Source organism: Nycticebus coucang, chromosome 15 (genome assembly GCF_027406575.1).
Source record: "Nycticebus coucang isolate mNycCou1 chromosome 15, mNycCou1.pri, whole genome shotgun sequence".
In the NCBI taxonomy this organism is placed as follows: domain Eukaryota; kingdom Metazoa; phylum Chordata; class Mammalia; order Primates; family Lorisidae; genus Nycticebus; species Nycticebus coucang.
Window position 1 is genome coordinate 2,130,596 of NC_069794.1, and position 288,358 is coordinate 2,418,953.

The 288,358-nt window shown below is 48.3% G+C and overlaps 2 protein-coding genes across 12 annotated transcripts; both read right to left on the minus strand.

Annotated features, from left to right (window-relative positions):
- Positions 1-65,317: 65,317 nt before the first annotated feature.
- On the minus strand, positions 65,318-78,515 carry TEX29 (testis expressed 29). The gene is made up of 6 exons (XM_053564114.1): positions 78,350-78,515; positions 77,409-77,473; positions 76,891-77,050; positions 67,755-67,824; positions 66,608-66,762; positions 65,318-65,451 (listed from the first exon to the last, which is right to left on the minus strand). The coding sequence occupies exons 1-6, from the start codon at positions 78,513-78,515 to the stop codon at positions 65,411-65,413; spliced, it is 657 nt and encodes a 218-aa protein (XP_053420089.1). The 3' UTR covers positions 65,318-65,410.
- Positions 78,516-88,445: 9,930 nt separating this feature from the next.
- On the minus strand, positions 88,446-239,993 carry ARHGEF7 (Rho guanine nucleotide exchange factor 7). Of its 11 annotated transcripts, XM_053563071.1 has the most exons (23): positions 202,071-202,101; positions 201,800-201,886; positions 173,045-173,153; positions 168,356-168,440; positions 164,848-164,978; positions 159,521-159,722; positions 148,685-148,773; positions 140,491-140,585; positions 140,181-140,276; positions 125,651-125,773; positions 120,450-120,588; positions 119,564-119,623; positions 118,731-118,877; positions 116,264-116,350; positions 113,240-113,318; positions 112,924-113,063; positions 110,595-110,819; positions 107,072-107,165; positions 103,815-103,904; positions 100,167-100,343; positions 92,681-92,780; positions 92,333-92,387; positions 88,448-91,129 (listed from the first exon to the last, which is right to left on the minus strand). In XM_053563071.1, exons 6-23 carry the CDS (start codon positions 159,717-159,719, stop codon positions 91,007-91,009), a joined length of 2,118 nt encoding a protein of 705 aa, XP_053419046.1. In that variant the 5' UTR covers positions 159,720-159,722; positions 164,848-164,978; positions 168,356-168,440; positions 173,045-173,153; positions 201,800-201,886; positions 202,071-202,101; the 3' UTR covers positions 88,448-91,006. The 11 variants fall into 11 exon arrangements, with proteins under 11 accessions (XP_053419043.1, XP_053419038.1, XP_053419047.1 ...); XM_053563063.1 differs by lacking the exons at positions 173,045-173,153; positions 202,071-202,101 and adding an exon at positions 238,277-239,991 and having other exon boundaries at positions 88,447-91,129; XM_053563072.1 differs by lacking the exon at positions 164,848-164,978 and having other exon boundaries at positions 88,447-91,129.
- Positions 239,994-288,358: the final 48,365 nt, after the last annotated feature.

Consider the following 288,358-nt stretch of genomic DNA (forward strand, 5'->3'; position numbering starts at 1 on the left):
ACCACAACCCAGAGATGGAATGACTCTGGCCCTCAGTCAAGGACACGCCACAGGGCCTAGGGCAGGGAGCTGCGGCAGCACCTTCCTGACCACGAGGCCTGCAGCTGAGACGGGCTCATGGCATGGGCACAGCCAACGTGAGTTCCGTGAAAAGACGGGAGGGAAGAGGGAGGAGGGAGGACACCTGTTCAGGCCTTCAGAACAGTCACCGGGGACAATGATGCCACCTCAAGCAGGAACAGGGTGGAGAGCGCCAGGTGCCGAGTCAGACAGCACTGTCCATGGCCCTGTCCCCAGAACTAACTCAGAGCTGGTCTCAAGTCTCACACGGTTAGAATTTCTCACGGGCTGTGTGAAGTCCAGCTTCTTCTTTTTTTTTTTTTTTTTTTGGAGTTTTTGGCCAGGGCTGGGTTTGAACCCGCCACCTCCGGCATATGAGGCTGGTACCCTACTTCTTTGAGCCACAGGCGCTGCCCTGAAGTCCAGCTTCTGAGGTAGACAGTAGACACTCAGGCACAGACACTCGTCAGATGGCTTCTCACAGCGTCTGGGGCCAGAAACAAGGCAGACAACAGAGCTGATGCCACCCACCCTCCCCCATCCTCTCTGTGGAGGGGCTTCTGTCCTTCCCCAGCCCTGGCTGTGGGCAGAGGCCCCGAGGAGAGGCAGGAGCCCTGGAGCCCAGAGTGCCGAGCTGGGCAAGTCCCTCTTGGGCTGCAGGGAGCCACCTGGGTGTGACACATGCCACGTCCCTTCTCTGGGCCTTTGTGACCCTGTCAGCCAGATGGAATTATGAATCCTGCTTGAAGGTTAAGAGACTTCAAGACCTCAAGACCCCAACACTGAGCCTCCAGGCGTGGAGGTGCCTCTGTCCACCCCTGCCCCGAGTGCCCACCCTCTCAACTCTCCTTCCTCTGGGCCCTGGCTCTTCCCCTCCTGCCATGTGGATGACACAGTCAGACCATCACCCTCTATTCACCCACTCCTGCTACCAGGAACCAGCCCTTCCCCTGCTGGGGCGGGGGGAGAGGGGCGCCAACCATGTTTGGGGTCTCTAGAGAAACAGGACAGGATGTGAGAGCAGACACAGAGAGGACAGGGAGGGGTTATCTCCAGGATCACCTCCTGTGGCTGTGCAGGCCACAGGTCCACCGTCCCCTGGGCAGCCAGACACCAGGGGAGAGCAGGCAAGGGACAGGAAGGCCGACTGCTGGCAGAAGTCTGCCCTGCTCCAGGGAGGTCAGTGTCCTGCTCTCTGGGCCTTCAGCTGGTTGTGAGGCACCACTTGGGTGTCTCTACTTGACTCAGAGCCTACTGCACCAAAAGCTGAGCTTACCTACAAAGTTCCAGCTAGGTGAGAAACTGGAAACTGACATGTGGCCAGATGTCCAGGAGCCACGAGACACTGGACTACCCAGCATGCCCGCTTCCTCCTTAGGCCAGAGTCCCACACGCCCCGGCACCCAGCCTCACAGGAACTCCTTCCCTTCCTTCCCTCTGATCTCTGCACAAGCTGCTCCCTTTTCCGGACATGGTCCTTCTTCTGCTGAGTGTGGCCAGTGTCCATTCTCCAGGCCTCCCTCAACGTCACCTGTGTGGGGAGCTGCCCACCTTCCCTCATCCCAGGACCACTGCTGGTACCTGCTGTAGCTCTCAGGGGTTAGCTCTGCCCATGGTGCCGTGCGGTGCCGTGACCACCATCTGGGATCCTCCCTCTTCCCTGCTCGGGTTCCACACTGCAGAAAGGACCACAGCTTCACGCATCACTGCTGTGTTCCCCCGCTGAACACAGAGGAGGACAGTAAAAGTTTATTAGACTATCAATCGCTTTGAGCTAGGGAGAGGGAGGTTTCTGGAACTTGGGGTCTCTGCACTGTCACTCACAGCTCAGCACAGGGGGGTTTAGGAAGCGAAGTGGAAGGGCCACCATGGCAGCGGCTCCACTCCACATCCTCTGGCCCCAGCAAGCTGGGCTGGCTGCATTTCCTTCACTTCTCTACCAAGAGACTGAAGCCAGACCACAGCCTCCTCAGTACGCTTCCTCCAGGAGTTTATCCCGATCTCAGTCGCCCAGAGGAGGGTCCTCACCCCAGCACTGTTGATACCTCAGACCAGATCACTCTGGGTTGGGGAACTTCCTTCTATGCTGAAGAACATCAGCAGAATCCTTGGGTCTCCCTCATTGATGTCAGTGGCACCAAAACTATCTCTAGATATTACTAAGTGTCCCCTGGAGGTGGGGCAGAATTGCCCCTAATTGAAAATCTCTGCTTTAGATTTTACTACTCTGGTGATGAGAAAGGATAAGGAAGAGAAATGGCCAAGGAAAGAGCACGTCCCCAGTGCAGGAAGAAACTGGAGCAAACTAAGATAAAAATTCTGGCTGTGCTCATTACAATTTTTACCTTCTGCCTCCTTTCTCCCAAGAATGTTCTCCCATTCTTAGACTGGTTCTCCCATTCTCTAGATATTGCTAGATAACATTCTTCGAGATGTTATTTGTAACATCACATCAAAGGAAGATAGAGGGGGATAAAGATGTGTAGATTACGAAAGGAGATGTAAGCTCTGAAAACATTTACAAGAAATTTTGGAGAACCTAATGGGAGAAGAAAGGGCTTTTGAAGATTTGCTATCACCCCACAGCCCAGCAGAGTGTCAGTGATGTACTTAGAAATCATGGGTCACTTTTTAATTGATTTTTCTTTGGTGAGACACTATCTTTTGACCTTAAAGCAGAGGTTCACAACCTGTGGGCCATGGCATTAGGAAGGCTGAGAACCACTGCCTTAAAGGCTCTGAGACTAGACAACTTGAATCATGTTTTAATAGGATTACAAACTCATAATAATCTCAGTCTCAAACCACAGATTACATCATCAAAGGCTAAGAATGTGATTAGTTAGGGAAGTGGGTCGCCTGATATGGTGGAATCAAGAAATAACATTCTTTAATCCAAAAAATGTAGATTTACAGGAGGAGGTTTAGAAAAACTTAAAAGGTAAAAATAACCACAGGTATGTATATGCTAAATAACCACAGAAGATAAAATAAGCAAAGAACTAAAAGAAAGTAACAGTAAGAAAGCATAGAAGGGAAAAACTCATAAAAACAACCCCGGAACTAGGAAGCGCTCCATCCCGTTCCACCCTTCTGGACTGGGGTCTCCTCAGCAAACCCCACAGGGTACAACCCTGCTTTCTAGACCCCTCTTCTGTCCCCTTGCAATTCTTCTTACAACCGAAATAAGGAGTGTCCATGTTAGGAAATGAAAATTAGATGATTATCTTCAGTTATTAATATAATTATATATTTAGATCAACAAAATCAACAGTTAACTGCAACCACCACGGCAAAACTATTTTAACTCAGGAGGAATTAATGAAGTACCCAGACGTGAGCTAAACACATCCAGACTGTGAGCTAGCCTAAGGCCAGTTGGCTCCTGGTATTCCCTTCCGTCAGCTCTTTTCGATCCCCCAATAGCTGTATGATGTTGTGATCACAAGACTACTAACTCCCACCATTTATCAAGTACTTGCTATGTTGCAGACCCCAAATGATAGGATCTGTGTCACTTAGGTCATCTTACTAACAGCCCACAAAGCATTCTCTTCAGTGGAGAGGAGAGACTGGAGTTGAGGAGGGCCAAACGCTCCACCCAAGCTGCATTTACGGTGAACAGACGTCAGCCTGTGTTTCTCTGGGTGGAAGCCTGTGCCCTTTACCACCGTAACCACATGGCCTGTCACAGGGATCCACGTGTAAACGCTGGGTGAGTGGTGAGGAGGGCTGCAGTGTCTCACCCTGGCAGCAGTAATTATTGGCAGCAGGTGTGTCTGTGGCAAGGGCGGCCCCTTAGAAGACCGTGCCCTCCATGCAGGACATCTGAGTCCCCTCCATCCACGGCAGACCTGCAAATGTGGTTCAGGGATCCGTGGAGCCAGGCCGCCAAGGGCAGTGTCATCTCTCCCAAAATAGACTTCCCAGCACCTGGGCCGCACTTTCAGAGGACTAAAACTCACAGGCCACTTCGGTGATCTCCAGCTCAATTCGCTGGCTGACGATGATTAGTGATATTTACTTGAAATATTTTTCTAGTCATTTTATTTTAGTCCTCATCCAGCTGACATTCTATTTTTCACGCTTTTTTTTTAGTTTCTTTCACATTTTATATTGTGTTCCCTGAGCTCTTATGTTGGATCTCATTTTTATACTCAATTTAGCAGCTAGAGATGTGCAGCCTGCTCCCACCAGCACCGCTGCCCGTCCTTGCCCTGGGTTTGGATGGAGACCAGGCTCAGTGTCCACCATCATGGCCAGCCATGGGCACGTCAGCCAGGGGCTATCAGCCGCCAGGGCTGAGGCCTCTGTGGGTGTGAGGCCTGGGCCCACGTGGAGCTCAGGGGCTCAGGGGCAGGGGAAGGTGTGGGGCTGGGAGGTGGTTGGTAGTGGTTGGTGGGCAGTGGTTGGTGCCCAGGCCTTCCCTTCTCTAAGGTAATGAAGTGAAGGGATGAGTAGGTGGAATGGGAGGGAAACGTCTAAATCTCCTCCAGTGATTTACCTCTGTAGACACTGCATTTTCATAGTTTCTTTTAAAATGAGCTACTAATAAATTCATGGCTAAGAAAGTTATATCTACCTCCACCTACCAAAAAAAGATAAATTTATATTCTTATAAAAAGGGGGGTTGAGCATGAAAAGATGCTCAACTTTGCTAATCGTGTGGAAAGGCAGAGTGAAAACCGTGAGGTGCCATCTCGCACTGTGGGGACAACCACTGTGTGTTAAAAGGCTGTGTGAGCTCCTCTCTCAGGGTCCTTTGTCATGTCCCCTCCCCCCCATGTCCACAGCTGTCCCCACACCCAGTGGATTGACTCCACCCTGGGGTGCTTTCTCTCAAGGTGCCCAGTCCATCAGACTAGTGAGACTGGACAGCATGGGGGGAGGGCGTGTGGACCCGTCTGCCCACGGACACGGCAGGAGGACCATCGAGAGCTTCAGAGAATCCACCACCCACCGCACCACACGCAGTTCACCCCAGAAAATGTCTCTCCTGACGTCAGCCTGAACTAGGACATGCGTCCCACCCCTACCTCCCCCAGTGACAGATTGATAAACGTCCACATTTCAGAAACACAGACTATGTAATCCTTAAACTCAGGCAAGGAGCTGGGAACCCGCGAAGGGCTCCTCCCTTTGGGAAGCAGGTTGAATGTTGTAAGAGAGACACAGTCGGGCGGCACCTGTGGCTCAGTGAGCCGGGCGCCGGCCCCATATACGGAGGGTGGCGAGTTCAAACCCGGCCCCAGCCAAACTGCAACAAAAAAATAGCCAGGCGTTGTGGCGGGTGCCTATAGTCCCAGCTACTCTGGAGGCTGAGGCAGGAGAATCGCCTAGGCCCGGGACTTGGAGGTTGCTGTGAGCTGTGTGATGCCACGGCACTCTACCGATGGCGATAAAGTAAAACTCTGTCTCTACAAAAAAAAATTAAAAAAAAGAGAGAGAGACACAGTCTCTGTGTGGAGAACTCTTCTGGAGAACAACTTATCCTGTGCAGGTAAACATGGAGAAACAAAGAACCTGTTTGGAGCTGGCGGATTCTGGGCTCACTGTGCCCCGTGAGAGCAGTGGGGGCAGGATCACCAGTGTGACTTCTAGCCAGGCCAAATGGGCCCTGCGCGCTTTCTCCCGAGAGCGACGGGGCTAGGCTCACACGCATGCATTCCTGACCGCAGCTCACGGGTCCTCAGCCCTGAGCCCACTGCTCAGCTCAGAGCAGGGGACCACGGAGGAGAATTCGCCTCTGCCCGGCCCCTGCGGGAGGCCTGGGTCTCCAGGGCTGAGAATGAACAAGGCGTATACAGGCCCTCCACAGGCCTCCCACCTGCCGTCTGGGTGGTGAGCACTGGAGGTACCTGGGAGTGCAAGTGAGCTTCATCCTTTGGAAATAGCGCATCAGGTTTATTAAAATCATTGGTTCATTGGCTAAAACACTGAGTCTCCCAAACATCTCCCTTACAGGTGCCTCAGACCGTCACAGTGCAGGACTAGGACTCTGCCCCCACCTCTCGCGGGCATCAGATGTCGCCCTCATGACTCGAGAAGGAGCTACAATTGTTACCATTTTAAAGACAGTGAAAGTAGCCAAGCCCCAGAGCTGGCCAGTGTCTGGCCACAAGGCACAGCCTACAGCAGGTGATTCCAAGACCATCCTTAGCTGTTTAGCCTCCTGCCCACCTGGATGGCAGCCACCTAATGTCCTTGCAAGGCCAGGCACAGGGCCACCTTGTCTCGTGACCCGCAGGCCCACGTTGACCTCTAGAGAGTGGCCTGACCCACTCACCCCCAGCCCCCAGTAGAAAGTCAGGGTGGGGACTCCAGCTTGCCCGAGAGACAGTGACATTGCTGAGATCTAGACACTGTTGTGCCCTCAGAAACATCAACCCTCAAAGGGCGAGAAGCAGAAAAGAGCAGTGTGCGGTCAAAGTCCCAAGAGCAGACTGAGACCAGCAGACCCACCAGTGACGCTACAAGGAATCAGGTCTCAGGCTGAGACACGTCAGCCCCACCTGCAGGGCTGGCACAGGCCACACCTGCAGCTCTGATTCAGCCATGGATCAGTTATCTACGGCACTGCCAAAAGCCACCCCAAAGCCCAGACTCTCAACCTGTCTCAGCTCCTGAGGCCTCACTGGCGGCCGGCTCAGGGGTCTTAGAGGCTGCGGGGAACTGCCCACCAGGTCAGGGCTGGGCAGGGCCAGGGCACCTACTCCTGACTCACAAAGCAGCTGTTGGCAGAGGCCTCCTGTGCAACTCAGGAGATGCTGATGGCATACCCCAGACTGAGAACCCGCAGCAAACTTCACCAGGTGCACGTCACCCACACGATGAACTTTGACTACTGTAACTGTTAAGTTACCAAGTCTGGGGATGAATCTGCCTGGCTTTAGCCATACCTTCCCCAGCTGTGTGGCAAAGTGCCTGCAGCACCCAGGGCCTTCCTGCCCACACAGGCCCCTCTGGCTGACTCTCTACTCCTCTGGCCAGAAAGCCTGAAACCCTAACAAGTGAGGCTTCACCTGGGCAGAGCCTGTCACAGATGCCCTGCTGGGATGCTGAGTCAGAGCCCTTTGGGAGAGACTGGAAGGAGAGGAGAGGTGCCCAGAGAAAGAGGCATGTCCTGGGGCAGGAGGGATGGGGAGGGCCTAATAGAAGTGCCCCCAAGCTGGGCACTGCAAACATAGGATGCCCATGGATCCTGGGGCCAGGTGGGGGAGAGGGGACAGGGCAGATACAGGACCAGGACAGCTGCAGATCCTGGGGTCAGGTCGTGGAGTGGGGATGAGGCGGACACAGGACCAGGACAGCTGCAGATCCTGGGGTCAAGTGGTGGAGTGGGGACAGGGAGGAGCCTCCTGCATGGACAGCCCTGCCTGGCTGTCCTCCTCCACAGAGCCCTCCTGCTCCCAGGCTGTCCTGAGCCTGCCACTGTCCACTCACACTCCCCTGGGGACTTGAGACAAGTGTGCTGCACCCACCACAGAACAATCACCAAGGAACACAGCTCAGAAGTCTGTGCAGTTCAACACCGTAGCCCCTAGTCACTCATGGAAATTTTAATGAAAATTAAATTTACATTAATTAAAAACAAAAAAAACTGTGTTTCTCCATCACAGAAGCCAGCGGCTATTGCACTGGGCGGCTTATGGGAAGAAAATTTCTGTCTTGATGGGAACTTCTACCAGGCAGCTCCATTATAGATCAGAGGATGCCCTGACATGAGATGAGACTCTGCCGCAGGGGCGGCAGGAGCCCAGCCGAGCCAGGCGACTCCCTCTGTCCTAGCACAGCAGGCCACGCACACGCTTCTCCCTCTCCCCCTCCCAGAGTCTCCCCCTTGGAATGTAATTAGACTTTCATGTGCAAGTTTATTTCTGGATGGTCAGAAAAATGCCAGGGCATCACAGAACCTTGTGAGGGTCACCACAGGCCAGACACACTCACAGACAGTTGATTCCTGTTACCAGTAGCAGTCATAGCCCGTAAGGTCTCCACCGGGGACGTATCTGTGGGCAGGGTGAGGTTGCCGTGAGCCTCTGCTCACATCGTTTTCAGCCAACCTGTGTGTGACCTGGTTGAGTGTGTGTTTCTGCCAGAAGATGCCTTAGCTTACACACACCACCGTGGGGCTCACTCCTGCAGCTCCGTAGCACCAGCCTGAGCCAAGTTCACCTGACACAGCTGCTTGGACACACTTCCACACTACATTTGGCAGCAAAGTCACCAAAAAAAGTGATGATGAAAGGACATTTGCCCATACCATGAGAGCTGAAGCGAGAAGGCAGAACGTGGCCTCATTCAGCCTCAGCCGGGAACATGTAGAAAAAACCATGTGACGAAAAAAATTGTGTCTGGCAGCTCAAATTTTCTCCACATCTTCAAAAGCTCTGCAAGTACTGATTTGGGGATTACAAATAAATTCTAGCAAGCAGGCAAATCTGCAAATACAGAATCCACAAATAAAGAGGACGAACCATTTACAGTCCCCAAACACAGTACCTAAAGGGAGCTGAGTCCACCCCTGGTCTGCTTGAATCCAAAGTCTAATCCAGCAAGCCTGCCTGTTCTGGGGAGAGCATTCACATTTCAAAGAACTCTGAGTCCTCCAAGCAAACTATGGAATATGCAAAACAGATGTTGTTATTCAGATTTTTAAAATGAGGATCCCAAATCCATGGCACAAAGTGGCTGAGCTAAGGAAACAACTCAGATGTCATTGGCCCCCAGTTCTGCCTTTGCAGACACAGGGTCACTACCCTGCCAACCACCTGCCCCAGAGCCTGCCGTGACGGCCTCGCCCAAGACGGGCCTTGTTTTCCTCCCATGTTTCCTGCCTACGTCTCGGGGAGTAAGCAGGAATCACAACTCTCAGTGAAGAGGTCCATGTAGGAATGGCCTAGGACATGGCCAAAGTCATGGAAAAATCTCAGAATCGAAGAGCAGGAGGGATGTGCTAGAACCCAGCCCAGCTGCAGGGCCAGGGTCTGAAACCCCCTTCACATCCGTCCATTCTCCAGTGGGCGGGCAGTGTGTGCCGGAGGGAGGGAGCCCCTCACAGCGACATGGTCGTGTGGTGGAGCCGCAGCCCCGCTAACACGGACCAGAAGCTATCACTTCCACTAGCTGTCATCATTCACTCATTCTTGCTACCAAGATGTCCCGTTGCATTTACTCCTTGTGAAATGATTAAGAGGAAACAGGAGGCAAAGCGAACTGCCGTGGGCGGCCCTCTGGAGTCGGGACAGGGACCGGCCCCTCCCAGGCCTGCGCCAAGCCTCCCCGGTCTCTTCTCTGCTGTGGCAAGTCTGGAACAAGATGTTAATAGCATATTTGTTTAATCAAACTTTACTGTAAGAAACATTTCTGCAGGGACATTCAGCCTACTTCTCTTCTGTTCCCCTGGCTTAAGAATTGCACGGTTAGACCATCCACAGAAAATCGAAGATCATCTTCAATGCCTGGATTATAAATCTCTCTTGCTAACATGGACAAAAAGCTATTTACACGGGACTAAAGAGATACGTTCACTCACTGAAAAAACCTTGTGACTACAGAGGCCTTGACAGACGACGTTCCCTCCAAAGGCTGGTCCCTCAGCCAAAGTGCAAGGCGTTGTCTCTGGAACACCCACTCAAGGCTTTTGCACCCCCTCCCTTACAGCCATCTCCTCCGTCTGGAATTCCTACCTTTGTGTGTCCTGACCACCCACGGCTTTTCCCTGAGACAGGAGCAGACACGCATGCAGACGAGAGCATCTGCTGGGTGTAGGTACCGCTGACCCAGTGGCTTCTGCAGAGCCACCTGCCTCAGACACCCCGCATCTCTTAAGTACTAGTTTCTGCACTACAAGGGACATTCTCAGATGCTCCCAGTCTGTCATCCCTATAACATCTTCAGATCCTGCTACTAATGGTGACTGCTGATGGTTTCATTCAGTAAAAGACCATTATCACACACCCGGTAAACGGGAAAGCTTCATGAGATGACCGTGCTGGGCTTGGCGGGTCCATGGTGACCGCATCATGCTGCTTCTACCTTCTGTCTCTGTCACTCTGGGTGAGTCTTGGTTTCTCGTCTGTATAACAAGGAAATCAACCTGCTTCCAGGGCATGTGTAAAGGCTCCATTAAGTAGCAAATCTGTGGGAGAAGGGCCAAGCTGCCATCCAGGCACGCACTCCAGCATTCACCAAGCCCTGGAGGCACCTGCCAACCCTGGGCCTGGGTTGCAGAGCCAGGTGAGTAGCACAGAGGCCAAGGCTGGGAGAGGGGATGAGCCTGGCCCCACACTGCAGACCGCAGCTGAGAGAGGACTGGCCAGGGCCAGCAATGTCCAGGGGCTCTGCACCAGGCAGGAAAAGCTACGGTGTCCTGAAGGCCAGCTCAGCTGCCCACAGCCCTGACCCCTGAGCATTGTGCTCCTGCCCTTTGTGGTCAGGGCCGGTTCCCTGTGGGGCTTATATGCCCTGACCTGGGACGAAGCCTGAACGCCCCGAGAGTAGAGATAGCCAAACACAGAGGTCAAGAAGGGTACATGGGGTGCCGTGCCTGGATCTGAAGGGTAGAGGCCCAGGCGGACAGGGGGGCCACGCCAACGTACCTGGCACATTCCTGGTCCAGGTGAGGGACAAGGCAATCTTACCCACACTGGCTCAGGTCCAGCAGACCCTAGAAGGTCCTCACCACCTGCAGCTCACACGTAATCCCACAGGTACCTTCCATGCTGATCCCCACGGAACTAGCTCTGTGGGCAGAATCGCAGCCCCTCCCGCCCCTACACCCCAGCTGTAAGGCCAAGGGTGCTGGGATACCAGGAAGGTGGCTCCATCTGAAGGGCATGTGACAAAGTTTAATTCATTTGACAATGGGGCTCAGATATGTGCAGGGCTGAGAGGTCAGACGCACATGGATGGTCCAGGGCAGGGCCACCTGCAGCACCCAGAGGCCCTGAGTATCTGGGATGCGGCACAGGGAAGCCCCAGCTCAGCAGCCCCTCCGTGGTCCCAGCTGCTGTTGTCCTATGTGCTGCAGGACACATGAGCACACACTGTAGTGACACTATAGAGACAGGGGTGAGCAGCCACAGTGCCACCCACACACCCCTGAGGTCTCGAAATAAAAATGAGAACAGGGTTGGTGAAGTGCATGTTCAGAGTCTTGAGATTCAGGGCACGGCATGGGGTTGGCCACCCTGGGTCACTCAGGCAGGGCTGGGAGCTAGTGGGGGCTGTCCCCTGCCAGCTGCTCCCCTAGGCCTCTTCCTCCTGGGGTGGCAACACGTTTTACCACTTGCATCCACTCACCATGACCTACGTTCCCCTCACACAAAGTGGCTCTTTGTGCAAAGACACGACACTGTCACTCAGGGAGACGTGTGAACATCTTGGCAGGACAGAGCCATGTGCTGCTGCATCAAAGGAACAGTGTGAGGTGACGTCGCCGTCTCAGCAAAGGCATGGGGGACATTTTCCCTGGCTCAGCTGTGAGGCCACCAGTCACACAGGCCAGGTGTCCTCTGCCACGCCAGGGACAGGCCAGTTCCCCTGAGCTCTCACACACCAGCAATTCAAACGCTCTTGGCCAAAGGACGGTCCAATCCTTACCTACTCCCGGATCTTGAAGAACCTGGGGCTTCTCTTATATTTCTCATGGGAAGTATAAGGTCCAAATTCCCTGTAGACTGAGTAAAGTACACGCAGAGAGGAAAAAGTCTAGAAAAACCACCCCAGAGAGGACGAGTACTTGTCTTTGGGTGTTTTTATTATTTTTCTCCTTGTATAGCTTTAAATTTACTATAATGAGCTTATGTTACTTTTATAAAGAAAAATAAACTTTAGGAATTAAATGATGACAGGGTAGGTTTTGTTTGGGCACAAACAGCTCCGATGGCAATTTCACAGCACCCTAAAACAAGAGGTAGCATCTCACTTGAAAAAGGCACAGCCCCATGAGCTCGCGTTGCCTTCATTTCGGTCCCTCAGGTTCCAAGCTACGTGGCCTCCCTGCACCACGCTGTTAATCCTATTTAACAAATTTGACCACACAGGCAAATCCACTGCGCTACAGAAACAAAGGAACTGATCATGTGCTTGAGAAGGTGGCAGGAGCCTCCCTGACACCTCAGCCCCAGGGGCCTTGGAGACCCAGTATAGGTTCTCTGGCTGCAGGACCTCTGGGGCCACAGCATGTCCCTAGGCTCCCTGCCCTCCCGACAGGCCCCTGTACCCCACACAGTCCTGGGAACAGAAAGCGGGTATCGGTGCGGCCTTTTCTCTCTGGTGGAGCTTACATCAGAGACTTTTTAGAAAGCCCCAAATCTATTCTATTTTAATTCATTTTAGTTCGTCATTGTCAATGTCATTTTGAAGGACCTTTTCTCTTAAGGCTGGACAGTCCAGCTGGTCCCTCTCTCTGCTCTCACATCCATCCATCCCTCTGGGCCTAAGAAGCCATCTCTGGTCTTCTGTGTCACCTGGTTCTCTTGATTCTGGTTGATTTGGGCCAAGGGGAGACACTGTAGGAAAGGGGAGCATTCGCGAACCCAGAGTGTTCAGTGCACCGGCCCATGGAACCAAGTGTGGGTCAGCAGCGGCTGATTTCCCTGCCAGGTGGCAGCTGGGGGTGTGGAGGCTGCCGTGTGCCATCCCAGCATGCCCCCCCACATGCTGTGGCCCACGCCCTGCCGGCTCCTCATGGAGCTTCTGTTCCTCAAACCCTCTCACGAACATGCTGTGTGCTTCCTGCCAGGACCCCATCTGAGAAGAGTGAGTGACAGGTTAGCAGGCAGCCCTGAGCGCCTTACGGGAACACACATGCTGGGAGTGTGCACAGAGCCTCCGCCACACCAGGAGCTCACCAAGGTCTCCAGACCATGGCCTGGACTGCGCCTTCTCCCTGGCTCCTGGCCAGCCTGAGGGCCCCTCTGAGATAGTTCCTTCTAGGACAGGTCACCCTTAAAGTTTTTTAAGAACCCAAAGGTAAAAATAAAGAAGGTCTTACACTGACAACCAAGTAGGCGAGGTGAGTTCCAGGACGCTCGGCCTTCTGCGTCCATCCTGCCATCCTCCCTGGTGTCCAAAAGGCCTGTGTCTCCCTAGCAAAGACAAACCCCTAGGGTCAGGCAAGCTCTCTAGGCCACCTCAGAGTCTCACCCCAACTGAACAGGAGGACGAGGAGGCGCCATCTCCTCCCAGCACTCATCACAAAGCTCCTGTTTGTCATATTTTGCAGAAACTGTTGTTTCGAGCAGAGTATTCTTGGGGCTCCTCTGCCACAGAGCTCCAAGCTCACTGGAGGGATGGACCCAGATCTCGGGTGGTCCAGGACAGTGGGCGCAGGCTAGGCCACTAATCGGAGTTGGACAAGCCTGGTGGAGCACGAACGCTATGCGGGTGGTCAGAAAGGAGAACCCCGGGAGCCAGGAGGGGTACCTACAAGTTCGCATCTTATGTGGGCAGGTAGCAGGGCTTGGACACCCAGGACGGCAGGCCTTTCCCAGAGGCCCAGACACATGTGATGCTGAGAAAACACTCCATTTTCTATTTGTTGCTAGATTCTGATTACAGTTGACCTTGCTCCAAGGAGAAGATGAAAGATTCCAAGTAAATTGCTTTCTTTCTATAAAGCCTGTTTGTGCCCAGGATAAGACAAAATGTTGTGTCCCTTTCAAAACAGAGCAATTTGTGTCTCCCTGAACAACAAATGTCTGGGTGATGGTGACAATTATGCAACTCATTGCTTCAAGATTCTGTTTGTTCTAAATCTTGGTTTTGGAGTTGATCATCCTAAATCTGAACATGAACTCCATGGTCTCTCTTTACTAAGCATTTCGGAGAATGGATCCTGGGAGATGGAGTTTCTGACAATAAAGAATTCTGATGTTCTTTCCTTCTCAGAAATTCAACAAATTCTTTAAATTCTTTCATTGTTGAAGAAATGACCAGATTGATTAGCATTGTTCATCAAACCCAAACTACTACAACAGTGAGAGACATCCCGATTTGAAAGACATTAAAATGCCCAGAAATGTGAGTTAGCGCCGATGAGAGGCAGCAGGGACAGCAGCTGACATGCGCTCACCAGCATTCTGGGGAGGACCCGGGGCATCAGCCCCTAGAGTTAGGTCTTATCACCTCTCCAACTTCACTGATGAGTGAAGCGAGGGTTGGAAAGACCGGAGCCTACTCTCAGCACAGCTGGGGACACGTCCAGGCAGCTGAACTCCAGGGTCTCACGCTCACATTTTTCACCAATCATTTGTTCCTGCCCCCAGCCAAAGGGAAGTCCAGGCAGCGTGATGCTTATATTCTGGCATCCAGCTAAGGTTCAACACTGTGCAGTTGTTTGCAAAATGAAACAAACACCATTTTAAATACTGACAGTCTTTAATAAGAGCAGTGCTTTCCATGGGATGAGGAATTAAGCCATAATATCAAGACCACACCACCCAGTACAAATGCAGTCCACAGGGTCTATAACCTTCTCTATTTCCTAGAGAATTACAGAGTCTGAGAGACCAAGGGTCTTTCTGACCTTAAGCCAGAAAAAAGGGACATGCCCTGAACCCCATACCTCGGAGCTTCCTGCTCTGACCCTACCCCAGATGTTCCCTCCCCAGGGGACAATGACCAAGGACATGCCCATTCAGACCGGACCTCCCCAATGTAACCCCATGGGCACCAAGACCTCAGAACTCCCCACACAGATGGGCATGAGTCCTTCCTGGGCCTGCACAGACACTTCCCAGACGTGTCTTCTCAAAGAAGAGACGAGAAGCGGGTGTGTGTGGGACGGGAGCACAGTCGACTCAGGGGTAGGGGTGAGGTGCCACGTGGGGTGTGGACGTGGCTGAGACCTGGGGGCAGGGGCAGGGTGCCGTGTGGGGTGTGGACGCGGCCGAGACCTGGGGGCAGGGGCGGGGTGCCGTGTGGGGTGTGGACGTGGCCGAGACCTGGGGGCAGGAGCTGGGTACCATGTGGGGTGTGCATGCGGCCGAGACTCGGGGGCAGGAGCGGGGAGCTGGCCTTGGCTCTGCCGTAGGTTGGCCTGAGCCCACCAGGCTTCCATGGGGAAGTGTTCAGAGGTGAGGACTCTATTTCAAACAGACCTTCAGGTCATCGGGAGGGTACCTGAGTCCACATGGACAGACCTGCATGCACAGCTCGACTCACAGATGAGATGCTCAGACAGGACAGCAGGGTCTCCACGCACACTCTCACAGCAGGCCCCACAGACCCCAGGAGGAGAGAACAACAAGACATGTTTTGGGTTTGGCTGCTGGGGTGTTGGGCGAGTGCTCCTATGGACAGCAGTGCCAGGAAAGCAGGAACGTGAGACTCTAACAGGACCAAGACCAGCACGAATACTTCATTTCCAGCTCAAGGACACAGCCCCGAGAAGCAGCTGGTGTCAGGAAACGGGGATGGTCTCAAATAACAGACACAATCCCAAAGGAGAGAGACTCCTGGACTATGCACAAGGTGACAATAAAACAACGCAGGTGAAGAGATGTGCCTGCTGCCGGACGCCAGCCTGCTGACACTGGACAGTCCCCCTGGGAGGTTTTCCTTACTTCATTCTTTTCCCCTTAAGTAAATGTTTCAAAATCTTTGCTACAAACCTAAAAACAGCAACAAAAATTTTTGTAGCAGAGCTCAACTACAATTCTTTAAGTAAAACCAATCAGATGGATGATTCATGTTATAAAACGCACCTCTTCAATGTGCTTTCCTCAAAACTAAAGGTGGCTGAGGAAATAATGGAAGTGAATCCAAATAATCCAAACGCCAGCCATTGTCTCCAGAAATAAGTGCAATCGTAAGTCTTTAAACCTCAATTATAAAGTATATCAACAATACAATATAAGAAGTAAATACATTCTCCATGCTGAAAATGCACCTTCTACTACAAGTTTTCCCCCAGAGGCCATGAACGTGAAGGTCATAACTGTATCCTAAAACATTATTTTAACTTTCTGAGAAGAAAATAAGTGATATTTTTAAGAATTTATCCAATACCTTCCAGGGAACAATAGAGTCATTTTTTTCATTCTCAAGAATAAAACATCCCACATCCCAAATGGTATATGGAGTTCTTAATAACACACAAAAGGCAAAACTAAAAAAGGGTAAAATATGTAGTTGCATATTTTCAGGTTCGTCTCTCCATAAACTGTATTTTCCAGAAACTGATAGAGGATGATTCAGCTGTAAGGTCTGTGCAACATGCTCAGGGGACCCAGTGTGAGGGTCTCACCGTCAGTGCATAAGAAGCGCCTCCTGCAAATTAGCTCTTAACTCAACAGCACAGGAGAGAGGAGGTCTCTAAGTGGTGACAGACTTTGGACCAGAGCTTCGAACTCCAGAGATGCAATTTTCAGAGAGCAGTAAAGCATTTAACCCAAACCCCCCAAAGCTTCAGAAAGAAGGTAGTCAGGCAGAATTAAGATAGAACAAAATAGAACAGAAACACTGACACTATTTTTGACAGAAAATTGCCTGCAGACTGCCCTTTAACAGTGTTGACATTAGCTGTAGCATTGAAACACAGCTGCCCACCCGGCACCCAATTTCAGTGTCTAACTTTTTTCTTACTATCGAAAGGCATTTCTCTGAATCTACATTCTGCTTCCTTAACAAATAAAAAATGCGCAAACGTATCCATTTCTTATTCACATGCTTCCTTATTTGTGGAAAGCCTAGCCCAGCCTCAGCAAATATAAACCATTTGATAAGGACTGAAATGCTTAGGTGAAGTACAAGGGGAAGATTTAGACTCCTGTGGGGGCCGAGAAAATCAGCTCCCCTGTGCTGGGACGCTAGTGACCAGGGGAGAGGTCACCCTGGCAGCATCCTTCTCTGTGGGTTCTCTGCAGTCAACTCTACAGTTTGGAAAAGCAGAGGAAGGTGGCCCTGGCCCTTCACCCGCATCAGGAACCATCCACACCCAGTCAGGTCCACCCCTGCATCCCTGCACCAGTGAGGAGGCAGGTGAGTACATTTCTCTGGGCGCCTCCACATGGCAGCTCTCATCACAGAACTCCACACACTGCCACTGGTCACTGTCAATCCCAACAGTGGGACAGGCTGTGGACAGCCCACCCCTGTGGCCTCCAGACTGAAGGTGAGAGACTTGCCCTCGGGTGCAGACATCCTCAGGCCAAGGGCACAAGGTGAGGTCAGGATGCACAGGCTGGGGAGGACTCAGGAATAGGGCAGGCCCCCAACCAGAGCTCACGGCGATGTCCCAGGTCAGCAGTGTGTCCCCAGCCCGCTGCCTAGGAGGCCCCTCCCCACTCACATCTCTGGGCCCTTTATTTCCAGTCATGACCCTCAGGTCAGCTTGTCCGGGAGGTAGACCTTCAGAGGGGCTCACGGGAGGGTGTGAGGCTCTGTCAGTAGGAGGAGGGTCTGTCCCTCTGGCCAGGCCAAGCCTTCAGCCAGAGCAAGGGCAGGAGGATGAGCACTAACCTCCATGGTCAGCACAGCAGGAGTAGGACACATCCCGTCCCATCTGATTAAACCTCCGTGGATAGCCCTGCTGGGCCCTCTTGCTCACTGGAAGGACATTTGATCTCAATTCACAGCCTACTCTGATCCACCACACACTAATTGCTGTCATCTCAGGGTCTGGGGCTGTGCAGTGACCAGCCGAGCATGGTCAGCCACTGCCTGCTGTGAGCCTGTGCCCCAGACACTCCCACTGCTGAGAGAGGGATCCCTCTAGGAATAGAAGGGAACCCCCTTGGCCACCCAAAACAGGGGGTGAGAAGTATGACCCAATGTCACCTCTTTTAAATAACTGGAGAGAAAGTTAGGTGTAACCAGAACCCAACAGACCACAGTCATCCTTTCCGAGCACCTGCCCACTGCATGGGCTTCCCCACAGCAGAGCGGATCACCCAGAACACCCGAGAGAAACCTGCTGCCTCCCTCCCTTCCCCGCACCCCCACAGCAAGGCTTCACTCAGCCCCGCACCCCCACAGGGTAAGAAAAGCAAAGCTACGGCACATTAAAACAAGCATTACTAAAAGGAGAACTTTTCGTCAAGTTGAAGGAAAGTCAATAGTCAAGATGAAGAAAATTATAATTTCCAGGTTGAAAGCATGCTCTGCCCCCTGACTGGGACTTCCACACTGAATGAAATCTGTTTCCTCCCCAGTAAAAATACTCTGTCATCTCTGATCGTTCCCTTCACATGAAGTTAGAGGGTAATTCTTGGATGATTAACCATCTTTCTCTCCCATTGATTCAACTCTGACATAAGAATAAAGCCGTCACAACATCTCTCTGTCGGTGGGAAAAAGTAAGGAGGAACTTATGGGGGTTTGTGACAAAGTATACAATGAAAGCCAAAGGAATCCTAGTTTCTCCCCCAAAACGAGCGTGAAATTGATTTTTAAAATCAGAATTTATGAAGGCACTCGTGATATTGAAAAGTATGGAATTGTAACTGCAACAGAGTAAAATATGTGTATACAGTTAGAATCCTGACTTTGAAAGACTGTGGTGAAGTAATGTTTGTTAGAGGTGAAAACACACAGAGCCTTGATCTGGAAGGCATAAAACACACACTGGCATAAACTAATTGGATAATGACGCATTTTAACACAACTGTCAGCTTCCACTGTGCCTTTAAAAGTTCCTTTTGTTAAGCATGTAATTTCATTGTTAAAAGACCAACATGACACAGAAACACCTGAGAGCCAGCATGAGCCCAGCACATCCTGCACGGTTGTGAGCAGATAAACAACCCTGCTACCCCCACCTTCTGTCTCTCTTTCCCATCTCCATGGGGCAGGCTCACCATTTCCTGATTTAGCTCTCTCAGAAACCATCAAAGTTCAGTGGCTCAACACTGCACGTCACGGATCCATTTCAGTTTCTCCATTCTTCGGCGCTGAACAGAGAATGGAGTTTGCAACATGCTTAGGCTGAGCCAGAAAAGTACCTTTATTCCACAGGAGCCACACAAAAGGGCATAACTCCAATGTGGCCAGTGACAGAGCTGCTGTCCCCCAGATGGCTGGAGTCCAGGAGAATGACTCGATTCTCTCGGACAGCAACAACATCGGCCCACGCCACCCCTGCCCAGCTCAGCATTCAACAGGGAGTTTTCTTTTCTTTCTTTTTCTTTTTGTCTATTGAACTATATTTAGAGCCACGAAAATGGAAGTTAAAACAGCAACCAAAAATTATTCCCAAAAGAACAGCTAGAGTCTTCCATCAGAAAGCATCTTCACTTCCAATGTTTCAGTCTCAAAAGACGTGTTAGGAATTACTCTCAGAGCACTGCGTTACGCAGCGACAGAGAACAGACTCAAGGAAATGTCCCCTTTTCTCCAACTGGCCCTAGCCCTGGCTCTAGGAGACCAGATAATCCACCCCACAGCACATAGGGAGAGACAGCATCATGCTTGTAACCCACAGAATGTAACTTTTCACCAACTTGAGACAAAGAACAAAGTCCCATTGGGCCAAGCAGCGGCCAGAGAGGTGTCTGCAGGTGGCACCTCCACTCCCCCTTTCCAATAGCGCCTTCCTGCTGCGCCGTGAACTCCCACTCAGCTCGGCAACACAGAGCTCAGCAACAGAACCCACCGCTCCTCCTCCAGGTCACAGCATGCCTAGCACCGGCAGGTGCCGGCATCTCCAAAGACCCTAATACATCCCTCTAGACACAACCACTGGGCGCCCTCAAAAGTCACCCAGGCTTGATACACAGCGGCCATCAAAGTGACCTATAGTCAGGTAGCCAGGAGGTTTCCCCCCCACACACCAAGACTGGTTCTCTCCGTGACCACCTCCTCCCACCCAAAGACTTAGAGAAAATTCACAGGCAAGTGTCCCCTGACACTTCACCCATCCAGGCTGAGCCTGCGATGCCCCCCTGCACCCCAGGGCTGCCAGCTCACCTCCCTGTGCTCCTCCAGCCACCGCCGGGGACCAGCCCAGGGCTTGCGGGCTCCTGGGCCGAGCCCGCTCCGTGAACACCACCACCGCCGCTGCTGCCTTCGCTGTGATGAGCACAGCTTGAGACTGTCCATGATTAGCCAAATATTGCAGGGCCGCACCAAGCCGACCTCGAAAACCAGCACAACATAAAGCAAAGTGCCATTTCAGAGAGATGCCGGAGGGCAGAGCTGCTGGAGCCGCGTTTCTTCTCCAAGATCATCCCGGCTCCTTCTGCTATTTTTACTGTACCATAATGCACTAGGTCTGGCTTTTCCCCTATTGAAAGAACATGAATATATTATTATCCACACAAAAGAGCAGGTTATTGTTTATGAATTACCAGCCTTCCCAGCAACAAAGGCTATTTTCATAAGAAAACTCAATTTCATTTTAGCTCCAATTTGATTACCAGCTGAAGAAAAGCAGCCCTGCTCCTAACCCTCAAAGGATTTTTATTCATACCATTGAATGGGCTTTATTGCTTCCTTTTCAAAACTGACGTAGAAAGCTTTTAGAGTAAAACATTGACAAAAAATTATTGCACTGCTATTTTGTGCAATAACAGAGCTGAAGAGGGGCAATGATTTCTCAGCCATCCTTCACTGCGCTTCAGAGCCGCACAGGCTAGAATTAATGACAGACCTGGGAGAGGCGGCGAGTGCGGGGCTCACAATGCACGTCAAACCCAAATGATCACTATACACTGAAAGGCCCCAAAAAAGCCCACAGCTGATTGATTCACGGCTTTCACAAGAAAGACAGGCTTGAAGAGTTTATTGCACCACAATTTACTCAGAATTATCATAAAAATGAATGTGGAGGCTGAATGTCACCCCGCACACTCCAAAAACACACACCCGGGGGACAAAGTTCAGGCGGGAATCGCTGCCAGTGGCCAGGGCTGTAGGGGTGGCCACTGAGGGGTCCTCCACTCGGCCGCTGAGATGTGTGGCGGCCCCGACCTGGGCTCTGTGGAGAATCCTCCCCCAGCCCTAGGGTATTTTTTCAGCTTCAGAATTTTAAAGTGGGAAAAATCCACAGGAGCCAATAATGGCTGTGTGGCCCAGACACTGGACCCACCAGAGCCACACTGGATCTGTGCTGGGGTGGCCCCAGTGGGTGGGAAGGGGGCAGGGTGGGCCTTGGCTTGCTTGTTTTCACCCCCTAGGGAAGAGCGAGAAGTTTGCAAGACCCAAGTGCTTATGAGCATCTGGCCCAAAGTGCTCAGATGACACAGTCATTAAAATGACTTTCTCCACCTTGACACACTTCTCTTTTCCTCAAAATCTGAGTGATAATGGCTAAGCCAGCGGAGATGCCAAAGAGACCCACGCTTGAATTATGTAAATAGAGTCTCTGGTTTAATAAACTGGGTATTTCTGGGCCCCCAGTCCCCACCAGCAGCCCGTTCACGTGCTAGTCCCCCTGGTAAGAATGGCACCTCTGCCAGCAGACCTTCCCCTAGGCAAGGGCCCCCTCCACACCTGCCCTCCTAGCTCATTTACTACACAGCTGTGGTCTGTAAGTGAGGAACTTGTGATGTCAATGTCTTATTGGGTAAGAAATATTTATATTTAAAAACAAACAAATCAGAGAAAAGGTAAATAAAAAATACCCCAGTTGGCCATTACATTTTTTAAGGAGTTGGTCGAATCGAATGGGATGAATGTTTTCAGCTATCAGAGCAATCTGTCACCTCTATCTTCAAGCGTGTTCTTGTGCGTGAGGTGACACGGGTATTTGGGGTGGGGGAACAGGATCTGTGCCAGGGGACATCCCCACATACCAGGATTTCCTGGCCCCCACCCCACCCAGAGCCTTGGACTCAGCCCGACAACCAGCTTCCTCTGTCACCAGGGTTTCTGATGGGTCCTCGGGGCTGTCACATGTGCCTCAGAGGATTTTATAGCCATTGCTATGCACTGAACACCTCAGAGCACCTGTCCGTCACAGAAAACAAGACATTTCCAGCTATAATAAATCGTCAATGCTCCAGCCACACCCACCGGCTTCACATCTCAACAACATCAGGGCTGAGATCGTTAAGAAGCAGACTGCCCCCAAGCACCCATGTGCTTGCAGACATCTCAGAGCTGGCACTGGGCTGACAGGAAAAGCCAGTAACCGGTGCAGGTGCACTTTCATAGGGTTTCTTGGAATTCTGCACATGCAGCTTGCTCAATTAATAACGGACAGCCGATTCTGCAGCAAGATGTTCATGGCAGTTACCATGAACGCTGCTCCTGGGGAAAATACACTGGGGTAGGAGATACTTTTCAATGAATACGTAAGTTTGTTCAATGTGCGTTTGTATTTAATGATACTTAAAATGCACTGATTCGTTATGTTGAACCCAGAGAGGCCGCCCAGGGGCTCACGCCTAGGCAGGGCTTGGCCCAGCGGCCCTGCGTCCTGAAGCACTAGACAGCACTCCAGCGATGTGCTGTGGGCCATGTGAAGCAGTGAAATCACCAACAAAAAGCACAAAAATTCCCAAATCCCTTCATTTGTTATTGGACTCACAGCTCCTGCCCAATAAAAATATTAGAATTTCAATACTAGACACTTTCCGTCTGTGCTTTGATGTCGTTCTGACCCCTTCTCCTTCTCTCCTTTTTCCCTCCTCCAATTATCAATGACACTGGACGGGTTGACTCAAAATGAAATAAAGACCCCAAGGGTCGGATCATACGTTGACCGAGGCCAAATACTGAAAAGCAACACAGAGGAGGAGACTGTGGTGCAAATGTGGCATGAGTTTGTTTACGTAAAAGAAAAAGAGCACGACCATTAAACCCGTGGGACCCTCCTTACATTTTCAAATACTTTAGGGCATCTTTCAGCCCCACTGAGCTGATATTCTTCCCCCTCCCGCCATCACTGTACATGCACATCAACTCCCCTGCCGCTGAAGACTTGTTCTCACACACAGAATTTGGAAGCAAAGAAACAGAAGCATTGCTTTACAAGGAAAGAACTTACCCCGTGAGCGGCTTCCTCAATCACTTAAAACCAGTAACAGTGTAATTTAGTTCCAGAAAGTCAGGTCTGACCTCCCAGGGTTTCAGAAGTCCTGCTGGTCTCTCTCCTGTGCTCCAGCGCAGCAAGTGAAGACGAGTCCCTGGAAATCAAGCTTTGCCACATATCATAGCCAAGGAGGCTGGAAAAGTGAGATGACCATGTTATTGCAATGGATGGAAACCCATACTGCACCCCAGGGGCCAGGCTTGCTGACCAGCCATGACACATGTGACCCCCATTATTAGGACACCGCAGAACAAATACCCATCAACTCGGGGTCTCTGAGCCAGCTTGGAGGGACGTTTTCTATGAATCTGACAGTATATAGGAGACACACAGGGCCCACTAGCTAAAAGTTACACTCGAGCAAATCACGGTTGGCCTCTCCCCCGTCGTCCAGCTCATCTGTTGTGCCGCGCGTTTTAAGTGATAATCTGGACATTTTCAATCTGTGCTTTGTGTTCTCACCCCTTCTTCTCTCTTTTTTCTCTCCTCCAATTATCAAAAGATGCAGCATCTGGCCCTCACGTTGAGGTGGTTACCGTCAGCTCATAAGCTCGTCACAGTAAATACACATTCAAAAAGTCAAGTCCCAGCTCGGCACCAGTAGCACTATGGTTAAGGAACCAGCCACATACACCAAGGCTGGCAGGTTCGAACCTGGCCCAGGCCAGCTGAACAACAATGACAACTGCAATAAAAAACAAAAAGAAAGAAAGAAAAAAATCCGGGCACTGTGGTGGTCACCTATAGTCCCAGCTACTTGGGAGGCTGAGGCAAGAGAATCACTGAAGCCCAAGAGTTGGAGGTTGAGCTGTGAGCTGTGACCCCATAGCACTGTACCGAGGGCAACATAGTGAGACTCTGTCTCAAAAAAAATCAAGTCCCAACTAGTGTGGCCCCTTTAGCCTCTATATTCTCATATGGCAGTAAAAGAATGAGGCAGGTTCAACCAGGAGTGCAAGTTACCTCGTGTGGGAAATTTATATGTGACATTCTTCTGGATTTTAATAAGAATTTCTGAAACTGGCCCAGTGACATTGCTCTGATGAGAGGCATTTTAAGCTTCAACAGGCTTCTCAGGTGGTCAGAGGTCAGGCATGGCCACCCTGTGCCCTTCCCACAGAGTCCAGGCCACTGTACCCCTACTCAGCCAGCCCAGCTACCAAATGTGTGGAGGACACCCCAAAGTCTGCGGGTGCCTTCCGCACATGGCTTTTAACACCAAGAACGCACGTAGCTGAGGAGGGGAGCATGGTGTCAACAAGCTCGGGGCACCACACACCCACCCAACACCCTCCGGCCTCAGCCCCCTGCCCCCACTGAGTGTCCACAGCTCACCCTGATTCTTGCTCTGGCTACATGGAGTCAGCATAGACCCCACAGGCTAAAGGCTCATCCCACAAAGCTGCCCCCACTATGGATGCCAGCCCCCACTCAGGGCCCCAGGATCACCAGCACATCTGTCAGCTGCACCCACATCTGGCAGAGCAACTCCTGGGACTCCATAGAGCTCTGTGTTTGCACCTGCAGAACGCAAGGATGGCAGCCAGGTGCAGGGAGCTGCATAGAAAGCCCAGGCCAAGGGAGAGATGCCCACTGGTGTGGGACAGTCGGAACAGGCCGCTGGTGTGGGGTGCGGATACCACCAGCCCCAGCTGATAGAGCTGGAGCTCTAGCTCTTCCTGCTCCCTGGAGGCCATGGGTACGGCTGCCAGTCCTCCCCTGTCACTGGTCCAGGGCAGAGGGACATGAGTCACCTCACTAGGCCAACACAAAGTCAAAGGGGCCCATAATGAATAACAAAAGACACACTTATCCTTCAGGAACTTCCAAGGAGGGCAAAGACCCTGCACACTCCCCTTATACCACACCCAGGCAGCATGTCAGCCTGCACCCCGCCATGACCCCACATGGGCAGGAGAACGGTCTCTGTCCCAGCCCCTGGTAAGGCTGCCCACCCTGGAGGTTTGTGAGGTGAGGCTGACAACACCAAGAAGCAGCGTAAATCGGGGGTGGGGGGCATGTCCAGCCAGCCTGACGCTGGGCCCTTGGTGGGCACAGGGATGCAGGCCAGTGAGTGCTGCTCCTGCCAGCTGTGCGAGAGCTGCCATCATTGCCCCATCTCACAGAGGGGGCGTGGGCTTAGATGGAGGTCTGTGGCTCAAGGCAGTGGGAGCAGCCCACACCCTGAGTCCCGGAGGCCCTCTCTGGCCCTGTGGCCCCACAGCAAGGCCGGTCCTGACGGGAGGCACATCTCCACGCTCCCTTCCCATCAGCTCTCTGTTGGTCTCCTGCTGCTGGGTCTTTCCACCATGGGCTGCAAAGATCTTCCGCAGAGGCAGGAGGCCAGGCATGGGAGGGCAGCGCACACACCCGGGTCCATCAGCAGCAGGCATTCGGCACCATCTCTGGACTCTAGTGCTTTGCACGAGACTGTCCCTCCAAGCAGCCAAGACACTGTGGAGTCCAGGTGAACTGCCCATCTCTTTCCCAACTGGTCTCCAGGTCATCTCGGGCCCTGCTAGGTGCAGGACTCAGCCCACCCCAGGCTGCTGGGCTTCCCGGACCCTCAAGCCCCTCACACCAGGGCAGTGGCCTGGAGAAGCCGCACAGTCTCATGCCACTCAATCCACCACTGACCACCCATTTCTAATGTGTCTCAGGCTACCTAATGCAGCACCAGGACAGGAGAGCCTGCAGGAGCCACCTCCTGGTTAGGTCTCTGGAATATTCTTGGTTAGAGTGCGGGAGACGTCCCACACAGCCCTGGGGAGCAGATTGTGCTTCACCAGAATGCTGGCACGTCCACTCCGCTGAGGCACAGGTAACAGGAAACCGCCAGACAGGACGTTCTAGGGGCCCACGGTCACCTGCCACTCACCTGGCACGCAGCACTGCCCTGGGGATGGGGGCTGGATCCCCCAGTGGGACCCTCCTCTCAGGAGGCCACAACTGTGGTTTAGGGAGGTGTAAGTGGCCCCTGGGCTTGCAGAGAACCCTGGGACAGATGTGCAGTCTCCAGGGGACATAGACAGAGAAAGTGACACAATGAAGGTCAGCCCAGGACAAGGGCAACTAGGACAGACGTGCTATCTCTGGGGGACACAAACAGAGAAGGTGACATGATGGGGGTCAGCCGAGGACAAGGTCAACACCAGCAAATGCAGCAGAAACCCAGCCTTTGACAGTGTCCCTGAGCCACACAGGGGCCCCACAGTGTCTCTGGGCTGGGGCCACGTAAGTGTCCTTCCCGAGTCAGTGTCCATTCTAACTGTGCCAAGCAGAGCCCTGCTGACCCTCCTGGGCCTCTACAACTGAGGACACTGAGTGGGGCTCCCAGGGCAGCAAGCCCTCCCCGTCCTTCCCTGGGTGCAGCCCGTCAAGCCTCACTTGGATTGAGGGCCTTACCGGCCTAGCCACTGTCTGACCTGGCCACAGTCCTCACAGCCAACAAGACCCCAGAGAGATGCCCTTGAGGGCTGCCAGGGGGGCTTCCGGGGGTTAGTCCCTGCCAGGTGGACACCCAGGGAAGGGGCAGCTGCTGAGATAGGCTGTGGCATCGGAGGCTGAGGTGGTGGCGTCTAGAGGGCCAACCTCAGGCAGGACGTCAAGAGGAGCCCCCAGCTCCGTGGGAAAGGGACACAGACGTGCGGCCTGTGCTCTGAGGGACAGTCATTGGCTCCAGCTGTTGAGGGGGCCCCTCTCCAGCTCTTCGCAGAGTGTCGTCAGGGACAGGATTCGGGGAGCTGGCAGAACTAGTCTCTAGGTCTTCAGCCGAGACAGGCACCCGCCACAGTGACGGGTCCTGCGTGGCAGGTGGGGGGTGGGATCCCAGGACATCAGCCGAGACAGGCACCCGCCACAGTGACGGGTACTGCGTGGCAGGTAGGGGGTGGGATCCCAGGGATGTTGTTTAGCGCTTTCCCTCCCTGAGGGGAGCAGTGCAGCCCCCTTGGCCTCCTCCCTCCTCAGAAGTGCTGCTGTGTCCCCACCCCCCATGCACCAGGTCCTGGTGTCACATCTGAGTGTCCACATCCCCTTACATCTGAACACACGTCACCCTGAAAACAGTCAATCTGTATGTCAGGAACCGATCAGGCATTTGCTTTTACTAAGAAAAATATATGGATAAAAAGTTCTGAATAAGATACCTGAAGATAACAAAACAAAGAAACAGAAGAGGTGAAGAACTGGGGAGAGGGAGCAAAGGAGAATAGAGCCAGAGAGAGGAAACCTCTGGGCAGGGGGGCAAGGAGACATGAGGGCTGGGGGCCAGCGCAGCGCCGCCACCTCCTGACGTGGCCGCAAGTGTCTGTCCCGCTGAGCCCAGAGAACACAGTGCTCCAAATGAAAATGTCTTTTCTCTTCCAGAAATCCGAATGCCCGGGCTAACCATACGAAAAGCCACAAGCTTGTGGTGCAGGGACAGTGGGCACCTGGCTCATCACACACTCAGACACACACACACACACACACGTGCACACAGCTTGGGGAAAAAGTTCCCAAGGGAATTGCTTCTGTGTATCTAGATCAAAGCAAGGAAATTCTGTTGGAGCTTTCTAAGTGGGGAGGGAAGACTCCAGTGAGAGTTAAGTGACAGAAGCACCAAGCACTTCACAGTGTAAGGAAGGGGAAGCTTTCAGAGGGATGGACGTACTACAGAAGAAAAAGAGGGGAGGGGAGGGAGGCCTGGCACCTGACCTCCAACAAACTGTCCCCACCTTACAAATGAGGAACACGGAGCTCATATGTGCATGACCTGACGCAGGGCTGCCAGCCAGGTCCTCCACCCTTCCTGCCCCACCAAATGTGAAGGGCTCCTCTAGGGCTGGGAGCCGTGTCCTTCACCTCCCAGGCTGGGCACACTGGGAAGGTGGAGCTGCTCACCATCAGCCCAGGAAGCGGGTACAGCCTGGGCTCATCAGGACCCCAGTCACTGCCTTCCCAGCCCCAGTGGGTGCTCAGTGCACGCCATCTGTTCAGTGAGTGAGGATGTCCTGAGAAGGGCACGGGACAGAGGGTGGGGGAGGAGGGAGCCGAGGGTGCCACCTGCCACCTCTCTAAGCATATAGTCTCCCTAGCCCACAGTCACTAATGCAGGTGTGACAACTGAAACAATAACAGCCAGATAGCACGACAATGACCAGTCCTCATGCCAGATGGGGCCTGGGAAAGCCTCAGCAGGCCAGGGATTAGCACTCCAGCGGGCCACCACCTGGTCCTAGGTGCCACAAGAGCAGAGGAGCGAGGCGGGGGACTTGTGGAGGGACCAATTCATGAACCAGTGCAGCACCACTGGAAATGCTAATGGCTGCTCCAGCCAGATGTCTTCATACTGGGCAAATCAGGTAAACACAGAAGCCAGCACTGACGTGTTTGCCGCACAACAAATCACCCCGAAACTTAGCAGCTGCAACAACAGTTACTGATTTAGCTCATGATCCTGAGAGTCAGTGACCTGGGCAAGGCTCAGCTGAGCAGCTGCATCTGGGCTCTGCCTCAGAGTGGCAGTTTATTGGCCAGCAGCTAGGCAGTGATGCTGAACCCTGGCTGGCTCTTGCTGGGGGACAGAGGTAGCCAGGCCACATGTGGTTCAGCCTCCAGCAGGACAGCTGGCCCCCAGGGAGTGGGGAGGAAGACGCCGGAACAGTAATAGCCCTGCCACATACTGTGACCCTCGGCACAAGCCTGGCCCAGGTGCCAGGGGCAGAGAAACAGACATAGCCTAGGTGGTGGGACACCCCAGAGGGGATGAAAAGAACCACAGCCGTCTCTGCACCTTCCTCACAGTGCTGTGAACACAGAGCACCCCAGCAGCCAGAAAAAGAGCAGTGGCCCCGGCTCACTTGGGGTTTCTACTTAAATTTTCAATTTAAAATGTTGAAAGGGCCAGGTGTTGTGGCTCATGCCCGTAATCCTAACACTCTGGGAAGCTGTGGCAGGTGGATGTCTTAAGCTCAGGAGTTGGAGACCAGCTTGAGCAAGAACAAGACCCCGTCTCTACTAAAAATAGAAAAAACAGCGAGCATAGTGACAGGCACCTGGGAGGCTGAGGCAGGAGGATCCCTTAAGCTCAGGAGTCTGAGGTTACTGTAAGCTATGATGACCCAGCATTCCACCCAGGGTGACAGAGTGAGACTTAGTGTCAAAAAAAGAAAAAAAAGTTGGAAAAAGTTGGGAAGAGGCAGCTACTCTGGAAACGTTTGCCTAGAGACCAAGAATAAAAACTGAGACAGGCAGAGTAGGTTTTGGTTTGGGATATTTATCTTTTCCTTTCTTTATTTATAAAATCAGCTGAATCCAGGTGTAAGTTTCCTTTTTCTATTTACAAATAAGGCTTTATTTTTTTAATTTATTATTAAATCATAGCTGTGTACATTAATGCAATCATGGGGCACCATACACTGGTTTTATAGACCATTTGACATATTTTCAGCACACTGGTTAACATAGCCTTCCTGGCATTTTCTTAGTTATTGTGTTAAGACATTTATATTCTACATTTAATAAGTTTCACATGTACCCTTGTACGGTGGTACCTTGTAAGATGTAACTGGTGTGATCCCACCAATCACCCTCCCTCTACCCATCCTTCCCCCTGCTTCCCCATATTCTTGGGCTATAACTGGGTTATAGCTTTCATATGAAAGCTATAAATTAGTTTCATAGTAGGGCTGAGTACATTGGGTACTTTTCTTCCATTCTTGGGACACTTTACTAAGAAGAATATGTTCCAGCTCCATCCATGTAAACATATGAGAGGTGAAGTCCCCATCTTTGTTTAAGGCTGCATAATAGTCCATGGTGTACATATACCACAATTAATCCATTCGTGGATTGATGGGCACTTGGGCTTTAAAAGGCCATATCCTGGACTTGTATTTGCTTGGTAGAGCCACTGACCACAGATGTACGAAGGTCTGACAATTAAGTTCACGAACTTGCCACTGCACACGTATGCCCGCAGCCCTATTCAATCAGGTTCCATAGCCATGGTGCCTCAGCATCTCACAGCTGTGCTCTCGTCGACACGTGGCGGTGTCCCACTGAGTGCTGTCAGCTGTGCTCTCGTCGACACGTGGCGGTGTCCCACTGAGTGCTGTTCAATACTGCAATGTATTTTTGTGTGCCACTGTGAGACTGTTGGAACTTGAATTAGAGCAATGGAAAGTCATAAATTTCTTATTAAACTTGACAACAGTGGAAGTGAAATCATGTTAGTCTAAGTTTATGGGGATAATGCCATGAAGAAAACAGCAGTGGGCAGACAGATTCAATGTCTTTCTGAGGGGAGAGAAAATGTCACTGATGAACAGAGGTCAGGTGGCCAATAAAAAGCAGAACTGACAAAAAAATTGCAAAAATTCCTTGAATTGTGCATCAAAATTGTGAGCTGCCTGTGAGAGGCAGACCAAGTGAACACTGATAGAGAAACAGAAAAATCTTAACTGCAAATCTTGGCTGACAACTCATGGCTCTTGCATCACATCGATGCACCAGCTCACACAGCACTATCTGTGAGGGAGGTTTTAGTCAGTAAAAAAATAACTGTTTGGAACACCCTCCCTACTCATCTGATCTGCCTCTAGTGACTTTTTCCTTTACTCAAAGATAAAGAAAATATTGAAAGGAAGACATTTTGATGATAGTCAGGACATCAAGGGTAATAGAACAATATCTCTGATGGCCATTCCAGAAAAATAGTTCCAAAATTGCTTCAAAGGGTGTACTAGGTGCTGGTCCAAACCACAGCTTCCCAGGGGAAGACTTCAAAGGTGACTATAGTGAAATTCAGCAACGAGATGTGTAGCAAGTTTTCTAGGATGAGTGCTCAAACTTAATTGTCAGGCCTTGTATGTTTATTTAGGGGTCACATTTGATGGGTATTTGGGTGAGGCTTTTTTTTTTTTTTTTTTAAGAAAAAAGACCAGGATACATAAAAGATAAGAAATGGTATATGGCAAAGGCTGGGGAGGCCTGGAGTGCGCTTGGCATCTGACTTGTGTTCAACAAATGCACTGAGTTCATCATACCAACCTTATGAAACTCTCAAAGCTATTTTTTCCTTAGATAAAGCAAAATTCTTCTGTTGATTTTGTATATACTTAATCTGAATTAATCCTATTTTAATATACATTTGCTGTGATGAAAGATTCGTCATTTCATGGAGGAAAATGTGAAGGGCAGCCAGGCTCCACCGGCCTGCTGGGGAGCGAGACTCTTCTCAGCATAGTCATGAGCCCAGCTGAAGACACGGAGCCTCCAATTTTCAGAACAGGATGCCCAAAACTTGGGACACCCCAAAAGTCCCAGAAAACTCACTGTAGGTGTCATGAGCACCTGGGGGCCTCCTCTCCCCCACTCTCCCTCTTTCCTAGTTGGCTCCAGATTAGAGTCCAAAACAATAGCAAGTCACTTATGCAAATGTCCCCAAGCGATGTTCTCTTTTCAGTTTTGTTCCCTGAGGTAACAATCTGGATAACCCTGTCTGGGCTGGCTGTGTCCAGCAGGGTGTGGTACCAGGGATTGGAGGCCCCCTTGTCCAGCATAACCCCGTCTCCTGCCTTCCCAGTGAGCCTCCCACACCAAGGCTGGGATTCAGCAGATCCAAACCACAGAGTTACTGACGTCACTTTCTCTCTCTGGGGCCTCCCCCCTTGACTGTGAAGGGAGGACAGGCAACTCGCTGCCCGCCCACTGCCCTGGGATCTCCAACAGGCCCACCTTGTTGCTGAGTGTCAGATGCAATAGAGCCCTTCGGCTCTCCAAAGGGTAATCTTGGACTCTAAAGCCAAAAGGAGTCAGGGAAATGGTCTTATCCTGCGCCCCCTCCCATTGGGTGGATAAACTGAGTCTCAGGAGGTGAAATGGCTTTACAAAGCAGTCAGCTCTTCAGACAAAGGGTGGACGAGGCTGGCCAAGCTGTCCTCTGCACTGGCCCCTCCCACACTTGCCACAGGGTGGAGTGGGGGTCTCAGTATTTGATGTTTCTGTCCCCAGGTGTGTCTCTGACACAGGAGCGAGCATCTGTGGGTGTGTGGAGGACCTGCCAACCCCCAACTTACAGTATGGAGATGCTGCTGGAAGGTAACCAGGCGTGGGGCCTGAAGTTTACATGTTTGGGGAGTCCTCCTTCTACAAATGACAACTACACCATCAGGCATGGGCCTTGGTGGGGGCTGAAGTTTCTACATCACCAGTTCCCTGGGAGACCCTCCTTGGTGGGTACCTAGAGCAGGATCCTGCAGGCGCCACACAGAGCCCGGGCAGCCACAGCCAAGCCCACGTCCACAGAACCCCGGATGGGTCCCCCGCCTGGAGGACGGGGAGCGGGACAGACCTGAAACACTCCATGCCTATGTCAGATCCCAGACTAAATGTGCACATGGTATAGACGCCACCTGCTGAGGGCAACACGGCCACCTCTGCTGGATGACCAGAGACAGCCTCGCTCTGGACGTCCCTCCTTCCAGGGAACTACTCCAGCTCAGACAGCATTTGCCCCAGGACGTTGCCCTGCCGAGCCCCACAAGCCCCTCCAGCCGCTCTTCACCAGACACCCCACAGTCCCCACGGTCCCCAGTGCAGTTTCCTCACCACAGGGAGGAATTGTGCAAACCTGCTCAACTTCAGGCATGGTCTGGGGTCTCCGCTGACTGCAGCCTCAACCCACTCACTCAGCTTGAAGAGAAGAGGAAAGGAAGGGGGAGTGATTCTCTGGAGATTGGGATGGGGACTCCCATAGCATCACCCCCAGGTGCCTGTGGTGTCCCCTCAGGCTCTGTGCTGCAGGCTCCACCACCCCTCCACCTTCAGGCTCTGTGCTGCAGGCTCCACCACCCCTCCCCCCTCAGACTCTGTGCTGCAGGCTCCACCACCCCTCCCCCCTCAGGCTCTGCGCTGCAGGCTCCACCACCCCTCCCCCCTCAGGCTCTGTGCTGCAGGCTCCACCACCCCTCCACCTTCAGGCTCTGTGCTGCAGGCTCCACCACCCCTCCCCCCTCAGGCTCTGCGCTGCAGGCTCCACCACCCCTCCCCCCTCAGGCTCTGCAATGCAGGCTTCACCACCCCCTCCCCCTCAGGCTCTACACTGCAGGCTTCATTACCCCCTCCCCCCCTCAGGTTCTACACTGCAGGCTTCATCACCCCCTCCCACCCTCAGGCTCTGCACTGCAGGCTTCACCACCCCTCCCCCTCAGGCTCTACACTGCAGGCTTCACCACCCCCTCCCCCTCAGGCTCTACACTGCAGGCTTCATCACCCCCTCCCCCCCCAGGCTCTGCACTGCAGGCTTCACCACCCCTCCCCCTCAGGCTCTGCACTGCAGGCTTCACCACCCCTCTCCCCCTCAGGCTCTGCACTGCAGGCTTCATCACCCCCTCCCCACCTCAGGCTCTGCAATGCAGGTTTCACCACCCCTCTCCCCCTCAGGCTCTGCACTGCAGGCTTCATCACCCCCTCCCCCCTCAGGCTCTGCACTGCAGGCTTCACCACCCCTCTCCCCCTCAGGCTCTGCACTGCAGGCTTCACCACCCCTCTCCCCCTCAGGCTCTGCACTGCAGGCTTCATCACCCCTCTCCCCCTCAGGCTCTACACTGCAGGCTTCACCACCCCTCTCCCCTCAGGCTCTGCACTGCAGGCTTCAACACCCCTCTCCCCCTCAGGCTCTGCACTGCAGGCTTCACCACCCCCTCCCACCCATGGAGCCTGGGAGGTGCTCCTGACCCAGGGCTTTGGGGGACCCTCAGGCCACCTTCCCCACCTTCTCCCTGGTCAGCCCCCTCTGGGCAGGGTCCACTCAGACCGTCCTCCTGGCTCTGTGCTGTCTCCACACTGCCCAGTTTCCATTTGTGGCCCCCTTCAGCCATGCCCACTCTCTCACCCACCCAGCACCCAGAACCCTAGCACTGGTGTGAGACTGGAACCCTCCACCACCCAGGCAGATGGAGCTGCCCGCAGCCAGGGGTGTCCAGAATGGGGACACAGAGGGAGGACTGAGAGACAGCTGAACTCCGTGACAGCACATTTCAAAACCTCCCTGCTCCCTGACACTTCCTGGGAGACGAGAGGCGGCTCCTGTCCTGGCTGTGCTGAACAGGTTCCTGAGGCGCTGGCCCTCGGGGGACCTGTTGTAAATGCTCCCTGTCCCTCCCAGCTAGAGTGAGGACTTGCACTTTCAAGATGACCAGGTGCCCCTGCTGTGGCCAGCTCTGGCCTGTTTCCCTCCCTCCCTGTCCCCCACAATCTAACTGTGCATTCTTTAGGTTCACCCTGCCCTGCTCCCCACAAGGGCCTGCTGTGGACAGATCTGTCCACCCAGGTTACAGAAACCCGTTTCTAATTTTGAGCCTTACAGAGGACCTAGAGCCCGACGATGGCCTCTGAACAAGATGATTTGCAGCTTGGGGGCGAATCCTCGGGTAACTCATCCCCAGGTGTTAGTTGTGGAGAGTAAGCCTGAGCCCATGGCAATCCCTAAGCACATAAAGCACTCAAGCACATAGTCATTATCCAAATCTCCCCCCACCAGTCTGTTAGTCTCAATAAATAGCTACTGCAGAGCTTGCTCAGGGCTACCTTGCACTCAAGGTTAGCCCGCCTCTTGCAAGTTTGTACTTCAATTCGTGTCATGTCTGGTTCCTTCCTGCGGCGACTACAAGCAGGGCCATAGGGTGTAGTCGGCAGGATACGGCAGGACACCAGGATACGACCGAAGCGGGAAAAGGACACTCGGAAGTAAGTGAAGCCTTCGGTAGATGGCAGGAGGAAGTCCCAAAGGGAAACTGGGCTCAGAGTAAGCGGGACCTTTCGTCCTATCTAGAATTAAAGGAACCTCGCTTGGAATAACTGAGGCCTTTGGTAAATAATAAGCAAAGATATTAGAGAAAACAATGGGTAACTTCTTGTTTGGGGAGTCACGAGAATTAGAAACTGAGGAAGAAGGTGATGTTCAAGCAGAATTTGAAAGTGAGGAGGATAGTGAGGTTCCGTGGGAATCTGAACCTGAGGAGAACTGGGAACCAGGCCCAGTTCCTGGCCCTTCCTCAGGGGAGGAAGTATGTGACACAGACATGAATAAGCAAGAAAATACCCCAATGACCATTATGGCCGCTCAGATCAAACGGTTGGAAAACCGGGTGAATAGTCTCACAGTCAGAAATGCCAACCTAGAGCACCCAACATTGCCCTCAGCGTCTCCCTATGTAAATGAACAACCTGTGACTTCTGTTATGAAGGCTGTGTTAGAAGACCGGTGACTTTAACTGAGAGGATACTCTGGGGCTTTTTCTGGTCACAGTTACTGATAGTCCTCCTGATCCACAGTACCCTCAAGGGGCCCAACGCTTTGATCACCATATGATCACCTTTACGGTTCAGAAAGATTTGAAGCAAGCTGTAACACAGCACGGCACGCAGTCCCCATGGTCTAGAGCCCTGTTGCAGGGACTTGCACAAGAGCAGCGACTTACTCCTTATGACTGAGACACGACAGCCAGAACTGTTCTCGAATATGGACAGTATTTACAGTTTAAAACCTGGTGGAAGGAAGAGGCGAGGCTGACCTGATGGGTCACCAAAACCAGCAGACAGGAGTCCCTATAACATCAGAACAGCTCACTGGGTCTGGTCAGTGGCTGGGGGTTCGGAGACAACTCCAGCATGATGATACAGCTATTGTGCAGACAGGGCTGTGCTGTCTTAGGGCCTGGGAAAAGTTTCAGCCCCTGTAGATATCTCTAAATCTTTCATTAAGATAATGCAACTGGGGAATGAACCTTATACCAACTTTCTAGCCCGATTAAAAATTGCAGTCAATAAGGCCATTCCCCAGCCAGAGCTCAGAGACATGCTTTTCCAAAATTCAGCATTTAAGAATGGTAACTCTGAGTGTCAAAAGGCCTGTGACCTCTGAGAGCACAAAATGCTCCCTTAGAGGAACACATATGAGCATGTGCTGATATAAAAAACCTGAGATGTCACAATGGAAACCTGGTTATGTGCTGCATTGGAGTTGTGGCTTTCTTTCTTTTTTTTTTTGCAGTTTTTGACTGGGGCTGGGTTTGAACCCGCCACCTCTGGTATATGGGGCCGGCACCTCCACCCCTTGAAGCCACAGGTGCCACCTGGGGTCAAGGTTTTGATCATATCATTACAGAACATCAAAAGAAGCAGTTGTTACCAGCCTGCTGGATTAAGCCTTGACACGAGGCGCTTTAAAGAATCTGTTTTCACTGACTTTTCTGTTGATACACACAGGACCCTAATCTCTGGGGCCTGGGTAATTTCATAATGAAGAATGCTAAATCAACCTCCTCTGTGGGACCTCTAACTGCTTCCCCCCCTATCACCGTCCATCATCAGCAGGAAGCAGTTAAGAGCAGTCAGCATCCTATTTCCGTAAGTGGCAGTGAGAGCTTCTATTCAGGGAAGAAAGATTGATACAGGGTTCCATTATTTGGGGCTGAATAACAAACCCCAGGTAAGCTCAGGATGCATCCTCTGGGCCTTAATGAGGTCATGCACAACAAAGACCTCGAACAGCAGGCTTCGGGGTTACAGTTGTACTGGTATCCACTAAGGTGAGAGAATTTCACTTGTTGGGTTTGTATCTGTTTCAGTTGGGCACCTGATTTTTACTTAAAGTCATACTGCTCTTTACAAAGGGTCTGAGTTCAGTACGGCCCTTTCCCCACCTAACATTCGATGCTCGTTGTTATCCACTTATTCGAGACGGATGCTGTGGACCTATAACTTTAGGGGTGGTTAATACTTCTCATGGAAGCATCATTGACCCTATGGTTAGCCCGAGGCGTAGTTGGGTGGTGATTAATATGAAGGGGGCATGTTTTCCCCTATGCCTAGTTTGGCTAAAATAATTCTTTTTTAAACCCGGGTTAGTTCCATTGGTGTGATTTTGTTAAACTTACATGCCCTTTTGTTCTTTTGCTTAGCAGGAAGGAAAGCTCCTCAGCGAGAAGAACGGCTGAAATAATCAACAAATTCTCTCCCTTGCCTACCCAGAAATGTCTTTGAATACACAAGGTGGGGGAAATGCAGAGGATGCCCAGAGCCCAACGGCCTCTGAATGAGATGATTTGCAGCTTGGGGGCGGACCCTCGGGAAACTCATCTGCAGGTGTTAGTTGTGGAGAGTAAGCCTGAGCCATGGCAATCCCTAAGCACACAAGTACGCGAGGTCATTACCCAAATCTTCCCCCACCAGCCTGTTACAGTCTCAATAGAAGTCTGCTTTGGAGGTTGCTCATGGCTACCCTGAATTTAAGGTTAGCCCACCTCTTGCAAGTTTGTACTTCAATCCGTGTCACGCCTGGTGCCTTCCTGCAATGACCGCGACCAGGGCCATAGGGGTCATGACAGAGCCTGCCGCAGAGGTGAGCTGAATGCATCTCACTCCTTTACGTCCCCAGGTTCCCACCTGTGAGAAAAACATCATCCCTGCCAAACTCCTGTCCTCCCAGCAGTGGGTCCAGGATGGAGCCTGTTTGCCTAGGAGTGTATCTCGTCCCAGCCGTCTAAAAGCCACCACAGGGAACATGGTGACATTTATCAATATAGCTCATGGTGGACTGAAAAGATCTGCTTGTGAACTGTCCTTTGAGTCAGAGCCTGGGTTTTGTTTGACATCCGGTTTGGTTTCATTAACTACAAATGTGGGGTTTAGTCTTTTGTTTTTAACTTAGGGAATAAAAAAGGGAACCATAATTCTGAATCCCAGCCACTTAGAAGACTGGAAGTTTGAGGGCGTGTGTCTAGAGCACTAGTTTTTATAAGGACACAAGTGAATTAAGCAGAAGAGCTCAGCACCATTTTGTGGCACAGTCCCTGCTATCCCATCTCCTGGGGTTCTACAAACTCCTAGGGTTCCCAGGGACACAGGTTGCAAACCTCCTATCTATCCAGCCCGTGCCTGGGGCTGGTCATCTCCTTATGCGTCTGGGCCCCCACCGCTCACCAGTCACCTGCATTAGAAGAGCTGCCGTTCTGGGTCCCACAGCCCTCATCCATGGAATGAGGTCATCAGATTACACCATCTCTGAGATCCTGTATCTTGTCTTTGCAAGTGACTAAGACCTTATCAAATGTCTCAAGCAAAAAAGAAAAAGGAGGAAAGAGATGAAATGTGCAGGGTGGAAGGTATTGACTCATCTACCTAAAAAACAGTAGTTCCAAGGAAACACACAGAGCCCCACATCCCCACAAAGTCTAAAGCCTCCCCCACCCCGGGCACTGTTCCCTGAGCCACCGCAGCTGCAGGACGGGGCCTCTCGGCAAAGGGCTCCTTCTCCAAAGGTCTAGAGAGACTCCCAGAGCTGCTGTCTCCAGCTAGCTGAGATCATTCCCACCACCAAGGCCCAGGGACCAGTCTAGCCGATTAGCCAAGCCTGAATGCCACTCTCAGCCCTGGAGGTGGGACAGGACTGGTCTCAACAGCACAAGTAAAAGATGGTGACTTCTCTAATGCAAAGTGGCTGGGGCAAATGGGCGTAGGAGAGCATTTAACCAGGTGGCTCAAAACAAAGGAGGGAAGGCATTCCCTCACAGCCCTGGAGCCAGAAGCCCAAAACCAAAGTGGGGGGGAGGGCCCTCAGCTGGAGTCCTCCTCTGCCTCTTCCAGCTGCTGGCAACTCCAGGACCCTACCGTGCTTCTCTGCCTGTAGCACAGAGCTCACTCTCTGCTCCATCCTTGAGGGCCCACTCCCTGTGGTTCTTTCTCTGAGTCTTTCTTCTTACCCGGATGCCAGTCATCTTGAATTCGGGCTGGCCTACTCCAACGTGACCTTATCCTAACTGGTGACACCTGGTAAGGGCCCTAACCAGGGAAGGTCACATACTGTGGTGTTATCAGGACATCACAAACTTTTTTAGGGGACACAATTTAATGTGTTGGGGATGGGTCTGATGTCCTGAATATTCCCTGCCTCCACCCCCCCGCCCCTGAGGGGTTCCTCCTCCCTCGTGTACAGTGGGAGGGGGTCAGCTGCCAGGGACAGGCCCCACCCAGGGGTCAGCCTGAGTCAGCAAGAGGCCTTGAAGCTGCAACAACCACCCCAGCAGGGTCTCGGCTTCTGAGCTGCAAGTGGAGGCCACAATAACCCTGAAAGCCCTTTGACGTCCTGAGCCTGGGGGCCTCTGGGACCACTGTCCCTTCCTCCAGTGGTCAAGACCAACCAAGTCTTCACCAAACTCCACCGTCCTCTCCCAGCTTTGGGGAGCAAAGGGCCCTTCCCTCCAAGCAGGGAAGTGAGACAGCAAACAGGAGCTAAGGGAAAGCACCAGAGGGGCACCTGCCCCAGGCCCTGGGGGGAGGCCTGAGCAGTGTGTGACCCTGGGCCAGATCCGGAAGGTCTTTCTGCCCCACTGCAGACCCGCCAGAGTCCACAGTTCTCCCTAGGCTCCCTGGTGGCGCTGCACAGTCTGTGGGTGGGGACAAACGCGCACTGGCCGGTGGTAATCACGACAGCCCCACACAGAGCTGGTTCTCCGCTCCACACCCTCTGATCCCTGCCTCTGCAACCCCCTCCCCAGCCCCGGAAGCCACCACCCTATGACTCCTCAGTTGCTCCTTTCCAGAGCACGTGCCTGTGGACTCACAGGACTGCAGACACTCACCATGGCTCCTCAGTAATGATGTATACAGAAGGGCCTTCAGCGTCTAAGTAGGAGTCCAAGCTTTGTTTTTTTTAAATTTTTTTTTATTGTTAAATCATAGCTGTGTACATTTGTGCAATCAAGGGGCACAATGTGCTGGTTTCATATACAATCTGAAATATTCTCATCGAACTGTTCAACATAGCCTTCATGGTATTTTCTTAGTTTTTGTATGTAGACATTTGTATTCTGCCTTTAGTAAGTTTCACCTGTACCCATTCTAAGATGCACCGTAGGTGTGGCCCCATCCATTACCCCCCCTCCACCCTAACCTCTCCCCTCCCTTCCCCTTCCTTGGCCCTTTCCTCATAGTCTTGTACTATAGTTGGGTTATAACCTTCATATGAAAGCTATAAATTAGCTTCATAGTAGGGCTGAGTACATTGGATACCTTTTCTTCCATTCTTGACATACTTTGCTAAGAAGAATATGTTCCAGCTCCATCCATGTAAACAAGAAAGAGGTAAAGTCTCTATCTTTCTTTAAGGCTGCATAATATTCCATGGTATACATGTACCACAATTTGCTAGTCCATTTGTGGGTCATGGGCACTTGGGCTTCTTCCATGACTTAGCAATTATGAATTGGGCTGCAATAAACATTCTGGTACAGATGTCTTTGTTATGTTGTGATTTTTGGTCTTCTGGGTATATACCTAGTAAGGTAATTATAGGATCAAATGGCAGGTCTGTTTTTAGATCTCTATGTATTCTCCAGACATCCTTCCAGAGGGAACGTATTAGTGTGCATTCCCACCAGCAGTGTAGAAGTGTGCCCTTTTCTCCACATCCACGCCAATATCTCTGGTTTTGGGATTTTGTTATGTGAGCTACTCTTACTGGGGTTAGGTGATATCTCAAAGTAGTTTTGATTTGCATTTTCTGATGATTAAGAATGATGAGTTTTTCATGTGTCTGTAGATCGTGCATCTGTCTTCTTTAAAGAAGTTTCTCTTTAAGTCCCTTGCCCACCGTGAGATGGGATCACTTGTTCTTTTCTTGCTTATACATTTGAGTTCTCTGTGGATTCAGGTTATTAAACCTTTATTGGAGGTATAACCTGCAAATATTTTCTCCCATTCTGAGGGCTGTCTGCTTGCTTTACTTACTATGTTCTTGGCTGTGCAGAAGCTTTTTAGTTTGATCAGGTCCCAGTAGTGTATTTCTGATGCTGCTTCAATTGCCTGGGGAGTCCTCCTCATAAAATATTCACCCAGGCCGATTCCTTTAAGAGTTTTCCCTGCACTTTCTTCAAGTATTTTTATAGTTTCATGTCTTAAGTTTAAATTTTTTCCAGTGAGAGTCTACCTTAGTTAATGGTGAAAGGTGTGTTTCCGTCTTTTACAGGTTGCCAGCCAGTTCACCCAGCACCATTTGTTAAATAGGGAATCTTTTGCCTACTGAATGTTTTTAATTGGCTTGTCAAAGATCAAATAATGTAGCTGGATTCATCTCTTGGTTCTCTATACTGTTCCAGACATCTATTTTTCTGTTTTTGTGCCAGTATGATTCTGTTTTGATCACTATTGATTTATAGTACAGTCTGAGGTCTGGTAGCATGATTCCTCCTGCTTTGTTTTTAATTCTGAGTAATGTTTTGGCTATTGGAGGTTTTTTCTGATTCCATATAAAATGAAGTATTATTTTTTTCAAGATCTTTAAAATATGACAATGGGGCTTTAATAGGAATTGCATTAAAATTATATATTGCTTTGGGTAGTATAGACATTTTAACGATGTTGATTCTTCCCAGCCATGAGCATGGTATGTTTTTCCATTTAACATCTTCAGCTATTTCTTTTCTTAAAGTTTCATAGTTCTCTTTATAGAAATCTTTCACGTCCTTTGTTAGATAAACTCCCAAATATTTCATCTTCTACTGTGAAAGGAATAGAGTCCTTGACTGTTTTTTTGGCTTAACTATTGTTGGCATATATAAAGGCTACAGATTCATGGGTGTTGATTTTGTAGCTTGAGACATTGATGTATTCCTTGATCACTTCTAAAAGTTTTGTAGTAGAATCCCAAGTGTTTTCCAGATATACAATCATGTCATCTGAGAAGAGTGAAAGTTTGATCTCTTCTGACCCTATGTGGATACACTTGATCACCTTTTCTTCCCTAATTGCAATGGCTAAAACTTCCATTACAATGTTAAAGAGCAGTGGAGACAATGGGCAACCTTGCCTGGTTCCTGATCTAAGTGGAAATGATTTCAACTTAACTCCATTCAATATGATGTTTGCTGTAGATGGCCTCTATCAGTTTAAGAAATGTCCCTTCTATATCAATTTTCTTAAGTGTTCTGATCACGAAGGGATGCTGGATATTATCAAAAGCTTTTTCTGCATCAATTGAATCATATGGTCTTTATTTTTTAGTTTGTTTATGTGCTGAATTACATTTATAGATTTACGTATATTGAACCAGCCTTGAGACCCTGGGATAAATCCCACTTGGTCATGGTGTATAATTTTTTTGATGTGTTGTTGGATTCTGTTAGGATCTTATTGAGTATTTTAGCATCAATATTCATTAGTGATATTGGTCTATAATTTTCTTTTCCGTTGGGTCTTTCCCTGGTTTGGGGATCAAGGTGATGTTTGCTTTGTAGAATGTGTTGGGTAATATTACTTCTTTTTCTATATTTTGGAAGAAATTTAGTAATATAGGTACTAGTTCTTCTTTAAAGGTTTGGTAGAATTCTGACATAAAGCCGTCTGGTCCTGGGCTTTTCTTTTTAGGGAGATTTTTTATAGTTGATGCTATTTCAGAACTTGATGTAGGCGTGTTCAACATTTCCACTTCGTTCTGGCTTAGTCTTGGTAGGTGGTGTACTTCCAAGTATTGGTCGATTTCTTTCAAATTTTCATATTTCTGAGAGTAAAGTTTCTTGTAATATTCATTAAGGATTTTTTGAATTTCTGAGGGGTATTTTGTCATTTCATCTTTACCATTTCTGACTGATGAAATTAGAGGTTTTACTCTTTTTTTCCTGGTTAGGATGGCCAAAGGTTTATCTATTTTATTGACCTTTTCAAAAAACCAACTTTTGGATTTATTGATCTGTTGTATAATTCTTTTGTTTTCAATTTAATTTAATTCTGCTCTGATTTTGGTTATTTCTTTTCTTCTGCTGGGTTTGGGGTTGGAATGTTCTTCCTTCTCCAGTTGCTTGAGATGTCCCATTAAGTTATTAACTTCCTCTCTTTTTGTTTTCTTGAGAAAAGCTTGCCGTGCTATAAATTTCCCTCTTAGAACTGCCTTTGCAGTATCCCAGAGGTTCTGATAATTCGTGTCTTCATCGTTTTGTTCCAAAACTTTGGTGATTTCATTCTTAATCTTGTCTATAAACCATCTATCCTTCAGCATAAGGTTATTTAGCTTCCATGTTCTTGTATGGGTATGCAGATTCCTGTTGTTATCGAGTTCAACTTTTATTCCATGATGGTCTGAGAAGATGCAAGGAAAAATTTCTATTTTTTTAAATTGGCTGAGGTTAGATTTGTGGCACAGGATGTGCTCGATTTTGGAGTATGTTCCGTGGGCTGATGAGAAGAATGTGAATTCAGTTTTGTTGGGATGAAATGTTCTGTAGATGTCTGTTAAGTCCAGATGTTGAATAGTTAAGTTTAAATCTAAGATTTCTTTGCTTAGCTTCTTTTTGGAGGATCTATCCAGCACTGCTAAAGGGGTGTTAAAATCTCCAACTACTATGGAACTGGAGGAAATCAAGTTGCTCGTGTCTGTTAGAGTTTCTCTTATAAATTGAGGTGTGCTCTGGTTGGGTGCATAAATATTAATAATTGAAATCTCATCATATTTAGTATTACTTTTAACAAATATGAAGTGTCCATCCTTATCCTTTCTTATTTTGGTTGGTTTAAAGTCTATTGCATCCGTGAATTGCATCCGTGAATAGGATTGCAACACCTGCTTTTTTCTGCTTTCCATTTGCCTGGAGTATAGATGGCCATCCCTTAACCTTGAGTCTATAATTGTCTCTTAATGTAAGATGAGATTCTTTTATGCAGCAGATATCTGGCTTGAGTTCTTATATCTAGTGAGCCAACCTGTGCCTCTTTAGAGGACAATTTAAACCATTCACATTGAGAATATTGATAAGCCTTTCGAGAGTCTGGTGGACATTTTTAATCCTTTTGCGACTGTGGAAGTTGGAATTTGATCAAAATTTTCTGGGTGGGTTTACTTTTGTGGTGGAGGAGTATGCTGGTCTTTATGGAGGATAGGTCTGAGAATATCCTGGAGGGCTGGTTTAGTTGTGACAAATTTCTTCAACATGTGAATGTCACTAAAGTATTTAATTTCTCCATCATAAATGAAACTTAGTTTAGCTGGGTACAGGATCCTGGGTTGAAAGTTATTTTGTTTTAGGAGATGAAAAGTCGATGACCATCCTCTTCTAGCTCAAAAGGTTTCAGCAGAGAGATCTGCAGTTATTCTAATATTCTTCCCCTTGTAGGTGATGGTTTTCTTTCGTCTGGTTGCTTTCAGAATTTTCTCCTTCATATTAACTTTAGTGAAATTGATTATGTGTCTGAGAGATGTCTTATTTGGGTTAAGTCATTCTGGAGTTCTGAAACTGTCTGCTATCTGAATTTCAGAATCTCTTGGCATGTCTGGAAAGTTCTCCTTCATAATCTCATGGAGAAGACACTCTGTGCCTTGTGAAGCCACTTCATCACTTTCCGGGATCCCTATAAGACGAATATTGGTTTTCTTCAAATTATTCCAGAGCTCTCTAAGAGAGTGATCTGTTTTTGTCCTCCATTTCTCTTCCTCTCTGAGAGTTTGGGAGCATTCAAAAGCTTTGTCTTCAATGTCAGAAATCCTTTCTTCTGCTTGCTCCACTCTGTTACTGAGGGATTCTACTGTGTTTCTCAGATCTTTCAGGTCTGCAACTTCTTGTCTCAGTGTGTCAAAATCTTTGGTCATTTGGTCTTTGAATTTGTTGAATTCTTGAGACATCTTTTGGGTTACTGCTTGGAATTCTAATTCAATCTTATTTGCTATCCAGATTCTGAATTCTATTTCTGACATCTCAGCTATTTGTGCATGAGATCTTGTGCTGTGTCTGCCCCATTTGATCCTTGGGGGAGTTGATCTACTCTGAGTATTCATATTGCCAGAGTATTTCCTTTGATTTCGTCTCATGATTGTTTTTCACCATTGCCTCTGGCCGTCCTCAGAGTTGGGGTGGTGTCTCTCCAAGATTAGACCCAGGGGGATCGCTCTATTGTTGCTGGAGTGACCTGTGTAGCTCTTTGTAGGGAGTGACCCTGTGTAGCTCTTCTGGGGCTGCCCCAGAAGAGGGAGTTCTGGTTTTGGGAGCAACTCCAGAGTGTGACACCCCCAAATCCAGCAACAGGGCGGGGGGTGGTGCACACGGTTCTGGGAGTGCCTGGCACCCAGTGACTTTGGCACAGAGGGCCCAAGGCTCCAGCAGTCTCTGGCCAGTGCAAGGGCTCCGCCCAGAGGCAGGGAGGACTCTGGAGGGCACACAGCTACCAGAGTTCCTGGCCAGACAAGCGGGTGGTGTAGAGGCAGGGAGGGTACAGGAGGGAGGATGTGGGGTTGCGCAGCTTCCGGAGTTCCTGGTCAGGGCATGGGGAGGCCTGGCAGGTGGGGTAGCGGGTCCCAGTGCAGATCTTACCGGGGTCCAGGTGGGCACAGGTCTTACGGAGGTCCTGAAGGATGCAGCTCTTCCAGAGGTGGGAGGGTGCTGATCATGAGTCCTGGCGCAGCTCTTCCAGAGGTTCAAGAGGGTGCCAATCACAGTCCCCGTGCAGCTCTTCCGGAGGTGGGAGGGTGCTGATCACGGGTCCCCGCTTCACATATTTTTAGTGCTGAATAATACTGCACTGTCTGGCCAGACCCCACGCTTCCCATCCACTTTGTGAAGGTCGTCTTGGTGGCTCTGAGGGCTCAACAGCTCTGAATCCGCTGCCACAAACATCCACGTGCAAGGCTTTGGGTGGACACAAGTTTCAGTCTTTCTGGATAAACACCAACCAAGAGTGACTCATGTGGATCATGTGGTGAGGGTGAGTTTAGTGTGGGTGTTTTTATTTTTGTTTTCTTTTATTTGAAGTGGCATCATTCCTTAGATTTTTTGTTGTGACTCACAGGGGAGAGAGTCAAACCCGGGGAACCCCAGACCCTTCCCAATCACCCAAAGCTCACCTTGGTCTCCCACCACCCCTGCCTGTGTGTTTCCACCATGCCACATTCCCATTCCTCTCCCACTCCTCCCACTCTTCTTTCAGCACCAGGCTGGGTACACCAGGCCCATGTTCCTATGTGGGGGAAAGTCCTGAAATATCACTACGGAATGTGCTGGAAACATGGTATCTCTACCCCACCTGAACCGGGCTCTGCATGACATGGTCTCAGGGGACTCGCATCAAATCAGAGCAGGACTTCCTGCATGGGGCTGGGCACTGTCACCCTGGAGGGTCTCCAGGTAAGGAGGCGTTGCACCCGTCCAGTCATACCTGGGCTGTTCCCTAACTGATAATGCAATTATCAGGAGTCATATTGCTGCACACACAGCATTTTCAACCATTTATCACAATGTTGATCTTTACTTTAAATATAAATCAGGCAATCATTTATGTCTTTTATGTTCTTTGTATTTATTCAAGAATATTTAACTGTAGACAAAAGGTGACTTATTCATTATTCATCCCGAACAAGGCAAGTGTGGCAATTTGAAAAGGCTGACATTTGAGCTTTTTGCCAACACTAGCAAAATTATATCCTTCCCATTGTAAATCAATGAAGTAGAATCATTGTGCACAAAGGAATTAAATTGCCTTGTCACTTTAATAAGGCCACCTTATATACAACCTTCAACCAACACCATTGTGCAGAGAAATGGTGGCTCCTCACCCTCAGCCACCCAGATCTCAGTCGGCTTTTCCAATTAAATGAACATCCTCTGAGTCCTTTGCGCCTCTCCTCCCCTTCCTGAGAGACGGTGCCAGGGTGTCACGGCGTAACATGCTATCAGTGGCCTGCACACACCAGAGCAGATGAGCATCCCCAGCTATGGCTTTGCCTTTGGCATTTTTTAAACTTGTTTATCAGGCCTTCCCCTCCGGGTCCCTTCCCTCATCAGCCCATGGCACCACCTCCTTCATCCCACTGCCTGAGTGCGTTGAGTGCACACACACGCACGCACACACTTACACACAGCTCCAGGGATAATTGTTCTGCTCCAAATAGTTTTTGTGTTTAGGAAGGTCCAAAATTCTAGACAGGCAGGATTTTTTTTTGTAATGACAAAGACAAGCTTCCATGTTTAAATGTCTTAGGTCAACAGTCAAAGGTAAAGAAGGTAAGTTGGAAAATGAGGCAGAAGCATAAAATGCGGAGCCGGCCAGCAGCACAGAGGACCCTCCTGTGGGCTTAGCAGGGAGCAGCCCCCTCTGTCTGCTCCCTCCACACTAACGGGGTCACAGCAGAAGAGGAAGGGCACCACCTGCAAGGATGACCAGAGAGGAGAAGGTGCTGGAAGCCGACAAGAGTCATGTCTGTACCTGTGGAAGATGAGGGTCAGATGGACACCGGGATTTGGGCTACTGACCAAAAAACAGGGGGCAGTAAAGTGAGTGCCCTAGGGGCAGGAGCGGCGGGAAGCCGGCTAAGCCACCCCAGGGCCACAGCGAGGCTCAGGATGATGCCTGTGTCTCTCCAGGTAGGAACATGAGGGACACAGGGGACATGGAGTCCTCCTCCTCCTGATAAGACCAAATGTGGACCCACCTCCTGAGCCCCCCAGCCAGGAAATGGCTGCTTCTCCACTCTAGGAGAAGACAGGAATATAGTCCCTAAAGATGTCATATCCATAGTCCTGCCAGGAAGGGAACAGTAGCAGCTGAGTAGGGGGCAGGTGTCACCTGTAGGAACACAGAGGCCTGCGTCCTCCCTGCCAGCCTTCAGCAGGCCCGCCACCTTTGACGAGGAGGAGAGGTGTCACCTGCAGAGACATAGGCCTGTGTCCTCCCCGCAAGCCCTCAGCAGGCCTGCCACCCTTGACGAGGAAGAGAGGTGTCATGTGCCGAAGAGGAAAGGGCAGTGGAGTCCAGGGGTCTCCCAGAAAAACAGTGAATCCCCCTCATCACCTACCAACCAACATTCCTCATCTGTGAAAACAGCATCCAGATACAAACTCAGTCTCAGAAACCTTAGGCATTTGATGAAATTCCCCAACACAAAATACAGGGAAGAAAGGCAGAAAAAATAGGAATTAAGTCAGAGGAGACAGATTGATGATAAAGACAGCACAGAAATCTTTCTTTACATGTATATTAACAACACCAAAGAGATGTGATATTGATTTTATGAAACAAGAAAAGGATTGGACAATACACAGATCATTCAGAAAACAAAAAGAAAACGTGAAAAAAGTATTTTTTACTTTAATGGAGAAAAAGTCATCCAGATGTTGGGGGGAAAAACAAAGGCTGAGATGAAAAGAGAGAAAACATTAAGAATTAATCCAGGAACATTGTCTATTTCCAATGGACAGTCATAGAAAACAAAAAGAGCTGGGAACAGGGCATGAGGCAGCCACCCCTTCTGCCATGGCCTCCCAGGCCAGGCCTAGAGCAAGGCCCAGTGTGGAGCAGAGAAGATGACGTTTCCCTCAACCCCTAACCCTAACACAGTTACCCACAGCCTGGACCAGCCCCCCAGCTACCCACAGCCTTGATCAGCCCCCCAGTAACCCACAGCCCAGATCAGCCCCCGGCTACCCATAGCCCAGATAAGCCCACCAGTTACCCACAGCCTGGATCAGGACCCCTTTCTGGACCAGCCCTCCAGTTACCAACAGCCCGAATTAGACCCCCCGTTACCCACAACATGGATCAGCACCCCCAGTTACCCATGACCCAGTTCAGCGCCCCCCCCCCACAGTTACCTATGGCCAAGATTGGTCCCCCCATTTACCCACAGCCTGGATCAGGACCCCCACCCAGATCAGCCCTTCTTTCTCTGCAGAGCCCACCCCCTTCTCAGCTTCCAGCCCAGGTAAGCAGAGAAGGGAGGCCAAGTGGGGATGCAGAAAAGCATCCACAGGCAGCCCCTCACACTGGGAGAAGGTGGTGGTCACAGAAAGGGCTGCTGGAGACCAAAGCCAGGCAGTGCTGAGTAGCCACCGCAGAGACGGTGGGGGCAGTGAGGGTCCTAACACCACCCTCTGGCAAAAGGAGCCAAAGCTTCTTGGAGAAATGGTGAGTCCAAGCAGAACAGAGAAAATACAAAACATATCTGGGGCATCTTTCAGTGCCAATAGGTAAAGCAGTGCCAAAGAGAAGGCCAGCAAGAAAGGCTCTGTGGGAAGGATGCAGGGAGCAGCCGACAGCACCTGGGAAGGCCAGAGCCCCCAGCAACGCAGCGCACAGCGGTCAGTCACGCCACATCCCTGGAATAGGGCAGACACACCCAAGTCTCACTGACAAGTAAGTAGCTAAACAGCCCCTGAAACAGAGCAAGGCTTGGTGTGGAGCAGAGAAGATGATGCCTCCTGCAACCCCTAGCCCTAACATGGTTATGCACAGCCTGGATCTGACTGACAAGTAAGTAGCTAAATAGCTAGATGTGGTAGAAGAGACAAATCTTCCCTGGAAAATTAGCCCATCAATACACACAGAAAGAGGGAAATAGAAGGTCACTGTCAGTGGCCACAAGGCTCGGTGTGACCACTGAAGTCAGTGGGCACAACTCTAAGGAAAGCAGAGCCTCACTGGCCTCAAGATATCCCCCGGGTTTTAATATGCACCCCACAGACTCTCAGACACTTCCCTCAATTTCCCTCCTTTTGAGTGTGGGCTGGACGACAGACTCACCTGTAACGGACGAGCCTGGAAAGGGGAGATGCAACTTCTCCAGGGAGGGACCAGCAAAGCCACCTCAGCTTAGTGATGAAGGTCACTATTAGCAGGGGCGAGTCCGTGTGCCATCATGTGCCCTGCTGTGACTCAGAGGAAGGCACAGCCACTCTGGTGCAGCCTTTCTCAAGATGCACACAGCGCTACAGCTCAGCGACAAGAGATTTGACACAAAGCTGAACTCAGGGCACTCTTCACCGCGCCTGACCGTAGTTCTTCAAAAGTGCCCAGGCCACGAAAGGCCAGGGAAACCAAGAAACTGTCTCAGACAGGGGGACTGAGGGTTTGTGATGACCAAATGCATGTCGATTCTCATAGTGAATCCTGGAGCAGAAACACGGTCTCAGGGGGAAAACTGGGGTGTACTAATAAAGTCCACGGGTTAGTGGGGAGTATTGCACCAGTTAATTTACTAGTTTTGATGAATGTGCCATAGTTACGATGTTAACCATTAGAAGCTGAGTGAAAGCACATTTGAGAATGTTCTGTGCTCTCTTTATATCTCTCCCACAAATCTAAATTATTGTTAAATCAAGTCATGTAAAGGAAGCAGCAGGAACATGTACAGAAATGTAGGCCACAGTCTCAGGAGGCTGAAGCCTCACTCGTAGGAGGGGAAGAAGCAAGCGGCCGCGTAAACACAGGCCCCCCGCGGAAAGGGGGTCACCTGCCAACGCACCGAGTGCTCTGGAACCGGACCGGCCCCGCACGGCTGCCCTCGCAGCATCACTTCAAAATGAACAGAAAACAGGAGGCACTTGATCTGGTGAAGATTCTCCACCCCAGAGAAAGCATGAAGCAGAGAACTGTAACACATACAGCCCAAATGTCCTTCAACAGACATCTGCAGATTAAAAACAAAACTTATGTCAAAACGCAAGTGCTCAAAACAAAAAAATGTGCTTTAAAAAAAAGCACTAACATATGTGAAATGATAATTTGCTGAATTTAGGGAAAACTAAAGAAAAAGAAATAAAGACTAAACTACCAGAGTCTCAAAAGAAAGTGCAACTGATACGTATGAGGACGCAGCGAGAGGCAGAGAACGGACATTAAAAAGGTTTCTAAAGGACCAAGGGGAAGATGACATCGTTAAAATGTCAATTCTCCCACAGACCAAAATACAAACTTCACAAAATTGAAATAAAATTCACAGCAACTTTTTATTCTGAATCTGGACAAGGTGATCCTAAAGTTCAAATGAAAAAGCAAAGATAATTCATAATCGCCAAGACATGGAAACAGCCCAAGAATGGATTTACAAATTGTGGTATGTGTACACCATGGAATACTATGCAGCCATAAAAAGGTGGAGAGATCACATCTTTCATGTTTACCTGGATGGAGCTGGAACATATTCTTCTTGGCAAAGTATCTCAAGAATGAGGAAAAAAGTATCCAATGTGCTCAATACTACTATGAAATCAATATAGAATCACCTACATTCACACAAATGGAAAAATATAACTATAGTCCAGAAAGTAGAAGGGAAGAGAAGAAAGTGGGGAGAGCAGGGGGGATATGGGAGGAGGGAGGGTGTTCGGGGGGACCTCACCTAATGTGCATGATGCAATGGTACGTTTCAAAACTATTAAGAAAAAAGCATTAGCCGGGCATTGTGGCAAGCACCTGTAGTCCCAGCTACTTGGGAGGCTGAGGCAGGAGAATCGCCTAAGTCCAAGAGTTGGAGGTTGCTGTGAGCTGTGTGAGGCCACGGCACTCTACCGAGGGCCATAAAGTGAGACTCTGTCTCTACAAAAAAAAAATAAATAAATAAAAAAAAGAAAAAAGTATAATCGTGATGGATGTGTTAATCAGTTTAATGTAAACATGCCCACTGTATATCAAATCAGTACACTGAGCCCCATAAATGCATCAGTGTACGTAGTTATGATTAAATAAACAAAGATGCAGTAACAGCTAGGAAACCTCTACAAGAGCAGTGGAGGGGTTAGCCCTCCCAGGTATTAGGAAACTAAAAGGCCTCAGTAGGTGAAACCACGGTACTGACAAATGGGTAGACCAATCACCACAGCAGAGTTAAAAGTCGCAAGTGTGGCACACATGGGGACACAGTGTGTGACAGAGGTGACGTCACCAATCACTCAGACAACGCAGACTCTTTACCAATAAAGGATGTGACAATAACCACTTGAAAAAGTTAGAAGTTGATCCATACCTCACACCATGGACCAGAATAAATACCAAAGGCATCAGTGGTCTAAATGGAAAACTTTTTAGAAGAAGAAAGCCTTTTAAATGTAACTTATAATTCATACGCAATGAGCAATGATTAATTTGACTATAAATATTTTTATCTTCTGAAAAACACCACAAAGTCCAATAACAAGACAACTGGTAAGGAAGCATGTGGGACATTCCTCAGAGATGAAGGGCCAACCTCACTATCACAGAAGATCCTCTTCAAACTAGAGGGACAAAGATTTGACCTTTAATACATGAAAAGATGTTCAACTTCACACTGTTATGTCCAGGGTTTGGGGTACCCAATGACCACTCGAGAGAGCCAACGCCATTTTAGGCACCTTGCCTCCATTTGGAGACCAGGAATTTGGAAGGTCCCCCCTCCATTTCTGGTAAAACCCCTTCGTACCCCACTCCCAGAAATAAACCACTCCAACTATCAGCCAGATGGCAGGTAAACTGCTTCCAACTGATGGTCAGGTGGTAGGGCCCAATCAGCTTTAAGCACCTCCATAGATACTAGAGACAACCAATCCGGCAGCTGCATCCTGCCTCCCTCCTCCTCCTCTACCCTATAAAAACCCTGTGAGCTGTGAGCACAGGGCCCTCGGTCCCAGCTGCATCCAGGGTGCTGACAGCCCAGGCTTGAGCTTGAATAAAGGCTGTCGTATTGTTGCCTCGGATGCTGGCTCCCTCGAGCAGTCATTGGGTACCCTGAACTCTGGGCATAACAACACGTACATACAGCTAGAACAACGCTGGGACACCGTACCTCACATGCCAGGTGGGCAGAAGCTCAGAGGCTGGTCCACACACTCTGCTGGCAAGACTGCCGAGGGAGCGGGACTTGTACACCATCAGGGTGGGAACACAAAACGGTTCTGTGTCTGTGGAAGGGGATTTGGCAGCAGCTAAGAAAGTGATGCATTTACCCTTTGCTCAGAAACCCCACTTCTAGAAACTAGTCCTGAAAAATACATCTTCACACACATAGGTCTGAGATTATTGACGTGGCATTACTGGGGACTGCAATATACAATGACCCAAGTAGTTATCCACAGGTCACTGGTGCAGCCACATAAGGTGGCACCAGGCAGGAATAAAAATGAATATTGTATAAATTGATACGGAGTGATTTCCAGGATAGCTCTTAAGAAAGCAAACTATAAAAGAGCATGTATGTTATATATACCTCTTGTGTATACAAGAAGCTTCAGTGAGAAAATACAGTGTATTATGTAAAAACATTACACATACACACATCCCAGATACATCTATACACATACACACACTCACACACAGAGGACACACCAAAACCAAAAAAGTATTATTTTCGTAGGGGTTGGATGAGAAACAGATGAAAGTAACGTGGCTGGGAATAAGAATCCTCAGAGTACACTCTTCTCATATTGTTTTGTCTTTTGAGCATATAGAAGCTTAACCTGTTCAAAAAAAAAGTCAAAGATATCGATAAAGGGTATATCTAATATTGAAAGCCAATAGAAATATACAGATTCAACGTACATCAAATTGATAACCACACAGAAATGAGAAATAATGCAAGTAAACTTTCAACCCGATTCTCCAACTACACACGTTTTGTGTGACATATTCTAAGGGAAAATATTATTGCTAAACATTTTGAATTTTTCTTAACAATTTATTGGTGGTGGAGGTGTCAGTATGGTGATTCTGAGATTGCATGTCATAGCATAAAGCAAACTATATTAAATTTTTGGAAACTAAGGCTCTCATCACAAAAGAAAGCAAATGCCGATGTGGAATGAGAGACAGCCTGTGTGTCTGTCCTGGACGGAAAGTCAGTGAGAACATGAACTTCTGGCTCTGTTAACTGGAAGATCCAAGGGCATCGACACTGTAGGAACAATGAACACACAAGGACCCAGGTCTTTGTTTCTAGCAGACTTCCCGCTGGACATGGCCACGGCCCCTTAGGAATCAGCTGGGTCCAGGTCAAGGTGGCAGGAGAGGCCCCAGGGAGCATGGGCCTGGGTTCCCGTCAGGAGGCCCCTGGGGACCAAGGGGATGCATCAAAAGAAACAGGAGGCTCCTCCTGACCGAACGTGAAGCAATTCAGTCATCAAAGAGAAGGATGAGAGTAATAGGTTACAACACATTGAACTAAAAGGATCATTGAGTCTCTAGTGAATTGCCTCAAAAAAAAAAAAAAAAAAAAAAGAGAGATGAAAGAGGAAAAATTATTCATTACAGAAAAAAAGCCAGTTAATAAATGTGGGATAAAGAATAGAAGAGCTGGGCAGTGCCTGTGGCTCAAAGGAGTAGGGCGCTGGACCCGTAGGCCAGAGGTGGCAAGTTCAAAACCCAGTCCTGGTCAAAAACTGAAAAAAAAAAAAAAAAAAAAAAAAATAGAAGAGCTGCACCTGCAACCATAATTGCGATGAACAAGTCCCTGGGTAAAAGTTCCTAGAGAGCAGGACATTCACACTGCTTGCATTTGTCACCCACCTATTTCTTACTCATTCCTAAGGCAGAAGGTGTTTTGCACCTGAGAAATCTGGAGGCATCTTAACCAAATGATCAAATTCAACAGACTGTCACTTGTTCCTAACACAATGAGACAGGAAGGACAGGAGGGATGTGATGTCGCCTCTGCAGCAGTCCTGCCAAATGTGTTGTGGGTCTGAGCTGGGGACACGGACAGAACCCGTGTCATGAACACCAGACGAGGCAACTGCCTGGACGCCATCACGTAGATGTCTCGAAAGAGAAGGAAAAGACAGTGGGCTCTATTCTAGATTAAAGAGGGCAGAGAGAGGCTGTAAACAAGTGTCCTGTGTGGTCCTTAGTTGTTCCTAGATTGCGAAAAAACATACCAGACACTTGGGAGACAATGAGGCAAGTCAGAACATGAACAGTCATACAGTTAGTCAAGGATGGACTGGAGGAGGTTTTGAATGTCTTTGTTCCCGAAAGACATGCCAAAGTTCTTGAAATGGCTCAAGCATCATGTGTGTGAGAGAGTCAGAGACACACACAGAGACGGGGCAGAGACAGAGGCAGAGAGGGGTAGAGACGGGGCAGAGACACAGAGACAGGGGCAGAAACAGAGACAGGGATGGGGCAGAGACAGGAACAGAGAGATACAGGGGCAGAGACAGGGAGACAGAGACAGAGATAGGGACGGGCAGGGACAGAGAGACGCAGAGCCAGGGATGGGGCAGAGACAGGAACAGAGAGATACAGGGGCAGAGACAGGGAGACAGAGACAGAGATAGGGACGGGCAGGGACAGAGAGACGCAGAGCCAGGGGCAGAGAGAGACAGAGATAGGGACGGGCAGGGACAGAGAGACGCAGAGCTAGGGGCAGGGGCAGGGGCAGGGGCGGCACACACAGAACTGAACTCATGAGCCAGGAAGGTGGCCACAGGTGCCAGGCTCATTAGATGGATGGGGTAAGTTGTGACCTTACGTGACAGGTCAGCACATAACAGAGGAAACTGGTAAATCAAGAACCCTGGAGCCGGGGGCATGGGTTCAAACCCCGTCTCCGCCTCTTCAGTGTATGCTGAAGAGCGAGCTTCCGGAGGAGCTCCAGACAGCCACTCAAGGAGACTGCTGGAAACAAAGGGACACAAAGTCCCACCAACACATCTGGGGGACAGGGGTAGAAGGGACCCTTCTCCATAGGAGCTGGTGGGAGCATCTTGTCACCCACTCCCAGGCGTGAATTCCTGCAGGCTCATTTTGAAGGAGCTGCCACCAACGCCATCGGGACCCAGACTGGCACTGGCCTCCTGCGCTGGACAGCAGGGGGATGAGTAGTGGCAGTTTCTGAGGCACAAAACCCCACAGACGAGGACATGTCACTGCCTGACGCCCAGAAATAGCCACTCTGTCTCCACCCTTCAGAACCAACCTCGGGGTGACGTGAGCAGGTGCCCCACCCAGGCCCCAGCAGCGCCCATGGCCTCGCCCCTGAGGATGGAGCCACGGTCGCCTGCTCTACAGACACACACGTGCTGTCACACTGGACTCTTCCTACTCCCAGCATCTCACTGTTTAGTCCTGTTTTGAACATTTCCCAAAATCATGGGAGTAAAACTGCAGCCAGGGACGAGCAGGGCGTGGTGGTGACGTTCCTCCCGTGCTCACACTGCACTGTGCTGGGAATGTCTTAACACTGAGTGACCTTTTCTGAAGGGTATTTTAAGGAGACAGCAATTTTCTGTAATGCAGTTACCATAGTGACCGGCCCTCTAAAAAGGCCGGGGAGAGAGGATCTGCATCTGTAATCAGCAGCCGCCGCGGCGACAAGTGGCTTGATAAGGCAGCATTTGGGGGTTAACGTGAAGCAGGAGAGAAAAGCGGGTTTCAGAAAATCAACCCCAAAATGGACAGCTGCTCTGTGGAGCTGCAGTGACAAGGCCTTCTGCTCAGGGGGGAACCCCGGGTAGTCTCCTGCTCACCGCAGTCCTGCTGAGTAGCGGAGGGGCCGGAGACCAAGGCAGCTGCGATAGAGGTGGCCCGACCCCAGCCTTGCCCTGGAGGGCTAGGGAGATCACGTGGGCCACCCTCCTGCTGTCCACTCAGCGGCCAGCCATGTCTCAAGGAACGAGGGAGACACTGCAGACCCCAGGCTGGGGCAGGGAATTCACAGTGGGAGCAAGGACGTCCTCAAAGAATGACAACAAGTCAGGGAGACACAGGCACCAGCCCATGGGGCTGCATCTGGGCAAACTCAGAGAATTTAAGCATCAGCGTAAATGACCCCAGACCCAAGGTGCCCGTCTGCACCTTCCCCTCTATTCTGTACCACAAGGCCTGAGTATGCAATGTGAACCCTCAGCTGGCACAGCCAGCCTCCCCACGGCCACCTGTTGAGCCTGACGGTACACACCTGATCAGGAGAAACAACCCAGCAGAAGCCCAGCAGGCCAGAGCAGGGTCAGGCCCCTTGCTCAGGGAATCACTGGGGCACAACCCCTGGGCCATGGGCTGGGAAAACCATCTACGGAGTGTCAGGGGTTCCTTGTGGAGGTCGTCATCGCTGGGGGCCAGAGAGGACCCTTTAGAAACTAGAGCATGGGTCAGTGAACTCTTCTAGTAAAGGATAAACAGTAATGGACTTTAGACTCTGCTGGCCGGACAATCTCTGTGCCAGCCACTCAGCTGAGGCTAGAGTGTGAGCCATGGACCCTGCATCAGCAACCGATGTGGCCATGCCCCATGCAACTTCCTGTATATTAATGGCAATGGCTGGTTCTGGCTTGCACAGTCTGAAGCATGGGGCTGAGCCCAGTGTGGAGCTGCTCACGCACTAAACCGGAGAGGCAAGGAAGGTGATAGTGGGGGGAGAGTCTGGACGGCAGACAGTTGCCAGCAGACTCTAGAGGGGGAGCTTGGGCAGCCAAGGGAGCTGGCGTCAGGTGGTCACCATCTTCACAAAGAACAAGAGAGGTCGTTCCCAGGACTGCCACCCTCGACCTTTGTGGATGGAAACACAGGTCAGTCCACTGCTTGACGCAGAATACCGGGGAACCCAGGCCACCCCTGCAACTTCTGTTCCCCTGAGCAGGTACCCAGGGAGCATGCCTTGCCCTGTGGGAAGGGCACCTAGCTAGTCAGAGCCTCAAGGCAAATGGCTCTTCCCAGCAATCCGTGGGGACTCGGGGCATGGTACCGAGACCACCAGAAATAACTGATACGTGGCCAGGCTGAGGGCAGCTTTCCAGGATGGGCGCGCGGAGCCAGCTCTCTGCTCCCGCCTGCCTGCTCTGGCTCCTTTGCACACAGTCGCCCTGTAAAGCGTTCCACCCGCGTTTGCTCTGCTTAGTCTACTTAGTCTCACTCCACAGGATGCACAAGTGCAGCTCCTGGGGGGTGGGGAGAGGAGACTGTAGGTTTCATCTCAGTCCAACTGAGTCCCAGCTGTGTCACTCTGGGGATGTGATGCAACCTCCATGAATGTCATAAGTGCGAGCATGATACTACTTCAGGGCCTTATTTTATGAATGGAATTAAATCAGATCACAAAGGTCTAATTGGAGGCCATACAGTAGGACACACTTGGCCACAAACGTGTCACCAGTGGAATCTGTGGTTACAGGTGCAGAGGAAGATTGAACCAAGCCACGTGGACATGTCTGGCATCAGGATAGTCTATTTTCAGCTTAAACCCAGACAGGACGCTGTTACCCAGGTGTTGTTACTGACCTTGCCAGAGCCAGTAACCTCAGTTTCTCCACAATCTCCCCCCAGGCTGCCTCCTCTCTGTGGGACATACCTGTGCGGCCACGGCTCCCTTGTCCCTCCTCTTGCCCTGGTTACACAGGCTACGGCCATGGTCCTTTCATTAGGATTTCCCACCCCGCCCCATCACCCCCAATTGGCAACCACAACCCAGGTTAAACCAGCCCCCCTACTCCCATCCTGCCCATGCCTGCAATCAACCCAACCCCCTCCCCCCAATCTAGCCACACCTGTAGCCACACAGCATTTTAAATCCATGGCTACATCCCTCCCAGCCTTCCTGACCCCAGCAGGCACACACCCCCACCCTGCTCCCAGGGACACTTACAGTGGAGATTCTGAGTCTGCCTGGTGCAGGTGTGGGACCCTGCTCCATCATCCAGCTCCTAAGTGACACCAATGTTGCTGGCTCTAGGGCCACCAGTGGCACACAAGCCTGGATGGAGACCGAAAACTGGTGCCTGCCCCTCACACCTTGCTCACCACTCCCTTGGTTTTCTATTGCTGCCACAAACATGGCAGCATAATCCAGCACAAAGCTGATCTCTGTCAGTTCCGGAGCACAGAGGCCAACCCAGGTCTCTTGGAACAAGATTAAGGTGCCAGGGGCTGCATTTCTTCTGGATACAAGAGGGGACCCTTCACTCCGAGTTCCAGTATCAGGAGAATTCACCACTCACAGCCTCTTTCTCCAACTTCTCCAAAGCCATGTCACGATTTCTGCCTTTCTTCTGGGGTCACATCACTACAGCCACAGCCAGGAGAGTTCTCCACTTTCAGGGACCCGTGTGATTAGGTTGGTTCCACCTGGAGGCCCAGGAAGCTCTCCACTCTGAAGGGCCCAAACTTTCATCACATCTGCAAAGTCACTGACCTACCCACAGCCTCTGTGAGGCCATCCCTCTGCCGACCACAGCCCCTTCCCAACCTCTCCCACTCCCAGCTAGCAATGGCCTCCAGCACGCTCTCCACACCCCTGTACACCTGGCAAGCCCCGTGCTTCATGGGAGGCTCCCTAGTACCTGCACGTGGGGTAGGTGCTGCTGGAAAACAGGAAACACCTGCCCTCGGCAGCCAGGCCAGGGAGAAGGCTATGCTCTCCTCCTGCCCTCCTGGCAGTGTGGTCTCACCCACTCCCTCCTCTAACAACCTACAGAGCACCCAGCCACCACTCCCGCCCAGCCAGGGCCTGGCCTTGGTGTCTCTGTGACCGTAAAGATGTAACTTATGCTTTGTCCCCTCCCAGCCACCTTCAGGTTTCCGGTGGCTTTTCTCCTGAGCACCTATATTCAACTTCTAAATCACTCTATGCCAGTCAAACAGTGAGTATCGTTCTTAAAAATCCATCTGTTCAAAGCCTAGAAACAAGCAAAAAAAAAAAAAACCTCCTAAAATCATCATGGGAGGGAAGGGAGAGTTTTGAGCCAAAGACAAGGCTGTTTTTCTCCTTTGTGAAGAAGTGGTGGCCCCACCTTGAGAAGGGGACCTGGGCAGTGCCGAGCACCATGACACATCAGCGTCTGCAGGCAGACACAGAGCAGGATGCTCAGAACTGTACCAGGACAGAGTCCAGATTAAGATGTACCAGCAAGTTCATTACCTAAAGATAAACCAGTTTTTCTTTGCTTCACCAAAAGATCAGATTACAGTATATGCAGCCTTAGTTTCAGAAGAAAATGTGTTTATTCTCAGACGAGGGTGGGAGGACAATGAGAATCACCTTGAGCTGGCAGGTCCTGTGCAGCCTGGCGGGCAGGACGTCACTCCCTGCAGGAAGCGTGTCTGGCAGCTTCCCTATGGGGAGAACCAGATAAGTCACAGGCGTGGTCCTGCCGTGTGCATCACGGGCGAGAGGCCCCTGGCCACAGCTTAGTTTCTAGGAACGAAACAGCCCTGGCACCCCAAGATCAGAACATTGGCCTCCCTCCACCCCCTTCAGCATGACTTTGGCTAACTACTTATTTCTTCTGTGCAACCCGGAGATGATTCTACCCAGGCCTGTCCCCCTCGCAGCATGATGAGGGGAGGAGAGGAGGGAGTCGGTGCTCCCAGGTATGAGCACTGGAGCAGGTAACGACTCTCGCGCCCAGTTGGCAGGTGACAGACCAGGCAGTGAAATCACGGCAGTTGGTGGGGGGCGGGTGGGGAATGGACTTTTGGGCCTGAGGGGGAAAGTGCCAGAGAGACGGCCTCATTCAGATACCAGCCACCAGCTTGAGGGTCCCTGGGTCATGTTACCCTAGAGTGACTCCCGGAACACACACTTACAATTACAGTTGCACTGTAACAAAAGGACGCAAATCAATAGCTGAGGAAGAGACGCCCATAGAGGCCTGGCAGGGTCTGTGCGTGAAGCCCCTGAGTCCTCAGATGCGCAGAGAGGCCTGGCAGGGTCTGTGCGTGAAATCCACCGAGTCCTCAGACGCGCAGAGAGGCCTGGCAGGGTCTGTGCGTGAAGCTCCCCAAGTCCTCATCAGGATAGTGCCCGAAGTCCAGGACATCTCCTAAGCCTCTGTGCCCACAGTTTTTGCTGGGGCTTCACTGCACAGCCAGGGTTGGTAGAATCATGCCCAAAATATCCATTATAAAATTGTACAAAGCAGTGGCCAATGCGCAGAGAGTATTTTGTGAATATTTTGTAAATAAAGGGACATTTAGCGAGTTTCCCATTTTATTGATGGTAACTTCATGGGCGACTTTTGGCACACCCTGTATTAACTGTGGTCATGTGGGATTGCAGGAACGTGAAAGATTTATTTTTATCTTGTGCTTTTCTGGATTTTTCATGATTTGTAAGGTGGATTTTTCTTGGAAGGAGATAAACGTTTAAGAAACCACAGTCCCATAAACTGAGTATATCCTACCCCGTTCTGAAGTTGGTGCTTCTCACCAGCAGCAGTGAGATTTTGAATCGTCTTTTCTACAAAGAAGGGCAAAAATAAGGACAGGAATGTGTCCCTCTAAGAAAAGATCCAGACAAGCCCAGGGAGCACCTAGTGAGGTCCCCGGTCGCCTGTGCTATCCCTCCCCCACGACTGGGCAAAAGTGGAGGTAGGTGCCCTGGGCTCCTGGGCCCTTCCCCATGTGTCTCTAGGCAGCACTGTCCAATTCATCAGCCACACCATGTGTGGCCCCAGAGTACTTTAAAGTGGCCAGTCAGAACTGAGATGTCCCTGAGTGTGAGCTGCACACCGGGATTCAGCGGGAGAGTGCGAAGAGCCCCTCAGGCCTGTTCCTGTGCCGACTGTGTGGACAACTTTGCACTGTGCCAAGTTAGATAGGACATAACACTAAGCTCAGTCTCATCTGTTCTACATCCTCTCCATGGCTACAGACCACATCAGATCGCAGCCCCTGCACAGAGTGTGAGGGGCTGTGGGCGGCCCTGGCCTCTGCCCTTCAGCCCCCACGTAAGCCTGAGACCCACCAGAGTGGGGGACTGGGCACCTCAGGCGCTGGCCTGGAGTGGTCCCAGCCCCAGACAGCTCTGACCAGCAAGGCCTCAGGTCAGGGCCCAGTGGCATAGACAGAGGCTCCTGAGTCCCAGAGGAGGCTCCCTGTGCCTGGTCAAGAAACGAGGAAGGCCACATGGTCACAGTGGCCCCACAGTCCACTCCTCACACACACAGCCACACACAGAGGACATGCAGCACACAGAACACACACGAGTGCACACCATGCACCCAGCACATACATCATGCAAATAACACACATACAAGCATGGAACACACACACACCGTACCACATACACAACACACATGCCACCAACACGCTCCACACAATATGTACAACATGCACAGCACACAGCACACACGTGCACATGGAACACGTGCACATGGAACACACGTGCACATGGAACACACGGAACATGCAGAACACATGGTGCACACAGAACACACGTGCCCACAAAACACACAGAACACACAGCACACAGAATACACAGTGCACAGAACACATGTGCACACAGAACACACAGCACAAAACACACAGAACACACATGCACACAGAATACACATGCACATAGAATACAAAGCACACAGAACACAGCACACAGCACACAGAACACACATGCACACAGAATACACATGCACATAGAATACAAAGCACACAGAACACAGCACACAGCACACAGCACACAGCCACTAGGGCTTTCCTGGACCCACGTGTAGATCCTCTGGTTTGCTAAGCAGCACAGTCTGAGTTCACAAGCAGGTGGAAGAGAAGAGGCCACAGGACAAGGGCATCTTCCCACAGGAGGAGGACAAGAGGGTCTTTTTCTACAGGAACAGGAGGACAAGAGGGTCTTCCCACGGGAGGAGGAGGAGAAGAGGGTCTTTCTACAGGAACAGGAGGACAAGAGGGTCTTCCCACAGGAGGAGGAGGACAAGAGGGTCTTCCCACGGGAGGAGGAGGACAAGAGGGTCTTCCCACGGGAGGAGGAGGACAAGAGGGTCTTCCCATGGGAGGAGGAGGACAAGAGGGTCTTCCCACGGGAAGAGGAGGACAAGAGGGTCTTCCCACGGGAGGAGGAGGACAAGAGGATCTTCCCATGGGAGGAGGAGGACAAGAGGGTCTTCCCACGGGAGGACAAGAGGGTCTTCCCACGGGAGGAGGAGGACAAGAGGGTCTTCCCACGGGAGGAGGAGGACAAGAGGGTCTTCCCACAGGAGGACAAGAGGGTCTTCCCACGGGAGGAAGACAAGAGGGTCTTCCCACGGGAGGAGGAGGACAAGAGGGTCTTCCCACAGGAGGACAAGAGGGTCTTCCCACGGGAGGAGGAGGACAAGAGGGTCTCTCTAAGGGAGGAGGAGGATGAGAGCGTCTTCACACGGGAGGACAACTTTTCTCTGTTCAGTACGATAGTAAATGTGGGTTTGTCATATATACCATTTATTTTGTTACATTCCTTCAATACCTAATTTGTTACAAGTTTTTTATCATGAAGGGATATGGAATTTTATCGAGTGCTTCTTCTGAATCCATTGGAATGATCATATGGCTTTTGCTCTTAATTCTGTTCAGGTGATGTATTGCATTTATTGATTTGCATATGTTGAACCCTCCTTGCATCCTGAAATGACCGCCACTTGGTGAGGTGTGTTAGTCCATTTGCATTGCTATAAAGAACACACCTGAGGCTGGACAGTTTATAAAGAAAGTTTATTTTATTCACAGCTCTGCATGCCCTGGAAGAAGCTTGACACCAGCATCTGCTCCTGGCGAGGGCTTCAGGGAGTTTCCAAAAAAGGGGAAGGGGGCGGGGAGCAGGTGTGTCACACAGTGAGAGCAGGGGCGGGAGAGGAGGTGGTGCAAAGCTCTGGTGAAGTCGGCATCACCAGAGCCCACTGGTCTTCAAAACCCGCTCCTTATGAGAACATGCTCGTCATCAGAAACCGCTGTCGTCAGAACCCGCTGTCATCAGAACCCTCTTGTCATTAGAATTTGCTCCTTATCAGAACCCACTCATCATCACAGGGCAGCCACAAAGGTATTGATGAGGGTTCTGCCCCCATGACCCCAACACTCCCCTCCAACCCCCACACTCAACACTGGGAATCAAATTTAACATGAGATTTGGAGGGACCCCATATCCAGGCCATATCATATGGTGAATGGTTTTTTAATGTGTTTCTGAATTTGGCCAGTATTTCATTGAGGAATTTTGCATCTCTGTTCATCAGAGATACTGGCCTACAGTTTTTTGTTGTATCTGTGTCTGGTTTTGTATCATAGCAATGCTGACCTCAGAGAATGAGTGGGAAGTATTCTGTCCTCTTGTATTTTTTTGTAAAAGTTTGAGGAAAAACTTGATGTTAGTTCTCCTTCCAATGTTTGGTAACATCAGCAGTGAAGTTTAGGTCCTGGGTTGCTTTTGAAGAGAGACTTTTTATCTTTATTAATTGCTTTAATCTTGTCACTCACTATTGGTCTGTTCAGACTGTGCATTTTTTCATGATGCAATTTTGACGTTGTTTGTATTCAGGAATTTAACCATTTCTGCAAGATTTGGGCAGGGAGTTGTACATAATAGTCTCTTAGGACGCATTTCTGTGGTGTCAATGGTAGGGTGTCCTTTTTTTCATCTCTCATTTTATTTGAGTCTTTTATCTCCTGTTAGCTTAGTGAAAGGCTTGCCGATATTATTTATCTTTTAAAAAAAGAAACTATTTTGTTAATCTTCTTTAGTTTTTTAATCTCCATTTTCTGTTCTGATCTTTGCCATTTATTGCCTTCAACTAATTTTGGACTTAGTTCCTCTTGTTTTTATATACTGTGAAGTGTAACGTTAGGTTATTTGGCATCTTTCAATTCTTGCGATGTCTATTTCTATAAACTTCCCTCCCAGAACTGCTTTTGCTGTCTCTCACGTGTTTTTGTAAACTGTGTTTCCATATTCACTAGTCTCAAGGAACTTTTTAATTTTTCTCTTTCATTTCTTCATTGCCTTATTAGATGTTCAAAAGCTGTTGAATTTTCATGGGTTTACACAGTTTCCAGTGTTCCTTCTGTTACTGATTTCTAATTTTATTCCATTGTGATCAGAAAAAAGCACTCCGTATGATTTTTATTTTTCCAATATGTTAGAACCAGACTCCTGATGCAGACCAACGTAAAGGCCCAGTTGACCAGGGTGTGTGAGATGCTCATGAGAAGGAGGGTCAGCAGCAAGACACACCCCATAACCAGACCCCCACCCCCCAGGGAGCCTAGAGCAGCACAGACCTGGAATCTGCCGGCCAGAACATAGATGAGGACCTTCTAAGGACCCTGCATACCGACTTCTACCACAGGACCCTTAGCAGGCGGCGTCTGGTCCATCTGAATTGTCCGTTACTGCTCTTTAAAGCCAGCAGCACGTGGCTGCGCCTACCCCAGCTGACCGTTTCCAAGGTTAAAAAAAGAAGAGTCTCCAAGGTCGGGGCTGCCAGAGCTAGTCTGTGCACTGTGGCGACTTTGCACATTCCACCCTGGAGAGGGGACTTCAGGGCCACTGCACCTGCCTGACCCCCCTGGTCGTCATCATTGTCAAAGCCCAATGCTGGCAACATCTAGAATTATCCATGAGTGTGCACCTTGGAGGGTGCAGTCTGCATGCTGAGAGGAGCCTCTGCGAAGGCCTGAGCATGTGACCCTGAGCCCTAAGCTCGGTTCACCTTCTCCTGTCCCAAAGGCCTTCTCTCCCCGGGGATAAATGTACAGCAAAGAATACAATGACCCCAAACAAGAGGCAATTTTCAAAATACCTTTATTTTTCTCATCAGCAGTCACTGTGGTTGGTGACTGAGCAGTGCTCACTGGCCCTGCGTCCCGTCTGGGCCTTTCTGCCATCCTCACCTCTTCTTCTTCATCTCAATCCTCGTTTTCATCCTCTTCTGCTATTGTCACTGTGGCTAGATTTTTAAAAAAGAAAAAGGGTTTTGTTTTCAAATGGAATAATTAGCAGCAATCCCAAGGAGACCTCAGCAGGGCCCCTGGACACATCCACACGCCTAGCGGGGAAGCATTTACTTGTAACCAGCTGGCGGTGGCGGGCGGCTGGACTGCTCTGGGGCTCCTGGGGGACAGTATCTTTTAAGAGTAAATGAGAGTCGGGTGGCGCCTGTGGCTGAATGGGTGGGGTGCCAGCCCCATGTACCGAGGGTGGGTTCGAAACCGGCCCCGACCAAACTGCAACAAAAAATAGCCGGGCATTATGGGCAGATGCCTATAGTCCCAGCTACTTGGGAGGCTGAGGCAAGAGAATTGCCTAAGCCCAGGGGTTAGAGGTTGCTGTGAGCTGTGATGCCGTGGCACTCTACCAAGGGCAACAAACTGAGACTCTTGTCTTGAAAAAAAAAAAAAAAGTAAAAGAGTGTCATCATCTTGCTACACAAAAAGTGTCCTTGATGAAGGGGCACACGTCACACGAGGGCATCTCACACACAGACGTGCCATGGTGAGGCCAGGTGCTCCGAGCCCAGTCTGGTGCCAGTCCCTGCCTGTCTCCACTGCCCAGTACAGCGAAACCATTCATTCCCTCACTAACGTCTCTGAAGACAAGCCTCATCATTTGAGAGGCTTCTTCCTCTAACCTGGCAAGGTGTTGATCTAGGAAAACCAACAAGCAACTTCCAGAGGCCCCTGATGGGTCAGTCAACACATGAGCAATGGGCTTCCTGCAACCCAGAGGCAGATGCCGAGCTGCTGTCCACCCCTGCAACCACAGCCACTGGCTATCAGGTCTGGGTGCACAGACAGCAGCCGTGGCCTTGCAGGAAGCCCCTGATTGCTGGACCCACTACCTGCCCTCTGCCGACATGCTGTCCTATCTGCCAGAAGGGCGGGATGATGGGAGGGCAGGAGGGGAGGATGAGAGCTTAGAGCAGGGCACCCACCTGAGAGCAGAGCTACCTGGCACAGCTGCTCTTTTAAATTAGAACTTTGCCCAAACCGAAGCAACAGTTATAACTTTCACGGAGGGGTCCACGGAGCTGCGAGGGCTTTCCACGGGTCAAGTCTGGGAGGAGACGTGTGGTGCCCGCCCAGCCCATCCTGGGGACATCTCACCGTCTTCCTGGGCCTCGCTGCTCTTCTTCGTGGAGTCCGGAGTGCCTGTCTTCATCTCCGAGTGAGGGCTGGACGGGGCCATGTCTTTCTCACTGGTCTTGCCAGAGGGCGCAGCCTCCGTAGACTCCTTTTCTTTCCTGCTCTCTCGAACCACTCTGAGGGGAAGAGGGTTCTCGTCACGACAGAGAAACAATAGGCAGAAGGTTCTCCCAGCCGCCTGCCTGACATTCTCTGGGAAGGGATCTCATGATCATGCACGTGATTGCGTGCCCTCGTGGTTCACAACTCAGTGTCTTACGCATGTTCCAAACAGGCCCCTGGGCAGCTGGGCCCCCAGAGCCAGCACCTGGGAGGGGAGGATGCGCACACGGGACACCACGCAGAACCACACAAGGAGGAAAATGGCTTTGCTTGTTGGACAAAGTGACAATAATCTCAGAGGCTATGCACATGTCACAAGGAGAGGGCTTTTGTGCGAAGATGCTTGGCCCTGCCCTGTGGGCAGCCACCAACTGCCATGGCCCGGGGTCTGCATTTCCTCACCTTTAAATGAGAAGGAGAAGAGCCCTGATTCTGCACACGTGACCCAGGCCAGAGACTTTGGGGCTGCGGAGACTATGGGGGGGGCCAAGTTGGATCTCTGCTGCCCCCTACAGATGTAGGACCCCTCAGTTCCCAAGACGGAATCCCATCACTGACCTAAGAGCACTCAGAACAGTGATTTTCAACCATTGAGCCATGAGAGGATCTTAGTTGTGCCACGAAAATTTTTGAAGATCATTAATCAAATTATTTTCAAAAGAAGTTCAGAGCACAGTAAGTATATTCTTTTTTTGCTCTTTTTTTGATCAACAAAATTTAAGTGTGCCATGGAAGTTTAACTATAGGTTCAAGTGAGCCATGAGATAAAAAGTCTGAAGAACACTGTCTTAGAAGGTCAGGGACTCATTTGGCATCGCTGTGGTTCCACCAACAAGAGATGACCCCTGGGGTCCCTCTGCCAGGCGAGCTCCCGGCGCCCAGGTACAGACTGCTGTTCCAGATTGGTCCGGCAGCACCAGCCCAGAGGAAGCCAAGAGAGTGGGTGTCCCCCTCCGGCCCGCTCTGGGAGCCTGCGTGTCCACAGGAAAGGACAGACGTGACCCACCTGTAGATGATGGTGATGATAAAGGCCCCAGCGATGATCACGATCAAGGCAGAGAACACTTGCACATAAACTGAAAAGCAAGTTAATTTGATATCATTTGGACCCAATTTCATTGGGAAAAGGAAAAGAGAAAGCTAACTGTCCCCAGAGCAGACCAGCGGCCTCACCTGTCCTCCCCCAGACACTCAGGTTTCAGCATCTGCATGAGAAGCAGCTCAGGACAGTGTCTCGAGGACTCCAGTGACCACTCTGCCCTCTGAAGAGCACGGTAGACACAGTGGCACCCTTGCCCCTCCTGTGGCACACCCTGCCCTATTCCCAGGAAACAGTCACTCGACACCCAAATCAATTCGTCCCCCACACTGAACATAAGGAAAATGCCGTGAGGATGACAGACAGATGCCCCTGGGCTTCACTGAGCTTCTCTGACTTAATAAGGTGCCTCCGCCTTCCCTGAGCTGCTTGTATCTCCCTAAACCCAGCCCACAAAGTGACCAGAGCCTTTCAAAATGACATGGGGGTGGCCACTACACCCCACATTTCCCTGTGCAGAAGCCGTGTGAGCGCACAGTCTTAGCTTCTCTGCACACCCCGGGACAGGAGAGCTGGGAGGAGGAACTGGGGATGGCTGCTCAGCCTATCCCTGGGGCTCCCCGGGGACCGTGGCCTGTCTGTGCAGAGACGTGTGGCGCCTGCCTCTGGGCACAGAGGGCGAGCCAGGCCCGGCCTGACATTGCTTCCTCCATCTGCTGCTGGGGCTCAGCGGATCTCAGGGCTAACTCCCTGGACCACTCCCTGATATTTCCACACAGGCATTGCTCCCAGGCAAGTCCTGTGGTCAAATAACTTACCCCAGTTCCATCCTTCCACATTCTGCCATCAAGTTGATGGGAGGATTTTTAAAAAATTAATGGTAAAGTAAAGGTCTTCACAGAGGCCTCGTAGGTAGTCTGTGCACGTGACTCCTGTGGTGTTGCTGAGGTCACTGCTTTTCTCCCCTCTAACTGCGCTTTACCCTCAGAGAAAGATGCTGGCTGCCTTGCACGTGCACCACCAGCTCCCATTCCCTCGCGCTGCCTCTCCGCCTGCTTCCGGGAGCCTCTGACAGCAGCGACGCTATTAGGAGCCACCTCCCTGCACAGTGCATCCATTTGCGAGGCAGCCGCAGAGACGGTCCTGTCCCACAGACTGCAGGCCACAAGTGGAAACCAGCTGTCAGCAGGGCCCTGCTCTCTGCAGGCTCCCGGGAAGCTTCCCTGCTTCCTGACAGCCCAGGGCTTAGTCTGTGGCTGCATCGTGCCAATCTCCAGTGTCACACGGCTCCCTGTGTTCCCCACCTTTGAATCTCCTTCCCTTTTATAAGGACACCAATCATAGCAGACAAAGGGTTCACGCTACTCCAACGAGGCCTCACAGTAACTAATTACATCCACAAAGGCCATTTTTCCCCTAAGGTCACGCTGGTATTGGTGATGTGCACTCTGGCAAAGCCTTTGGGCAGGCACAGTCCCACCCACCACCAAGGGTCAAGAGCAGGTTTCATGGGTCTTGCACCCCCCAGACTCATCTGCATGGTCTCCAGGAAGGGATAAGGCTCCCCAGACCCTGTATGTGGGACTGAAGTCATAAGACAGAAGGGGTTAAAGCCAACCAGCTCATGACAGCGCCCCAAGTCCTTGATTCCTCCCACATGAAGTGACCTCAGTGAATAAGGTGAAGTATACAGTGGGCACTCAGTGGCTGAGTTCATCGCATGACAGGCTCCTGCCCACAGCAAGGAACAAACCAGGAAGCCCAGGGAAGGGTCTGCCGTCCGTCTGGTCATGACCTCACATGGTTACTTTCTAATGGACACTTCCTCACTGAGGAGGGAAGGTGATGGGAGCCTGCCTGTCTCTCCCCAGGGCCACCATCCCAGCTTCCAGGGTGGTGTCAGTGACAGGGAGGACCTCTGCCAAGGAAGGAGCCTGAGTGAAAAGACATCAGCTGCTACCCTGCCCTCTCGTGGACCACTGCTCTGGGACACACTCCTCACAGTGAGAAGAGGCTTCCTAGCGCCTTGGAAGCCACACCTTCAGGTGACAGCAGCCTCCTGGGACTTCCAAGCCCAAAGCACCTGCTAAGCCTCGCACTTAGCTGCACTGACCTGTGGGTAGTTTCTCACACATTGATGAAAACTGAAGACAAGGCTGGCCCAGAGAGTGCAGCTCAAATGACAGGAACAAAGAGTCAAGTGAACAGTAATGAACAAATAAGGTGAGAGAGAGACCTTTTAAGGGACAGGGAGGGACCCTGAGGTCACTGCTTACTATGATTTTGTGTCTTAGTTCATCGAATAAATTTAAAACTATGCGTGAATGAATCCTGCGGAGACCCATCTAATATTTAGTTGGTGCTATAGTGTCCCAGTGGGTGGAGCTTGCGCCACTTTGCAGGTGCTTGTAATTTTTGTCCTCCGTGTCAAGCCTAAAGAGAGAGACTGAACCCGTCTGTCTCTCTGGCAGTGTCTGTGCAGTGACACTATCTGTGAGAAACCACAACAGATCATAAGCCACACGCTGTGGCTGATTGTCCAGAAATAGCAACAACTGAAGAAAGGATTGTTTGCTTGAAGGAAAATTTGGGGGAAGTCTCCCCACATGTCATTAAACAAAAGTTTTGAAATCATCTCAGCAAGTCCCATGAAGAAAGTGAAGTCAAATACTTAGAAGAAATGACATGTTAAATAACGTACCCTAAATCAAGACTGAAGAATGAAGGCAAGTCTTTCTCTTTGAATTCCCAGTTCTTTCTGAAAGATCTAATGCTAATTCCCCAAGTTCATACTCTTAATAATACAGATTATGCCATAACACAATGTGCACTTCAAACCAGCCCATTTAAGAAGTTGGTGAAAGGTTTTCATAACATGGAATTATGTGCACAAAGAACTCGTAATACTCTGTCACTGAATACTACAACTTGCACAGCACAAAGGTTCATTTGTCGTTTTGAAAGAGAAAGATGTCAAAAAAATGAAACACAATTCGAGGGCACAGTGAGAACCCAAATGCAGGGCTCACTGCCCAGACTCTTCCCACAGATGGCCCAGCCTCTCAAGCTGGAAAGAAGTCAGAAGTCAAGAAAAAGCGTAGCCGCAGTGCCATTTATTAGAACTGGAGGGATGGAAAGAAGGTTAAAGTTGCTGCCATGCAAATACAGCACCCACACTTGCAAAGCAGCCCTGTTCAGGAACCTTCTGGAGAGCCCACGTGCCTTCCTAAGTCCCTCACACGCGTAAGGAAGGTGAAGAGGCTCATTGCTCACGTGAGTGACAGACGTATAGTAATAGTCATACCAACACTGACAAAATGGCCATCACCTGCATAAAACTCCAGTGAAAAGATGCCAGGACATGGGCACATTGAAAAAGTAGCAGAGCAGCTTGGGTCTGAGCTGCCCTCCGGGCAGAGATCCTCCTACAATGACCCACTTTCCCACACTGGGTCTCTGTCTCTTTGGGACATAAGGAAACTAGGATCACTAAATACCAAAGACCATGCTAGCCCTGGGGCAAGGCCTGGGGCTCGAACATCTTCTACATCTGTGTATGGAGAAAATTAAAAGAACAAACTTAAATATCTTTTGGATGCTTATTTCTCTTGCTCTTAGGAGCCCCAGATGATAAACTTCTCAGGAAAACTAAGCTGCATAAGTGCTTAGGAGCCTGGAGTTCTTCAGGGGCACAATCCCAGGATGGGGAGGGACAGGTAAAAGCAACAAATTATGGCTAAATCACAACCCAGTGCCATGACCTCAGCTTCAGGAGTATCCGTCACCAGCCCTGGAAAAGTAGCTGTAGACTGAAGCAATACGACAAAACATTCAACACCAGAGGGCCTGGCACTCAAAAATGTCTCTAAGTAATGCCCTAGGGAAAGGCCATGGGCTTACACCAAGGCAGGAGGAGAAGGGACTCCTTCAGCAAAGGTACCTGTCCTGTCCTGTCCCGTCCTGTTTAACTCTCACTATCCAATCGTGTACAACTGGACTAGAGGTTCAGTAAAGCCCAGAGTTAACTTTCAGAAAGATCAGCAGGGTCAGGACCTCCCCACCCCCATTCCCTCCTCCATAAAAGCTATAACAACTCTGTCAACAGTTATCAGATAAAGCTTTTCAGAAGTCTGGAAATTAACCAAAAGCTTACAGAAAGTCATTTTTTCAAGATGAACAGCTGAATCTCAGTAGGAACAGCAAGTTTGGACATTTTAACCATCCCGGACCACACCTGTCCTGCCTACCTTCTGGCTTCATGGTAACCTTAGAAATCAACGGCCCGTAATCCTGGTGAACAGCCTGGCAACCACCTGTGGGGCAGAACAGGGCTGGAGCTCCTTCCAAGCCCCACTGCCTGAGAGTTGTCCTTATTCGTCTGGTGCTTCCCTGGAACACTGTCTTTATTTGACCTGAGATCATTTAGCAAGAACTCCCTTCTCAACCTTCCTAATGCAGCGGCCCTTTAATACAGTTCCTGTGGGTTGCAACTCACAGGTTGAGAACCACTGAATTAGAGGTAATTATTTAAAATCGTGGCTGTCTAAAGTGGTTGAATAAGCAATTGGGGAAAAATAAAAAGGCTAACCAAAAAGCTTAAAAGAAGAATCTTGTGCGATGTCTGTAGGGAGCTTTGAAAAGCTGGGACATATTTCTGGCAATCTAAAGAGCCACAGACATGCCCAGAGGCCTGGGCATGCCTAGTAAAGTCCAAGCCCTCACCTCTGGATGACCTTGAGGCTGTGCATCAGCAGGAAGTGAAGATGAAAGCGGAGCTGGAAACCATCTGGCTGAGAGCCGAAGTGTGCCCTCACAGACATACAAAGCGCCCCCCGCCCCGAAGTCTAAGAGGCTTATGTTTTCAGATATCTAAGAAAATTTTTGTCCAGTCATTGGTTAACCAGTAAGTTAACCAAAGAGTATTCAGTGTTCATACACCACAAAAACATGCAGACTTTACAGATTTAGCTCAGAAAAGTCATCAATCACAATAGCAAACAGCAACAATATAGCCTAGGGAGGTGAAAGGATTAATTTTGAAGTTGTCGTGTTATATTACTTAAAATGTCTAGTATTCAACAAAAATATGAGACATAAAACAGAGAAATGACAAAGTATGGCCATAAACATGAAACTGCTGTCAACAGAACTATTCCTAAAGAAGATCAGACACTAAACTCACTAGACAAAGACATTAAATCAACTATTTTAAACTACGTTCAAAAAACTAAAGGAAATTATGTCTAAAGAAATAAAGCATGAGAATAATATTTCATCAATTATAGAATATCAACAAAAAATACAAATTACTTAACAAAAAAACAAATAGAAATTCTGGAGTTAAAAGTACAATAACATGCATTTAAAAATACATGAAATAAAGTACAATAATAATGCATTTTTAAAATTTGCAGTAGAGACGGGTGGGACACCATGAAGTTTACCAAATACACATGATAGGAGTTCCAGAGGGAGAGGGGAAAGATGAAGGGGCAGGAACATGTGAACAAATGCTACCCAAACGTCCCGCATTGATTAACATTAATCCATGTATCCAAGAGCACAGTGAACTCTGAGAAGGACAAAAAGAAATCCATTCCTAGAGACACGATGAACTGTCAAAAGACAAAAGAGAACCTTGAAAGCAGTATGTCAGAACCCATACACTATGTACAAAGGAGCCCTGGGATCGTCAGCAGTTTCCCATCACAAACCACGGAGGCCAGGAGGCGACGGCAGAAAGCCTTTAAAGTGCTGACAGAAAGACTGTCAACCAACAATTTTATGTCCAACAATTCTATCTTTCAACAGTGAAAAATAAATTTAGACAGTTCAGACTTTAAAAAGTCAGAATATGCTTCACTGCAAATCTTCCTCACAAGAAACACCACAGAGAGTCTTTCGAGATGAATTTAAAGGACAGTAGACAGTGGTGAGTCAAACCCATATGAAGTAACAAGAGCACTGTTAAGGTGCTTGATAGATGCAGAAAAAGAATTTGATAAATCCTAACACCCATTCATGGTAAACCTAGCCAACTAGGAAGAGAAGGAAATGTCCTCAACATGATAAGTGGCATCTGGTAAAACCCATGGTTAACATCATACCGTGATGAAACACTGGAAGGTTCCCCCTAAAACCAGTAACAAGGATGCCTACCCTTAACAACTGCCAGTCCCTGGAGGTCCTAGCCAGAGAAAGTAGGCAAGAAAATGAGATGAAAGCCTTTCAGATTATAAAGGAAGAAGTAAGCTGTTTCTATTTGTAGATGACCTTATATGTAGAAAATCCTTAGGAATCAACTTAAGAAAGTAATAGAACTAACAAGTGAGTTAATAAGATTGCCAGATACAAGATCAGTATATGAAAATCAATTGAATTCTATCATGCTAGGGATGAACAATTGGTAATTGAAATTAAAAAAATAATTCTGCTTATAATAATAAAAAGAGTAAAATATTTAGGAATAAATTTGATAAAATAAGGTCAAGATTGGTACATTGAAAACTACCAAATATTACTGAAAGAAATCAAAGACTTTTCCATTAAGCAAATGGAAAGACATCCTTTATTCATGGAACAGAAGACTCAATACTCTTGAGATGGCAGATTATCTTCAGATCCAACACAATACCTGTCAAAATACCAGGTGGCTTTTTCTTTTTGCAGAAATTGACAAGCTGGTACTAAAATTGATGTGGAAATGTAAGGGACCCACAATAGCCAAAAACAATCCTGAAAAACAACAAAAGTAAAGGACTCACATTTCCTGATTTCAAAATGTACTGCAAAGCTATAGTAATCAAAACTATGGGGTACTGACTGGCTAAGTGCAGACATACAGATCAATGGAACAGGATGGAGGGTCTAGAAATAAATTGTCCCTTTTATGGACAATTGATTTTCAATCAGGCTGCTGATTCAATGGGGGGAGAGATAGTCCTTTCAAGAAATGCTGCTGGGAAAACTAAATATGCACCTGCAAAAGAATGAATACCGTCCCTGTACCACACACAAAATGGATCACAGCCATAGATATCAGAGGTATAACTATAAAACTCGTAGCAGATGTCACCGGTCCAACTCTCCGTGACCTTGGATTAGGCAATGACGTCTTAGATATGACACCAAAGCACCAGCAAAGGGAAAACAGATACAATGACATCATTAAAATAAAGATGGTTGTGCTTCCACCAACACTACCAAGAAAGCACAGAGACAACGAAGAGGGGAAGAGAAAGCATTTTCAAATCGTTGTGTGATAAGGGTCTAATATCCAGAATGTAGAAAGAGCTCTTACAACCCCGTAGCAAAGAGACAGTGAACCAGTTAACCCAACTGAAAACTGGACAAAGGATTTGAATAAACTTTTCCCCAGAGAAATATATAACTAGCCAATAAGCTGATGCAAAGATGCTCCCCGTCATTCATTAGGACAATACAAATCATCACCAGAAAGAGATACAACTTCACACCCTTATCACGCTGTACCCAAAATGACAGCAACAAGTGTTGATGATGATACAGAGAAATTAGAATTCTCATTCATTGTTGGAGGGACCATAAAATGGTGCAACCATCTTGGAAAATAGTTTAAAAATCAAATATAGACTCAATACGTGACCCAGAAATCTCCCACCTAGGTAGATAGCCAAGAGAAATGAAAACATGTTTCACATAAAAACTTATACCTTATTCATAGTAGCCAAATAGTGGAAACAACTCAAGTGTCTATCAACTGAGCAATGGAAAGACAACACATGGCGTAATCATATAATGGAATATTAGTCAACCATAAAAAGTAAATGAAGTATTAATACCTGCTATGACATGGATGAACCTTTAAAACTACAACAGTGAAAGAAGCCTATTGTGTGGTCTGTTTATACAAACTGTCCAGCCCCTGTCTCTCTGGGTGGGTGGGGATGATGGGACTGCCTGCAAAGGGGTATGAGATTTGATGGGGTGGGGGCTAAAAATGTTCTAGGATTAAAGAGTGGTGATGGTTGTACAATTTTGTGAGTAGACAAAAAGCCAGTTCATTTTATGGTATGAGAATTTTATCTCAAGAAAAATAACAACCAAAAAAATAAGATAACTTCCAATGGCTTCCCCTGCAGGCAGGGGAGGGTGCTGGATCCTAGGAATACTGGGGTCTCCTGAAGCAGAGTCTGGTCCCAAGTCTTCTAAAACCAAGATCTGAGCAGACATCATCATCAGAAAGTCTTTCTGACTATTGACAGTGCGCATCGTGACTTCTTACTGCCTCTTTTTGAAAAGCCAAAATGTATCTTCTTTTGGTTAGGTGACAAATCTTCACCATTAAACAAGACAGATTCCTCCCCTGGCGCAAGAAGGGAGGTCCAGCACTTTCCATCCTCAGGGGCCTCACTTTGCTCCTGCTGGGGGTGAGGGGGTGACATCGCACATAGCTCCTTTCCAAGTTGCTGTCTGCCCAGATGGTGCTAAGGCCCATTCGCCCTCATTTCCAAAAGGGCCATAAACAGGGCAAGGAAATGCATTGTTCTTTAAGTGGACTTTTAGGAAGGTTTGGAAATAGTAATTCAGAAAATTCCAGAAGTTCAGAAGGCAAGGTAATCACCTGTGAGGACCCATCCAGGAGTCCAAATTCAAACATCCCTTCACAAGTGCACCTGGTTCTCCTTACTCCCACCCACTTCTCTCTGAGCTCTTTCTGCAGCTCAGAGTGGTTCTTTCAAAAGTCCCCAGAGCTGGGGAGGCAGCAAACCCCCCCACACACTGCCTACCTGCACCTTCTCCTTCCCCGCTGCCTCCAGCCATACAGGCCTGGTTCGTGCTGATGCAGCCTAGGGAGGGTCCCCAGCCAGGCTGAGAGGCTCAGTTGTCCTCACGGAGTCCTGGCCAGCAGCTGTTTCTGCAGCCCTGGCTCCCCAATCCAGCCTCTGCACACACCTTACCCCCAGAGACCAGGTCATTCCTGTCCCCTCTAATATCAAAGAGCCATAGCAGGTGTTTCCAGCAAGCCTGGACCCCAGAAGGAGAAGAGGCAGGGGTGGTGAATGGTGGACAGTGCAGTCCCAGCCATCATGGCCGCACCACGAGCAGCATTGCCGGTACTTACTGGGAACTGCCTTCTCATAGCAGACGCCTTTGTAAAAGCAGCAGCCAAGCTCCTTGCATCGGTCCCTGGAGACGTTGTAGTCACAGATGTCATACAGAGGAATATCACACACTGCAAAAGCACAGACAGGCGGAGAATTGTCACCACCAAACACAGGGCTCTGTGGTCACGCGAAGGAGGGCTGGGGCCTCTGTGCTGCCTGTGGGGGTTTTGCTACTTTTAAAATTCTGTATCTTACAAATGTCTCTTTGAAACTGAGATCTAGAATGAATTAACTTTCTGAACAAAATAAAGTCACGTTAATTACACAGAACAATACAGGGTCCTCTAGCCACGAGGACATCACACATCTCACATGCAGCCCCAGAGGTAGAATCACCAGCACAGACTGTACACTAGCTCAGAAATTAAAAGTTGAATCCAAGGGACACAAATTTAATGCCAGTTTCAACCCTTCAAGAAATAAAAAAGGCCCCCTCCCGGCAAAGGACAAGGCCTAAAAGGCTCCCTCAACCCACCTCGGGGGCCCAGCGTGGGGCCACAGTGAGCAAGCTACGCCAGGTGAGGAGAGGCCCCCGCACCCCTGGAGGGGAGGGGGGCCACTGGGAGGTACAGCCAGCAGAAACCTCTCCTGAGGCAACTGCCAAGCTGTTGGAGTCTCTAACCCAGGCGTCCTCAAACTTTTTAAACAGGGGGCCAATTCATTGTCCCTCAGACCGTTGGAGGGCTGGACTATAGTTTAAAAAATAAAAACTATGAACAAATTCCTATGCACACTGCACATATCTTATTTTGAAGTAAAAAAAACAAAACAGGAACAAATACAATCATACTAACTCGTGTGGCCCGCAGGCCGCAGTTTGAGGACCCCTGCTCTATCCTGTCACTAAGGGATGGCAGGGAGGTGACACTCAAGGGATCCCTTTTGCTCTCTTTAGGTTAATTTTGCCTTTCAGACTAAGGGTCTCCAGCAGTCCCCGATGTCCCCAGAAGCCCCACTCTAAGTTGCAAACCACCAAGGCTGGGGTGGGGCAGGACACACCCATTCACCTGCACCACTGCCCTCTCCTCAGGAGTGTGGCTCTACTTGCCCTCCTGTACTAGTGGGGGTGGGGGGAACCTCAGAAAGACCCTGCAGTGGGGGCAGGCCCTCACCTAGGCACAGCTGGGTTCCCGAGGCCCCGGGATGGAGAGATCTGTGCTCCTGGGCCTGGCTCTGCACAGAGGCCCTGTGTGCTGGATGCAAAGTGTCCAGGCAAGGGGCCCACCTCAGGGGTCTCATGGAAGCTACAGTGGCCCCCTCCTGAAGGCAGCTCCGGGTGGGCACCAGCACCACACTCTGGAGAAGTCAGAGTTCAGCCAGCACCCCAAGTCTGGGGTAGTGATACTAATGGTGGCCGTCACAGCTGCAAACACTTGCAAGCCCCTGGCTGCCTCTGGAGGAGACTCTTCCACCCACCCGGCAGATGCAGGCAGGATCCAGGATCACAGGCCTCAGGTGTGGCAGAACTGGGGTCTAGTAAGGCCCAGGCGCAGCCTCCGCATATGCTCCCAGAGGGGCAGTCAGGGCCACTGCCCCCATGCAGCCTTGTCTCGCTCCCTGCCCGCCTCAGCTCCATTCCCATCACGGTGTCAGGACCTCGCTAGACATTTGCACACTCTTCCCCACTGTAATGGTTTTAATATGGAATTCCAAACAGTAACGGGTTCCCCATCCTGTTTAAAAACTCCGGTGCCCCCACGCCGACCTCCAGTGCTTAATCCCGCCAGTGCCCACTCCAATCCAGCCCCTCCAGCGTCTCGGAGCAAAATCCACTCCCCAGGAGTGTTGCAGACATGTGTCCGTCCTCACACCCATCCGGCTCCTCAAGAAAGGCCTGAGGTCGGGGTGAGCAGGGTCCCCAGCCTGCTGCAGGCAGGGCGCAGCAGGTCACTTCGCGATGGGGGCCAGGATGTGGGCCCACCCCGCCGAGGAGGGAGGGAAGTGAAGGATGCAGCCCTGCCCACGTGCCCAGAATGCAGCCCGGACATCTGGCTCCAGCAAGGTGTCCTCAGAGGGTCCTTTGGTCCACCGCACCAAGCTAGGTCAGAGCAGGGCGGGGAGGAAGAAGAGCGGGCGGGGCGGAAGACGAGCTCCGCCCAGCCACACAGAAGCGGGGCTGGCAGTGCCTGCTGCAGTCCGGGGGCCACTGTGCTCTCCGGCTCTGGAGAAGGGGGGGCTGGGACTAAATGCAGAACTGAACTCGTGCGTTGGGCACACACACCTCCAGCACTGACAGCTCCCTGGCTCCAGAGGGCCAGCGCATGGCGGGCCTTGCAGCGAGCTGTCACTGCATACCTGCAGTGTGTCTTGGCACCTCTGTCCCAGGGAGCACGAAGAAGACGCCATTCTCTCTACAGCCAGAGACCCCTTTCCTTGATACTTTGCGCTTTAAACTATATCAAGTTGTCTGAGACAAAAGCCCCCAGTTCTCCTGGAGTTTGAGAAACCAAACAAGGAGAAGTGAGGAGGCCGCGGGTTTGCAAGGTGGCCCAGGCCACGCCATTTGGGGTCCTAGGGCACTTCCATCCTTGAACTAGGGCGCGGAGAGCTCAGGCTGGAGGGCGCAGACCGTGGAGCCACAAGGTCGTGGAGCCACAAGGTCTCGTAGCACAGAGAACATGGAGGGTCAGTCCCCCGCCAGGCCCTTCCCCGCCTGCGGCAAGAGCAGGGACAGCTGGATCTTGAGTCCTGACTTTTTCCACTCCCAGAAGAACACGCAGGTGCACACTGCACTTTACAGCTTACAGGTGCAGCTGCAGGAACTATTTTATTTCATTTTCATGGCAACTTTTGTGAGGGGATTGACGTTAATTTTAGACCAACGGACAATAGACAGATGATACACAAATGCTGACAAAGGGAGAGCCACTGACCAAAGCTGGATGCCCCAGTGAAGGCCCGGGGAAGAGGGGTGTCCATATAAGCAAGCCACCTGCCATCGTCCTTCACCCATAAAGTGCTCATCTGCCACCTTAACCCGCAGAGCCTGCCATTGCGGCCAGGGCTGAGTGGAGGGCAGCTCTGAGCTACAGGAACAGGCCCTTGCAGGCTGGCTGTGCCCTGACATTCCCTGGCTGCCTCTGTCTTCTCCACCCAGATGCCAGGGCCCTACAGCAATACCTAAGCTGGCTCAAAAACGGGGCAAAACCAGCCTTGTCATTTCAGTTTCCCAACAAGCCTAAATCAACAAAACCAACAAAATACTCAAGGAGACAGCTGCATGGCAGTCTACAAAGGAGTAAAGACAGCCCTGTCCTCTTCACACTCCAAGCGTGGGGCATACAGCAGTGCCCCCAGAGGCAACACGGCCATGCCCTGGCACCCCGGAACGGCTCCACCTGGCCCCACGTGCCTAAGGGAGGGCCCCAGCCTCCAACAGCCCCAGGCAGCCCGGGCAATCGAGGGCCCCCAGCAGCCCCTGTCCTGGGGCAGAGACCAGGAGGGCTGCCCAGGAGAGCTAGAGGGGGACCTTCGCTCCCTGCCTCCGCCCCAGCCACCAGGGGACCAGAGACAAGAGGAGCTGCCTTGCAACCTCTGCTTCTCCCTCGGGTCCCCAGGTGCCTATCTTGTTCCTTCTGGGGCTAAAATCAGACACCCCTTTGGGGTCTTCCTCCTACCCTAGAAGGCGCCTGCCCCCAGGGTGACAGCACTAGTGGCACCAGAGCCTCAGAGGCCTCCACAGGCAGCTGGGCCCTGGGGAGGAGGCAGCTGCGCAGTAACTCTGGACATCTGGGCCAGCCTGGAAACACTCCCCTCATCTGCCTTCTAAGCAAAAGCAACAAAAAAAGAAAACCTTTTCTCTTCCTCACGTCTTCTTGTAGTTGGTTTATTACCAAAGTAGTGTGGGTACAAGCTCAGGTGAGCAGCATAGAAGCAGCAGCCCAGCACCTGGGAGCGCTCACTTCCGGAACGTCCCTTGGCCTGATTTCAGAGTCAACACAACCACATTGTCCATGCACTCTGACGATCCCAGGGGTGCGTCTGACACCCAGACAGAAATGGGACAGGGAGCTTCACTGGTGAGGGTGCTTTTCTGTAATGAAAGAGGGACTCTCCAGTACAAGTCGTGGGGTAACCAAGGGGTGTGTTGGCTCCTCAGAGAGAAAATGCCTTTGACCCCTAAACATAGCAGTAGTTAAATATAGTTCTTAATTGTTAACTTAGAAAACTTCAGGTTCAGGTGGTTTTTTGAAATGAAATTTAAGAAAAACAGTGTTTCCCCAGGTTATTTATAAACACAAAGGTCTTTGGCCTTCCTCCAGCCAGAGGATCTGGCACCTTGAGCTAACAGCCAACACCACCCCAAGTGGTCTTTGCTACCTCACCTGCGAATTTCTTCAGGAGGTGTGGTGGGGACTTTTTGATTTCTGGTTCATATTTCATGGTGGCAGCTAACGGGTGGTCGAAGTGGTCAAGCAAGCCTAGAAAACAGAAGCCTTCAGCCCAGCAGGACCCCATGGACGTCCACCAGGGATGGTGGGCCCTGCAGGGAGCTACTCCTGCCCACAAGGAGGGCCTCTTGGGAACTTACCTGCCCGCCATGTCCCTGGACCCTCAGCCTCCCACCCTCTTGGTTCTGCTCCAAGGGGAGAATGACTTTTCTATAAAACACACTACTAGTCACCTTCTCCTGTCCACAGTCAGGCCAGTGGAGTGTGGGGCTGGAGCCGCTGGCCCCAGCACTGTGACCTCACATAGCCTTGTGAGGTCACTCAGAGCGACATAAGTGTCCACTTCTTCTGGCTGCACAGTGGACAGAGGACAGGGGCACTCAGATTAACTAGCATGGGGCAGCAGTTCCAAGGACAAGCCTGCACTTGGGACACCGCGAGCTCAGCCTCACCTTCCCCATGGGACACTCATCCCTGCAGCCCACCAATCACAGCTGGATGATGGGTGTGAGTACTGCCCCTGCCTTCCTGCCATGGCTCATCCTTGGGATGTAGTTTGTGTTGAGCTTTAGTGGACACCACAGTGAACAAAACAGATAAAGCCCCTAACCGCCCAACAGAAAGACCGGCTTGTCAGATCAGACACATGCTATGGAGAAAAATAAGGCAGAGTGTTGGGTAGAGAGCATTCAGGCCGGGGGCGAGCTCCCTGTTGTCACTGGGGAAGGGACAGCCTCTGAGGCTGAAGGGGTAGTGTGTGCAAAGGCCCTGGGATGAGGCTGGTTCTACAATGGAATGACCAAGGCCAGTGTGTCCAGAGTGAAGCAGACCTGGCAGGTAGCAAGAAAACGGGCCCCCATCCTACAGCCGCTAGGAGCTTGGCTCTCCCAGCCACCATGAGCCAGGGGGAGGCCTCCAAGCTCTGCCCAGAAAGTCCCCAGCTGGGAGACCCCAGGCAGGGCGCCCACAGCCCCACGTCTGGACTTCTGACCCAGGGAAACAGAGAGCTAATGAGGGGACGCTGTCTTGAGCATAAAGTCTGTGTAATTTGTCACAGCAGCAGAAAATTAGCTCTCATGAGAGCCGAATGTGTTCCCTGGATCATACCAACCTCTGTTCTAATGCGTCCGTACCAACTTGCCCACTAGGAGGCAGTGTATGGGAAACTGACCTTCAGCAGACTTAGTATTAATAACTTTAATTTTGTTGGTATATTTTAGCAGCATAATTTTAGGACTTTAATTTGCATTTTCTTAATTATAAGTGAGATTGAAGACCTTTTACATTTATTGGCTATTTTTAATATTCTTTTCTGTGAGCTGTCCTCTACATCCCTTACCTTTTTTTTTTTTAACATTATCTTTTTCTTTTCTTTTATTTTTTTGTAGAGACAGAGTGTCACTGTACTGCCCTCGGGTAGAGTGCCATGGCGTCACACGGCTCACAGCAACCTCTAACTCTTGGGCTTACGCGATTCTCTTGCCTCAGCCTCCTGAGCAGCTGGGACTACAGGCGCCCACCACAACGCCCAGCTATTGTTTTGTTGCAGTTTGGCCGGGGCTGGGTTTGAACCCGCCACCCTCGGTATATGGGGCCGGCGCCCTACTCACTGAGCCACAGGCGCCGCCCAACATTATCTTTTTCATATGATGTTGAATGTCTTGTGTGATGGGTCTTTGCAAAGTTCATGGAAAATATATGTTAGGAAAAAACTATGCATGGATTCCAAAGTGTTTTTGCACCAAAAAAAAAAAAAAAAAACCCTCCAGGCTCCAGCTGGAGGCACTAAAGGAGGGTAAGACATCAGTTTAGAAAGAGCCACTGTCAGGATAACATGAATCCTGCTAAAATTAAAACAAGAACAAAGATCAACTTATGGGGAAGTGTGGGCAGGAGAATGATGAGATCGATGGTGCTTTACGAAAAGCTTATGGGGCCAAAGCCCCAGAGAAATCAGTCAAGGCGAGGGCCAGTTTTAAGAAGGGAGGTTGACAGTGAAGCCCGTAACAGCATCATCCACGTCAATTGCAAAGAAAAAACTCACCTGTTCACGCCGTGATTGTACAGAACTGACAACAACACAAGCAATAGCCCAGACATCTCAGCTGGTTCACACAATTCTGGCAGAAAAATTAAAGGGGAGCTAACTTTCCACTCAGGTGACAACAGCAGCACTTTCAGTGGAATTGTGGACCCGTGGGATGGAGTCCTGCCATATCTCTTCAAAACTCTGTAACAGGAGGCAGTGTGGCTTTCCCAGTACGCTCCTGAGACAACGCAGTTGCAGCAACGGCCACCAAGAGGTGGGTGTGTCCAGTCAGAGCAAAAGTGGACTGGTCAGGAGCAAAGGTCCTGGCAACAGTACATTGGGACACTCGAGGCACTCTGCTGTCTGAAGGGCCAAAGAACAGTAACACCTGCTTAGTAGGAGAGTGTTCTGAGAAAGTCAGCCAGTGCTTTAGAGAAAAATGCCCGGGAAAGCTTCCCTACAGAGACCCTCTCCTCCGGACAGCACTCCTGCCCACACCTGCCATCAGCTGGGGGTGATAGGAAATCTTCACCATCCACCTTCCTGTCCTCTCTGTAAAGGCCACCAGCAAGCACTGGAGAACAGAGGGTGATGTTTGTAGAGTGATAGGCTTGTTTGGGGATGTTCTCAAATTTTTGTTCCTAGTTTGCTATTGGTTTCCTCCCCAGAAATGGGTGAATGTCACTGAATGTATCTAATGATAGGATCATCGGTCCTGTGTTTGGTATTATGATAATATCAAGATCATGTTGGTTTTTTAAAATGAATTTGCAAAGTGCTTTTTCTATTTTCTAGCCTCTGGAGTAAATTGTCTCTAAGCTTGCTACAGTTCACTGCCTCGAAGGATGTAGGTGTCCGTGTGTAAATCTTTGAATTACAGGATTAATTTCTCTAAACTTTATATGAGATTTTCTATATTGTTTTTGCTTGTGTCAGTTTTTGAACCGCTTTTTCTAGAAACTGAAACATTTCACTTCCATTTGCAAATTTATTTGCAAAGTGGTATTTTATAATATCCTTGTGTTATCTTTTTTAAGGTTTAAAAAAAATGTGTCATTACTGTCCCTGTCATTTTAACAAGGGTTACACGTGACTTATTTTCTTTGCCTTTTTTGCCAGGAGTTTGCCAATTTTAGTAGTCTCTCCAAAAAACAAATTTTATTCATCCCCCCAATTGCCTCTCGCCTCTCCTCCGGCTCCCTGCTCCTAGTGAACTCACCTGCCATCTGATACTATAGTCATCCTTTTCTGGAACTCCCATTGATATATATTTTGTTCTCCACAGTATGTATGAGACGTACCTGCCACTGCATCAAAGTCGCTCCTGCCAGGGCCGGTGACGTTCCCCCACACAGGCACGGGTCTGCCCTGTGAGCTACGCTTCAGTATCAGTGGTCTGGGTCCAGCTTCTGGCCTTTGTGAATAATGCTGCTATGAGCAACTGAGTGCGTCATGTGGACGTGATTGTCTCCTGTGTGACTGTCAAGAGGAGGAAGGCAGCGGGGTCTGTAAGGAGCGGCCTCTTGGCAGTGCTGTTCTGCACGTGGGTCAGTTGGGGAGCACCCGCCCCTCAGCAACACTGAGGGTTCTGACCTGGAGGATACATCTATGTTCAGGACTTTAGCTGGGTGATTTTTTTATAGTTTGCAGTGTGTCAGCCTTGAATCTCTCATTAAATTCTTTCTAGTTCTGTTCTTTTTTTTTTTTGTAGAGACAGAGTCTCACTGTACCGCCCTCGGGTAGAGTGCCGTGGCGTCACACGGCTCACAGCAACCTCTAACTCTTGGGCTTACGCGATTCTCCTGCCTCAGCCTCCCGAGCAGCTGGGACTACAGGCTCCCGCCACAACGCCTGGCTATTTTTTGGTTGCGGTTTGGCTGGGGCTGGGTCCGAACCCGCCACCCTCGGCATATGGGGCCCGCGCCCTACTCACTGAGCCACAGGCGCCACCCTCTTTCTAGTTCTTAGTACTCTGCTGGTATTCGTAACAAAATATCCACTTGCTTTTGGTGGGACAGTAAATGCTATTTTTAAACTTCGATTTCCGATCGCTGGTTGCTAATAGACTCCAATGGCTTCTGTGTGTTAGCATTGCATATTAGTTGCCTTCTGCTGCTGTTAGAGCACGAAATGATTACTTCAGCTCTGGAGGCCAGAGACGGAAGTCATAGTGTATGCACAGGGTGCTCCTCCCAGAGAGCGTGGAGCAAAACGTCCCCGTCTCCGCTGCTCCCAGGGCCTTGGCGTCCCCCCGCCACACCTCTCTCCCTTCCTCCCACCTCCCTCCCATAGTGATGATACGGGCCCACCAGGGCGACTGAGAGGATCTCCCCACTCAAGACAAGGTGAGTCAAGGTGACACCCGCAGGTCCTGGGGATCAGGGCATGGGCACCTTGGGGGCCACTATTCTGTCTATAACACCTGGATCCTTTGTCCTCACTTAAGATTCTAATAGCTTTTTTGAAGATAGGTTAGAATTTTCTGTGTAGACAATCACGTCTGAGGAAACAGCTTCACCCTCCCAAGACACACATCCTTCCTTCTAGCTTTCCCTTTCTCAGAGCAGCCAGACCTCGTGTCCGGAGTGTGAGGGGACGTCACCCTGCCACGTGCCCCATCTCCACCAGACTTCGTGTCCGGAGTGTGAGGGGACGTCACCCTGCCACGTGTCCGGAGTGTGAGGGGACGTCACCCTGCCACGTGCCCCATCTTCACCAGACCTCGTGTCCGGAGTGTGAGGGGACGTCACCCTGCCGTGTGCCCCATCTCGGCTTTCTGTGCTCTGCTGACATTCACAACTGGCCCCGCAAACACAGCGGTGCCCTTCTAGCCTCCCCCATCCGGGTGCCACTGTCCAGCTGCCCTCCTGACTCTTCCCTGCCACATTCCCTTGTCACACACCATCCCTGAGGGATGTCACTACTTCATGGTGAGAACCAGGATGTCATCTTGTTCCAAAAAGAATTTCCTTGTATTTGACACTGGAAACACTAATCCCCGGAATCCTTTTTATATATATTCTTTCAAGGGTTAAGATCAGCTGTGATGCCCTCTGAGTGTCTCCTGGTGTTCCAACCCACAGGCGGGGGATCAGCAGACTCTGATTGATGTGCCCTATTCCCCCAAGACTGTCCCAGTGTCTGCAAGGGAAAAGCAGCCTTGCTCTTGAGCTCACCTCCCTGGGTCTCATTCTCCCATTTTGTCAGCCCCCCCACCCCATCTCTGAGGCCTACATGCCAGCTGCAGCCCGCATGATCCCACACTCAACACTCAACATCTTGAACAGGACGATTCTGTCATGGCGGCTGACCCGTGTACTGCAGGTGCTGAGATGCACATCTGGACACCAGGAGCCCCAGCCAGGCCCCTCAGTTGTGAAGATACTCACCATGACATAATCCTCCCTACCCTGGGTGCACAGCAGGCAGAGATCTCAAATGCCTTTGAGTCAACTGTGATTAGGCACGGGTGATGACCCTTCAGCAGGGAACAAGCTGCATCCCCTGTCACGCTCCTCAAACGTAAGGGGGGAGTGGATTTCAGCTGACCCAGCCCTGCACACCAGCACCTGGTACACAGCCATCTGTTGGGAGCCTTCAGGAAACCCCTCTGGCTTGACTGGTTTTACTGAGGCATTAACTTAAATACAGTACAATATAATGTACAGTTCAGGGAGTTTACAGAGTTGTATACACTTGTGAAACTGCCACTACTGCAAGACCTGTCCAGGCCAGGCCTGCGACAGGGCGGGGCACAGGCCAGAGGGTGAGCCTTGCTGGCGGGAGCACCCCCACCCCCCGAGTCCTCCACAAGCCCGAGTCCCATGAGCAGAGCACAGGAACAACAACTGTGAAGATAAAAATGAAAATGGACAGAACCAGATGCCAACACAGAGCTCCTAGCGTGGCCAACCTGTCTCACGAGTCCCCTGCAGTGCTGGGTCTCTGCTGACACCTGCAAGGCCTGGGCGCAGTAGGTGCCACCTGTGGCTATACCACCTTGCAGGACTCCAGAGTCGAGTGCAGACACCGTCAGCACTCCTGATGAGAGGGGGTGCTGAATCCGCCTTAACCAGACAGTGGAGGTCACACCCTATGGTACAGGTGGGACAAGCAAGGGAGGTGAAGAGCCCACAGGTGAACATGGGGGCACGGCCAAGAGCACCAGGGGCAAAGGCAGGGACATAGACACTGCTTCTGAGGACGGTGACAGCCCAGGGGGTGCTGCGGGTGGTGAAGACAGTGCCTCTGAGCTGCCTGTGGGGAGGCAAGAAAGGAAGCTAAGCCGGCCCCTGAGGGACCAGGAGTGGGAGAGGATGCTCAATCCCTCCAGGCATAGGTCACCAAGGCACTCCCCACCGTTTTCCTCAGTTGGGAAACAGCCCAGTGTGGAGTGCTGATGTCGGCATCACTCAGCATCCTGTCACAGGAGCTTGACACTTGCCAGAGAAAAACAGCAGCAACCCAGGAAGGGGTCTAGCTGAGAGACTGAGGGCCCAGGGAGACAGGGTAGGGCCTGAGGCAGGTGTGCTGGTAAAGGAAGTGGAGGTGGCTCTGGCCACCGCTTTTATCTTTTTTGCAACGTCCCAAATCTGCTTGGAGTGGAAGTGGTGTCCCCTTGAGAGATTACAGGCAGGGAGAGCTGGGGTTTCCTACTCCTACAAACAGCTCCTCTAAATCCAAGCTCTTGAGACGGTGGTGACCCACGAAGGTAACTTTCTAACTAGCGGCTTGGTCCTTCACCTGAATACCACCTCCCAGAGGTCTTTACTGGATGAAGTCTTAACCAGCAGACACTCAGCAAGGCCCAGCCACCCACCCAGCCTCGAGGAAATAAAGGGTATGACTAGTCAGACAAGCACACAAGGAACTTCGCTTATGAAAATGACTTGAAGGGACCCCACAGGTGTCCTCACAAATGCCTTCAGTATTCACCCTGCAAAATGGTTCAGTGACCCTGGTCTCCACACTGAGACGCAGGAAGGCCACGTCAGCTGGGACATGTTACTTCCCCTGCTTCCCTCATCTTTCCATTTTCTCTTCCAATCCTATTCATCTTCAAATACTCTCAAACTGAAGACTGGAAAGGCAAATGTATTTTGCGGTATCAAAAATTCACACCAGAATTGGAAAATACAAAAAAGCCAAAACAAAGTGTAACACTAACACACATCCAGCAAACACATCAAGGAAGGTGAAGTGACACATTTTGTGGCATAAGAAAAATAATCAGTTTAATAATTACAACAACGTAGCATCAACATTGTGGCAGTCAGTGCACGCCCACACAGGACAGCCTGGGCTGTTTAAACCAGGAGTTTCTCCATGGTTGTCAAGGGGCACCCTGGCTGTCCCAGATGCCCAGTGCATGTGGACAAGCACAGATGTCGCTGGGCACGATGACACGGCCTCAGATGCTACATCGTAACAGCGCTTACAACCAAAAGTGCTCCATGTCTGCAGGAGAAAAAATGGCTTTGTCTCCTCATCCACAAAGGTGAGAGCAGCCCATGGGTAAACAGTGCCCCTGAACCCCTAAACCAGACTCCCTCCCCCGGGGAGGTCACAGGTGAAATGATAGTTACACACACAGGGCAGCTCTCAGACGCGTCTCTGCTCCCTAAAGCGCCGAGGAAGATGCCGGACCCAGAGCAGAAAGAGGCAGTGAGTGCATGAACGCCAAGACCTGACGGCTGCCCCGTGCTGGGGAAGAGACATTAGAACACGGAGGTTCTTAGGAAATACTTCGAGCTGATCATTAAGGCAGGTCTGTAAGAGATCTGTCCGGGGGGCACAGACAGTGACGCTGATGGCTACAAGAGGACAGGCTCCAGTTAACTCCTGGCAGGCCAGAGTAGTGACCCATCCTGAGCAGTGAAGCGACCGAGGAGAGTAGTTCCTGAGTTGAGATCTGGCCAAGACAGCAAACTCCAGCGCACTTGAGCTTCACTGTTTCCTCTGTAGTGTCTTCTGCATCTCCAAAAAATGACTTGTAAAAAAAAAGAGCTCACCAAAAACAAGTAAGACTAAACACATGTAATTGGCAATTCTCCTTAAAGGTCCAAACCGTGGCCAGGTTCTGAAGCCCCAGACAGACCCTGCACCTGCACCAGTAAACTGGCGGGGTGTGCTTGGGCACAGACTGGGGTCAGCAAGGGCATGGAAGAGCCTTAAACAGCCAGACAACAAACCACTTCCAAAGCTGCGATTCAAAGGCATCAGAATACAAAGGGTATGGGTGCAGTTACGGGTAATCTGACCAACAGGTGGAGAACCAGAATCACATCTGATGCCAAACAAGTTGTTCTGAGACTCATGTGATTGCACAGTGCTGCAATTTTGGTTTTAAAAGATGCAACACTTATTCTATGAAAAAGTTTATCTCACTTTAAAAATCATCCTCTTCAGAGGAAGGGAAACAAAGCCAAGTTGTGTGGTCACCATTATTTATTGCAGAAGAAAGAAAACTTGGCCCCATGGGCCAGGCTTCCTATTCAGGGCTGCTCAGAACTTGCAGAACCTGCCTAGGCCCAAAAAGACGAGCAAAGCTGAGGCCCCAGTGGGCTTGCTTCCTCCGACTCGTCTGCATTTGGACACAGAGCGGGAAACGTCCCCATGTCTGAGCTTCCACAACTCAGCTGACCTGAACATGTGTATTGCTTGACCCTTGCTCAGCTGCTGCTGTGCCCGGAGGTAAAGCAGACCTCAGGCAGACTGGCCTGACAGTGAAACCCGACCTCCAGGATCAGTGTACAGCATCACCTATCTGGTGCCACCAGATGCAGCGAGATATAATAAATAATACATTTTATTTACAGGTTCTGGTTAAGATTTCTCTTTTTGGGAGGACAGCATTTTGTCATGTTATAAAACTGGTCTGTATAGAAGAGTCTAGGCAATATCCCCAGAAGCAGTGAACACCCCCTGACGGTCCCAGTCCTCAGACACAGGGAGAGGGGGCAGGCACCGGCAGGTGGACAAGGGGCCACGTCAGGGACACTTTGAGTTCAGGCTGGGTTTCAGCCAGCCAGTGCGCTGCCCCAGGAGCCATGGGTCTGGGACGTAATACTGCTCTACATGATTTTCAAACGGGCTGGAAGCATCTTTGCAGACATAAATAAGGCTAAATTATTTAGACACACTGAGGTGGGAAGTACTTTTATAGCCCAGTAGAGTGCGTTGTGATGCAGAGTAAACCAGGCGTCCACAGGAGCTCCCCCACCTCGGCTCTGACGGGTGTGTGAAGAGGGCTTCTCATCGCCCCGCTGGAAGGGCTGCTGGTGGGAAGGAGATTCCAGCGTGGGCAGAAGCCCAGACACAGCCACTCTGGGCACGCATCCACGAGGAATATTTACAAGACACGTGTATATAACACTATTTATCTATTCAATTCAAAGTCCGGATACCAGAAGTTTTAGCCCAGCACTGCACTTATTGCAAAATGAGGTAAGTGAGACGGGCGGAGCCCAGGGCCTCAGCGCCTCCTCCCGCCTGGGTGCTTCAGGGGGGCTTTATCGTTCTCTTCACAGGATTAGCTCGGGGAGCAAGGTGACTGTCCATCCAGCCTGCCCTGCAGTCCTGAACATGGCTGACTTGGGTCAGGAGGCCCCGGCTCCGTCTTGGAGCTGGTCTTCACCAGAACAAAGGGCATTCCTACAGGTTAGTCTCATCCCAAGCAGGATCGTTCATGTTCTTCAGAACTTTCCTCACCAGCTTTTCTAGGTCTTTGCGGGCTCTCTGTTCTTCCTCTAGAGATTTCTTCATCTTTTTGTTATCCTATAAATTAAGCAGACCACAGCACATTCACTATAGCCGGCACACAGCAGGTTTTCCTTTCTCCAACACATCCCCCAGGAGACCCTGGGTTCAGTGAATGAGACGCTGAGTATAACTGTGTGCTGTGGGGTCAGGATGGTCAGCAGGAGACCCCCGGCCTCACTGAATGAGACCCTGGGAGTAACTGTCTGTGTGCTGAGGGATCAGGGCGGTCAGCAGGAGACCCCCGCCCTCAGTGAATGAGATGCTGCATGTAACTGTCTGTGCACTGGGGACTTGGGGGGTCACCCCAGTGGACTCTGTGGCACGCTTTCCCACATAGCTCCTGGGAGCCAGGGTAAATCAGGTGGGAAACAGTAGTAATGGCTCATGTTCATTTCAGTTTATAAATGAGAGATTCTGTAACATGCCATAGAACATGGCTGAAAAAAGCAAAGGAACCAGCTTCTACCCAACACTTCCTTTCAGGTCCACAATTACCCTACGGCATCACAGGGAGCAGCAAGGTACCAGTCACTGAATGAACCCAGTGCTTCTTGGGCTGTAAGAAGGCACATGAGTCCTACTGCTGGGGTGCACGGGGAGTGTGGACAGGGGAGCCCATCAGATAAAGATGAGAAAGACCTGGAGGCCACTCTGGACACTGGTCAGAGGAGCTGAGATGTGCCAACACCACACGGCAGCCTCAGCTCTCTGTCCAATCCCTCCACGTCCTAGGCCACACTGCCCAGGCTGCTCCCCAGCCTAGAGCCCCCAACCTTCCCTCACCTTGCGAGGGAGGACACCACAGCGGTTCACACACATAAATTATAGGCCAACAGACAAAACCCATGGGGTCAGTCAGCCACATCTAACTGACCGACTGGCCCAGCTTCTGAAGCAGCACAAGACCATGCCAGCAGAGACTCGTCTCAAGAGGCAGCTAAGAGGACTTTGAACCACACAGAATTTTAGATGCTTTAAATTATTGCTCCAACAGAATCCAAGGTGGTTTCCGACACTGAAGACAATTTAGTCGAAAGAAAGAGTTTAAACAAGTCACTTTAGAAACCGACTTCCTCGTCTATCACACTTACAAATTTGCTAGAATTTGTAAAAACAAGAGATCTCCTTTTAGTATTTCTCTTGTTTACGGGCAATTTTATTTTTAATGTTTTCTTTTCCCCCATTTATAAAAAGATCAAAAAACGAACTAGGACGCACCTGTCTTAACTCTTGGACTTCATCCTTGAGCGCGTACACAGTGTCGACGAGGCTCCTGCAAGAGGACACAACAGACCCGTGAAGGTCGGGGGCCAGGGAGGGGCGGCCGGGACAGGGCGAGGCGGGTGCCTGGGGCTGGTCAGGCCCCCGCCGCTGCCACAGCTACTTCCGCAGCTTTAAAACAACCAACTTCTCTGTGTGGTGGCTAAACTCTTAGTCCAAGTTAACCTATGACGAAACTTTTAAAATGCAATTTCTGAAGCTATAGCCCAGCCCCTAGGGAACTCTTCCAACTGCACTGCCCACCGTGGGGTTGGACCCCTGCTCTAAACACTGAAGACATCTTACTTTTCTTCTATCACTGTCTGGCCGTTACTTTTAGTTTCTTCAACTATAATCTTCTCTTCTTCTGGAAGCAAAACTTGTGGAGCAGATTCTTTGCGTGAACCTAAGATCATTTAAAACAACGAAACAAAAACAAACACCTCAGGTGAATGTCAGGGCAGAATGAAGAAACAGAACTTGACTATATAACATTACTTATAAATATCAATTCTAGTGACTATGTATTAAACATTTCTCATCAAGATAAGCTAGAGAAGGGCTTTGGCCAGTTTTCTCTGCTGAGCCCCGGCCTCCCATGCCCAAGGCCTCACAGAGGAAAAGAAACACAGGCCTTCTGGTAAACTTCAGCTTCTAAATCTGGATTATGAATCTTTTAAACCCAAAAATATTTAACAGGTGGTATTTTAAAGGTTCTGACCATATTCCTTGGGATAGACAGCTAAAGTTTGAGCCACTGTATTATTCTGAGAATTTCAGAGAGACATAGGAGAGAGACCAAATACGCTGTTTATTAATCAAAGAACCAGCGATGGAACATGTGGCTCTGGGCAATACTGAAAATGAAAGAGCGTGGCATTTAGGGAAAGTGAAATTTATTATTTGGTTCTTTTATAAAACCTTTATTCTGTAGTCCCTGGAATACAAATATGTTTCTAAATGAAAGTAACCTCTTCACACAATGTCAGAGGAACGTGTGTGCCGTTTAGCCGACACCTGAATAAAAACCTGCGGGGACAGTCCCTTAACATGGGGCACGGTCTATACTTCAGAAATTAGTCAGGAAATCCAAACGCTCATTTTAAAAGAGAATCAGATCACGTTCTTAGATAAAGACAATACCATTTTTTAATTTTGAAAATTCAAAAAATTTTCAGATGCAAATTGAAGATATTACCACCACAACACACAAACATTTGCAGGTGGCACCGTGTCAAGCATTTCCCCACAGAAAACGTCCGCTCAGTGTCTGCGATGTGCTCGTGAATTACACAGGTGGTGGTCTGACTTGCTCAAGTCTTGTTTTTTTCTCGCTTATCTTTGATTTGTCTTCCTAAAAGTTTGTCATATCGTAGAAGGGTCCTTGCTGGGTACCCTCATTATAGTGGGAAAATTTGTATCATACAAATGTTTAAAAGGCAGGATTTGAAAGTGTAGCTTCCCCAGCATTTTCCCACATGCCCATACTCCTCCAAATGAGCAAGGTTGACAACAACCATTAAAGCGTGATGACAAGACTACTCTAAAGCCCTCCTGACACCACTCCCCCAGCAGCACATGTCCATGGGCCACATGCTGCCCTCTGTGCACCTGCAAGGCCTGTGCCAACATGTCCCAGACTGTGACAGGGAAATTCAGGATGTGGACCCCTTGTCACCTCGAGTATGAGACGGCGAGACTGAGCTCAGGGTGAGCAGTCAGGTACAGGGCCACATCACGCAGCACAAGACCCAAGGGAGATGTGTTTTACACCAACAAAGGAAAAGAGCCTTAGGGGCAATGAGAAGAATTTCAGCTTGTTGATCAGACGTAGTTACTCAGAATTTTGTTACATGCTGTAATGTGCTGGCATATCCGAGTATGTTTATAAACGGGTTTGTCAGATACTATCTAAAAGCTACCCCTCCTGCTGATGCTGGGCAGCAGACCAGTCACTGGGGGGTGGGGGTGTGCACACGCCTTCACAGGGCTACATCCCACCCACCCTCACTGACCTACACCTCAGGAGTCATTTTTTCAGACTTAACCGTCAGACAGGACTGCCAGATACGGTTTCAGAAAGAAACATATTTCTGAAAACAGTAAGCTGCAGTATCAGTCTGCCCAGAAATCTCTGGCAAGTTGCAAGAGGCAAGGGCTGAGATGGCCCCTTGAGACCCTGTGGGCTGAGGGTCGGCTACTAGGCAGTGCTGCTGGGATATGGCGGCCACACAGCAAGGTGAAGGACTCCCCTGTGCTTCTGCTACCCACATAAAAGGGGTGCATGTTTTTAGAAGAAAAACATTCAAGTACTACTTGCCCAGAAGATACAAAAGGATTTGTAAAGATTCAGATACTATTAATACCACAGGTACTAGAAACACACGGCTTTACTTAATCCCCGTTAAGAGAAGTAAACTGGCAACTCCGAAGTGTCCCCTGTTCCTAACCACCCCGTCAGCTGGCTGCGAGCCTGCGAAGTTGATGCCCGTGTCTGAGTGGAATCGGGAGAAGGCACTATCACATGGTCTCTTCAAATGGATTAGCCAATGAAACTAGTTTTTAGGTAACTATTTCTTTTAAATTATTTTTGCCTTTTCTTCTACCTTCCTAGACATTGTATGTTTACAGCACCAAGGTATTCAAATGACATAAAGGAGAGTCACGGACGGTGCTAACTCCTGTGCTGTTGTGGGGACACTCTGCAGTGGCATCAGTTAGCCACTGAGTCTCAGCCTCGTTACATATAAAACAATAAAACCGCTTCTCCGGAGCTGTTCTGAGGATTAATTTGAATATGACGCATTATAAACATCTTTTAACAGATGAACTCATAAAGAAAAAAGCCATTCCATTACATAACAATCAATTTGAGGAATTTAGGCCCCTAAGACAAGGCAGGAAGCTGCATATGGGTGACAATGGCCTTATTTTTGTAAACAAAGCACTGGAGGATGTAATGACTTAGTATAGAAATCTAAGTCTGAGAATTTTTATTATGGACAGGATGTACCACCTGCTCGATTCCTGCAATGCACTAAAGTGAAAAATGCCCTTTACAGATCTGATGGTGAGTTAAGAGGCTTATAATAGAAAATTATTCATTAGTCTGCCTAGAAATTCATGTAATGCTAATCATCTGTCTCGTTTCAATACAAATTTTTCTAAAATGACTGAAAGATTTTATAGCCTTTCAAAAAAAATAAGCATTTTCTAGCCAGGTTTATATATAAGTTGACTATTTAAGAACAAAGTTTTACAAAGTAAACAGATTTAACAAGTTATCTCAGAGATTATTAACTATCTTTGGAGGCATCATAGCACGTTTTTCCCAAATTACTTAAATTAAAAAACAATTTAACAATAGAACAAATCACCAGAATGTTCTATCATTTTACATAAAACCCTACTAACAGAGGCTCAGACTCAGATGGACACATTCGTAATGTGTCTAGTACAGTCAAGATCTGTGTTTCCCAAACTTCTGTGTTTCTGGAGCTGAGAGGGGCTCCAGAGCACACCATTTCAGGAACCTCTTAGAGATTCACTGAAATGAATCTGACAGCACAATAGAGGTTTCAGTGTAAAAATACTGTACTTTAGCACTTCTGAAACTCAGATTTTTTAATATACTTAATATTGTAAATTAAAACCTGAAAATAAGTTTCCTAGGTAACTGTTTGAGAAGTTCTACACAAGCCTATAAACTGCCTATTTTTAGAAGCACCCACTCAACATTGCTGGTTGGCTGTTAATTGTTTCCCACGTGGAGGCAGGAATAAGAAAAACATCAGTATAGCAAAATAATTATTTATATTTAACACCAACCCAAATCTAGTACTTCTCAAATTCAAGACTTGAGAATGTGCCCGCAGACACCCAGTACCTTTCCCACCAAGGCCTGCTGAGGACCACGGCAATGACAGTCCCACACTGCCCACCAGGGTCACTGTGCTGTGTGTTGGGCAACACCAGCAGGCACTGGGGTCCCATGGCAACACTCAGGAGCAGGATCCAGAAGCCTGGAGATGTGTTTGTATTAACATGAACACATGTAAAATTCTAGATAGATCTGAGTACCCTGCCTCCCCTTCCCTAAATATTCACAGATCCCTGGAGAACTGTGGACCTTAGTTTAAGAAACACAGATCTGATCTGATATTTCTATTTTATAGACCAGCCGACGTGCCCAGAGGGCTCAGTGCCCCGCCTAGTTATCCTGGGCAGTTGTTCCTTAATCTGACACAAACCAACTGGATGTTTCAGGACTCATGCAGCCTGGCCATCAAATCGAGGCACCAGTACGGTGGGTGGGTGCAACGCATGTGTGGGGCTGTCTGCAACAGAAGCCGAAGACCAGTCTAAGCTTGTCAAAAGAGAACACCTGCCCATCTGGCCAGAGGTCAAGTACACTGATGACAAACCTCGGTTTCTGTAGATTTAGATTCTAAAATCTGAATCTAATTATAATCAGCTGAAATTGAAATAACTTTCATAATGGAGCAAAATACTGCACTTTCAAAAAAACGTAATAAAATCTCTCAAAAGTTATCTAGGCCACCTTGTTGTTTATGGCTAATTTGTTTTTCTTAGAAAAAGAAAACACGTGGCTTTCAGAGCATTCCCTGAGGTCGTCCTCTGCGTCTTGCCCAAGCCCTGCACCTGCCACTAGGATGTCCTCCTCCTGTTACCCTGCTTCATTCTCCTCTTCTTAGCCTGATGTACACTTTACAAGACAAACATAAGACACTGACCTTATGCTAAATAAAAAGCTTCTAAAGTGCTTTTTCCTATTTATGCACAAAACCAATAATGCTTCTTTCTGGAGACAAACTTTCAAATGATTGAAAACTTATTTTAAAAAAATGTAAGAGGGAAAAAGATGAAATAAAAATGTGTAAGGAGTGAACCTGCATTGTCTAGAACATACTTAACCTAAGAAAGTGCAAGCTTTTCTCTCGGGTGTCCCGCTGACTGGCTCGCCCGTGTCCAGGAAGAACAGCCAAACACACTGAACTGCAGACTAGGCTACTCCCCCTCCCCCACGTAACAAATATTAAAAGCCACGGGGCTAGCAAATGCAAAATTTATTTCAACTGTACATAACAGATTTTTTTTATAAAACAAACACTTCATTGCCATATGCAACCACAAACAATAATATGCATACTGTACAGTACAATGCGACATTCAGATGTACATCCAGTGTTTTCAAATGTTTGTCACCTACTAAAAATGGCTTTTCCCATTCACAGATAAAGATCACAATATATAGATTTTTTCAAGATCTTATACCACTATATACACGTTACTGTGTTTGGCAGTTTTATGCAAAACACATACTGTAGCTTATTAGACGCCTGCGGCAAGTGTTTCAATGGGACACCAGTTAGGCCGTTTGAAAGGGCCTGACAATGGCTCAACCTACCTTCGAGTCCAGATTCCCCAGCTTTTCATCATAACACTAACTGTACACACATATATTACAGAACTGCATAAACAGAAGATACTATTATTGGTGTGACTAAAGTTCAACAAAAACAGAAACATTGACCCTTTGGATGCCGTACCACCACTGCCACATGAGAACTGTCTTCTGGGGCCTGTGGCACAAACACTTCTTAACAAAGTCATAAGAGCCAATGGTGTTAGACATTCAAAACAAATGCAAACAAACAAAACAAAAAAAAAGCCAAGTTATCATCTGCAGTAATCTCAGCATCAGTAGAGAAGCATCCTCAAAATGGCTGTGACTGGTCAGAAAGCAAGGATGGCAGATCGTCAAGACTCTGGTGTAGAGCATCGAGGACAATGCCTCGCTAAGATAACCAGATGGTACTTGGCACTAAAAAAAATGAAGTGCAGCAACTGTATTCCAATGTGTGGTGTCCACAGCACGTTGACAGGCAGCCCAAGTTTCCCTAAGGCATGGCAAAGGCATCTAAACCAATGCACTAATTATTAGTCTCCAAGTAAACAAAAAGATAGCCTACTACTAAGATCAGAAAAGAGGATTTTCTATATAAAACTGAAATTGCTTCTAAAACTATCGTATGATATTGAGTAAGTATATAAACGTCACAGCCATCTTATTTCTCCAGAGATTCGATGTGCTATTTGCCGGGACATAAACCCCAACTCTACTGGAGATTAAATTAACACTGGGCTTTGACTAAACTTAAAGACTGCTCCTCGATTTTCTTATTTATGCCAGCTGATACGAAATACAAAATCTCCAGCTGGCCTGAGCAGTTCAGATGCCACTTGGGAGGGAACGGCTGCCCGGCAACCTTTGTGCCGTCACCTCCCATGCAGAAAGAAGCTGCCTGACCCCCAGACGCTGTGCTGCTGCCAGGGGTCACCAGCACCACTGGGTCTGTGAGCAGTGGACCCAGCTTGCAGGACACCACTGACCAGAGGTCACTCTGTGCAAAGATCAGCACACTGAATACATGAGTGTGGCAAAGGAGGGTGTGGGTGGGAAAAGAAACAGGCCACCTGGAATTACAGCCGCCCTGAAGGAAGGACGAGGTGGTATCCCCGCGGCCCATAGCGCCTATTTCAGGGGGTGCTCACAACAGCCGTGAGCTCCCGTCTCAACACTGAGTGTGCATGGCAGACGACACAGCTTGGCCTCTCAAGCGATGGCTAGATGTGGACTTGATGCTATAACTGAATGCAACATGTCACATTCAGTTTTTGAAGCGGAAATCAGTCTGAGTGAGGCCAGTGAAAACTCCTTACAACAAATCCTAGGAAAGCAGGGGAGATTTTTATAAGTGAATTACTGGGTGCTAGTAGGTCTTCAAAGGACCTTGGTATGAATAGCCTATTATAATAAAACACCAGGGTTGCTGTAAACGGAGTTTCACTGCAGCTGGTTGCTGAAAATAATGTGCTCATGGCTCTTACAGACAACATTAAGTGTGGGTGACAGTGCCAGCCTGGCTGTGATTGAGGCCAAAGCACCCGACTTTTAAAAAAGCACACCAATGGCCTCTCTGGACACAGCCTTGCCTTCACGCGCAGAGGCTGAATGTTTCAGGTTTAGGCTTCAGACCTTTCGTGCAGGAACGTGAGTGGTGGGTGAGCTAAGTGCAGTGACAGAAAGGCTGCTGAGTTGAGGACGAGCATCTGAGCCGTGACAGCAAGTTCTGCCCTTCACGGCCACACGCAGGACATGCAGGAGCACAGAGCCGTGGGGTGGGGACATCTCTGCACGTACAGGATGCCCGTCCGTCTGTGCGTCTGCCCAGGCCCTGGGCCCACAGCGTCCTGCGTGACCACCAGACACAGCTGGGCCTGGCTCCACACTCCCGTGTGCCGCCTCCTGTCTCTACAGCTACTGCACCACGTTCATCGTGCGTGAGACACTCAGGCCCTTCAATACAAAGCGGGTCTGCTCCGTGTTGTGGCACTTAGATCACAAACCTGTGTGTTTTCAGTAGAAAATATAAAAGTGTTCATACAGCTGTATCCAAAAACAAATGAAACAGTTGCTACACTGAGAATAAAAACTCGAACCATGTGGAGCAGTGGGCGCTGCCACCAAGAAGAGCCACCCCCTCCCTCCACCGCAGCTTGGAGTGTATACTCCAAGCAGCAGTTAAGCCTCCACAAAGTACAATGGGAAATACCAGGAACACTCTCAAAAGTTGTAAAATATCACATAAAAGAGACAAGAACAGCAAGAAAACATCTAAGAAAAGCAGGCTGCGATACCACAAGCATTTGTTAAGAAAAGCTCAGGTGCGTTAGTTCTGGTGAGAGATATATGAGCAACAGCTCTTACGAGAGGCAGAACCCATTCTGTAACTATGGGCTGTCCATATACTGTCATAGTCAGAGTCTTCCGAGAGGTCTGAAGGCTCCAAACGAGAAAGGCTACTGCGACGACCCAGGGAGTCTAGACTTGACTGGTCGTCGTCAGCCAGGACGTGATTATGCATCAGGTCAGTGCCTTGCCATGCTAAGACGTGGGGACGTGACGGGGGTGACAGGCGGGGGAGGAGGACAGACAGGAAGAGCCACAACCAAAAACATGGAACAAAAGCAAAAGGTGATGGGAAGAGAAGGAAAAGAGAAAATACTGTTAAAAAATGCAACAATGCTCATTTCTCCTTATTTATGGCTGGGTTTTAATTATGAACTTAGTACAACCAGAGTGAATAAACCTAACACATCATATTACTTTCAAATTGCTCTTTTTTCAAGGTAATGCTGTAATATAAAGCCCTCATTTAAGAAAACTTTTCCAAATTATACCCATGCCCAAAAGACAATTCTATAAACATTTGTCAATTAACCAATTTCTATTCCACATTCTATAAACAAATGATCTCATTTAGGACGTTTTCTGTAAAAAGGCCCATGTATGTGGCTACTTGAAAATGACTTCTTATTTTAAGTACACATATTCAATGCAAAATAATCTCAAAGGGATTTGGACTTATTTCCCTTCAGCTATGCCAAGACTACAGATAAATCCATCACCTGGGGGGTCTAGACTTACCGTCTCAGTCTATGACCACTGTGAGAATTTCAGAAGGGAGAAAGTACTAATCAGGGCCCATGACCTTCCCCGCACCCGCTACCTGCTCCCCGTGCTTGCCAGGGCGCAGCCCCAGGCCTGGGGACAGCAGGGAGCTAAGTGTGTCTGCACTGCCACTGACCCTGAGGCAGACGTTTTGCCATCAGGAACAAGTGTGAACTGGTAATGCCACAATGCTAAAAGGACAACAGAAGGAAGTGGTACAAAACTGGAAGAGACAACCCCACAGTGGCTGCTAACTACAAACAATGACACTGGTCTGGCAGCAGGCTAAGAGGCACGCAGGGCTGCAGCCCTCACCAGGAAGCAGGGCCCTCTGCACCAGGGCGTGCTGTACAAAGCACCTCACAGCGGCCGCGGTCTCCCAGCCTACTCCTGCTTCTGGTCTGAACAACCTACTTCCAGACTGTAACTAATGTCTGGTCTGAGAAGATCATTAATTCCTTGACACAGAAATCAAGACCAAAGACATTTGATTTATAAAGTCTTCTTGGGATCCAAATGTATACTGAACTGTTATGGTGGATGACTGTAGTCCCAGCTACTTAGGAGGCTGAGGCAGGAGGATTGCTTGGGCCCAGGAGTTTGAGGTTATTGTGGGCTAGGCTGAGGTGAGACTCTGTCTCACAAAAAAAAAAAAGGCGGGGGTGAGGGACGCTATTTTCACTATGATCCCATTTCCATTATGCAGACCACCTTTCCAGAACAATCAATTTCTCATTTCTCGTATGAATCTCCAATTAAAGAAATCTCTAGTTTCTCCTTGTTTTTTAAGGTTGTTAGGCTTAAGGCTATTTATATGGTTATCAGCCCTCTGAGGCCTCAGAGTCGTTTGCCCACAACATTCACTAAAACCAAAAATCCATGTATCATCTGAAGCTTTTCTTGCACAAGAGAAATGAAAATACATAACACAGGCAACCTGATGAAAAAAGGAGCTCTTGGCAGATGAAAGCAGCAAAGACACAGGCGTGTCACAGGGCACTGTCCCTGGTCCTAAGAAACGTGGCCTGCACTGTGACACACTAGATACTTGGACACCAGAAGTCAAGGGAGCTGCTCAAGTCCCTGGTATAAAATGGCCCAGTGTTTACACGTAGCCCACACACATCCTCCCACGTGCTGCGTCTCTAGACCACCAGTGACACCTACCCCAGTGGAAGAGCTGTGTAAATGGCTAGTATACTGTACTGACTTTGTATCTGTGTTATTCTATTGCTGCATTACTTTTTTTCTTCTCAAATATTTTTTCATCTATGATTGGTTTGATCAGCAGGTGCAGAGCCCATGGACACAGAAGGCCAAATGAATCTGGTCTGTTTACTTGAGACTGCTGAGTTTAAAAATTTTATTTTAAGTAACTGAAATTTAGATGACTTAGAACATTTTCAATTCAGGAGCACCCATAGCTCAGTGGCTAGGGTGCCAGCTACATGCTCTGGGGCTGGTGGGTTCAAAGCTGGCCTGGGCCTGCTAAACAAAAAAATAGCTAGATGTTGTGGCAGGCACCTATAGTCCCAGCTATTAGGGAGGCTAAGGCAAGAGAATCACTTGAGCCCACGAGTTTGAGGTTGCTGTGAGCTGTGATGCCACAGCACTCTACGGAGGGCGTCAAAGTGAGACTCTGTCAAAAAAAAAAAAATTTCAATTCAATCCAAAACCCTATGGCCGTTTCTTATAGCCTGTAACTTAAAATATAATCACTGTCAGATTATGAACATGTAATACCTTGAATCACAATAATTTGTGATTATAAATTATTACTTCATTATACAGATCTTATTCCACATTTTGATACTTCACCCTGGCCTTTTCATTTCCTTCCTATTGTGCTGAGCAGTTACTACAAATAGGTATTTCCACCAAAGCAAGACAGTACTGACCCTTGGCAAAAAGTCTTAATGTCACAGTACTAGAAATGGTAACAAGAAAGTGTTTCTAGATGATCCACAGATTCTACCTGGAATTTAACCCTGCCAGCCTACCTTCACAGATGTCATCTTTGACAAAAGCTAAAGCAAGTAAAGCCCTTTTCCTTCAACATTAGTTTAAAATAAGACATGATGCTAATTCAAACCACCACACTGCAGATGACGACAATGAAAGGGGAGGTAAACTATCTGCCCAAAGTCCAGGTGGGAAAAATACCAGATGTTAAAGCCTAACAGACCCCAGGTTTTATGCTGAAGTAAAATATCAATCAGCCACCTCTTAAAAAAAAAAAGAAAAAGGAAAAACCACCAAGCTGTGTCCTCCTGCGCGTCAGGCGGCATGACCGCGAGCCCGCTGGGCACAGGCGCAGCAGAGGGGCCCTCCTGCAGACCGTGCACTGCGACACCAGGGGCTGGGAAGATCCAGGGAAAAGCCGCTTTCCAGTCCACACACGGACACTGCACAGAAGACACAGGTGGGCTTTGTGGTTCTGAAATCTACTGAGCAGATTGGTTGTTAACTTCTGAAAATTAAGGGAAAAAGAAGTCATTGTTCTAAAAAAAAAAAAAAAAAGGCTAAATGAAGCCTAATTCTAGGTTTATTTTGGACAACAATAAGCAGATTTTTAAAAAATCTCAATATCACACATCAATAGTTCAAACAGCTGAAACAAAGGCACTAATCTTCCACTGCTTTCTAAACAAACCCTCTCTGAGCAGAACTTTTATGAATTCTGGCTGTACCTGATATCTAAATATTTCCTAACAAACGTTTCTAGAAGGTCACACCTATGCCCTCAACTCAGGCAGCCGGCCACCTGCTTCACGCCTGATGCCCTCACAGGGAAGAGTAAGGCTGACCAACCACAAGAGGCCACAGAACGGTTCCCTTCACACTGTCACTTGAAACAAACAGAATAAAACACCCCAATTCCCAGGACATCACAGGGAAACTTACTTGAGTTGAGCGTCTGCCGCGTTTTGGCGCTTGTGCAGTAAGCTTCAATGACCTTCAGAATCTGAGCGTCTTCCTCCAAAGCAGCGGTGCCTGTCAAGAGACACATGACACTCAAATCCAGTCCTGAGCAGGACTGACCAGATGGGCACAGCCATCAGCTCGGCCAAGAGGGACAGTGACAATAACCCCTCCTTCTACTTTCTCATAACCATTTTCTAAGTATTTAAAAACAGTAATATTTAAAAGTGGTTTTCATTTTTTAAATGTATTTTATCTGCAAAGTATCTGGCAAAGTGCTAATACCCCAACTTACAGAGGCCATCCTACTAATCCATAAAACAGTATCCCTCAAATTGGGAAACGGCCAGAGAATAAACAAGAAAAACAGTCAGCTCAGTTCCACTGAAGCAAGAAATAGAATTTTAAATAACATGTTCATTCATGTTTTCACACACCAGCCTGACAAAACTCAGACTGACCTCCTCCGCTGATGTGGACAGTGGAGTGAAACCAGGCATGACTGTCCAGAACGGCAGCCCGCTGTCCTCACCAAAAGCCTCTGAGGGAAACATTCCCTGACCCACAAAATCGCACTTGGAATTTAATCTCAGGCAGTCATGAAGCCCAGCCCAGAGCTCTTCCTTAAACGGTGGGCTCCCTGAACACAGCCCCACTTCACCTAGAGACCTAGGCCCTGAGCACAGTCCTCCAGAAGTCAGCACCCAGGGCAGGAGCCCAGCTGCACCTCATGACCGGCCGGTGCTGAGTAACAGTCACACACACGGCTCATAGTTGATCCTGCGAGCAAACTATTATTTGTTATTTTTCTGTTTGTATATTTTCTAAGATTTTATTTATATTTTTAAAGGCTTATTTTAACAAAAAAAGTGCAAAGAATAGAAGGCTAAAATATTTATAGCTACATAATTTAATAACCCAGATCAAGTATTTAAAGTCCTAAAAGCTTAAAAGAAAGAGGTGTGATTTCACTAATTGGGGTCCAGAATCTCATAGGCCTCTTCTGGGAAAGGTAAGAAAGGTAAGTTTAACAGCTGGACCCACGCACGGCAGGAAGTACAGCAGCGTGCACAGGTTGGCCGTTCCCTGCTCCCTCCATCCAGCTGCTGTTACAACTCCATTGCACAGTGCAGGGAAAGATGCAGGAGGACGGAAGGACGCTGCTCCCACTGTCCGGCAGCCACTGCTGATGGACTCCTCACCACCAAAGGTCAAGGGAAGCGCACTGACCAGACGACAGCCACATTTTCTACACAGCACCAACCATTTCACAAACTAGAGATTTCCTGGATTATGAATGTCATAAAGATTAACATAACTTAAAAGATTATAACCTGACCATTACTCTGCACTTCCTGTGCAGGAGACACTACTGACACAACCTTTTCCCAGTCCACACTGAGCGAACGGCCTTCAAATTCCTCCCTGACCTACTGTCTGCCCCAGGCCCCCCATCTCTTGTCCCCTACGCCTACACAACCTCATGCTTGAACTGCACTTGAGCTCTGAGAACACTTGAAGCTTTTGCCACTGGCTCCAAACTTCCCCAGGATTAGAACCACGTGTCAGGTTGCCCACCTGAGCACCTGCCCACCCTCTGGGCTCCTCCTCCCTCACAAGGGGCCATGATCACCCCCCCCCCCACCCCGCTAGCTGCTTCCACTCTGCTCTCTATCCTCCAAACAGGGCCATGGCGGCCGGTATTCAAGGCATCTGAGTCATTCTCACTCCACAGGGGTGGGCCTGAGGAACAAGCCCTCCATGTCCCCTAAACACACCCCAAGGCAGAGTCTGCCCAGACTCAGCTCACCTGCTTCCTCAGCCCACATCTCTGCTCTCCATGCCCTGACCAACGCCCCCCACAGCCCACACACTCAGTCACCCTCTTGTGTGGTTCCTTGTCGAGCTCTTTCTCCTAAAATGCAGGCTGAATGAGGACAGTTTTCTTTCAACCTCTGCCATGTCCCTTGTCCCAACACATGAACCTGTGCAAGTGTCAACAGAAGGAAGCCAGGACCCAACCCCAGCTCATCACACAGACAGTGTCGAGACAAAGCTTATGGAAGGAGGCGGCTAGGCAGCCCAAGTCAGGGACCCTGAGTTAAAAGAGCAGCACCAGCTAGTTGGGGGACACCAAGCATCCAGGCCCAGCCCAGGTCTTGCTGCTAAGGCCCAGGCCTACTCCAGCTCAGGAGGAACTCTGGAGTGTACTGCCTTGGAGTCAGGGACCTGAGCAGCTGAGCGGAGGGCTCCATGCATGATGCCTGCTGCCACAGCATCAGAGACGAGGTTGAGAAGGAAGGCGCTGACATGGTCCAGAAGCTGACCTGTCCTCTTGCCGAGCCCTCCCCAGAGCCCAGATGGGGTGCAGTGTCAAATTCGTGGCACTGGGCCACTCTGCCACTTCCCTAGAGGGTGGTGCTGGCTGGAACATCTTTCCCACAAGCCTCTGGTGGAAACAGATCCCCCAGGTCCCCGATGGGTACAGTGAAGAGGAGGACAACCTGACACAGGTCTCTCCTCCCAGCCTGATGACCCCATCCTGAGGTTGGAGGAAGTGAAGTGATGGGAAGAACAGGGCAGGCTCAGAGGGGCAGAGGGGCAGAGGAGCAGTGAACAGACACCGTGACAGCGTCACGGCCACCTCACCACCCCAGCCAGCACCGTCCCTCAGTGCCAGCCGGCCCGAAGCACCTGTTCACAGCACCCTCCTAGCAGTCACCCTGGGGAAGGCCCAGACAGTGGGAGACACAGGGCAGGGCAGGAATCTTTCTAGTCACGTCTTCTAGAAACAACTGTAGTCCCTCTGAAGCTACCATATGCCCACTAGCAGAGAGCCTCACTGTGAGTGGCAGTGTGGGACACTTAGAGTGGGCCACACACCACCTCAGCCTCAGACACAGTGACAAGCAAACACCTCCGTCTCACAGGAAAGAGAGTCCCAGCAAGAAAACAGTGTGGTAGGAGCCACTGACATGGAAAACCAGGCAGCACTGGTGGGCGCAGAGCACCTCGGGAAAGCAGCAGGCGAACCCTGGGCTCAGGCCCAGACATCAGTGCTGACACGCAGGCACCGTTGCTGCCCACCTGCGCACACACAGCAGCTGCACCCTCTCACTGCCCCACTGCCCCACGGTGTGGACCCCACATCCGTCTCAAGTCTGCACAGAGCCACCAACCTGCTCCCTGGCCCACTGTGGGGGGGCAGACAAGAAGGTGCCTCCCCGCCCAGCACTCACTCTTCCGCAGCGCAAACTCCTCGTCTGAAGGCTTCCGCTCAGGTTTGCGCTTAGGAAGCAGCTTCTTCATCGTCTTAGGACTCTTACTAAGGTCCTAGGGAAAGAGAGAAGAAACGCTGCTGTAATGCAGACAGCATGTTCACCGCCTATCAAGAAGGGCCATGGCGAAGCTGTGAGATGCAAGATCACCAGGAGCACCGTGGAGCCCCCACTCCTCTCAGACTCTGACTTCCATCAGCTGCTGAACATTCATTTAAAATCAACAGGGCATTTTCAGTGTCATTCACCGGCTGACATACCTGGATCCCACAACAGGTGTGCTGCCAGCAGGCAGACTGGTGGTGTCTGCAGAGGACACGAGTGGCCGGTAGCTGACTTGCACACATGCGGGTGACAAGCTCCTGCACTCTGCAGCAGACCCACAGTCTGCAGCTAACTAGAAAGGCAGGAGGAAGCTAAGGCTACTTTTTAAAGAGACAAGTAAAAAGACCAAGTCTTTTTTGGAATTTTTTTTTTTTTTTTTTTTTGGAGACAGTCTCACTTTGTCACCCTCAGTACAGTGCTGTGGCTTCATAGCTCACAGCAACCTCAAACTCTTGGGCTCAAGCGATCCTCTTGCTTCAGCCTCCTGAGTAGCTGGAACTACAGGTGCCTGCCACAACACCTGGTTATTTCTTTTATTTAGAGACAAGGTCGCATTCTGACTCAGGCTGGTCTTGAACCTGTGAGCTTAGCCAATCAGCCTGCCTTGGCCTCCCAGAGTGTTAGGATTACAGGAGTGAGCCACTGCACCCAGCCAAAGAGTCTTAACTATAGGAAAAGTTCCAAAATCTCAAGAGAGAAGAGAATGTGAGTGACACTCCCTGGCGGGAGTGCAGAGGACAGACACACCAACGGGACTGGCGCTGGCTGCTCCTTGGTGCACAGCCACACCAGTGTAGAGCTGTCCACGGGGCATGCCCACACTCACCTCTGGAGCACATCTTCTTTTAAAGTGCGAAGTCAAAAGGAAACTAAGTGAACAAGACAAAACTCAGCAGGGCAGCTCAGGTCCCAACTGTATCAAAACAGCCAACTCTGTGACACTTCCCTAACATAAACCATCCCTGAACCTGATGATGAGAAACCAGGGCTCAGAAGAGGAGATGGGTTCCTTGGGAGTTAGGTTTGCAGTGTGGCTCAGGCCAGGTGTTTTTGGAGGGTGGAGGAACTCCAAGGAGCCTCAGAGACAGGACACTGGCACCGGCATCTCAGGGCTAGCGTTCTGGTCAGTGTCTGACCAGAGTCCAGGATTCTGCCCTTCAGAAGCTACAGACAGCCCAATTGGTATTGTGTAGCTGAGAATGGAATGCTTAGCAACTGTTACTATCACCTGATCCTGCCCAGGCACAGATGGGAATCACAGAAGTGAGTTAGGAAAGTTCAGCCACCACGTTCCCCACCCCCGTTTGTAAAGTGTGTGTTGTAATCACATGATGTACCTGCATAATTCTCCTTCTTTTGTTTACCTTCTTCTGATTGTTTATGATTACTTGGGGCACTTTGCTTTGAATAACTAAAATTAATTTTATGCTTTATGTTGTCAATGTGATTGATGATTTTTGACTGAATTAAAGAGACCCTGGGGAGAAGGGCCCACTGCTGCCCTGGCTAGATGTCACTAGCCATAGTGTACACCTTTCACGGACTCCCATTGGTTATTTCACTTGAGATAAATGAGTCTGAGTTTCAACGCCCTCATAACTGAGCTCCACGAAGGTTGTGGGGACCCAGGCCCCCACAGAGCTTGGTAATGAGCTGCCCTGAACCAGAGCAATGCTTGATTTAAATTTATCTTTTAAGATTTTTTTCTGTAAAAATAACAATTTTAGCAGCTCTTAGAAGTGCAGCAGAAATCAGCTCAAAAGAAACACACACATGCCCTACAGCTTCCCTAACTCAAGGCAGAGACAAGGACTTGGGACAAGCCAGCCTGCCCTGCTCAGGCGCACCTGCCTTCACACCACTCCCGGCCAGCACACTCCCTCCAGGGGCCATGCCAGCACGGGGGCTGCAGGCCGGCACTTGGAGCCTCCTTTCCTGTCATCCACTCTGTCAGGTGACTTTCCACTACTGCCTGGAGGCACTCAGCAATAATGGACAATCAGGAGGAGTCCAGCAAAGCCACTGTAGCCAGAGTCAGCAAAATCAGACTGTGCTGACCTCAAGGCCTCTCCTCGCCCTTGCCGCTCCTAACAGCTCTGCCCAGTCTTCTTCCCTGGTCAATCCACCTTGGCCAGCCCTTGCCTGTAGGATCTAGCTTTCTCTTCACACTGCACACACTAACCAACACATCAAAGAACACCCATACTCTTCAATAACCTCCCGTGATCAAAAAAATCTGACTTGAACACATGAACAAGAAAGGTGTCTACAATAAAATGAAATTCAGCAAGAACAAAAAAATGGGAAGTACTGGTTATAATTTCCTACAGGGCACTTTCCCGTGAGGTTAAATCCTTGGTGCTGTGTGCAGGAACCTCGAGGGGTGGCCCAGCTCACAGACAAGTGCAGCCCTTCACGGCACTTCGAGGGCCCACACCATCTTACACTCACCAAGTGTGCTGACACACCTGCTCACATGCACAACTACATGCATGCCTGTAACACCCTTGCACGCTCTAGCTCACGCCCAAACACGTTCATCTCACGCTGACTCACGTCTACACACACGCTGCCACTCACATTCAACTTGTTTCTGTGTACAGGCTCAGAACCACACCCATCCTCACACACCCTGCTCCTCCCATCCTCACACTCATCACTATACTCACTCCCACTCAGAACCACACCTGTCCTCACACACCACACTCGTTCTCACATTTCTAGCCATAACCACACAGTCACAATCACACTCACAACCACTCATTCTTATGAAAACTACACTCAATGACCAGCTCCTTCAAGTGAAAATACTTCTTGGAACATAATTCTCATGGAATCAGTTTAGGTGAAGGTGTGTGAAACTGTGCACACTTCTTTGTGGGTAGAAATAAGATTTTAACTATCATAATGAACATAGAAATATTGGATCAGAACGGAGAGAAACGCAGACTACATCATGATTTCCCACACGTCAAAGACAGGAGCTGCCTTAAATAATTTTTCATTTTTGTTTGTAAATGTTCTTTTCATTTCAAATGGCTTCTGGGGACAAAACGTAGTGCTCGGTGCAAGAGAATAGTATGCAGAAATAAGGTGACACCCTCACAAACTATAAAGCCACATCAGGCTCAGCCTCCTCCCAGGTCCAGGCCCCAGTGGCATTCCTCAGGTCAGCCTAGCACAGACAGGTGCAGTGTGCAGTGGGACACTACACACACCTGCCCAGCAGAGTGAATGACAGGCAGAGACAGGCAACTCCTTCACAGCTCTAAAGCAGTGAGTCCCTGCCTGGTTCTGTGCGAAAGGACCAACCTGACACACCACACATGCCAATGATGCACGCTGTCGTGTGGCTGTTTGAGTGGCTAAAGGACCTCACCTCCTTGTAGCAGAGAGCAGCTGAGGGCCGGAGTGGAGGTGCAGGCCGCAGGCAGCTCAGGCTCCAAGGCTTGGGAGTTTTTGGAGGCTCCAGGGGCCCCCAGTTGATGGTGGTGTGCGGGGTGCCGTGGTGGGAGGGGTGGGGGAGCGTGTGGTAGGCAGGCGTCAGTGGTGCAGGCTTGCTGTCCGCGTGCTTGCTGGACGGAGTGACCGAGTGGGAGGGAAGCTGGAAGGGCAGAGACAGAATGTGAGAGTCTGCATGCTCACTGCAAAAGGGGCACTTTGATGGACACTTGACCCCGTTCTTAAAAATATGCCAAGTGAAATAAGCCCCAGTGTCACTTCTACTGAATCCCTGACCTTTAGCAGTCAAGTTTCAACAGCAAGCCTCCAGGCAGAGCATGGAACTCCCCACAGTGTCTGCACCAGCCAGGAGGCACAGTTCTCTACTATGACTGATATGCAGATGCTCCGCTGGCCACATTTATCTGTACAGAATAACACTTGGGGACACATACTTCCCTAGCATATAAAAATTTTATAAGAGAACAGGCATTCCCTGTGTGGGGAACATGGCTACAAGGGATGGAAATCCTCCCAGCCAAGTGCTGTTCACCACTGGGTCAAACCTGGGGCCTGATTCCTAGGTCTGAAGGTCTGTTTCAAAAAAAAAGTTTTCCTGGCACATGAGCAGGTCTCTCCTCTCCACAACTGCTTCCGTGTTATAAGGCAAAGAAAGGACAGCTGTGACAGGGACCTGCAGAGCCAGAACTGTTCACTCGCTGCTCTTCACGGAGAACTGCCAGTCCCCAGAGGAATGCAAGCTCCTGGGGTCATGCTCGCCCAGCGTGGGGCGAGCAAGCGGCCCATGTCATGCCAGCATCTACCACAAAAGAATCTCTTCCAAACTAAGTAACTTCCAGATGTATAACATTATGTAAAGCCCACTGCTAGCAATAATGTCATAAGTAAGAAATGTTTGAGTTCATTTTTCCATACTTGAAAAAGTCAAAAGAGGTGTGTTCTCTCCTAAACTGGAATGCGGTTTAAGCTGCATACAGCTGGATCCCAGAGAACAGACCCCGTAAGAGAAACTCCCAACAACGCAGAACACGTCAAACAGGAGGTGGTGCAGTGCCTTCCCCACTGAAGGGCACCTTCCTGGTCACCAGAGAACATGACAACAAATGCTGAGATGCAGGACCCAGCCACAGAGAAAAGTTCCCTATTTAAAGTGACATTCTAATAAGGTTGACTTTCAGAGTGTAATTGAAAATCTGAATGAAAAAGCATCGTACGGCTCCTTATAACACCCACAGGCACACCTACACCCCTGGATAATCTAGTTCCACCATGGCTCCTTATAATACCCCCAGGCACACTCATGGCTATGTCCTTGGGATAAACTGGTTCCTTGAAAGCTAAGCGTCTTCAGTGTTTGTAGAATGGAGAAGATACAAATGGCAGTCATTCAAAATACAATGTTACCAAAAGCAAAAGAGTGGTTTTAATCTCTAAACTTCTACAAGAATGGAGTGAAATCACACAACCCTAATCAGAACGCCCCTACAGCAACTCTCCCTAAGGTGAAACTTTAACGGGAAGGATGACAAAGTGAAAAATGAGGTACGTAGCAGAAACATCCTAATAACCCAAGAAAGAGGGATGAGGAAAATCTGCAGACTAAAAATGAACACAAAACTGTAATTCTTTTTTTAAAAGGTCTGCCCAATTTGTCAGTGCTACTTGATAAAGATAATATTGAAATACTACACATGCCAATTTCTCAAGCACAGAACACCAGTACAGAGGGGTTTAAACTCTGAAGAGCAGCTGACCTACTCTAAATAAAAGATAAAAAAGTCTTACAATTAAAGTAATGAGTAAAAGTTGTAATTTAATGCCATCAACATGAATTTGTCCCCAATCACTGTGATGATTTGTTGCTTTCTTAAGTGAAACATAATAAATACAGTTAAAATTCACAGAAAAGTCATCTAGGAGTAGTGGTTCTAGGGGGCTGAGCATAACCCTCCCCAGCCCACCCCCATTATGCGTCCAGGGCCACTGTGAGCAGAGGCAGCTTCCTACCCACTGTCCCTGGGTTCCATACAAGATCACATAATTCAGGGCTGTTTCAAAGGAATGATCATGATGAATCAGTTCACTATTAAGACGGAGAAGACTAAATATTTGCAAAGAATAATAAGAAGCTATTATTTCGCATTTTTGACCGAAATATCAATAAAGCTTTAAAGCACCAATCTCTTATGGACCGCTCCACCCGACACCACTGTTTAGTCTGGAAGGAGGCAGCGCGAGGGCCTTACGGTGTGGGAGGGCACGGAGTGCGGCTTCACAGTGGGGTTCCCTGCAGACGTGACCTTGGTCTGCTTCTGCAGGTGGTCCACCCACTCGTGCAGATCTTGCTGGTTGCTGCAGGACACCAAGATCCGCTCGATCATGCTCCCTAAAGGGTAGGAACAAAACAGCCCAGTAGCAACACAGGCAGGGGGGGCTCACATGCACAGACAGAGGGTCACTCAGCAGTGCCTGAACGCCGCCTTCTGAACACACTGCGAGCACCCGCACACGAGGCCACCACACCCTCCCCAGGACAGCACTCACGCGGTTCCGCCCCATCACCTGATATTTCGAATGCATTTCTGTGACTTTCATTGTCCTCGAGCTTCGTGATTGTCATTCCTGTGGTTGGTAGCTTCCCCTAAAAAACAGCCCCCCCAAAAGAAACAGTCAGGGCTCTCCTGGTAAAGAAGGTACCATTAATAAAGTAAATATTAAATAATTTTCGAAATAGCAAAGGAACTGCCAACTTGCCAACAGTTAAGATGCTGAACTGGCAAGAAAGTACAGAGCCCCACGGCAGAACAGAAGAGCTAGTCTGATGGGCTGCTCTAAGCACAAACACTACACATCTGGATCCAAAAACTAGAGCACACAGCAGCTGTTTTAAATGACTTCACAGAAAAGAAGTAAGAATTTGCCCCATGAGGAAATGCAGAGGAAACTCCCAAGTTTGAAGGCAGAACAAGGTGGCATTTAAGGCCAGCACAGGAACAGATGGTCACACTTTGTAGTCTACCAGACAGAGAAGACGTCATCGTGCTGTCACACACCGAGTAGAAAGCGGTGGACAAATCCACCACCACACCCCCGAAAAAGGAGGACAGTGAGCAACACAGGCCCTGTGAATGGAGGGCCCGCGAAGGGAGATGCAGACTGACCACCACCATCAACACAGGTAACACACCCCGCTGACACCACCACCGTCAACACAGGTAACACACCCCGCTGACACCACCACCGTCAACACAGGTAACACACCCCGCTGACACCACCACCGTCAACACAGGTAACACAACCCGCTGACACCACCACCGTCAACACAGGTAACACGCCCCGCTGACACCACCACCGTCAACACAGGTAACACGCCCCGCTGACACCACCACCGTCAACACAGGTAACACGCCCCGCTGACACCACCACCGTCAACAAACACAGGTAACACACCCCGCTGACACGACCACGGCACACAGCAGCCAGCCCAGTCTTCAGATAAAGCTTGTTACAGGGATTAGGGGGAACCACTGGTCAGCCTAGAGGCAGGACGCTATGGGGACTTCAAAAGCCACACTTCCCACCAGGAGCAGAATGCGCTCCCACCAAGGACATGTGCCAGTGTCACAGCCTGGCCGCAGAGGCTGCCCACAATCTGCAGGGCACAGGGCATTCCCCTGCCAGGGCCATACCATGAGCAGCGCCAAGACTGAGATCCTATCTGGGGCCCGGCAGACAAGACATGGATGTGGTCAAGTGTACTTGAGAAATGCTCACACTGCGCAAGCCATCCTCAGAGTCACAGCACACAGGTACGTTTCTACAGCTGAGAAGTCCTGCAGCAGAGCTTCGTGACAGTTGCTGACGCCGCCGCCCTCACACCAGTGCACTGCTCAGCAGCTGACCCCACCGCCCTCGCACCAGTGCACCGCTCAGCAGCTGACCCCGCTGCCCTCACACCAGTGCACCGCTCAGCAGCTGACCCCACGCCCTCACACCAGTGCACCGCTCAGCAGCTGACCCCGCGCCCTGACACCAGGCACCGCTCAGCAGCTGACTCTGCCGCCCTCACACCAGTGTACCGCCCAGCTGCTGACCCTGCCACCCTCACACCATGCACCGCTCAGACTAGCATGTTTGACAGCCCTCAAAGCCAGGGTTCTAATAGCAGAAATTCATATGGATGAGACAGTCTCTACACTCAGAGAAAAACCTCCCAGCAAATAGTGCTGGGAACATGAAGATAAAACCCTGTTCATGGGATGAGGTCCCAGGGGCAGGTCAACACATCTATGGCAAACCCTACTGGGGACCAGCATCGCAGGCAGGGACCTAAGGAGTCCTCAGTGGTCACCTCCTCCCCTCCAGAGGACTCTGTCTTCAACCAACCAAAGGAGACCCAAGGGATAGAACACAAAGCCAGAGAGTGACGGGAAAGGACTCAGGTCAACCCAGGGCAGCTGCCACTGTGGGAGGAACCCTCGTGGTGCTGTCTCAGCCACAGATAGGGTCTCCTCGGCAGGGTCTCAAAAGTGAAAGCCTGGCTTTCCTGAGTTCATCGGTACACAGCGGCTTCAGCAATATTACAGTGCTGCTTTGGGAATAATGATCTTCTCTGGTGGCAGACAAAACCTTCCACAGAGGTACAAAGGGCCACGAGGTTTTGCTGGGACAACACAGATGACACATGCTGGAAAGAGACACAGCTCAGGGGACACAGGGCAGCTCCTGGGCAGTGGCATCTGCTGACTGGTTCATCTTCAGAAAGCTGATAGAAAGAGTATGAGCTTCTCTAACTTGAAAGAAAAATAACACCTGCCCAGAGCATCTGTTAAACATACAGAAAACTACGTAAGCTACTTGATATTTGCCATTATAAATTAAGTATAGCAAGAGAAAACAATTCCCCCTTGGGTCAGACATGGTGGCTCACACCTGTAATCTTGGCATTCTGGGAGGCAAAGGCAGGCAGACTGCTTGAGATCAGGAGTTCAAGACCAACCTGAATAAAAGCAAGACCCTGTCTCTACTAAAAATAGAAAAACTAGCAAAGCTTTGTGGAGAGTGCCTTTAGTCCCAGCTACTCGGGAAGCTGAGGCAAGAGGATAGCTTGAACCCAGGAGTTAAAGGTTGCTGTGAGCTGTTATGCCACAACAATCAATTTTTCTGGACAGCAGCAGAGTGAGACACTATCTCCAAAAAAAAAAAAAAGAGAACCCCACCCATTCCTTGCATTTCCTCCTCAAATCAGCAGTTACAGTTTCTCAAAGAAAAGCAATGAAATGATTAAAATATAAAAAGCCTAAACCATCACATTACTCCTTAAATCTGGTGTACTTGGGGTACTGCAGCCAGCCCACAGCTTCTCACGTCACCCAACCCACTGTGCAGAAAAGAAAACTACAGCTCAGAGAAGTAAGACACTTTGCACAAAATAACGTGTCAATGACAGGGACTCCTCTGCATCACAGTAGTCTGTGTCCTTAGAGGCACCGTATGTCCATATCCACACGCGCCATGTTCCTCACGTGACACTGCCACACGTGCAGTGACGCACACCTACCAGGAGGCAAAGCCAGTACCATTTACCTGATAGATGAAACCGCTCATCCTAGGACTGGCAGACAGCATCAGCAGGATATTTGGGAAGAGCAGAAGATATCTTTCATTTTTTTCCTAATAGAAAAAGAAAACAAATACAATTAACTTTTTAAAAACATCTACTTAAAAATGTTAAGTACAAATACATACCTTATATTAGGCCCTATGAAACAGTGTACTGTATTTCCTCTTTAGGTATTTCTATTAAATTTTATTAGATAAATTAAATGGAAACAAACTTATGATAAATTCTGCGTTAAATCTTAATGTATGATTAAGAGAAAGTTTTACCATTTAGGTAAAAAGTGGATTGCTGGGCAGCACCTGTGGCTCAAAGGAGTAGGGCACTGGCCCCATATGCCAGAGGTGGCAGGTTCAAACCCAAGTGAATCACTTAAGCCCAAGAGCTGGAGGTTGCTGTGAGCTATGATACCACACACTCTACTGAGAGTGACAAAGTAAGACTCAGTCTCAAAAAAAAAAAAAATTTGGTGAAGTACAGCCCTGCCAGTAACTATTTTTAGTTAATCTAAAATTTTCTTGTGGTTTAGAGAAAAGGAACCTGAGAAGTTTTAGTGGGGAGGAGAGACAAGTGTAGTCTCTAAGTTAGAGGAAGGAGAGGGCAAATCTTTAAAGTCAATGTTGACCTATTACTAATTTCTGGCATTTCCCTAGACCACCCAATGTCAATTCAATGTTGTTTCATCCATCCCACAAACTTTGCCAGGTTTAAAGACTTAAAAACATTACTTAAATATTAAAAATCATTTGCTTAAACAAGGTAGCAAAAAAAAGGGCCAAAGAGACCACAACTAAAAGAAATTCCCAAGAATCTAAAAAGAAGCTGAGCAATGTCAGGCAGTCCCTTTTCACATTACAGTCAAACCACGGCCCTCACAAGAGAAGCCAGGGCGCTGAGCACACACCTCAGAACGCTGGGCCCAGGCAGAGTGCCCTGACACAGAGCTTCTACCCATCAGAGGCAGGACTGAGAACCATTCACTGCTCTCTATCCTCTCCCTGGAGGGAGGACTCAGAGTAGAGGCTCCAAGGAATCTGTCATAAAGGAAACCTGCTCCACCCATCTTTCCAGTAACTGAATCATTTCTGGAGTAGCACCTGCAACATCATATAGCTCTTGTATTACAAAGAGCACATTTTGGAGTTTCCACAAATTATTTTAAATAAAATTTAAAAGAGCATTATTAAGAAATAACTGCTTCTGGACAGATCTAGGGGTTTGGGAGGTTGTAAATAAGGAAAGTCATGTTTCTTATGTTAACCAAACTACAAGACTTTAGGAAATAAGGGTGTGATATTTCAAAATTTTATAGGAACCTACATTGCTGAGTCTTAAACTTCAGTTTCTTATCAGAAGAGTTTCATGTTCAAAAACAGGCTATCAGGACATTGTGGTCATGTTAATCATTTTTTGGAAAGGTGTAATAAAATTCAAAAAGCAGTATCTGCTTAGTGACCCAATGAATGTATACTAAGGCAAAGTGTGAAACACATGGCTCAGTTTTCACTGTGTGTGGGGGTCAGAAACATAGGATTTGATCTCACATTTAAACCAAATTCCCATAATCAATTGCCAACTAGTGTACAGTAACGGAAAAGTATAATGACCCCGACCAAGAACACAGCATGTCCCTGACAGGAACTGCCTGCACAGCACCAGCTGGCTCCGGCACACATCCGCACACAGGGTTCCCGGAGTCGTGCCTGGACGGCACCGACTGGCTCGCTCAGGCACACATCCGCACACAGGGTTCCGGAGTCCTGCCTGGACAGCACCGGCTGGCTCACTCCGGCACACATCCATACACAGGGTTCCGGAGTCCTGCCTAGACAGCACTGGCTCGCTCGCTCAGGCACACATCTGCACACAGGGTTCCGGAGTCCTGCCTGGACAGCACCAGCTGGCTCGCTCCGGTGCACATCTGCACACAGGGTTCCCGGAGTCCTGCCTGGACAGCATCGGCTCGCTCGCTCCGGCACACATCCGCACACAGGGTTCCCGGAGTCCTGCCTGGACAGCACCAGCTGGCTCACTCTGGCACACATCTGCACACAGGATTCCCAGAGTCCTGCCTGGACAGCACCGGCTCGCTCGCTCCGGCACACATCTGCACACAGGATTCCCGGAGTCCTGCCTGGACAGCACCAGCTGGCTCACTCTGGCACACATCTGCACACAGGATTCCCGGAGTCCTGCCTGGACACCTTACCTCAGCTCACACGTCTCTGAACCAGCTAATGTCAGCTGGGTCAAAACTGACTCATACTCAGCTCTAAGCCCCTCGAATATATGCAGTCTCTTTCATATAATTATGATGTAAGACAGAATTCCTACTACATTTTGTCCCTGCTTTAAATTGCTTTTAAAGTCTCGCATTGTGAGACCCTAAGTGTGGGCTGAGCACATGTGGGGTGTGCACTGAGGCTGCCGTACCTCACTCCCCGCACACTGGATCAGGACCTGGGACATGTAGATGACGTTGCCCAAGGTTTTAATGTCATCCCCCTCCCAGTTCCGGATGGCTTCTGTCAGGATCTGCAGCTCAAGCTCTTTCCTCTTCCGGACTTCTTGACACTGGGCCTGAGACACACAGAACAACACTGCAAACAGACAGACTCTAAAATTTTATGTTCTAGCCACATTGCTTTGTATCTCACTTCTTCTTAAGATAATTACTGATTTGTATCTTATTTCTTAGACAGATGATCTATTGAATGATTTGCTTAATTGTATGAAATTAAGAGAACACACACAACTGCTCTGGAATACTGAACACTGCTTTAGAAAAATACAGCAGATTGGGCCACTTCAACAAAGAAAAATGTAAAGTGGACAAGAAAAATACTTTCAGTCTGGTTTTGTTAGAATACAGAAGACTGAGCAAAGGGAGAAGGGCAGAGAGAGCCTGACCACGAACGAGGCCGCACGGGGCAGGTGACCAGGCAACACCAGCACCCTGTCTCACGGGAAGCACCACAGATACCATGGGGACAGGTCAAAAAAAATGTTTTAAATAATTTTAACATGCTCTAACATCAGTTATGTTGTGTTTTCTTAAGTTTAAATAATCACTGGATCATCGTTCTGGAGTTCACTTACCAGCCAGGCAATGCCTACTATGCACTGGTTCTTATTTTACTCGAGTAAACCCTGAATTCACATGCACACTTTTTATTATCTAACTTTTTCAGTTGATTAATTCTCCCACCTTCATTTGCCATAACAATCTCTGAAAAAAAGCAAACACAACATGCTTAACCACTTACTGAAAGGTTTTTGAAGGCAGTCATGGACTTCTGGATGTCTTGTCTGTCGGTGTGATAATCCTTGGAATAAAAGCAGCACATTGTTAGCTTTCATGATGAAGTTTTTCTTAAAAAAGCACTTTCTATAGACCAGCCAGAAACTTTGCTAACACTTTTCAGCCCCTTAACATGTCCTTTTTAAAAGTCACCCTTAAAGCACCATTTCTTACCCTTTAAGAGAGTCATTCAGTCAATGGACTTGAGGAAAATACTTTAGGACAGAACAGCCAAAGAGCATGAGCAAACCAGTGCTGTCCGGTCCCTCTAGTTTCACTGAAATGGCCTCACCCAGGGATCACGTGTGGCCTCTGGCTGCTCCTGCACCAGAACCCAGAGCTGAGCAACTATGAAGATCTCAGTGCCTGCCCACTACAGGAGAGGTCTGCCCACCCCAGGCAGGAGAGTCCCTTCAATCCGATTCCTGCCAGGCCTGCAACCTGCCACTGCATGAGTAAGACAAGCAAACCCATTGGTTACACGGCCCTTCCTGCATCGTTACTCTGCAACTTGTGCACTTGTTGTTTGTAGCTTAATGTTCCTGCTATGACACCTCAATGCCATCTGGAAATCGGCTTTTGTTTTCCAGCTTCAGGCCACTTTTCCGTCAGCAATAGCAGGTGAGGGAAGGGAGAGGAAGAGCAGATGCTTTTCTGTAGGGACGGGGAAGGGGAAAAACCTTAATAGTCAACAAAATCATCCTGAAAGTCCACTACGCTATAAACTCTAGGTGAAGTCTTTTGGGGCTCTAAGAAGAATCGTCTTTTGGGGCTCTAAGAAGAATCACTAATAACAACGTCTGTCACGGCCGAGTGGGGCAGGCCCCGAGCAGCAGTGTGGCGGGCAGTACCTCCATGTGCCTCTCGAGCTCCTTGAGCAGGGTGGGGTACTTGTCCAGGCGCAGGAAAGGCTTGCTGAGGCCTGTGGTCAGCACAAGGATCCCAGGGCTGCTGGCACCTCTCGCCTCCATGAACTCCCCCAGCTCCTCACTGGGCAGCGCAGCACAGCCGGAGAGAAGATGTACATCAGAGAAGCAGCAGGACGCTGTGAGCGCCACAGGGCAGCCAGGACATGTGTCCCGAGCGCTGCCCTTATCCCTGGGCAGGTTTCAGCTATCACACCCATGTCCATGTGGGCATGGCCTGGATGTGTCCACACACCACAGAGAAGCCCCAAAGGGCCTACACTGCTCCTGGGGAGCCACAAAAGTAAGCACAACACAGAACACCTCCACTGGAGGCCATCAGCCTGTCCACAGTGAGGGACATGTCCAAGGGTGAACATGTGCTCTGGGATCTGTATACGGTTCTATAATTACAGCAGAACCTCTGCGAGTTGACTCCCAGGGGACTGTGACAAACTCATCTCCATACAGTGGTGGTCATCGTAAGGAACTAGGCTTGCTGCACTCAGATGTGTACAAGGTGCGTGTTGCATCTATGAAAATTAGGTCAACTTGAGGTGGTCAGTGGGGAGGTGTGGGGTAGGGGGGTGTCAGCTGTGAGGTTCTGCTGTGCCAGCACAGAAACAGGACACTTCCGGACGTGCATGTCTCTGGGAACACGTGTGCATCTGTGTCTACAACTCTGTGCTAACACTTGCTGCACTGTGCACACCAAGCCTGGTGCCAACTCCAGGACCCTGCTGTAGACACCCTGCTCACTCTGAATACCGCCCTGACGTGAACGGCGCTGAGTGCATGGTCCCACATCTACCATCATCTCCCACATGGGGACACCCTCTGCCTTCCTCAGCATCAACTTTCTCAATGGGGACGCGAGTCCAGGACAGCAGAACACCAGGATGGAGGGCAGAGAGGTACAGTGATATGACCACTTGCCATGCTGACACTAGATAGATGCTTTATTTTTTTATTTTTATTTATTTATTAATAAGTCTCACTATGTCGCCCTCTATAGAGTACCGTAGTGTCACAGCTCACAGCAACCTCAAACTCTTGGGCTCAAGTGATCCTCCTGCCTTAGTCTCCCGAGCAGCTGGGACTACAGGCACCTGCCACAATGCCTGGCTAGTTTTACAGATAAGGTCTTGCTCTGGCTCAGGCTGGTCTTGAACTTGTGAGCTCAGGCAATCCTCATAGCCTCCCAAGTGCTGGGATTACAGGCGTAAGCCACCATGCCTGGCCTAGATAGATGCTTTATACATTCATGCCCCTGACACTGCTGCAGGTAGGGGGGACACACACACCATTTTGAATGTAGTGTAGATGACAACCCCAGCAAAGTCAGCCCCAGCCTGCACAGACCAGGCGTGCCCTGACACCACAGCCACACTGCCTTGCTCCCTGGCACCCCCACTCACTCAAGGTCCTTATTCAGAAGGTTCCGCTCCTCGTTCTCTGTCCCTGAAGCATGAGCAGGAGGACTTTGCCAACGGTTCTGAAGGTGCTGAACAAACCTTCATGATACTCACAGCTTACTTCAATCCTTTCAGTGTAACACATGCAGGGCCTTTTCCACCAAGAAAAACAATCTATCCTGATCCTTATTTGTACCTCTGGGTTACATGTACTATTTCCTAACCACAGTTATAAACAGAGAACAATGAGCTAAACCAAGCAGGATGCCCTTTTCACTACCTCTCCCCCAAAAAGCTCTTAAGACCTAAAAAGCAAAAATTTTGCAAGCAGAAGTTACTTTTGATATTCAATAATGCTAGAACATAGACACAGTTAAGGAAGAAAAATAATTTTATGAATTTTTATAGACCACTGTTTTAGTTTCACTTTGCAATATTTAAAAAATTTTAGTGCCATATAAAACAAGACAGCCAGTCACGGCTATTTCAACAAACCACAGCTCTTTCACCTCCGTTCCTCTCAGCACCAGCAGCCTCGCACAGCAAGGCCCTTCACACTCAGTCGGGGGCACCGCAGGCTGCAAGAGGCCACAAAAGAGGACAACGGAGTCAAGCAGACAGCAACAAACTGCCACGGAGAACCAGTTTTTACAGACTGGATGGTGCACCCAAGTCCAGGTATCCACCACAACAACAATGCAAAGGGGGCACACGGGTGAGACCCCGTGGAGTGGGGCTCTGCATCCACCCCAAGAATTACACTCACAACTTAAAACTGAGACAACAAGGACTCCACTGCTGCAGGTAAGACTGTGACTTCAACATTTCACATAAACAGTCCTTAGAAAATTACTCCAATGCTGCGGCCCTTTAATACAGTTCCTGTGGGCAACCCACAGGTTGAGAACCACTGCTCTAGAGCGTAAAACCAGGATACTATGCCCATAGGCACGAGAGCTTAAGGCAGGGACTAATGCAGGGAAGCAGGGAAAAGGTCACATACTGAGCACCCTATATAAACCCAGGGGCACTAGAAGAAGCCAGCAGCCACATGGAATCACAGTCAAGTCACCTGCTCATGCTTTGGGACAGGGACATGACTTAGGGCAGGCAGGTGGGAGCTCCAGACTTGGGGACCTCAAGAGAGCACACACTGACTGTGCCCCCCATCAGCTCCAAGGGACCTTCCTCTCCCAGACCCAGTGCCATGGCGACTGGTAAGGATGGTTGAGAGTACAGCTTCTGTGTGCCCACTCTGCCACCTCAGGTGGCTACACGTAGGACACACAGACACTCTCCCACCTCAAAACCTCACCTGAATTTTTTCCTCTGGTTCTTTTGAGAAAATGCAACAACTCAGACATGACACTGTCATTAGAGAGGAGGATGAACACAGCACAGCGCACAGAAATGTCTCTGCAAAGTCTTAACACTAGGGAAACTTGAACGGTTTCAGCCACTTTCAACGTCATCTTTATTAGGACAGCTCCTCACTTCCACAGGAAACGTACTGGGCTAAACTCTTCCCCCAAAGTGTCCACCCTGCCCTCTTTCTTTCCCTCCAAGTGCACTCCAGGATCAATTCCTCCACCCCAAGAAAGGGGGGGCGGGAAGGTCTCCAGGTGCACCCCAGGATCAATTCCTCCACCCCAAGAAAGGGGGGGCGGGAAGGTCTCCAGGTGCACCCCAGGATCAATTCCTCCACCCCAAGAAAGGGGGGGCGGGAAGGTCTCCAGGTGCACCCCAGGATCAATTCCTCCATCCCAAGAAAGGGGGGGCGGGAAGGTCTCCAGGTGCACCCCAGGATCAATTCCTCCACCCCAAGAAAGGGGGGCGGGAAGGTCTCCAGGTGCACCCCAGGATCAATTCCTCCACCCCAAGAAAGGGGGGGCGGGAAGGTCTCCAGGTGCACCCCAGGATCAATTCCTCCACCCCAAGAAAGGGGGGGCGGGAAGGTCTCCAGGTGCACCCCAGGATCAATTCCTCCACCCCAAGAAAGGGGCGGCGGGAAGGTCTCCAGGTGCACCCCAGGATCAATTCCTCCACCCCAAGAAAGGGGGGGCGGGAAGGTCTCCAGGTGCACCCCAGGATCAATTCCTCCACCCCAAGAAAGGGGGGGCAGCAAGGTCTCCAGGTGCACCCCAGGATCAATTCCTCCACCCCAAGAAAGGGGCGGCGGGAAGGTCTCCAGGTGCACCCCAGGATCAATTCCTCCACCCCAAGAAAGGGGCGGCGGGAAGGTCTCCAGGTGCACTCCAGGATCAATTCCTCCACCCCAACAAAGGGGCGGAGGGAAGGTCTCCAGGTGCACTCCCACACTCCCCATGCTTTCTGCGTGCCACCCTCACTGCTCCATCAATAACTCTCATAGAATTTCTGGAGATGCAAATTTAGTATCTCCATTGTACTTCTGTGTAGACATTTCAGGTAATTTATCAGCTCCCAGAGCAGAGGGTATAGCACATAACTGAAAATACGCTTGGGCTCTGAAGAAGAAACATGGCTCAGTCAGCCCTCACTCCCAGAAGGGTGACAAAGAGAAGGCCCAAACGGGGTGTGCTGCGGTTTCCGGCCCTGGGACCCAACACCCTGTGTTACAGGCTGCTGCTTCACTTCAGGACTGGGGATGCTTTAACATAAATGGCAAGTTCAAAACTTCTAATCCTTTAATATGTGAGCATATCCAGGAAATGGTAAAGCCCAAGGTCATTTCTCTAAAAAAAAAAAAAAAAATATATATATATATATATATATATATATATATGGCAACAAAATGAGGTGCATTTATTGAGCATTTATCATGTCTGCTGTGATCTGACTCACTTGTCCCTGTTCTGTTTAATGCTTGTAATAACCTTAGGGATAAGTTCTTTTAGTGAAGGGAGCTGAGCTCCAGAGACCTAGCAAGGCCGGCCCAAGGTGCCAGAGCCTGAGGCAGCATCAGGGCTCAAAGCCAAGTCCTCCCTGGCGCCACTTCCAATACATTACGAGGATACCCCATGACCCAGTAGGGCCTCACTGCAACACTCAACACTCAACCCAGTAGGGCCTCACTGCAACACTCAACACCTGCTCACCAAGGAAGGGTGGGTTCTTCAGTTTTAAATTGAAATGTTTAGTTAGCAGGAAACTAAACTTCAACTTCAAAGCACAACAGCATTTATCTCCATGTTATTAAACCAATTATTTTTTGTATTTATAGTTCTGAAAAATCTTGAGACTGCTGTTTTTGAGAGAAATCATGAAATTTTCTCTAAAACATTTAGAAAAATAACATGTCCCCTTTAGAAGCAGAAACTCAGGCTCTGAGCCCAAGCCATCTGCGGGGTCTCCTGACACAGTCCCTGACCCCAGCCCTCAATGCCCCCAACAGCCAAGCAAAGTAACCAAGTAACAGCTCCTTCCAGCTCACAGAACAGGAAATCAACTTTGCCCAAAACCTGTACCTTCAATTTCACTTGTTGCAATTTTGTTTCAGGTTGAAAAGCTACAGCTAATGGTCTACAACTTGCTGTTCTGCCTACAATCTACCCACTGACAAGTTCCTTCAGCCTCCCTCCAAAGCATTCCAGGCTGAAGGGAGACTTCACACAAGACCTTTTCTTTTACAAGAACTAATTAAAACTATCCGCAGGTAACAACCAAGTGCATATTCACACTGTCAGTTCTCGTACTGGATGACGGACACAGAGCTTCTACCTTCCCTCCAGTTCTGTGCCGATGTGGACAGACCTGTGCTCCGTGAGGACGTTCACTGCAGACGGGTGATTGGCACAATATGCGAGGTACAGGGTCTTCATCTGTGGCATCAGGTTTAAAAAGCAGCCTCCAACCCGCTGCTGAGCTTCAGGCAACCTGCAGACACACAGCACAGAGGGACAGTGTCATCAGTTTATAGACAGTGGAAAAATGCCAAGTGAGAGTCACACAACACCAGGTAGGAAAGACCTCCTTCTGTACCCCATCTGGGAGAAAAGATGCCCAAAGCCCAGAATAATCTCACAGGGAGAAAACACTCCTGGAAAGAAGCACAGCTACAAAGTTCTCCTCTGCAGTGTCCAGACTGCCAGGACCTGTGCACAGCAACAAACCCACAAACTTCTGTGCGTTCGAACAGTGAGAAAAATAGGTATTGTGGAGCCTTAAATTATGCATATAATAAGGAGAACTGTCAAAAGTGGTTATCTGGTTTGTAAGGTTTTCTACCAAAGTAGCACTGAGACCAGCACTCCAGGTGAGAGGCTGGAGACAGAGCCCCTCCTCCCAGACCTGCCATCATGGTGACCAGTAAGAGTGTTCAGAAAGCATAAACTCACAAGAGCAAAAAGAACACAGGGAGAGGTGACCAGGACCATCGCTGGAAGGCCCCCAGTGGCCTGAGGAGTCAGAGGCTGACATCAAGCCAGGTGGTGTCTCACACAGCAGCGTGCCACCTCCCAAAAAATCGGGGGATCACACAACCAGAAGCAGGGGCCCACAAGAGCCCTAACCCACCTTCCCTGCACCTGACACGCTCCTGCCCGCCTGATTCCCAGCCAGTACCAGAGAAAAAGTGACCAAAATATTAACACCGAGGGTTCCCCAGTCGCAGCCCCGTGGTCGCAATGTGCCAATCTTAAAGCAGAGCAAGGCACAAAAGGATCAACAACACCAAAATCTAGTAGGAATGACAGAAACAGGATGGGACCAGCAGGTGAAAGGGAGCTACTTGACAGTTACCACTCAGGGAGCAGAAAATTACCAGAAAGAATCACAACTGACAGTGAGTGAAACACAAGACCCTGGGTCCACAAAGAACAAAAAAGCTGCCATTAAAATAAGATACTCATGACAAAATTAAGGAGCTTTTAGAAATTAAACAATGACAGCAGAATTGGAAGAGTCAAGAGGCAATTTAGATAATGAAGTTCTGAAAAAAATCTCAATTAATGGACTAATAGGAAAGGCAGAGAAAATTTCAAGACCAGGGCAAGCCATTCCACATCAGGACTATACAGGATCCTAATATAGAAAACCAAGAAGATAAGCAGAAGTAACCCAGAAAAGTTCTCATTGGGGTCAGCAGAAAGAGCGGGAGACAGGAGGATCCAGACAGACAGACTCACGCACGTCAGCACAGGGAGGAAACAGGCTGGCCACACAGGACAGCTAAGTTCAGAAGCAAAGACAGGGAGCTGAGTGTGAAATGCCGGGTTCACACAGGTGCAGAACAAGGACGGCCTGGGAATCCCTACAACCCAGAGCCTGGAACCCAGCAAGGCAGCCCAGAACAAGGTGCAAACCTCCTCCTGCAAGCCTGTCTCCATAGGGTCAGGGCTGAGCACGCACAGGCCTCCTACCACACAGCCCCTCCTCAGGAGGGTCCCAGCCAGGGACGGGACCAGATGGTGGGAGCCTGGCAAAAACGGAGGGAGGCAACACTGCCACCAGCTCCAGGACGAGGCCCAGGCCCTGCGACTGCCACTCCCACCAATGAGCATTCTTAGTCCCCTGCCACTGTGACAAAACACTTCAGGTTGGGTAATTTATAAACTGCAGAAATTTACTGCACACAGTTCTGAAAGTTTAAGGTCAAGGCACCAGCAGACTCTGTGCCTGGCTGCACCCTGGCAGGCTGAAGGGAACACACAGCCCCTCAGGACGCTAATCCCATTACCAGGCCCCCACCCTCATGACCTAATCACCATCTCAAGGTCCTGCCTGTTAAGTTTCAACACAGAACTTGGGGGGGGGATATTCAGACTACAGCACGCTCTGGCTCCCCACACATCTGCCAGCCTGGCAGGCCTTCTGACACTGTGCCACCCACCACGCTGGCAGGACCTTGGGCACAAACTGCCCTAGTTCCAACTCCAGCAGGTCTCTGGGTGTCTCCTCTGAATCATGCACTCCCAGCAGCAAGAAGACTCGCTCTGTGAACTTGTGGTCATTGATTAGAGCTACTTTCTATCATGAGGCTAAGAACTCACAGGATGGAGAAAGCCAAAATGTGACTTATAATTTCTAAGAAAAATCTTACATTTACGCCAAGCACTCAAACTCATAGTAACTTGGTCTCTTCCCTGTTTCTCAACACTTGCTATTCATTCTTTACTGTTTACCAAGGCTCTAAAAGGTTATTCTCTTCTAGTCTAAAATGTCCTGAATCATCCGGCATGCCCCATCATCCTGCAAACGTCCTGAGTCGTCCAGCACACCCCACTGTCCCGCGAATGTCCTGAGCCGTCGCATGCCCCTAGGATAATGAAAATGAAGCTGCACCCTACCGCTTCATCCCACACTCAGTTATGCGCAGCACAGCTGGCCTCCCTTCTATGTTGTATAACATGGTAGTTTTAAAACACATGGGCTTCAGAAAAGATGTGAGAATAAATATGCTTCTAAAATTAGACTATATGCACATGCAAAATGTAGTTAATATACATAATGCACATAATTAAAATGCAAAATGTAGATAAAAATATCCTTCCCAGGATGAGAGCACAGACGAGAAGGCTGCTGCATGTTAGAGCCTCTACAGAGAGTGCCCAACAGCAAAGCTCGCTGCTCCCCAGGCCCCCTCCCTCTGCTGCATGGAGAAGGCCCACGCCCACCCTCCACGGGCTCCTCCTCACTATGCTCGGGTCAGGGCAGAGCACATCCCTGCCCAGAGTGGCGAGGGGAGCTCCCCAGGGAGGAGGGGACTGGCTGACTCATGCAGGCTGGCCCATGCAGGCTGGCCATGGTGGGCCCATGGCTGAACGCCAGCAGCTGAGGTGCAGACAGAACTTTCTGCAGGTCACTGCTATGAATAGATCTGAACATAAGCACGATCCAGACCACCTGCTTTCTCTACCTTCTCCTCTGCCCCACAACTGAGTGGCCACCAGCCACGCAGGACTCAGTGGTACTAACCTCATTTCAAGTGCTCAGTAGCACCATGTGGCTAGTGGCTAACTGCATCGGACAGCACAGATGGAACACCTCTATCCACACATAATGTGTTCCCATAATCCAACAAGCCACGGGCTGCTGCCACCCCACAGGAGCACAGACCAGGATACAGTCAGCCCTGAGGTCCTGTAGAAAACCGTTGAGTACCTTCTCTTGGAAGGATCTGGGCACTTAAGACATACATGAGAACAGTGCACAGTGACATCTGAGCAGGTGGGGTCATCCAGAGACACAGTGAAGCATCAGGAAGAGTCTCACTTCTAGGAGGAGAGAAAACTCTGGGTGCCCAGCACAGAGAAGTGAAGATGACTGCGTAATGAGGGACACAAAGTCGTATGAACAAGGACAGAATGCTGCCCAGATGTGCATGGGGATTCCTAGGTCTGCACTACCTAAAACGAGTTAACCATCATGACTGTGTGAACACCACTCAGTGCTGGGACATCGCCTCCCACCTGGTGGGGTGTGAGCGCCACAACTCTGATCCATCCAAAGGAGAATCTACCTAAAACCTAGATCAATAGGTTCCTGTGACATTTTATCACCTGTTGACAACTACGTCATATGTTAGCATGGCTTATACGTGAACAATGACTAACAATGACTTCACCGTACAAGCTCTTTCTTTGTTCCTTTCATCCCGATGATCCTAACCACTAGGTTTTATTATTCTCAGTCCCAAACCATTACTCCAAGAATTTGCCAACATTGCCCCCACCGAACGGCTTCACAATTTACACAGTGTTTGCAAGCCCAAGTTTACCAGATGGTACCAGCAAGAGGCTCAGAAAGGCCTGGGGAGTCCTGAGAACTCTATGTGTGTAGGTGACATGCACCACACCGTATAGACCCCTAAGTCACAGGGTCCGCCACTGCAGAGGTGCAGCGTGTGACTCGGAAACAAGCAGGTATTCATGCTGGCTTGTTCTTGTGCTTCCAGAGGTGGCCTTTCAGAGTACAACACTGCAGGGAGAGGGCCCCACTGGGCAATAACAAAGCTGCCAAGAGATACAAGAGTCACACCAGCAGCTCCCCCATAGCTGAGCTAGAACTTGATACCAGGTGTGGTGTCAGGACAAGTCACAGCCACAACCATACAACAGCAGCGCAGGTAAGGGTGTGTCCAAGGGATCTCTCTCCTCTCCTGAGTGAAAATGACTGGGTCTCAGCAGAAATGTCTCACAGACTAGAAAGCTGCTGAACCACTTCCCCATAAACACGTGTATTCCTGCTGACAAGACCCAGAAAAAGGCGCCCAGCATGAGCTCAGATGCAGATAGAGATCCTCAGGAAGACATGGCTACACACCAGTGGACCTCAGAGGATGGCCCCGTCGTCAACGGACCTGACACAGTCTGTCCGTGACCAAAGGCACCGTTCCCAAGCCAGGCTTGGCAAGCAGCCCCACATTCCCACCCACAGAAAGCCCTAGGTCCCCACAGACACATAGCCCCTGGCAATCTTCTGGAAAGTCCTCCCTTGCTAACCCCAAAACCAGGAACGTGAATAGGTCTTCTAAGGACCCCAGTGCCCCAGGAAGGAGGCAGGTTTGGAATGGGGCTTCAGGGAACCCCCACACGGGGACTCCTTCTGTGCTGACTCCTAAGTCCCTATCAGCAGCGCCTCTGAGACTCCGGGCTACACCCTTGCACCTGCCACTGCTCCACATGACATCCCAGCTGTGCCCAGTGTCTGGACTCTGAGGCCACACCCTCCCCTGGCCCCAGGTTGAACCCTACCACCTTGAATCACCTTCAAAAAACGGCCTGAGTAAGTCAACTCACTCCTTTATTTATTGAGGCATAAATTACTAAGATGTTTCAAAAAGATGGCTTTCAAACAAAATAAACTATACCCTCTAGTTTCCAATTTGTATTCTAATAATAACCTAAAACAAATACTATTGTATTATGAAAATGGTACAAATACCATGTGCAAAAATGCATTTACTTATATCTCAAGCTTTATAATTAATTTCTGAACAAAAACCAACTATGTTTACTGAACTAATGTAACAATTACACTAAATACTTTGAAGTATTTTCTTCAGTAAACAGAAGTGCTATCCTATATGAAGCTACGAACAGTAACTCAGTCTATCATGGTCCACAATATACTGAAAAGGAGCTCACCGCTAAACTGAATCCACACACACAGGCAGACAAAACACAGGACAAGCAGAGAAGAACATGGAGGTTTCCGTGGGAAGACAGCAGACGTGGATCCAAACCAAGGGAATAGTGGGTGTACCGTGGGGGCAGAGGAAGGGAGGGGGCAGAGGTCTCTCCAGACCTGCACGATGACACTGGAAAACCAGCCACGCGACCTCGGGGACCTGATCCAGGGAGGTGCATTTCCGTGACACCTCAGATCTGGGATGGTGGAGATTATGCCACATGCGTAAGAACGGAAGGGCTTAGGAGGGCGACAGCAAGGACAAGGCCAGGTGTAGCCAGGCAGACGAAGGAAGTGAGGTGGCTAACAAAAATGCCTTTAAACTCCACCTCCCAAGTTATTCCCTACGAAGCTTCCTTCAGACCCTCAACACTTAGTCCATTTCTTATTTCTCTTTCACTTCCAAGAGAAGCTCTCCTGTCTTGTTCAGTTTATGACATAGCCACAGCCTCCTCCAAGTAACTGATTAGTGTCCAGTAAGAACAGGATTAAATATATATCTTCTTGTTTTTCACCATTCCAAATACAGGCAATGGCTGGTGGTAAAAAATAAATTGTCTCCTTTCTGTTTGTTTTTAAAAAAAAAAAAAAATTAGGACATTCACGTTACAATACTGAAGAGTGAGATTGGGAGCAGGGAACTCTCAGAGGTGGAGACCTGCACATTCATGTTACAATAATGAAGACTGAGATCGGGAGCAGGGAACTCAGAGGTGGAGACCTGCACATTCACGTTACAATACTGAAGAATGAGATCGGGAGCAGGGAACTCAGAGGTGGAATCCTGCACATTCACGTTACAATACTGAAGAGTGAGATCGGGAGCAGGGAACTCAGAGGTGGAATCCTGCACATTCACGTTACAATACTGAAGAGTGAGATCGGGAACAGGGAACTCAGAGGTGGAGACCTGCCGCGTGTTTCCCTCTAGGCCCTTAAGTGCTACCTTTTGACTAACCCCACGTTTCACAGAACAAACCCTTTTATTAAAAGGGGTGCAGCAGAGGAAAATGAAGGTCTTCCTGCCTGGTTTGGTGCTTTTAAAAGAGCATTAAAATCAGAAGGCTGCAGCCTCCTTTCTGACCCTTCCCTAAAGTCATTAAATCACTCCTCCAAGAACAAGGCAGAGAAAAGAAGGGCACTGAGAGGAGAGGGCAGCTGTCCCAGCTTCCACAGAGTTCTCCCCAGGCCAGGGAGTGAGTGACAAAGTATCCTGGAGCCTGAGGGTGGAGAGTAAACTTAAGGCCAACAGCTGGCAGGTGAGAAAGAGCACCCTGGTCTGAAGGAGAACAATCTTCCTTTCTAGAAAGTCAGGGATTTCAAACTCCAGTAAAGGAACAAAAGGCGAGGTGCAGGCAGAGCTGTGCAGCTCCAGAGGGGGCCTTAACCCTGCTGCTCCTCTGTCCATCGCCCCTCCCAGCCTCGCCTGCCCCCAGACACCTGCCTGCCAGGCCCAAGCCTCTCACCTTCATGTGTTTATTGCACCAAGATCCTCTTAGGCAATTCTGGTGACAGTTAAAAAACTGTACTTTTGGGCAGTGCCTGTGGCTCAGTGGGTAGGCCGCTGGCCCCATATACGGAGGGTAGAGGGTTCAAATCCAGCCCTGGCCAGCTAAAATAACAATGGCAACTGCAACAAAAGAATTGTCGGGTATTACAGCGGGCACCTGTAGTCCTAGCTACTCAGGAGGCTGAGGCAAGAGAATTGCTTAATTAAGCCCAAGAGCTGGAGGTTGCTGTGAGCTGTGATGCCACAGCACTCTACCAAGGGCAACAAAATGAGACTTTATGTCTCAAAAAAAAAAAAAAAATTGTACTTTGTAATTAACTGTCACCAGTATAGAAGCTGAAAAGTCATGAATACAACAGTTCAAAACATTTTACAAAAAAATAGCCCAAACAACAAATATGCTGAGACATTAAGTCTCTCTAGAGAAGTAAATTTTCTCTCCAATCTGCTATTTTCAACGTGTATTTATTGGAAATTCACAATGTATTGGAACTATTTAAGTGAACAACTGGAGACAAAAAGAATAAGATCCAGCCTGCCCTATGACCTAACAGACCCGCGACCCAGCCTGCCCTATGACCTAACAGACCCGCGACCCAGCCTGCCCTATGACCTAACAGACCCGCGACCCAGCCTGCCCTATGACCTAACAGACCCGCGACCCAGCCTGCCCTATGACCTAACAGACCCGCGACCCAGCCTGCCCTATGACCTAACAGACCCGCGACCCAGCCTGCCCTATGACCTAACAGACCCGCGACCCAGCCTGCCCTATGACCTAACAGACCCGCGACCCAGCCTGCCCTATGACCTAACAGACCCGCGACCCAGCCTGCCCTATGACCTAACAGACCCGCGACCCAGCCTGCCCTATGACCTAACAGACCCGCGACCCAGCCTGCCCTATGACCTAACAGACCCGTGAACCAGCGATGTCATGGAAGAGCGCTTCCTACCAAGAGCACTGGCCCCTGTGGCCCTGTGGGGTGGCACTCTCAGACAGCCAGAGTGTGCTCTGCTGCACAGGCCACCTAAAGCAAAAGCAAAAAAGCTGTGGGAGACAGGTTAAGCACAGCTGGGTTGTGAGAGGCCCTCTGCCTGCCCTGAATGTCACCAAAGCTAACAGGGAAACACATGGGCAGGTGGGAGGGGGAAGGCGAGAAAGGAAAGGGGGGGGAGAGAGAGGGAGTAGAGGGAGGAAGGAGGCGGAGGGAGGCAGAGCCAAAGGAAAAGAAGGCAGAAGAGGAGAAGAGAAGAGAAAGAAAAGGGTAGGAGACAGGGAAGGAAGGAAAGACCTCAGAGTGGAACAGTCTGGGGGGGGGGGGCACACAGCTACCCCAAGCAACCATTACACACATGAAAAACCCCATGTAGAAGTCCCAGGCACAGTGTGCTGGGCCCTGGGCATGTAGTGATTCAGACACCCCCAACCACCTCAAGAGCTGCCATCTGAGAGAGGGACGCAGCAATCCTGGCCCCACTGCCGCCAACTTAGACTGCAGCATCTATACTCAGCAAAGAGCCAGAGGGCTACAAGGTATTACATGGGCAGTGAGTCAGTATAAAATAAGTAAATAAAAATAAATTTGGTACAATAAAAAGGACATTCCAAAAGAGAACTTCTTGAGTTCCATTTTTAACAAAATTCAACTTGCTTTTTATCATAAAATACAAATTCCCAACTTGTTAAATCAATTTATTTGAGAAACTTGTTTTGAAGACAGTGTTATACTCTCAGAATTCATTTTCCCACAGAAAATTCCACATTTCCAGACCAGTTCAAAGAAAGACTCTTCAAATCATAATGTAATAGGATTTACACAGATTATAGGGAGATAGTGAATTACAGAGAATTCTCCATCATTTAAAATCATATTTTAAAGGGAAACCAGATTCAAAGTGTACCCTAAGAGAACACACACCACCCTATGACCTCCCCTGTCCTGGAGTGAGATCGGGCCTGTCCTCAAAAGAAGGTGCAGGGTGGTGGCTGGGTAGGGGGCTCTCCACTGGGCCCCTCAGGGAAGCACCAGGTGGGAGAGCAGGCAGATCCCCGGAAGCGCTAGGTGGGAGAGGAAGCACTAGGTGGGACAGCAGGCAGATCCCCGGAAGCGCTAGGTGGGAGAGCAGGCGGATTCCCCGGAAGCACTAGGTGGGAGAGCAGACAGAGCCCCGGAAGCGCTAGGTGAGAGAGCAGGCAGATTCCCAAAAGCACTAGGTGGGAGAGGAAGCACTAGGTGGGAGAGCAGGCAGAGCCCCAGAAGCGCTAGGTAGGAGAGCAGGCAGGGCCCCAGAAGCGCTAGGTGTGAGAGCAGACAGAGGCCCGGAAGCGCTAGGTGGGAGAGCAGGCAGATCCCTGGAAGCGCTAGGTGGGAGAGGAAGCACTAGGTGGGAGAGCAGGCAGAGCCCCGGAAGCGCTAGGTGGGAGAGCAGGCAGATTCCCGGAAGCACTAGGTGGGAGAGGAAGCACTAGGTGGGAGAGCAGGCAGATTCCCGGAAGCGCTAGGTGGGAGAGCAGGCAGATTCCCAGAAGAGCTAGGTGGGAGAGCAGGCAGAGCCCCGGAAGCACTAGGTGGGAGAGCAGGCAGATTCCCGGAAGCGCTAGGTGAGAGAGCAGGCAGATTCCCGGAAGCGCTAGGTGGGAGAGCAGGCAGAGCCCCGGAAGCACTAGGTGGGAGAGCAGGCAGATTCCCGGAAGCACTAGGTGGGAGAGCAGGCAGATTCCCGGAAGAGCTAGGTGGGAGAGCAGGCAGAGCCCCAGAAGCGCTAGGTGGGAGAGCAGGCAGAGCCCCAGAAGCACTAGGTGGGAGAGCAGGCAGATCCCCGGAAGCGCTAGGTGGGAGAGGAAGCACTAGGTGGGAGAGCAGGCAGATTCCCGGAAGCGCTAGGTGGGAGAGCAGGCAGATTCCCGGAAGAGCTAGGTGGGAGAGCAGGCAGATTCCCCGAAGAGCTAGGTGGGAGAGCAGGCAGAGCCCCGGAAGCGCTAGGTGGGAGAGCAAGCAGAGCCCCGGAAGTGCTAGGTGGGAGAGCAGGCAGATTCCCGGAAGTGCTAGGTGGGAGAGCAGGCAGATTCCCGGAAGAGCTAGGTGGGAGAGCAGGCAGAGCCCCGGAAGCGCTAGGTGGGAGAGCAAGCAGAGCCCCGGAAGTGCTAGGTGGGAGAGCAGGCAGATTCCCGTAAGTGCTAGGTGGGAGAGCAGGCAGATTCCCGGAAGAGCTAGGTGGGAGAGCAGGCAGATTCCCGGAAGAGCTAGGTGGGAGAGCAGGCAGATTCCCGGAAGCACTAGGTGGGAGAGCAGGCAGAACCCCAGAAGCACTCCTCACCAGGACTGAAACCAGGAGGACTCTCAGCATCAAGTGCTCTGTCACAGGACAAGGCACAGAGACGACCTGGCTCCAGGTTCTAAACCCACCAGGTACCAGCTGCTTGACTCTGCGTAAGTCATTTGACCCCTTGGTGTCCTGACCATCTTACCTTTAAAAATCTACCTCACAGGGTCATTTAAAGGATGAAATGAGTTAATACATATGAAGAACTGAAAACAGACAGAACATGTAACATGAGTTCAACAGGCCGGGGTCAGTGCCTGTGGCTCAAGGAGTAGGGTGCCAGCCCCATATACCGGAGGTGGTGAGGCAGTGGGTTCAAACTCAGCCCTGGCCTAAAACTGCAAAAAAAAAAAAAAAAGTTCAACAGGCTGGGCGGGTGCAGTGTCTCACACCTATGATCCCAGCACTCTGGGAAGCTGAGATGGGAGGATCACTTGAGCTCAGGAGTTGGAGACTTGCCTAAGCACAGCAAGACCCTGTCTCTACTAAAACTAGAAAAATCAGCCAGGAGCTGGGGTGGGCACTTATAGTCCCAGCCACTCAGGAGGCTGAGGCAGGAGTCCAGGAGTTTGAGGATGCTGTGAGCTATGATGACACCACTGCTCTCTAGAGCCCTAGGTGACAGAGGGAGACTCTGCCTAAAAACAAAAAAAGAGAGACAGAATTCAGTAAATGGTAGGTTTACATAAGGAAGTTCACCTTGTAAGAAATTACTTATAAGGCTCATAAAAGAAAATGTATCTAAAAATGAAGTAAGGGCTAATGACACAGACATGAACTGCCATGAAGGAACACAGGAATAAGTGACCCTGGGAACAGCTGGCCCTCCCTGCCCTGGTGAGATCAACACAGGGGCCAAGCTGCCCCGGGTCAGTGTGGCTAGAGAGGAAACAGGGCCCCCCAAACAGCAGTGACCTTCCAGAGGCACTAACTAGAAAACCTAACACAAATCTAAAAGCTGAAGCCACTGTCATATTGACAAAATCACGCCAAATGACTGTTCGTCAGTGGCCTTTAAGGCAACGGGTATTTATTGAACATGGAAAAGAATCCCAACAAGATTCATCCTCCTCCCCAGTCTCTCCGGCCTGCCCAGCCCACTCTTCACAGAGCAGACGAGCATTTCACACAGGAGCAGTGATCGCAACACCGTCAAGCTCAAAATCCACCAGGGGCTTCCAACCACCCTCACAGAAAGCCCAGGACAGGGGGTGGCCTGTGGCCTGGCCACAGACTGTCCCCTGCTCCCTGCTCCCTGCTCCCAGGCCCAGGGCCCAGTCCTGAGATAGCACAAAAAATACATTGGGTCCTTGTCTCTGGTTCCATGAACAGAGCTCCTAAAACCCTTTAAACTTCCTGAGTGAAAAAATATGCTTTCAGTGAATGAACAAATACAAAATTTTACCAGAAAAGCAGAATAACAGTATAAAAAAGAAATATAATAGAAATTCTAAAATTGAAAAAAAAAAAATCTCTCAAACTAAAATATCACTGTATGGGAACAACAGGGTGGGCAGGGAACTTGAAGACAGAGCGACAGGGACCACTCACTCTCTAGACAGAGGGGACACAGAGCCTCAGGCTGGTGGAACAACATCCAAAGGTCTACCTGTAACTGGAGTCCCAGAAGAAAAAAAGCAGAATAATATTTGGAGAAATAATGACCAAAAATTTCCCAAATTTGGTTTAAGAATTAGTCAGAAAACCACATTCAGGATAATCACTGTCAAACTGCTCAAAACCAAGAATCAAGGAGGATCTGGAAAGCCGTCAGGGAACAGCCACCCAGAGCTGTGCTGCTCAGAACGTAACAAAGGCTGTCACTGTGTGGCTGGGGACAATGGCCAAGGTCACAGACAGGGAGCGCCTCCTTCAAGTGCTGAAGCTGAACACCTGCACCCAGAGTACAGCGAAGGAAACCAAGATAAAGACATCATCAGATAAAATCTGAAAAGAGTTTCTCAGCCCTAAGGAAAACAACACCAGAAACTTGAATTTGCAGAAAGAAAGAAAGGCACTGTACAAGGTAACTTCTGAGAAAACTAAGTAGGGGCCACACACGTGAGAAGGACGCTTCCTGACGTGGAGAGGACGGAGTGATAGACAGGCTCAGGCTGGGGGTAGGGGGTCCCAAAGGAGACAGCAGGGTCAGGAGACCATCTACGAAAGGCCAAGAAGTGACCCTTCTGGGCATGTGAGACAGTTTCAGTCACAACCACAACTCTGACACAGCAAACGCAGCATAAACAGCACACGAGTGAGGACGGCACGTTCCAGACACGGGGGGGACAGTCGGAAGAGGGAGGGGGCCCACAGACCACAGCTCACCAGCCCCTGAGCCTAACAACAAGCAGCTCTGAAAGGTCCCGCAGCAGACTCGGACCTGGGTCTGAACAGCGGCACCTGGTGAGCCACGAGAATACAGAAGCACAGCACAAAAACACCAAACTGGCAGCCTTGGAAACGGAAAACACAAAAGCTTTCAGAATACTCATGACTTGTTCTTCGATAAAGCAGAGAAGGGCAACAGGTGGTCAGGAAAGCCAGCCTCATGCATTCCAGCTCACCACAGAACTCCATCATTGGGAGCCACAAGGCAGGAATTTAAGGAACTTGATCAAATATAGCCACACCACATTCAGAGACAGTATCCAGACCGAGGCCTTATTAGAGGTCTGACATCATGCCTGTTATTACCACCCTTCAATTCATTTTTTTAATCAATAATGCGAGCACAATTCACACACTGTTGTAAAGCCCAGCAGAGGTCTGGCAAAGTTATTTTTTAAATGTACTATATTAATTTATTTAGACAGCATTATCCACAGCCAGTAAGAAAAACAGAGGTGAACATTTACTCCTGTTTTGTACACAAAATGGCCCCCTGCTAAGACCTCAAGTTGTTAGCAAATGAGGTCTGTTGGCCAAAACAACAGCAAAGTGATTCCCAACTACTCTTTGACAGCGAGGTAAGTAATCCACTTTATGCTAAACAAAAATGCTGCAAAAAAGGAAAATGAATGTGAGTTTCTACTTGAAAGCCAGAATTTAGTTTCTCTGGCATTCAGCTTTCCTTGCTGTCCAATATAAAGTGCTTGACAAACCCTGAAGTCCAGACAGAAATCTTCCTCACGAGTAAACTGTCACCAATTCAAAGAGCTAGTGGAGCAAAAGGCAACTCCTCCCTCACCACTGCCAAGACTCAGACACAGCTGCAGGGAAGACCAGAGAACCACCAAAGTTTAAGAGAAAAAAGCATTCTTTTCCTTCTGGTGGTTCTAGAGATAAAAATTTAAAAATAAAATGTGTCACTTTCCTATATTAAATCCACAGTTAAAACCTATAGCTTTTCATGCGCATCACTGTTTTTTGTTTTGTTTTTGAGACAGAGTCTCACTATGTCGCCCTCGGTTAAGTGCTGTGATGTCACAGCTCATAAAACAACCTCAAACTCTTGGGCTTAAACAAGCAGTTTTCAATCTGTGGGTCGCGACCCATAGGAACTGTATTAAAGGGCCGTGGCATTAGGAAGATTGAGAACCACTAGTAAGCGATTCTCTTGCCTCAGCCTCCCAAGTAGCTGGGACTACAGGTGCCCACCACAACACACAGCTATTTTTTGTTGGAGTTGTCATTATCGTTTAGCTGGCCCAGGCCAGGCTCAAACCCACCACCCTCAGTGTATGTGGCTGGCACCGTGACCACTGTGCTATGGGCAGTGAGCCACACATCACTGTTTTAAGTCTCCCAAAACCTAGAAGGCACCTAGCAAGTATCCTTTAATATCTAATGTAAACAAAGAACATAAAATTGTCACACAGAAAACACTGACAGTTGATCATCCAGAACATGCCTCCAGCCCTGAAAAAGAAAATGCTGGGAAAGGCAAAACCAAGCCTCTCAACAGTAGCAAAGCATGTTCTATGTACTGCAAGAAGCATTTCCTCAATTCCTTGAGGGTCTCCCTCGGCAGCACACAGGACATGTGAGGGGCTGAGCCGCCTGACACCCTCGCAGTCCCCCAGGCGCGTCTCTCCTCTTGTGAGCAGACTCCTCCTCCCTGCTCTCACTCCCCAGAACACCTGCAACGTCGCTCAGTGCGCCAGGGAAGTCTTCCCCTTCCCTGAAGGTCTCTGCTATGAAAACTAGACAGTCTGAAATACAGCTGTGACTATAAAAGCTGATCTACCTGAAAGAGTTAAAGAATAACCTAATTTGCATCTTTAGAAATGTGAATTCTACAACTTTAGCAAACTTGACACTTTCAATACCAACCACATTCACCTGGGTATTGCCAGCTTTCAGCTTCTTACTTACCTGGTGCATTCTTCTAAGGACTGTACGAGCATTTGCTGGAAAGAACATATTTCTTCTAGATTTCCCATTAAATATGAAGTGTTTGCTGAACTTAACCTAGAGCCAAGAAAAATAACAGTAAAAATATGTAAAGAATTTTACTTACATTGTTCTCCTCTGCCATCTAAAAGTCTTAACCTAATAAACGAATTGCTTAAATTAAACAGGTACACTGAATTCTGTTCAGATTTCACCCTCTATTTTCTGAAACAACAGAACAGCCTAAGGTGAAGACTATGTTACAATTAATGCAATTTTCCATCTAACTTACTTCTCACTGGTCTGTAATGGCCGCAGATAGGTTGAAAGCACAGTCTGAAGTTCTTTAGAATATTCATTTTCTGTTTCTAAAATATTCTGTAGCACCTACAATAAATGATAAATAAGTGTTATATGACATTTCAGATGTTATTAGACACTAAGATTTATAAACTTTGGAAAATTCATTACCACTGTTAAATTTACTCGATGGTTTCCATGTATCACTTGTGTGTTAATATCATCATTCCCCATGATCACTAATTACTACACCCACATCATGAATTGTTAGGAAGGCCACACGACTGACTCTACTTTACTACCAACCACATCTGACACAATATCCCCAGAACAAGGCAGGAATGAATTCCATTACCAGATAAGCAATGCCAAGTCACCGTCTGGTCCCTTTGTTTTTTAGTTCACTGCTTAGGAGAATCTGAGACGAGTCTGTTCAGGTAAGGAGGAGGAGCCGCTGACAGTCCCAATAGCAAGGACCAGCCTCCGTAGCACTGGGCTGTGCAGAAGATGCCATTCCGCAAAAGTCCCCAGTCCCAAACACTCACCCAGCTTGCACTTACCAACAGAGGCTATTACAATAAACCTCCAAGTTACAACTGTTCAACTAATGTGCTGACTCGCACCATGAACAGAGGCTGCTGCAAGTAATAGGTAAATGTGCTTGGTCCAACTTACACACAAATTCAACTTAAGAATAAACCCACAGAAACTGTCGTCTGTAACTTGGATGCTGCCTATGTATACTAGGTCCAAGCACAGGCAAAGCTTACCTACCGTGACATCAGTCAGAGAAAAGGGGGGTGGGGGGCCCGGGGAGGGCAGAAGATGCACTTCTGGGGTGTTAAGTTCTGTGTTTTGATTTGTGCAGGGATATGATGTACACATTTGTCAAAGCTCATTGAGCTGTACCTTTAAAATCTATGCATTTTAATATATATAAACTCTCTACTAAAAAAAAACAAAGTTCATTCCTAAAGAACTAAAAAACTAAAATCCATTTCTGGGAACTAAAGGCTTTCATTAAAGAATATGACAGTCTCAGATCACCCTACACACTGTATTTATTAAAGGTCTATTAATCAATTGTTAAATAACCACTACTTTAAAGACAGCAGAATAATTATAAATCAATTTTAAAATTAAAATGTTTCCTGATACCCTGTATGAGTAGCAAATTTAGCCAAAGTTAGTTAAGTTTTAAAAACTGACAAATATAAAGTACAAAACAGCTGGAATAAAACATTCACGTTCTCACCAGCAATCATGGACACCAAAGGCACCTCCCAGCATGGGACAAGAAGGCACCAGATACGGGCACAGGTGTAAGAGAGAATGTGGTCACCAGGCTAGGTGCCTGCATGAGCTACCCTGCACACACATTTCCCTGCACACACATTTCCATCCAGAGAGGCCATCCCAGCCCAAAGAAAACAGCTGGCACAGAGCAGAGCCTGAGTGGCCGGGGGTCCCTGTTCTGCAACACTCTACCAGGCCTTCTCTGTGTGAGGCTGAGGGCAGGAGCAAGGCCCCCACACCCAGCGAGAGTGCAGAGTAAGACCCTACCTCAGCTGCTCCCCTCCACAGAGCCAGTGCCCTCCACATCAGGACCTACCAGGCTCTGTCCATGTGTCAACGGCACGCACCAGGACACGCTGTCTTTCAAAGCTGCCAAAGCTCTCTAAGTCAACGGTATAAAACAAACAGCACAAAATAAAGATGTGAAGCCGCTCCATTTTCTACTCATGATTTTTGATAATGCAAAACATTAATTCAAACACTAAAGAAAAACGTCAGCAAGCTGGATTTAAACTCCAGACCGGACAGACACAGGGTAGATGTGCTGCTCTCTGCGTTCTGGGAGTGCAGCAATTCACGAGTAAATGCAAACTTGACTAAATAACTTGCAGACTAAACTATCTAAAACCCAAGAAGCTCTTCCCCCAGGGACACTGAACTCCAACTCTTCCCTGAATGGGGCTGTTCACAACCCAGACACTGGGTGAGCAGAGGAGGAGGAAGCTCGCTGCTTTGTGGGGAAATGTGGATGCTGATCTCACCATCACAATGCCCTCCCTGTGAGAAGCCCTCGCTGAGCACAAATGCCAGAGGCCTGGTGGACAGGGTGACACACTGTGACACCAGCCACTACATCACCACATGCTTCAAAAACCAGACCTGATCCCTCAAAAAGAGCCCAAGAAGTAAGCAAGCAGAAGGGCACCTCAAACTAAAAAAAAAGAGTAAATCAAAATAAATTCTGTCACAGATATATAATTAGAAATGTTCTTTTCCAATGTGAAACCAAAGAGGAGAAACACGATTTAGTTTATTGATTACAAATGCCAGATACCTACCAAGCCACAATGCTTAGTGTACGTGCCTAAAAACTGATACGCCTATGTTTTCCAACAGAAAAACATTCCTATGTGTACAATAAGGAAAAAAACCACTAGGAACCATTGTGAACAGACACAGAAGAGTAAAACTCAATGACATTTCTCACTCACAGCACTAAGCATAGTATGCAGAAAGAGAGGTTTTTTGTAAGAATATACCAGAAACAATTCCAAAGAACTCTCTGCCAAAAGGCTACATTTGTTAAAATAGATACATTGGTTAATTTCAAATACTAATCTTAAACACTATTTTCAAATAGGTGTGGAAAATATCTATTACACTCCCTACCAAACAGTGCAGCTACATGTGGCTCTTCCACAAACACGCAGCCAGGCTGGCTCAGGCTTGCATGGCCGTCCCCTCCATATCCCCATCCTCCCTCAGCAGCGCACCCGGGGGTGCCGGCCATCACCTTTCTGCCCCTCCTGGCCTTCTGAGCACTCTGGCTGCTGCAGGACCCCATGAGACAGCCCGGCCCGGCCACCACAGCTCCATCACACAAAGGCCGGGGGCCCAGAGACACATGCAGGTTTCAGGGAAAAGCTGTCTTTGCAGTCGCAGCCTGCCGGCCCGGAGAGCTAAGCCCAACCAGCAGGAGCCTCCCATCCCGGGCAGAGAGTCGAGTCCAGCCGAACAATGGTGCCACTCAGGGGGTGGGCGGCACCAGTCACGCCACACAGACAATCCCTACACTGTCAGCCATTGAGCAGAGCAGGACAGAGGGACTGGCTCTTTCACCTCGCAAGCGCAAAGGCTCTTTCTCTATCAGCAGCACCATAAAGGAGCATTTCGTGTGACTTCATGACACCAACGAGCTACAGCTATCACCATAGGCTCTGATAGGTGTCACATGATTTTATTTTTTAAAATTTCAGATTAATACGAGAGTGCACATCATTAGGTTATGTTGTTTGTGCTTGTAAGGTTAAGTCGGAGGTGTGCCCTCTACAGGGGCCCTGTCCCAGCAGGTGGGGACTAGCCACACCCTCCCCTCCCAAGGCCAGCAGGCTGTTGGTAGACATGTCCACCAGGGAACACTGCCCAGGTTTCATTCATGTGTCATCAATGCTTCCTTCTGTTATTCTTTTAAGTAATTATTTTACATTTCATCTCAGATAAAAGATTATCATCATCATAAACTAAAATCAAATTTCCACACCATAATCCTAATGCTTCAACACAAGACGACAAACTAAAAAATGGCCCTTCCACCCTCCCTGCCCACGGCCTTGACAGAAGAGCCATCGTGTTACCTTCTCCTTTCACTATGGTCTTCTTAAACTTTTAAGTATTTAAATTTCCAAAAAGTCAATTATAAAACAAGACTTCACCAGTCACAGCCTCTAATAAACAGGTGGCTACAGGGATGGGAGAGGGTGGAAGGGCCATCAGTCAAGGCAATCCCCAAGCCCTGCAGGCTCCATAAGCCCCACAGATCACAAGGACACTCAGTAGCCAGGGACAGCCCTGCCCAGCAGTTACTAATTTAAAATAGTCTGTTGATTTCCACCTGTCCTCAGTAATTACTCAATACTTAATGACTACTTTAAGACATTAACTCTCAAAAAAGACTTTGGAGGGCTGTGTATATGTTTTATACTGCATCTTTTGGAAGAAGTTGTTATTATTGGAAATTCATAGGGTCTTGGGATAGGTTTTTTCCAAATGTTTAACATTTACTAGGTAACAGCTACCGCAAAAGCTTGCCAGTCCACTATGACACATGTCATAGAAGGCAGCTGACGTCTGCAAATACAGCCCGTGCTGTGTGCACAGCGGGCCCGCAGAGCCAGGTAAACCTGGGCTCACATCCTGGCCCTGCCACTTGCAACCAGTGACCACACAAGTCTACTACTCTGTTTTCTGTCTTCATAAAAGGAGTTTTAGTGAGTTAGGACAGTTATTCAAGTGTTAAGTCTCTGACTAACCCAAAATATGGAATCCTATTTGGAACTTCTTGAATGAATCCTTTACTGAGGTAATGTTTTCACAAGAGAGCCTTTCCCTCATTAAACAATTCAATTATTCATTCATTCAACAACAAGCACTTAGCTCCTACTCTGTGCCAGGCTCCTGCTACTACCTGGAGACCTTTATCTACATATCTTAGTCTATGTCAAAGAAGGAAATTATATAAAAAGCAATGGGGGGCTAAGTCTATTCAAGGAGCCAGCAGGCACCTGCCCACATACAATACAGGTGAGCCAGGGGATCAAGCAGCACATGCCCCCAGTGTCTCAAGTTCCCTAATAATCAGCCCACACACTCACAGGCTCCAAGCAGAGGATTCCTCTGTCATAAAATTTAAAACAGGGGTTCTCAACCTGTGGGTCGCAACTCACAGGAACTATATTAAAGGCTCGCGGCACATGGAAGGTTGAGAACCATTGACTTAAAAGAAACCATGGGTTAAGGTAGAGAAAAGTCAAGAGAAAAGTGTAAGATAAAAAGAATGAAACAAAACTAAGGTTGAGGATTAGTGCTGAGGGAGGGAAACGGGCGTCCTGCTGCTGGGGGGGGGGGGGGGGGCTCAGTGACTCCTCTTGGCCACAGGACACTAAGGGAGCAAGAAGGGGAAGACAGGCACGGTCTCCTCTGGAGCACGGAGAGTCTGTGGCTCACAAGGAGGGGAAGACAGGCACGGTCTCCTCTGGAGCACGGAGAGTCTGTGGCTCACAAGGAGGGGAAGACAGGCACGGTCTCCTCTGGAGCACGGAGAGTCTGTGGCTCACAAGGAGGGGAAGACAGGCACGGTCTCCTCTGGAGCACGGAGAGTCTGTGGCTCACAAGGAGGGGAAGACAGGCACGGTCTCCTCTGGAGCACGGAGAGTCTGTGGCTCACAAGGAGGGGAAGACAGGCACGGTCTCCTCTGGAGCACGGAGAGTCTGTGGCTCACAAGGAGGGGAAGACAGGCACGGTCTCCTCTGGAGCACGGAGAGTCTGTGGCTCACGCAACGGATGACACTGGACTATAAAAACACGCCCGCTATGTATTACTTATGGATTAAGGCTAGTGAGCATGATCTACTACATCACACTTGCAATAGTTCAAAGGCAAAAGTGCTACTGCCTTTCTGTGGTGTTTGGCACAGTGGAAGCCCTGTTTCTTGTCCCCATACATAGCAAGGCCGACACAAGGCACCCAGAGGAAGCCTGCAAAATAAAGCCACCGTGCATCACTGACCACAGTCGGCCGCAAGGACCTGTGTCTTCCCAGGCCAGCAACAGAGGGCACTCTCACCTCCCACAAGGTTGACTCGAGACCACCATCCTCTCCAGGGATGGGCATCCCAGCCCTTTCTTTGATGCCTACTGGGAAAGATGCCTGTCCCCATGCTGTGAATGCAACGAATAGGCAAATCTGCCACGCTAGGGCCTATCATGCCACAGATGCCTCTCCTTTAACTGCAGTCTCACAGGTCATCCTCAAAAGTCACTAGGATGCCTGTTTGCAAACAGAATGGTGTGGTGGTCTCGGTGATGCCTTCTGTGCCCAATGCCTGAATACACTTCATGCTAACCACAGACACCTCTACGTGTCCAGCACCTTCTAGGTACCTGAAGGTCAAGGTGTTTTCCCATCACTCTGCGGAGAAGAGCTGGTGGAGACAGAGAAACAAATCTGTGTGACATACCGACTAAGGACAGTGAGAGACGGAGAATGAAGGGTGCTGCCTGTGCGTTCCCAGAGAACAGCAGGAGACACGCAGCAAAAAGAAACCAACCACCAAGGGCTCTAGAAAAGCACAGCTGCCTGGTGTTACCAAGTAAAAGTGGAAGGAAGATTAACAGAGAAATGAAAGAAATGCTGTTGGCACCAAGTTTTTGTTTTTTGAGACAGAGTGTCACTATGTCACCCTTGATAGAATGCTGTAGCGTCACAGTTCACAGCAACCTCAAACTCTTGGGCTGAAGTGATCCTCTTGCCTCAGCCTCCCAAGTACTGGGAACTACAGACACCCGCCACAACGCCCGGCTATTTTTAGAGACAGGGTCTCGCTTGGCTCAGGCTGGTCTCAAACTCCTGAAGTCAGGCGATGCACTCGCCTTGGCCTCCCAGCGTGCTGGGATTTACAGATAGGAGCCACCATGTCCAGCCTGGCACCAAGTTTAGAAGCTTCTAACTCATTTCTTCTAACCCAACCATTTGGGCGTAAAGTACAAGAGACGTAAAGTAGCTCTGTCTTTGCTACACTACTGTGGACCACACTGCTTTGTTCATGAACAGAGCCTTCCCTAGAAAAGCAGGGGCAAGGCAGCTCCAGCAGTTAAAATTTCCATTACCTACAACAAAACCCATAAAAGACTTTGTTTTTTGTTTGTAACCATGTACGCAAAATCACACACGTACCACATAACACTCTAAAAAGCTAAGAAGGTACTGGAGCCACGTCCCAGAAGCAAACACCCAACCAGCAGAGGGACAGGCAGGGCAGGGAGCTGAGACGTGACAGAAGGCCACAGCCCACGAACTGCGGGTCAGCAGACACTCCGCAAGCTGACGGAGTTGAGGTGGGAGCTGGAGTCTAAACAACCAGACCAAGACCAATGGGAAGAACCCAGAAAGTGGGCAGGGGAGGGCAAGGTTCAACCACAGACTTCTAAGGAAGAGATGTATCTGGAGCTGACCACACCAGGGGAAGAAGTCACAGACAGCTGCTGAGGTGAGGTGAGGTGAGGTGAGCAGCATGGCGCACAGAGACCCGTGAACCAGAGAGGTGAGGAAGTCAAATTATACGAGAAAAACAAGGCAGGACTGAGAGAAAACCACCGTATCACTTGCAACAACCTAAGCTCCACAAGGGAGGAATCACTGCCGTTTCTGCTCTCTGCAGCCCCAGCGTCCGGCGCAGATCACACATGTGCTACACGAGTGAGCTCCCCACGGCCGGTCTGTTCTGCAGTAGGACACTGGAGCAGATGGAGGCCCATGGTGGGAAGGCTGAGGACGCAAGATCCACAGCACAAGACTGAGCTGATTCACACTCAGATCTGTCACAATTCTAGATCATTTCTTAGTCCAGCTACAGAAAAACGAAACACTCATAACACTCTGACCTTAAGAATAATAAAGATTGGGAAGAAAGGAAGAAATAACAAAATCAATGTCCATTTACCACAGAATTCAAAATACATACACGTTTAGAAAGTTTAATCTGCTATTATCACACCCACTAGGTATTCGCCAGCAATTTAAAGTTTTACCTGAGAATATTATTTTCCACTACTGTGTCGTGTCAAATGCGATAGTTCAGAAACAAAGATTTGGATTATACAGACTAAATACCACAGAGATTTTTTTGAACTTAAGTTTCAAAATGCAGCAAATTTTAGGACCCAGAAACAGCTATCTTGAGCCTGAGTAAGACCTGACACACTCCTATAATTCTCTACCACTTGCTGTGTGACACAGCAACCCTGAGGAGGTCAACGCTGACAGGGACACTGGACGGGAAGTACCACGTCAGCTCCAGACACTGACTCGATGGCACCCAACACCCAGAGACTTGTAAGGGTCTGAGGAGACAATCACAGTACGCCCTGCATGCAAGAAGAGCAGGGTGCACGGGCGCACAGTGCACAGTATTAAAACAAACCTTCAAATTACAGAAATACACAGAGGTGAGAAGGAAATACGCCCAACACCACTGGTGAACATGTCCGCATGGCAGGGAAGGGACCGCATGTGTTTCCTTCTTCACACTCCAGGCAGTTAACCTCTATTCTACTTTCAGTTTTACAGGCATTTAAAAACTCACTACATATGAAAACGTTTGCAATTACTCACCACATTGTAATAACTTTTGTTAATGGCAGTTGTATCAAATCCTTTGGGAGGACTCTTCAGCGCCCCGGACTTGGGAGACACAGGCTTTTCTGAAATAAAAATATAATGCAGTTTTACCAATCAGCACTAGGGTGACACAACACACGACCCTGCCCACAGCTGCCCCCTCCGCAGATCCTCAGGCGGCTGGGGTGAGGCCCCCACAGCGACAGGCAGAGCGGCAGGGACCCAGACTCAGAACTCTGCTCACCCAGGCCCCAGAGCAGGCAGCCAGCACGCCCACCACCATCCATCTTCCCAGGTGCAGTGGAGAGCGCCTGAGAGAGGGCGCCACACCTGTCAATGCCACCACAGCTGAGCTACACCTGGGGCTAACAGCGCATGAGCACAAAACACTACACAGCTAAGAGAAAACGGCGGCACACACGGAACAACAGAAAACATACAGGTCCACAGCGCCGGGCTGTGTGCGGAGATCCCTCCTGCCTAGGCTCGGGACAGGCAGGACCCGGTCTAGGCCTAACCGCCACCACACGTTGACAGCCACACAGAGGTGAGAACAGGGAAAGGCTGCAGGGCCTCAGGGACTTCCCCATCAGGCAGGACAGTTAAAGTAGTCAAGACCCCAGCAAGGACTCAGATGTCTCAGAACTGCACAGCTTCCATTCAACAGAGACTCATACAGGGTGTTAGGTGCTGAAAAAGCACTTGCTAAACAAAAATGTGGCACTGTGCCTGTCTGTCATCAGTGGGGGGGGTGTCACAGCTTCCACAGATGTGTGTGTGCATGTGTGTCCACCATGGGTTTCAGGATGGGGGTGCATGTGTGTATCACGGGCCCCATGCATGGTGTGCACGCATCTATCAGGGGTTCCTGCGCGCCCATCACTGGTACAACAGGGTATGTGTGTTCATCCATCACTGCTTGCATGAGGGGCATCTCTCACTGGCTGTCCAGGGCTATAAGGCCAAGGTATTAAACTGGGGCTAGAAGAGGGAAGAAGAGGCTTCTTCCCCATTCTTCCCCAGGAAATTGGTCAGCACTTCCTGAGGGCCCTGGTTCATACCAGTGCCCTCTGACCTTGCTGCTTCTGCAGGACTCCTGCCAGCGGGAGTCACCGTCACAGAGGGGAGTGCATTTGTCCCTCTGGCATATGAGCTGACAGGACCAAGCAGCACATACACTATCTCTGTCCTTGCCCCCTACCATACCCACACAGCCCAGGCTTCAGGCTGTACCACAACTGCACCTTCAATCCCAACCACGTCAGGCTTGAGGCGCCTAGAGCCAGAGGAATCCTCAGTACCACGGTCTCGTCTCAGCAGCCCAAACCCACAGAGCCCCCACTAACTCACAGTCTTTAACCTCCTACGGAGCTGTTCACGTAGTTTAGTGCACCACTGTGAAGTTTTTCCAAATGGTTGAAAATAAAGAAAACAGGTGTCACTGCTACTTGAAGGAATTTTCTCCACTCACAGGATGAAAAACAGAACCCCAAAGGAAACAGATTATTTCTAAACTGTAAGAAATTCAAGGAGGAAAACCAATCTATTGCTCCCAGTGCACTTCCTGTCTCAATCTCGTGTCTATAGCTAAGAACCTTGCACAGAAAGGCTGGTGTCACAGGAAGGAGAAAATTCATAAACTAAAAAGCGGATTTAAGAAATGGACTCAGAGCGGCACCTGTGGCTCAAAGGAGTAGGGCGCCAGCCCCATATACTGGAGGTGGTAGGTTCAAAGCCAGCCTCGGCCAAAAAAACTGCAAAAAAAAAAAAAAAAAAAGAAAGAAAGAAAGAAAAATGGGACTCAATATATATATAGCCCAGAAAAGAAACAAAAAAAAAAAAAGAAAGAAAGGGAGGGAGGGAGGGAGGGAGAGAGAGAGAGAGAAAGAAAAGAAAAGAAAAAGAAAAAGAAAAGAAAAGAAAAGAAAAGAAAAGAAAAGAAAAGAAAAGAAAAGAAAAGAAAAGAAAAGAAAAGAGACTCAATATATATATAGCCCAGAAATGAAACAAAAAAAAAGAAAGAAAGAAAGAAAGAAAGAAAAATGGGACTCAATATATATATGTAAAACACAGAAAAGAAACAAACAAACAAACAAACAAAAAAAAAAACAGTAAGAAAGAAAAGTACCAAAAGCCACTAAGGGCAAAACAAGACATGGAATAGGCTTTGCAGGAGAAGACAGAGCAGGAGAGGCACCCTGGGCGAGGGGCTCCCAGAACTGAAGCAACCCTGGTCCTTGGGCTAAAAAGGGACTAGTTTGGAGATGTAGAGGTCACTCTCCTGCCTGCCAGAGGCAAAGGACCTGCGGCAATTTCAAGCAATTCAAGTACCATAAGGCTTTTTTCTGCTTCTTATTAGAATAATAAGAGTTTCCATCATTCTTTATTCTCCTCCTCCACCTCGCCTGGCCGAGGCCACCCTTCCCTGCAGCACTGCGGGCGTTAATCCTCCTCTACCTCGCCTGGCCGAGGCCACCCTTCCCTGCAGCACTGCGGGTGTTAATCCTCCCTCGCCTGGCCGAGGACACCCTTCCCTGCAGCACTGCGGGTGTTAATCCTCCCTCGCCTGGCCGAGGCCACCCTTCCCTGCAGCACTGCGGGCGTTAATCCTCCTCTACCTCGCCTGGCCGAGGACACTCTTCCCTGCAGCACTGCGGGCGTTAATCCTCCTCCACCTCGCCTGGCAGAGGCCACCCTTCCCTGCAGCACTGCGGGCGTTAATCCTCCTCCACCTCGCCTGGCCGAGGCCACCCTTCCCTGCAGCACTGCGGGTGTTAATCCTCCTCTACCTTGCCTGGCCGAGGCCACCCTTCCATGCAGCACTGCAGGCGTTAATCTTCAGACCAGGCACCGGCCCATGTGCCCACCAGGGTCCTCGCCCCCAGGCCTCCTGAATCTCTCCCCCTTCCTGTCAGGTTCCCACCAAGGTGACGCACGCACGTCCTCACAGGCAGGGCCTGATAAGATAGTAAACGCCTGGTCTTTGTCTGAAAATGTTATCATTGCACCATCACTGTTTTTCCCTATAGTTTATTATAAAAATTTATAAATATAGATAAAAGTAGAGAGAATAAACACATAGGTATTCGTACCGCGTGTCAATGGTCATCTGCACATGGCTAGTCTTGTTCTGTCCCTTCTCCTGCTCTTCTAGAAACACCACCAGTAATTCTTAGAATGACAGCACTTTACCCATCAATACATTAATGTCTATCTTGCAATAGGGATCTTTTCTGAAATCAAAACCCTAACATCAGGCCGTGTCACACCTGACAACATTAATAATAATGCCCCAGTGTTATCTATCACCTCGTCCATATGCAAATCTCCTGCCACAACAAGGCCTTTTTGTAGCTGGCTTATTTGAATCAGGAGCCAGACTACACAGCACAGCTGGTTGTTGTTGTGCCTCCAAGTCTCTATCAGACGACGGAAGTGCACCTCCACTCTGCCTTTTTCTGGATGCAGCAGAGACCAGGGAGGACAACCACCTTCCCTTACCTTATGTGCTGTTCAGGCCAACTCAGGGAGCTTCATAAAAAGAAACCCACTGGCTTTCCCACTGCTGTATTTCTGAGTTCCCACAACAGTGGTCACTCAAGTATAAATATTTATTGAACGGACATTGGCTGTGGTTTACATATAATTAACAACCTTGACAATCAATATGAAAAATGCAGCTGACCAAAGGCAGAATGTGGAGGGTCAAGTAGGGCTTCATGTTGCAAAGCTGGGTCCCAGGAAACACCTGCCAACTGTTACTGAGATACAAAACAAGATTGAAGCGCGTTTATTTAGAACTGCCAATAGGGGCGGCGCCTGTGGCTCAAGGAGTAGGGCGCCAGTCCCACATGCCGGAGGTGGCGGGTTCAAACCTAGCCCCAGCCAAAAATCACAAAAAAAAAAAGAATAGAACTGCCAATAAAGGGAACCAACAGAAGATCAAAGTAACAATATAAAGAACAAGCCTGGAAGAAAGAGGAAAGGAAAAGTACAGAGTCAGAATCCAAAGGTACCACCCAGAGGGTACACAGACACACACACACTCTGGACACCACAGGTCTGGCTCCTGGTGACCACAGGTGGGAGAGCCACGTGCATATAAAGTTGTCTTTACACTGTAATGTAGTCTATTAAGTGAGCAAAGCATTATGTCTTAAATATAAATAAAAAATACACACCTTAATGACACACCTTGAAATACTTTACTGCTGACAGTCGCCTAAGTGTTCAGCAGATCCATCTTTGTGCACATGGAGGCTCTTGATTCGGTGACGAGGACCAGGGTGGTGGCTGCTGAAGGCTAGGGTAGCTTTGGCAACTTCTTATAGACAATGATTAAGTCCCCGCATCAGCTGACTCTTCCATGAAAGATCCCTCTGCAGCACATCACGCTGGTGGACAGCATTTTACCCATAGTTGAAGGTCTTTCAAAACTGGAGCCAGCCTCTCAACCCTGCTGCTGCTTCACCAGTTGAGTTCATCAATATTCTAAATCCACTGCTGTGACCGCACCCATGATCACAGTGTCTCCACCAGCAGTAGATTGCATCTCAAGAAACTACCTTGCTCATCCATGAGAAAGCAGCTCCTCACCCATTCAAATTGGATCACAAGATCACAGCAACTCAGCCCCATCTTCAGTCTCCACTTCCTAATTCTAGTTCTAACTCTAGTTCTCTTGTTATCTCACCCTGTCTCCTACTCTGGAGAGCAGTGACGCCACCCCAGCGCACCGCAGCCTCAAACCACTGGGCTCACGCAATCCTCCTGCCTCAGCCTCCTGAGTAACTGAGACGGCAGGCACACATCACCACATCTGGCTAATTTTTTATAGAAACACTATGTTGCTCACGCTGATCTCAAGCTCTAGGCCTAAAGTGATCCCACAGTGCCCCCCCCCCCATACACACTGCTAGGATTACAGGTATGAGCCACTGCACTTGGCCCCTATCAAAGTCTTCTGCCCCTGAAAGTCATTCATGGGGGCTGGAGTCAACTTCTTCCAAACTCCTGTTCATGTGGATCCTCTAGACACCTCCCATAAATCGCCGAGGTTTTTAATGGCAGAATGGCATTCTAGAATGCTGAATCCTTTCCACAAGGTTTCCATTAACTTTGGCCAGACCCATCGAAGCAATCACCATCTATGGCAACAACAGCCTCAAAAAAGAATGTATTACTTCAACAAGACCTGAAAGCTGAAATTACTACTTGGCCCACAGGCAGCAGAATGATGTTGTGTTAGCAGGCATGAAAATCACATTAATCTCCTTGTGCACCTCCATCAGCTCTGGGGTGACCTGGTACAATGCTAATGAACAGTAATGCTGTGGAAGGAGTCCATTCTCCCTGAGCAGTAGGTCTCAACAGTAGCCTTAAAATATCCAGGAAACAGTGCTATAAACAGCTGTGCTGTCATCCAGGCTCTGTTGCTCCTTTTACAAAGCACAGGAAGAGTAAATTTAGCATAATTCTAAGGACCCCATGATTTTCAGAATGGTGAATAAGCACTCCTTCAATTTAAAGTCACCAGCTGCACCAGCCCCTCAAGAGACAGCCAGCCTGCGTAAAGCTTTGAAACCAGAAATTTACTCTTCCTCTCCTGCATTCCAAGTCCAAGACGGCATCTTCTTCCAACACTGCCCTGGAAATCTGTTGCTTAGTGCAGCCACCTTCATCACCACCTTCTGGATCAGGTGCTGCTTTACCTTGTGCTTTTACGTTGCGCAGAAGGCTTCTTGTCTTAAAACTCTTGAACCAACCACTGCTGGCTTTTAATTGTTTCTTCCGCAGTTTCCTCACCAAACTTAACTAGTTCTAGCTTTCGATTTAAAGTGAGAGATGTGCAAATCATACTTTACTTGAACACATGGAGGCCTTGCAGGATTATTAATTGACCTGATTTCAGCATTGCTATGGCTGAGGGACTAGGGAGACCCGAGGAGAAGGAGGAGACAGGTGGTCAATGGGGCAGTGAGAGCACACACAACATTCATCAGAAAGGGCACCGCTCACGTTGCTGTAACCAGGGTGCCCCCAAACAGTAAGAAAAGGAGCGTCAAAGACCTCTGGCTCCAGGTCCCCACAGTAGATATAATAATGAATAAGGTGGAAATACTGTGAGATTTACCAAACTGTGACACAGACATGAAGTGAGTACGTGTTGGTAAAACAGAGCCAGCACACTTGCTCAACACGGAGTTGGCACACTGAAGTGAAGCTATTAAGACCAGACACAGTGATAAATCAAAGCAGATGTCTCATACCGCCAGGAGCTGTGAGGCAGCCATCTAGGAGGGGAGCGGCTGAGCCAAGGCTCCACCTGGGACTGGAGCACGGGAGACCTCACACACAAGCTCCTCTGTCCCGCCTGCCTTGTCACATGCTTGCACTGCTTCAGCACGAATAAAAATAAAACTTTTAAAACAATGTCTCTCATACTAGAAGACTAACAACCCTGACTCCAAACTACCACAAGCCATCTGATCTAAGGGACGTGTCACTAAGAGGCAGGCACACATCCCACACACACAGTGACGTTGATATTTGGTCAGGACATGCTTCAAAAAGTTAACCACTTCCACATTCTAGATGAAATTCCAAGCCACCTACTTCCAGTCTCCTTGATGCACAGTTCCCTGGACCTGCCTCACAGGCTCATGTCTACCAATTCCTGCTTTTCACCCTAAAAAATGTATACCTGGAAGAAACAGTGCTAAGATGCCCATCCTCTAACGCACAGCCTTACCCTAGGTGCTTTCAGAAACCCAGCACACAGATGCACCTGCCCACCCCCAATCCCCACCGAAGAACGCAGGCTCCAGCCTGGGCCACCACATCACTGACGAGGCACACAGGAAAACAAGGCCATACCTTTGTTTCTTTCCCCACATACATCATATTTGGATTAAACACTGCTCTTTCACAGCTAAAGTAATAGCAGCAGCCAAATTTCAGCAGCATCCTGTTGCTTTTTAAAGTCAAAAATAAGCAAGAAAATATTAAAAAGTGACAAACTTAGGAAGTGGTGGGGTGAATCCTCATTAAGGATCTGCGCACCAGCAAATGACAATCCCATCTAAGTTTTCATATCACTGCCAGAGATTACCAGGATCATCTCAAGCTAACCAACTCCTAAAACAACATTTAAAGGATATATATCTCCTGCGCAACAGATAATGAGCTGTTCGGAAATGGGAGAACCGAAGTTGGCTCATTAGAAATAACCATCTAAAAGAAACCAGAGAGCATCTATGCAAACACAGAAAACCGGGCTTGTTAAGTGCACAGAATGCAACTTCTGTCCTCACACACCAGTTTGGCCTTGGGGGCACCGACTTGCCATCTGCCCGCGCCCAGTCATGCCGAGCGCACGTGGCTTCCCACAGCAGAGCAGCAGCACTCCTAGACCGGGTCCGGGGCTTCTCTCTCCTCACCTTCTCCCTTGAATCTAGGAAATTCTGGTTGAGGGGAGGGTGTGCGTGCACGTAAAACAAACACACATCAGTGTGTATAAAACGCAGTAGGAATCCATGGGTTTTACATACCCAGAAAAAGGTACATAGAAAATAAATGCTAAGTAACAATATGTAGCTTCCATAAGATCATACATGTTTAGGAGTAATACACAGTGCTTTTGATGCAAACATTAGAAAGATCCTCACACAGAATCCTGGAAGGTCTCTGTCTTCAAAAACGGACTATTTCAAACAAGAAATGACAAGCAGGGGAAATGTACAGGCATGCAGCCTGACAAGAGCACTTCCCTCTACAACCACAAGACAGCAGTGACCCAGCTGTGACGCTCCCGGGCGGCAGGAAAGAGTCACTGCAGATTCTCTAGAATCTACCTGGAGAAAAAAGCAGCCTAAAAAATACCATTCACAGGTAGACCTCCGTTTCTCTTTACTCAGTAAGAATCAAAACATAACACAAAAGAAAAGGTGTTCAATTTAAAGGAAGTTGGTGTTTCTATTGCACAAAGAAACGACCCTAAGACGACTGCCAGTGAAAGAAGTCTGTCAACTCTGGAACCCAGGACAATTTTGATTTCAGAAAACTAAGCATTTGCTATCCCATCATATACAGGCTTACATTAAATACTCTCTTCAAAAAGGAAAACCTATTCCAAAACCAGAAAGTCCTGTAGGAAAAGGTGTAATGCAGGAGTCCTCCCCCATCTGTGGTTACACATTCTGAGGACCCACCCTCAACGTCCAGAACTCAGACTGGGTATACCACTTGTTTTCCTCTCCACACACACTTCCAATAAAGTTTAGTTTGTAAATTGGGCATAGTAATAGATTAACAATAATAAAAAAACAATTGTAACAAAATGCTATAATAAAAGTTATATAAAAGTAGTCGCCCTCAAACTATCATACCATACTTAACTATGTCAGGCAGGCAGTTGACGACAGGTGCCTGAGCGTAAGGGAAGGAGGCTCCTGTGCTGAGACCTAACTGTGAATTGACACACTTTAACCACTACAACAGGACACAGCAAAAACATGCAGTTCTGCACCTGTTTCAAATGCCCACATTTAAAATCAGAACTGCATAACTTTCCATAATAACATACTAATACTTCCACTGAGATGGGAAGTTATTCCCTAAAAAGTGTATTCCCTTGGTTCCACCCTCAGATGAAGAAAATTAGCATAACAAATCACCAACATGACCAAATATGCATTTCTAATACTTCAAGTATTGAACAGGAAGAAAACAGAAAATACTCCAAAGTTTCTTAGGTCTTAGTTTGGTACTGAAATTCTAGACTCAAGTGTGACCCCTGGGAAGAGCTCTCCGGTAATAACACATCTATCACATGCACAGAGAGGTGGCTGTACACACATAAGCACTCGGAAACACAGAAAATACAAAAGTGGGGGTCCAAGGAAGGACCAAGTGAGGGTCGTGTTTCTAAACATGTAACACTGGTCCTTCCCAAGAGACCCTCTGCCACTGACAGCTCTGAGGCCCACACGACACGCGGGGCCTTCCCTGAACTTGAGAAAGGTAGCAGCACATGTTTAAGATGAACTACCACCAATAACAGCCAGCGCTGAAGATACTCAAACATGGGAAATCACTCCCAGAGGGCACCTGGACAGGATTTTGAGACTCACAAATCTTATCTTGTTTGCGTAGTTTCTTTATATTAACTCTGAAAAATCCAAAGTTAACTCTCAGAAATACATGAAAAGTAAAAATTCATTCACCTGTACTTTTAATGTGGCTATTCAAAATGAGATCAAAATTCACGTTTAAATGACTATTCACATATAAGGAGAGCACATGACCACGAGGCAAGACTGGGCCAGGCTCCGTGCCTCACGGTACTCCCCTCATCCCTTCCCTAGCAGAGGTGAGCAATGACATCGTCCTTACTGTGCCCTGGGTCAAGATCCTCCTGGGAAGTCCACTAGAGCCACCTCTGGATTCAGCCCAGTGCCACTCTCATCAGTCCCAGGAAAAGGAATTCTCCGATCGGTGGGGCCAGGACCAGAGCTGAACTTGAAGCCTGGACTCAGCTACCCCAACCCCAGGTCTCCAAGCAGCTCACACAGGCCTTGGTGAGTCCAAGGGTCATAAAGCTGACACCTACACCCCCTCAGCCTGCCGCCAGCGTCATGCTCTCAGCTGGCTCTATGCATGTTAAAGGATGTCATTTATTTGTACACTGTCCTCCTTAACATCCCAATAATACTTGCCTTCAAGGGCTATGGTAAGAAATGATGTCCCAAACAAAAAACACTAAAGTAACAGTAAATACAGTAACCAGAACGTAATGAGCAGCCAAAAAAATCTTGCCTAAGTTGATTATGTTATGATAATAATATAGATACCACTTTTATTATCATTATTGGCAACTACAAAAAATTACCAAGAATAAGAGACCACCTCACACTCAGCAGGATGGCTCTTATCAAATCATAAAAAACAAGCCAGCAGATACTGGAGAAGCAGAGCCCTGGCACTGCTGGAGGGAATGTGAACTAAGGCAGCTGCTGTGGAGAACAGGATGGCACTTCCCAAAAGTTAAACATAGAACTACCATCTGGTCCAGCAGTTCCATTTCTAGGTATATACAGAAAAGAAATGAAAGGACTCGAACAGAGACTTATACAACCATGTTCTCAGCAGCGTTAATCACAGTAGCCAGAAAGAACTTCAATCCCACAACACGAATGACAGCTAAGCGGCAGTAACAGCATGTCATAGGATGCTGCTCTTGCCCTGAAACCATCCTGTTTAAAAAGTCAGTAAAACCAGTGTTAAACAACTGCAAGAAATACAATGAAAGCGAAACATTTTAAGATACTAATAGTAGTACAAAGAAAACCACTTAACCATACAGATCAGCGAAAGTACCCATGGTCATAAAAACTAAACGCAGCCCACATCCTGCAAACTCCAAGTCCCAACACTACCCCTAAAAAAGGATAAATCTTATTTAGCATAAAAGTACAACTGCAACAATTAAAACTCATATATGTGATATTTCTCTTTCCATCTCGAGCAGCTGTTCTCAACCTGTGGGTTGTGACCTCTTTTTAACAATGAAAATACTTTGCGGCATTAGGAAGGTTGAGAACCACTGATGTAGAGAATGTCCTGACAGAAGGAAACAGCCTGATCCCAGCAGCCCAACATGGAGCAGGTAAACATCAACCCACCCAACAGAGACCTTCGCTGCAGACCAGGAGCCCTACACGAGTTCAGCTGCAGAGCAGACTGTGCCTAGCCCATCTCCTCTCCTGGCTCCTTCTCATGCAGGAGGAGGTCGGTCAGTGCCCCACAGGCCAGGCTCGCCTACTTACTTACCGCTAGCCTTGATCTCGCGCACATAGTTGCTGGGGAACCAGCCCGTCCGGCCGCTGTGTGTGCCCTCCCACCAGCCTCCCTCCTCCACACGGGTGACATGGATGACGTCCCCCTTCGAGAAGGAGAGCTCATCCTCATTGGTCTGCTGGAAGTTAAACTTCGCTCTCACTACCAGCTGACTGTTGGTAGGATCGGTCATGTCCTGAAAGACAGAGGGTGGAGAAGAGTTACAGGGGCAGAGGGGCCAGGCAGTGCCCACAGCCATCTGGGGCCTCTCTCCCAGTGCACCGTGACCCCACCCCGTCCAGCCCCAGAGGAAACGCTCTCAATGGCTTTATAAGGTCCTGCTCTGCACTGCTCTGCCCATATAAACATGTGCACAATCTCTCAGACACACTCAACTGACTGTACACAAGTCCCTATAAGCTACAAAAAGTTAACACACTGTGGTCATTTTCCCAGGAGTAGTTCTAGCTACTTAAATAACTGCATAGAATTATACTGTATGACTGTATCATTAATTATTGAATCAGCTCTCTGTTAATGAATTTTCAGGTTATTTCCAGTATTCTTCCATATACTACTGACAGTATTTTTTTCTTTTTGCAAAACACGGCCACATTAAAAATACTCGCATATTCACGGATACACCTGTAAACAAGCCTGTACACTAAACTCTGGTCAGAAGACATGTAAGGGATGTTTTATAAATTTTCACATACATTACAGAACCTCTACAAGCCGACCACCCAAGGGAGTCACTGGTCGACACAGGGAAGTGGTCAATGTAAGGATCTAGGCCTACCGGCCTATGAAAATCAGGTCACCTTGAAGAGGTGGTCAGTGTAGGGAGGTGGTAAACTACAGAGGGTCTACTGTATTTTTAAATTGCCCTCCAAAAAAGTTCTACAAATGTACACCGAAAAACATTCCCACCAACAGCATCTAAGATGTATTTCATCAAGCTTTCACCAACACTGAATATGGCCAAAGATATTTATTTTTGCTAAACTTGAGAAGAAATGGTATCTCATATTTTAATTTGTATTTTTCGCAGAGACTCAGAAGTGGGAAGAGGAAGGCAGATGCAGGCTGCGGTTTCCTTGGGACTGGGCTCTGGCACCCCCAAAGCTACAGGGAGCAGACAAAAGAGGTCTTCAGGATAAGCCTGCACTCACTGGCCACAGGAGTGAGGAGTGACCAGCAGCAGCAGGCAAGCCCACTCAAATCTCTTCACCGCACCAGAGACAATCACACAAGGTCTCACCTTGCTCCTCCAACACCAACAGCAGGTGAGCAGTTGAGCACAGTACCAACAGAACCTGGGAGGAATAAATTCAGGCCCATGGAGCACCAGTGATGTGAGCAAAGACTAGGCAAGGATCTAGGCCTCTATCCCCACACAGGTATCTCACACCTCCACTCAGCCACGGGGAGGACCCAAGCCCAGCATCTCCCCACCTCCATCCTGAACACAGAGAAGGACCCAGGCCATGTATCTCCCATCTCCACCCAGACACAGGAGGACTCTGGCTCAGAGTTTCTTGACACACACCCACTTCACCAGGAGTACCCAGCCCTCAGGGTACTCCACCAGAGGGCAAGGCCACAAGTAGCGAAGGAAGCACCTCTCCCCAACACCAATCAGCCTAAGGGGTGAGGAAGAAGGGCTGGATTCACTGTCATCAGTGTCATGGGAACCCAGAAAGGATGTATTTAATCGCTATTTTATCACTGTGGGGTTGTGTTCCCTTTTTTTTTTTTTTTTTTTTTTTTTTTGCAGTTTTTGGCCAGGGCTAGCTTTGAACCCAACACCTCCGGCATATGGGGCCAGCGCTCCACTCCCTTGAGCCACAGGCACCGCCCTCCCCTTCCCTTTTTTAAAAAGCTCTCCTGAAACCATAGCTTGTCTGGCTTAGCCTGACAGTCCAAGACCACATAAATCACATGAGCTAAGCAAAAGTCAGTTGTTAAAAAAAAAAAAAAAAGTATATGCTGTAGAATCCCAGGTGAAACCCAACTTTACTATTAGCAGTCAGGACAGCACATGCCTTTGGGAAAAGCAAACCCAACCAGGAACCCAGGCGCTGGCTACATTCTGTCCCTTTGTCTGGGTACAGCCCACACGGCCATGCCAGCTTTGTGAAGCTCAAGCTGTAGGCATGTAAGCATATGACACCTACACTGTTATACACACGCTCCATGTCAATAAACATCAGTGAGCAGAGAGGGAATGCAGACAATTCCTAACCCAAAAGGGAAAGTGAGCCCATCCTGGCAGCAACTTACACCCACCGTGTTTTCTTAATGGACTCTTAATTCCCATAGCCACAGCACTACCCCCAGCATCTTGCATATTCAGCTTAATCAAGTACTTCACTCTATCCACTGTTCTGAAGTTGCCCGAACAACCCTAAACCAGAAGATCCTAGAGGCTGCCTTTACAGAAACGCCACCTTCTCCTCAGCTCCCCAAAAATACCTACACCTGCCATTTCATTTATGGAAGAAAAGTTTGCCAAGGAGTGAAAGAGACCCAATTTCTCATCCAGTGTTTACTATCTCCCAGTGCTCTGACCTTGTGTAAATATCTATCTTCTCTAAGGCTTCAGTTTCTTCACAATGTCATCCAACAGAAGATATCAAAAATGAGACACTGCCCCATTATTTTATATCCCACTAAGTACTGTCCATTAAGTTATGGCATACCATCAACTGTAAGGCATGTGCTAGTCTCCAATGAGGGCAAATGTTTAAAAAGAGAAAGGCCTTCAAACTGATAAGATATGGTATATATTAAAGATGCTCAATATTTCCCATGTTTATTGAACAAGGGAACTGGAAAGAGTTAAGAAATAATGTGTAATACACTTTGGTACAATGTCTTACACACTGGTTGCAAAGCAAGGTTACTTGCCAGCACGAGGATGATGCCACAAGTCCAGGCCCCTGGACCCTGGAGGTGGTAGGAGATCCCAGGGCCAGGGAACATTTTAAGAGAGCAAGCCACCTGACCCAGAAATGAAGGACAACAGAAACAACCACCTCACAGTCAACAGATGGAAGGCTGCAGGCACAGCAGTGATTACCAGGAATTCCAGGAATATTGACAAAAGTATGAAGTAGGTTTTTTTGAGTAAAAAAAGTATGAAATCAAACCTTATCTACAGAAAAACTATACCCACATCCACAGCCTGGGTCTGCCACATCTCCCTTCCTGTGGGTAGGGGGCACAGTACAGAGCAGAGTGGAATGAAGAGCTCAGTTTAGCTCCAGGCATCCGAAACGAGAAGAAATCTGCCCAGAAGGGAACAATTGGGCAACGACAGAGAGAGATCCAAATGCAGAAAGTCCAAATGAAGCAATAAAGAAAACACCAAAACTGTTCAAATCTGTCCTGGAACAGAGAGATGCCAAGTTGCACAAATAAAAGCAAGTTCATGAGAACAACCAGCAACTAAGGTGCAGTCAGGTGAGACATTCTCAAACTGAAAGTGATGCAGGTGGTGAACAGGCAATGTGGTGAGCAAAGAAATTTACAACAGCACCATTAAAATACTGAGCCTTTCGGAGGGATGGGAGCATTCTACACAATTTCAAAGCTAAGCCTCATTTTAATGAGATCACAAAAACTGACATACCAGAAACTTCAAGTTGTCTTTTAGCTTAACTTGTTATGAAAACTTTTAAACACACATGAAAGCAGAGAATAGCAGGTGGCCCTGTACCCACCACCCACCTTCAAATAAGCAATTCGCCATCCATGTATTAATAATTTTTAATCTAAAAAAGATCCCTCAAAGTGCTATGATTAAGCTACATACCAAGAAAAAAAAAATCCAATGGCAAAGAAGTAGTTGTTTTTTCCTGGCATGGTAAGGAAAGTTTTGTCATGTTCCAGAAAAGGGAAATCAGCTCAGCAGCAGCCAATAAAAGACCAATCACATGGGTCAGAGAGCTGAAGTCTTTCTATTTTTTAACGTAACTTAAAATCTCTCTAGCTAATGAAAAATCATATGCTTACTATGATCTCGGCAATAGTCATTATCAACACTACAATATTTTACTTAAAATTATACATTTGTAATCCAGTCCTCCTTTACAATGGAGACTGACCACTGCAGCTGAGGCAGCACATGCTTCCCTCCCCAAAGTGTGCCGATTCCTGTTTTCCTCACGTTTCATATAAAGCTAATTTAAGATCTCTTTAAAGTGGTCCATATTTCACCTTAATTTGGAATCATGTCCCCCAGTGGTATTGCACAAAATTCCTCTAACACTGGACTCTTCTGCAGAGGAGGGAGTGGGCCAGGCCCAGGTCTGCTATGAACACTGCAGAGGTGGGCCCACAGGGAGGGGGAGCAGGAACTGGCTGTGCACAGGGGCAGACCTGAGGCGGAGGCCCCGCCGCAAGGGACAGACACAGCAGTGAGAGTTAGGTTGAGTTCACAAAGCTCAGGAACATAAGAAAACACATTCCTTCCTTATCTTTCAGTTTTCCACACTGCTTTGCAAACTAACTCAAATATATTTCAGTCTACAACATAACTCTATCAGAACTTTTCTCAAGAACAACCATTAGCTTACCTAGCAACATTCCCCTCTGTGTTAAAGCAGAGAAAGATCCTGTCTAAAATAAAAAATCTAAGACATTGCATGGAAGAGAAGTCACGTCCTTGGTGTCTGCTCAGAATGACTGCCAGCCAGTCCTGGGCTCAGAGGGCGTGTACACTGTGACAGGCAGAGTGTGTGGCCAGGAGGGCCTCCCCCACACTGGCTCCAGCTAGTCCCAACTCTTCATCCCCAACTCCACTGTCATTTTCTGTGTTCTGTCCCTCAAGAACCTGTGCCCTGTCCCTCAAGAACCTGTGCCCTGAGCCTTAAGGGATTTTTCTTCACGTTCTAGGATGACTGCTCATCTAAGTTTCCTTTCCCAAGTCACAACAAGCTGTCATGAGCAACTCCCTCCTCTGTGAGCTACATCTGTAAGCAGTTGACTTACTATGCACGCTTTGACTTACATATATTCCTGTACATCTGTGCACTGCAGAGAAAAGAATGCAAGTGAGGAGTGCAGTATTTTAACTTATACATCTTTCCAGACAAAGTCATAAAGTCATGAAAATTAACAAGTTTTTCAAAAGTGCTCATCCAGCATCTTATCTGGATACTCCAGTAATGAGCAAACACCAACCCAGGTGACAGGATCGATGCTGCCTGTTTAGCACTCTGTTAATAGAAGAATATGTGCCTTTCCAGACACATCTGTACACACACACATTCCCCACACAGATCTGAACTTAAATAACAAAAATCTCTTGAACTTACCAAACTTCGAAACTGGCCCTGGAGCAATTTTGAAGTCCGGCTGTGTAGAGACTGTGATCCCAGAGAATCAAAAGACTTTATTCGATGAGATGGGGGCCGAGCACACACAGAATCGCTTCCTAGCCCGATGTCTGGAAAGGTCACACAGAAGAGAGCTGAAGATGCAACACTAGGCACTCTGGCCACTCACTAGACTTCAGAACTAGGGCAGCACAGAGGGACACAGCAGAGACCACAACAAAGCAGGCCATTTATGCAGTGAACAAAGAACAAATTCTTTGTCTGCTATGTAAATAATGTGCATTCATTCCCCAATTACCTTCCAGAAATTATCTGGAGGTAACTATTAATCTGTTTTTTTCTAGCATAATTTTTTTAAAGTTTATGAAATATTTTAGAATGGTTTTTAATACCTTCCATTTACCCGGGAAAAACAGCCTCTCAAACTCAATGATGTAGCAGAGAGTAGACAGGTAAGCACTCACTCTGGGCACGTCACCACCTTCCGGGTTCTGCGTCATGCCGTGAGTAGCAAGACTTTTTTGGAACAAAAGACTCTTACATAAAACGAACAGAAAATCCTTGCGTATTTTCCAGCTAGACAGAACCTTCTGAGAATTATTTCCTCAAAATGAATGCAGCATAGGCTCCACTCACCTCAGCAAGTAGTTGAAAGGATCAACATAAACAGATGTGAAGGGTTTATTTCTACTCTGAGTCCCTGCATGACAGACACTCCACTCACGCCCACTAACAACTGACAGCCCCATTCTTAGAAGTGATTCAATTTCTAAGGAAACTGCTGTTGCGAGATTCTCAGCCCTGTCCTACAGCTCATGGGGAGCCTACTGTTTTAGAAAAGCACCCCCAACCTGAGGGTCTCTCTCTAGCTCCCATTTTTCTGGAAGGTCTGTTTGGACTGGCTCACAGTGTCTCATAACATTTTGAATTAACTGTGACGTCTAACAGGCTGAGACAGCATTGGAAAAGCCAGATCTCTAGGAGTCCCTGTATACTCAGGACGCTTTAGCACAGCTGGCTCAGAGTTGAGCAAGGGGTCCTTGCCCTTCAGTCCCGGGTCTTCCTTGGTGCCCCTGCCTGGCTCCACAGAGAGCAACACCTGGTAGCCCTGTCCTAGGGCCAGCTTGCTGTCCCCACAGTCTCAAATCCCGTTCGGCTCACCCTCAGCACTCCGGTCCTATGAGGTCCCACTCAAGGCTAAAAGGAGTCCCCAGAGCACGTTCTACTTGAGAACACAAGGGCCTTAAGCAAGCCAAGCCCCAAAACAGCCACGAAGGGCACTGCCTGCAGACTCTGCCCACAGGGGCAGCCCATATCGCCTGCAGTGCCCAGCCCAGGAATCCTGGAACACCCCCATCACCAGGCCTTCTTCTGTCCAGCTAATGAATCCAAGTGCCTTGGAACACACGTGGTCTTCTCTCAGTGACATAGCAGAGGAAGATGAGCACAGGATTTCCCAAGAGTGCCCACAGCATCTCTGACAGCAGCCTATCATCTGATGGAGGACATAAAGGAGAAATCTAGGAATAGTCATTTCCATCACCCTGACTCCAAAAACAAGAGCAAGAACAGGCAGCCAACAAACAGGAAAGTAAAAGTTCCTTCTCAGAAGGGTCACTCAGTGTTTAAAAGCTAGAAAGTGCCAAGTTTATCTCACAGCTTCCTAATTGGTCTTTGTAAAGAACAATACCGCTTATTTTACATCCAATGTGCAGCCAATGATATCAAGAATATGAGAAATACCTTTCATAAGTGGAGGTTTAAAAAAAAAAAAAAACAGTAGTGATGGTGCTCTGTGCCCAAGAGCTACTGGATCCAGCTTCCTTCCAGCTCTGCTGTTCACCTGTAACCTCAGCACTTGGGCCCTGATTACTGAGCGCCTGACTGAGTGCAGGGACCAGCCCTTCCTCCCCTCCTTCCTATCAACACCTACACTGAACCTCCAGGCAGAGAAACCTCCGCCCCAAGTCCGGCTGGCATCCCCCACTACCACAAGCACCCTGGAGAAGCATTCAGCTGAGCAGAGAGACCACAGCAGGGACCCCTTGTGGCTTCACTCATCTACCCCAGTCTGCCAGAGACCTGCACAGATTGAACAACACATCATTCTAAAGCTGAGAGGAACACAAGCGATTCACAGGCGCACAGAGCACCCCACCCTGCAAGCAGGATCGCACAGCAGCTTTCCCATGGTGAATTCCAGGGCAGTCTACTCTAAGCACATCTCCCTTGCTCCATCACCTGTAATTCCAGGTAGTTTTCTTCCTTACCATATTCAAGCTATTCTTTTATCATGTACAACTAGAGAAGGCAGCTTCATCGTCTAATCAATCACCTGTATAAAAGGCCATAAACAACACTCTTTTGCAAAACATCATGAAATGATATGACAATTTGTAATTATTTATATTCATCTTTTTTTTTTTTCCTTTGCAGTTTATGGCCAGGGTTGGGTTTGAACCCGCCACCTGTGGTATATGGGGCCGGCACCCCACTCCCTTGAGCCACAGGCACCACTCTACTTATATTCTTTATATTCCTTCCCTTTACACATCTGTCTCCAAGATACTTTGATCTGAACAGCCCTAAGAGATTTGCAACTTCGAACCTTAGCAGTCAAGCTATGAAAATGTAGCTGCATCCAAACCTCCCCGGGGGTTCCACCTGGTCCCAGCAGTGGGGGCCAGCGCTCCTTGCCCCCAGGACCAGCCGAGGAGCAGCTCTCAGACAGAAATCACAGCAGGTGTGTGCTGGGTGGCCAAGGACAGTCCCAGCCTCATCAGAATAAACTTAAGAAACTCAAGAGCCATCTCATTTCCCCCCATTAATCTCAAACTTAAAATCTGTAAAAATAAATTTAAAAAAGAAAATTTGAAACAAAAGAGCAACTAAGAAGTCCTCTTTTCTTAGCCAAACACATCCTGGCCACAGTCTGAGAGCCCACAGGAGGAGCAGAGGGGCATACTGCAGCCCTGACTCTGCTCTACATTAGGAGTGACTGGGCCAAACCACACAAACCCCATGCCCGGCGCCTCTTGGCTGCAGGAGGGCTGGGCAAGCAGGGCATGGCTATGCAGCCCAATCCACCTGCCACTCCCCTGTCGTGGCCACTGCTCACTAGACACAAGCTTTAGTCAACATGAACCCATAAAAACCTGGAGAAGGGGAGTGTTGGCTCCAGGACAACCCACCAGCCTTTCCACAAGAACCAACCCTTTTTCTCTGCTATACTTTCAAGAGAGACATCTCCCTGCCCTGTATACATATCCACCAAAGGACCTGAAGAGGAAGGTTCTGCTCTAATAAGGAAAAAAAAATCACAGCAAAATGAACAATCAAAACTGAATGCAACAGAAGCCTATTCTTAATTTTTTTAGAAGACTTAGTTTTTTAATCAATAATGCTCATTTGGCTGTGATAACAGAAAACGAGAGGTTTCTGCCCTTTTGTCTTCCCATCCCCTCAAGTTCAATAAAAAAAGTCTTACCTGCTGTTACTTTATTTAGAGTCACTAAGGAACTGAGGACCTTGTTAAAATTCTGCCCCTGGTACAAATCATTTGCATCAAACGTCTGAAAGGAAAAATTAAACAAGGAAAATTAGTAGAGTCTACCTTGGGTACAGGTTAAACTAAGCTCTCTCAGCAGCGGGAGGACATTCCGCCTAAATTAATAAAAAGGTGGTGGCACCGCCCAGGCCAGCGAGACCGGAGTCCCAGCACCCAGTCCTGGGTAAGGAGCCCAATCAGAACGCCCCTTCCTAGGCACAGTCGACCCCTGGGCTCCAGACGGATTTCCACTCCACATTCCCAGCTAGGGCATGAGCTCTGGCCAAGATGAGGGCTGGTGGCACTCAGAAATCTCAGTGGTGGTTTTACAGCCACCACTAGATTAATGCAGGGCCACAGAGCAGGCAGACTACACATGTTCCTTCCTAGTCCAGAAAAGGTAAAATGACAATTCCAAACCAAATAGCAGCAAAAGAAAAACGCGGCCATCTGAGAGCACACAGACATTTAGAATAGGCAGGAGAAGCCAACCCCAGCGAAGGGTCAGGCGGGGCGTGAGGGGTGGGGGGAGGGAGAGTTGAGCCTCCTGCAGCAGAGCTGAGGCCAGGCCGGCCCACCTGTGACCACATCCTCTCCAAACCCAGGCAATCTGTAGAGCTGGAACCACGCTAGAGTCAGTTGCACTATCCCAGAGCTGGGAAAGGCAGAGTGTGCCAGCTTGCCTAGATGCACACACACCAGCTGCTGCCACACCATGTACGCGTGCCCACACGGATGTGTTATAGCACGCGTGGCTCTCACCTCAGATACTGCCCTAAGACTATACAGAGCTTCTGATCACCAAATAACCCTGAGCAAAAACAAATTTAACAGTCAAATCATTGACAACTCTGCCCCAGGAAAACTGCCCCAGAACATTTCTTCCAGAAGTGCAAATAACAGAGACACATGTAGACACCAAAATGTGTATGGCGTTAACATACTTTCTCCTACTGAGATAGTGAGGGCTCTCTGCCAGCCAGGTCTCTCACCTCTGCCTCCTTCCTGTGCTCCTCCTCCCAGAGGCCCCCAGGAACTCCCTCCTCCTTCTCTTCCTGCCCCCCACCCTGTCCTGATGACTACCGCTTACTCATCCTGCTTCCTGGCGAGCTCTTTCCAGAAGCCCTGCTGCACCCAGACCTGCTCATTTAATAGGACATTTATCGTGACCTACGGTACTAGTAGCTCTGGCCGGTACTGCTCTGGCCGATGTCTGTGCGTCTCCTACGGTGAGGGCACACAAAGGCACACAGAGCCCCTCCTGACACCTAGTCAACAAGAATGCACCAGACCAGCCAACCATCCTCTCTGGGGTGCTAAACATCACCATGACACTCACATCCAGAGATGCTAAGATAAAAACGATCCCAAGTTTGAATAAGACCTGTGTGTTCTTCCAAAATCATCTCTAGTAAACGGATTTGCCTATTTTTCAAATAATGAGTAAGAATAGTCATGAGATATATTTATACATAAACAAACAAAAAGAAATCCAGAAGTTGAAGAAGGAAAGATTTTCCTTCCTCAAGAAGGAAAATCATCAAATCACTAAGAATCAAGAAAGTACCTAAAAAAAAGTTTACTTTTTTAAAGTTCATAGAAAAATATTAAATGAAAACACAAAACTTAAAAGATATGAATATATGTAAGCATTTTACATGTTTGTTGATGCCATTTCTAATATAAAATACACATAAAGCAAGATCCTTCCTGTAAAAAATACTTCCTAGCACACAGTATTTAACTCATTTGCTATAATAATTGCAACTCAAATGAGAGCATTATCTAAGATGTCAGATCATTCCACACTTTTAAATGATATAGTTGAGCTGTGTTTTTTTAAAGAAATTTAAAAAACTGTAGCTCAGTGAGTAGGGCGCTGGCCACATACATTCAGGCTGGTAGGTCTGAACCTGGCCTAGGCCTGCTAAACAACAATGACAACTGCAACAACAACAAAAATAGCCAGGCACTGTGGCGGGCGCCTATAGTCCCAGCTACTTGGGAGGCTGAGGCAAGAGAATTGCTTAAGCCCCAGAGTTTGAGGTTGCGTGAGCTGTGATACCACGGTGCTCTACTCAGGGTGACATAGTGAGACTCTGTCTCAAAAAAAAAAAAAATTAAAAGTATTAACTTTAATATGCCTCTGCTTCCTTTATGCAAAGTACAAAAGTTCCCTTAATGTAAAATACTTAAGTAGGTGATCTATCTGAATGTCTTTAAGTTTCAAAGATGTCATTCTAAAGGTTGAAACTGGATGGTATTCTACGAAAAGAAATAAGAATAGAAATTTCTACTAACCTTCATCGTGGCAAAGCAGTAAGTCACAAACCCAGAATAACAGGATGCTGAAACTGGGAAGCTTCCTGTTATTCCAGAGCTATATATCCTTCTTACTTGGACACCAGGAAGCATCTGATTGGCCACAAGTGCTCACCAATGGGGCTTCAATATGACATCAGAACTTCAGGGACCCCCCTCCCCAATTTCTGGACAGGAAATAAAACAATGAGATGAGACAAACGCTTGCCACTGAAAGGGGAAAATGCACGTTCTAAGCCACTGAAATGTTGTGACTGCAGTACTGCTCCAGAGGAAGGGAGCAGACTATGTCCTGAAATAGGAATGAAAGCAAAAACAGAAAAGCCTCAGTAGAGGAAGTCTGCACTACAGGAGTAGGGGGGAAATCTCAAAACTTTGATAGAAATCTCTGCAGAAAATAATGATTGTGATATTTAACAATTGTTAACAAACCAAATTGCTCCCCAGGACTGCTCAGTGCTGGCCTGAAACGCTGGCCCGAAACGCTGGCTCTGTGGAGGTCAGCAGATTTCCACTCTTGGAGAGAGCATGGGAAGGAGGGAAGTGACCACCACTAGGCACTGTCCCCAAGCCCACACCAGGTGGCACCTGCAACAGAGGTTCTCAGTAGAGGCTGCACGTGAGTACTCCTGGGGGCTCTATCTAGGCTAGATACTGAAGCCACCTCTCAAAATCTTTCAGGGAGGGACTCAAAACGAGAATTTTAACCCTGTTCACAGGAGTCTGATGAGTAGGTAAGGGTAAGAAGTGCCCCCACCACCCCACCACCCCGTCCTGGCAACAGGCTCGGAGCGCACGCGCGCACACACACACCCATCACCTGTGAACCCCGCCTACAAACTCCACGCTGGAGAGAGGGTGGCCACGCAGACACACTCAACACCCAATACATCTTACAATCTATTCATCTGGGACAGTGTATTACGCTCACTCTTACTTTTACCATCTTTAAATAAATCAAATGTGGAAAAAAATGTTCCCACAGTCCTGAAATGAAATTATCCTAGTAGTTTTCTGCTAAAAAGTTCTAATATTAAATATATTACTTACAGCTTATTTTTAATATTTTACTTTTAGTAGAAACAATACCACATAATGAAATATGACAAATACAACCATGAAGAAACCAGGGATAAAAGAAAGAGCATTTAAAATAAGATACCAATGGACTTTCTAAAATGTCCCCACTGCTCCTTGTAAGCACCATATGGCCACTGGGGGCAGGAGGTGGGTCCTGGGAAGCAGAGCCCTAGTGTTAGACGTCAGCCTCTGCAAACGTCACCACCGCAAAGGGGGACAAGTCAGAAGGGGAGGACAATGTGACTCCCAGACCTATAAACACCTTGCACCTTCTCAAAACTCAAGGGCACTGCACCCCAAGGTCTCCTGTCAAGTGACCCACAGATAACCAGGAAAGCGCTTATTTTCTAGAATACAAAATAATAACCAAGAGAAAAAAAGCCCTTCAATTCCCTGAAGAGAGAAATCACCTACATCCATACAGGTCAATAACTCATTTTAGAGATAAAAATGAAGCTCAAGTGACTGTTTCAGCTCTCTTCCAAGTCACTGAGATGGAGATGCTGGACAGTCCACCCCGCTGTAGAAACTGAAAGCACATCTGTCACAGTCCCTGTGTTCTATTTGCTCCACTTTGCAGACCTGCTTCTCAGGAAGCTGAATTGCAGCTGGCATCGTTTAGGAACTAGATCTTGCCTTTGAGAAATAAAAATGCCGATGGTGGCGGGTTCAAACCCAGCCCCGGCCAAACTGCAATAAAAAAAAAAAATAGCCGGGCGTTGCGGCGGGCGCCTGTGGTCCCAGCTGCTTGGGAGGCTGAGGCAAGAGAATCGCGTAAGCCCAAGAGTTAGAGGTTGCTGTGAGCCGTGTGACACCACAGCACTCTACCCGAGGGCGGTACAGTGAGACTCTGTCTCTACAAAAAAAAAAAAATATATATATATATATACACACACACAAGCCATATATCAAGCAATATAGGTGTAAAAATAAACAGAGGAAGCCATAATAGCAGAGACCGTGGAAGAAAGAAGTGAGATGCAGGAAAACCGATGGAGAGCAGTTTCTACAGAGGCCAGAGGTCCTGAGCATGGAGAAGACCTCTGCCGCAGGGACAGATGAGCCCAGGGAGGTCTGGATGCTCGCTGGCAGAGAGACTGGTTGGACCCAGGGGCCTGGGAGTCCAGTTCTGGGCCTACAAAACAGTGGGGTCCATGCAGACCAAGGGACTCACTTTCTGACTGACCTCTGAGCATCCCTAATACTTAAACTATGGGAAATCCCTACCTTGACCAGAACAGGAACACATGTCTTCAGAATCTCATTCCCATTCTCCTTATGGTGTCTTCCCTGAACAAACCACTTAAACACCAGGCACTAGGTCCAGTCCACACACCTGCACCATGGAAAATAAAGTTGCTCTCAATTAAAGGAGATGGAAGCAAGAGCATCACTAGGTGCGATGAGCGGCCCTGGGCTAGACCTGTTTGAGATTCCCAAGGAAATGTGAATACAGACCCCAATCATTACTAAAACCACTAGGTATGTGGTTACTGTTCTGCTACATCAGAAGATGGACTTATTTTTGGAAAGATACATTTCCAAGTATTTAGGATGATGAATACAACACAGATAAAAATGCATCAGCATATTCAAAAATATAAATTGAGTTTAAGAAAACGTTAGGCATTGGGGGTGCAAAGCCAGATGTGAAGCAGCCACAGCCCTCCAGCTCAGTGGGACTGCAGAGGCCCAGGGCCCCAAGGCAGCTGGTGGCCTACACAGCCTTAGGAGGACTGAGTCCTAGAAAGTTAGAAGGAAACTGACCAGGTGAGGGGAGGGTGTTCCAGGCTAGGGGAAGGAAACCAGAAGAGGTCCCTAGAACTGCTAAGGTTGTTCTTCCATCTGCTAACAGTTCTCCATGGAAAGATGGCTCCCTCAATGCGGCAACTTCCTGTGTCTAGTGTGATGGGTAACAGATAAGCCACAGGCTTGGGTCCCAGGAGATGCCCCATTCCAAACCCAGTGGTTTCCCCTGGCCCCACACCTCCCTCTCAGACCCTATGCAAGAATGGACCACATGTCTGCACACCCACATACCGCAGACACAGCCCATGAGCAAGATTTCTGCATCTTACTCCCAAGAGATCATCTTATTCCACCAAAACACCAAGGTTTCCATCCAGAAGCACCAGTCTCAGCCTGTCGCCAAGGTTAGAACACCACAGCATCATCAAAGCTCGCTGCAGCCTCAAAGTCCTGGGCTCAAGTGATCCTCCTACCTCAGCCTCCACACCCAGCTATTTTTTTTTTCTTAAGTAGAAATGGGGTCTACTCTTGTTCAGCTGGTCTTGAACTCCTCAGCTCAAGGGATCCTCCCACCTTCACTTCCCAGAGTGATGGAATTACAAGTGTGAGCCACCGCACTCAGCCTAGAAGCCCCAACCTTGAAGCAGCTGTTTCACTTAATGACCAACTTGACCTTTCACAGGAGAGTGTGGACTGTCCTTACCATCCCATGATTCACAACGGGACAACAGCCTGCCAGTCTGCATGTGGAGCTTGTGCAGGGCCCTCGCTGTCCTCCCTACTTCCTCTCAATGTACTTTTCTCCTTCGATCAGTCAAAGCAAGGCCACAATCTAAGTACTAGCACAAACATGCTTTCTTCCCAGTCATTACTAAACTCAAGGCAGGGCACAGGACGCCTCTAAAATTCACAAGGAACAATCAAACCAGGCGTGGGCTTGACTTTTCCTCCAATTTCTCTCACAAGTGTATCAATTCTATTGCTCTGTTACAGGAAAAACCTGGAATCATATAATCCAGAGGAGGGCTAAAATTATCTTCATAAACAAAACAGAGCATGTCACAAATCCAGCCAATCCCAAAAGATTATCAACGAACAATCTAGGCTATTTTCAATTGGTGTAGTGTTTTCTAAATTAAACAAACAAAAAAAATCCACTGGATAGCCTTGAATATCTTATAGCAGATGGAATTTGACAACAAACTTGATGGAAAATGAAAAAGAGGGTTCTGGGCATGAGGATAGCACAGAAGACCCAGTCGAGTTTGCAGCCCTGCAAACTCGCAGCCATGGCTGCTTGTGGACAAGTCTCTGCCCAGCTGTGCGCATCACATTCCTCGCCAGGGAGGAGCGCAACTACCCAAGCTCCAAAGTCACTACCAGTTATAAAACTCGAGGGGATCACGCCTCAGCCCCAGCACTGAGTCCCCGTCCCTGTCAGGAGGCACTGCCCGCCACACCCCCTTGTAAGCGCTGATGCTGTTCATCAGAGGCTTTACAGCTGGGCACACACTCAACTCCCACCTTCACCTCTGCCATTTCTCTACAGGATTTCTACTTGGCATACCTCTTACTGTATGGTTACACTGTAGTAGCCAAATGTATTATCATGTTTGGTTCCTGACCTAACACCAGACATAAAGAGGGCACATTCGTACATGAGGAAAATGGGGGGGACGGGGCTTGACTGGTCACCAGCATCCACCTGGCAGGCTATGGCCATCAGAGTGACCCCGACCTGGCCACAGCTTGCTGTGGACTATGGAGGTGGGCAGAAGACACATAGAGCAGCTCTGAACAGAAACAATGCACATGGGTTCTGCGCAGAGGCACAGGAAGCTTTGAGCCTTTCAACCAACATCCTATTCTCCTCATATAAAAAAAAAAGGCAGAAAATGGAGCCACTCCATCAATCAGCATGGATCCTGGAACAAGGATCTATCTGCAGCTACCAAAACACAAGTCGGATAACTCTGTGGCACTGCACGGCGCTGCAATGTGGGGGATGTACACCAACAGCGTCACTTAACACGTGGTGGCTTTGTACCCATCACTCTGTGTTTAGCCCAGCAGAACTTACTCTTGAAGGAAAGGTCGTACACCTTCAAAAAACAAAACAAAACAAAGCTCACTGCATGAAGCAGTCAGGTCATTTAGAGTAAGACCTTTTCAACGCTACAAGGTAAAAGTCAGTCTTAGCCAACTAAGATGCAGAATTCTCTGCTGTTCAGAATAAGAAAGAACAGTTATCAACAAAGTACTTACTCCATGGCAAACAAGGCTTCCTTGCCTTCCCAAAAAAAAAATTTTTTTTTTTTTTTTGTAGAGACAGAGTTTTTTTACTTTATGGCCCTCGGTAGAGTGCCATGGCATCACACAGCTCACAGCAACCTCCAACTCCTGGGCTTAAGCGATTCTCTTGCCTCAGCCTCCCGAGTAGCTGGGACTACAGGCGCCCGCCACAACGCCCGGCTATTTTTTGGTTGCAGTTCGGCCGGGGCCGGGTTTGAACCCGCCACCCTTGGTATATGGGGCCGGCGCCTCACTGACTGAGCCACAGGCGCCACCTCGCCTTCCCAAATTTTAAGCACAGCAACCACACAACTGCTAAAGGCTGCTGTTTCACAGTAATCTCCGAGGAAAAAGCACAAATGTCGACAAGCTGGCCCTGAAGGAGCACGTCCTCTCAGAGAAGACCCACAGGTGCGGCCGGGTGGGAGAGCCTGTGTGAGCAGGAGGTGGTGCACCTGTACTGGCCACCCACCCCAGGGACAGCCCATTTGAAACAAGTGTGCTAAATCCCCATTGCTGTGTACCTGCGTCCAGAAGCAGCCTGAGACTCACTGAGGACACTCAGTCACACGGCTGTGAGCAGGATGGCCAATGGATCCACAGAGTGAGCAAAGAAAGATGGTAAACAGGAAGCAAGCAAATGCTGTAGGCACCCCACATTCATCCCACTCACCAGGCCAGCCCATATTCAGGGAAGGAGAAGGCTCCATCTGCAGAAAAACTGAGTGGCCACGTCTTCATGCTGGGCACATCAGGTACCACAACCACTCTGCAGAGCGCTGACAAGAAAATGGGACCAGGTCCCTCAAGGTAGCAGCATGCTTAGCCATCAGTGAGACTGAAGGGCCCCCACCTGCACCCCAGGACATGGAAGCCTGCCTCACCTTGGCTTCTGAGCTCCCAAGTTACATGGGTCAGGAATACATTCCATACACACAGAAGCCTAGCAAATTCACAGCACCAACTCCCTGTACAGCAGGGAGTGAAGAGCCTGCCCATCAGAATCTCTCATGTCAAGCAAGCAAACCCAACTCTGAATGGCCTAAACAAAAGAAGTTACTGATTCACAGAACTAATGAGGCAGGAACAGCAAGAGCCACAAGCTCAAAAATAGGATGCTAGCAGTTAGCTCTTTAAACTGTTTCAGGAAGGGGCTCCCTCCAGAGGCAACATGACACTTGCAGCCCCATCCTCCACCTGCAGGTCACCCTTCAGGGCCCAGCAGATGAGCCCCACAGAGCCTGTGCAGCACCAGGCAAACCCACACGCACAGAACACAGTAAGATTCAGGTCTCCTGGAGCTAGCTAACACCACCCCAGCAGCAGGGCCAAAGAAATGCAAATGAAGGCATCTCATACAGAGTGGCTAAGTAATTATCTCTACTTCCTCACACCTGCTTCCCCAGACACCCCCTCCCACACACAATGACACCTGCCAGGCCATACACACTCAGGTATCTCCAGCCACAAGTGGCCTGGCAAGAATGATAGAAAGACAGACGCAGAAACGTTGTCACCGCTGTCACAACTCTGGGTACACCCAATGTGAAAATGTCAGGGAACAGGGAAAGAGTCTTCCTCCTCCTCACTGCCCACCACCTCTGTACTAATGGAGTGACTCCACACTATAAGGCTGACCGTGGACAGGAAGACCGCTGCGCCATCAGGATGATGGATGACAGGGACTCTCATCCTAGCCGGAAGCTTCCCAGTCAGAAGGCTGTGCGTCAGCCGTCTCCCCCGAGGGTTATGAAGAAGCTATTTTTGATATAAGAAATTGTCGCATTTGGCACACTTCTGGAGTGTGGTTTGCAAAGTTTAAAAATACAATTTTGTCCTATCACATTGTCAAAGGAAATTTGTGATTTTAGAATAAGAGTATAAAAATGAACGTTAAACAAGTGGTGCTATTTAAATTTAATGCAAATGGTCCACACTGTTGGGAATATGTGAACACAGAAACCTGCCACCGAATTTTCACTTCCTTGGCTTCTGTAGATTTTGTACTTAAAATAAAACTTTAAAAATTAAAGTTTAATGATGGATTCTATCAATTATAGCACTTTGACCCAACATGCCCCAATTTATGTCAACTTAAAATGACAAACAAATTTTATCGGATTTTTTATATTCCACTATATCAACACCCAAACGCAATACAAGGAACACATAATTTTTAAAACAGCCAAATATTTTAGGTAGTTTCCAGGAAGGGTCAGAGGCACAGAAAGGGGAGCCGGGTGGCGTGTGGGGCTCAGCAGGACAGTGCTCCTGACAGAGTGGGCCAGGCTTCCCTCCCAACATCCAGCAACCTTCCCAAAAGCCACGGTGTGGGAAGCTGCAGCACCAGCACCACTTGGCAGGGCAAGAGGAGGACAGCACTTTCCTGCTGAGGACCGCCACGCGCCACGCTGGCTCGTGCACAACCCACTCCTCACAGCAGTCAGCCCACTAATTTTATCTCACAGAATGGGAAAAATGAGCCTCCAAATGACAGTACAACAAAGCAGAACCAAGATCTGAGCCCATCACCTGGCAAGGGCCATGATGTCTCACTGCCAGCTCCCAAGGGAGGGGTCCAGGGAGCGGGTGGCCAGGGGAGGGGTCCATGGAATAGCCAGGGGAGCCATAGGCGCCGGAGGAAAGGCCGGGCCACACCCACAGAAAGACAAGCAGTGTCAGACACAACCCACAGCACACAAACTGCACCACATGGCCTTCGTGCAGCCCCTGACTTCTTTCTTTAACTGCTGGAGGTGGGTGCCAGTGAAGAGCAACCTGGCTATCACCAGAAAGCAAACACATGCAATCAAGGGGGACCGGGCAGAAGCAGGACACTGCTCAGGCTGACAGTGAGCAAAGCAACAGCACTCAGGCCATGAAGGCAAACCTTCCAGAACAGTCACCCAGAGCGAGGAGCCAAGGACCCTGGCTCAGCCAGTGGAAGGCTGCAGACACACACTCACCTCCCATCTCTCCCAAGTATCCCAAAATAACAGGGAAAAAAAGCTTTAAAACACAGTAACAAAGAAGGAATCCAGCCCAGTATCTGAAGGGAGAGGGAGGCCACGAGCAATCCATAGAGGCTGAGGGAATCCTCAAGGGCAGGGTGCAGATGGACCCTGAGCCACCTCACGGCATTCAGAGCGGTACTGGGGAGCCCCTTAACACCAGAAAGGGACGTGCAACACACCACAGGGAATCACGGTGGCAGCCCTTACCCTAGGAGAGGAAGCTGAGATCACCATCTACAGGAAAGCCGCCTTGTGGAACTCTAGCAGCAATGAACTTGAAGCACCACCAGACTCACTGACAGACACCGAGAGAGGCAAGTGTGCTGACAGGAAGCCTGTGAGCTCTGCCTCAGCCAGGGCTGTGCCTCATCTGCAGTGTGACAAGGGAAACTGGGTGCAGAGGGCTGGCCCTCAGCTCTGCCCAAGGAGATCTTTCCAGAGCCTTCCCAGCCTGCTCCTGGTGACTTACTTACACTGGGGCCGGTCTCCCACCCACAGGGCCATACCTCAACTATTGCATCAACCAGCCAGGCCTTCACTGACAAACAGAATAACCTAAGTCAAGGCCACATCTGACAGAAAATAGCAGCACAAAACCGAACTGACAGGGGCTCCAGTAAGAGGAAAAGACACACATGCCCCTCCATGCAGCCACACACCATGAAGGCTGCATATAAACAAACAGCACTCAGACTTCCAGAGGAGAGGGCACTGGCTAAGGGCATAGGAGCCTGAGAAACAACATGCCAGCGGGTTCTCTGGGTTTTCTTTCTGCGTCCAGTGCCCCAGGATGGTGCTGAAGAAACTGGCAGCCCAGAAACAAGGAGAACAGACCCAACACCCCAGGAAAACCCCGCCCTGTCCAGCCAGAGGGCCAGGACAGGGCATCCTAGCTGCATAGAAACCTCTTCAACAACAACCATGCAATCACAATCCCACCCCCACCAGCAAAGGCCAAGTGGGCACCTGCTGCCCCTTCCCCCGCCATGACCAAGCACTCCCTCAGCCTCCTCAGCAGGCCTCGTGGAGTCAGAGAACTCATCTTTCATACGGGAGGGAAATCTTAGATGATAAGCCAAGAAACACAAGCTTCTGGTTCATTATTTACAATTATAAAGTTAACAATTGAAAAGTTAAAAATCACAGAACAGTACAGTTAACAGAAGCTGGGCTTCGGAATGAGTGGTAGGGGAGGTGGGGGCAGGGCCAGTACTAAACCCCTCTCCTTAGCTCTGACTAAGGTGAGAACTGGGAAGGAGAAGACAAAGATCAGATGAAGACTGACAGGCAGCAGACAGGGCTGTGCAACAAGTAGTGCATTAATAGGACACCCAGGAAAACAAGCACCTTGTAACTATCCCATGCACACAAATCTAACTTTTGCCAAACAACAGGAAAAGCAGAAGAAAGGAGGGATGGCCTGGAGACCTGGCCAAAAACCCAGATAGAACCACAACATTCACCAGCTTCGGAAAGAAATAGTCAGAAAAAATAAACTTATGACCAAATGTTTTCATTCACTGAGAATGTTTCTGTTTAAAAAAAAAAAAAAAAAAAATCAGAGGTGCCCTTCTCCATTTAACTTCTAATTCCACGTCTATGCCCACTGCACAGTTATATCAAAATAAGCAGCATTTTGCCAGCTTGCAGCATGAACATAAGGGCATAATGCGCTTACCATGCTGACTGCTACACTCTGCCTCTAACTCAACTATTTACTGGCCCTGGTTCTACCTTGCAGGGCTATACAGGTATTAAAGGACTTACATGGGGTCACATCCCAATAAACACACTGAGGTTGAGAATATTGTACACTGAAAATGCTTTCAATACATCTAACCCAGCAAACTTCACAGGTTGTTAGCCTACAACACTTACAGTAGCCTACAGTCAGGTGGAATCATCTAACTCAAAACCTATTTTATAATAAAGCACTAAATTGATGTCTTTATCAAATATTGCACTAAAAGTAAAAACTGAAAGGTTGCGTGGATTCTTCAAGTACAGTTTCTACTGACTGCGTACTGCTTTAGCATGATGCAAACGCAAAAGATGGCGTACGGTGAACCATTGCAGGGCATAGACCATCTGTATTTGGGTCTCTAGTGCTGTGCCCAATTTCTCTTAACTTTAAAACTGCTTTCTAAAATGAATGAATGAATGAATGCATCTGCTTTCTAAACATCAAATCAGAGCCTCCTGACAGGAGACAAAGCTGAGAGCTCCAAGGACAGCCTCCCTGCAACACTTATCCAAGCCCAGCCAACCTCTCAAAGTTGAGATTCCTGACATGTCTGTCAACCACCGGCTATGTAGCCAGGCATGACCCCTTTGTTAGTGGCCGGCAACCCCCTTTGTTGCAGGCCAAGCAACACGGCTGCGCACAGTATGGGAAGACCTTCGCTTCTTCTAGTGTCTTCAGACTCGTACAGGGACTCACACCTTTTGTACCACATGTGCAAGTGAGATTCACCATCAAAAGTAACTTGAAGGTCCACTGGGGCAAATGACAACTTGGCACTTTGTGACAGGAAGCTGGTCATGCAGAACACAATGGCTGTTAGGTACAGATGGGAAGAGGGTCTCAGAAATAGTCCCAAGGACACCCGAGCCCTCTGGTGAACGTGGACCCTGCCATGTGGAACCAATACGTGGGTGAGCTCAACCACGGTCTGGCCGGGAGATCTCTGTGACACGGAGCAACAGTGTGTTCCTGCCCTCCAGGTTTCCAACTCCACCATGTCCCAGACAGCTGGCTCCCAATCAGGTATCGATGCTGAGGAGTGAAAACCAAGTGCTACTGACAGCATTCCCTGACTTTAAGGAAGAAAACACCTCAGTCAGCCAAGCCCAGGTGAAACCTGCACGCAGGGGAAGGGTGGATGCAGTGGAGGCAGCGCAGTCTGTGGTCTCTGTGCTTTTTCTTGCCTTCTTAAAGAGCCCATCTTTTCCTCCTGTTTTCTTCTCCTACCAATATGCAAATGTTTATGAATATCAAATACTCAAATATGCAAATGTTTATAAATATCACCACAATCACATCAGACAATCCTACAATCACCATTGTTACTGTTACTAGGCTATTTTGCAAAAATATAAAAACAAAATTTTTTTTAAGAAACATGCCGAAACAGACTAAATTTTTTTTAAAGAATCGCATCTTGAAAGTAGCTTTATTATTATTACTATTTTTATTTATTTTTTTTTTTGTAGAGACAGAGTCTCACTTTATGGCCCTCGGCAGAGTGCCGTGGCCTCACACAGCTCACAGCAACCTCCAACTCCTGGGCTTAGGCGATTCTCCTGCCTCAGCCTCCCGAGCAGCTGGGACTACAGGCGCCCGCCACAACGCCCGGCTATTTTTTGGTTGCAGTTTGGCCGGGGCTGGGTTTGAACCCGTCTCCCTCAGTATATGGGGCCGGCGCCCTACCCACTGAGCCACAGGCGCCGCCCTATTGTTATTATTTTTTTTTGTAGAGACAAGAGTCTCACTGTACTGCCTTCGGGTAGAGTGCCATGGCGTCACATGGCTCACAGCAACCTCTAACTCTTGGGCTTACGCGATTCTCTGGCCTCAGCCTCCAGAGCAGCTGGGACTACAGGTGCACGCCACAAAGCCCGGCTATTTTTCTGTTGCAGTTTGGCCAGGGCTGGGTTTGAACCTGCCACCCTCGGCATATGGGGCCGGCGCCTTACTCACTGAGCCACAGGCCCGCTGAAAGTAGCTTTATTACTTGCAACAAACTATATTCATGAAAGTAGCTTTATTACTTGCAACAAACTATATTCATAGAAACTTTGTATAGCCAAGAGAACTGTCTACTTCAAAATGACAGTCTTCTTCAAGACTGTCACCTACTTGAAGGCGGAACAGCTGAAACTTACTGAACCAGAATGGGAAAGTCTACCCCTCAGCCAACGTGGGGCAGGGGTACTGCATACTCAGGGCAACTTAGTGTGAGTAAACCGATGAGGTCTGTCATCTCCTTAGGGACCTGTTTCATATGCCCCCAACCCTGTCCCAATCTTTTTGTTTTGCTTTTTGAAGATACAGCTAACTCCTGCAACAACAAAGGATGGAACTGCAGGACCCACCCACAGGCAGTCGGAAGACACAGTATGCAGATGACATCAAAGCAATCTTGGGAGTCAAAACCCACATGCACAGATGGCTGCCTTCTCCATATGCAGGTTCCATGGGGACAACTGCCCAACTTGGGTAAGCACAGATTCTGGTATACATGGGGGTCCTGGGGCCAATCCCTGGGACAATGTACTTTAAAAAGGAAAAAAAAGTAACAAAAAATTAAGACTTGTAAAATTGAAAAATTCCTTTGACATTAGAACCTTAAGTAGGATGCCCTCAAATGGACTATTTTACGGGTCTGTGTTGCTTATTTTAAAAAGGTGGGCACCGACTGTGGCTCAAGCAGCTGAGGCGCCAGCCACATACACCTGAGCTGGCGGGTTCAAATCCAGCCCTGCCCACCAAACAACAATGACGCTGCAACCAAAAAATAGCTGGGCATTGTGGCAGGCGCCTGTAGTCCCAGCTACTTGGGAGGCAGAGGCAGGAGAATCGCTTTAGCCCAGGAGTTGGAGGTTGCTGTGAGCTGTGACGTCACAGCACTTTACCCAGGGCAACAGCTTGAGGCTCTGTCTCAAAAAAAAAAAAAAAGTGGGCACCTGGGCAGAGTTTCAAGCAACTTAATTTAGTTTGCTAGCAACTACTCTACTAAAGAACTAACTAGGTTTTTATTCTAGAGAAGAAACCTGTAGAAGGGTGTGTTTCCTATCACAGGTCCACACACTTAAGATTGAAAATTTTTCCTTAGTTTGACTTATACCAAGTAATCTTGAAGGTTTTCTTTCCTGCCCTGAGCATTACATAAACGCTGGAACAGGCATGTTTAACTCATCGACCTCACTTATTTCTTATTTTTGTAGCAGCAGAGTCCATTTTCCTATTTGATGACTGCTGAAGTATTCCCAGGCCCTTTAAGAATTGACATACTGGTAGGAACAGCTGCACCTTCAAGATGTTTTCGAGATTTCTACTTTTCATCCCCTTTTGTACTTTTAACAATATTGGGAAACAAGGAACCAGTGCTCCAGTGGTTTAAGGAGCAGGGATTAAGACAGACCCTAACTTCTGGGCAGAGAAGTCCCTCCCCTCTAAGTCAGAAGACTCTTACTGAATGAAAGGCCAATCCAAGAAACAAAAATTCAAAAAGTATATGAAGATGGTTGCCCAAAGTTTGTCTTGTAGTTACTATACCTGACGTGAAGATCCAAAGGGGGTTTTGGCCAATTTGTGCCATTCCTTCTGAAACTGTGTGTGAACACTTTATATACACCTCGTTGCTGAACATCACTACAGTGACCTTCGAAGTACTCCCCTCGGCCATTCTAGAAAAAGTGTTACATACAAAAAAAAGTGTATGTAACACTTTTTCTAGAATGAGTTCACTAACTTAACTATCAGATCTTCATGACACCATAACTCTGATGGCCATTCCAGAAAGAATTCTAAGATTGCTTTGAAGGACCGAGCATGGGGGGCTCACACCTAATCCCAGCACTCAGGGTGGCTGAGGCAGGAGGACTGCAGGAGTTCAAGACCAGACTGAGAATAAGACCCTGTCTCTACTAAAATAGAAAAGCTAGTTAAGCATTGTGGTGGGATCCTATAGTCCCAGCTACTCCGGAGGCTGAGAAGGAAGATCACTTGAACCCAGGAATGTGAGGTTGCTGTGAACGAGGGTGACACCATGGTACCCAAGCCTGGGCAACAGAGAGAGACTCTGCTTCTCAAAAAGAAATAAAAATAAAAAACAAAATTGCTCTGCAGGATGGACTAGGCTCTGGCCTCAGTGAATAGCTTCCCAAGGGGAGCACTGACAAGGTGACTATGGTGATATTCAGCAATGAGGTATGCAGCACTTTTTCTAAGATGAGTTCATGAGCTTAATTGTTTGACCTCCTATGTAGAATTCTTGCTAAAAACCTTGAATCTGAATCAAATCACATCCAGATTGTAAGGCCCTCTACATGATAACAAACCTGGATTCTTAAAAAAAGTCAAAGTCATAAGCGATAAAGGCAGAGGAACTATTCTAATTTAAGGAAAAGAAAGTGGCACGACAAACACGGTGCACGATCCTTGTTCAGATCCCACATTCTTTAAAAACAGCAAAGGTGTGCACATCACCGTGAGACCACTGCAGAGATCTGACTGAGGACTTTACATAGGAGACATTATTAAACGATGTTAAATTTCTTGGGTGTAATACCTGCATGTGGTCAGGTAAGAGAAGGCTCTTACTTTTAAGATCTACACACACGCCGAAGTGTTCTAAGGCTCATGAGATCCACAATGTGGCTTAAATGGTCAGCAAAATATAAAATAGTAATAGATGTGCTTGAACTGAGAAACTGCTGTAATAGTACCGGTGTTTACTATTACCCTGGATCTTCTAACATTTCTGTTAATTTTAAACTTCCAAAATTAAAAACTTTTGATTTTAATCTTTGATTTAATCAAAACTTTCACAAAGAAATTTCACAAAAAATTAAGAACAGAAGAGAGGCCCTTTCTAGCAGCCCCTCGCCAGCCCTCACCTCTCTTTCCAGAATAAAACCGAAAACATTTCACCCATGCCCCACAGGCCCCTCCAGCAGACCAGCACGCCCTTCCTTAAAGACTGCCAGGCTGCCACGTGGGTTCTACCTCCAACTCCCAGCACAGCTGGCTGGCCTTGCTCTACAAGGAGAAAGCTGGAGAAGAGTGTGCCTTCCTCTCTGCCTTTCTGAAGCTGGCAGGGTCTCTGGGCTCTGCTGCAGGCCTGTCAGAGGCCCCCCGCTCCCAGCTAACCACTAATGCTCTTCGCCAAACCCTAGTCAAAGGGCCCAGCTGGTCAGTTTAAACACTAGACTAACTAAATCAGAAACTCTCCAGGGAGACCCCAGAAGCTGTTACATTTCCTTTAAAAGAAAAGCTCCCACACTCCAAACCCCAAGTGGCTACTACCCAACCTCACCTAAAAAGCCTTCTTTAAAAGGCAAGAGTGAGCATTCCATTCGCCTCAGAATGAACTAGAAAGAATATTAATGGCTGCAGGAATTAACAGCATTATCACTTCTAAACTAAAGGACCAGTTAGTTTCTCTAAACTATCAGATAAATATAAATTTAGTTGGAAATACATTTTCTAGGTAAGAAGGTCATTTTTTAAAACATTGAATACAGATTTCCCATCTAAATATGGTCTGAAAGGATTCGGGTTTTTCTTTTTGAATTTTCACTGGGAACCATCCTCCAGCCGGTTCCCAGGACACAAAGGACCCCCAGGGAACTCAGATGGTTCAGGGAAAGTTCTTGTCAAGGAAAAGAGGGAGAGGACTTCCCCTTCCTACCAGGCCATCTGGGAACTTCTGGATTTATTTTTAAGTACAAAAACGATAGCTAAAAATCGTTAAAGAAGCCTGTTTCACTAGACTCAGCAGAGGTGGTAACAGGCAGTCAGAGGGGGGTGGGATTTTTCATGGATGGAGGGACAGCAGACGTGCCACTTCAAGACTCTCAAGAACACACCTGCCTGAGCGTGCAAGCTGCACACTGCACCCCTTAGGGGCGTGGCTGACTCTAATTTTTTCACAAGTGGCTGCTGGGAAATAAAAACATATCCTCCATGAAGCGTTTTTCCCACCTTTTGTCCAACACTGAATATCCTTGCTCAACAGCAAGTTGAAAAAGGCACATGTGACCTAATACTAATGTATTCAAGACCATGCATGTTTCATAAACAGAAAAAAACACATCCTTTCTCCACTCTGGGCCTGTCCAGTGACAGTCCCAGAGACAAGTGTGCTCAGTAGAGTGAGTCTGGACAAGCTGGCACTGCCCACTGCCCAGTGTGAGTGCTGCACGTCATGGGAACCTGCTGTGCACGGGCAAGCTCGGGTGGACCCAGCACAGACTCTGGGCTGGGGGGGCAACCCACTCTAGGTGAGCATGGACCTGCTCCCAGACGTCAGCTTCACCAACGATAGGGCATCTCTGCCCAACACTCTTCCACCCTAAGCACAGCTTCCAAAACTACCAACAGGCCATCACCAGTCTGCAACAGGAGAAAGAATCTGGGTTCCTCCTAGGGCAGAGGGACAAAAAGATGACAATATAAAAGCACACATGCATTTCTTCAACTTGCACACTCCACTTCCATGATTCCTCCAGGTCTCCAGGGTCGGGACTGAGGAAGGTCCTGATCCTGTTTAGGAATCAACACAAGCTCTCAACATTCCCCTCTGCATCCCCCCAGTGCAGCCACTGAGGGCAGATTGAAGGCGAGGGCAGATTGAAGGCAAGGGCCGTGCGCCAGAGCCTGCCTCAGCCCTCTGGGACCTTCTCACATGTCCCCTGGCACTGGAGCTATCGGAATTTGCTCAGTACAGTTTTCTAACCAGACTTGAGACTCTTTCCAACTCAGAAGCTCTACAGTGGTAAATAAGTCTAACAATCTTCCCGGAAAAACAGAGACATGAGGCCTGCAGAACTCAAGTGCCTTCCACCACGTCCACCCAAGACAGACCTGCGCCAAGAAGCAGGGTCAGGACAGGCAGCAGCGAGCCAGCCTGCCAAACCACAGCCCCAACAGCACTGTCCTCCCAAACCAACCCTTGCAGACCAGGACCAGCTTCACCCAGGTGAGAAAATGCCAGTGCTCCTGCAAGCCTCTTGACGATCTATCTGCTCGGTTCTATTTCAGCTAGACTTGGTTTCTGAAGCAAGGCCCTGAAAGAATGGATGAAACGCAATGATGTAAGCAGTGACGAGAAACATGAAGGCAGGAATGCTGGGGCTACAGGCGGCTAAGCTAAGGGCGTGGACCAGCTGTCCCAGGCAGGCACCTGCAGGCCCTGGAGGAAGCCCTCGAATGGGGCTCTTACCAATTCAACAGTATCTATATACGGCCTATGAAATGACAGCAACAACTCGATTACCAAAGACACCAACCTGGCCCTGAAGGTGCTCACTGTGAGGTGGCGGAGACACAGGTGTGCCAGTAAGGGTACTGTTCGGTGCAGCACAGATACTCAGAGGTGAGGAAATTCCCAAGCCGGACAAGTGGTGTCAGCAGCAATGAGGCCAGGGGCACAGAAAGGAGGGTGGCCCTGGCACCAAGTCCGAGTCCAGGGTGGGTCAGAAGGGGCCCACATGGCAGACACAGCATGGCTCACTGCCTAAGCAACCCTGGCTCAGTTCCCAGACCTCCCAGTTACCTCCACTTCTCACCTGTAAAGCTGGTGTAAGGTTTAAATGTGTTAATAAGCGTGAAGCCACTGGAACTGCACCATGCGCAAGATACATGCCACACATTTGTAAAACGAGCTAACAAACACCACCTGGGGACTCGCTAACAGTGTGACACAGATGAACTGAAAGCCCAGGAGGAGCCAGCATGGGCAGAGGAGGAAAGGTTCCGCATTGACGGTTCTGCTCCTGGCTGAGACCCTGCCTGACGGGAGCCCCCCAGGGCCGTGTAGAGCAGTGACCGGTGGCGGGACACATGACCAGAGGAGAACAAGGGCAGAACAGGTGGACTCCCCAATCCAACAGACCACAGGGCCAGCCCAGCTGACCAAATCAGCCACACATGTGACCACAGTGTCACATGGCACAAAAGTGGTAAGAAAAAGGAATTGCACTGTGGGTCTCAAGTACAGCAACTTTACAGGAAAACGATTTCTGGTGGTCCAAAGCTCATTCTCCAGGTAGAAGCAACACTCAACACTCTTCACGTTTTAACAGATCAGCAACTTATAATCTCCAAAGAATGTCCCACCCACAGAGGGGAGCAGAGTGAGAGCGGGTAATAGAATACCCGTGCAGCTTCGACATGGACTCACCCACTGTGCCTCAGTTTCCTCAGCCACAAAGAGTCGTGGGCAGTGCCTCGCAGGGCTGCACGAAGGTTTAATGAGGTGGAAGTACCTGGCACAGAGCATGCACCCGTGAGGGCACTGGCAGCAGTGGCAGATGTCAACAGGTCTCGACCCACACACAGGCCACAAGTGGGCCCAGCAGCCCAGTCCTTTGAGATCGGGCTCCACTCCATGCTGACCAGTGCACAGGCTATGCCGCCTAGAGGTCCCCCGCCTCCTGAGGTATCCCTCGGAGAGCTGTTCCCGGGCTCCAGGGTCACCACCTGTCACTGTCCCACCTCTCCCACTGTCCTCGCCACAGGAATTCTCCATCTATCACCTGTTTACTTTCTCCATATTCCCCACCGGTCTCCAAAGCTCCTAACAGTGCCAGGCACTCAGGAAGCAGCTGCTCAGTTACTCCATCAACCCCTGGTGAACTGCTAAGGACAGAGAAGCAGTTTATCACCAGGAATCACTAAGTTCATCACTCAGTGTCTAGAGAAGCACATGGAAGTTTTGGCAGCAAAGGGTGAGCAGCCACACTCACAAAGGCAGGTCTACCCTGTCATAGGTGGAAATCTGACTCAATCCTCCCTAAAACAAGGGAGTCGAAGTCACCCAGCACTGCACTCCCAACAAAGGAAGACGGTGAGGAAGGAAAGCGGGAGATCCACGGCCCCCGGCGCACACACAAAGGAGGGAGGGAGCCCTCCAATTCTGTCAGACCAGAGCACGTGCCAGACAGAACCAACCAGCCACTGGCAGCAGCCCCCTCCATACACCCCAGCAGAGGCCTTCCAAAGGCTCTCTGCCCACCACCCCCAGGACAGAAGGGCCACCAGCCGGCAAGGCTGGAGCTTGCGCGTTGCACACAGCAAGGTGGAGACATGCTTCCCAAAGGCAAGGCAACATGGACCACAGACGTCCGCCCATAGGTGAGACGAGCAGCTGGTGATAGCACCAGGGTCACTGGACAACCAGGGCACCCCCAGCTCCGCACAGGACCCAACAGTCAGAAAACACAATGGCAACAGCTGGGGAGGGAAAGGAAGGATGAGAAAGAGACAGGCGGCCCTCCTGTCGCTGGTGGGGTGACAGCGACCACACGGGGCCTCCTCTCCCCGCAATGAAGGACAGGGAAACAACAGGCCCCCTCACTATGGTGTCAGGGTCCCCCCCACTCTGGTGGACACAAATCTTTGTCCAGGTCCAAAGAAATAGAAAAAGACAGAGATGGTGGTACCAAGTAGCAACACCAACAGCGGGGCTTCACGGTGCCAAATTCTAGACGTTTTCACGGTACGGTTAAATGTGAAAACCAGTAAATAACATTACAGTACAAGAGAAATAAAATAGTAACCAATTTTAATTATCCCCATCTCAAAATATCTTCAGCAGTCTCTATAAAACACTACCTTAGATTGTAAAGATTAAATACCAGTCCCTTTCCATTTTTAGATTGTTTACATGTGTATTTGTATAGTAAGAGTTTATGTGTACACTCTTTACCATGTACACTCTTCCCCAGATTCCCAAATGTCACGTCCCACATTTGCTAGCTCTATCACTCTCACCTGCTCTCTCTTTACACACATGCTACATACGTATACACTGTATTATTTTTTTCTGAACCATTTGGGAGTTAAGTCCTAGTTCTGTACTATTATATTATTATCCCATCTGGATATCTTATTCAAATTTCAGCTACTGTCTCACTAATGCCCTTTATAGCAAAAAGGGGGGGAAGAAAGTTTTTCTAGTCCAAATCCAATTCACGATCACCCTTTGCAGTCAGCTGTCCCATCTCTTTAAGCTGAACAACTCTTCAACCTTTGTCTTTTAAGGGCTTAACACTGTTCAAGAGCACAGGCTCCCTGTGTTGCAGATGCCACCGTTTAGGTTTCTAGATTGGTATTTCTTGGTGTGATAGGAGGCTGTTTTTCTCCAAGAGGAAGACCTGAGGAGCTTGTTAGGATGTAATTTCTGGGCATGAGCCCAGACTTCCTGCAGCAGGCTGTCTGGGGTGGGGCTGGGGCTTGGCTTTCCACCCAACACTCCAGCGTCTGCTGCACTGATTTAAAGCTTTCTTCTTTTGAAGACGCAGAGGCTCTGTGCTCTGGGCATCTGGGCTGCTGCTTGTGGCTTGGTCCTTGTGAATTCATTCAGTGCATCTCCACTGGGAAGCCCCAGCAGACTTCCCTGGGTCACTCAGACCCCTGCCTCTCCCTCTGAACACAAGCCTTCTATATTAGCATGAGCTGGGTTCCCTCTCAGCTACTTCAGAGGCTTCATTTACCTTCCAGGGGAGGGGAAGGGATGCTAGAAAAAAAAACAGGGACATTTACCTTATGAATTATTAATACCAGATGTGATCACGGACTTGTCTGGACAATAAAGTCACCACGAGTAATTTTTTTGTCACCAAGTAAAAACACTACACAATCCTGATGTCATCAATGCACAAGCCACCATAAGCAGTTACACAGCCTGGAAAACCTCTAGGGCACCCATATCACATACCTGCCTCACAGGTCCCACCTCCTCACCCTCTGGCCCCCACATCCAGAACCAGCTGTGGAGACACAGGTCCCAGCTCTGCCCAGGGAGGGAGTCACCTGAGAGCAGAGAAGGCCAGAGCCACAGGGCAGCAAATAATGCTCCTCCACATGGTTGGCTTAAAGGGGACACTAAGAGCACACCCCAAAAGTACTTTGGAAATTGCCAAACTCCGGGGAAAGTGGTGGTGGATCAAACTTCACAGGCTCCATCCCCACCAGGGGACACTGGGAGCCCAGGAGCTCTGACTACACTGGGCCCTTTTCTTCCCCATCGTGGAGCTGAGCCCCCAATACAGGGTATCTCCAACCAATGCCACAGGTGCAAGAAGAGCACCCTCAAAGTGAGACACAGAGGCCTGGAACGTGTCAGATTCCCTGACTTTGCCCTAAATCTAATCCCACTACTCTGTTAAGACAAAGATACTGAAGTGACAGGAGGCTGGACCAGGCACAGTGGCTCACACCTGAAATCCCGCACTCTGGGAGGCTAAGGCAGGAGGATCATTTGAGCTCAGGAGTTGTCGACCAGCGTGAAGAAGAGTGAGACCCCTGTCTCTACTAAACATAGAACTGGCCAGGCATCACAGTGGGCACCTGTAGTGCCAGCTACTCCAGAGTCTGAGGCAGGAGGATCGCCTGATTAAGCCCAAGAGTTTGAAGTTGCTGTGAGCTATGATGACACCACTGCACTCCAGCCTGGGCAACAGAGACCCTATATCGAGGCTTCTAAAAGGGGGTGAAGTGTAAAGACAAGTCCTGTTCAAGAAGTCGAGCAGCCGCCCACCAGACTGCCATGCTCCACTGAGACTGTCTGCAGAGACGTGCACACTCTGCCCCCAGCTCTGTGAAAACAAATGCGAAAGGTGTGGATGCTAAGTGTGCAGCAGTAAAAATCACTGGGAGGAAACATGCCAACACATTAACCTATTAACAGTACAAGGAGTGCAGTTTATATTTCCATAAACGGTTGAGTATCCCTTATCTGAAATGCTTGGGACCAGAAGTATACTGTATACTGAATTTTGGATTTTTAGATTTGAGATGCTCAATCTATATACACATATCTGTCACACAATCAGAAGAAAAAAGTAACATAAAGTTAAGTTTAACTGGCCAGACAAGGCAGTTCACTCCTATAATCCTAATACTCTGGAAAGCAGAAGCAGGAAGATTGCTTGAGGCCAGAGGATCACTTGGGGCCCGAAATTCAAGACCAGCCTGATCAACAATGCAAGACACCCCATCTCAATCAATGAAAAAAAAATAATGATGTGTAACCGGAAAGCAGCTCTGTCAAGTTTTGCACACCATCTCCAGCTGCTGTTACAGGACAACGGAAGAACTGGTACGAGAGAGGCTACCCCAGCACCTAAGAGAAGAGTGTCACGCCTGCAGCACCAAAGCCCCTCTCCCTTTCAGATACACAGTCTGCACGGTGCTTTCAGCAAGTATGCAAATGATGACTGGAATCTACTTCAAAGAAAAAAGACTAGCTTTTCAAATGCAAGTTTTACCATAGCTTGAGGTGCCTTTGAGGAAGGGTCCCAGGAGGCAGTGACACTGTGAGGTGACAAACCACCCTGCAGCCTGGATTTGAACAATAGGATTAGGAACTGGAGGACTGCCTTTCTTCCACACAGAGCACGCTATACACCCTCCCTCTCCTCACAAGACTGATGAGTTACTGCTCCCCTTTACAGACAGTCTTCCATACTGATCTACAAGCACTGTTCAAGTTCTCAGGGTGTCAGCCCTCGTCAAAGCTAAGCTAAGGGCATCTCTTCTCAGTGCAACTGTCACCTCTGCTCCTTGCCACTGTCTTCATCCCTGCGGGCTATTAACAAAATACCACAAAGAGGGTGGCTGGTCAACAGACATGACCCAGGTGCAGCAGACCCAGCGTCGGGTGGGGGCCTGCCACCTTCTCCTTGTACCCTCCACTGGCAGAGAGCCAAGGGAGCTCTCTGGAGTCTCTTTCCTCAGGACAATAATCCCACTCCTGAGTCCAACCACCTCACGAAGCACTCCCCTTCCAAAACCGTCCGTTTCTGGGCAGCTGCACCTATGAATTCCGGAAGGACACAAACATTCTCACACACTCAGACCACAGCAGGTACATTCACTTATCTCTTCTCCCGTGGCTTTCTGAATTGTACTTTAAAACCCATTCCCAATTAGAAAAACATTCATCATATTAATTTTAAAGATGATACTGATGGTTATTCGATCATCAAAAACTGAAACACATACACCAGTAGTCCCCAACCTTTTGGCACCAGGGACCAGTTTCATAAAAGACAATTTTTCTGCAGACAGGGGCAGGGGTGGTTCTGATATGAGTCTGCAGTCGATACATTATGGTCTCTGCAGTCACACCTCTCTGCTAATGATAACCTGTACTTGCAGCCACTCCCCAATGCACACACACAGTCTACAGTGGGGTCCCAGCTCCTTTGAGAACCCAATGCTGCAGCCTTCTGACAGCAGGAGGGCCTTTGGTGATGACCTGAGTATGGAGAGCAGCTCTGAGTACAGAGAAAGCCTCACTGGCTACTGACACTACTTACCTCCTGCTGTGCTGGTTCTTAACAGGCCACAAGGATGGGGGACCAGAGACACACTACTGAACCTATTTCCCAAATTAAGAGTGAAGACAAGGCACTCGTACACTTAGGTATATATCTGAGGCAATACTGAAGTGGACTCTTGTGATCAAAAACCAGACATTTTTAATGCCTTCCACTTTTCCTATTGTTTTGCCTTCAGAGTTCCCAGTGAGCCCCACCCAGCAATGCCAGCCCCCCAGGTGCTTGCATCACCACCTCAGTTACAGCTCCCCAGGCTAGCTCTGGCTGGAACCAGAGCGCAGATTCCTTACATCTTCATGGTATGAACAGTACCACTTAGTCTCAATACAAACAAAAATGCTCTGACAAAAACCTACCAGGGGCAAGAGTCCCTTGGATAATTCCATCTGGTGATACAGACCCTGAACAAAAGGCACACACACAAGTGGACTTAGCATAAGGTAAAAAGCAAGTTATTTTATCTTTGTTGAAGCCCCTGCTTGACAAATTTCAAGATGGTAAAATAAACCAATAATAAAATAATAAAAATTAAAATCTAGTGCAGGCAGGCAAGGTGGCTCACCCCTATAATCCTAGCACTCTGGGAGGCCAAGGAGGAAGGATCACCTGAGCTTAGAAATCTGAGACCAACCTGAGCAAGAGAAAGGCCCCATCTCTATTAAAAATAGGTAATTAGGCTCAGCACCTTAGCACAGTGGTTAGTGCACCGGCCACATATACCGAGGCTGGTGGGTTTGAACCCAGCCTGGGCCTGCTAAATAACAATGACAACTACAACAACAAAAAAATAGCCAGGTGTTATGGCACGCACCTGTAGTCCCAGCTACCTGGGAGGCTGAGGCAAAAGAACTGCTTGAGCCCAAGAGTTTGAGGTTGCTGTGAGCTGTGACACCATAGCACTCTACTGAGGGCAATGTAGTGAGACTTGTGTCTCAAAAAAAAAAAAAAGGACATTCAGCTGGGTGTTGTGGCACACACCTGTAGTCCCAGCTACTAGGGAGGCTAAGGAAAGAGAACTCCTTGAGCCCAGGAGTTTGAGGTTGCCTTGGCTACAATGCCACTACAGCACTCTAGCCTGGCAACAGAGACTACCTCAAAAAGAAAAAAAATCCACTGCATTTGAACTCTCAGTGTCACTATTTTATGATGGGTATTTAGTTCAAACCCAGCCCCGGCCCAAAAAAAAAAAAAAAAAAAAATATATATATATATATATACACACACACACACTCATATATATATGATGCATACAATAAAGTCATGGACATTTTTTAAGTATATTCACAATGTACAATGGTTAAAAAGATCAAAAAGAAACACTGATTTCAACACTGGTTATCTCTAGATGGTAGCATTAGTTTACACAAATTTTCATTTTCATATAATAAATATGGATGACTGAATAAGGATTTAAAAAGTAAACAAACAACGTGGCTCAAACTACAAAAAAGAATGATGATGGTAACTATAATAACAGCAGCTACTATCGACACGGCCCCTCACACTTGGAGGCACCATTCCTCGTGCCTTACACTAACTCACAACAAATACAAAGAGCAGGTGTGATTATTATTCCCATTTTGCAGATGGCACAGCTAGTGAGTAGCAGTGCAGGACAGCAACCCAGCAGAGAGGTTCAGGCCACTACACGATGTTGCCTCCCTGAAGCAGACACTTCATATCCACGGCAGCTAAGTCAAGACAGGAGAGTGGGCTGCAAGCACCAGGTGAGTATGCTGAGCCAGCCGCTCAGCACTTGCACAGGCCTGCTTCCAGCTGCTCAGCATCACACACACATTCCTGGGAAGTGATACAGGCTGAGTATCCCTTGTCCAAAACACATGGGACCAGAGTGTTTTGCATTTCAGATTTTAGAATATTTATGTTATATCTACTGGTTAAGCAGCCCAAATCCCAAAGTCAAAAATGTTCCAATGACTATTCCTTTTCAGTGTCATACTGGAACTCAAAAAGTTTCAGATTTTGGAGCATTTCAAGTTTTGATTTTCAGATGTGCAATGCTCAACCTGTAGAGTGAGGATGTCCATGCTACCAAAATGATCTACAGATTCAATGCAATCTGTCAGAACTCCAACAGCATTCTTCACAGAAACAGAAAAAGTAATCCTAAAATTCAGATGGAACCACAAAAGCCGTCAAACAGCCAAAGCAATCTTAAGCAAAAAGAGCAAACCTGGAAGCATCACACTAGCTGATATCAAAATACATTACAGCAAGCTGTAGTAACAAACCAGAATGGCAATGGATGGAGGCAGGCACACGGACCAGGGGAACAGAACAGAGAGCACAGAATTAAGTTCACATATTTACAGTCAACTCTTCTTTGACAAGGAACACACAAAGGGGAAAGGACAGCCTTCAATAAACAGTGCTGGGAGCTGGGTATCCACGTGCAGAATGAGACTGGACCTGACCTCATACCATATGCAAAAATCAACTCAAGGCGGGTTACGGGGATTACAGTATATGGCACACCTCTGGGGGCGGGACACAATTATAAAGAGGGACTTTACCTAACAAATGCAATCAGTGTCACCTAATTCTTTGTACACTCAATGAACCTGAAACAATAAAAATAAATAAATAAAAACAAAAAAATCACTATAAAAATACATTTTTTTCAGATATGGAAAAAAAAATCAACTCAAAATGGACTGAAGATTTAAACAAAGGCCTGAAACTATAAATCAAGGGAAGAAAACAGGAGAAAAGCTCCACAGCATTGGTCTGACCAATTTCTTGGCTATGACCCCAAAAGCACAGGCAACAAAGGCAAAAATAGACAAATGACATTTAACCAAACTAAAAAGCTCTAGCACAGCAAAAAAAAAAAAACAGAGTGAAGAGACAACCCACAGATTGGAAGAAAGTAATTGTAAACCATGTATCTCATAAGGGGCTAAAACCCAAAACACATAAAAAATTCAAACAATAACAAGAAAACCAATTTTAAAAAAGACTTATCAAAAAAACATACAAACGGCCAAAACATCAATGAAACAAAATGCTCAACATCACTATCACCAGGGAAATGCAATTTAAAATCACAATGACCCACCTTCTCATACCTGTTAGAAAGGTTCTTTTCAAAAAGATAAAAAGGATGAAGGTGCTAGAGAGGGTGTAGAAAACAGTGAACCCTCCTACACTGCTGGTGGGAATATAAACTATTTAGAAAACAGTATGGAGAGTCCTCAAAATACTAAAAATGCAACAGCCATATAATGCAGCAGTCCCACTTGTGGGTGTGTATCTAAAAGAACTGAAATTGGGCCATGGATGTCTGCACTCCGAAGTCTCTGCAGCACACACAAAGCCAGACCACAGTCCACCTAAGTACCCATCAACAGATGAAAGAATACAGAAAATGTGGTTTATATACACAATGAAATACCACTCAGCTTAAAAAAGGAAATCCTGCCATTTGCAACAACATGGATGACCCTGGAGGACATTTGGTAAGTGCAATGAGCCAGGCACAGAGAGACCAACACCATAGGATCCCACTCACACACAGCATCTAGAGCTGAACCTCGGGAAGAGGAGAGTGGGATGCTGCTCAAAGGTGCCTATAGTTAATAAGGTAACAAATTTCAAAATCACTGACACAGATTTTAATTTTTCTCACCACAAAGAAATAAGTGAGTTGCTGGACATGTTAATTACCTTGATTTAATCATTCCACAATGCATTCATATACCATAACATTACACTGTACCCCAAAATATATGCTAGTATGTGTCAGTTAAGAAAAAAGGTATGCATTAACGAAAAGAAAAAAGAAACTGGATTGTGAGGCAACCTTTATGTGAACAGCTGGGCTACATTTCACGTTTTACTGATTTGAGAAACCAAAAAGCTAACAAGTTTCTGTAGATGGAAAAAGAGCAGATTTTTTTCTCTGAACCACCTGGGCTTTGGACAATTTCCACTTTTCCAGAATGGTTAAATAAATGAACAGCAATTCTGAAATCAGCAGATAATTTTAGTTATTAGCTGATGTGACAAGAAGCTGGGAAGAACAACTGAATTAGTACCTTTCCTATCAGGTCAAACAGCCTATGAGAAAAGGAGCTGGGGCTGGCTTTCACCTGACAGATTGGTTTTATTCCTTTTTGGCAACTATAAGAACAGGTTCATCCAGTTTCATCTGTTTTGGGTTTTTTTTTTTTTTTTTTTTGGACAGCAATGATGCAAACACAGTATGGGAGTCCACAGTCAGTTCTTAAACAAAAAGCCTCATTAATATTACACTATCTGACAAGATTCCCTTTTTTGGTCCCTCCATAAGAATCTTCCCTTTCCTTCAAGAATAGCTGATGCCACCTAGGTAAGGGATTGGGCCAGACTATAAAAACATCTACAGGAGGAAGGAAGGACAGCTCCCACTTCATAATTACAGTTTAGACTTTAGAGGAGCTGGAAAGTTCAAAACATAAACACCTCAGCTTATAATAGTGCCCAACTTAATCTTTTCTGTCAAGTTTTTGAAGACATATATTTTATATATATATATAAACATGCATTATATATTTATACATATTTCTGAATACTTCTGAATATAACTAATTGTTCAGAACAGGAGACACCTTTCCTTTAAACAGAACTAAGTCAAAATTCATAGCTATACTGTATTAATCATTTTGTTGCTAACATCTCAGAAACATTAATCTGAGTTTAATACATCACTTAAAAAACTATATCCTGAACTTTAGATCTTCAAAAAAAAAAAGCTGGTAAACATGTCAGAGCTATGACAATGTTTTCCTAAGACCACAAACTCTGCTTTTGCTAGTTGTCAAATGCTTAATTAGACAACGCTGTATTGGGTAGGAAAATTTTGGAAGCTAATTTATTGTGATTTTGAGGAAACAAACACAAGCATGTGGGCAGACACACTAGCTATAACACGTAAACCAGAATTCAGAAATTAGAGCAAAAACTTGGAAAAGAGAAATCCTCTTGACCTCCCTGATGAAGTGCAAAGAAGTCCTCTCCCTTGGCTGGCCTGCCTGAGTCACTGTTCCTTAAACAAAACCCTAAACACATCACCCTCATTCTTAGTCTTATTATGATTAATTATTATTTTGGTGGGTTTTGAGATGCAAATAGAGGTAAGTTGGCATTGTTGTGTGCCCTGTTTATTTTGTCCTAATAGAAAAATTTCAAAAAAGAATTTGCTGAATAGCAAAGAAAAAGTTGTAAGAACAGAAGAGGCCATCTACGTTGTGTGCACTGCTTCCCAACACAAAATTATCCAAATTTAAAATTTAATTTTCCAAATATAAAAATGTTTTACACCTTGAAACCTATAATGCTTCTCAAAGTTTAACAATAAAGGCCGACTGACCAATATTCCTTTAAAATTAATTTACAAAACTCCTTTCATAATCAGAACAACGCTTTGGGGGATAATATCTGATTGTCTACAGCTAATTAAAATGTGTATGCAGTAAATAACTGATATGTTAACCAGGAAGAACAAACTCCTGCCCTTTAAGTAATTTGAGGAGAATTTAAACTGACAGTAAACAAGAAAATATACCAAAAACATCTGCTACAATCATCTTGATCTCAATTGACCACAATTTAATCAAAACTAAACCCAGAAGAAAAGCACCTGGACATTTATTAACTATACAATGAAAAAGCTAAATCTAAAATTTAAGCTACCCATTTTAAGTTCCATGTTTGTAATTTCAAAATGTTTCTTGTCAACTACCTTCCAGAATTTTGTGAAAACACGAAACATGTAAATGCCAAAACATATTTCAAAGGTGCACAGTCCTCCCATACCACTAAGCACTTCTCTAAAAATGCTGAGAAACTGTGGCACTGTGGTCCAACCAGCTAAGCTCTTCAGGACACAGCCCTATCCTTTCCGTCCATGGACTACAAGGCTGGAAGCCAGAGTTGGATACAGGTTTCCTGAGTAACTTCCTAAAAATCAGAGTGACTGAACAATTTATGAGATTCTACATGACCTATTTTCTTACTTTTTTAATTTTACTTATCTCCCAGGTAATTAGTTTTTAAGTGTGGCTTATATATAATACTGAGCTTGAAAGAATGCTAACATTTGCCTCTATTTTAAATTTACTGAAAGAGGTGTTTACTCTTTAAAAATGGCACAACGTAAGTCAAAACTGATTTCATTCTGTCAAATGGAACTTACCATCAACTAGAACTTCAACCGCATTTAATCAGTAACAAGTTATTTATTGAAGGCCTACTCTGTGACAAAAACTATTCGAGATGCTTGGGATATGTTAGTGAACAAACTCTTTGCTAGAGGAACTTAAATAAACTCAATTTAATAAAAAAACAGTTGCTGTATAAAACAAACTGGAAAACTAAAAATAAGTTTAACATACTTCCTTTAAAGCAATACTTTTAAAGTACTGTCACATTATCTTAATGTGTAGACTAAATTTCAAAAATATGGTGACATAAACTCAGTAGTTAAAAAGGATAAAATCCCACTAAATAAGACAAAGTAAGTACTACTACTAGCAAAGCACATATCACAGTCCAATTAGGAAACTGGATTATAAAATGATAAATCTGATGCAACAAAATGAAATAACTTCAAGAAACAATGTCTTTTCCCCTTTTTCAAGAGCTCTAAATTTCTTGGACTCTCCCCCAATGGACTTTCATTTACCTGTAACGCATTTCCTTATAGACATGAAATACTACCAACAATAAATATCCTGTTTACAATCAACAAAAAGTGGTACTTTATCCATTCCTACAATCTAATTTTAATTAAATAAGCTTTCCATATAATCTTCCGTTACAGAGTTGATGACTTCTAGCTTTTTTCCCAAAAAACCTATAGCAAGAGACTATCCTTCAGAAAGGGAAACCTCTGTTGGGTCATCCCTATAGAACAGGGTCTACTGGAGATGCTGGTATACTGTACTTCTATTTGTATTATTTTCTACGGTTGTATTATTGGTTTTTATTGATTTTTCTCTCCCCAATATTTCCCATCGGAGTGAATCTGCAAATGAATAATCCCCTCTAATATCACAGGGACAGCCGACTGTTAGCAAGGAGTCTGGCATAACCTGTCTCAGTTTGCAGATATACGTAAGGAAACTAAAGCTAAGAGCGGGAAAATGGCAACACAAAAAGCAAGACTTAAATACAGAACTGCAACCACTTCAGCCTGTAGTTCCCAGGAAAAGCAAAGCTAGAGTTTGAATCTAAACCACTACCCCAATAAGAAAAATCACATTTGCAAAATATAAATGAAAGAGAAACAGCCCTTAAAGGGCTACCACTGAAAGACTTGAAAAGACAACGTTTAGTAAAGTGATAAAACATTATGCAACAGGGAAGACACCCGGCCCCATGGACGTTCTACAAAACTCAAATGTAGGTTACTATGAATTCTCTAACCTAAACAGGGCTACAGACCCAGAAAACCACCGAATTTCTGATGTGAGAAAGGAAAAGCAGAGAAAAGAGCGAGGCTAGGAGTTTTTTCTGGCCCATTTTATTTCCTCCTGGCTTCGTCTGATCACCTGCTGAGGATTCTGAAGACTGACCCAGACCTGGACTCGAGTCCTACGAGAATCTGTAAAAGCAGAATTTAGGCGAAAGCTGGTGCCAAGAAATCGGTTTACATCTGACAAATGGATGCTGAAAATCTGTGTCACCCGCACCTCGAGCTGGCAGAAGCACTCTTCCTCCCTGCCCAGAGGCTGCCCGCGCGCCGCCTCCTGCGGGCCGTTATCCGAACCCGCAACGCCCGGCCTCCGCGCGGCCCGGGCCGAGCCCGCCCCCGCCGCCCCGGACCCTCCCCGGGCCCCGCCGCCGCGCTCACCTCCAGCCGCAGAGACGCCTCGCAGCCGCGCAGAAACTCGCGGATGTTGCTCAGGCACTCGCTCTCGCTCCGCGGCTCCGGGTAGACCTGCAACACAGACCACAGGCGCTGAGCGCCGCGGCCGGCGGCGGGGAGGCCGGGCCGGGCTGCGCGCGGGCCCCGGCGGGCGGCCCGAGCAGGGCGGGCGGGCGACCTGGCCAGCAGCCCCCGGCGGCCCGGAGCACCCTCGCCGTCCCCGGCGCCCGCCCGCTCGGACACCGTTTCTCCTCACCCTCTTTCCTTCCTCCCCGGCTGCACCAATCTCTGCCCCTTCCCGCACCCGGAAGTGAGCGCGGCACAGGTAGTGACGCAGTCAGACCGCGCCCCGCAGACTCGAGCGGCCTCTTCCGGCGGCGCCGGGCCCCCGACCTCGCGGACGCAGCCCCCTCCCCTTCTCGGGCTTCAGCCCCGCTCCCGCGACGCAGCCCAGCCGCTCGCCCCCACGCGCGGGCGCCTCTTTCTCTCGCCTAGTTTTCGGCCCCGCGGACCCGTCCCACCAAGCCAGTCCGCCTCCCCGCCTCCCGGCACCCGGTCCGCAGCCTCGCCCAAGTGGAGCCGACCGGTCCAGGGGACCCCGGAGAACTGCTCGGTGGCGGCTTGAGCATCCCCGAAAGGGACTTGGTGTTTCTTCCGGTCTTCTAGCCTAAGTTCAAGGGGAGTGCACTTTATTATTCTCAATTCGAAGACTTGAAGTAACAAAATTTCGCATGTTGGGATTAAAGTGCAGTGTTTCATAGACTTCCTGAATGATTACAAACAAGTCAGCAGAGAAGTGGCATATGGAAGAGTGGAGGGAGGTGTGTGCAGCTCGCCTGGTGCTCTAGTCCTATGTGGAGTTGTGGGGGCCGCCGGCTACACGTGTAAGGTGTTTAAAACTCACCTGTTACAAGAAACTTTAAGGAGACCAGGAACAGTATCAATGACTAGAAAAATCTAAGAAGACTGTGACACCAGAAAAGCCTGTGGTTTGGGGATTTAAGGATCATTTTAACTGGTTAAGAAAATTGCCGTTTTGAACTGTATATGAAGACATTAAGTGTTGGCATGTATACTAAAACGTCCAGAATTCTAGCATTTGAGGACATGAAAGCCATTTTTGTCCTTCCGTAGGGGAGAATCACGACATTCCATCAAGCCACCCTCAGGAATACTGTAATTTCATTTTACAGTGTACAAGTCTTTCAAAATTACAAGCCAAAAACCCAGGTGGTTCAGAGATGATAAGAAGTATGAAATGAAAAATTCCTACAAAAAAAGCACCAACGTGTTTCCCTCCAAATTGAACAGATTTGTTTTTTCAGTGGAATAACAAAAGTAAAGCTGCCCAGGTCGATTTTGCTCCTCTTCTCCCTATTAAGAATTTTCAAAAATTATATACATAGTTAACATCTAAATTTTTTTACATGATTTTAAATGGTTAACAAAGGATGTTATTTCTGATACTTGGATAATGATATTTTAAAATTAAGCTGTTAATGTCATTTTTAGACTCTAAATAATTAACAAAAATAACACAGCCATTCTCAATCTAAAAACTTCACTAACAAGTCATACTAATTCTTTTCTCATTCAACTCCTTTCCATTCCACTTCCCCCAAAGAATGGTGTCAAATGTTTTTATGCTTGAGAATCTTACTGACCCATTATCTTTTTTGGCAAGATACCCCTATAAATATGGTCATCCTACATAGATTCTGTATTTGTAAAATCACCTACTTGCTAAAATTTATGTGTAACCCCAAAATCAGCACTGATAGCACTGTCTCACTCACTTACGGACACACGCACAACTTTGAAAAACTTCAATCTCCTTCTGTACACATTCCCAGCAGAACCTGAACAAAGCTACATAAACTCATTCTGTAAACAAATGTCCTTTTCTTGGTCTTTTTAGTGACTTGTTTTTCAAGTGTTTGTGCTTTGGGGTGGTGATTTTGTTGTTTTAAATGGCCCCCCAACCTGGAGCTGAAATGCTGTCTATAATGTTCCAAAGCGCAAGAAGGTTGTGATGCATCTTAGAAAATACATGTGTTAGATAAGCTTCGTTCAGGCGTGAGTTTTACTGCTGTTGGCCCTGAGTTCAATGTTAATGAATCAACAATACGGTACATCCAGAAAAAGGAAGAAATTAGCAGATCTGTACGTGAGGCTGCTCCAGAACGTGCTAAAGTAACATCTGTAGTTCATGATGAACATATGGAAAAGATGGAAAAACATTTAAATTTATGGATTCATGAGAAGACGAGCAATAAAAAAGGTGTAGTGGACAGCATTGTTGTGAGGCTAAAAGCCAAAGAAATTTACAGGCATGTTACCCAAGGTCAGGAAAATGTAAAACCCTTTTCTGCTAGTGCAGGCTGGCTTGAAGTTTCAAAAGGTGATACAGCGTGAAAAATTTTAAACTTGCAGGCAAGTTTGATTGATGAAATGAGCCTAATCCTGCATTTCCCCTAGGAGCAATCCTAGGGTTGTCACTAACTCAGTGTTCAAGGTAACTTACAGAAAACTACCACAAACTCTAAGAATTGACCCTGTATTTAAGAGTGTTAAGCCATAAGGATCTACTCAATGTGATTTTTCTTCTGAATTGAGTTCACACAACTACTATGAGCATACAAATGATAAAAAGAGGTTTTGGTTTTTGTAAGTAATATAAAAACTAAAATTTTATTTGTAAATGTATACTTTAATGAAATGCATGGTGCTTTGTTTTAATTAGTTCATTTATCTATGGGTGACTATCACTTTTGGCTAGAGTGAGAATGGTTCAATATCATTTTTCCCCCTATCTTACTAGAGTTTTTTTATATAAACACTGAGAAACTTTGTTCATAAAAATAATACCTGGAATGAAAGAAATTTTGTTATGATGTAACCTAATTCTTTAAAGCCTTCTCAGTCATGGTGCCAAAGTCCAGATGTGATTTATCATAAATTAAAAATTTAAAGTCATTTGACTTCTTGACACCCTGGACATTTCTAATTGTTCTTTGTTACACAGCCTGGGAGTGTCCATCTTGCAGCAGTGAACCTAAGGAAGACAACCAGTGATGAGAGGGCTGCCTGTGCGTGCAGTGGGAGAAAGACCACTGTGTTGGGGTGGGGGGGACAGCTATCCCCCAGTTTGCCTTCCAAGGCCTCAGCCACCTTCTAAGGCTAATCACTTTTAGGTGAGTGTATATTCAGGTGGAGGGTCTGGGAGTGGATTCCTTTAGAACCGTCCCATGCCTGCACATCCCTTCAAAAGTATTCCTGTGCACGCACACAGGTACATAGAGCTAGCTAGTTCTGTGGACACTGTACCTAAAACAACATACCTGTTTGGAAAAATACAATGTCAGAGAGTGAGAACTTTATAATAAGTAGTCCCTAGCACTGCAACAAGCAGGTTCTGCTGCCTTGGACAAGTCACTTGACCTATCTAGGCCCTTATCTCTAATTTAAGACTAACACTCAAGCATTGTCATAGAACTGCCCCAAGGATCAAATGGATGGTGGATTAATTCCGCAGTATTAGGCCTAGACTGCTGGGGTCACCCCAAGAGCAGGGTCTGTGAAGACCTGTGGAGCTGGTGGGAGTGACTGAGAAATGTAAAGTTAGAAACTATGAGAGACAAAGAAACAAGACAGCAGAATAGAATTTTTGAAGGTGGGAGCACAGGGGATCAACACTAGCTTGTGGGGTTCATAGCAGTGGCCCTAGTGTTTGTTCCACTCAGCTTTTATTGAAGGCTATTTGCTCATTTAGCCCAGGGGGTAAGCTGAGGAAGGCAACAAAGACATCAGCAGTTTCTCTGAGTGAGTATATCAGCTCCTATTATTTCTATAATCTATAATGGGCATCCTCAAACTTTTTAAACGGGGCCAATTCACTGTCCCTCAGACCGTTGGAGGGCTGGACTATAGTTTAAAAAAAAAAAAAAACTATGAACAAATTCCTGTGCACACTGCACATATCTTACTTTGAAGTAAAAGACGTAACGGGAACAAATACAATTCACCGCTTCATGTGGCCCACGGGCTGCAGTTTGAGGCTGCCTGATCTATAATTTCTTTAAGGGTCTAAACAGCCTTGAGAAATCTGGAACCTGAGCCTTGTGTAGAGGCAGCCTCCTGTATGTGGTCAAACACAGATTTCTAGGGGGATGTTAATACCCACTAGTTCACTGTGTAATAAAACACGGCTGGCATCAATCTCCTCTGAAGAATCAGTAGGACAGAAGAATTTTCCTCTTATTTCCACTGCAGAGGGTCTTCCTCTGTGATAAGGGATACAAGCTCTCTTACCCATATTTCAGGGCTTGAGCTGTTCCCTTATCTCTGCCCTGGCCAAATACAAACCTCCACCATGGGTATTTGCTTTGCTGTTAACTGGGCAGGGGACAGCCTGATTAATCTTTCTACTCAGGCCTTGCACACAGCTTCCTCTTATTATTCCTTCAGAGTGTTTATAGACCCAGCAGGGGTATTTCCAACCTGTATCCCCTACAGGCCAGGCTTCTAGGAACAGCAGGAAACTCGCTCAGATAAGAAATTTAGTGGGGGCAGAGTCAAGATGGCTGACTGAAGCCAGCTTTCCACAGACCTCCTGTCCAGAAGGAGAGTTAAAGGACAGAAATTTAGCAAGTAACTTGGTGGATTACAGCTGCACCAAGAGAGAAGGTTGAAGAATGCACATCAACCCCGCTGAGGCGAGCTGCAACCCCAAGGAAACAAACAAAAGGTACAAAATCCATCACCAAGGGGATGGGAGTCCCCTCCCCCATGAGAATGGCTCGGAGTGCCCCACAAACCAACGAGCATTCAGAGGTCCTCCCACTACACTCCACAGGAGAGACCCTCTAAAAACTGGACCTACCACCCCTACTAGGGTGCCACGGTGTTCTCCTGCTAGGCATAAAACTGTATATATTCTTGACCTGCAACTCTGAGCTCCTAGCACTCCCCTCCACTCTCACTCTTGAGGTCCGGAGGCCTATCCCCCAGGACTCCAGATTCTTGGGTGATTTCTCGAGGGGTGTGGACAGGGCCTAGACTGCAGCTGGTCAGTGCTGACTCTAAGGCACGGGAGTGAGGAGAGGACGGTCGGCTGAGAGGGAACCACACCAGAGTGGCAGTGCCCCAAGGCGCAGAGTAGCAGCCGTCTTTTGGCAACAGTAGGGCTCACTCCTGGATATTGCGAAGCCACATCCCGTCTCCCTGGGCAACAAGAGGAAGCCGGGCATCTACTCAGGTGGCAACCATCACGGAACAGATCTGGGACGGAAACGCAGGCCCCATGAGTAATGGGTTTACTGAGGCGGTTCCAGCCTGGGTGGAGCGTGGGGACTAGAAACGCATGCACAGAGCCAGGAAGTTCCCAGGGTGGGGCTGACTCAGAGGACTGCTTTACTGAGCCTAAGACACACCCGGCCCTCAGGGGATCGTCAGCCTATAGACAAAGTAAGTCAGGAGGCTAGAACTGACAGCTAACCAAATACAAACCTGCAGGAGCAAAGACAGGGCTCTGGGGACTCAAAACAGCTTCTCTTCTGCAGGGGAATTTAGCAGGGACAGAAACAAATTCCTGCAAAGTTTTTCTGTTCTGTTCTGTCAGTAACATCCATCAGGGGCGGGGTTGGAACTGAGTGAACACCCCCAGCCTCCATCAAGCGCCCAAGGTTGTCAGGCTTCACCTCCCCCTGCTAGATAGAGGCAGAGCGCAGCAGCCTGCCTGAACAAAAATAGATTTCCTTGTGATTCAGGCAGGTGCAACCCCCTGGAATATCTGTTCATTATAGGCAACTGGGTCACGGCCCTACGGGGCTATCAGTGACTGGGTGTGACAGAGGTGCAAGGTGGGGAAGGAGGCATCAACCTTCCCAGACTAATCTATTTGCTGGGTGGGTCCTCCTTACTCCACAGAGCACCAGAGCAAGCCAAATCAGAGTAGTCACCAGACCCCTGTGATCCAGTTGCCAGAGACCTTTTAAACTCTCCCACCTGGGACAAGTGCTGACTGAGACAATTGACTTGGAACTTTTGAAGTAAGCCAATCGCCCAAGGACTATTCAGTGGTGCCCTTGGTGTGTGGTTGTAGGAAGGTTTGATTTTCCTTATCCTATTGTTGCCTGTAGGGGGCGGGGTGACTTAATTGCTGGTATTTCTCCACAGCTGAGACTTCAACCCAGAGTAACTGTTTCACTAGGGTCAAACAGACACCAGCCGAAAACAAGACAAAACCACTTAGCCCCACACGCCAAACAGGTCCCCAGTTTCTGTACGGGTCCTTGACAAAGCTCCAGGGGAAAAATCAAACGGTATAAAACAATAATGGGTCGGAATCAGCAGAAAAACTCTGGTAACATGAATAACCAGAATAGATCAAACCCCCCCCCCCACCGAGGAAAGATATGGCAGATGTAACTGAAGATCCCATTCATAAACAACTGGCTGAGATATCAGAAATTGAATTCAGAATTTGGATTGCAAACAAGATTAATAGAATGGAGGAAAATTTGGAATTAGAAATTCGAGGAGCAATTCAAAAGTTGTCTCAAGAATTTAACGACTTTAAAGACAAAACCACCAAAGATTTTGACGCACTGAAGCAAGAATTGGCAGCCCTCAAAGATCTGAAAAATACAGTAGAACCCTCAGTAACAGAGTGGAGCAAGCAGAAGAAAGGATTTCTGACATTGAAGACAAAGCCTTTGAACACTCCCAAACTCTCAAAGAGGAAGAGAAATGGAGAGCAAAAATGGATCATTCTCTCAGAGAACTCTGGGATAATTTGAAGAAGGGTAATATCCGCCTCACTGGAATCCCTGAAAGTGATGAAGTGGCCTTGCAGGGCACAGAGGCCCTTCTCCAAGAAATTATGAAAGAGAATTTTCCAGACATGCCAAGAAATTCTGAAATTCAGATAGCAGACAGTTTCAGAACCCCAGCATGACTGAATCCAAATAAAACATCCCCCAGGCATATCATAATTAACTTCACTAAAGTTAATATGAAAGAGAAAATTCTGAAAGCAGCCAGATGTAAGAAATCCATTACCTACAAAGAGAAGAATATTAGAATGACTGCAGATCTCTCTGCTTAAACTTTTCAAGACAGAAGAGGGTTGTCATCAACCTTTAATCTCCTAAAGCAAAATAACTTTCAACTCCGGATCTTGTATCCAGATAAAATGAGTTTCATCTATAATGGAGAAATTAAATACTTTAATGACATTCACATGTTGAAGAAATTTGCCATAACCAAACCAGCTCTTCAGGATATTCTCAGACCTATCCTCCAGAATGACCAGCCCAATCCTCTACCACAAAAGTAAACTCACTCAGAAACTTTTGATCAAACTCCAACTTCCACAGTGGTGAAAGGATTAAAAATGTCCACTGGACATTCAAAAAACTCAATACCCAACATTTTACCAGACTTATCAATATTCTCCATTAAAGTGAATGGCTTAAACTGTCCTCTAAAGAGGCACAGGTTAGCTGACTGGATACAAAAACTCAGGCCAGATGTTTGCTGCATACAAGAGTCACATCTTACCTTAAAAGATAAATATAGAATCAGGGTGAAAGGATGGTCATCCATACTTCAGGCAAATGGTAATCAGGAAAAAGCAGGTGTTGCAATTCTATTTGCAGACACAATAGGCTTTAAACCAACAAAAGTAAGGAAGGATAAGAATGGTTACTTCATATTTGTTAAGGGTAATACTCAATATGAGATTTCAATTATTAATATCTATGCACCCAACCACGATGCACCTCAATTTATAAGAGAAACTCTAACAGATATGAGCAACTTGATTTTCTCCAGCTCCATAATAGTCGGAGATTTCAACACTCATTTGGCAGTGTTGGATCGATCCTCCAATAAGAAGCTGAGCAAAGAAATTTTAGAATTAAACCTAACCATCCAACATTTGGATTTCACAGACATCTACAGAACATTTCGTCTACAGAACATGTTCATCTACAGAACAAAACTGAATACACATACTTCTCAAAAACCCACGGAACATACTCCAAAATCGATCACATATTAGGTCACAAGTCTAACCTCAGTAAATTTAAAGGACTAGAAATTATTCCTTGCATCTTCTCGGACCACCGTGGAATAAAAGTGGAACTCAGTAACACAGGAATCTGCATACTCATACAAAAACATGGAAGTTAAATAACCTTATGCTGAATGATAGCTGGGTCAGAGATGAGATTAAGAAGGAAATTGCCAAATTTTTGGAACAAAACAACAATGAAGATATGAATTATCAGAACCTCTGGGACACTGCAAAGGCAGTCCTAAGAGTGAAATTTATAGCACTGCAAGCCTTCCTCAAGAGAACGGAAAGAGAGGAAGTTAACAACTTAATGGGACATGTCAAGCAACAGGAAAAGGAAGAACATTCCAACCCCAAACCCAGTAGAAGAAAAGAAATAACCAAAATTAGAGCAGAATTAAATGAAATTGAAAACAAAAGGATTATACAGCAGATCAATAAATCAAAAAGTTGTTGTTTTGAAAAGGTCAATAAAATAGATAAACCTTTGGCTAACCTAACCAGGAAAAAAAGAGTAAAATCTCTAATCTCATCAATCAGAAATGACAAAGACGAAATAACAACAGACTCTTCAGAAATTCAAAAAATCTTTAATGAATATTACAAGAAACTTTATTCTCAGAAATATGAAAATCTGAAGGAAACTGACCAATACTTGCAAGCACGTCACCTTCCAAGACTTAGCCAGAATCAAGTGGAAATGTTGAACAGGCCCATATCAAGTTCTGAAATAGCATCAACCACACAAAATCTCCCTAAAAAGAAAAGCCCGGGACCAGATGGCTTCACGTCAGAATTCTACCAAACCTTTAAAGAGGAATTAGTACTTATATTACTCAACCTGTTCCAAAATGTAGAAAAAGAAGGAAGACTACCCAACACGTTCCACCCAAAACGTTCGTTTTATATGGAATCAGCAAACATCACCATGATCTCCAAATCAGGAAAAGACCCAACAAGAAAAGAAAATTGTAGACCAATATCACTAATGAATATAGATGCAAAAATATTCAACAAGATCCTAACAAACAGAATCCAGCAACACATCAAACAAATTATACATCATGACCAAGTCAGTTTTATCCCAGGGTCTCAAGGCTGGTTCAATATACATAAATCTATAAGTATAATTCAGCACATAAACAAATTAAAAAACAAAGACCATATGATTCTCTCAATTGATGCAGAAAAAGCTTTTGATAATATCCAGCATCCCTTCATGATCAGCACACTTAAGAAAATTGGTACAGAAGGGACATTTCTTAAACTGATAGAGGCCATCTGCAGTAAACCCACAGCCAATATCGTATTGAATGAAGTTAAGTTGAAATCATTTCCACTCAGATCAGGAACCAGACAAGGCTGCCCATTGTCTCCACTGCTCTTTAACATGGTAATGGAAGTTTTAGCCAACACAATTAGGGAAAAAAAGGCGATCAAGGGTATCCATATGGGTCAGAAGAGATCAAACTTTCGTTCTTTGCAGATGATATGATTGTATATCTGGAAAACACCTAGGATTCTACTACAAAACTCTTAGAAGTGATCAAGGAATACACCAGATCTCAGGTTACAAAATCAACATACATAAATCGGTAGCCTTTATATATTTACCAACAATAGTTAAGCTGAAAAAACAGTTAAGGACTCTATTCCATTCACAGTAGTGCCAAAGAAGATGAAATATTTGGGAGTTTATCTAACAAAGGACGTGAAAGATCTCTATAAAGAAAACTATGAAACTCTAAGAAAAGAAATAGCTGAAAATGTTAACAAATGGAAAAACATACCATGCTTATGGCTGGGAAGTATCAACATTGCTAAAATGTCCATACTACCCAAAGCAATATACAATTTTAATGCAATCCCTATTAAAGCTCCACTGTCATACTTTAAAAGATCTTGAAAAAATACTTCGTTTTATATGGAATCAGAAAAAACCTCGAATAGCCAAGACATTACTCAGAAATAAAAACAAAGCAGGAGGAATCACGCTACCAGACCTCAGACTATACTATAAATCGATATTGATCAAAACAGCATGGTACTGGCACAAAAACAGAGACGTAGATGTCTGGAACAGAATAGAGAACCAAGAGATGAATCCAGCTACTTACCGTTATTTGATCTTTGACAAGCCAATTAAAAACATTCAGTGGGGAAAAGATTCCCTATTTAACAAATGGTGCTGGGTGAACTGGCTGGCAACCTCCAGAAGACTGAATCTGGACCCACACCTTTCACCGTTAACTAAGATAGACTCTCACTGGATTAATGATTTAAATTTAAGACATGAAACTATAAAAATACTAGAAGAGAGTGCAGGGAAAACCTTTGAAGAAATCGGTCTGGGCGAGTATTTTATGAGGAGGACCCGCCTGGGCAATTGAAGCAGCTTCAAAAATACGCTACTGGGACCTGATCAAACTAAAAATCTTCTGCACAGCCAAGAACACAGTAAGTAAAGCAAGCAGACAGCCCTCAGAATGGGAGAAGATATTTGCAGGTTATGTCTCTGACAAAGGTTTAATAACCAGAATGCACAGAGAACTCAAACGTATAAGCAAGAAAAGAACAAGGGATCCCATCACAGGCTGGGCAAGGGACTTGAAGAGAAACTTCTCTGAAGAAGACAGATGCACAGTCTACAGACATATGAAAAAATGCTCATCATCTTGAATCATCAGAGAAATGCAAATCAAAACTACTTTGAGATATCATCTAACTCCAATAAAATTAGCCCATATCACAAACTCCCAAGACCAGAGATGTTGGCATGGATGTGGAGAAAAGGGAACACTTCTACACTGCTGGTGGGAATGCAAATTAATACATTCCTTTTGGAAAGATGTTTGGAGAACACTTAGAAATCTAAAAATAGATCTGTCATTCAATCCTATAATTCCTCTACTAGGTATATACCCAGAAGACCAAAAATCACATGATAACAAAGATATTTGTACCAGAATGTTTATTGCAGCCCAATTCATAATTTCTAAGTCATGGAAAAAGCCAAAGTATCCATCGATCCACAAATGGATTAATAAATTGTGGTATATGTACACCATGGAATATTATGCAGCCTTAAAGAAAGATGGAGACTTTATGTCTTTCACATTTACATGGATGGAGCTGGAACATATCCTTCTTAGTAAAGTATCTCAAGAATGGAAGAAAAAGTATCCAATGTACTCAGCCCTACTATGAAACTAATTTATGGCTTTCACATGAAAGCTATAACCCAGTTATAACCTTAGAATAGGGGGAGGGAGAGGGGAGGTGAGCAGAGGGAGGGTGATTGGTGGGATTACACCTGCAGTGCATCTTGCAAGGGTATATGTAAAACTTAGTACATGTAGAATGTAAATGTCTTAACACAATAACTAAGAAAATGCCAGGAAGGCTATGTTAACCAGTGTGATGAAAATGTGTCAAACGGTCTATAAAAGCAGTGTATGGTGAAAGAAAAAAAAAAAGAAATTTAGCAGCTGGTTAAAGGTAAACTAGCTGGGGAAAACTAGACTTTTCTTTATTCCGTTATTTCTTTATTCAGTTTATTATTTTTCCCCTTTTCTGGGGGTGTTTTCCCTTGCTAAGAAGGGGTCTTCAGGCCTCATTCTCTCTGCACTAGATGCCAAGGCAGATCATGTCATAAGCAGGACATGGCAACAAGGTAAACTTGATTCTGTCTCCTTGCTGGACCATTTGAATTTTACACCATGTGTAGTATTACTCAGTACATTACAAAAGCTGAACTATTTCGTTCTTCCCCTCTGGCCAATGTGCTTCCCCCTACAGGACAGTGTCAGACAGCCTAGCTATCTGTGGGGGGCCTCCGGGGCGAATTCCACCATTTGCGGAGACAACGTAATGCTAGGTTTGAAATGTGAAGAACTTCTGGGCTTCACCTTAAAGTCCACTGAGCAGTCAATGGCTCGTCTCATTGTCAATTACAGGGTAGTCATTGCTTTATTCTAACTAAACTGCAACTGTCTTCTGATCCGGAGGTATGTCCTGCCATAACACTCCATGCCTGGCCTACAGCCAATGACATTAAATGGAGTGAAATGCAAGTCAGGGGTGCCCACGTGGTGGCCTACTGGACATCTCTTCATCCACATCTGTTGGAAAACAAAAGAAGCAATAGGCAGAAATTTCAAAGATTTTGTTGCTGAATACCAGATATGTAAGCTACTCCCCTAAATGGGCAGCCTCATAAGCAATGGTTCATTGAAAGAAACTTAAACCTTTAATAAAATGTTGTTCTTTTGCTGTCCTCCTTCAGCATATCCCACAGCCCAACGCCCAGATGGACTGCAGCACTTGGGGAGAGTGGGGGACAAAATGTTTCCCATTAGTATGGAACTGGCAAACTCAGGGTAGAAAGAAAAACAAATATAAAAAATTTCCAGTTCCCAACCTAAATTAGCTATGCCAGAGGCATGATGTCACAGAGAGCCCAGTCAGACCACACAGCTGAAGTTGACTCAAGTGTCCCCTGAGGTTTGGTTCCCACAGACTCCAAAGCACGTGAGGAATCCTTCAGAGCTGGTGGCAGTGCTCCCAAATTCATATCAATGCCAAAAATGGATAAGAAAATATTAAAGATAAAATGTTTATCACAGTGATTTTCAACTGGTGTGCCATGAGAGGGTCTTAGGTGTGCTGTGAAAAATTTTAAAGGTCAGTAATTAAATTGTTTTTCAAAGAAGTTCAAAGCACAGTAAGTATATTTTTTATTCTTTTCTTTATCAACATAATTCAAGTGTGCTGCGAAATTTTAACTATAGTTTCAAGTGTGCCATGAAATAAAAAAGGTTAAAAAACACTGGTTTAATCAGATAACCTAGGACAAATTTCTCCATTGAGTTGTATTTTGTTTTCCCAATGTCAGATCAAAACATAGCAATTCTATCTTAATTATCCAGTGAATGATCTGGAAAAGAGCACAGGCCCTGCCATGCCTGGAGCTTGGCCTCTGTGGTGACACAGAGCCCCCGGAAACACCGGTGCCTGGGTGAGACACTGTTGAAGTCTCATGGTATTCTGCTTGCAGACGCCATCTACACCTCTGAAGGATCCTGACAGAGGAAACTGAGAATCGTCCAGGTACGTAAGAGTCTGCTATTCATATAGAGTAATGGTCTTTTTTCCTTTCATCCTCATGCTTGTGACCTAATGAAAACAGCCCATAAATTGTGGCCTAGCATTTAGTAAATCTGAGCCACAGATTACTTTCATCTTGTGCACCATTTCTGTGTGGTTCCTGACCCTCCTCTCCCAGTGAATGAATTTCAGAATGATTGGTGACATCTTTGCTTATTGTCCTTTGCTAAAGATGCATATGAAGAAGGCCTATGGCCTCTGGCAGAAAGGTGCCGACAAATCCCTAGTGGGTATCTGCTGTATACCTGCTGTCAACAGTGTGGGCAAGCAGGGCCAAGAACCTTTCCAGAGAGACAGAGTCACATCAGTCTGCTCTCTGACTGGGACTCAGCCTCACCCCTGCTCTCTGCCTCCCCAACAACCCAACCCCACGATCAACACACCTCAGGTAACATGTCAACTCTTGTCCCTGCAGTATCAATGTTTTCCATTGTTTACATTTGTGTCCCCAGATGTCTCCAAGGGTTTTCGCAGAGGCTCTGCAATTTCACATTTGCTTCTGAGGACTCCTCCTGCCACCCAACTCCACACACGGTGAGGTCAGCGGACAATGGTGGATGCTCCAGAGTCTGGTACTAGCTTTGTCCCTGTCCCTTGTGGCTGAAGAATCGTTCATTCTTAAACTACCCAAGAAACTGCATTTATGACAAGTTAAAGCCTCAGAGCGAGGTGAGAAGACTGGGTATGACCACTCATGGAAAAAATCTCTTTTAAGTGGCATGTTAACTCATCAGGGACTGAAAGGGATGCAAGTAGGCTGGCTGCTTTTAGAGAGGGGCTGGAGCACAAGGAGCCGCTCAACAGAGGAAGCCCCTGCACAGGGAGCCCAGGGAAAGCTGAGGACGCCACAGTTAAGCGCATCTCTCTATAAATAGCAGCTGGGCCCTGTCCTAGAGGGAGAGGCCAGAGGAAGAAGAAAGTGGGAGAGCAACCCCACTAGGACACTGTGGGCCGTAAAGCCTCAGGTGAAGACAGAGCCAGCTGGGGCTTCAAATTAGCTGTGAGTAATAAAAAGGTGATTAAAGATCATTATCACCCAAAACCCAAGTATCGAGAGTATGGGCTGAAATAAACAGGACCATAGCTGTGAGTAAAGTGTATAGCAGTCTGTATTAGGGAAATATATTTTTTAAAAACCACTTAGAAAATCTGATCTTTGTTACTTAAAGATAAGGCTGACAATGTGTAAGCAGGAATTCTATTTTGTTCATGTTACTACCTCAATACTTATTTGTAATTTGCCTGCAATGTCACCCCTCTGCTCTAAATCCACAAAAGCCCCACATTTCACTCAGAGGAAAAGGTGAAGTCCTTGAGAAAACAAGCCACAGGTAGGAGATACCTGCCAAGCACACATCCAGCCAAAGACCTGTATTCCAGACACATAAAGAACTCTTAGAAAACAACTTAATTTTAAAATGGGCAACAGATCTGAACAGACAGAACACCAGAGATGATACGTAGACAGCAAGCAAGCGCATGAAAATATTTTCAGTATCACACATCATCAGGGAAATGCAAATGAAAACAGTGGGCCACCCCTACAGACTTAGCAGAATAATCCAAATCCAGAACACTGACACCACCAAACGCTGATAAGGATGTGGAGCAACAGGAACCCTTACTCACGGCTGCTGCTAATGCAAAACGGTGCAGCCACTTAGAAGGCAGAGTGGCAGGCTCACCATGCAATCCAAAAACTGTGCAACTTGATACTTATCCAAATGAGTCAGAAACTTATATCTACACAAAACCACACGCACTTGTTTATGCCAGCTTTACTCAAAATCGCCAGCACCTGGAAGCAACCTAGATATGCTTCCTTAGATGGATGGATAAACATACAGTGGACATCACACAAGGGGATTTTTCAGTGATAAAAAGAAATGAGCACTCAAACCCTGAAAAGTATGTGGAAGGGCCACACGCTGTATGATTCCAGTGACAGTGGACCCTCCATAGCTGACCACCTCCCTACATTGATGACTTGCGTAAGCTGACCTAATGTTCATACCGGCCATGCACCACATGTACTCAATGGAAGACTGACCTCTTATACTGACCACCTATATAAGTCATATCTTGACCACTTGGACTACGACATACAATATTAATTTATCCTCTGTTAACTTGGCCAGTTCAGTTCACTCTACATCAAGGGGCAGAAGGATAGACTATACCCCTTAGTTGCATTATTTTTTCTTTAGTATAAGTTCTTTTTTATGTTTTATTATTACCATGTGTTGGGTTAGGCCTAACGTTCTACTGTTTATCATGTTGCTGATTTTTTCATTGTGAAGTACTGATCTGAATTGTAGACACATCCTATAATTACTGAAAAATTTTACAGTTAATTGAGATATAATGGCCCAAAAGAAAGAACCCAGAGTGTTGACGTTGAAGGAAAATGTTGGTCTACATTATCTGGAAAGTAGCAGAAGCCCTTGGTAACTGGTAAACTGGCAAAGCCACACACATTCAAGAACCTGGAGCCAGAAGACCTCCCGTCACTGGATGTCAAACAAATGTGCGTGGATGACTAGTGCCCTGTTTGAGGAGTCGGGTGAGGAGTATCAACCCAGAAATGAAGAAGAAACCGTCCATTCTACTGACTGCAGACAACTGTCCTGGTCACCCACAAGTGAATCATCTCACAAATGTGACACAGAAATTTCTGCCTCCAAACACACCTTGAAAATCCAACCTCTTGACCAAAGCATCATCAAAACATTTCAAATCCACTACCAAGCCCAGCTCCTGCAGTGGGTCATCACTAAAACACAAACCTGTGGTCCACCCGTGGAAGCGGCTTCATCTGCTACATCAGTCAATGCTCTGGGTGCTGGCCTGAGTCCGTTCTGCTTGGAATAAAGTTCAGCCAGAAACAATACAGAAGTGTTTTAAGAAAGTTGGATTTGTCACAGCCCAAGAGCACCATGTTTGGGCCCCATCAGACAGTCCATATCCCATGGCAGCATTTGCAGGAGATTTTGAAGGTTCTCTTGCAATGGGTGATGAAAGAGCAGCCGGTAACGAACCTGACCCAGAAGCAGTTTTCCAAGTGCTATTTACTGAAGTACAGACGAGAGTAAAAGTGCACAGAACAGCTGAAAGTGAAAAAGCCAGTGAGAATGGCACAGAAACCAGAGAAGAGGATGTCAGGGGTCTGACAATGCCGTTGGAGTCATTTGCTGTGGGAAAATGCCCAGGGGTGCTGAGTGGTGTAACTGGTATTGAAAGTGTCACACTTTATGGGGGCAAGACATGATTGCAAGAGGGACTTTACCTAACCATTGCAATCAGTGTAACCTGGCTTATTGTACCCTCAATGAATCCCCAACAATAAAAAAAAAAGTGCTTTCTCCACTACATTTGTAGTAAGAATAAGAAACAGACCAAGACTGACTCTTTTTTCAGAAAGAATGATTAAACCATGAGAACACAGTAGATGTATGATTTTGTATGCTACAGTATGCATGATCTTTCTGTTTTGATTATGTATGACTTCCTATGATATTCTCTAATAAAGCTGTACACGAAGGTGAAGTGAGTGTCTGTGTCAGCACAGTTGGCCCAGTTCCTCATGCTGACCCCCTCTCCATGTTGACCAGTTTGTCCCTTGGGTGGTCAACTTACAGAGGTTCCACTATATATGACATTCTGGAAAAAAAAAACAAAACCATTGAGACAATAAAAAGATCAGTAGTTCAGGGGGGAAGGGAAGCTGGGGCACCAAACAGGAGGTTTTAGAGAAGCTCTGTTATCCTGTGGGATTCTGGGAGGTAGACACGTATCTGCCCGGACTGAGACAATGTTCAACACGGAGTAAACTCTGGGGAACTCTGAGCCCTGGACTCTCGTCAGTAACAATGTGTCCAGGCTGGCTCATGGGCGACAGCCAGTAGTGCTGGCTGTGGATGAGGGGAAGAAGGGACACAGGGAGGACGTACAGGGACTCTGCACTTTTCTGCTCGGTTTTTCTGGAAACCTAAAACTGCTCTAAAAACCAAGGTCTAATGAAGATAATAAGCCCAGTGCTTACAGAGGCCAGGCAGGCCCTGCACCCCCAGGACATCCTCAGCTGCCTGCCGCCTCCCACTCAGGCTGCGCTCTGCTCTAGAACTCGCCAGTTGGACTCCCAACTCTAGAGCTTTGCACCAGCTGCCCCCTCTGTCCAGCACACTCTCCTCCCACATACTCACATCGCTCCTGCCTCTGCTCAGAGCCATCAAGTTCCTATCCAAACCCCACTTCCCAGTGACAACTCCCGCAAGGCCGGGTGTGGGACAGCAGTGTCACCCCAGCTGCTGGCACTCCTATCTCCACCCTGCTGCTCCCCTCTGTGAAGTCTGCGGCAGACGCACTGTGGTTCATTCACATGGTGTGTTCACAGAGTACCTCCCTGCACTGTTCCGGTGCGTGCTCCACAGGCTGGCACTGGGCCGTCGCCCCAGCTGCTGTGTCCTGACGTGGCATGGACAGGCAGGCTCTCCACAAACTAACGGCCATGCCTGTGACACAGCAATCACAGCTAGCAAGAGGGAAGCTGCGCGATGCTGAGGCACCACCTAGAACCAAAAAGCAGTATTTAAGGCAGGAGCTATCCTGAAAACACTTGGAAATACGATTACTGCAGGCAGAATAGACAGGGAAATGAAAGACTCCCTTGGTTTTACTTAAACCTTCGCCCCTACCTGTAGTGACTGAGCGACACATGCTGCTACCACTGGTTCTACCTAAGGCCCCCGTCCACATGCAGCCAGCTCTCCCCAGAACTGCCCGCACCCAGGCCGGCTCAACTCCTCTGCACGTGAGTCCAGACAGTGCTGCAGCCAGGGCTGCTGAGTGCACGCTCTGGTTACAGCTCTCATCTCCCTATCTCAGGAAAATTGCTGGCCCCAAGCTGGGTGTTCCCCCAACCAGCTGGCCTGTTCCCTCAGGCCATGTCAGGCTCCTGTCAGCCAGAGCGTTAATGCAGCTTTCCCTAAGCCCTGTATGTTTAATAGGGTGGCCTTATGTTAGCTTCCTAAGTGTCCCAGGAGGCCAAAGCAAGCTGCTGGAGATCTCATGGGATTCTGGCATTTCAGAGATGACAGCGACATAGCAAGACAGAGAAGGAGGGAAGGGACACAGGCGGGAGACAGAGACAGACACAGAGAGACAGGGAAGGAGGGTCAGGGACACAGACGGGAGACAGAGACAGAGAAGGAGGGACAGGGACACAGGCGGGAGACAGAGACATAGACACAGAGAGACAGGGAAGGAGGGACAGGGACACAGGCGGGAGACAGAGACACTGACACAGAGAGACAGGGAAGGAGGGACACAGGCGGGAGACAGAGACAGACACAGAGAGACAGGGAAGGAGGGTCAGGGACACAGGCGGGAGACAGAGACGTAGACACAGAGAGACAGAGAAGGAGGGACAGGGACACAGGCGGGAGACAGAGACGTAGACACAGAGAGACAGGGAAGGAGGGACAGGGACACAGGCGGGAGACAGAGACGTAGACACAGAGAGACAGGGAAGGAGGGACAGGGACACAGGCGGGAGACAGAGACGTAGACACAGAGAGACAGGGAAGGAGGGTCAGGGACACAGGCGGGAGACAGAGACAGAGACAGAGAAGGAGGGACAGGGACACAGGCGGGAGACAGAGACATAGACACAGAGAGACAGGGAAGGAGGGACAGGGACACAGGCGGGAGACAGAGACACTGACACAGAGAGACAGGGAAGGAGGGACAGGGACACAGGCGGGAGACAGAGACATAGACACAGAGAGACAGGGAAGGAGGGACAGGGACACAGGCGGGAGACAGAGACACTGACACAGAGAGACAGGGAAGGAGGGACACAGGCGGGAGACAGAGACAGACACAGAGAGACAGGGAAGGAGGGTCAGGGACACAGGCGGGAGACAGAGACGTAGACACAGAGAGACAGAGAAGGAGGGACAGGGACACAGGCGGGAGACAGAGACGTAGACACAGAGAGACAGGGAAGGAGGGACAGGGACACAGGCGGGAGACAGAGACGTAGACACAGAGAGACAGGGAAGGAGGGACAGGGACACAGGCGGGAGACAGAGACGTAGACACAGAGAGACAGGGAAGGAGGGACAGGGACACAGGCGGGAGACAGAGACACTGACACAGAGAGACAGGGAAGGAGGGACAGGGACACAGGCGGGAGACAGAGACATAGACACAGAGAGACAGGGAAGGAGGGACAGGGACACAGGCGGGAGACAGAGACACTGACACAGAGAGACAGGGAAGGAGGGACACAGGCGGGAGACAGAGACAGACACAGAGAGACAGGGAAGGAGGGTCAGGGACACAGGCGGGAGACAGAGACGTAGACACAGAGAGACAGAGAAGGAGGGACAGGGACACAGGCGGGAGACAGAGACGTAGACACAGAGAGACAGGGAAGGAGGGACAGGGACACAGGCGGGAGACAGAGACGTAGACACAGAGAGACAGGGAAGGAGGGACAGGGACACAGGCGGGAGACAGAGACGTAGACACAGAGAGACAGGGAAGGAGGGTCAGGGACACAGGCGGGAGACAGAGACAGAGACAGAGAAGGAGGGACAGGGACACAGGCGGGAGACAGAGACATAGACACAGAGAGACAGGGAAGGAGGGACAGGGACACAGGCGGGAGACAGAGACACTGACACAGAGAGACAGAGGAGAGACATACAAGGTCTGACAAGTTCATGAACTTTTCCTAGAAAAAGTGCTACATACCTCATTGCTAGATATCACTATGGTCACCTTTGACGTACTCCCCTTGGGAAGGTAGGTTCTGATGCCAGCACCTAGTCTACCCTTCAAAGCAATTTTGGAACTCTTTCTGGAATGACCATCAGACTGTCATTGTATTACCCTTGATGTCCTAAATGTCATCGAAATGTTTTCCTTTCAATATTTCCTTTATCTTTGGGTAAATAAAAAGAACATTGGGGGCCAGATGAGGTGAGCAGGGAACATGTTCCAGTATAGTTATTTTGTTTACTAGCTAAAAACTCTCAAGGACAGTGCTGTGTGAGCTGGTACATTGTTGTGATGCAAGAGCCATGAGGTTGGCTGAGATTTTCAGTTAAGGATTTCCTAACTGTTTCTGTACAGATATTTGCATGGTCTACAATGCTTCTCACAGGCAGCTGACAATTTCGATGCACAATTCAATGAATTTTCGCAGTGTTCTCATCAGTTCCGCTTCTTACAGGCCACCGTGACCTCTCTGCCTCAGTGATGCTTTCTGTCCCCTCAGAAAAACGTTTAACCCATTTTTACACTGCCATTTTCTTCGTGGCATCATCCCTGATTTCACCTGATTGCCAAATTTAACAAGAAATTTAGGAATTAGAATGTTGCTTTAATTCAAGCTCCAAAATTCTCTTGACGGCACACACAAACACGTGACAATAACTAATGCCACTCAGTAAACGGCACCTCATGTGGACACAACACAGCTGTGATGCTGACACCAAGGTCACGCAGCCTTACCAAGCTGTCTGCACCGTGCTGCCAACGTAAGCACACAGTGCAAGTCCATGACCTTGATTATCAGACCTCGTGGACACAGAGAAGGGAAGACAGGGAGAGGAAGAAAAGAGGGAGAGATAAAAAGGAGGAGAGGGGCAGCGCCTGTGGCTCAAAGGGGTAGGGCACCAGCCCCATATGCTGGAGGTGGCAAGTTCAAACCCAGCCCCGGCCAAAAAAACTGCAGGAAGAAAAAAAAAAAACAACCAAAAAGGAGATACAGAGACACAGAGGGAGAGACAAGAATGCAAACGGTCTTGCTAAACTGTGCTCAAGCCTGTGCCCCCAGGCAGAAGTGCCAGGAAGCTGCACAGCCTGAAGCCAGATTGTCGTTCATCTGTTTTCTGTGTTCAGACTCCACAAACAGGTACTCAAGCTCACTGGCTCTGCCCTGTCATCTCCACTCTACTCGAGTGAGTTTTATTTAGTTACTCTAGTCTTCAGTTCTAGTTCTCATGTGTTTCTTTTTTATAAGTCTTATTTCTTTGCTGAGATGTTCAGTTTTTTCATCTGTTCCCAGAGAATCTGCCATTGCTTTGTGAAGCCTCTTCACGTTGGCTGCCAGGATGTCCTTGTCAGATGATCCCAGCATCATTCATTGAGAGATGAAATGGTCCCTAAGGGTCACTTGGGCGAAGCCTCTATAAAGGGCCCCATGCCCACGGGGACCAGGTTTCCTGGCCAGAACCTTGTTCTTCCTGCGCCTGATCGGGGTTTTCTTTTGTGATGAGATTGGGAATGGGGAACCGTCATCATTTTCTCTATATTCAATTTTAAAAAGTAGAATTTCAACTGGTCACTTAATTGCAAAGCTCCTGTACATGAGTAAAAACATGTGGTCCATAGTGCTGAGACCAACAGGGTCTTGTTTTCATTCATGGCTGAATAATCTTCTTCCTCTGTGTTAAAATACCCTGCAGCCCACTGCACTTGGGCCTGTTCTTTCTTGAAGGCACCAGTGAGGAGGTGAAAGGAGAGGAAAGATGGTCACGGAGGGTCCAGTGAGAGAGATGAGCAAGCAGCCCACAGAAAAGCACCCAGGTGAGCACACCGGTCCCCTGCCATCCTAGGCCCCACACTGTGGCACTGCTGGGCTGTTAGCTCTGGCTTAGTCAGTGGCTCTCAGTTGTGGTCCCCAGCAGCAGCAGCACCTGAGGACTTGTTAGAAACGCAGGGTCTCAGCCCCGATCCCAGAAACCCTGGGGGGAGCCCCGCACTACTGCCCAGCCCTCCCCCCACGTGACTCCAATGCCCACACACACTCAGGACCCACATCACCACCCAAAGCAAAGGTGAGAACGGTGACGACCCCCAGACTGGAGAGCAACTTAAAACCCAGGTGCTTCAAACGTCAGGAACATCAGCAGCATTTTCACATGTAGCAGGTAACAATGAACACTGCGTAGCTCTCACTGTGAGAAGGAAGACCAAGCCAGGCATGGCGGCTCACACCTGTAATCCCAGCTCTTGGGAGGCCAAGGCGGGTGGATTGCCTGAGCTCACATGTTCAAGACCAACCTGAGAAAGAGCAAGACCCTGTCTCTAAAAATAGCTGGGCGTTGCGGTGGGCACCTATAGTCCCAGCTACTTGGGAGGCTGAGGCAAGAGAATCACTTGAGCCCAAGAGTTTGAGGTTGCTGTGAACTGTGATGCCACGGGGCTCTACCAAAGGTGACAGAGTGAGATTCTGTCTCAAAAAGAAAAAGAGAAGGAATACCAAGCCAGCCCAGACATTTCAGCCCATAAGCTCCTCTGTGTGTGTGCATGTGTGATATTAAGTGTGTGAATGTATATATGCATGTCCGTGTGTTTCACTCTTTCTCTTCCTTCCTTCCACATCCCTACCCCTGCTCCCAATAACACTCTTTCCCCACCATCCTCTCAAAGACAAAAATGAGAGAGAACAAAGTAACTGGCATGCTTACTTCTCCCACAGGTGGAGAGAGAACTGAGCTGTGCATGGTTTAACGTGCTAAACTGGGAATGTGGTGCTCCAGACAGCACTCACATTACTGCAGTGATCCGCCCGAGTCCCCGGACCTCCATTTCTCATGACGTGTGACAACATCGTCAGTACTTCTTAGGTGGAAAGTGAAAGTCAATTCCAGGAGAGATATGTGTATATTCACAAAATTAGAATGCAAATAGTCCTTCCCTTAGACTTGAAATTTCTAAAACACATTGATAGCCCTAAAATGCCTTAAGTATACCAAATGTGGACTTTCAAACGTCAATTGCAGAACAGAGACCCAGCCAAGAGCGGCAAGTGTTTGCAGCATTGCCTTCCATACCTTAGAACCCACTTATTACCAGATGACTCAGGAGAAAGATTCAGCTCCCGCCATCAAAACATTTATAAGAGAAAGATGAAAATCTTGAAAGTTCTCAGGGTGACAACTGTTTAGGCTCAACACAACGTTCCTTGGACTTCAACCAATGGATTTATCCATAGGGAAGAAAATGAACACATTTTAACATGTGAGAAATGAATGAAAAAATACCCTGGCCATGTTTCCTGACACTGTGGGAAGGGATATGTTACCTACAGCCCCTTTGAGAGAAGAAGAGCTGAAGGTCAATTTCCTCGTAACAGAATTTTCAAAAAAATCAATAAACATCACCATCTCCTGCTCAGTCCCCTGCAAACCCCTTTAAATTCACATACCCCAACACCCATGGGGGTTCCATGGACACCCAATTGTCTCGCTGATGGCATAAAGGTGGCCATTCTGGTACCCTCCCCGCCCCCTTCCATGCTGGACTCCCCTGATCACTCCAGCATGTGGCTCTTGCTGTCACCAGCAAGACAGTGAGGCTGAGGGGCCCCAGACCTGGGTCTGTCCAGGCCTGCTGTCCTACAACAGTTTAACAGCGCCTTTGGGAAGGTTTGTGGCTGGCACTCAGCTCACCTCCTTCCCTGACTTCCAGCCCCAGAACCCTCTCCTGACTCACTGCCTTAGACTACCCTTCCTCATCTCAGGCTCACCATACTGCCTGCTTTTTAATTTCCAAGTTCTGTGGAGTGCTCTGAGCCCTTTCCCCATTTGTACCCATCAGCTCCCCAAACAAGAGCTCAGGCCTGATCCCATCTCTCCAGGTGTGCCTCACAATTACGCTCCACTCTGGGCTGCTCTAAGCTCCAGCAGCTCCTCACTCAGCTCAAACTCATTCCCCATCTCCTTACACCAAGCCCAGGCCTCACCAGGAGCTCCTCAGAGGTGACACCCCCATCTGACCTGCTGTGTGGCCAGAAACCCTGGAATTACCCTAACACTGCCCGGCCCACTGGGTGCCAATACTGTGCCCACCAGGTTTCTCCCCATTCCCAACACACCAGGCCTCACAGGGGTCCCTCTGTCTGGCACGAACACCGCTCCTCTCATCAGCCTTCAGCCAGAGCTCAGCTCAGATGCCACTTCTTGAGAATCCTCCCTAAATTATCACCCCACCTGTCTGTTGGGGCTCAGGCAGGTCCCTTTGCTGCATGTGTTTGGAGATCTGTCTCTTGACCTTAGATCTTAATTCATCTGTAATAAAATCAATTTGTGTAGCTTCTTTAATGTTATTCTCACCACTAGGGAGTATGTTAGTCGATTTTTGCGATCATTAAATCTCCAGAGCCTAGCACTTGGAATACAGCAGATACCCAAAAGAGATCTGAAGGTAAAATAAACAAACAGATAAATGAGCCTTCTGTTAATAAATCATGGCCCTCCCCCTAAAATGTAAGTATACTATTTAGCTGTGTACATTAAATTAGGTTCAAAGTAGGAAACAGCCAATAAAATAAATTAAAGCTCTGTTTCACATAATGAAAACATCATTGTTCCTATTTTCTTGGGCACATACCTAGAAATAGAATGGCTAAAACAATGCCACCCAGGCTGAAGCGCAGTGGCCCAATCATAGCTCACTGGAACTTTGAACTCCTGAGCCCAGGCCATCTTCCTGCCCCAGCTGCTGACTTCTGAGAGTTCTCTATATATACCATATACAAATTTCAAACAGATATGTGACCTGCAAGCGTTTTCTCTCCATCAATGGATAGTCTTTTCATTCTCTTAACAGTGTCTTTCAAAGGCGAGAAGCTTTTCATTTTGATTAAGTCCAATTTATCAACACTTTCTTGTATCAACGTCTACCCAAGAAATCTTTGTTTAGCCCAAAGTCACAAATATTTCCTCCTGTCTTTGCTTCTGGAAGTGTTTTAGTTTTAGGCCTTACATTTACATCTATAATTCATTTTAAGTTAACTTTTGTGTACTCGTGAGGTTAAAGTGTGGATATCTACCTGTGTCAGCATCATTTATTGGAAACAGTTTCCTTTTCACCATGAATTGATGCACCTTTGTTAAAAACAGCTGCCACGTATTCCGGGGTCTAATCTGAACTCCCCCGTGCCACAGATAAATTTCTCTACCTTCATGCCAACACCATACTACCTCAGTTACTGCCGACGTGTGAAAAGCCCCGACTCCAACTTCTTTCTTCCTTCTCAAAGTTGTTTTGACTATTTTAAGTCCTTTGTATTTCCATGGACTCCTTAGAATCATTCATCAATTTCTCCCAACCCCAACTTACGGGATTTTTGTTGCAATTCTGTTAAATTCATAGATAGATGTGAAGAGAACTCAGAACACTGTGTACCTCTTCTGTTATTTGGGTCTTTAATTTCACTCAGCAGTATCTTGTTTAGAGCACAGTCCTTTCTTATCTTTCCACATTTATCCCTAAGCATTGCTCTTTGCTTTCTTTCCCTTTTTTTTTTTTGCTATAATAAATAGTATTTTTAATTTCGATGTCTGACTATTTATTGCTAATGTCTAGAAATACAGTTGGGTTTGTATGTTAACCTTACATCCTTCCACTGTGCTTATTAGTTCTAGTAGCTCTTTTGAAGATTCCATCCAATTTTCTACATAGACAATCATGTAGTCTATACATGCAGACAATCGGGATGGCTGTGGTCTCTTTTTCTTGCATGACTGTACTGGCTGAGTTCTCCAGGACAAGGTTGAATAGAAGTTTGAGCTGACATCAATCTTGTTCCGGTCTTAGGGAGAAAGCATTCAATCCTTCCCCACTGAGCAGGATATTAGCTAAAGGTTTTCACAGATGCCCCTTTCAGGCTTTTTTTTGTTTGTTAATATCATGAATTATATCGTCGGTTTTCAAATGTTTTACCAACTTTCATTCCCTGCGACAAACCCCTCTTAGTTATGACATATTACCCTTTCCATATAACACTAAAATTGATTTGCTAAATATTATTTTAAAGGCTTATGTCTATGTTCATGAGGTTTATTGGTCTATAGTATTTTCTTATAACATCTTTGTTGCGTTTTGTTATCAGGGTAAGGTTTTCCACATAGAATGAGTTGGGAGGTATTCTCTCAGTTTCAATTTTCCACAAGAATTTGTGTAGAATTGGTATTATTTTTCCTTAAATGTTTGTTAAAATTCACCAGCAATGCTATCTGGCCTGGCATTTTGGTATGAGAAGCTTTTTATCTAGAAATTTATTTTTGTAATAGATTTAGACTTATTAAGGCTATCCACCTCTCGAGTGAGCTTTTGTAGTTTGTGTCTTCCAAGGAAGTTATTCACTTCATCTAAGTTGTAGAGTTTATTGGCATTAAAAATGTGTATAAATCCACTTGTTAAACTTTTAACGTCTGTGGATCTGTAGTGATTCCTCATATTGATCATTTGTGTCTTCTCTCCCTTTCCCCAGATCAGTCTGACAACAGGTTTATTAATTTTGTTGATTCTCCTCAATGAACTAGTTTTTTTGTTTGTTTTTCTTTTTTTGAGAGAAGAGTCTCACTATATCACCCTTGATAGAATGTCATGGCATCACAGCTCACAGCAACCTCAAACTCTTGGGCTTAAGCGATTCTCTTGCCTCAGCCTCCCAAGTAGCTGAGACTACAGGCACCTGCCACAACACCCGGCTATTTTGTTGTTGTAGTTGTCATTATTGTTTAGCAGGCCTACCCAGGTTAAAACCCACCAGCCCCAATGTATGTGGCCAGCACCCTATCCACTGAGCTATAGGCACTAAGCCAAAGAACTAGCTTTTGGTTTTGACAAGTTTCTCTAGTAATTTTCTGTTTTCTATTTCATTGATTTCCATTCCATTCTTTATTTCTTTATCTCTTACTATTTAAGTTTAATTTTCCCTTCTTTTTCTAGTTTCTTAAGGTAGAACCTCCATTACCGGCAACAAAAGGCTTAACTGTGTCCGTGCATGTAGAGTATCACTCCCAGGATATCATTCTAACAATGTACAAGACTCATGGCTTCTTATTTGAAGAGCCAACCCTGGAGCTGACATCACAAATACTCAGAATCCATCTAAGTGCATGTGCTTTGCCAGAGTCACAATAATGAACTCTCACTCGCCTTTAATGGTCTCTGCTGGACACAGTCTGAAGGACATTCAATTCTAGTCTCTTGTCACATAGAAATATGGCTCCTGTGGCATTTTCTGGAGGTTTAACCTTTGACCACATTCTATTCTGTTTACAGAGCCTGTTTTCAAAAGACATGAAAATGTATTAATAGGAGCCATAAAAATTGGAAAATATGTTTCCATTAGAAGAAATCTGCTACCAGGACCATGTTTTATGAGATTAATTACACAAACACAAATTTAAACAAGGCAATTACTTCAGGACCACAGAAAAAACACAATAAAAGTGGAACTCAAGAAAACAGAGGCTGGGCTGACAGTCCTCACGTCCAGATGGGCCTCTTACTCCTGGAGAGGCAGAGATAGAAGCAATTAGAACTAGGAATATTCTTCTGAAAGTCCTATTTTTTTTTTTGCCAAAAGCACTATAACATTCTTCCCTAAACACCCAAGTCATAATCTTCTGGCATGTGTTCAGAGGGCAATAGGCCTTTTCAAAAAAATCTGTGTTCCTAATAAAAAACATCTGAAAATTTTCCTAACTACAAATGGGTGCTTAAAAGCTTCTTATAGACGGGCAGCGCCTGTGGCTCAGTGAGTAGGGCTCTGGCCCCGTATGCCAAGGGTGGTGGGTTCAAACCCAGCCCCGGCCAAACTGCAATAAAAAAATAGCCGGGCGTTGTGGTGGGCGCCTGTAGTCCCAGCTGCTCGGGAGGCTGAGGCAAGAGAATCGTGGAAGCCCAAGAGTTAGAGATTGTTGTGAGCTGTGTGACGTCATGGCGTCACTCTACCGAGGGCGGTACAGTGAGACTCTGTCTCTACAAAAAAAAAAAAAAAAAAAAGCTTCTTATAGATCTAAACTGCTTTAAGGACAAAAAACGGAGGGGAAATGTCTTCCTGCAGGAACTTAGTAGTAAAATACTCAGAATTGAGGGAGAAAGGCCATCGTAGGCCATGGCATTTACAAATAATCCAAAACCAGACCATTTGAAACAAAAATCATGCTGTCGGAGCAAGACTTCCGGCAAGAAGTGACGTGACCTTGAAGCAAAACTTGCAGCTGTGGATATCACTTCAGCAGCTGAACACGGACTGGAAGAGGCTGGAATTGCTTTTATATACGCTTTTGGGGGGTTCTGAATTATATATAATTTCTTTACAGAAAAGATAGAAATATCATCAGCCCCCTTTTACAAACTGCTCTAAATGCAATAATAAAGATATGTGCAAAATACCAAGCAACAGGGAAAAGAACACTTTAAATAACTGTAACATTAAAGTGCTTACACGAGAGAAGGGATTAGAAAGGCACGACAGGAGGACATAGGCACACTCGCTCGCCTCCCTCTCTAATGATATAAAGATTCCAGGTCCAAAACAGTAAAGCACAGTTACTTCATCTTCACTCTTGGAAAACCCTCCAAAGCATCCAGGAGAACAGAAACACAGATCATCTCTAATAACTCGAGAGGACGCCCAGGCCCCGACCCGCGGCTATGGGGCAGGAGCCAGGTGGAGGGTACATGGCGCTCCCCAGGGAGCGGCTGCAGGTGGGAGCTCTGGGGGTGGGAGGGCAGCAGAGGACAAAACAGGTCACGTGAGACCCTGGCCTTCAGGCCCAGCCCCACCACACCCGGCCACCCCTCTTGCCAGCATCCCTGAGGCTCATCCTCTGGGGAGGAGTGAGGCCAAGGGGTCCAGAACCTGGTGTGAGCAAGTATTCACCTCCTTTCTCAACCTGAAAATGGAGGAGATGGTGGTAGTGCCTCCTACCGCTGTTATGAGAAGGAATCAGTTACTGTGCAAGGAGCGCTTAGACAGCACCCAGCATGTCACTTGCCCTCATAGACATGATCTCTGACTATTGTTAATAAGACCTCTACATAAGAGAACAGAGAAAATACTGGGGCAGAAATTATCAAAGAAATAATACACATTTTTTCCAGAAATAAAGGCTATAGAGGGTTTTGGGGTTTTTTTGGAGACAGAGTCTCACTATGTTGCCCTTGGTAGAGTGCCATGGTGTCACAGCTCACAGCAACCTCAAACTCTTGGGCTCAAGGGCTCCTCTTGCCTCAGCCTCCCAAGTAGCTGGGACTACAGTCACCCGCCACAACGCCCAGCTATTTTTAGAGACAGGGTCTCACTCTGTTTAGAGACAGGTTGGTCTCAAACCTGTGAGCTCAGGCAATCCACCCACCTTGGCCTCCCAGAGTGCTAGGATTACAGGCATGAGCCACCATGCCCAGTCATATAAAGGGTATTTTAAGAAAACATGTAAGCACTGATTTGGGATTGAGCTTATGTGCGCATGTGTGGTCCCATATTGAAGCATGGTGCATAAACACACACACATACACAGTGTGTTATCTGTGACCACAGTGATGCCACGCAACTACTGTGAAACCCCAGTGGCCGTCCACAGCCCATCTGGCCTGTGCAGCTGCGCCAACCCTGGCTGGGCTCCCTCCAGGGTGTGAGGCTGCCTGGGATGAGCTAGACAGGGACACCTAGGTGCCCCTCCATACTGCTGCATCCCGCCCAGCCTGCCCTCATGGGAGGAGGGTCTGAGGGAGTGTGGAAGTATCCAAGGCCTCCCAAGGCCTAGGCCAAGAACTGACACCAGTCACTTCTGCCTTGTTCCAGGACAAAACCAGTCAAAGCCAGTCAGAGGCAGGAAGTGAGGAAAAAGACTCCACTTCTTGATGGAGGAGCTACAGGTCACTTTGAAAGGGGCATGGCTACAGGGAGGGCTGGACAATTGGGGCCACTTCTGTAATCTACCACCACTCTTCTCTGCTCTACTTTGTGTTCCAGGAAGCTGACTCCATCATCATTACTCAAGAGCCCCCTCCCAGCACAATCCTGGGAGCACCGCTCACTTAGACTACAGTGTGAGTGGTTTTCCCAAGACTGTGCAGTGCACAACTTAGACAACCACATGCAAGTGCCCTAAGTTAACCCATCTACAAAACAGAGTATGGGCTGGATGGTCTCTATGTTCCTTCACGCTGAGGACTCACAAACACTTTAGACCTGAGACTCCATCATTTCTCTTCTACGCTGCCTGAAAAGGTGGCACAGAGCATGTGTGGGCTCTTCCGTGTGTACGATGTGGCTCACCAGCATGCCCGTTAATAGGAATGTGATCAACATACACATAGAAACGGATATGTCTGACATCAATTTTGCACGTGTTGCCCTTGAGCCCCCACCCCCGTCCTTCAGACTCCCCAGCATGGCACTGTCTTTCAGCAGTGGCCCTGAGAGCCACCAGCCCAGCTCATAAAACTAGAAGATAAAACACCAATTAGGAATAAATTCTCCTAATCTAACCTTGGCAGAACCGATGAGGAGGAGAAGTGAGACATTGTAGCAAGGAGCAGAGCACGCAGGGTGGAGGAGCCCTGGGCTCTCTGCATGAAACCTTAGACAAGTGAAACCTGAGTCCAGCCAGCTCAGCCCGCGGCCAGCTGCTGTGCTGGGACCCAGCTAAGCACACCGGTTCTGCCAACTCAGACAATGGTGGTCTGTCCTGGGTGACATGGGAGGGCCCACCAGCTCCTGAAAGGTGCAGATGTCTGCCCTGTTTGGAAAATAAAGCTGTATTCCCTGAAGTGGGCGCCTCTCAGGGTCAAATCTCAGCTCAGAGTTTTCTGGACACAATGGGGAAAGTGTTCAGTGTCAATCAATAAAACAGTAAATGCATTTGCTGGGGAATTACTTTGTGCCCAACACATCTGCTCGTTACCCTGGTGACAAACTACTGCCCCAATAGGCCATTCTTACCAGCAGGTGCCATTCATTTCACTTTTACCATAAGGTAATTGAGACCCAGAGAAGTTAGGCAGGCTGCCCAAAGTCACACAGCAAATGGCTGCAGCACCAGAGCCCGCTCTGCCTGATGCTGAAACCCTACCGAAGGCCACGTCTTACAGTGTCCTGGGCAGGCACCAGCCCCTGGAGCTGCCACCAGCCATGGCAAAGCTGGTGCCCAGAGGAAAGACACACCTTTGCCACCTTCTACCCATGGTGACAGACACAGGGGCAGATCTCCAGCCCCTGGGAAACTCCAATCTCTACAAGCGGCTCTGTCCCCATTCATCCCACAGCCCCCACTCCTCCGTTTCTTATACTTTATAGTCATCAATTGCCTCTGAAAGGAGAGACGCGCGTTAAACATCTATTTAAAAGTGTGTGCACACATGTGTACATATTGTTCTAAATCTCGGTTTAAATGGAAGCCTGGGAGTCCTGAGTGGGGGAAGCCCCAGGTACCACAGAGAGTCACCACATAGCCTGGGGCAAGCCCAACTCACATCCTGCCTGAGGAGAAGGGCATGGCCAAGGAACAGCAGGAGCTTTGGAGGATGGTGCTCCTCAGGCAAGGTGGCCGCCCCCCATGCGGCTTTGAAGACATGACCCCTCAGACAGAGCTTCTTCCAGAAGCAGCCGGGACACCTCTGGACGACTCCCCCTTCCACCTGTTCCTTCCTGAGACCCGAGGGAACTGTAACCTGTGCCACCTGGTACAGTCCTCAAGTCTTGCTATCTGGATTTCAGTCACCTTGTCTGCCTGTCCGGTTTCCTGATCTGGTTTCCAAGTTCCTGAGGCAGCAGCTCCCAGCCCTCCTCTAGACTCAGCATAGGTGGCACAAGCAGTTTTGCTGACCGGGGAAGGTCGCAAACCAGGATTAGAATCTATGGCCTCTGTGTGCCAGCCAGGCAGCCTGTGGAAAGGCCACTGCCCGGGCCTCAGGGGTCCTCACTAGCAAGGGAAGCATCCCGAAGTCAGCAGTGCCTGCACCTCTGGGCAGGCCTTTTCTTTTTCTCTAAAAATGATGTATCTAAGGGTGACAGTGCCTACAGAAAGGGAGGGGCGTGCGGTCCTGAGTTATTGCTATTAATAGAATCAGGGTTTGTCTCAGCGCAGCAATGCTTAGGAGTAGAGTCCTGAGGAGTCACCACCCGACAGCACCCGACGGCAATCCCTCCCCCATCCCAAACCCACGTGGGGGTGTGCGTGTGTATCTCTGCAAGTGTACACGTGTGCTTAGGTGCAGCAGACATGCACGTCTGTGCACGCATGTTTGACTGTGTGTCCATGTGTATGCATGCTGTGTGTACACACAATGTGTGTGCACTCATGTGCATGTGTGACGCCAACATAAACACTAGTCCCATCTCTGGCTCTCCGGAAATCCCTTCAGACGCTCCTGACTTGAATTGAATTTGAGTTTGTTTGCTTTATTTTTAATGAGCCAGCGAATGCGGTTACAGCTACCCTGAAACCCAAAACAAGAATCACATTACTTCAGAGTTGAGCCAAGACCATAAAGTCACCTGCTTCACAAGTAAATGCTTATTACTGCAAATTTCACCTATTCTGAAACCTTAATCAGAATGATTTAGTCAGAAGCAACCGGCTGCAACCAACTGTTCAGTCAGAGTGTTTCAAGAAGTCTCCTTAAAGACCAGTCTAGAGACACCACCTTATAACTTCTCTTGTTGGGTGACACATGGACTAGTCCGCAGGCCTTTAAGATCAGCTACAGGCAGGGCCTAAGAGGACACTGCACCCATCACCACGCTGGCGGCTCTGACCACACTCTTCTCAGGCCAAAGGGCCTGGGAAATGGCTCACTTTTGTCAGGAGAGACAACGAAGCCCTGCCCACGGGCCATGGAGACGCCATTTCTCTTCCCACTGAGACCCCTCACTGCCCAGAACCCTAAGACTGGGAGCAGGTGACCTCGAGGCAACTGGAGAAAGCAAAGTCTTTTTCCTGTGCTGCATCAGACTCACTGGTTTTCTGCAAAAAGCTCCTCAGGCTGCTGGGTGACAGTTCGGGAAATGCAGTAATAAGCATTTACTTGTGAAGCAGGTGACTTTATGGTCTTGGCTCAACTCTGAAGTAATGTGATTCTTGTCTGACCGCACGTCAGGATGGCCACCAGAGTCTGACCCACTCAAGCGCCCTCACCCCTCTGTTCCCGTAATCTGTATTCAATGGGACTTCTGATTTCCCGCTGCCTAATATGGTTCTTCTTTTTGAAGTTACATTTTCTCCTGTACTGAACCTGTATTTAGTTTTTTAAATCTCCCTTAGTACCTGGCACCATGTAGGCAGGTTAAGTACTTAACAAACTGATTTGGTTCAAATTTATTACACAACTTATTATAGGTTGAATTGTCCTCCCCCCAAATTCATATACCAAAGTCCTAAACCCCAGGACCTCAGAATGTGACCTTATGTAGAAATAAGGCCACTGTAGGTGTAACAGATTACAATCTGCTCATGCTGGAGTAGGGTGGGCCCAGCATGGCTGGTGTAAAGGGGGAATCTGGACACAGAGAGAAGACCCCGGGGGAATGTCACGTGAAGACTGCACTGGGCTGCCGCAAGCCCAGGAGACACCAGACGCCTTAGAAAGCCTGGGACGGACCCCTCCCTAGCACCTCCCCAGGTTGCTAGGCCCTGCCAACGCCCTGATCTCAGACTTCTACTTCCAGAGAGACAAATGTACCCACACACACAGGACATCTAGCAAGACCAAAGGGCAGCAGCTGACTTCCAATTATATTCCACAAATGCCGATCTGGGGTCTCCTAAGGAGCACGTCACAAGGATTTCATAGGGAAGTTCTCCATGTTCTGTTCTCCTGGGACGCAGTGAACCAAGTTCCCTGAGTTTTTCATGGTGAATTAAGTGATTTCATCTGCTGCATTCACAAGTGAAATTAAAAGAGCGTTTCATGATCTCTGCAATTTTAAAATGTGCTGTGTTAACCTTGCAATAATGTTCCATCCTCTAAGATTTATCTGTCTTGATTTCACCTCCTTTGACTAAATAATCTAGGGCTGTTGAAAGTGTGTATTTCTGACAAGAACGTTTCTGATCATGAGGAGTGAGGGAACCCAGAGGGAGGGGAGACCAGCCCAACACCCCAGTCCTCACTGGGGAAAACCAAAATGCGTGAACTTCAGACACAAAGACAACAGTGACATTTGTCAAGGCCACCTTCCTCTCCCTACAGCAGAGAGCGTTGGTAGGATCTCTTTCCTGAGCTGCTCCTGTGAAGTCTGCAATCCTTCTTCTTACTGTCTTAACCTTCTACCTAGGAGAAAAGCAGCAGAACCTGGACAGAAAGTTTCTTTAAATGAGCAGAAGAATCTGACACTCAGTGATCATCCTCCTGCGCCCTGTCCGGCTTCCAGCTCTGCAACAGAATAAACGGACCTGATGGAAGAAGCCCATTAGCACATGGTTGCTCAATAAAAGACAAACGGGAATGGGGCGCTCCAGCACCCTTCTTAATTGCTTGCACTCCAATCACAGGTTGTCATTGTGCTCTCATGGCACGCTGGTCAAGTCAGTGCCTTTTCAATTCCACACAAATCTTCTGTGATATTTTCAAATGTTCCTTTTTAAGGAAATACATCCTCAGACTCACATTCCCACATTTAAGGAAAAGTTATTTAACATGTGTGCTTTTTGCTTTGTGGTATATATTATTCGGCCTGCATGAAAACACTGAAAAGTTCAAGTAAATACCTATTCCCAGGAAATGAAAGAAGTTCCTGAAACTTCTGAAACTGGGGATTTTAGAGGCAGAGAATGGCTAATATTTTACCACAAACACCTACCTTTGGACCACAGAGAATCAGTAACTGTCTAATTTGTTGCGTTGACCTTAAGTGTCCATTGTGACATGGTCAGTCTCAAACAAAACTTCCAGGGCTCAGGAAAAGAGAGCACAGCTTCAACCTAAGATCTCCAGTGACTCAAGTTTCAGAATCTGTTGGGTAGTTTCAACTTGGCTTCCACAAGGTAAACATTTCTTTCATTCCTCTCTTTGTTGTTTGAGAGATGAAAGGAATGCTACAGTTTTCTAAGAAAAATCTTTCCAGAATTTAAAAGAAAATGATTCTTGAAGTCTGCCAATCACTACTAATGCAATCAATATGCCAAATAACATATGCTTTGATGGTGTCTTGTTTTTGTCAACATAGCATATGAACTTTTTTAAAGCTTTGCCCTTAGAAATGGAAAAATATTTTATTTAAGCCTATTTTGGTAAACGTAGCATGCATTTCAACGCTTTTCAACATCTTTTATTACCAGAGGCACCAGTATCCAGATGACAACAAAGCTTCCTGAATGCCTTGGAAGTCAGAGCCTGCTCCCTAGTCCTGTCTCAAATCATAATTTTATTAGGACATCAGGTTCATCCACCAGCAGTTTTTATTTCTCAGACAGGCAGGCAGCTATTCATTCTAAAATGCAGATTCCGTTTTCATAAATAAATTCCAAGTAAAAAAAATGCCTTAAACTGGTATGCAAAGCACAATTCTTATCAAATAAATGTTGCTGACCTAATTTGAAATGTACAACATGTACAAACTTATTAATAAAGTTAAACATTTTACTTTTTCAAGTCACTTAACATTTCATTAGCAAGTTGTCATCCTGCATTGGGGTCAATAAACCCCATTTTAAAAATGTAAATATTCTTCCTTATGATAAAAGAACGTCACTTTCTGTATTTAACACCTTTAAAGGAATTAATTGTTGATCTTAACATTATATCCTGGCCAAAAAAAAAAAAAAAAGGTTGAGATAAGATTTTAATATTTTTGACATGCAGGGAGCCATCTATTTAAGGCTCCCCTGTCTTCTGCCCCCTGCTCCGCCTGCTCCGGGAGATGAAAACAAACTTTAATCACTCCCAGAGATTCGGGTCAAGGTTCACTCCCCAGCCCCGGGGAAGCGCCAGTCGGGAGGGACAGGGGCAGCGTCTGCAGGACTCGGGTTTCTGCTCAGAATCAGGCTTGAACCTGGAAATGAAATGTGGAGGGGTGAACGCGCGTGGAAGCACGGCAGGCCCTCACAGCCCGGGTGCGCCCTCCTGCCCGGCGTCCCCGCGGAGACCCTCGGTGGGGAGAGCGGCCTCGGCCCCTGACGGTGCATCTTTACAAACGCACGGAGAAGGGCGACACTCTCACGCGTGCCGGCGACAGAAATCGCTCAAACAAAGCGGCGGAGGGAACGCAGCGGTGGAAGCGGTTTCGCGATCCGGCCGCGGCGAGGGGCGGCCGAGGGGCGCCTCGGCGTCAGGGCGGCGCAGGGATCCCGGCGGCTCCGCGCGGGGAACAGAGTCTCCCCGCCCCGCACACAATGGCGCCCCCGGGGCTCCCGCCGCACAAAGAGGGCGCGCGGCGGCCGAGCCCGAGCCGCACTCACTTTCTCGATGGTCCCGGGCAGCAGGCGCTCCAGCAGCCGGCACAGCACCACCCCGTCCTTCAGCGACGCCTGCAGAAAGCCCTCCGGGTCCGCGACGCTTTTCTTGGGCGACTCGAGCACCCCCAGGGCGATGAGCCACGTAACGGTCTGCTCGGCGGAATTCATCGCGGCGGCCGGGCGGCCGGGCGGGCGCCGCGCCGTTCACCTCGGAGCGCCGGCCCGCGCCGCCCCCGCCGCCCCCGCCGCCCCTGCGCCCATGGGGGGGCCGCGCCGGCGATTGGCTCGGCGCGGCCCAGCAGGTCCGGCCCGGCTCGCGCGGCCTCGCGTGCGTCCTGGCCCGCTGTCAAGCGCCTTTTCATTAGAGCCTCAGCAACCTGCGGGCGCCGGCGCCGCCCCCGCCGCCGCCCCCCGGCCTCGGCCGCCTTCGCCCAATGACATCACCGCCAGGAGAAGAAAGACGCGGCCGCCCGCCCGCCCGCCGGCCCGCCGGCCCCGCGCCCCGCGCCGCCTCCGCGCCAGGCCGGGCCGGGCCGGGCCGAGCGGGGCCGAGCCGGGCCGCGCGCACCTGCGCTCACCTGCAGCCCGCGCCCCGCGCCCCGCCCGCCCGCGCGCCGAGCCCTTTGTTTGTGTTTGCGGATCGGGGATGTTTGAATTATTAAGCGCCTCCCAGAATGCTCTTTTTATTTTTGCCAGTTTTATTTCAGGGGGTTGGGGGGGATGCTGGAAACGAGACGTTTGTTTCTCTTCGCTACCTTGCAAGCCAATAATTACGGAACACAGATGATAATTAAATCCGTAACCACATGGGCCCAGTTCGGGGAGGAATTGATTTTTCCGAGCCTGCCGGAGCTCCGGGAGACAGGCGCACGGGCGGCGCGGCGGTGACCCCCGGAGCCGGGCGTGACTCTCTGCACAGAGATGGTGACGTCGCAGACTCTCTGGGAGGAAGGTCAGCAAAGGGGGTCTGTGCCCAAGATCGGGAAGGAAATACGAGAACAGCCCACCGGGACAGGGTGCTCGGCTGAGCCGCAGGAGACCCGGCCAGAGAATTAGGATGTCGGCCGCCGCGCAGCTTCTCCGAACCACTGGTGACATTTGCCCGTTTGCATGCTAAGGAAGGAATGCGGCCTCTTCCAGGGACAAGGACACAGATTTCCATTGGCTCCATCCACAGACCTGAGTGCCTTCCGGGTTTGCCAGCCGTGACTTCCCATGGTGGCTTAAAATAGCATGCATCACCTATGGAGAATTTACTGTGTGCCAGTCCTGTATGCTAATCCACTTAATGACAAAGGCTGGCCACCGCAAAGCTATCAAAAACAAGGGAAGGCTTGAGTCCTCTCCTCTGCCTTTTTGCAGAGTTCTCCTCTTGCAGTCATTAATTGCATTTGTTTCCAGCTTTGAGTTAAGTGGTTAAAATGTTCTTTCCAAACACAAACACGAAATAATTCAAGTAGCCGGATGAATTCTGGAGTATGAGGGCCGTATGCTCAGTGATAATAGCCACTGTCTACACAGCACTCTGAAGTCTCTCTCTACCGCACGGGGTCACATCCTTGCCCTGGTCACATGTCCAGCTCCTCTCCTCCAGCACAGCACCGGCACATGTCCTCCTGCTTCCTGGCAAGCTGTCCAGGAAACAGTGAAACAGTTACAGGCTATGTCAACTTTCACACCCTGCTTCTTGACCACAGATGGGTGTCATCCGAGGGTAGCTGCCACTGAGATTCCTAGTTAACTCCCCTTACTAATGAGTTGAGAAATAATTCAGAATACAGTCCTTACAATTTTGAATTCTACTGAATTAGGTCTGACTCGTATAAGCTGGCAAACAAGAGTGAGATTCGTATTGACTCAAGGAAGTGTCCTTGAGAAAGCCAGCTCTGGGGAATGGCCTTGGGAGGCCAGTGAGCCTGAGTGCCAGCGTTTGTCCGGACAGAGGTGCACAAGCAGACCCTGACAGTTAGTCTTTTGGGGATAAGCTTGGGAGAAACCCAAATTTTGAAATGTTTTATAGCATGTTATTCCACCTTAGATATGCATTAATGTCACAAAGAATTTATTTGGAAGGGATTCTAGAAAGTAACATTGCTCAGAGATAAATATTTTTAGATGCTTAATTGTTTTAGTATCCAACGTGGCATCCAACTTTCCTTAGCATGTTTCCAAGTTTCTATGACTGAGGACGTGTGCTATGGAGCACATTCTAGAGCCACCACTCACTGCTCTGTTGGGTGAGAGCCAGTCGAGACTGCTGTCCAGGGAGGACATCAGCCTTGCCTGTGGCTGCCCCTTTGACTCACCTCAAAAGAGTATGGACAGTTGGGAACAGTAGCTCACACCTGTAATCCTAGCACCTTTGGAGGCTAAGGCAGGAGAATGGCTTGAGGTCAACACTTCAGGTCCAGCCTGAGCAAGAGCAAGACCCCTTGTCTTTACTAAAAATAGAAAATTAGCCAGATGTGGTGGCAGGTGCCTGTAGTCTCAGCTGCTTGGGAGTCTGAGGCAAGAGGATCGCTTGAGCCTAGGAGTTTGAGGTTTCTGTGAGTTGCGATGCCGTAGCACTTTACCCAGGGTGACAGAGTGAGATCCTGTCTTAAAAAATAAAAAAAAAAAGTATAGAATGAATTTCAGTACAAGCCTGTGTTCCTCATTCTCTGCACTTTTTTTTTTTTTGAGACAGAGTCTCACTATGTCACCCTGGGTACAGTGCTGTGGGGTCACAGCTCACTGCAACCTCCAACTCTTGGGCTTAGGCAATTCTCTTGCCTCAGCCTCCTAAGTACCCAGCTATTTTTTTTTTGTTGCAGTTGTCATTGCTGTTTAGCTGGCCTGGACCAGGTTCGAACCTGCCATCTTCAATGCATGTGGCCGGCGCCATAACCACTGTGCTACGGGTGCCCACCCACCCCACCCCCGTCGTCCCCTCGTTTCTCATGAGAAGATACCAGCTTCACACCCAGCTTGGCTGCTTATTAATGCCTGACAGCTGAGTTCCAGGTCACCATTAACCACAAACTCAGCTGCAAACCAGTGACTACCCAAAGCTTAGAAAGCTATGCTACCTCAGCTTATGCTGGGTCACTACAAAAATGTTAAAATCTAAAAAGAAAGAAAGGAAAAAAAGTCAAAATCCTCCCAACCTTAAGCTGAACGGGCAGAGGGCTGCTCACTTAGAGTGTGTGTAGTCATTCTCCATAGAATTTCTATCATGGAGCTGAGCTCCATCTCAGCTGAAGAATGCAGTAGGTCTGTGCAACTCGCCTACCTACTGTGCACTCCCTCATGAAATGATGTCCTGTTTATTTGCTCAAATGCTAAAAATTAAAGATGCAAGGCGGGAAAAAATAGTTTATAAACATACATGGCTAAAAATTAACAAGGATCAGAAAATATTTTACCAGTGTAGTATGACATGAAACCAAGTCAGTGAGATACTTATCCTAGTTTAGGTTTCCCCAGAAGCAGATCCTGAACCCACAGCTTGGGTGCCAGCAGCTTATGGGGTGGCCCCAGAAGGGACATGAAGGAGGGGAGGGTGTGAACAAGAGGTTGAGGGGTGCACAGAGCTCTGGCTCTGACCCTGGGGGCCTCTGACACAGTACAAGTCTCCTAGTCTTCTGGCTGGAGGTCAAGAAGGGTCATACTACCACCGACTCTGTCTGCAGGGCAGTGAGCTCTCATTCAGCAGAGCCAGACCCTTCAGGCATTGAGTAGTTCCACAACCAGTGCTTCCATAGCATCTGCTCCTCCCCCCAGCTCAGCACAGGTGAGCGGTGCCACCCTCATGATGGTACAGAATGGGGTGTACCACCTCGTGCAGCACTGAATGTCATCTCTCTTTTGCATGTCAGTTTGACTGTGCCCAGTTATTTGGTTAAACATTTTTCTGGGTGTGTCTGTGAGGGTGTTGTTGGATGACATTAGCATTTAAAACAGTACAGTGAGACAGCAGATAGCCCTCCCCAAGATGGGAAGAGGGGGCCTCATCCAATCAGTTAAAGACCTGAATAGAACAAAAGGATGGACTTCTCCTGAGTGAAGAAGAATTTTCCAGCTGATAACCTTCGAAATGGAACATCATTTCTCCACGGGTCTCCGGCTTGCTGGCCCAGCCTGTATAAAAGACTTGGCAGCCTCCATAGTCACATTAGCCAATTTTTTATAATAACTCAATAGATTGATATATGGATGGATGGATGGATGGATGGATAGATGCATAGATGTATGCATGGATGGGTAGACAGCCTGATGGCTCTGCTGCTTTGGAGAACCCTACCTGATGCAGCAGCCTGTGGCCGTGCCATCTGGTTAGTGAACAAAGTACACTGAGACTGTCTTCCTGAGTGTCTGTTTCCTGAGGTCTCCCCTGATACCACCTACCTTGGTTCAGGCCCCCCAGGGCCTCACACAGGCTGCCTGCTTGGGAGGTATCATACAAAGCACAGGAGGAGGTGAGAGACAGGGAGAGAAAGCTAAACGGAGGCTGTGTCAATGCCTGGCACCGGGGGTGCGGTTCCACTGGGTACTGCTTCATCTCCTGGGGCTGCCATAACAACAGAAATGTATTCTCTCCCAGTTCTGAAGGAGAGAGGGCTGGCTCCCCTCCCTCTGGTGGGGCAGGGCTGGCTCCTCCAGGAGGCCGTGGGAGAGTTAGGTTGGGGCTCCCGTCCCAGCCTCTGGTGGCTGCCGGCAGCCCTGGGGGTTCCTTCCTTGGATTGCGGGTGAATCACTGCAGCCCCCCCATTGTCTTCACATGGCGTTCTCTCTCTTTCTGTGTCTGTGTCTGAATTTCTATCTTCTTATAAGGACATCAGTCACTGTATCAGGGTTGTCCCTAATCTGGGACAACCTCAGCTTGACTTGATCACATCTGCAAAGACCCTATTTCTAAATAAGGTCATGCTCACAGGTTCTAGGAATTAGGACTTGAACATATCTTTAAGAGGGCACAATTCCATGCAAAATAGGACCTTTGAAAATCATCAGGACCCTGCCTCAGAAATATTCCACCCGAGGAGGGGAGGTGAAGCCCCAGACATATGGCTCCAGATGCACATGATGTCTCAGGATCTGTTTGTAAGATTGAGATCAGCTGGTGGGTTCTGGTGTTATCATCCGGATCCCTCCATTGGGATTTCAGCCATTATCATCTATGGGTTTCGGCAGCTACTGGTCTCAGTATCTCACTGGAATTGCCGTATCTTGACAGTTCCTCAGTTATGTATCCGCTGGACTCTGTAACAACTCCATGGGTACTCTGAAATACACTTCCCACAAGAAAGGCGAGATGAACATGCACTTACTCTCCATCTACTCATGTCTACCATCAGGAGGGGTGTTCTAGCATCCTTCAGAGGATCCAGTGATTTGCTTTGAGTGTCATTGTGAGTTCACGGATGTTGAAAACACATTTGATGCATTTCAGTTAGCTGTTTCCCTTTCCCAGTTTATCTTTCTGTACTGGATGGGAGGCTTTTCTCCAGGAGCCTCGTACGTTTCTGAATATCTGAGCAGAGGGAGGTAAGGACAGCTTTTCTTCCAGACCACCTTCTTGAGAGTGTTTCATAGCCAACAGCCCTGGAGAGAGATATTGTCCCCCTCTCCTGGGCAGAAACAGCCCTGCCTGCTGACCAGCAGATTAACAGTCACGTCTCCCTCTGGGACAAAGTTTGGGGAGGTTCACTCACAGCCCCTGTAAAGGTTAGGGTCTGCTAAGCTTAGTGGTCCTGCAGCTGTGACACAAACTCACTGTGCAAGGGCCACTGACGTTAACCAGGAGAACATGCTGCCTTCACAGCTAGGAGTGATGAGGTCGTTTGTCCCTGACCCAAGAGTCTTTTGTCTCCTCGTAGCATCCCCCTGCGTGTGGCTGACTGAGGTAGCTGGTGAGCGGGAGGAAGTCTCAGACCCATGAAGGTCTTCCAGGGCCTTCACTCACTGAGATTACTTTTGTCCTTTTGGATGTAACTCATTATTCCATAAGAGTTTGTTTGTTTGTTTGTTTTTATTTTTATTTTGTAGAGACAGAGTCTCACTTTATCGCCCTCGGTAGAGTGCCACGGCGTCACACAGCTCACAGCAACCTCCAACTCTTGGGCTTACGTGATTCTCTTGCCTCAGCCTCCTGAGTAGCTGGGACTACAGGCACCCGCCACAACGCCCGGCTATTTTTTTGTTGCAGTTTGGCCAGGGCCGGATTTGAACCCACCACCCTCGGTACACAGGGCCAGTGCCCTACTCACTGCGCCACAGGTGCCGCCCTGTTTGTTTTTGATGGGACCTTGCTATGTTTCCCAAGCTGGTCTTGAACCCCTAGGTTCAAGTGATCCTCCTGCCTTGGCCTCCTGAGTTGGTGGGACTACAGGCAGGTGCACTGTGCCCAGCTTCCATGAGTTTCTTTAGAAAGAACTTTCTTTTTCATAACGTATTTTGGGGCTACATGTGATAATTTAATATATTCATATAACTTGTAAAGATTAAATCAGTGTAAATGGCAAGATTCACCTTAAATGTTTCTCTTTTCTTTATGCTACAAATGTTTGAATTATTCTCTTCTAGCTATTTTGAAATATATAATAGATTATTGTAAACTATAATGTCTATTGATCTATCAAACACTAGGTTTTAAAAAAAAATCTTTAAATTAGGCTGGTGTGGTGGCACCTGTAGTCCCAGCTTCTTGACAGGGCATGTGAGGTTGCTGTGAGCTAGACTGAGGCCATGACTCGCTAGCCTGGGCAGCAAAGTGAGACCCTGTCTCAGAAGAGCCCCCCACGGGGCGTCACGTCTTCTGTCATGCTGTGCGTTTGTGCCCATGAACCAACTTCTCTTGGTTCTCCCTCCACCCGGAGCCCTCCCAGCCTCTGGTTTCTGTCATTCTACTTTCTTCGCTCCCACACGTGAGGGAGAACATATTTGTCTTTCTGTGCTTGGCTGTTTCACGGAGGATGATGGCCTCCTGTTCGATCCATGTTGCTGCAAATGACAGGATTTCATTCTTTGTGACTGAACAATAGCCCGTCACATATATAAGCCTCATTTTCCTCCGTCCATTCATCCCCGGACAGCACTTGGGTTGAGTCTGCTTTGGGCGTAGTGAGCAGTGCGGGACGCAGAGCACAGACCTCTCTGTGGTGCATCAGCCCCTCTCTTGCGGAGATGTGCCCAGCGGTGGGGTTGCTGAGCCACATGGAAGTTCCTTCTTTAGTTTTTGAGGACCCTCCACCCTGTTCTCCAACAGGGGCGGCACTGATTTACATTCCCATCAACAGTGTGCAAGGGTTCCTCTCTTTGACCAAATCTTTATCTAGGACAATGTCTTTCAACCTTCATCTCATGGCACACTTGAACCTATAGTTAAACTTCTGCAACACACTTAAATTATGTTGATCAAAAAAAAAAAAAAGAATATACTTACTGTGCTTTGAACTTCTTTTGAAAATAGTTAAATTAATGATCTTTAAAATTTTTTGCAGCACTCCTAAGATCTGCTCACAGCACACTGATTGAAAAATCACTGATCTAGGAACAATTTTTCTTAATTACCAAGAAATTAAGTGTTTCTTAGCCCTTGATTGTGGGTAAGCAATTGAGCCAATAAATCCCTGCTTTCCAAACCTTGCTAGGCTTTGGGACATTTTATGAAAGAATGCATATGCTCTGTTCAAGCGATTATAATGAACAATTATATTGTGCTTTAAAAAAAAACCCTTTTCATTCTGAAATTGTTTTACATCCACAATCGGTTTCAAAATGCACAGAGAGTTCCCAAGTACCCCTCATGCAGCTCTGTCAATGACAGTGCCTCATGTAGAGTGCTGTGACATCACAGCTCACAGCAACCTCCAGCTCTTGGGCTTAGGCGATTCTCTTGCCTCAGCCTCCCGGGCAGCATGTTTCCAAAACAAGGAAATCCACGCTGCTAACTGAACTGCAGGCACGACTCAGACTCCACCAGCTTCACATGCACTTGCACACACGTGTGTGTGTCTACAACACGCACAGACTCAGATAACAGCCACCAATCAGGCAAAGGAACTGTCTGTGGCCACAAACATCCCTTCGCTGCCCCTCAGACTCGCTCTTGACCCTGGAGAGTTTTTCCAAGTCCTTTCTCGGCCCCACCTTTCTTCTCTACAAGGTATGTCAGTTCTCAAAGATACGAATCACATTTCCCCTAAAATACAAAGTTTAAAAAAAATTATACATGATGTTCGATGCACAGGATTATTGGAAACTTTTATATGTTTTTCCTACGTTCTGCCTTAGGTCAAGGCACACATCTGTCCCAGTCCTTCTCTCCATGAGTTCAGCTGCTCCAACACTTTTACATTCCGTTTTTTTTTCTTCTTCTTCTTTTTTTTTTATTGTAGAGACAGAGTCTCATTTTACTGCCTTTGGTAGAGTGCCATGACATCACAGGACTCACAGCAACCTCCAGCTCTTGGGCTTCCGCGATTCTCCTGCCTCGGCCTCCCGAGCAGCTGGGACTACAGGCGCCCACCACAACACCCGGCTATTTTTTGGTTGCAGTTCAGCCAGGGCTGGGTTTGAACCCGCCACCCTCAGTGTATGGGGCCGGCACCCTACTCACTAAGCCATAGGTGCCACCCGTTTTTTTCTATTCTGGTATTTTTTTTTTCTTTTTTTGAGACAGAGTCTCACTATGTCACCCTTCATAGGGTGCTATGGTGTCACAGCTCACAGCGACCTCCAACTCTAAGGCTTAAGTGATTCTCTTGCCTCAGCCTCCCAAGTAGCTGGGACTACAGGTGCCCGACACAACGCCCGGCTATTTTTTAGGTGTAGTTGTCATCGTTGTTTAGCTGGCCGGGGCCGGGATTGAACTCGCCAGCTTTGGTGCATGTGGCCAGTGCCCTACTCACTGAGCTACAGGTGCCGAGCTTCCGTTTTCTTCTTACTTGCACTTACCTGGTTAACTCTTTGCCCAATCTCCATGCTCCACCTTTCCATCGCATTAAGTGAGGCTTATTTACTGTCCTGTTTGCTCTCCTCCCTGGGTTTTCAGTGTCTCTTGTTTTCCCTTGTAATCTCTGCCAGCTGTTTATATTTCCATTCTGTCTTTGAGACTTGTCTTCTATTTTATATTCTAGTCCAGTCATTTGGATGTTCCCTAATTCATTGATTATTTTTCTTTTAGCTTCAGAAAATAACTTTTGTTGTGTTGTACTTAAAACTCTCTAAGTGTATTTTTGTCTTGTGTTTATCATTTTAGGAAAGAGCAAAATTCCTCCCCTTCACAATCAAGGACACTTAACGGTGGTTAAAACAATTGTTTCATTATTTTATGGCCAAAGTAGAGGGAAGGAAGCCTCAGGAGACTCTCGGGCGCGTAGCAGCCCCTTCCCGCCCCGGTGTGTCTGCTTGGTCTGGACCCTGACTGCCGGCTTATTTCCTCCTAACCAGAACATCCATGCCTGGCCCAGCGCCCATCAGGGAGCCTGTTTCTCACACCAGAGCCCTCCACTCTGTCCTCCGCATGGCACTCTGATGATTTGCCTATCTTCTTCTGCCTTCTCTCTGCTCGCCTTTCTGTTAACAAATATTCCCAGCTTTCCTCATGCCACCCTTTGCACCTCCCTCACACCCACTCCCAAAGTTTATCAACCTCTCCACAACTCTGTCATCTTCTCCTCAAGTGATAGCCCTGTATTCTCCTTCCCTTTCCTAATTCATCCCTCGGTCACTCTGGCTTTGAGTAAAATGCTTCCATTTCTTGTGGAAACCATACTTCATGTGGAACCCAAGTTACGTCCCCCTGACAGGTGCAGGGCCTCCCTGGGCTGAGCAGGAAGGCTCTCACACCACTTCCCTTCCCAGCAAGGGCAGGGACAGGAGGTTCTGAAACAGCCTTTTCACACTCTTTCTTAATGGTCTTGGGGTTAAGAAGCCTGTTGAGAATCTAATGAATGATGGGGGAACTCTTCCCAGGACAGAAGATTTCAGAGAGCCCTTAGATTCCTGGGGAAGCACCTTCAGGTTAAGAAGGTGCTGGTTCAAGAGCAAATGTGACCAGAGGACACACAAGTTTAAAGTGTTCCAGGGCACTTAAGGCTTAGGCTATTTCAGTAATCTCTTGTTTGAGTAAATCATCATCATGATATAATAGACAACACTTGTTGGAAAGCAACTATTTTACAAATAAAATCTGTTTTCTTCTCCATGGGAATTTATCTAGGCAATGCCTGTGAGTGCTATCCTCGGTGTCCTTGCCTGGGTGTGAAATAGCAGAGATGGCAGTGGGGAACTGAGTGACAGGGTTGTCATCTGTTGGAAAGATGTCATCTGTTGTGAAATAAACTTGCCTTATTCACGGGTGGTGGCTGGACATGGTTGCATCATCTGTAATCACAGCTACTTAAGAGGCTGAGGCAGCATGATCACTTGAGTCCAGGAGTTCGAGTCCAGCCTGGACAACGTAGCAAGACCATATCTCTAAAAAATAAAAATGTAAAACATGTGTGGCGCTTTGATTTTCCTTAAAAGTACCCATTACTTTGGTTATCTATATGCCTTGAAAAACTTCAAAACAATTCTGCTGGAGAAGTACCTTCTGAAATAGAGCAGAAGCAGCTACCAATAAGTAAATAAGTGTAGTGACATCCTTACTGGCCTGTCATATTCTGTGCTAGGGCAGCAAAATCAATCTTACAGGGAAATGCTTTGCTTTATAAATGGCTTCTGCCATTTGGATGTAAATTTTACTTTCAAAGGGAAATGTTTTTAATTGCCTCATTTCTGGGTTTTGGTTGTTTGCTTTACATATCCCAGGGGGAAAATGTGCATTGAATGAATTATGGGGTTTGATTAATGGGACCTCAATTTTAGCAGGCACAACTTATTGAAAATGCAGAGGTCCCTTAAAAAACAGGGCTTTGTGTGCTCATCCAAGTGCTAACTTGTATTAAAATTCTGCCTGGACAGTATGAGCAAATTCGCCTGAGCTAGGAAAATCTCATTCCCCATAACAGTTTCTCTGGAGGGAACACCCTCAGCTCAGGAACTGGGTAGAGATGAAGGCGAAAAAGCAAAATAGTGGATTCAGAGAGTTAAGAAAATAAACAGTGGAACAGCAGCCCAATAGGAAAATCATTAGTCAAATGGATGGAGAAAGAAAGGTGGATGGGACGGAGAGATGAAGAGGGCAGGCTTACAGGGAGAGGTGAGCAGAGACGGCTGGAACAGACTGTGCCTCTGGGACACCAAGTATTTTCAACAGAAGGCTGAAGGTGGTTTAGAAGTACAGTACAATGAGAAGGAAACACCCCGCAGGAAGAAAACATGATACAAGTGTGTATTTTCATAGCAGCATTATTTCTCCAGTGGGAAAGCACTTGGTAAATTAGAGGAGGAACTTTACAGATGGCTGTAAAATCAGTAAGATGCTAATATGAAGAGTGTGAAGTGAGTATACATAAAATAAAGCCGGTCATTAATACTGCAACTACAGCTACACAAGAAGCGGCAGAGGGGTCAGCAGTGTTGCAAAGAGCAACCACATCAAGCGCTGAGAACAGGGTACGGGGAGGGGTGCTGCACGGGGCAGGGATTCCAGAAGACAGTACTCCGCTTGGCCAAAGATGCCAGTTCAAAGAGAGGACTTTCCTGTTGTCGCCTCTCTCCCTCCCACCTTCTGCACCCCTTCCCCACTTGCATCCTGACTCCAGGCTAGGACCAGGCAGGGGAATGAGAAATTGAAGGTTTAATGTTAGGATGACTGGGACTTTTTTATTCGGAACGTCGTGATGCTCTGTTAACACCTGATGGTGCCCCGCCTTGGCTTCTGCCCTACATCTCCCCCAGCGGTTCCCGGACACACGCAGAGAAAGTGTGGACAGATCTGTTTAAAGGGGCTTTGGAAAGAAAGAATAAAGTTGCACTCTGTTTTCATCTTCCTGAGGTCAGTTTATTAATAGCCGGAGACTTTTTTTCTGTAGAAAGAACATTCTAGCAAAATGGAGAAAACAGCATGAAACTAGAAAATGGAACCCAAAGATTGAGAAGGTTCTTGGATGCCAGAACCATCTGGGAAATGCATCACCAGGCCCTCAGGCCACCGCCCACCTGGCAGCCAGCCCCGTGGGCACCTGGGGCCTTCAGCAACCCGGCCAGGGGATCACCCACTCCCCACTCCTTAGCTATGTACCTGGGTTTTTGTTTCTCCTGGAGAGAGACAAGAGTTACAGAGATGTGGATCTGTGCTGATTCTGGGGACAGAAAAGGAAGAAGATTGGGAGACGGGTGCCGGGACCTCCAAGGTAGAGATATGAGAACGGCACTCCCAAAATGGGACGAGAGCGTGGAAAATAAATGTGAGTGCTGGGTAAGTGGTCTTCAGAGCACAACCGCGAGTGCTCAGTGATGGGTGGGTGTGGTGGGCCCTCCTGTGAGTATCAGGCCACCAGGCCTCACTCAGTGGGCTCACAAACAAAAGGGCCATGGTCTCAGGGACAGTAGTTCTGTAGGACACAACACAGGCTTTCCTGCCACACAGCCCATCTGGCTCTCACCCCTGCAGAGTCTGGCCATCTGTCCACAAGAAAGGCTGCGCGGAGCCCTCTGAGAGGCACTGTCCCTAGAGGACAGGGGGTGGCCGGCTGAGCACACTGGGCCATCAGGGGAACAGCAGTGACTGTCCTCACAGGGCAAATGCTTTCTCTAGGTGTTGATTCGCCAGGTCTGACTGCTTCTACCAAAACACCACCCATGCCCTTGAAGAAATGCCAATAAATTCACAAAGAACTGATTTTCTAGTGAATTCCTTGTGAAAATGGGTTCATGTCCTGAAATGTATTGGCCTGACCATGTACCCCATCCCTTGAAAATACCCAAAGTGATACAATGGGCAAATGGCTCGCTGAAGTCCCAGGTACTGACTGAAGCCTGAATCAAAATATGACCAATAGAGGGCGCTACCTCCCATAGCCAGAAATGGGGTCTGGGAGCCAAGGGCCGGGTGGGAGTCGGAGCCACTCACCTTTCCTCAGCACCCTCTTACAGTCTCTTAATGTCTGTCCCTGCTCTGCTAGACCAGGGTCTCAGTTCTCAGGCACACAGGGAGGAGGCCTTCCTTTACACCCAGAGGGCACACGGGGAGGAGGCCTTCCTTTACACACAGAGGGCACACAGGGAGGAGGCCTTTCTTTACACCCAGAGGCACACAGGTGCTTCCTCTGTGGATGCTGACACGCGGCCATGCTGGGCTCCTCGTGCCACGGCACCAAAGGAAGGTCCAGGGGTTACTGTCCCTCTGGGTGCTGGCCCTGACTCCCAGGGGGATTGAGGTGAACATTCCCCACAGGTGGGGGAGTGTGTTTACTCCCTGGGGAATGTGTGTGCTCCCTGCAGTCCAGCCTTCCCAGACTCAAGAGAGCAGGAGCGTCCCCCACTCCTATCCCTGATCAGCATCACTCTCGATAGTGTGAGAGGGAAAACAACAGACCACTAACACTCACAAACGTAAGCATGAAAATTGAAACAATGTTTGTGAATCAAACAATGTCTAAAAAATACAATAAGCACAAAAGCCCAGGTTTATCCCTTCAGTTCATAGTCAGTTTAATAGATAAGCTTCAGTAAGTAAAAAATAAATAAATTATTAACATTCAACATTCATATAAGGCTCTTTGCAAATTATGAGTGCAAAGAATCTCCCCTAATGTGAAAAAGTATGTTGTCTTAATCCCTGAATGCTGCTGTAACAGGATGCCACAAATGGAGCAACCTGTAAAGAACAGAAATTTATTTGTCTGTTCTGGAGGGTGGAGATCCAAGATCAGGGAGCCAGCGGTGAGAGGAGGGACACATGTAGGAAGGGGGGGCACCTGCTGGGAGGGAAGGGTGGGGGCAGGGAAGGGAGGGCACCTGCTGGGAGGGAAGGGTGGGGGCAGGGAGGGGAGGGCACCTCCAGGTAGGGAAGGGTGGACATAGCAGGGAGGGGAGGGCACATCCAGGGAGGGAAGGGTAGGGGCAGGGAGAGGAGGGTACATCCAGGGAGGGAAGGGTAAGGGCAGGGAGGGGAGGGCACATCCAAGGGAGTGGAGGGAGGGGGGCACCTCCAGGGAGGGGCACGTGCAGGAAGGGTAGGGGCAGGGAGGGGAGGGCACCTCCAGGGAGGGAAGGGTAGGGGCAGGGAGGGGAGGGTACATCCAGGGAGGGAAGGGTGGGGGCAGGGAGGGGAAGGTTCATCCAGGGAGGGAAGGGTGGGGGAAGGGAGGGGAGGGCACATCCAGGGAGGGAAGGGTAGGGGCAGGGAGGGGAAGGTTCATCCAGGGAGGGAAGGGTGGAGGCAGGGAGGGGAGGGCACATCCAGGGAGGGAAGGGTAGGGGCAGGGAGGGGAAGGTTCATCCAGGGAGGGAAGGGTGGGGGCAGGGAGGGGAAGGTTCATCCAGGGAGGGAAGGGTGGGGGCAGGGAGGGGAAGGTTCATCCAGGGAGGGAAGGGTGGGGGCGGGGAGGGGAGGGCACATCCAGGGAGGGGAGGGGAGGGGCATGGAGGGGCATGAGCAGGGAGGGGAGGGCACATCCAAGGGAGTGGAGGGAGGGGGGCACCTCCAGGGAGGGGCACGTGCAGGAAGGGGAGGGGAGAGCACATGCTGGGCAGGAGGTGGAGGGACAGGCTAGTGCTGAGTGTAGCCTCTTTGTAAGGAATTTAATCTTTCAGGAGGAAGGAGCTTTTATGGCCTAGACATCTCTTAAAAGCCCACCTCTGAATATCATTACATTGATAACACCTGAGTTTTAGAGCAGCTATTTAAACTTTAGCAGGTACCTACCAAGAGTCCACACATAGTGGTTCTCAACCTTCCTAATTGCTGCGTTGTTACAAATGGAACAAAGGGGTCACGACCCACAGTTGAGAACCGCTGGATCACACCTATCTGTAAAAAGTGAAAAGCCCCCTGTTTACAAATGGGAATGAAGTCTCCATTGTCCCTAACACTATTCAGCAATATGTCAGAGATTATAACCAATCCCAAAAGGCAAAAATCAGAAGAAATAGAAAGTATAAAGCTGTGAAAGGAAGAAACAGGTTGTTTTGTTTACAAATGATGTGGTTACCTACGTGGACCCCCCTCTTTCCACCTATGACTAAATCAATAGGAAAAATGAAAGAATGTCTAAGGTTACTAGATAGAAAATCAACATAAGGAAAGTCAATTTTATTTGTATATTCCAGCAATAAAAATGTAAAAGCATAATAAAAAAAGGTATTACTTTCATTTGTGATTAAAAAATCTTAGAAACTGGGTGGCGCCTGTGGCTCAGTCGGTAAGGCGCCGGCCCCATATACCGAGGGAGGCGGGTTCAAACCTGGCCCCGGCCAAACTGCAACCAAAAAATAGCCAGGCGTTGTGGCGGGCGCCTGTAGTCCCAGCTACTCGGGAGGCTGAGGCAAGAGAATCGCGTAAGCCCAGGAGTTGGAGGTTGCTGTGAGCTGTGTGAGGCCACGGCGCTCTACCGAGGGCCATAAAGTGAGACTCTGTCTCTACAAAAAAAAAAAAAAAAAAAATCTTAGAAACAAGGGTATATAAGAGATGCACATAGGTGATGTTATGGAAAATACTACGTGACTATGAGTTGACATTAAAGACGACTGAAATAAAAATATGCCATTTTCCTCAAATTGACCAGTTTCACTAAGAATCCCAGTCTGCAAATTGATTCTGAAAGTTGAGTGGAGGAGGAGGGAGAGGAACCCAACCCAGACATGCCTGCAGGGAAGTAAGCTGAGCGGCCCACCTTCACGGTGGTCGAGAATTAATGAAAACCTCATGACCAGCCTGAGCTCTACTAAAAATAGAAAAACTAGTTGGGCATTGTGGCTGCTGCCTGTAGTCCCAGCTACTCAGGAGGCTGAGGCAGAAGGATCTCTTGAGCCCAAGAGTTTGGGGTTCCTGTGAGCTATGATGCCACAGCACTCCGTCCAGGGTGATAGACTGAGACTTTGTCTCAACAAAAGAAAAAGAACAAAGGAAAGCTGTGGTTACTATCACAGAACAAGTCCAAGTATAAACCCACCGACCAACAGAAATGAACAGAGATCTCAGAATCACACTCATGATGCAGGGCCCTGATTCAGACGTAGCTGCTGGCACCTAGGCCCGTGAGGAGAGATGTCTGTTCAACAACCAGTGCTGGGCCTTTGGTGGTCCATAAGGAAACAATGGAAATTCACACCCTACTTCATTCCATACTCAAAAAATAACATTCCAGAAGGATTCATAGCACACTTGAGAAAAGCAAACCCGAAATTCAACAAGTGAGCCTTGAGCAGCCCTTGAGCTCAAAGACAGTCATAAAAAGGCATTTGGGGGGCAATTCAGGAATGTGAATATGTATCGCATATTAGATCATATTATTGAATTAAAGTTAGATTTTCCTCATTGTAATATTGGTATTATAATTATATGGAGAATATCCTCATTCTTAGAAAGGGACCCCTGAAATACGTGGGAGTGAATTGTTGTGATGTCGACACATCATTTCAAATGGTTCAGGGGAAAAATTATGAGAGCGGGAGAGAAAGCAAACAATACATAACTGACTCGTGAAGGTTGGTGGAAATTACATGGTGTTTATCGTATAATTCTTTCAACTTTTCTATAGCTTTGAAATTTTTCAAAATAAAAATATGAAGGTTAAAATGTATTTAAAAGTAACTGAGGTATAGTCCACAAAGGAGCGCTACAAAACGATGAAATGTGAACACTGTACCTAGTTCTACCAGGACCTGCGGTGGGCGACTCTCGGGAATAAGATGATGGGCAAAGACTTCCAAGTTCTGGAATTCTTTCTCCTGCATGATGTAGATCACATGTTAGGGCATAAAGCCAGTCTCAACAAGGTTAAAACACTAAAATTAAATCAGATATCTTCTTCAATCACAATAGTATAAAATTAGAAAGGAGCAACAAGAGCCCCGGTAACTGTATAAGTGCATGGAAATTAAACAACGTGCCCAAGAATAACCGTCAGGCCAAGGAAGGAATTAGGGAAGAAATCAAAGTTTCTTGAAACAAATGAAAATCAATTGTTTTCTCTGGGATACAGAAGAGGGAAGTTTATATCAGAAGAATAGAAAGAGCTAATCATAGGTCTCAAGGAACTAGGAAAGCAAGAACAAACCAAACCCAAAATGAGTAATAGGAAAGAAATAAAAAATATTAGAACAAAACTAGATAAAATAGAGCTAATAGAATACAGAGGAATAATGAGATGAAATGTTGGTTTCTGAAAAAATAGACAGAATTGATAAACTACCGGCTAGACTAACCCCTCTTTCTTCCTGCAGTGGCTGTGAATACCCTTGAATGAACAGGCAGGATTTATTATCGCCATGGTTACTACTATACGCAGTAGTGCTATTCATCCACCTTGGTGTTTGGGGGGTGGTTTGGTGTCCTTCATTAATTTCAATTATTCTTGGACATTAAAGCTTTAAATATTTCTTACGTTCCATCTTATTTTCTTCTGGGATTCCAACTACACATCTGTTAACTTGTTTGATATTGTCCCAAAGCTGTTCACACCGTGGGTTTTCTGTTTGCTTAATTTTTTATTCCTGTTCCTGTGTGTCATTTCTATGGCCTCTTCCTTGCTTCTGCAGAACCTCAGACAAGCCCGTCGAGGGCATCCCATCTCCGTTTTCAGTGCCAGCCTTCCCGCCTCCTTCATCCTCACTGTCTCCATCGCCTCTGGGCACAGAGGAGTATTCTCTTTGCCCATGATCTTGCTGCACCTTAAATTTCTACGTGGAAAACCTGTGAAAAGCTCAGTCACACTAACTCACTCCAAATATGCATGTGTTGGGGCAAACGAAAGACCCTGGTAAACACAAAGATTTCTTCATTGCTGTGGAAGAATTTGGAAGTATGGAAGTTTCTCAAAATATTAAACATAGAATTACCATAAGATCCAGCAACTCCACTTGTGGGAGTACACCCCAGAAAACTGGAAGCAGAGCCTCAAACACCCCTGTGTTCGGAGGAGCATTAGTCACAACAGCCAAGAGGTCAAAGCAACCCAAGTGTCCATCCACAGATGGATGAATAGACAAAATGGGCTGTGTCTATATCCATTCGATGGCATATAAGCCTCAGAAAAGAAGAAAAATCTGACATGCCATAGCATGGCTAAACTGGGAGGACACTGTGCTAAGTGGCATTAGCTCAGTCACCAAAGGATAATGCTGTGTGGTTCCATCTATGTGAGGGATCCAAAACAGTCAAACCCACAGAGACAGCAGAGTGCTGGTTGCCAGGAACTAGGGGAGGGGAACGGGGAGTTAGCGTGTAAGGGGGAAAGAGGTTCAATTTGGGAAGAATGAAACTTCTGGAGACAGATGGTGGTGATGGTTGCACAACTTAATGCTGCCCAACTGTGCGCTTAATAATGGTGAAAATGGTAAATTTCAGGTTATGTATATTTTACAACAAAATTTTAGAAGTTCTTCATGACAACTAACTTTGCAAAAATGGGGAAAGTTCTATTTTTGGTCCCCCAACATATGTTCTAATCAGCTAATTTGGGTAGAACCTGGAAGAGCCTGGTTCTGACAGATCAGAGTTCCTTGGCACCAGAGGCTCCTCCCATGGCCCAGATCACTCCTACATCTGAGCTGGAAGTCCTGCAAACTTGGCTCTCTGCCCACAGGTGCAAGGGGAGGGCCCAAGGAACAGGGCTTCCCTGGAGAAATCAGCCCCAAAGCCCCGGCTGAGCAGGGTTGCTCACGCCTATAATCCTAGCTCTCTGGGAGGCCCAGGTGGGAGGATCACTTGGGCTTAGGAGTTTGAAACCAGCCTGAGCAAGAACAAGCCCCTCCACCCCCACCCTTGGCTTGGCATCTGTAGCTCAAGCAGCTAAGGCGCCAGCCACATACACCAGACCTGGCAGGTTCAAATCCAGCCCAGGCCTGCCAAACAACAATGGCAACTACAACCAAAAAATAGCTGGGCGTTGTGGTGGGTGCCTGTAGTCCCAGCTACTTGGGAAGCTGAAGCAAGAAAATCCCTTAAGTCCAGGAGTTGGAGGTTGCTGTGAACTTATGATGCCACTTGAGGCTCTGAAGGGGCGGCGCCTGTGGCTCAGTCGGTAAGGTGCCGGCCCCATATACCGAGGGTGGCGGGTTCAGACCCGGCCCCGGCCAAACTGCAACCAAAAAATAGCCGGGCGTTGTGGCGGGCGCCTGTAGTCCCGGCTACTTGGGAGGCTGAGGCAAGAGAATCGCTTAAGCCCAGGAGTTGGAGGTTGCTGTGAGCTGTGTGAGGCCACGGCACTCTACCGAGGACCATAAAGTGAGACTCTGTCTCTACAAAAAAAAAAAAAAAAAAAAGAAAGAAACCCATCGTTACTAAAAATAGAAAAATCAACCAGGTATTGTGGCAGGTACCTGTAGTCCCAGCTACTTGGGAAGCTGAGGCAGGAGGATCACTTGAACCCAGGAGTTTGAGGTTGCTGTGAGCTAGACTGATGTCATAGCCCTCTACCCTGGGCAACAGAATGAGACTGTCTCAACAAAGAAAAACCAAACGAGAGTGGATTTAATTGTTCTCTGCACTCCAGAAATATCTCCCCCTCTTCTGCACTCACAAGCTGGGCCTCAACATTCATGTTGAAGGGAAACACAGGTTAGACAGACGCGTCGTGCTCTCTCCCCACGTCTTGCTTACTTCCTGACTTTACGTGAATAGGGCACTGAGACCAATGGGAGAGAAGGGGGCCTCCTGCTGAGTCCTGAGGAGATGCCCCGCAGGGCCAGGAAGACTCTGACATGAGAACAGAGCTTCTGACATGAGAACAGAGACTGTCTTTGCTCCCCGCCCCCCAGCACACAGTGGGAACTGAAAGTCAGGCTGCATAGCAGCCCGTATGGCCTATGGCTAGGAGGAGAGAGAGTTCTAAGAAATACCTGTATAGCTCAATAATGGAACACCTTCGTGGAAAGGGCATGGAGAGGGATTCAGCTCTCCTAACAAGCGTGAGAGCTCGCGAGATGAGAGCAGTGAATTGGCAGTCTCTACACCTGTGGTGTTGAGAGCACGAGATCAGCCTTATATGAGGCTGGAGGAGCAGGCAGTGGGGAGCATGCGCATTCTATCACGGACACCCTTACTCTGGCTCTATCTCCTCTTCTGCCTGCAGAACGCCAGCACGGCGTCTCTCTGCTGAAGATCACCAAGCTCTGCTAAAGACTAAGATCTATCTATTCTAAGACTGCTTTACTCTAAGACACACTCTCTCTCTACAGCTAAAGTAGATAGCCCTCATGCACCTAACAGACCTGAGCAAGGTAGCTTAGCCGTCCACGTCCGGAACCTAGTTAAGCTGGGCTGAGACCTGGCCTGACCCAGGCCCTGACAAGCAGTGGCAGCAGTGGGCTGTGACAGGATTGGGATCATGATGTGTAAAAATAAAGCAAAAGGACTTTATCCACACCACCTTCTGTTGGTCAAGAATACATCTCCCCCTTCCCCCCAAATGGAAAAAAAGTATCCAATGTACTCAGCCCTACTATGAAACTAATTTATGGCTTTCACATGAAAGCTATAACCCAGTTACAACCTAAGAATAGGGGGAAGTGGGAGGTGGGCAGAGGGAGGGAGATTGGTGGGATTACACCTGAGGTGCATCTTACAAGGGTATATGTGAAACTTAGTAAATGTGGAATGTAAATGTCTTAGCACAATAACTAAGAAAATGCCAGGAAGGCTATGTTAACCACTGTGACAAAAATGTGTCAAACGGTCTATAAAACCAGGGTCTGGTGCCCCATGATCACATTAATGTACACAGCTATGATTTAATAATAAAAAAAAAAGAATACATCTCCCTCATTTGGGAATGTCTTAAGAGATCTTTTAGAATACTGCATGGTATTCTGAGTTCTCGTAATTTATACAGTTCTTAGATCTGAATACTCCCTTCCTAATGTCTGGCTAAGGTTACACTGTTTGGAAAACCCTAGAAAAGCTATATATAGCAAATACCACAATAATTTCATGCCGTCAAGGTATACATTTCTGGTATTAAATGCTGGCCAGGACACAGAGCTCTTCTAGGCAGCCCTGGGAAGGGAACTCCTACAGGCTTTTTGGAAAGAAGTTTGGCAATATGTCCCAGAATTTGGTATGTTCATACTGTGGGACCCAGCAGCCCTACTCCTAAATACACAGCTCAGAAATGCATTCAGATGTGTGCTGAAAGACACATACAGGAGAACTCGTCACAACGTCATTCATAATCACCCAAACTGGAAGCAGCCCAAATGCTCATGAGCAGCTGTGTGAGTGTGTGTGTGTGTGTACCATGGTGGTTGTGTCCATTCACTGAAACACTCAGAATATGGACAAGCTTGAGAACTTACAGTGAGCACAGGAATCCAGGTGCTTAGCACAATGCAATTAGCATAAAGTTCAAAGCAACAACTCAGAGATGGGATAACTTCTGGAAGGGGTGGTATGAAGGGGTCTCTGGTGACAGTCTGTGTCTGGACTTGGGGGATGGTCCCGAGTATGTGTTAACCTTTGTAAAAATGTGTCCAATTTACACTTAACGATTTGTAGACTTTTGTATTTATATGCTGTGCTTTAATTTAAGAGTTGGCTTAGAGGGCGGAGCCTGTGGCTCAGTGAGTAGGGCGCCGGCCCCATATGCCGAGGGTGGCGGGTTCAAACCCAGTCCCGGCCAAACTGCAACCAAAAAATAGCCGGGCGTTGTGGAGGGCGCCTGTAGTCCCAGCTACTCCGGAGGCTGAGGCAAGAGAATCGCTTCAGCCCAGGAGTTGGAGGTTGCTGTGAGCTGTGTGAGGCCACGGCACTCTACCCGAGGGCGGTACAGTGAGACTCTGTCTCTACAAAAAAAAAAAAAAGAGTTGGCTTAGAGATGAATCTATGTATCTTAAGGCTTATTTGTAGAAATTTAGTTAAGCTAGTTTGAGACTAAGGAACACAGAAGTGAAATGACTGGGTCTGATGAAAGTTCTGTAAGATTTAATTAAATATTTATTTTTGTTATTGTGTTTGTTTGTTTTGAGACAGTCTTATTTTGTTTCTCTCAGTAGAGTGCTGTGACATCATAGCTCACAGCAACCTCAAACTTGAGCTCAAGGGCTCCTCTTGCTTCAGCCACCCTGGTAGCTGGGACAACAGGCACCTGCCACATGCTAGCTATTTTTTAGAGATGGGGTCTTGCTTTGGCTCAGGTTGGTCTCGAACTCCTGAGTTCAAGGAATCTGACTCCCAGAGTCTTAGGGTTACAGGCATCAGCTACCACACCTGGCCCTTAAATGTTTATTTCTTAATGATTGTCACCAAGGAGCAGAACGGCAATCGAGCTGTTAATTCATCAACACCCCTGCCAGTCATCAGCAGTAGGCGCAGTGTGGAGTCAGTAAATGAATGAACAGTGGTGCTATCACTCATCTCCACTCGCTCACAAGACTCATAAACCAGCATGGAAAGTTTAACATAAAAAGTAAGAAAATGGTTTGGTCGGGTAAGTAATAAAGAGCAGCTGCAATTGCAGCTTTGTTTCAGAACATTCTGGGTACCTCATTTGACATTAAGCATCTGGGTACTCAGGAGCCACCTTCTCCCTCCTCCTGGAGTCACTCACATGGGAGCAACAAAGTGGGGTCCCTGGCTGCAGTTCTGGGATCTGCTTCTGCCTTAATGAGCTCAACGCAAAGCGGCTGCCCAGGGAAGTGACAGCAAAGAGGGAGCCAGGGTGCCTGGGGAAGGAGCCGGGTGCCTGCGGGAGGAGCCGGACTCTGCTGCCCTGCCCCATGTTAAAGGCCCTAGGGCCAAGGATGTGGCCTTGTTTGGAAATCGGGATTCTGCAGATAAATTACTTACAATAAGGTGTTACTGGAGTAGAAGGGGCCCTAACCCCAGGGATCCACGTCCTTACAGGAGGAGATCAAGACAAAGACACAGAAACACACAGAGAAAGTGGCCCTGTGGTGACAAAGGCAGAGAGAGGGCCACGCTCCAGCCACAAGCCACAGCTGCCATGTGGAAGGTGGAGGGGCACAGCCCTGTGGATAACTTAGTTTGGGACTTCTGGCCTCCAGAATGTGAGAGAAGAGATTTCAGTAGTTTGAAGCCACTGGGCATGTGGCACTTTGTGACAGCGGCCCTGGGAAGGCATGTCCTCCAGGACACAGGGCAGGGGCTGCTGGTCTGGAGAGCTGCAGACAGGATGGGACATCAAGGAAAATAAAGAGCAGGGAGGGCGGTGCCTGTGGCTCAAAGGAGGAGGGCGCCAGCCCCATATGCCGGAGGTGGTGGGTTCAAACCCAGCCCCAGCCAAAAACTGCAAAATAAATAAATAAATAAATAAAATAAAGAGCAGGGTGTGCTGGGCCCCAGGCATCTCTGAGGGAATAGATTTGTGTTTTGCCTCAAAGTAAACCTGATCATGGTGAACAAACAAGGAAAGGAGAAGGCGTGGGGGCCATGGGCGGGCTGAACCCAAATCTCCCCTCCTGCCTCATTCTCACAGAGCACACCCTCAGCACACAGGGCGTGTGCCCCAGAGGCCTGTGGGTGCACGACCCCGGAGCCAGTGAGAGGATGGGGGCCACAGCCGCATGCCGGAACAGCCTAGTTTCCCAGGGGAGTTTGAATCCTGGCTCTGCTGCCCACGAGATGTAAAACAGTGTGCATTAATTTCTCTGAGCCTATCTGCCTGTAAATAAAATGGGTCATTTCTGGCATGTGGGTTTACTACTATAATGCAGTGTTTTTCAACCTTTTTTATCTCATGGCACACTTGAACCTACGTTTAAGTTAAACTTTCACGGCACACTTAAATTATGTTGATCAAAAAAAGGCGTAAAAAAAGAATATACTTAGCGTGCTTGAACTTCTTTCAATAATAACTCAATTAATGATCTTTAAAATTTTTCGAGGCACAACTAAGATCCTCTCACGCATATGAGTGGGCCGAGGCGCCCGGTTGAAATCGGTGGTGCTCTCATGGCACTCGCTGCGTGAGCGGTACTGACCCTCCGTCACGGGGAGCGGGGAAGAAGCATCCCCTCTCTTCGTGCATTTCCACACCCTGCCGCTCCCCACGCGCACGCCAAGTACCTGAAATAACTGAGAAACTCTGCAAAGTCACGGTCACACTCTTCCTGTTCAGAGTGTAAGGGACCCGGTGCCGTGTGAGTGACCAAGGTGCAGTAGGGTTAGGGATGTTCAGTGGGCAATTTACGGGATGCAGTGAACTCGGCATTCGAAAGTGGCCTGTGGGTGTCATGCTGATTACGTAAAGGATGTTTTGCTTGTCTGTGGCGGTGGATATCATTAAAAGTGCACAGGGCTTTTTTCTTTGCTCATCAGCTTTCCTTAGTGTTTGTGAATTTAACATGAGGCTCAAGACGACTTCTAATCTGGTGCAGGACGTCCCTGCTGAACCAAGATTCAACTCTTTTTTTTTTTTTTTTAGAGACAGAGTCTCACTTTATCCCCCTGGGTAGAGTGCCATGGCATCACAGCTCACAGCAACCTCCACTTCCTGGGCTTAGGAGATTCTCTTCCCTCAGCCTCCCGAGTAGCTGGGACTACAGGCGCCCGCCCACAATACCCAGCTATTTTTTTGTTGCATTTTGGCCAGGGCTGGGTTCAAACCTACCACCCTCAGTATATGGGGCTGGTGCCCTACCCACTGAGCCACAGGTGCCACCCCCTAAGATTCAACTCTTTAAGGAAGAAATTTAGCTAAATTTGACCATTTTTATTTAATACTGGCATGACCAAATCGTTCTCACACAGGGCGTACCCCAGTGGGTAGGAGACCCAGAATACGGCCTGGTGTTCCATCTATCTGAAGCAGGACAGGTGTCTGTGCAGTGACAACAGTTCCTGATGCATCACTCAGGGTGACACACAGGTGGCTGGGAAGATCATCTATCAAGCACGCCTTTAGATACGTTAATTTACATGTTAGCATCCCAGGAGCTCCACCTGGTCATCCAGAAAGCTAGAGATGCAAAGGTTTTTTCTTTCTTTAATTGACTCAACTAGAAATAAAAGGCTATTTTCCCCCAGGAAAGCAGAGAGAACATGGATGGCACCAGTGCTTTGCCCTTAAGAAGGATGCCAGGGCGTCACCCGTAGCTCAGCAGCTTGGGCACCAGCCACATACACCCAGTCTGGTGGGTTCGAACCTGGCCCAGGCCAGCTAAACAACGACAACAACAGCAACAACAAAAAGCTGGGTGTTGTGGTGGACAACTGTAGTCCCAGCTACTTGGGGAGGCTGAGGCAAGAGAATCGCTTAAACCCAGGAGCTTGAACTTGCTGTGAGCTGTAATGCCCCAGCACTCAACTGAGGATGACACAGTGAGATTCTGTCTCAAAAAAAAAAAATGAGGCAGGGGCCGGGCCGAGGGAGCTGCCGACGAGCTGTTCAACAGGCAGATGGCAGCCCTGAGTGTCCTGTCAGAGTCCTGTCTGGCCATCTGCCCTCATGTAAGCTCTGGGGTGCAGACCAGCTGTGACCCACCCACGGGTTCAGGCTCGGTGGGACCTGCGGCGCAGGTGTAGCTCCAGGAGTGTGTAGTTCCAGCGAGGGCCAGCAGCCTGCCCTTGGAGCACAGCCAGGCGTTAACCTGCTGCTTTTATTGGACTCCAGGGCCAGTAAGAACCTCCTTAACCCACCAGATTTAAGAACCATCTGGCCTTTCTGAGGGAAGCTGCGTTCCCAGGGCATTTACCCCCAGTGTCCATCTGGAGATAGGCCCCCTCCACACCAGCTGCAGAATCCAGACCATACACACAAGCCACAGTATATATAAATCTGCCTGCTGGAGTCTGGAACCCGGCATTCCTGAAAAATGGGAGCGCAATCTCCATTTCTGTATCACGTATTCTCGCTCCATGACTGTGCTCTCAGAGACGAGAATTATGAGGCATTTCTCCATAAATAAAGGGCTGAGGGCACGCGTCGCCGGGTACCAGACTCTTCACACATGCCTGTCCACCGAGGGACTGCAACAGTCACAGGTTTTCTGCAGCTGGTAAGGGCAAAGGATCTAGAGATTGTACAACAAGTCTAAAAATAGCGCCTGGAGTAAAAGGAGATTAAGTGTTCTTAGTCATTCTTTTTATAGGTGCTTAATTTTTAATCTTAGTAAATTCAAATGGTAAAAGTTCCAAAAACACAAAAGGTGCTAAAAACTTACTCTTTCTATAAAGAGGGATTCCTTCCCTGTCTGCACAGTCTCAGGGCTGCTCCCTGAGATCGTCTCATAAAAACGCAGTGTGGACGCCGATCCAAGCAGGCACAAAGATGGATCGCATCCTTCCCTTCTCACAATACGTTTTCTTAGAGAATATTTTTTAAATGCTGAAAAGTACAGAGAATTTAACAAATAACTGTGTACTCATTTCCCATTTACGCAAATCAACGAAATGAGAAAATACTGCATGCAGTTGGTGTCCCCTCCGTGCACCTTCCCTGCCCCATTTTCCACTCTCAGAGAGATCTGCTGGTCTGGAGTTGGAGTCAAGAGTAACCCCAAGGATATTTTATATTTTATAGTGTGTGTGTGTGTCGTATATACACATGCAAAAGTAATATAATGCAGAGTCAGCAATTTTTTCTGTAAATGATCAGATCATACATATTTTAGGCTTTGCAGGCACTCAGCTCCGCTGTTGGGCATGTCCCACCCACAGACAATGCTTGTGTGTGTGAACAAGTCACAGACAATGTACAACCCCATGGGCTTGCACAACCATGTTTCAGTAAAACTTTATTTACACAAACAGGCAGCATATTGAATTTGGTCCTCAGGCAGTAATTTGCCAACCATCGATACACAGTATTTTCTAAAATTTTTAGGTAAATTTTAAATAAATGATGTTACCGTGTACATCATTCTACAATGGTTTCCCCCACTCAGCGTAACATTTTAGGGACTTGCGCACCCTGGTAGACATGGCTCTTGCTATTTTAACTACTATATAGATTAATAATAAATGAATATTTCACAGCTTATTTGTCTTTTATTAAAGAAATTTTGATTGTTCTCAAATATCTCTACAAGAAACATTGCTAACATACTTTTAATTTCCAAGATGCTTTGTGTTTTCGTTGTTTTTTTTTTTTTTTTTTGTAGAGACATAGAGTCTCACTGTACCGCCCTCGGTAGAGTGCCGTGGTGTCACACGGCTCACAGCAACCTCTAACTCTTGGGCTTACGTGATTCTCTTGCCTCAGCCTCCCGAGCAGCTGGGACTACAGGCGCCCGCCACAACGCCCGGCTATTTTTTTGTTGCAGTTTGGCTGGGGCTGGGTTTGAACCCACCACCCTCGGCATATGGGGCCGGCGCCCTACTCACTGAGCCACAGGCGCCGCCCTATTATCGTTGTTTTTAAAACTTTTTTCCTGTTTCTGCTTGTGTTTCCATGGCAGGATCTAAACTTCGGCCCTGCTGACTTACATTTGTTTCTTCTCTGTTTTCAGACCCAAAAGATGCTGATCATGATTTTTAACCTTGCTGTGTTGCTCTACTATTCTCTTATTATATTTTAACTCCTATTTATATGTGCTCAAAGGAGTTGCCTCAAAATTTCAGAGCTACCTTGGTTTGGGTTCTTTGCCCTGTATGTATTTATGTGGCCAGTTCCACTATAACATGTCATAGTTACCCCTAAAAGTCACCAGGCCCTGCAAGATCATGCATTAAAAAGCCACAGAGGCCGTGGGGAAAGTGGGGGTGAGAGCCCAGCACACGAACACAGCCTTCGTGACACGTTCAAAACAAGCCCAGAAACTATGAGCACAGCTGTGCACCTGCGAGTGATTAGGAGCCACATGAACGCCACAGCAAACACATCGCTTGATGGCCGGAACCCTGTCATTTTCCTGTGACATGGACACCGGGGTCACCGCCTATGACCTTGTGAAGGGTATGTGGGGAGTTACCAGCAATCACATCAGGAATTGTGTAGGGGAAGAAAAACACCTGTTTATTCTACTTGCTTTAGGTCTGTGGCAGGGGCCCTATAACAAAAGGCAGACTGGGGGTGGGGGGAGAAGCGCACACATTTATTTCACCCAGATTTCACACAGGACCCTTCACGAGGGAGTGGAGACCCTGGGCCACTAAGGAGAGTGGAAAGTCATGAGACACATTATGGGCAGAAGTCTGGGGTGAGTGTAGTCCACTGGTGATAGCACGGCTGACCCCAGGCCCAGGGAGGGCACTCCTCATGGGCAGGCACCCCACACGAGAGGGTCTCATAATGGCCAGAAAAACCTTCCTGCTCCTCCTGTTCCTCAAATTCCTTCAGCTTGAAATGCCCAGTGTGCCGAGGGGCCCCATCTTGGTGGCAGTGTGTCCTGGCCCCTCAGTGGTAGGGGAGGGGGGACACTGGGGTGTGAGTGTCCTCTTGTGCTCCTGCTGGGCCTTCTGTTCTCCCCTGTCTCTTGCTGTCACCTAACGTTTCCAGCAGATGAAGTCACACAGGAGCAAATGCAAAGTTTACATTAGGACCAAATTGCATCTCACATTTAAATCAAACTCTTCACACATGCCTGTCCATCGAAGAACTGACCAGCATCTCCTCCTGCCCTTCCCACCAGAGGGCCATACACACGGGAGTGTGGGGGGCAGGTGTGGCGCCCCAGGTGCCCGTGTGCCTGTATGTGCATGCACACTCGTGTGTGGTGTGTACATGTGTGTCCCGTGTGCATACACAGGAACTGCACAGATATCCCAGGAAGAGTTGAGCCACCGAAAGCCCCGGGGTGGGGACGCTGAGTGGCATCGGAGAGGGGGCTTCCTTCCCTCCCCTCCCTCTCTGAGCGACCTAGTGGGCAGCAGCTGCTGGGCCTTCAGAGCGCTCAGAGGGGCACAGCCCACCCCCAGCGAGACCTCTGTGAGGCCAGGAGCTCTTCTTTTTCTCCCTCTAGGAGGCTGATATTTTGCTGGAGTGTTTGGACTCATCTCAGGAGGAAGAAACCCTGAGGGGGCAGTCGGACATTTCTAAAATTGAGAGAGAGGCCGCAGGGTGATGCAAGGACCGGCCTTGTGCTGCACCCAGGCTGCTGCAGAGGACCAGCCCTGAGCTGAGCGCGCTGCCCCCTCCGGCTGCGGTCGCTCCGTGCGCCGAGCAGGGCCTGGGGACATGCTGCACCGGTCAGCGCGTGGCCACCACTCACGTCCCTTGGGATGGCCACAGATGCTCTACCGTCACCGCCGCGGCCAGCACTCGAATCCCTCCCGACGGCGCAGGCCCGAAGTCTGACTTCCCAGCCTGGGACGTGGAGCCCAAGGTCAGCCGCCAGAGGGCGCCCGCGCACGACCAAACCGCCGCGCGCCTGGCGCGGGCTCCGGCGCGGGGTGGGCAGGTGGGCAGGTGCGCTGGGGCGCCCCTTAGAGCTGCAGGCCCGGGACACCCCACTTGGTGTCCTTTGCTTTCTCTCACAACCCTGGACTCTGCAGCGCACCACCCCGCTCGCTAGGCACACACAAACACCTGTGCCAGTGCACATACAGCACGCACAATACACTCGTGCACACACGGGCACACGCACACACGTGCACACACACAACTGCAATCCTGCCCTTCTGTCTCCATCCCAGGGGACAGGGTCTCTGCACAGTGTTCCTTGGCCAGCCTGGTCCCCTCATGACTCTCCCTTGGCGTACAAGCTCGCTGTCACAGAGGAAGAAGTGGACAGGTGAGGAGCCCTCATGGCCTTTGCAGAGAGGGGATGGGGCTCCCATGAGCCTGAGGGCAGACACCAGAGCCACACGTGTCTTTTGTAGAAAATAGGAAAACACAAAAAATAAGACAAAATTAAAATCATTCACGACCTTTGTCACTTTGGGAAATGGCTATCCAGTGTTAGTTACTTCTTTAAAAGTAAAATTGCAGGTGTCATTAAGACCAGTTTGATATACTGTTTTGTCATCTAACATCACATGTGGGTCTTTCTCCTTTCTCCATCATAGCACATTTCTATCTGGTGGGTTTTCCATTTTAATTTATGCATTCAGGTCTTTGATGTAAGGAAACTAGTTTTGGGATGTGATGTAGGGTCTAGTCTCATCAATTTAAAAGCATGGTGTCCCTCTGGAGTTTGGGGGCATGTGCAGGATGCAGGGTGTGAGCTGTGAGGGAGGAAGAGAACAGGCCTGCTCAGAGGCTCTTCTGAAGCGCCCGGACTTTGTGGGGGCGATGGAGAGTCACTGAGTGGTTTGGGGCAGTGTTGTCATATGTTCAAATTTGTGTTTCTGAGCGGTGATTCTGGTTGCAGATAGGAAACTTCTGGAGCAGAGGGTTTGGGCCACAACGGTGGTGCAGGCCCTGGAGGGGTCTCATGACAGTAGTAACCCCAGCACAGGTAGTGCCCAGAAAGGCCCCAAGTACCACATACATTGCACACACAGCTACTACGTTCTCATAACGCCCTGTGATTTTTAAGGAAACTGAGCCACATGGAGGGCGGGTGACTTTTCCTGTTCACAGGACATAGGGGCAGGTCTAGGGTATGAACATGAGCTCTGAACTGTGACCTTGCTCTACTCCAGATCAGGATGGGCAGTGGACAGGATGATGGGCCAACTTTGTCCACCTTTAGTTCAAGGTATCCAAATGGAGTTCTCAGAATAATTTGGGAGGAGGTTGGATCAATGGGAACACAAATCTGAAGGGCAATACAGGTTGGAGGTTCTTGTTTTTAATTTTTTTCATTATTATTATTATTATTATTTTTTATTGTTGGGGATTCATTGAGGGTACAATAAAATTATTATTTTTTTTATTGTTGGGGATTCATTGAGGGTACAATAAGCCAGGTTACACTGAGAGGTTCTTGTTTACAGACAGTTAGCTCCTGACTGGATGTAGAAACCACACAAGTGACGGATGTCACTCAGGGTTAAGATAAGTAGGGGAAGGTACAGCTAAGTGGCTTTGCCAAGAGCCCCCAGTGCAGCGGCCTTGCTGAGAGGGAGGCCAGGGCCTGAGCAGGCTCTTTCAGGCTTCCTTCTCCTTGCAAGGGGCTGTGCACCTGCAGCCATTTCCCAGCCCCAGAGGGAGAAAGAAGCAGAGGAAAAGCAGTTTCTTTTCATCAGTGTGACCGGAAGCTGCACGTCTAACTCCACACATGTTCTCGTGCCAGATTGAGTCACACGGACACAGGTGGCCACAGGGAGGCTGTGGGATGCACATTGTCTGTGCTCTGCACGTGCTTGGGGGAGGGGAACCTTATCCAGGTAGATGAGCGGGGAGAGTTCCAAGTTCTGTAACATTCAGAAGCCTTAATTATTTAGGGGATGAAATTAGATGAGACAAAAAAGACAGGAGTATTCTGAGGTGCAGAGCACAGCAATGGAGCATGGTGTTGGAAAAGCTAAGGGAATAGAAAAGCACTTTTCTTATGAGACAAGCACTTGGTCTATGTGAGCAAAACAACAAAATTCACTGAGAGATTTAAAAGAAACTTTGCATAAATAGAAGGACATTCCCTTGTTCATGGATAGAAAGCTGAATATTAAAAATCATGGCCAGGCCAGGCATGGTAGCTCGTACCTGCAATTCCAGCATTTCAGGAGACTCAGGTATGGGGAGCATTTTAGGCCAAGAGTTTGATGCTAGCCTGGACAACAGAGCAAGACCCCATTCCTAAAAAAAATTTTTTTAATTAGCCAAGTGTGGTAGTGAACACCTATAGTCCCAGCTACTCAGGAGGCTGAGACAGGAGGATCCCTTGAGCCCAGGAGTTCAAGGCTACAGTGAGCTATGTTGACATCACTCCACTCCAGCCTGACCTTGTCTCTAAAAAATAATAAAATAGGGCAGCGCCTGTGGCTCAAAGGAGTAGGGCTCTGGCCCCATATGCCGGAGGTGGCGGATTCAAACCCAGCCCCAGCCAAAAACTGCAAAAAAAAAATAAATAAATAAATAATAATAATAATAACAATAAGATAAAATTTAAAAATAAAATACATGTCAATATTTTCCAAGTCAAATAGTAGGCTTAGAGGAATTCCAACCAAAATTACATGTTTAATATTTTATTTGACAAAATGATCCTAAACTTAAAGTTTAGTAAGAAAATATTGGAAAAAGTAATGTGTGAGGCCAGTTGTATCTGACATGTTGCTTTGCACTGACCTGGACTGTCCTGTCCATGCTTTGCAGTCACATTGCACCAGCAAACACCAGAACTCTGCAGGACGCTCTCTGGGGGACGTGGCTTGGGAGTCAGCTGCAGAGGCCACATGTGGCTACCCCCACCCCCAGGAAAAACCAAGTAGAATGGAGAAAATGAGAAGAGAACAGAACTTCAGGGAACTGGGCCACATGTGTTCTGGGCCTCTCACCGCCTTCCTGCCCTGAAACTGATTTCCTGTGATTGCTTCCCTGGAAGACTTAGCTGGAGTTTCCTAGGCCAGCCTACTTGCTTACGACCCCATAGCTCTTTCCTGGTGCATTTCTGCAGTCGGAAGTTAAAGGTGTCTCCCCAGACACTCTGTGAGCTGCCGTCTTTGAGGATATCCCTGCACCTTACTTCTGCTTCTGGTGAAAAAGCTTTGACAAGTGTGTGTTCACTGGTGACACGTACATCCTTCTTCCAGGCTGGACATGGCTGTGTTCAGACTTCTTGTCAGCACCCTCTTCACACTGTGTCTTCTACGAGCCTCTGTGCCTTCCCACCAGGCTGGCTGTGCACTCTGCAGGTGAAGAGTGCACTTGGGGCAGACGGAGGCTTGTGGTCCTGGGGCTAGCCCATAGTACTGGGGCTTGACCATGGTACTGGGGCTAGCCCACAGCCCTGGAGCTGTCCCACTAGCCCCCGTGTAGTTTTTCTCTGGGGCTTCTTTCCAGGTCCCTGGAGTGATTCACTGCTGCCCAATCTCCCGACAGTACCACCTGGCCCTTTGCCCACTGCCCATCCTTCCTAATGGAGTAGCAAATCTGTGCCCTTTACAATGACTTTACACTTCCAGAAAGGACCTTGAAATTTATTTGATCTAAAGGGAAAGAAAGAAAAAACCTCAGTCTTTTCGATTTTATTAGGAATTTATTTATTTTTGAAATAAGTACACGCTCCTTTTGTTTCTGATAAAGACAGTAGGACCCCCGAACTCTTCTATTTCCTGTGAGAGGGTCATTCTCATTTCTGTGTTGTCATGGTTACCGGTAGGTACGTTGAGGTTCAAATTCTATTCCCTGCAAAAAGATAAAGCTAAAGACTTTTTAGAAACTCGTATCTTAAATAACGAGGCAGAGAGCGCGTCCGCAGAGACCTTCAGGTTCACCCCACCACACTCGGCGTTTTCCCATCACATAGTTCTGTTTTTACAACCATGTTATGACAATGAGTTGGTATTTTTCTTGTGGATATACCGTTTCCTACTTTATATACAGTCAACTCTTATAACAACAAGTGCAGCCAAAGTGGTGGCTGAGCCTGTTCTCTCTCTCTAAGTGACAATTTAGCAAGTGGCAATGGAGCAGGTGCTGGGGCCTGCTGGGGGCGTGACCTGGTCTGCACCCACACCCGTGTCCTTCTCACTCCTGCCCCACCTGACGCTCCACGAGTTCTCCTTTATCTTCTCTTGTTTCCCAGGTAAACTAAGTGCTTTAAAAATTATTGATGGTGTATAATATTTTATGTTGTCTTGGGTAATTCACTACTCCCCTGGTTTCCAATTTATCATGAATGACACAAGTGTTGGCCTGATAATTTCTAGCTTTGTAGAATCATGAGTATCCTGGAGAATATTTTCCCCTAAACATTTGTTTCATATTTATGTTTAATGAAGTTGCATAAATATTTATGGTGATTCGATAAATGTGTCTGTAGTAAGTACAGAGATAAAAGGTGACAGTTTCTATTTTATGGACGAAAAAAGAAACATTAAACAGGCTGTTATACTGGCCGTTTGTCAGTTCACAATTTCTGCTTACTCTTCCCAAGACAGTAAGATGAGGCTGAAGAATGCAGCCAAGCCCTGGGCCATCGCAAGGGGAGTTCGACAAAGGACATGAGGTGAGTCATTCTCACATGGGCTCTGTCCTAAAAATATGGGGTGACATCCCCACATCCAAACAAAGAGTAGGGAAGATGGAATCACAAACCAAGTTGTGACTCAGAATCTTCTCTCAACAAACATTTGAGAAGGGACACAAGCACCACGTGTCCCAGGACGACCTGCACTATCGGGCTGTCCAGGGCTCAGTGCCCAGCCCTGAACCTCAAGTGAAGAGGACAAGCAGGGGCTTAGGAGCCGCAGCAGCTGTGACAGCTGGGGCGCGGGAAGGGAAGGCTGCTGGCCAGGGAGCTGGCGCCGGTCCCCGTGCTCTCTTGCGGAGCAGCAGAACGGAGATCAGCAAGGTGGCGGCACAAACAAGTCAGAGGCGCAGCAGGTGTGCACACGTTCAGCCATAGACCCTGAGCTCTCCGCCTTCACCTTGTTAGACTGCTCCACTCCACCGTCTTCTGGAGAACCCAGGTTGTGCAGGGCACTGCCCCAGGTCCAGCCAGGCTAGGGCTCAGCCACTGCTGGGTACATCTGTCCCAACCATGGCCCCGGACCTGGGGAGTGAACACAGAGTGGGCGTGGGGTCCCGGGCCCACTGTGAGAGGAACCTCAGCTGAAGCTCATGGAGACTCCAACCTGCAGAAGCCCCTGCTCTGACGGCGTCCAGGGACGGTTCCTGAGTCAGTGTCAGCTCAGACCCAGGGGCCAGCAGTCGCCCAAAGTTCTGAGTATTTCCTTTTCCCCCTGCTGGTTCTCTGGGGATAGGCTGCAGGTTCCTCTGCAGAGGGAGGGTGGGACAGAGTCACAGCTTGGGGCTTTCTCTGGCTGCAGCAGGCCCAAATCAGAGACCATTAACCGTGTGTCTAGTTGGTGTCCACATATTTTGGTTACACAGGGTTCATCCCTCTCCTGAGGACTTCAGTGTAATTTTTTGCATTTATTCATAGTCTTTTGAGGAACTTCCTTTAGGAGATTATAGATTAATTAAAAGCAGGGCCTATGACATAAACTTGGTCACATCTACGATGTCTGTCGTGGAGTTTGCCTACAAAAGGCTTCAATAAATGCTGCGAGGGAGTGGATGAATCCTCCTTCCCAGGAACACAGGCAGAGTCACCAAACGAGAGACTGTTCAGGGTGAAATGTCGGGGTTGTGGACGGGCGGTGAAGAGAAACAGGCAGGGAATCGTCGTAGGAGCACAAGTGCTTACCGGATTTTCTCGTCTGCCTCTCCCCTCACTGGTAAGCAGGGCAAAGGCCCGAGCTTAGACTGTGGGTAGACGGATGTGAAGTCAGCCCACAACACAGCTGTCTTTTGCCTCATCTTTGGAGGCTCAGCCCCCATGTTGGGTGTAGTATGAGCAAACACACGCTGTGGGCTGGGAGAGGCTGGGACACTGCCACTCAGCCCAGGCACCTCCCAGGTGCTTTCTGTGCAGACCAGGAGCCCCGGGATCACACCGTGTGGACACAGCCGTCCAGGGCCATCTAGCCAGCCATGGCTATCCTGGCTCTTCATACCTCATTTAGATTTCATTTTCTGTCTAGACCAGTGGTTCTCAACCTTCCTAGTGCCACGAACCTTTAAGTGCCTGTGGGTCATGGTTCTCAACCACTGCTCTAGACCCAGATAGACACAAACCTCTCCAAAGCTGGAGCCTCAGGGAAGCTGTTTGACCCTAATGTTCACATTATTATTCTTGCTCAGAAACTGGAGCTGTTTCTGGGCCAGCAGTGTCTGGTGGGATTTTCATGCTGAGCAGGAGTGTTTGCTGTCTTTAGGCACCTGGAAAATAAGCATTGCAAGTTTTTCTAAAAGGCAGATAATTTTAATTGGTTTTGTTGATAGGTCAGACTGCTCTGCAAGAGCATTTTATGAAGTGTTGTTATGAAATCAACAAGAAGAAATAGTGACAAATTGTCCTCACTGCAAAGACTCTTTGGAGTGACTCGTCTGTGAGGAAGGATTAGGTCTCTGTACACGAGACACTGTTTGTTCTAGATTGAACCACATTTTCCTCGAGTTCCCATGTTGAAGTCCTAACTCCCAATATCTCATCGAGGGCAAGGGAGTCACAGAAGTCTCATGTCCTTGTTGCTTTCAAACCGGGGACAAATGACCCTGCCCATCCTATTGCTGGTGGCATCAACCTTGATCAAGGTTGGGTCTGCTGGAGTTTCTGCTGAGAACTTGCCTTTTCGTCCTTTGTAATTAATAATTATTTTATGGGGAGCACTTTGAGACAAAGTAGATAGTCCATAACTTAGCCTGCTATCCCCCTGTTGGATGGTTATGAAGATTGTCAAATAATGATTTCTTAATTCCATTATTCCTGCTACTTTAAGAAGGAGTTACCTCTTTCCCCACTTATATATTTATTCTTTTGTTTATATTATTCAAAAAATGTTTAATGGGTTCCAATGTATTGGACAATAAATTTAAAAACAGAATGTATTATTAACAAGTTATTTAAGGTTTCTACCCTGTTTCCCCAAAAATAAGACAGTGTCTTATTTTAAGTTGTGCTCCCAAAGATGCCTTAGGTCTTATTTTCAGGGGACGTCTTATCTTTCCTGTAAGTAGGTCTTATTTTCGGAGGATGTCTTATTTTCGGGGAAACAGGGTAGTTTAACCAGAATCATCCCGTTTCCCTACAAAATGTCATCTGAGAAACCTGACCCAAACGTTCTTGATCTCATGTGGCTGTCCCCTCATTATCCTCAATGTCTCTTACCCATCATTGGAACAGTTCAGTTATTGGTAGTGTAGAAACAAAACTATGACCATAATGTTGTCACGGAATGTCACCAGTGAACATTTTAAAGTAGTGTTAAAGAAATGTCTTGTCCTATTTTCTTTGGAAATAGGACATTGAAAGCCCTAAGATTTACGGAATATCTTTTCTTTTTTGACTGAATCACAAAATTAATATCTATGAATAGAAAAAGCCCATTAGACTACTATCTAACTTAAATGGCAACATTGTATGAGACAGTGCATCAAATACTGTCATAAGGCATTTACAAAATATCCAGCAAAAAATGTTTTGTATGCGTCTAAAATTCATAACTCCTGTTTGGATTAGAGTTAATGGTGCGAAAGAAAAGGAAGCAGCCAAAGCTGAGGCTTTCTGAAGTGGAGTTGGAGGTTCCAGGGGATTGAAGGGGGGTGCGTTCACACCTGCTCAGGGGGAAACCAGGGAATGTTGCCTTGGATAAACAGCTGGAGCCAAGTATCCACCAGCCCTCAACATTGCTCCTTTACTGGGAGTGCCCTCGTTAACTCACTACCCAATCAGAACAGGCTTTAGATTTGAGATTTCTGCCCAGCCAATGAACTATTGCCAAAAACAACTTTGTATAGAAATATCCCATAGAAAATGTCTCTAGTGCCTGCCTCAACAGCACTATTCAGGGTTGCCCTGAGTCCATGTACCCAAATTGCAGTTCTCTTTTTCCCAAATAAAGGCTATTTCCTTTGAACTCCATGTCAATCTTTTTATATTTAACAGTGGAATCTTGCAAACATTCCCTGGTCACATTTGGCCAGAAATTTAGAAGCTTTTCTTTCTTTGGGGGGCGGGGGTATTCCATTGAGGGTACAAAAAACCAGGTTATACTGATTGCATTTGTTAGGTAAAGTCCCTCTTACAATTGTGTCTTGCCCCCAAATGGTGTGTCACACACCAAGACCCCACCCGCCCTTCCCTCTCTTGAAATTGAGAAGCTTTTCTAAACGCAGGTCTGGGATTGGGGGCTGCTTTTCTACCATGACTTATGGACAAAGGTAAGTTACACAAAACTGAATAGAATTGGTTAAAACCACATGTTTCAGTCAATAATTATTTCAGCTTTAAGAACAAAGTAGATTTTTGCCAGAAGGTGGAGGCACTTTGCCAAGCATGGGATCCAAATGCAGCTCAGCAAAGCTCAGCCCAGGGCTGGAGCAGAGTCTCAATCCCAGATGCTGATGGTTCTGTGGGCTCACTGCCTCCGAAGACCTGAGGTCTGCGTGTGACTGTCAGCAGAGAGGATGTCCACACCAGCTAACAGTTGCCATTGTCTTTGCAAAGTGTCTCCAGGGGGTGATGCACGTGGCAATTCCCTGCAGGCCGCAGTTTTTCTTTGCCTTCCTGCCTGTTGTCAGGGCCTCTCTCAATTTCTCCTTCCATTTCCTGTCACATAGAGATAGAAAATCCTGACAAGTACCTGCAGAAAGTCACTCTGCGGCCTCCAGTCACAGAGAGCTGGACAGAAATTCATCCCACAGCAGTGGCAGCTACCTCGAGCTCAGGCCCACCTGCTTCCCTGCCGCCCCATGTCACCTTTGCAGGCACCTCCGGGCAGAGACCTGTGTCCTCCACACCCCCTGGGTGGGAGAGACCTGTGGATGGGTTGCACCCAAGTTACTCGTCTCCCCTGCCAGGTAGGAGGTGAGGCTTCTTTGGAGCTGCTGGACCGGTTACAGGGTTTCCAGCTCTGGTTTGGCTGCTCTGGACTCTGAACGCTGAGTCCTCAGTCTCAGGGCTGTTAGCAGGTGTAATGACCTGATGGTGCCTAATGACCAGATGGTGCCTCAGGCCGGGGATGATGTCTGCCCTGCTTAAAGGTTTTGTTGGAGTTGCAAACTGTTTGCAATCTCTTTACATTGGCTAGGCACATTTAAAAATAGGAGTTCACATAAAATACATGATTCTGACTTGTCTTTAGAAAATAGGGCCATCTGGCAATGCAGGTGGGCGTTTGTGCAAGAATTCCACTGTCGCCCAGAGCTGCGCCATGAGTCCCCCCCCAACTGCCTCACCAAGCTCCCCTCACCACCTCCCCTGTCTGGTCCTTACAGCCAGTGTATCTGCAGCCCCTTGTTCTCAGCCTTTGTTATCTTCTAAGTCAAAAAATGTGAAAACCTACAAGCTGGGAGAGATACAAGTACAGAAAGATGACGAGTAAAACTGAAACCATGAACTAAAAATGTTAAGCCCTCCAGCTGACTGAATGGACTCCCTCTTGGCCAAGGAAACCCCAGAAATACCCTAAAGCAAGTTGCTGGCCAGGGAAGGAGGTCACACAGGCTTGTCACGTCCCCTCTTTTCCTGGAGATGTCCTTGTAACTCATTACCAGGCCCAGGGCCATGCACCACAAAGTTCAAACCACGTCTGCAGATCGTCAGTTCCTTAAAGCGTTAAAAGACTTTTTAGACTAAATGTCATTTCTTTAACCAGTTACAAATCAAAGACTCTTTAGGCCCGCCTATAACTGCAATCTCCCTGCTTTGCAATGTCTTGTCCAGCCAAAGCAACGTACACTGCCCATGTGTTGACTTATGACTTTAGTGTAACTCCTGTGTCCCCAAAATGTATCAAACAAAATATAACCCAGCCACGGTGGGACCATGTGCTCAAGGCTTCTTAGGCATGGCTTTCCAAGCCATGGTAACACACACTTTGGCTCAGAATAAACCTGTTTAAATTATTGAGCAGAGTTTGGTCTTTTCCATTGGCCAAACAAAACCCAGAGTAAGCCACGCACCACAAAGGGCATAAGTGCAAAGCCTCTCCACCTGCACCAGCTGCTTCAGGTTTACTGGGGGATAAGGCAGAAACAGGGCGGGCTCCCGAAAAGACAGGGTTGACCCAAACAAATGACTGAGCAGAAATAGTCTCAATCAATGTAGGTTTATTGAGCCTGGGAGGAAACATGAACCAGAAGTTTGAGACTAGCCTAAGCAGCATAGTGAGACCCATTCTCTACAAAAATTAAAACATTAGGTGGGTGTGGTAGTGGGTTCCGATAGTCCTGTAGGCTCAGGGCAAGGCAGGAGAGGGGACTAACCAGGGGAGAAATTAGCCAGGGAAAAGGATTAACCAGGGGAGAAACTAGCCAGGGAAAAGGACTAACCAGGACAGAGGACTAACCAGAGCGAGGTATAACCAGGGAGAGGACTAACCAGGGAGAGGTATAACCACAGAGATTATTAACCAGGGAGAGGACTAACCAGGGGGGAAGACTGACCGGGGAAAAGGACTAACCAGGGAAAAGGACTAACCAGGAGAGAGAACTTACCAGGATGAGGTATAACCAGGGAGAGGTATAACCACAGAGAAAATTAGCCAAGGGGAGGACTAACTAGCAGAAAAAAATTCATCAGGAGGGAAGGCTACTCCAGGGAAGAGGGCTGACTGGGGAGAACCACCGGGAGGGAGGACTAATAAGGGGGAGTGCCCTCGGGGAGAGAGCTAACCGGAGGGGGACTAACCAGAGAGAGGGCCAGCCAGGAGGGAGGAACAGACAGGGGAGCAGACTAACTGGAGAGAGGACAAACTGGGAAGGGAACTATCCAGGGAGGGGAGTAATCAGGGAGGGGACTTCCCAGGGAGGGGACTAACCCCAGAGGGGACTATCCAGGGAGGGGACTACCCAGGGACGGGTCTAACCAGGGAGGGGACTACCCAGGGAGGGGACTACACATGGAGGGGACTAACCAGGGAGGGGACTACACATGGAGGGGACTAACCAGGGAGGGGACTACACATGGAGGGAACTAACCAGGGAGGGGACTACCCAGGGAGGGACTAACTTGGTAGGAGACTAACCTGGTAGGGGACTAACGTGGTAGGGGACTACACAAGGAGGGGACTAACCTGGTAGGGTACTACCCAGGGAGGGGACTAACCTGGTAGGAGACTAACCTGGTAGGGGACTAATGTGGTAGGAGACTACACAAGGAGGGGACTACCCAGGGAGGGACTAACTTGGTAGCAGACTAACCTGGTAGGGGACTACCCAGGGAGGGACTAACTTGGTAGCAGACTAACCTGGTAGGGGACTACCCAGGGAGGGACTAACTTGGTAGCAGACTAACCTGGTAGGGGACTACCCAGGGAGGGACTAACTTGGTAGCAGACTAACCTGGTAGGGGACTACCCAGGGAGGGACTAACTTGGTAGCAGACTAAGCTGGTAGGGGACTACCCAGGAAGGGACTAACTTGGTAGCAGACTAAGCTGGTAGGGGACTAATGTGGTAGGGGACTACCCAGTTAGTGGACTAACCAGGGAAGGGACTACCTAGGGAGGTTACTAACCAGAGAGGGAACTAATTTGGTAGGGGACTACCCAGGAAGGGACTAACTTGGTAGCAGACTAACCTGGTAGGGGACTACCCAGGAAGGGACTAACTTGGTAGCAGACTAAGCTGGTAGGGGACTACCCAGGGAGGGACTAACTTGGTAGCAGACTAAGCTGGTAGGGGACTAATGTGGTAGGGGACTACCCAGTTAGTGGACTAACCAGGGAAGGGACTACTTAGGGAGGTTACTAACCAGAGAGGGAACTAATTTGGTAGGGGACTACCCAGGAAGGGACTAACTTGGTAGCAGACTAACCTGGTAGGGGACTACCCAGGAAGGGACTAACTTGGTAGCAGACTAAGCTGGTAGGGGACTACCCAGGGAGGGACTAACTTGGTAGCAGACTAAGCTGGTAGGGGACTACCCAGGAAGGGACTAACTTGGTAGCAGACTAACCTGGTTGGGGACTACCCAGGGAGGGACTAACTTGGTAGCAGACTAACCTGGTAGGGGACTACCCAGGAAGGGATTAACTTGGTAGCAGACTAAGCTGGTAGGGGACTACCCAGGAAGGGACTAACTTGGTAGCAGACTAACCTGGTAGGGGACTAATGTGGTAGGGGACTACCCAGTTAGTGGACTAACCAGGGAAGGGACTACCTAGGGAGGTTACTAACCAGAGAGGGAACTAATTTGGTAGGGGACTACCCAGTTAGTGGACTAACCTGGTAGGGGACTAACCGGTAGGGGACTACCCCAGGTCCCTGTTCTGGAGCTGGATGGGAGAGGAGGGAGGAAACAGAGGCTGACGAGCTTGTCCCTGAGAAAAAGGACACAGGAAGCAGCCCCAGTGACTTTGTGGCAGATTTACCCACTACGGTGTCTCTTCACTGACAGTTTCACTCACGTGAATATGCCACCTGATATTATCAGTTAACAGTTTAAGAATTATTTTAAATGTCATGAAGCTCATTTCCAGACACAGAGCTGCCCTCTGTCCTGGGTGTCTTCTCGGAGGCAAGGGAGCCTGTCCTTCCCATCCTCCCGGGGCAGCGCACAGCACACGGAAACGTTTTGGGGCTGTCCTCTTCTGAATCATCACGGGGAGTCACTTACTGTGGTGTCAGAGCCAGATTCTTAAGGTGGTAAAAAACCTAAATCAACTCCAAGGATGAATTTGTAAACTTTCAAATATTTTGAAATTAAATATCACAACTCTAATAAAAATGGTGACTCAATGTTGTGACTCACTGTTCACAAAGAAGCAGACTGTTGGATGTGATCTGAGTGCAGTGTCACTGCAGCCTCGTCAGCGAGGACCCTCACACTGGGAGTATCTGTGTGAAGGGCGCCTCAGCCTCCAGCTGCCACCCCCACTGCACCTGCCTCTGAGTGGGACAGGGGTGACAAAGCTTTAGAGGGTAGTGCCAGGCTGGACTAACCTGCCACTGAGGGCCACATGCCAGGTGCTGAATGTCCTATGTCTATGTTGGCTGCAGAAGTTTAGCAGGGAGAACAATTCTCTCCCCTCTTCTTCTCCTCCTTGGCCCGTCTGTTGCTTTCCAGGGCCACCATACCAGGAACCAGCTGCCTGAGATGGCAGGAAGGTCTCCCACACTTCTCAAGGCCAGAGCTCTGAGAGCCCGGCGGAGCAGGGCAACACTCCCTCCCTGCCAGCATCTCCTGTCCCTGCCTCTGCCTTTGTGTGGCCTCCTGCTGCACCCTGGGTGTCCCCTCCTCTTAAGAAGTCATTGATTAGGGCTCATCCTAAACCAAAGAAAATTTAACCTCAAGATCCTTAGCTAAGCACATCGGCAGAGATGCTATTGCCAAATAAGATATATTCTGACCTTCCAGGTAGACATGAATTTGGGGGTACATTATTCAACCCCTACGACTTGTGAAATAGAGAGTCCCGTCTTTATGAGGCATTGTGGGTGCCTCCCCGCCAGGGCCAGTCCCCCATGAGAGGAGGTTCTAGAACCTCTTGGTCTGAGGCACCTGCAGTCTTTACACAAGTGTCCCCCGCCCCCTGTGCAGGAGCCGGCTAAGGCTGCTGCTGTCCCGCCTGTGACTCAGTGAGCAGCACTGGTTGGGGGAGTTTGGGGCTCAGGTCTGAACTCTTTCCCAAACCCAGCCTGATTAGTACTAAAGTTCCCACTCTGTCAGCCACCTGTGAACCTCTACAATAGTTTGGATCCAGAAGCCCCACAGCCGCCTCTGCCTTGGCTCTCTCTGTACCCCCTGCCTGGCAAGGCCCTCAGGAACGTGCTAGGTCCAGGCTGGGACTTCAGCACAGGCCTGGCCATCCTCCCAGTTGGGAGGGAGCCCAGCCAGGAGCCCGCCCGCTGTGCCTCCCAGCTGTCCTGGCGGAGTAACCACACCCCACCCAAGTGGTGGGGAGAGGACGGGGGAACTGGAGAGCAGTGCCCCCACCTTCCATCCTCACCGGCAAGGTGGGATGTGGCCAGTCCTGAGTCAGGCAGGGACCCCACTCAGAGTCCACAGAGAGCAGGAGCCAAGGGGCCTTCTGCAGTGCCAGACAGTACGGGACTCCCACAGCCCTGACCACAGCCGGTGGTGTCTCAGGCTCTACACCAGCCAAAGCTCTAAAGCAGTGGTTCTCAACCTGTGGGTCACGACCCCTTTGGGGGTTGAAAGATCCTTTCCCCTTTCATAGTCTTTGCTCTTTCCCGTCTTTCGCCTAAGACCATTGGAAAACACATATTTCTGATGGTCTTAGGAACCCAGACACGGCTCCTTATGTGTGGGGGTCGCCACAACATGAGGAACTATATTAAAGGGTCATGGCATTAGGAAGGTTGAGAACCACTGCTCTAAAGTAAAAGTACCATGTGACAGGTTGTTTCTGCTGTTTGGCAAGAAGTCTCTGGATTCTAGGTCACTGGTTCACATCAGGACCAGGGACAGCTGGGCCCAAATGCCTGCTGGTCCGAGGGGACTGCTGTCTGCTTTCTGTGGACAGGTGTCTGCACCACAATGCACTAGTCACAACAGAAAGGCCCAAACCAGACTGGACTAGAGTGACTATGTCACCCTCTCGCACATTATCCAGCAGGACCACACGGCTTGTCATCAGGGAAGGGACGTTTAGCAGTGAAAGAGCTGCCAAGGATGAGTAACTCTGTTGAGAAAGCAAGAATGAATCTGGAGAACGGAGCGGCTGTCTACGTGGTCAGCCTCCCTGTGAGCAGGCCTGAGAGGTGTGACCATGTTCACTCCATTCCTGACACTGTCGCCCACTTGGAGAAGGCTGTGTGCGGTGTGGGGGCTGGCAGCACACACGTTCTCGGTGATGCAGTGGCCTGGCACGTGAGATAGGGCAGGGCCGGTGTGGTGGCTTTGCCATACCTTTGAGGACTTCGTGACAGGCTGCATTAGCAGGTCACTTGCCTCCCTAAGTCCCTGCCGATCTGCAGGGGAGGCTAGAGCATTTTTTGTTCCTTCTGGGAATAAATGTTTGGTGCCCAAAGCTTAAAAACTGAACAAATAGGACATGACTGGAGATACAAAATTAAACCCTCTTTAAAATTTAAACCTACTGTCTAAGATGATTAATTTGATTAGGTCTGTTCAATGATTCATTCTAGAATTTCTAATTTGTTAGTTTCAGAGGTCAAAGTCAATTACTCAGGTGAGCTGGGCTTTTCTTATGGCCACTGCTGCCCTTTGTATCAGGGGAAGGAAGGAGGCAAGATGCAAAGGATTTAGGAACAGCGTCCACCGAGGGGGCTCAGTGTCTACAGCACGTGTCTGAGCATGAGCCTTAGCAGCCCCCAAGGCTGTGCTTAGACCTGCAGAGGTCCAAGTGGGTGTCAGTCAGCCTTCTCTGCCCTGTAACAAAGCGAAGAGGTTAAAGTTGGCCCTAGGAACCGTGCCTAGCAACATTGTCTGTCCAAGCACTGCCAGCTCACTGGTGTCATCATAGCTGCCAGACTGGCATCTGTCCAGAGGGGTGGTGCCCTCAGAAATCCTAGTCCAGCTATGGCATGGGCAGCAGGCCAGGAAGAAGGGCAACATCTCTCCATGTGATGTGATCTCCGCACAACGGGTGTCATGGGCCTCCAACTACGCCCAGCTACAACTGCTGCAATTTGACTGCACAGAGGGGTGAAGCCATGGAGGCTTTGACTAAGAAGACAGATAGGTCTCTCCTGGTGATGGTAGCAAGAGGGATGGTGACGACAGGCACCCTCTGAAAAGGGTAGTGGCCCAAGATGGCAGTCCCAACGGCTCAGAGCCTTTCAGCTCAGCATCAGGGGAAGTGCATAGCAAAGAGCAGTGGCGGTAGGGGCTGCAGGGGGACCAGTGTGACAGTGTGGGACGGGGCACCTGCAGGGGGACCAGTGTGACAGTGTGGGACGGGGCACCTGCAGGGGGACCAGTGTGACAGTGTGGGACGGGGCACCTGCAGGGGGACCAGTGTGACAGTGTGGGACGGGGCACCTGCAGGACGTCCACTGTGACAGTGTGGGACGGGGCACCTGCAGGACGCCCACTGTGACAGTGTGGGACGGGGCACCTGCAGGACGCCCACTGTGGCAGTGTGGGACGGGTCACCTGCAGGGTGCAACTCTGGTGGTGTGGGACGGGGCGACCTGCAGGGTGCCCACTGTGGCAGTGTGGGACAGGGCACCTGCAGGGTGCCCACTGTGACAGTGTGGGACGGGGCGACCTGCAGGGTGCCCACTGTGGCAGTGTGGGACGGGGCATCTGCAGGATGCCCACTGTGACAGTGTGGGACAGGGCACCTGCAGGGCACCCACTGTGACAGTGTGGGACAGGCTACACCTAGGTGTGCAGGCTCTCAGGCATCAGAGACCTGGAAGACTCAAGCACAACCCAGGCATTCACCAAAATTTTATCTAGAAAAATGTTCACAGCATGGGATGGGAAGGCAGTCAGGGCTGGCAGCACCCTGTCAGGGAACGATGTGTGGTGAGAGACATCGGGGCAGGCCAGGGAGGGCAGCAGAGCTGGGGTCTGTCGGCCGCGGGAGCCTGTGTGTCCACAGAGAACGTTTCCCCTGACATCCTCACACGCTGTGTAGCAGCAGCGGGCAGCCTGAGCACCTGTTTTAGGACATGGTCTTTACTCCTCACGGCACTCAGACCTGACTGCAGACGCTGTGGTCCTGTACCTGACTGTAGCTTTTTCCATGTTAGGTGGAGATCTGACCACTCTCGGGTGCTTTAGAACCTTGGACAGAAGAACCGTGCAGGGGCTGTCCACATAGCAGAGGGTAAGACAGGGAGCTGAGGGCCACTCTCCTGTCCACAGCCATGCGGGCGACCTCACCAAGAAGTGGCGCAGGCCCACAGGCCCACCCAGTCCCACCCAGTCCCACACTCCCCATGCCCCCAGGCATCCATGAAGGGGACAGTGGTGGAGATTCCTCTCTACCCAGGTTTCTAGTCAGGCCTCCCAACACACACAGCCAGCCACGGCAGCACAGACCACAGGGCTCGGCCCTGGCTCAAGCCTGGATGTAGTGCCAGCTTTCTAGCACTTTCCTCTCCTGGGTCCCCTCATGCTGAGCAGCGGGAAGCTTTGGTGTCACTGATGATTGCCAGGCCCCAGCCAGCATGTCCTGGAGCACTCCACAGCTGGTGTGGTGCCTGCCTCTGTCCTGGGGACTCAGGTGAGCAGCACCCAGGGTGTCACCAGGCTCAGTGTCAGCGCCCAAGAGCACAGCCCACAAGCCGCTCTGCAGGGGGTGGACCCTCCCCTCCTCCCCCTGCCCCAGGACACTGACCTTCCCCCCTCCTCCCGTTGGCTAGCACAGGGTCCCTCTCTCCCCTTCTCCCCCTGTCTGGCACATTGACCCTCCCCACCCTCCTCCCCCTGTCCCAGGATACTGACCCCTCCCCTCCTCCCCTTGCCTGGCACAGGGACCTTCCCTCCCCTCCTCCCCTACCTGGTACACTGATCCTTCCCTCCCCTCCTCCCCCTGCCCCAGGACACTGATCCCTCCCACCATCCCCCTGTCTGGCACACTGACCCCTCCCTAGTACACTGATCCTTTCCTGCCTCCCCCACCCCCACCTGGCACAGGGACTTCCCTCCCCCTCTCCCCCTGCCTGGCACACTGACCGGCCCTTGGTAGCAGATCTTGCCTTGCAGGGGTAACTGGTAGGCTCACCTGCTCTCACCATGCACTGGGCTATGGGTAGAGGCTCTTCTTTGTCCTCCAGGTCCAGCTCTAACACAGCGTGGGCACACGGGCAGTGTCACCTACAGGGTGATCTGCTATGGGCCCTGTACTGCTGAATAGGAGAGAAAAGTGCAGGCCATGAAAAAGTGCTCAGGGGATACCATGGGTGAATGCCAGATAGTGAGCTTGATCACATCAAAGCAATAGTCGTAGTAATGAATAAATGACTTCAGCATACAGATAGAACATGTAACAGTAAATGAGTTGATGTGTGTAAACATCATGTAAATAGCACAGGCAATATTAAAGACTGAAGTATGGACCATCCTCGTGAGAACTCTGTGAGCACCACTGTCATTCTTTTTTTTTTTTGCAGGTTTTGGCTGGGGCTGGGTTTGAACCCACCACCTCCAGCATATGGGGCCAGCGCCCTACCCCTTTGACCCCCGCTGTCATTCTTATACCAATATCAAGGTTTGTGATCTGGGGGCACATCACGGACACCGTGGGTATGAACTAAGAGGTCTTCCACATGATCCTCCCGTGGTGATTGTGGGTGGGGTGCTCTCAGATGCCCACTTACTGGGGCAGCAATGTTTGAGTAGCTCCCCAGGTGGGAGGCAGCACTGTACCACCAGGGCCTCAGGGATTCAGACCAGGCCCCACACCACTGAGATGTTCTGGTCTCCACCTGCTTCTCATCTCTGCTTCTGTCTGAGGCACAACCACTTTCCTTTCCCTGCAGGCAGCCCCTTCCCAAATGGCAGGGAATGTTCCTGCCAAAAACACCTGTTAGCACCCTTACCAGAAAGAGCCTTTTCATCTGCATCGTGAGCCTCCCACATGCCTCCCAGAGGTTCCTGCACTCACTTCCCAAGCAGATCACTGGGGCTGGGAGGGGGGCCTTCCATGGGGGGTCAGGCCTGGGTCACAGGCAACAGCCCCATCCCCTGCAGGGGGAGGGAATGGCCATGAGTCTAAGGAGACCTGACTGCCTGCAGCTTGGAGACCCGGTCTGGTCTCTGCTCTGCTCTGTCACCTGGGACTCCTCCACTTTTGTCTTGTCTACACGCCCAGCCTGGCTTCTATAAAGTGGTGGTGAGCAATCCTAGCCTCCCAGCAGTAGGAAGACCGAAGAACCCACCAGGTGGGGTCAGCTCTGCTATGGGCATGGAACAAAACATTGGAAGTGAGGCTAGAGGGCAGGGGGTCTAACAGAGACCAGGCACTGCCCCAGCTGATACCACCTCCTCTCCCTTTTCCTTGAATTACAGAAATATGTTTAGAACAAGAAATTCCTAGCCCCCAAAGACAGCACAATGAAGAAAACAACCAAGGGCTGAAAGCAGCTCATACTGTGTCACAATAGTGCACCCCAAACAAGAGCAGAGCTGCTGTCTTTTTTTAATATGCTGGCTACTGCACGATCTTGCTTCAGGCAAATATATCTTGTGAGTGTTATAAAAGCCATACACACAGTATTTCCCCCCAAAATTGAGCAAATTCTCCAAAAATGCTTTGATATATAAAACAACTATTTAATAATATGAATTCAATAAAAGAAAAGAGTTAAAAGATGGGATGTTTTAAAAAGTAAATAAGAATAAAAGAAATAGTGTAACCCAAAGAAATAAATAGGACAGAACTTCCCACCCTGGGCCGGATGTTGATGTTCTCAGCTTTCGGGAAGGTTGAAAGAGGCCTGTGACAACTGAGACTCTAGATCAATTGTCTACTGACAGCAAAAAACTCTGGTGTTCGTATCAATAAGCTACAAAAATACTAGCATCTTCTGTGTCTGCCATGAACCAGAGAGACAAACATATTAAAGAACTATTTCATAAATCTGAAAAGTCAACAAAGTCGACATGGCTGAAAGGGGAATTATTGGTAAAGGTAAAAGATTGAGAATAATCATAGTGAATGCAGACGATCAAAATCTAAAGAGGTTAGAGCAAAGATAACTGATGTCGAAGACAAAAAATGATGTCTAACACAAGCATAATTGGTATCCAGGTGATAGAAAATTAAACAGAAAATAAATAGTAAAGAAAAAAAAGAAATAGAATATACTGAAATAGGTTCGGCGCCTGTAGCTCAGGTGACTAAAGTGCCAGCCACACACACCAGAGCTGGTGGGTTCGAATCCAGCCTGTGCCTGCCAAACAACAATGACAATTACAACCAAAACATAACCGGGCGTTGTAGTGGACGCCTGTAGTCCCAACTACTTGGGAGGCTGAGGCAAGAGAATCACTTAAGCCCAAGAGTTTGAGGTTGCTGTGAGCTATGATGTCACAGCACTCTATCCAAGGTGACAGCTTGAGGCTCCGTCTCAAAAAAAAAGAAGAAGAAGAAGAATATACTGAAATAAACTGAATTTTAGACAAAAAAAAACCACATCAAATTCTAGGACTCGATGCCAAGACAGATACTAATTAATTATTGATATTTATGTTACTTGATAAAATTAACTTTCTTTTTTTTTAATTTTATTATTATTCTTTTGGTACAGAGTCTCACTTTGTCACACTCAGTAGAGTGCCATGGCATCACAGCTTACAGCAACCTCAAACTCTTGGGCTCAAGCGATCTCTTGCCTCAGCCTCCCGTGTATCTGGGATACAGGCCCTCGCCAAAACACTCAGCTAGTTTTTCTACTTTAGTCGAGTTGGGGTTTCCCTCTTGCTCAGGCTGGTCTCAAACTCCTAAGCTCAAGCAATTCACCTGCCTCGGCACCCCAGGGTATTTATTAATTATTTTTTGAGAAAAGGTTTCACTCTGTTGCTGGGTTAGTGTTCC

Excerpts from the sequence above, each read along its gene's own strand:
- TEX29 (XM_053564114.1), bottom strand. The coding sequence starts at position 78,515 with ATGGGAATGGAGCTGAGGCGGGCAGGGAGCGAGACAAGGCTGCATGGG. Across the intron at positions 77,474-78,349 it reads ATCCTGCCTGCATCTGCCGG|GGGTGCGGGGGCCTCTCCTC; the intron begins GTGGGTGGAAGA and ends CCTCCCCTCCAG. Across the intron at positions 77,051-77,408 it reads CCCCACGCTGGGCCCCCGAG|AGCCCTGTGTTTGGTGGTGA; the intron begins GTGGGTTGAGGG and ends GCGTGACCACAG.
- ARHGEF7 (XM_053563063.1), bottom strand. The coding sequence starts at position 238,441 with ATGAATTCCGCCGAGCAGACCGTTACGTGGCTCATCGCCCTGGGGGTG. Across the intron at positions 116,351-118,730 it reads TCCAGTGTGCGGGGAGTGAG|GAAAAAAATGAAAGATATCT; the intron begins GTACGGCAGCCT and ends TTTTTCTATTAG. Across the intron at positions 113,064-113,239 it reads AAATGCATTCGAAATATCAG|GGAGCATGATCGAGCGGATC; the intron begins GTGATGGGGCGG and ends CCTACCCTTTAG.